This window comes from Ursus americanus, chromosome 31 (assembly GCF_024610735.1).
Source record: "Ursus americanus isolate L20-20 chromosome 31, mUrsAme1.1.p, whole genome shotgun sequence".
Lineage (NCBI taxonomy): Eukaryota > Metazoa > Chordata > Mammalia > Carnivora > Ursidae > Ursus > Ursus americanus.
In genome coordinates, this window is record NC_142157.1 from 11721732 (window position 1) to 11967296 (window position 245565).

Here is a 245565-nt window from a genome sequence, read left to right on the forward strand (position 1 = left end):
CAAGTGGGCCCCCCAGGAAGCATCCCACAATGCTGGGAGAGCTAGATGTTCACCTTGGGCTCTTTTTTATTCCCCCACTGGAGAAACCATAGGCCCTGGGGGGAGGGGAAGGAGAAGGGTGCCTCTCAGTGCATCGCTGTGCTGGCCTGGGGAGGGGTGAAGCAATCAGAGTACAACTGTTCCTCTTATCCTTCTAATGCAATCCCTTTTTGGTCTCTGTGTTCCGGGGTGGGGGTAGTGCTACAGCCTTACCCCCATGTCCTGCGATTTTCAAATGGTGTCTTGCCTATGGATAGCTGCTAGCTGCTCTTGTGAGGAGGACTGCAGTTGGGAATCAGCTGTGTGGCCATCTTGATGACATCACTCCCCTCTATGCCTGGTTTCATCTTTAGACCATACTTTCCTAACAGTTCTTTGGATTTGATCTTTTCCTAGAGCCATTTCTTCATCGTAGCATTGTTTGCTATCTGAAGAGGCAGAGAACTTTCAAACCTAGCAGTTCCTTGTGTTTAACAACTTTTTCTTTAACTTCTGTTTTACGTTGTGCAATAAACTGCAAAAGGAAGCCACAGTGCCCTTTCAACATCCTGCCTGAGAAGATTCTTAGTGTAGCCATCCAGCTGATTCAGTGCCTTACAGTAGCGTGGGTATCGACAGTGCCTCTTAACTTTTTGCCACCATGTTGCAGGGATTCTCTTTTTACCAGTCTCCACTCATAGTCTTCTCACTTACCTGACAGCCTCCATGGCAGCCTCCTCAAGGACCACAAGGTTGTTAATAGTAACTTCAAGGCCTTTTGCCTTTCACTACAAGTCTCAAGATGTTCCAGCTTTTCCCTACTTGCTCAGTCCCAAAGTCACTCCTACATTTTTGGGATTTTGTTCTAGTAGCAGTACCAATGTCTATATTAATTCTCTGTTGTTCTCAAATTATCCCAAAATTCCGTGGCATAAAACAATAATCACATTTATTGTCTTTCACATTTTCTGCGGTGAAGGAATTAGGGAATGTTGGCTTCGATTGGATGTACTCTCTTGCAGTTCTCACGAGATTTAGTCAGACGTCAGCTGGGGATGCATATATCTGAAGGCTTGACTGGAGTGGGAAGAAGATTCATTTTCAAGGTGGCTAACTTGTGGGGCTGACAAGTTGGGTTGCCTATTTTGTGACAGCCTCAGCTCCCCTCCATCTGGGCCTCATCACAGGGGTGCCCATGATGTACCTGCTGGCTTCTCCCAGAACAAGAGATCCATTGTCCTTTTGTCCCAGCCTAGACTATCACACAGGAGCACTGCTAATGCACTCCGCTTGTCATACCAACTCATTCTAACTCAGTGTGCAAGGAGACTAAAGGACATGACTATCAGGAGGTGATGATAATTGAAAGCCATCATTGAGTCCAGCTACTATTTACCATTTGTTGATTTCTACCAGAGTTACGGGTCGTATTTTCCTTCTTTGCATGCCTAGTAATTTTGTATTGGAAGCTGGGCCTTGTATAGTATATATGTTGAGTACTAAATTTCTTTGCTTCCTTTAAATACTATTGGACTTTGATCTGATGGGAAAGTTATTTATATATCATGTTGATCCTTTCAAGACTTGTTTCTAAGCCTTGTTAGGGCAAGTCTAGAGTCATCTTTAGTCTGGGGCGGGTTTTGCCTGTATGAGTATGAGGCAAAACTCTCTGGAGTTTCCACTGAAAGCCCCAATGAGGACTCTGCATTCTGGTTGTTCAAAACTTAACCATCCCCCAGCTCTGGATGAGCTCGGGCAACTTTTTCGCATCTATTTCTCCAATTATGTTTTGCCTCAGCTCATGGAGTTTTATCCATGCATGTGTGGGTAAGTATTTAGTGACAGACTCTGGCCACATCTATGACGGGGGATTTGAGGAAACGGAAGGAAACCCCGTGCACATTTCTGAGGCACTTTATCTGTCAAGCTCCCTCATCCCTGGCACTCAGCCTCACATATTCCAGCCACCTCATGCCCCCTAAACTCTGCTTGGTCTCCTCGACTTAGAGAAAATGTTGTACTTTGCTTAGATTCTCCTTCTTGGGCTGCGGTCTGGAAAATGTCTCCAAGGAGGTCAGAGGGGTTCTATGGTTCACCTCACTTGTTTCCGTTTTTCCACGGATCATAGTCCTTCACTGTTTATTGCCCAGTTTCTGAAGACAGTTGCTCAACACATTTTGTCCCTTTATTTACAATAAAAGGATAGTCTTTCAATTATCTCATCAGAGCTAGAAAGAAGTCCCCTATCTTTATTCCTATTTATGTCGTTCATTTTGCTATCTAAGTTTACAGTTCGGGTTCACTCTAGTTCATTTCCTTCAAGTGAGCTTTGAAGTAAATTAATTACATGGGATTTCAACATATCTGAAAAATCCCTTTTCTCTCTCGATAAATTAATAGCCATATAATGCAAAAAAGATCTTATAATTCATTTGATTGGCTCTTAAACTTTCTAAATAACAACAAAAAGACTTTGCCTTAATGAAGTAAATAGGTTTTCAAGGAAATTGCAAAAGAGGCTGATATATATGCTATGCCAAATGCCCAGAAAGTTCAGAAAAGTTCTTGCATATAACATTTTTGCCTTCAAATTCCAAAGAATACATCGACACTAGAAATAATATTCTTTTATGCTGCAGATTTGCAGGATAAGATGACTCTCACCCTCTATTCCTACCCCCTCCCTCCAACTTTTTCCCTTTTCTTTACGGAAATCCTTGAGGTGATTTAGATATAACTATGTTGGTTAATATTTGTCAAAGTATAGAGTCTAAAGTTAAAGGATTTGTTGGCCATATAAGTATCAAACTGTAGGGACGCCCAGCTGGCTCAGTCGGTAGAGCGTGTGACTCTTCGTCTCAGGGTTGTGAGTTGAAGCCCCATGCTGGGTGTAGAGGTCACTTAACAATAAACAGTTTTTTTTAAAGTATCAGCTGAGAGTAACTTTTAAAAAAAGAGATAATCGAATTATAACACAGCTATACTTATAATGAAGAACATATGAGCATTTAAAATTATCACTTTGATTTGATACTCAGTCCACAAATGATATCTGTTATTGTTTTATATATATGTACATATTTATGTATACATATATACACACATATATGTATGTATATATGTGTATATATGCACACACACTTTGTACATAACATATAATAAAATACTTATTATCCGATGCTGTGCAGAAGAGAGCTGATATTCCTGGCAATTGTAGATTTAAAATGATCTTACTGTTAATTTTTCTAATGTCAATAGAGAATATCAGCATTCATTCTCTCTTTTTGCCTAGATAATTGAAAAGAATATATTCTTTTCTCCAAAAAGAAAAAGGCTTTAAGAATTCTAAAGTTCAAGATTTTCTCCAAGGGCATTCTAACCTACATCACAGCGGAACTCTTACGGACTTCATCATCTTTCCTCTGCATGGACGGTGCCTTGAGACACAATCCTTCTGCCCAGATTTTCTTCAAGAGGCAGGACAGGGATTGCAAATGGAGTGAGAATCCAGGAAGAGCTGTGACCACCACATTTCTTGTTCGGCGTTTCACTCCTGATAAGAAGAATAGACTCAGAGAATATCCTCCTAAGAGAGAGGGTAGATGAGAGTTCGTTGTTAACACTTCTTTCTTTTTGACAACAGTAATAATAAATCTCCTTTCTAGTGTTAAAAGTGTGCAATCCATTCATTCATTTCACAAATATTTTTTTGAGGGTTTGTATTGTGGTAGACACTCTTCTGGGCACAGGCCATGAAGCAATGAACAAAATAAACCGAAGTCTCTGACCCTGCGGAATTTACAGTCTAGTGGCTGAGGAAGAAAACACACAAGATAAATAAATACGTAGTAAGTTAGGAGGTGATAATTGTCAGGGAGAAACCCAACAGCAATTACCATGAAGTCCAGCAGGATAACGGGAGACCTCATCACTAAATACAAATGTGAGCATACACGCACACGCAAGTTAGTGTCTGTGCACGTGCACACGTGTGTTGGTGGGCAGGGCAGGAAATTGCCACAGAGGCTTATGACAAAACCGGGGGGAAATGAAAGTTTATTCTTATAAGTATATTAACACCCATTAACCTGGAAAGTAAATTTAGTAAAGGAAGCGCAATACTCCTACATATTATCAATCATGATTATTGTTTTCTTCTCTTTTCTAAAACGGCTTAGGATCGGCATCAACTTTCTGGGTATCAACAAGGAAATTGGTTTTGAATTATAAAGTATGTACTTTATTTTAACAGATTTTGTTAGATTTAAGGGTTCACTGTAAAGTTTTTAGTTTTTAGTAAGTAGAAAAACAGTTAAAAAAAAAAAAAAACAACCTGTGGGGCGCCTGGGTGGCACAGCGGTTGAGCGTCAGCCTTTGGCTCGGGGCGTGATCCCGGCGTTATGGGATCGAGCCCCACGTCAGCTCCTCCACTATGAGCCTGCTTCTTCCTCTCCCACTCCCCCTGCTTGTGTTCCCTCTCTCGCTGGCTGTCTCTCTCTCTGTCAAATAAATAAATAAAATCTTAAAAAAAAAAAAAACCTGACATTTCAGGGAGACTTCATAATAAAAAGCCCACACCTCATTATTTTGCCATAAAAACTCTCCACTCACTGGATGCCCGAGCCAAGTCCTCCAGATGTTTAGCACATCCTGACGTGTTGAAGGAAACTCTTCTAAATGCAGGAATCATTAAATTTGTTCTATGGAGTACCACCTTTTTGAAAGTAGAAGAGAAAAGGGAATTCCATAATGTGACACAACAAAATCCAACCAATGGGACATTTTTCTCAAGTCCGAGGTGATATCTGTGCCCTAAACATTTGTGGAGAATCAGCTTATCAGGCACTACAAAGCACGTGGAGGTAGACTGACTTTAGGGAGATACGAAATCCAGTTTCTAGCAACAGAGAAATAGAGCAAAAGACATTTACGTGTGCTTTCAGGCCAAGTAAGTGATTATGTTTTGTACAGGCATGTCAGATGTCCAGACCCTGCCTTAAGGGATTCAGAAGGGTACCATTTTTTTTCATCCTCCATTATAATGTTGGTCCTACAAAATAAAACTCACGCACTTAAAGTTTCAGGTTGACTAAGCCCATATGACAGTTAATTCATTCAAATAATAACTATCATCAACAACACGATGAGGAAAATCATCAAGGTCATGATGTTAAAACACCTTGAAAAAAATTAATAAAACGAAACAAATAAGTTTTCTTCCTCCAGAATAAAAACTATATTCCAGGTGTTAAACTGCTATGGAAATCATAAAAGAAATGTTAATAGGAAAAACACACAACTCATCAATAAAAACCTAAAGCCAACTAAATCTTGAGCCAAGAATCAATTGCAAGCCATGATAGAGCTATTGAGGTTTTTTAAAAGTCTTTATTGAAGAAACAGATATTTGGCATGAAGATGGTCAAGCCTAAAACACCCTTAGTAGGTATGCATAGTTTTTGAATAGATGTTACCAATAGAGGTAGCCATCACTAATCCCTCTTACTTTCTTTCCCTTTTCTCTCTCCTCTCTCTCCCTCTGTCCCTCTCTCCCTTTCCCTCCCTCTCTCTCTCCCTTTCCCTCCCTCTCTCTCTCTTCCTTTCTCTCCCTTCCCCTCCCTCCCTCTCCCTCTCCCACCCTCCTCCTCCCTCTCTCTTTCTACCTCTCTCTTCCTCTCTGTCACACACACACACACACACACACACACACACACACACACACACAAGATTGCAAACTAGATTCTCAAATATATTAATCCTTTAAGGTTTTACTTTCCATTTTTCTCTTTTTACTGAGTTATTTTCTCCACAATTATTGTCTCAATAGATATTCTCTGAACTAGGCAGCTAATGAAATCACACAAATATACACCCACGTAAAGAAACAGAGACTTTTTTTTTTTTTTTTTTTTTGGTTTTTGTCTCCTACCCATACTGGTTCTATCTCTAAAGCAGTCTTTTATAATGTTATTCAAATAACAGGCCACCAGATATTGTTGCCTCTAAAAGCGCACCTGTGTCTTTCATCAACTCTAATGGAAATTCTGGGAGCACACTGCTGCTGTTAGGTTCAAGAGTCAAAGAGGGGACAAGGTTTTATGAATTTTTCAGATTGCTGACCAAGAAATATAGTTCATTTCCTACATTATCTATACCATTATAAGTGAAGGTCATAATATTTCTGGAACAGAAATTTGGTAACTTAAAAAAAATAAACAATAGCTTACTTTTACTTCAATACTTTTTCTGGTATTTAAAAGGAAATACATTATCAAGGCCTTTTGCCAACAATTTGTTAGTAATAAAATGAATAAAAGCTAGTGTGTTGCACAGTTCCTTTGCCAGTAAGGAATGAATAAATAGAGTCTATAATTTCAATACCCTTTTCAACAATATTTACAGATTTTCCACACCACTGGTGGCTTATTTCATCCTCACCCAGAAAAATACGTACAAGACAAGCCATTGTCCCCACAGCACTTTCTTATTATCTTGCTGAAACGTGGTGAAATGCGTTACAGTTTCAGGTGATTTCAGGAATGTTGAGAAAAACTCTGTCCATTCCCTGAGAAAAAGCTTCCTTCTTTTTTTCATATGAATTCTGCTCGTGGTTGATTCACTCCTGTATCAGTGTTTTGAGACCAAAAACTTTTCAGCAGACTGTTTCTCTAGGGAGAAACATAAGCTCTACTTATCACAGGCTGTGTTTTCTTCACTTTGTCCCCACTGCCATTGATTAGAAGGAATAGGTGATTTTGAAAGTTTCTAATCAACAATGGCTACTTGCCTCAACCTCGCTAAGGCACCCTCCTTGGACTGAAGGAAGAATCTTCGAATCACTGATGGTTCGCAGCACCAAAGGGCGCACATAGGAAGATCTCAGATCAACTCGGGGTATGTTGTGGTGTAGATTACTTTACCACATTTATACTGGGGTCAGCCGTGCTGGGAAGCAGTTGGGTGTACTTACAAATCAAGTTTGAAGGTACCTAGATTTCCACGTCCCCATTCAGAAATGCAGAGATGATAACCTTGTCTGTGCCTTTTGAAAAGAGCAGAGGTAGTCATCCTCCTGAAGGAGGATCACAGGGGTCTTCCTTCCTCTCAGTCACCTTCTCTCCTGGCCATCTCCAGCCAGGGACTTACACAGACCGAAGCCACTGTATATAGGGACGGTGCCATCACTAAGACAAGAAATTGTCTTATCTACTACCACAGTGACCCCGTTTCATTTCCTAAAGATCAGAGACCAACTCCACTTTGGGCCTGTGCGACAAACCCCAAGGACAAAATGGCAGAACCCAAAGCTATGTTTATTCACCATTATGAAACACAAATCTTGACACACTCCTGCCTGTGCATGCGACATTTATTTTGACAGGTAAGAGTCACCTCAAGTCGGGGTTATTTATTTTTAAACTATAAATGTGACATCTTGTGGGTTTTCAATGTCAATGGATATAGCTTTTTAAATACAAATTCTTATATTGAAGGTAACACTGTGAAAAAATGAATAACAAAGTCTCTAAGGCAGGAGCCTCACCTCCAAGATACAATTTGAGCCTTTAGAGATTAGAAACTCTCAGAAACTTAGAAACCCAAGTTTGAGAAACACTGCATTTAAAATTGAAAGTTGTCCTTTAGAGAACCATGTAGCACAAAGTTGTTCATGAGGACAAAAGACTACGCCCGCACTGAAACCAGGGAGAGGAAAGGGGTAGAGGGTTCTGCCTGTTCTTTCCTTCCTCCTCTCCTCCACTCCTCCTCCCGCATCCTGCTGCTGGCTCTGAGAAGGGGCGCGGTCACAGTCACTGCCATTCCTCTAAAATAGCTGCTGTTCACTCTGTTAAGGCAGGTTTTCTCTTGGATCCCATTGGTGGGGTTTTTGCATCCCTCAATGCAGATCCTCTTCCAGCTGACTCCTTTTAAAATCCCGTTCATGGTTCATGCCACGCAAACTCCAGCTGAGGTCCCCTGCCCTCCAGAGAGGGACCCGTCTGTCCACTCAAGCACAGCTCCTCTGGGCAATATCCATCGATCCATGCAATCACATACCCTTACTTCCCAAATGATATGTCTTTCTGCGGCCCTTCCTCCTTGCCGGGCGCTACCAGATAACTCCTGCCAAAGTCCTGCCTTTAGAATTCTTAAGGCAAGATTCATGCTAGAGTCTCTCCACCAGAAGGAGGAGAGAGGAAAAGCCGCTCCCAGACTCAACACGCACTCCTGTATGTGTGTATCGCTGATGTATGTCAAAGAAAACTTCAAGAAATCTTTATTCTTTTTAGACAGTTGGAAATGACCATCACTGACCTTTATGGATGCAATGAGGATTCTATCACCACTGTTCTCAGCTGAAATTCTGTGAAAACAGGGAAAGCCGCATTCCTTTTTTGCTTTCCAGGTCTGGAAGTTATCGTAAAACAAAAACAAGACCTGAATTCTTCATACATAAAGCATTCACTGATACAGAGGAAACAGCATTGGACAAGCAAGAAAATCACAATTCACACACTGTCTCCGTGTCTTTCCAGCTGCGCCCCGGGTGAGAGTCAGTCAACTTCCGGTTACTCAGCTAGAAAATGAAAAACACACATATACACTTACCTCTAGAATATCTGGAACAGGATATCTAGACTATTTAGAACAATATCTCCCTTATCATTAAGCCAAATGCTACAAATTAAAACATTTAATGAGAAAGACATTACTAAATTATCACCTCCTTAAATGCAGGGACCTCGTCTCATTTGCATTTCCATAGCAAGTGCTCAAATGAGATATTTACCAAATGGGTAAATTTTTGAATCAACTTAAAATGGAAGAAATATGAAGAAGGCAAGGATGTGAGTGACACCCAAATATGTCTGCTTCCTAATCCGCAGAACTGGTGACTATGCTTTGTTACTATGCTTTGTTAGTACCGAAAGAGAGTTAAGGTTGCAGATGGAATTAAGATTGCTGATCAGTTGACCTTAAGACAGGGAACGTATCCTGGGTTATCCAAATGGGGCCAATGTAATCTTCAAGCTCTTAAAAATGGAAGAGACCATGACAGCTGGGAAATTTTTCGGTACTTGCCATTCCACAATTTTTCATTCACCTATAAATGAAATTCATGAAAGTGGTTAATTTTCAGTTTTATTCCTGAAACCCAGCACTACAAGATTCTGTCCCATATTGGAGATGATTTATACATATAGACATGCAACAGTGGAAGGAAACCGAAGCACATGATATTTTGTCAAATTCTTTGCTACACACATACAAATATGTGCATATGTGTATGTGTGTGTGTGTCCAACAAATTGTGCCTGCCTACCCAGCCATATCTGTGAGGAGAACTAGCCTGTGGCCCAGAGCTTTCTCTCTTTCCTCTCTGCCATGCTCAGCGTGTCTCTCACCTGCAGACTAGTTCCCGTGTCACAAGCTGGCTGCAGCCTTCTCAGGACCCCATTCAGACACAACAGCATTGAGCAGAAGGAGAGGGACTGTTTATCCATGTGCCTCTGGTAACAAGAGCAGAGCCTTTTCCTCAAGAACCTGAAGGCATCTCACATCTCCCTGGGCAGTGGAGTGGCATGCCCACATCAGATTCAATAACTGACAAGGAAACTGGACCACACTGACTGGCTTAGGTCAATTAGAATTTATTGCTGGGGCCTGGATAGTGTATCTTTCTCAGGTCACGTGAGTTGGGGCCACACACTGGAATGCAATAAGGGCTCTACATCAGGAGAAAAGGTAGGAACAGCTTTTAGGTTAGCAAACAAGATTTTTTTTTCCTGCTAACATTTCTTGAAACTTCGACATGCTTCCCAACGTGTAGGGAAGAACACCAACTGCAGTTGTCCACAGCCAGTCTCAGATCATCTTGACTATCCTATAATGCTATCCCATCCCAGGAATAGTGTGAGATGTCACCCGAAACTATGTTAAATTAACTTATCCCATTTAGCCTGCTTTTTATGTGGCTAGAGAGGAAATAAAGTCAGAGTAACAACCTATTTCTTCTGAGAAATTGGGCTGTTATAACCACAACCTCCTCTGAAAGAACATACAGAGTAGCCTGTTATGCTCCCTTTCATGGATGCCATCAAGTTTCCGCTGGCTACCTCACGACAACTCTCAAGACAGCCCAAATCTAACAGTAGTCACGTGCTGCTTTCTTTTAGATAGAAAAATACGTTGTAAAGCAATATAAGCACTCTTTCATCTAACAAATGTTTATTGAGCTCCTATTACATTCTCTTGCCTGGGACTATGGTAATAATGATTGGCAACAACAGACGGAATCCACAACCTCGTGGAGCTTGAGTCCAGCAGGGAAGACAGACATTGTTGGCTAACAATAATAATAGAAGCAAATGTGAAATTATCAGTGATAATTGCCAAGAAAGAGAGGCAAGGAGGGTTCACAAAGGCAGACTTGAGGAGGTAAAGCTTGAGCTTATATTGTGGGAAGACAGGAGCCAACTTGGTATGTGGTGGAGGGGTAGAAGAGTGATCCAGAAAGAAGGAGCAGCATGTGAGAAGGTTTTGTGGCAAGAGAGAGCATGGCCAGAGAGGTTGGAGCATAGAGCATAGATGAGTGAGGGAGGTGGTGCAGGAGAAAGCCAGAGACTCAGGGAGGGGCTGGATCATACAGGCCAAGGTGACTTATGTTTAGAAATGGAGTCTTAATCCTAAATGTAAAGGGAAATTTCTGAAGTGTCTTATCTAAGGGTGGTATCATCAGATTCATATTTGAAAGGGTTATTCTGCCAGGGTGAAGGTCAGATTGTATACAAGAAGGCCACTTTCAATACTAATAATGCAATAGACCACATAAAAAATGGTGGTTAGACTATGGTGGAAACTGATAGAAGAATTCAAAAGATGTTCAGGAGGTAAAAATTTCAGAATTCAGTGGTAGATAGGATGAGAGATAAACTATCTCTCAAATGAATGGTGGTACCAGCCAATGTAAAGGGAACATGGAAATAGAACTTGGGGTGGAAGGGATATCCAAAATACATGAAGATCTCATGCGACTCAATAGCTAAACAAAAAACACAGTCCGATTTAAAAATGAGTGGACGCCCCGAACAGACATACATGTCTCCTTTTTCCAAAGAAGGCATACAGATGGCCAACAAGTACTTGAAAAGATGTTCAACATCACTCATCGTCAAGGAAATGCAAATCAAAGCCACAGTGAGATATCACCTCACATCTGTTAGAACCGTTATTAACAAGAAGACAAGAGCTAACAAGTGTTGGTAAGAATATGGAGAGAAGGGAACACTTGTGCACTGTTGGTGGGAATGCAAACTGGTGCAACCACTGTGGGAAACAGGATGCAGTTTCCTCAAAAAATTAAAAATAGAACTACCATATGATCCAGCAATTCCACTTCTGGGTATTTATCCAAAGGAAACAAAAACAGTAACTTGAAAAGATACATGCCTCCCTTTGTTCACTGAAGAATTATTTATAAGAGCTGAGATATGGATACAACCTAAGTGTTCATTAATGGATGAATGGATAAAGAAGATGTGATATATAGATACAGATATAGATACAGATATCCACCATATATATGCATATATATGTATATATATGGTGGAAAATTATTCAGCCATAAAAAGGAATGAAATCTTTCCCTTTGCCACAACATGGATGGACCTTGAGGGCACTGTGCTAAGTGAAATACCCAGACAGAGACAGACAAATACTGCATGATCTCACTTGTATGTGGAATCTCAAAACCGGTGACTTCAGTGAAAGGTGTGGGGAGTACATCTGTTGGGCCAGAGGCTAAACAGGAATGGACGGGGCAGTAAGTGGGAGAGGAGGCAATGGATGCTGGGACTCCAAATCTTCTCTGAAGGAGTCTGAGTGTGGAGGAGAGAGAAATACGGAAGGGTAGCTGGAGCAGCGTATGAGAACCAAATTTGGTTATTTCAATGGGAAAGTCTTTAATATATTTAAAAGCTAAAAGCAGGTTTCACTAAGAAGTAAAGTTATAAGACAGAGAAAGGGTTATTAATACTGTAAAGAACTGGAGAAAAAACAAGGAGATGGAATTTGAAATACAAGTAGGGGGACTGGCCATTGAGGAAAGAGAAATCTAAGCTGGCGATGGTAACAGTAGAGGCCCAGGGCACTGGGAGGAGCAGAGTGAGGAACCTGTCTGTGCCAGGGAGGTTCGAAGTCGTGAAAAGTGATGAGCACATGATCTGGAATAACGGGAGGCCAGAAGGTAAAATGCTGTCATTTCTGACTCTGGAGGTGAGGTGATGGACGATGGCAATATGGTAGTTATGACCCCCGAGAGTGACTACCGATGTGCTGTGCAGAACACCTGCATGAGGGAGCACTGGACCGGAGGGGCTGCCATCACTATTGTACCGATGTTGAGTTGTTGAAACTCCAGATAATGTTAGGATATCATCCTCTCTGTTTTACAGATGCCTGTTCTTTAAGGAATAGTCCTTTTCCTAACGTCTATAGTTGTTTTTGTAAGAGTCTGTCCTATTTTCTAATTGTATGAAATGGAAATTTAACTTCCAATATACGCGCTAACTTTTCAGACATTGCACCTCCTCAGCCCACTGAGAATGCATTATTCTCTATCTCATCACCTTAAGACCCGTAGGAGGATTAACAGGGTAGAAATTATGCCTAAAATCAGGCTTCTTATCTGGTTTTTGGTTCATAACCACTCAATCAGAACCTTTTTCTCCACAGCTTTGCCATCAAAGTAAATGTTAAATACTCTGAGAATGCTGTCCAAAACAGTGGCGAGATTGTCAGTGTGAGACTGTGATAAACTCAAACTCAAGTGATCTAGATTCTATAGCAGGGGGAATATTTTATTATTAGTTTGTTTCCAAGTTTTCCACAAGAAAAGCACGGTCATTGTGTTAATATAATGGGTTGAACCTTTATAAAATAAATTTAGCCTAAAACATGAGTATATAATTAAATTTTGCAGTACGCTGTTGAGCTCTACAAAAGCTTCCAAGACCTGGTACCAAGAACGTTTACCCAGAGAACTCTACTCTTCAGAGATTCTGCTCCAGATTTGGCAAGAACCACCTTCCCAGGCACTCACTACAGAACACTTGTTACCTTTGTGAGATGGAGGTTAATGAAAGTAACTACATCTAGAACTTTCATTATTGGCACAATTATATGACCGCATGTCAGTATAAGGAAGCATCCCCAGTCCCCACTTTGAACAAGAAAATTTTAGTTCCAAGATTGCTGTCGAATGTCCCATTTCAGGATTCTGAGCAAGTCCTACATACAACGGGTCAAGGGAAATCCAATCACAATAGGTGATGGGGTGGGGGAGGTGCAAAGGGAGGGATGGAAGGAGGGAGAGGGAAAGCAGTTGATTTTTGGACAGGAGACTCTGAGACCAGAAATTCTTTTCCAGTCAACCTGCCCACCATTATGCTTACCCGTAGAAATAAATAGCTAAAAAGAACAGGAAATACTAGAGGGTAACAGCAGGTCAAACCTGTTATTTTCTCCATGAGACTTTCCTCCTAGGTTCAAGTTCTCCAAACTTAGATCTAGTCCTTTTCCATAATTATAAGCTGTGCATTTTCACTGCATTTAGTAGATTAGCTCTTACTGCATTGAGAACATTGGCCAGGGGCCATGTTGCAGTCCTGACACTTTCCTAGGAAGATATAATGGACATAAGTTACATTTAAAATCTGTCCATAAACCTTTTCTTTTGAGTATTGCGCCTGTGTGGTCCGTATAATTCTTATGCAGCCGTCAGTCAAGTGGGCACACAACCCAGACCAATCAATGAGGGTCTTTTGTAGGAATACTGGGAGAGAGACTAATGGCTTCTGAGGTTGATGGCTATGAAAATCATGAAAGTCTAGTGCTGCTGGGGCAATCTTCCCTGCAACCTGGACAGATGTGAGGGAGAATAAAGACAAAAGGGGGGTGGGGAGAGGCAACAGTGGAGCATTTATATGCAGCTGTTTGAAGTCATTCAACCCCTGAAATTTTAAGTCTCATGCATTGATAAATTCCCTTTTGCTTAAGCTACTTTGCACTGGGTTTCTATTACTTATAACCAAAAGGGATTGGACTGATGAAGAGGAGGAAAACAGGTGATGAAGGGAGGGTGAGGACAGGAAGATCTTATAACTACCTGGACAACAACCTTACAACAGCATTTATGACAAGAAGATGGCTGGTTCCCCACTGGTTCATTTCATTTGTCTTTGGTAGGCCCAGGACAGTTTGCTAAACCTGAATATGTTAACAGAGTTAGGTCAGAGCTGAGAAGTGGGTGGAATTGCCTTCTACTGTTTGCTTCTGCCTTAGGCATGCTTTTCCTCCTCTGATCTCTTCCTTCTGCTTCCTCAAACACACCCTCAGTACTGCCCTCACTTCAAAATATCATTTCTAGGAGAGTTCAGCTCTCAGCACAGCTGACATTCTTATCCTCCTTCTCCTCCTGCCTATATTCTCTGCCAATTCACACCCTTGGACCAGACAGGGAACTCCTAGCCAAGGCCACTTTACATCTGACTTCTCTTGGAGTAACCCAATTTAAGTTGCCCAATGCTTTTTTCACTTGCAAAATCCCCAGAGACACTCCTTTCCCTCCTGCTGAGATTCCAACCATTTAAATCCCCCCCACCCCACCCCACCCCCAACGAAGGAGGCTTCCATATGCTGTAGCATTTGCCTTTACACAACATTTGTTTATTCTCATTATACACGCACTCAAGTGGACCAAAGCATTTGTATGCTAAGGAAAATATAATTTAAAAATGATATGGCCTTTGTGTATATTTGGGCAACATATCTCCTCTCTCAACCCTTTGAGTAAATTGTAGACGATATCTGATCTTACTTATTATTGTCAGTTAGATATGCTTGGACACCATTAATCCAACCCTACTTACTTGAGAACCAATCACACTTCACTGGAGTAGCCTGCTATACTCTTTATGGCTGAACCACTAAATACCCACATTTCATAGTAATCCCAGTTAATTACATTTCTCTTTCTCTGGCATGAGCTATTAGTCAGTACTCTAATCCAGAAAAAAGAAAACTGAGATCACACACTATTCTGTGCCAAATTATTTTGAAAGTGTAGTAAACAGCTAATATTGTCCCCAACTACCTCTAAAATATGGACAAAATAATTAAGAAGGCTTAACATGAGTCAGATAAGGAAGTACAATTTGATAAGCACCAAAGCAATACTTCAGTAGTGACTTTTACATATGGGCTACAGTATTGGCCTTAATCACCATGTGCTGTACTACTTGAAGATCTATAATTAAACAGGCAGATGAGGGATTCTTTGTCAGAAGAGACAAATGTTTACACGCTCTGCAAAACACAGATTTCTGGTAACCATCCTCCTTAAGTTTCAAATCTTTATTATGCTTTCATTCATTTTACCAACATATATTGAGAGCTAAGTATCAGTCACAGAGATGAACAAGATACATTCCACATATTTAACAAGTTCACAACATAATGAGTCAGACAGGCATCAGAGAATTAATCAATATTATTGGTCATTCTTTGAATTAAGGCATTAAACGTCCAGGAGGCAATATCTAGCACTTAAATTATAACAAACTCAGAATGGTATTCAGGAAAGGTGAGGTTTTTTGGCAGGAAGTAAAGTTTTGGAACATACAGGTATGCAGAAGTCCTGGAGAACTGGGACCTCCACAGTGAGAATAGATAAGAAAAAGATATGTAGGGCACCTGGGTGGCTCAGTCCTTAAGCGTCTGCCTTCGGTTCAGGGTGTGATCCCTGGGATCGAGCCCCGCATCGGGCTCCCTGCTCTGCAGGAAGTCTGCTTCTTCCTCTCCCACTCCCCCTGCTTGTGTTCCCTCTCTCGCTGGCTGTCTCTCTCTCTGTGTCAAATAAATAAATTAAAATCTTAAAAAAGAAAAAAAGAAAAAAAAGATATGTGAGGGACACCAAAGAAAACCCTGCCTACATAATTTTATCAGTACGCACACTAAGAATGCAAGAATGCAAGTGTATGACCCACATATCTTTTAGCGTTGGCATTTTCCAAAGCTTTGAAAATACTCATTCAAAAAATATTTTCGGAAGCATAGAGATCTCCTCTGCACCCAGTACTGTTTTTCCTTAGGCACAGGTCTTCTAGAGTAAGATTCTGTCACCACGCCCATTCTCATAACAGCCCCCTATTTCAACCTGGAGGTTACTCCTTCCTCAGTCTAGTCCACATACACTGGGCGGGTTCTACTGCTGCTCCGACAGTGGACCAGATGTCTCAGGTCCACGACAATCAGCACATCACATTCCCCTATCCTTGGAGCTTGGTAGGTCAGTGGACATATGAGTGATTCCCAGCTCTTTAAGTAAAGGGGTTTGTGTTCCCATTAGACTTGAATCTTGAACTCATCTGAGTAAGAATTGCCGCAATCATCTTGCCACAAAGAGAGAGCCTAGAAGTTCCAGGGGCCATGACGAGAGGGTTGCATATAAACCAGCCCAGTGGAAGGCTGGGTCCAGGAGTCAGATATCAAGCCCTAATGATATTGTTTGAGCCCAGAATCCAACTGTCCTGGAAGCCAGGCTATCTGAGGACCTTTCAGTTAAATGAGAAAATTTCATCTCTGCCTTAAGTCCTTTGGAACAATTCTAACACTTGTAAACTAATAAATAATAACAGACATGCTTCATCAATGCCATCTCACCATTCCCAGGCCCTATCCCAAATTCACTGGGGCTTAGAGTCTCACAAAGATGTCACAACTTCAAGTTGCTTTAAAAGCAACATCACAGGGGCGCCTGGGTGGCACAGCGGTTGAGCGTCTGCCTTCGGCTCAGGGCGTGATCCCGGCGATATGGGATCAAAACCCACATCAGGCTCCTCCGCTATGAGCCTGCTTCTTCCTCTCCCACTCCCCCTGCTTGCGTTCCCTCTCTCGCTGGCTGTCTCTATCTCTGTCGAATAAATAAATAAAATCTTAAAAAAAAAAAAGCAACATCACAAAAAATGTGATCATGAAATGTTTAGCCCAAATCTATTTCGTATTCATTTTGAGAAATCTAAATTCTATTTATAGGATAATCTAGAAAAACTAGCAGGAAGCAATTAGATACAATTTTTGATTCTTGGCCTTGGCCATCCAAACTCATAAATGTGTTAGAACTCTGGTAATGAAGACAAGACATATATATAACCAGATCCCAAAGCATGTAAATAGATTTCTAGTATCTATCGCTTTTCAGTTGCTGGTTTATACTCATTTATATGAGTTCATATGAGAAAATGCTCATAAAATTGCCAGTATGAGGCTTTGAGTTTGAAACTTACTCTGTAATTTAACATTTGTGAGCAAAATTACTGCAGTATCCCACCTTATTCATTAGACACTCCCTCCACATTGAAGCTTTGTTATAAGCAATGCATATTATAAATCTTATTCCACCTACAAATTCTTATTTAATGCAGTAACTCTAGTCCTATAGTCTATGAGCCCGTATTTGAGGGAAAGTTATAACCAAACGTCACCCAACTGCTTATAATCTTGAAAAAAAAAAAAGGTAAAAAAATGAAAAACAACCATGTCCAATTTTTAAAATGTGAAACTGGTGCCATCTTGTGGTTATGAAGAAGTAAAAATAAAAATTTTACCTCACTTTTTTCAATATATTAAAGAATCATTGCCAAAATCAGACCCAGCTTAAACAATCATTTCCTTCAGTGTTCTGAAATTCCCAGATAAAGCCTCTTTATTCCTCCTTTAGAATATTGTTCATGGGGAGAGTTTTCCTTGACAATTAGACTCATTGCTATCTCAGCCAGGAAAATCTAATTTCCTGAAAAAATAGTTTCCATGATTATACTTTGATTTTTGAATCAGAGACAGATCTTAATTCTGAAGGCTAAGGTAATGCACTCATGGAAAAAAGCTTTAAAACATTTTTTAGGCATTAACATGGTAATCAGCAAATGTCTTTGAGAGATGTTTCCAAGCCCTAGAAACAACATGTGACTTGATTTTTAAGAGTCCATGAAAGTACAGGTTGACTTCCAGAAAACAAAGTGCTATGAGAAGTGTTAAAATCCATCTTCCCAGAAATGTCTGGATTGACCAAAGAAATAAGATGAGCATGAGCCAAAATGTCATCCTAAATGCCCCACATCTTATAGACTAGACTGAAGGAAAACGCCATGAGCTAACGAACGTCCATCCTTACTTTGAATACAAAATGGTGCCATGGAAAGCAGAAGCAGGTCGTCTTTTTTTTTTTTTTTTTTTTTTAAGATTTTATTTATTTAGTTAACAGAGAGACAGCCAGCGAGAGAGGGAACACAAGCAGGGGGATTGGGAGAGGAAGAAGCAGGCTCAGCGGAGGAGCCTGATGTGGGGCTCGATCCCATAACACCAGGATCACACCCTGAGCCGAAGGCAGACGCTTAACGACTGCGCCACCCAGGCACCCCAGAAGCAGGCCTTCTTCTGCATTTTAAATGCAATCTGGTACGTCCGTGGGCACATTAGTCCATGAAAACTAAAGGGATCTCCCCATAAACAATAATATTTGGGTGGTATGCATTTATACTAGCATATAGGACCTCCTAGTGTAAGTTGATATAGTAATATAAATAGTTTATGTCTAAATTTAATAATATACCTTGATAAGAAACACATTTGTACTTTGTAGGACTAGAAAGTAAATATGCAGGGGCACCTGGGTGACTCAGTCAGTTAAGCATCTGCCTTCAGCTCAGGTCATGACCTCAGGGTCCTGGAATCTAGCCCCATGTTGGGCTCCCTGCTCAGCCAGGAGCCTACTTTCTCCCTCTCCCTCACCCCCCACTCTCATGTGCTCTCTTTCTCTCTCTCAAATAAATAAATAAAATCTTTAAAAAAAAAAAAGAAAGTAAATATACAAATTTGCACTACTTGCCTGGTGGAATTATTGATAGAAACAATAAGAATAGGAATAGTAGCAGACTTAGAGGATGATTGTGGAGTTGACCACAGCAAGAAGAGAACAAAAAAAGAGTGAAAGAGTCAGGGAGGGGAGAGAGAAAGAGAGCAAGAAGATACTACATAAGCATACGGTAAAATCGTTGTGTGATGATCATATGTGGCTGAGTCAACTATAGAGTAGTAACGATAAAAGCCAATCTTTGTTGAACACTCACCGTATGCCAGGTAGAACGTGCAGCTCTGATTGTTCAATATTTTATTTAATCATCTTTGAAAAAGAAAAAAAGATAGGTGAGGCTTCCTAACACTACTAGAATTAGATGGCTAGATGGGATATTTTCCAGAATTTTTCTCTAACTTCAAAATTCCAGAGATGGCTTTTAATATATATGACATTCTTCATCAGAACCTGGCACGGTGTCCATGCATGAACTGAACAAATATGTCCGACTTTTTTTTAAAGGAGACTAAAACATTTTTAAATGTTCTAAAGTTGGGATAAAATGGCCATATAAGCACAAATTTTTGAAATCTCTCTTTTTTTAAAGATTTATTTTAGAGAGAGAGAGAGCATGCATGCAAGCAGGAGGAGGGGCAGAGGGAGAGGGAAGGAGAGAGAGAATCTGAAGCAGACTTGCCACTGAGCATGGAGCCTGACATGGGGCTCAATCCCACAACCCATGAGATCACAATCCATGAGATTACCACCTGAGCCGAAATCAAGAGTCAGATGCTTAACTAACTGAGCCACCCAGGCGCCCTTCTTGAAACCTTTTTTGAAATCACTCTTGAAAGTGAATGACATGAACTTAAAAAGTAAAAACAGTGAGGAACAGATATTCCATGATGAAACTTCCATGATGAAACAAACAAATGACAACAACAAATAAAACAGGTCCAATCTTATACCATAACCTTGTACCAAATTCAAATATAATGCTAGGAATGGAAAAGTGACTCACTTTCCAGAGAAGAGTATGCAAAGTAGCAGCAAGTGGGGAAATTCTGGAAAACCCCACAGTGCCAGCAGGTCAGGGGCAGAAAGAGCGTACCGGGTTTCCAGCCTCTTTCCCATGCTGGCGGGAAACGGTGTAAGGCCTAACGCTTGGAAGAGCCGCCCAAGTTATCTTGCACTTCAGGCCAAGCAGAAAACACTGAAGGGCCAAAGTCCAATCGCCATTTTTACACTCCTGGCAGGGGAAGTAGCAGTGATTTCAGCTAAGAGAGGAAAATCCAGAACTATTTTTTTCACATTTGAATGTCTCTGTAATCTCTCTGCTTAAAAAATCTACAGCAAAAGAAATTTTCCATCTCCCAGATGGAAGAATAAGTGATAATACAATCATCATTCATTGTACTTTTCCTTTACCTTTGAATGGAAGAGTTATCTTGGGCTACATTTAAAAAAAATTTTATTCTAAATGTAGGTCTCTGATTATTTTTTTTAGATATCTTCTAAAAATTACTCCATGAGGCATTATTAACATAGAACTAATATACATTTACCATAGTGAAGAAAATATTTGTTATAAGAAAATAACTGCCCTTCCATACTCTTTTGTGGATCTTTCTGGGACTTTCTGGGACCTTTCTTACGGCTAAAATAATTAGATTTTGCTCTAGGCTCTGAAATGGGACAGAATGGTATATTAATTGAATGATCTCAGTGGCCATTGTGAATTTAAAGATTCACTTCTGGGGCGCCTGGGTGGCACAGCGGTTAAGCATCTGCCTTTGGCTCAGGGCGTGATCCCGGCATTATGGGATCGAGCCCCACATCAGGCTCTTCTGCTGTGAGCCTGCTTCTTCCTCTCCCACTCCCCCTGCTTGTGTTCCCTCTCTCGCTGGCTGTCTCTATCTCTGTTGAATAAATAAATAAAATCTTTAAAAAAATAAATAAATAAAAAATAAAGATTCACTTCTGTTCTATTTCCTATTCCAAATTTTGTCGAGCTATATTGCCCAACATAGCCTCTCAGAGTTTCTGCAATGAGACTAAAGCAACATTAAAACATTAAAATAAAATCAAATACTCCAAATTAAATTAAAATATTCCAAAATCATATGTCAACTTATCATGATCCTCCAAAATTAAATAAAACCCCCCACCCATTATTAATTTCCCAGTGATTTAATTAAAAGATAAGTCTTAAAAAATTAAAATCCAAAATCTTTTAGTTGAAGTCCCAAAGGGCTAACATATAAAAAAACACTGCCGTCCCTGTGCATTATGAATCCAAGAAATGGAAGTCTTAAATCTCAGTTTAGAGTCTGAAATCATTCTCCCCAACTTCTCATTCTGCTCAATTTCAGTTAGATGAATTTTCCACGTCTGCATTCTTTAAGCAGCTGCAGCCTGGACTGTCTTTCTCTAGAGTGGCTGCAGTTCAGGACCTCAGAAATTGTGTTTGTTCACTGCTACACAGCTCAGCAGCCACACTTTGAAGGATCTAAAGCATAGAAAATTACACAGCAATTGTTTTCCACACCTACACATTTAAAAAAAATAAAGCCATCCCCAAATCTTAGTAAAGTTATCCCAAACATAATTATGTTCCAAATCTCAGTACTTCGTGTTTTCAAAAGCCATAACAGGAACTCAAAAGTTCCTGAAAAATATTTCTTTCAACTTTACTAGTCAACCTATGTTGCTTGTCTGGGGCCCATGATCATGACCCTAAAAATCAATTAAGATTGCACAAGAATGTTCATAACATTATGCGTAACAGCCAAAAAAAAAAAAAAAAAAGTAAACAATCCAGGGTGCCTGGGTGGCTCAGTCAGTTGAGTACCCAACTCTTGCTTTTGGCTAAGGTCCTGGTCTCAGGGTCACTAGATTGAGCTCTGCTAGGCTATGCGCTCAGCAGGGAGTCTGCTTCTGTCCTTGTCCCTCTCCCGCTGCCCCTCCCCACCACTCTCTCTCTCTCAAATAAATAAGTAAATCTCTTTAAAAAATATATTAACAATCCAATGCCATCAACTGATGAATGGCTAAACAAATGTGGTATACATCCATGCAATGAAAAATTATTCAGCTCTAAAAAGGAAATGGGAGTTGCTACATGCTACGATATGGATGAACCTTGAAACATATGATAAAGTGAAAGAAGTCAGTCACAAAGGTGACACACTGTAGGATTCCATTTATAGGAAATATCCAGAATAGGCAAATCTGTAGAGATAAAAAGTAGATTAGTGGTTGCCAGGGCGTGAGAGAGGGGAGAATTGTGATTGACTGCTAATAGGTGTGAGGTTTCTTTTGGTATGATGGAAATATTCTGGAATTTGTTAGTGGTTTTAGTTAATGGTAAACAGTTAGGTAATAGTAATAGTTAAGATACTAAAAATTACTGATATGTACACTTTTAAACCATGAATTTCATTCATTCATTTATTTTTAATCTCATTTTATTTTTTTAATTTCAGTGTAATTAACATAGTGTTATATTAGTTTCGGGTGTATAATATAGTGATTCAACACTTTAAACATTAATCAGTGCTCATCGTAAGTGTACTCTTAATCCCCTTCACCTATTTCACCCCACCCATCCCCCCACTCATCTCCCCTCTGGTAACCATCTGATTGTTCTCTATAGTTAAGAGTCTGGTTTTTGTAAACAAGTTCTTTTATATCTCAATTTTCAAAACCCTTGGGAGAACCTCTCAAAAGAGGTTAAATTTGACACTATGAGATTTACCACTTTTGTGGGACCAGGGTGTGGTAGGGGCTGGGATTCATTCATTTCTTTTCTCAGGGATTGTCATTTGAGATATTCCTGTCTCTTTTTTTTTCCTTAAAATTTGCAATGGAAGCAGTCCTAGGCATCAGATCCTGAGAAGAAGCTCTTCCCTTTCGGCATTTTCACTCAAGTTTAGACTTCCCCGTGACTGCCTTCTTTCTGCACTGGTGTGGGTTCCAACTCCGTGGCATGACCTGTGCTCTCTCCCATGAACTGGTATTTTTGGTCCTGAGCCACAATGGTGGCTGCCACTTACTGTGGCATTTCTTAGGGCTGTGAACCCAGCTTCCCAGGGAATGTTCACCCCCAGAACTGTTTCAGCTGGAGAACCACTTTCAGCAAGTTCCTGAAATAAAGGGGCTTTTGATGAAGTGCGCCTCTAGAGGCCTCGTGGGACAAATCCCTGCGTCTTTCTACACGAGAGACTGTGCATCCTAGGGTTTGAGATGTTACAGGCTCTGTATATCAAAGTGGGGAATGATTCTTAAAGGCTATTTATAAACCATGTATATCCATGGCTTAGTCCCTCCATAGATTCCTCCCTTGGCTCTGAATTCAGTTCAAAACAGCATAAAAAGGGGCACGTGGGTGGCTCAGTCGGTGTCTCAGTCGGTGAAGCATCTGCCTTTGACTCAGGTCATGATCCCAGGGTCCTGGGATGAAGCCCCACCTAGGGCTCCCTGCTCAGCAGGGAGCCTGCTTCTCCCCCTCCCTCTCCCTCTGCCTGCTGCTCCCCCTGCTTGTGCTCTCTTTCTGTCAAATAAATAAATAAAATCTTAAAAAAAAAAAAACAGCATAAAAAGGGAGTAGCCAACCCACACCTGCACATGCAGTTTAAAGCTCGTTTACATGCTAGTTATTAAGCTCAAACACATGATTTAATTGCATTAAATTCTTGGCCTGCAGACCTGGTTGAAAAATCAAATTGTAAAAACAGCAAATAATGACCCCTAGTCAAGATGTTCTTGTCCTTTTGAGTGAATCCTTGCCTCAGGTGCACTTGTTATTGAGGCCCTGATGGCCCACTCTGCAGAGATCCCCGTAAAGCTATTAAATACCAGTGTCATTCAAATTCAAAGCCAGCCCCCTGCTAGGCACCATGACCACCCACCATTAGTTCAAGACCAACTTTTGTAACCCTGGCTACATAGAAACAACCACTTCTCTGTGGTCAAAGTGGCCATAAATTACAGTGACTTACCAATGTCAAGATTTCACGTTGCCTAAGACTTTAAATGTTTGCCAGGGGTCATGAGAAGTTAGCAAGAAAAAAATTATTACAATCTCACTGCACAAAATAGGCCACTGCAAACGTCTAAAGAGACAAATCCTCGTGGCCTGCCTCTACAAAAGCCACAGTCTGAATATCGGTTTGTTCCTGATACACAAACAGAAATGGATAGATTATCTGTGACTTCCTACATAACCCCAAAGCCCTCAAACCTTAACCAAATACAAAGCTCTCTCTATATAATGACCTCAATGACTTTAAAAATATGCATCAAAATCCTACACTCCAAAACAAAATATACAAAAATGGTAACAACAACTGTCTTTAAGTGATTGGATGATGAACGATTTTTATTTTCGAATTTTAATCTCCAAAATTTTTCTATAAAAATAACAATTATTTACACAATCAGAAAACTGCCTAACTGCCTCTGTATCATGGAAGAGCCACACTTCCTGCTCTCACCTCCAGAAGCCAAGGGATGAGTATAATTCTGACGCTTTCTAGAAAGTGCTGCAGCCCTCCCAACATTGGAATGAGTCTGGATCTCACAGTTCTATCACCACTAGCCCAGCAGCCTCTATTTGTCCCATAAAGTTATGGGGTTTAACATGGAATCTCTGAAATTATAAGCAAAATGAAAATAAAGCAAAATGGCCAAATATTTGGTTTTTCTCTTAATTTACCAGATAGCCAGTAAGCTCACAAGAGCCTTGACTGTTGTCCAGAGAATCGTAGAGAGTAGAGAGCATGTCTCAGTTGCACCCTCACTAGCTAAACAAGTCCACAAGACGGGGCTGTGATCATTTTCAATTTAGAACATTAGTTGTATTAGAAATCTGAGCAGGCATTAAACAGTTGTATCCTGTCATGGTGACGTCTATAAAGATACATTTTAAAGTTAAAAGAATATTTTTTAAAAAGTGAGCCATCTTCCTGTCACCTAGTAAGAAAAGCAGTTGAGGCAATAATCTGAAATTCCCTTCCCCGCACTGTATGGGTAAACCAGCCCTCCCTCTTCTGCAAGGGTCTTGACGGAGAGGAGAGTGTTAGGGGCCTGCTTCCAGCCATACTGTCTCTTCTTCTTCATCTCCCAGTCCCTCCTCAACGTTTCCCACCAAGCCACTGAAACTGCTTTTGCCTTCCTGGTTACCACATTCAATGGGTACTTTCTTGCCCTCATCCGTATACGATATTGACCCCACTTTCTTTCTGCCATCACATAGTCCTGGTTTCCTTCTCCCTTTTGGACAATTTCTCCCTGGCTCCTTGGCTGGCTTCCCTCACTGCTGAAACAATGAATGTTGCAGTGTTTCAGGGCTCAGTTCTGGTCCTTTTCCCTATACAAACTGTCTGCAAGTGACTTCATCCAGTTGCATAGCTTTGAAGACCAAATACTTACACTGATTTATATTTCCGGGTCAGACTTTCATCCAAGTTCCAGTCTCATAGACCAAACTGTCTATTCAACACCTCCAACTGGATGTCTATTGAACATTTCAAAATTACTATGTCCCTAATGGAACATTCCCTTTTTTTCTCCCCTTCCCAACTCAATATGTTCCTTTCTCTTTGTCACCATCTCAGCAAATGATACCATTATATACTCAGCTACCCAAGCCAAAACCTAGGAGTCATCCTTGATTCCCCCTTTCCTGGGCCTTCCAGTCCAATCTAGCACTGACTAGTTGATTCAGACCTCAAAAAATATCTTATCTCCACTCTAGTCCAAGCTATCAACATACCTTCCCTGGGAAATTCCAATTGCTTTCTAAATGGCCTTTCATTTTTTTTTTTTTTTTAAAGATTTTATTTATTTGACAGAGATAGAGACAGCCAGCGAGAGAGGGAACACAAGCAGGGGGAGTGGGAGAGGAAGAAGCAGGCTCATAGCGGAGGAGCCTGATGTGGGGCTTGATCCCATAACGCCGGGATCACGCCCTGAGCCGAAGGCAGACACTTAACCGCTGTGCCACCCAGGCGCCCCTCTAAATGGCCTTTCAATTTACATTCTGGCCTCCTTATGTTCCAATAGGCAGAGTTTGAAAACAAAAATTCAGATAATGTCACTCTATTGCTTAAAATCTTTCAATGACAAGCACCTGGGTGGCTCAGTCGGTTAAGCGTCTGCCTTTGGCTCAGGTCATGATTCCAGGGTCCTGGGATGGAGCCCCACATCTGGCTCCCTGCTTGGCAGGGAGCCTGCTTCTCCCTCTCCTCTCCACTTGTGCTCTTTCTATCTCTCTCTCAAATAAATAAATAAATAAAATCTTTAAAAAAAAATCTTTCAATGACATCTATCATACTTAAAATACAAATTTTTAAAGATAGTCTACAAAACACCCTGTATGATCTAGTTTCTAATTTCATCTTCTACTATATATCCATATATTTGATTTTTTTCCTATTTCTTTTTTACCTCAGATCTTTGCACTTTCCCCTTTTACTTGAAAACTATTTCTCAGACTCTGGCTCTTTCTTCCCCTCCTTCAGGTCTTTCCTAATGAAAGTAGCATGTATACATACAGTAATTACTCTCTGTTGCATTACATTGTTTTCTTATTTGTCATAGCAGTTATTACAATCTGTAATCATCCTGTTGTCTGTGTCTAGTTTATTGTATATAAACCTGGCCAGACTATCCACTCACGAGGTCCTTTTTCTTGTTGATCTTCTTCATGCCTCTGTTCCTAATACCTACTATAACAAGCCACAAAGTCAGTCGTCAATATACATTTGCTAAATGAATTAATACATATCTACAAAACAGAATACTAAAAAACCATTACAACTTATTTTTTAGAAGTATCATTTTATAATAAAAAATAAGTTCACAAAATAATAGATAAAGGTTGTTGTTGCAATATAACATCTGAATGGATAATTCGTCTATTATACTTCAATACAGCTAGAAAAATATAAATATATGAAGCAGTCAGTTGAGCATCTGACTCTTGGTTTCACCTCAGGTCATGATCTCAGGGTCAGGAGATCAAGCTCCCCGTTGGGCTCTGCAGTCAGTGTGGAGTCTGCTTGAGTTTCTCTCTCCTTCTCCCTTTTACTCTTCCCCACCTCACTCTCTCTCTCAAATAAATAAATAAATCTTAAAAAAAAAAAAAAAGAAACAGTTGTATAGAAAAGAGTGAAAAGATGTTGAAACACTGGCAGTAGTTCTTTATGAGCGGGGATTTGCAATTGACCTTTGTTTTCTTCTTTATCCTTTCCTCAATTTATTTTTTGTAATTGCAAGTCTAATTTTTCCATATAAGAAAATTGTAAGGGAAGAAAAGGAGAACAAGGAAGAAGGAGACAAAGAAGAGCTGTTAATCATTGTATTTTCATCTCCCGTAACAGTCATCAACTCTTCAAGACAGCAGCATTAAAGTTGAAGATATTTTGACTAAAAGGTTCACTCCCATTGCATCCAACACTCTGTCAAAGGAGTAAACAAAAAGCTGAATTTATTGCTTGCAAAGCAAGGGAGAGAGCTATCCTAGTTAGGAATGGTCTCTCTGAGCAAAGCAGAAAACTAATCTTCAATGGAGTTTTGGATGTGTGAAGTTCTACTCACACTAGAGTGAGCACTTTGAGATTGGTTGACCTTTAGCTATGAAAGTGTAGCTACTGGAACGCATCTGTTTTCATTTACTGACTTCCAGAAGCCTGGGGCTGCCACTGATTGGCTAGGTCTTAGATGATGTGTTTATTGGTGTTAAGTTGTCATTAATCAATTGGACAGGTTTAAAACCTGTTCTGGTGGTTACTTTCTGCCATAGCCAAAGAAAAAGAAAAGAAACCTTTCATCCTTGGTAACCCCTATCTGACAAACCTGCAGGAATTGTCCACATTGCATCACTATTGTTAGTTCCCCTTGAAGTGAGGTTTTGCTTGTAGAGGACTGGTTCTCAGTTTGAGACTCAGTCAGCATGATTTGATCCTGTTTTTGTCCTTCATTTGTCAGAACAATGGCTGTGCAGAAATGTTTTAGATTCTAGACAAGAGACATTGATTATGAGACACTTAAAAATAACTATAAGTATTATTTAAAAAACATTAAAAGGGGGCACCTGGATGGCTCAGTCAGTTAAGCATCCAGCTCTTGATCTCAGTTCAGGTCTTGACCTCAGGGTTGTGAGTTCAAACCCCACATTGGGCTCCATGCTGGGCCTGGAGCCTACCTACAGGGGGGAAAATATATATATATATAAATTTTTTAAAAAATTAAGTATATAAAAAAGTACCTGAAAGGTATTCCAGAACCATGACTCAATACTTTCCAGCACTAGTCAATAAACAAATCCCACAATTACCTGAGTCTCTCTTAGTACCCAGTTGCCTTTTTCTTTCAGCTTAAATGTAGGTTGTTCCATCTTGCCAGCAGTGTTAATCCAGGTACAATAAAGTGTATTAGCAATGGCAAAGAAGGCTAAAAGTTTAAAAGAATGCTAAAATCTATGCTATTATCTATAATATCTTTAGTTAAAGACAATTACGTGGTTGGGTGTGCCTCTAAGCTTGCGCTGTATTGTCTATTACGTCTGTCGGTGTGAAGGACTAGTATCAGGTGACCACTTCAAGTTACCCAACTACCATGGGTAGAATCAGTGTGCTCAGGAGTCTGTTTTTCCTTTTATCACCTATACTTCCATGAAATGTTTTGTCCCTTTAAATTCTTTGTAAGGAGATATATAATCCTCTGAGGAAGTTGGGAGTCATACACTTGGAACCATCTAACTAATAGCTCCATACAGAACAACTAGTTTTGGTCCTGGGTTAGCATTGACAAGTCTGATTCCACATAGGAAAAAAAAAAAAAAAACCTAGAGGCACATTAGGGAGTAGATGTTTTGTGTGAGTGTTGTTGTGACAAAGTCATTGTTACATCCCAAGAATATTTATATCTATTTCTTCCAGAGTGAGAATATTTTTCTTCATTTAGGTGTTGGTCATTTTGTTGTAATGTACTATGCTCAATTTGTTCTTGGCTTGAATATTTTTAACTTTTGGTCATTTCGTTTGAATAATTCATGGTTTCAAATGTTTGATTGATGGTATTACTACCAAGAAAACCACCAAAAATAGTTAAACCAATTTCTATCAATTTGAGACTTGCATTAGAGCAACTCTGTCTTTAATGTTTATCAAAAGATGTGTCTATCATTCCTTAAGATTATCTGTTATTTTTATTGAAAATCATTTTAGTACCAAATTTGGCCATTGTTTTGGTTTTCCAGAACTTGGTATAGGGAGATATATCCAACAATTTTTCAAATTGGCTGTGCTAGCAATAGCTTTGGAAGACCAAAATTATAGGATTATGTTGGAGATTGTCTCTAGTAAAGCCTAGACCTAAGTAAGTTATTAGTTAGTGGCAACAGAAAAATAAGTTAATACAGACATGGATAATCATACACTTATTAAGAAGGAAAACTACCATTTGCATTTATCTGGTACTACCAAGTGGCCAAGCTGGTTTTGATACAACATAGAATCATGGATATTATAATCTAATTTTTCCCAATATAGCTGTCCAGAATTGCAGGCCACTTTTTTGTGTTTATGATGGAATCCTTGAAGATCTCCATGGATTTTTCTTTCTTATGAAATCCTTGCATACAGACTTTTATCAGGGCAGTCCATTTAGCATTATGAACTCTCAAGTATTTCTTCTACATTTTACAGTTTCTCTTTCACTGTGGCTTTCTACCTTGCAGACAGCAATTTCTTTGGATAGAATGAAAGCACCTAGAACTTGTATATTTAGTGATCATTTGTATAGGGGTACAAGAGAATGTTAAGGAAGTTCTTATTTTCCAATTCCACATCTTGATTTATCCCAAATACACATTGCCTATCAGTGTATATATTTACTATAAAACTTTTAATAAGTTGCTATGCCTTAGAAAGAGGCACAATTTTGGCCACCTGAGCCTATTTTACCTCTGGTAAGAGAGTGGATCTCACATGTGTGTCTAGAATAAGTTATGGCAAAACTAGCCTAATATTTCCCTTTCCATTTTGAAGATAAGACCTACAGATAAACAATTCGGACTTGGTATGGGAGTATTCAACAAATGTTCTAGGCTTATGTACTTCATAAAGTATAGAAAAACAATCATGAGGTGATGGAGTTGCTGGGTTGCAAGTGTTAGAAGAGCATGGAAGTATGATGAGAAAGTAATAATATTTCATGATTAGCTAATTAATTGTCAGGAAGAAGTGTTGGTGTGCGTTTAGTTATCAGTAGAAGTTGTATTGCACTGCATGTGCTGTCTTCAGATTTAAAGATTATCCTAGTACAAGCATTGAGTATGCTTTGATTTAACCAGCTGAGCCAGAATTGATCTGAAGCAAGAAGAGTAAGTCTTGACTATTGGAACAAAGAATGAATCCAATTATGCATACATTGAGATCTTTCCTACAATAATGTCTTTCCTATGGCCAATAAATCATGGCTTAGATAATGAAATCTTATTTTACACAACTGGAGTTATTTCTTAGAAATTTTTGCAATTAGTATCACTTTTGTTATAAAAATTTTTGAAATAAAGTACGTATTCAAAAACAGCATAAGAAAAATATTGTAAATATTTGTATAATGTTAGGAATAGGGAAAACCAAGTAATACTCCAAAGGCAAAATTTTAAAGGGAAAGACAAATCTATTTATCCACATAAGAATTCCAAATATTTCTTTTTATAAAAAATAGAAAACCTCACAAATTGAAATACAAAGGAAAAAAAAATTTCAAAATACATGCCACACCATAGTCTTCATGTGATGGAGAGACTATTCTTAGTTCTACTGTGAAGCTTAAATATATCCTTGGGCTTCTGGATTAATACTGGCTTAGTACTCCCTAGAAAATTCAAGGCTAGTAAATCTACACAAACTTACGAAGTAGAAGCATGTTATTACTTATAGCTCTTGTTAAATTTACTAAAATTTAATGCAGTGCTTCGCACAAGGTGAGTGAGGCCTTAACTGGTGTTAAATGTGGTATAGCATAGTAGTAAAATGCTTGAGAATTAGGCAATTGTGAGACATATATATATATATATATATATATATATATATATATATATATATATAAATTTTCAAATTTTTTAAAAAGTAGGCTCTATGCCCAGTGAGGGACTTGAACTTATGACCTCAAGATCAAGAGTTGCGTGCTCTACCAATTGAGCCAGTCAGCATCCCTAGGCAGTGGTATTTTAAAAAGCTCTCCTTATAAGCCATTAGTTTTCTCTAATTTAATTTTTAAATCTATGTATTTATTTTAATTGTGTAATTACTTACCATCATATTTGTCTAAGAATACTAGCCCAACAATAAAAACAATAGGGATGAGGGGTGCCTGGGTGGCACAGTTGTTTGAGCGGCCAACTCTTGGTTTCAGCTTGGGTCATGATTTCAGGGTCTTCCGATAGAGCCCCACCTTGGGCTCCGTGCTCAGCGTGGAGTCTGCTTGAGATTCTCTCTCCCTTTCCCTCTGCCTCTCCCATTCGTGCTCTTTCTAAAATAAATAAAATCTTAAAAAAAAAACCAAAACAATAGGGGTGAGAATCTCTGCTAATTAAACTTACCTTCTTTTGTATGTGAAACCAATTAAGTAAATTCTTCAGATAATCTTTTAGTATTTAGGAAAAATTCTGACTACTAATTTATTTTTAGTGGAATTTTGTACAGATTACTCAGATAAGGAATCAATAATGACTAAATTAATTGGAAAATTACTAAATCTAATAAATCTTATGTTTTGATCAGTAAATACAAATTTTTTTATTTTAATTAAAAATTTTAGATTTAGCTTTCACTAGGGGCGCCTGGGTGGCTCAGTCATTAAGCGTCTGCCTTTGGCTCAGGGCATGATCCCAGAGTCCTGGGATCGAGCCCCACATCAGGCTCCTCCACTGGGAGCCTGCTTCTTCCTCTCCCACTCCCCCTGCCCGTGTTCCCTCTCTCGCTGCCTGTCTCTCTCTCTGTCAAATAAATAAAATCTTAAAAAAAAAAAAAGATTTAGCCTTCACTAACTAAATGAGTTAATATAGGGAATGCTTACTAACATTTCAATTTAAATTTTAAGTTAGTTTAAAATGTCAATTGAATATTCATACAAGTTTCCTGAAATTTTCAGGAAAAAAATATATAAAATGTTGGTTAGGGGCGCCTGGGTGGCACAGCGGTTACGCGTCTGCCTTCCGCTCAGGGCGTGATCCCGGAGTCCTGGGATCAAGCCCCACATCAGGCTCCTCTGCTGTGAGCCTGCTTCTTCCTCTCCCACTCCCCGTGCTTGTGTTCCCTCTCTCGCTGGCTGTCTCTATCTCTGTCAAATACATAAATAAAATCTTTATAAAAAATAAAATAAAATAAATAAAATAAAATAAAATAAAATAAAATAAATGTTGGTTAAATTTAACACAAGTTTGAATGGATCCTGTTTATAATCTTGTATTTCTATTTTCACTCTGATTCATCATGCTGCATGAATTAAAAAAAAAAAATCTACAGACTGTGGTCACTCTCTGCTATTTCAAGTCTTATTTGATTGTTCTTCCAGAAAAAAAATTTTAGGTTTGCAGAGCTACACCTGGATCAAGGAGTTTGATTAGAGGAATTTGAACCTTTAGATCATCAAAGAGCTTGCTCTGAACTGTCACAGCCGGTAATGAGTCAATGCCTAATGATGTAAGCAATATGGACGTTGTAAACTCTTCAGGTTTCGTATTCATGAATTTATTAGCTAAAGAAGTAATGTACTCATCTGTTGATATCTGAGATGGAGAATGAGGATAAGCCATGCAAGAATCTTCCAGAAAATTGAATTCATCTTGGAAAGCTTTTGGGAAATCAATTCTGAGAGATGGAATTTGGGGAAAGTTTTCTTGTAACTCCCTGAAATTAAATTTGATTATAGCTTGTTGAGATTTATTCAGTATTAAACATTTTTTCAAGGCGCTCTTGGATTTCTGATGGTTGAAGAGTAAGTACTCCTTTGGTGGCTAAACACTTTGAAGATGGTGTTTGTTTAGCAGCAATCCAAAATTCAAGGCTCCCCAAGTTAATTGTCCGCTGAGCCCATAGTTCCCATGGTAGTGACAGAACACATCTAGCGAAGATTTAGCAGCAGTATAGTTGGCTTGCATTGCATTCCCAATACAGGCAGAAACAGATGAACAGCACACAAAATAATCAAGTCCCTGCCCTCTGATTCCAAGGTGAACATTTACTTTCCAGATATTTTGGGATTTAACACTTTCTCAAATTGAGACACAATGAAAGCCCTAAGGGGCCCATTACCCAAGACTGCAACATTATGTAATACACTTTAGATTTCATTCTTTGAGAAGATATTTCCTATTGCATTTATTGCCTTTTCCATCTCAGAATGAAAACCGACATTACACCAAAGGCTGATAATCCTGTTTCCTTCATTCTGACTTTCCAGAAATTGCATTTCTTTCAACTGCTCAGAAGTTGGATTTTGTCGCAAAAGAATTGCAACAGAGCAACTTCCTTTCTGTACAATAAACTTCACAGTTTCAAATCCAAAGACAGGGAACCTCCTTGATACAACATGTACCCCGTTTACTTTAAAGAGTTCCCTCATTGCTCTACACATAGGAATTTGTGAAAGTTGACATTCTGGAACATTGACTTCTAACATAGCAAGAGGGGTGGCCACATGCCTGAAATATGAAGACAAGAGGATTTGCCAGTGTATTTTCTTGAAAAAGAGAGCAAGCTAAATTTATTTTTCAAATTCATTACTTTTAACCAATAACAGATCTATTGGGTGCTATCAGGCATGATTTCTATAAAACCTGGCTAAGATTGAGAATGTGGATCTGGATATGATTGTGACCATTATGCAGTAACTGCTGTAAAAAATTCAGACTGGCTTTGGCCATAGGAATATGGCATCTCAGAGGTGAGCAAAGTCAGTGAGCATTTCTCTCAAGAGTTCCTCTAGAGATGGGAGAAAAGTAAGTGCCTGGCAGCATTCTACCTTTTGCCATAGAGCAGCAAAGAGGGAGAGAAGAGTGCCTCACCCCCAGCCTACTTCCTTAGCAGCTAAGGTCAGCACTTCAGCTAGAACTGATCCTGACTATGGGGAGATAACAGCAAGCATGGAGAGACATTTGGCATTTGGTAATATCTGGGTGAGAATTTTCCAAGCTACTATAAAGTATGATGTACATGGTATATTTCTAAATACTGGAAACTTCTTGCTGTGAAAACACATGATGTCAGGAATTGAGGCTTCTGATGATGCCACAACAGGAAAACAGATGGCAATGTGATCACAAATCTTCACTTATTTAACATCCTTGCCTGTGGCTGTTTCTGTAGCACTGAAATTCAGTGCCAATAATTTATGTTTCTCCATTGTGTCATCAGCCCAATATAAAGTATTGCCAAAATAGCAGCTGGAGGTCTTAACAGGAAAATAATCTGAGTGAACACATATTTTATCAGTCTCAGCTTCCACAACTGATCATTGAGCAGTGTGTTTGTGTCTTTCTATCTCAGCTGTCATCTCTACTACACATATGGACCACATCTTCTTTATCCATTCGTCTACTGAAGGGCATCTCAGCTCCTTCCACAGTTTGGCTATTGTGAACATTGCTGTTATGAACATTGGGGTGCATCTGCCCTTTCTTTTCACTACATCTGTAACTTTGGGCAAAATACCTAGTAGTATTTTTTAGTAGCAATTGCTGGGTCGTTGAGTAGCTCTATTTTTAACATCTTGAGGAAACTCCATACTGTTTTCGGGAGTGACTGTACCAGCTTGCATTCCCACCAACAGTGTAGGAGGTTTCCCCTTTCTCCACAACCTCACCAACACTTGTTGTTTCCTGTCTTGTTCATTTTGGCCATTCTAACTGGTGTTAAGGCCGTATCTCATTGTGGTTTTGATTTGTATTTCCCTGACGGCTTGCGATGTTGAACAATTTTCATGTGTCTGCTAGCCATTCTCAGGTCTTCTTTGGAGAAATGTCCGTTCGTGTCTTCTGCCCATGTCTTGACTGGATTGTTTGTTTTTTGGGTATTGAGTTTGAGAAGTTCTTCATAGATCTTGGATACCAGCCTGTTATCCGAAATGTCATTTGCAAATATCTTCTACCATTCTGTGGATTGCCTCTTAGTTTTGTTGAGTGTTTCCTTTGCTGTGCAAAAGCTTTTTATCTTGATGAAGTCCCAAAAGTTCATTTTTGCTTTTTTTCCCTTGCTTTTATAGACGTGTCTTGAAAGAAGTTGCTGCGGCCAATGTCAAAGAGGTTACTGCCTATGTTCTCCTCTAGGATTTTGATGGATTCCTGTCTCACATTGAGGTCTTTCACCCATTATGTCTTTGTGTATGGTGTAAGAGAATGGTCTGGTTTCATTCCTCTGCATGTGGTTGTTGAGTTTTCCCGGCACCATTTATTGAAGAGACTGTCTTTTTTCCATTGGATGTTCTTTCCCGCTTTGTCGAAGATTAGGTGACCATAGAGTTGAGGGTCCATTTCTGGGGTCTCTATTCTGTTCCATTGATCTATATGGCTGTTTTTGTGCCAATATCATAATGTCTTGATGACTATGCTTTGTAATATAGCTTGAAGTCAGGCATTGTGATGCCCCCAGCTTTGGTTTTCTTTTTCAACATTCTCCTGGCAATTTGGGGTCTTTTCTGGTTCATACAAATTTTAGGATTATTTGTTCCAGCTCTGTGAAGTCAATGGTATTTTGATAGGGATTGCTTTGAAAGTGTAAATTCCTCTGGACAGCATAGACATTTTAACAGTGTTTATTCTTCCGACCCATGAGCATGGAATGTTTTTCCATTTCTTTGCGTCTTCCTCAATTTCCTTCATGAGTGTTCTGTAGTTTCTAGAGTATAGATCTTTTGCTCTTTGGTTAGGTTTATTCCTAGGTATATTATGGGTTTTGGAGCTGTTGTAAATGGAATTCTAGTTACAGAACATTAATATTAAGATAAATAATAAGCCATCCAAATCTAGACATCCAACAGCATAGCTACAGTAAACAAACAAACAAAAAAAGATTTTACTAAAAGTAAAATCCTTAAAGTAACCAAAAATTGTGGGGAACAGGAGCAGAGTGGGGAACAGATTATGTTCAAAGGAGAAACAGGTAGACAGCTCATTTCTAAAGAGCAATTATGAAGGACAGTGGAATGACATTTTCTGTATGATCAAAGAAAATAACTACTCAGCTAGGATTCTGTATGCAGTGAAAATATGTATCAAGAGTAAGAGATATCAAGAGTAAGAGCAAATACATTTTATTTATTTTTTAAAGACTTGATTTATTTATTTGAAAAAGAGTGAGAGAGAAGAGAGAGGGAGAGAAAAAGCAAAAGTGGGGGGAAGGGCAGAGAGAGAGGGAGAAGCAGACTCCACGCTGAGCAGTGAGCCTAAAGTGGGGCTCGATCCCAGGATCCTGGGATCATGACCTGAGCCAAAGGCAGACAATCAACTGAGCCACCCAGGTGCCCAATAAAGACATTTTTATTTATTTTTTTAATAATAATTTTTTATGTTATGTTAGTCACCATACAGTACATCCTCAGTTTTTGATGCAGTGTTCCATGATTCATTGTTTGCATATAACACCCAGTAAAGACATTTTTAAACAGAGATTCATTACCTGGCAGTTCTACTCATGAAAATTTTAAAGTATGTACATAAACAAACAGAAGAAAAATAATACCAGTAGAAATTCTGAGATGCAAGGAGAGAAGAAAAATAATTAAATATGTAGTTCAATTTAAATGGACATTGACAAAGTTATAAAAATGTCGAGTATTTTTTAAAGATACAAGATGGAATTAAAACACAAAGCAACAATACACCTAAGTTTGGAGCCATGTAAATGGAGTTAAAAGTATTCAAAATTCCTTGTATTATCATTATCCATGAACAGAGAGGAGAAAATCCTCACCAAAATATTAGCATATCAAGAGTAGCAACGTATGAAACAAACAAATGAAATCACAACTGAATTCAGTTTACTTGAGAAATGCAAGGTTGGTTTAACATGAGCACATAATGTAACTCACCACATTGACAAAATTTTTAAAAATTATCATCTCAATATATGCAAAATAAACATCTATTATCATTCAACATTCATTCATGATAAAATTTAGAAAACTAGTAGTCTAAGGGAACTTTGTTAATGTAATAATAATAGACTCAGCCCTCTGCAGCAAAATTCTTCTTCTTGGCCTCATGAAGCAAGCAGCCATATTGAGGAAGCCTACATGGCCGAGAACAAGGAACAGCGTTGCTATAGACTGAATATCTCTGTCCCCTCACTCCCAAATTCATGTGTTAAATCTTAATGTTCAATGTAATAGTATTTGGAGGTGGGGGCTTGGGAAGTGATTAAGTCATGAAGGTGGAACCCTCATGAATGGGATTAGTGCCCTTATGAAGGAGTCCTGAGAGAGCTCCCTTGGCCCTGTGCCTTCTGAGGAAACAGGAGGAAGACCAGCATCCATGAACCAGGAAGCAGGCCCTCACTGGACACTGAATCTGCCAGTGCCTTGATTTTGGACTTCCCAGCCTCCAGAACTGTGAGAAACGATATAATAAGACAGTTTAGCAAGACGGGTGAATTTAAGCTCAATATGCAAAATAATTTTATTTCTATAAGTTAGCAACAGGAAATGAAGTTGATTTTTACTTATTTATAATAGGATCAAAAGTATCAAATAACTGGGAATAAATCTAAAAAATATCTATAAGACCTTTATAGAAAAATTTATAAACATTGAGAGTTAATCAATTAAAATATTGTTTGGAAAACTCAGTATTCTAAATGTCTTTTCCCTATAAACTATTTATAGATTCAATGCAATTCCAATCAGAATCTTTGCTTTGTAAAGCTTGACAAGTTGACTATAAAAGACCTATGGAGCCCTTTCCCCCTTTCTTCTTTCTATTCCCAAATTTTCAGTTCAAAAGCATAGAAACAGGAACAGGGAGCCTGGTGGCCCACAGTGAGGTGTTGGAGCCTGGAGAGAATGGGGAAGGCATAAATGTGGGAGAGCCACCCTGCACAGCGTTGGAACATCCCTGAAAGGTCGACAACATAGAATGTGGTATCACAGACTGAAGGGAAAGAACAGCCCAGCATGGGTTTTCAGAGCCTGTGGGGGCAGTAAATCTGCAGAAGAGGTGGCCTGGCACAGAGTGTCTGAGAAAGGAGATAGTTACATGTCTCAAAGTACTTCCGCATAAAATACTAATGAATTGTAAAGTAGAAAGTTAACATTCCAGAGGAGAAACCTGGCAGATACTACCTCCAGGGATCAACATTAACATCACCAACAATGGGACAAATCAAAATTGCAGGTCACATGATAGGATGCAATGAGAAGAGTAGAGGGCCACTTCAGTCATACTCTTGCTAAAAATGTATGATCTGAATTTTTTTAAAGATTTTTTTAAATTTGTCAGAAAGAGAAAGGAGAGAGAGAGAAAATACAAGCAGGGGGAGCAGTAGGCAGAGGGAGAAGCAGGCTCCTCACTGAGCTAGGAGCCTGATGCGGGATTTGATCCTCGGACCCTGGGATCATGACCTGAGCCGAAGGCAGCTGCTTAACCAACTGAGCCACCCAGATGTCCCTGATCTGAACTTTATCATAAGGAAACAAGAAAAACCCACACTGAAAGACATTCTACATTACTGGAATTAACTCTTCAAAAGATTAAAAGTCATGAAAATCAAGGAAAGACTTCCTTGGAACCCTTCTAAACTGAAAGAGATAAGACACACAACATCTGAATTAAATACATGGCTCTGAACAGGACCTTGCTAGAAAGGATATTACAGACAAGTAACAAGACTTAAAAAGAATATGAGGATTAAATGATAGAATGTATAGGGTGCTTGGGTGGCTCAGTGGGTTAAGCATCTGCCTTTGGCTCAGGTCATGATCCCAGAGTCCTGGCATCAAGACCTGCATCAGGCTCTCTGTTCAGCAGGGAGCCTGCTTCTCCCTCTCCCTCTGCCTGCCGCTCTGCCTACTTGTGCTCTCGCTGTCTCTCTCTCTTTCTAATAAAGAAATAAAATCTTAAAAAAATGTATAGCTGACACAGTTTGAATGGGTGCACTTATATGCAGATTTTTTTCAATAAATACATGACAGTATTGTAAATGTATTTTCTCTTCCTAATGATTTTAATAACATTTTCTTTTCTCTAGCTTACTTTATTGTAAGATTATAGTATAGAATACATATAACATACAAAACACAGGTTAATCAACTGTTCTGGTACCAGTAAGTTTTCCGGTCGACAGCAGATTATTAGTAGTTAAGTGCTTTGGGAGTCAAAAGTTATTCATGTATTTCTGACTGCAAAGGGTCAGTGCCTCTAACCCCCACATTATTCAAGGGTCAACTGTATTAGAGTTCATTGTCTGATTGTCAGGGTTGTATGGTATTTATGTGGAATGTACTGACTTGTAAGATATAAATGCTATGGGAATCAGGCATAATTTTACAATTTGCTTGCAAATAGTTCTGGGGGAAAATTTTTTTCCCTCTAATTTTTCTTTTCTCTAATTTTAAGACTGTTCTCAAAAAGTAAATAAAAAATAAACAGAAAAGGTAAAAAGCCTTAGGTAAATCTTCTTTCACCATGAGGAAAGAGCTATGAATCAGTATTTAAAATTAAAATTATGCATAGGTTTTATGGCACTATAAAAATTGTAATGCATACAAACATTGACAATAGCCTTAGCAGCAATATATCAAAATGATGTCTGTCTAAATCCCTAGGTCCATATGTAGTAATAAAAATTGGAAAATACAAAAAAGCTATCAGTTAACACCACTGAAGTATTAATGACAACTTGGTTGGTTGGGTGCTGTTTAAAAAGCTGGTATTTGGGAAGCCTGAAGCACATAAAACCCAATAGTGCTGGTTTCCATGTACAAAATCTGCTTAAAAGTTAATTAGGTGCCAAAAAACATAGCTTAAAATATTATGTAAACCTTCATTACACACATCGTTCAAAAATATTTTCCTTTAATAAAGATTTTCGCACAGCATATGTTTAATAGGAAACAATTATGTTATATAAACATCCAGTAAATACATTTTTACTATTTTTCTTTCAGATCCTATAACGGCTCCTCAAATGCTGTAAAAAGTCTTCTGACGTTTTCCATAGAACTTGATTTAGATGTGATTCAGAAGAAAATTCTGAAGAGGAGGTATAATAGGATGAGTCTGATTCAAATTCAGCAGCAGCTGAAAAAAAAAAAAAGAATTCTATTCTTTATCTAAAATACTTCGTGGTTAACTACAAGTTAGTAAAAAACAAAGTTGAAGCTTTATGAGTGTTAAGAATAATGAAAAATATCTACATACAGCTACAATATAAAATACAAGATTCCTTTTAAATATATTTTGCTCATGGTTCCCACTGAGTTAATTGCTATTGTGGACAAATATCAGAGCTTCTGGTTTTCTCATTACAAGAGGAAATGACAAGGTGATGACAGAGCCCACCCCTGAACAATCATATACTATGAACTGAAAAATCTAACAGGCAATTTGCAGCGTTGAATATACCATGACAGGTATAAAATAAGACACTGTAAGAGCACACAGAAGGGACATCCTAGTTTTCTACCAATATTGTCTGCTTTTTGGTGGAGGTGATATGTAAGCTGATACCTGAAGGACGAGGAAAAAGGGTGCCAGGTAGAGGGAAGACGCATATACAAAGAACATACACAAAGAGTGAGGAAGAACACTTGTGGAGTTGCAAGCAGTCTACGCTGAAGAGGCGCTAGAGCAAAGCAGCATAGTAGGGTAAGCAGCAAAAGAGAAGGCTGAATAATCTGGCAAGAACCAAATTGATCTGAGTGTTTTTATTCTACGTAAGGAACTTGGAATTTTACCCAATGGCAAAAGGTCAACCAATGACAAATCAATCACTGGAGATTTAAATGTCACCTGTCAAGTGACAGCTATATGAACTATAATATGAACTATAATTGCTTCACTAAGTATTACTAAGACAAATCTGGTTTTTTTGGTCTTATACCACTAGCAGAAACAAGAATTTGAGAAAGCCCACATATTCAGGGTGACAGTTCCACAGGAATGGAAGAAGTGAAGGAAGAGTATAGCCAGAAATAATAACAGATACATAGACATTTGGGGATTTTTTTTTTTAAAGTCTGAAATATGATGACAAAATGAGGAATAAGTATGTTCTTCAGTTTGGTTATGTCTTACATTTTTTATTAGATATACATAAAAAACTTTGTAGTACCTATTACCCAAACAATGGAAAGGGATGCCATTTACTATTCACAGTTTATTTCAGAAATCGATGACCATCTTAATTCATAAATTTGGCAACATACCTGCTTCTAGTTCTCTAGATATATTTTTTTCGAACTCCTGCTGCACCTGAAATAAGTCAAATATTATTTATAATGTCATGTTAAACAAGAGATATTATTTTAGGAATTATATATACCTTATGAAATGTGGTCTTCAAATAACACTTGCAGAGATTACAACTAAATTAGGGATTGCTTAAATAGAAAGATAATCACATAAATAAAATACTTATTTTAATCTTAGGTAACTGAGAAGAAACATATGGAATGCTATTTAGATGAATCTGATAAAAAGTACCTTTAATACTGGTCTACTGAATATATAAAATTTCTGGAAGAGGAGGAAGATGGCGGAAGAGTAGGAGACCATAGTTTCGTCCACTCCCTGGAATTCAGCTAGATGGCTTTCAAATGACTTTTTTTTTTTAAGATTTTATTTATTTGTTTGACAGAGAGATAGAGACAGCCAGTGAGAGAGGGAACACAAGCAGGGGGAGTGGGAGAGGAAGAAGCAGGCTCATAGCAGAGGAGCCTGATGTGGGGCTCGATCCCATAACGCCGGGACCATGCCCTGAGCCGAAGACAGACGCTTAACCGCTGTGCCACCCAGGAGCCCCTCAAATGACTCTTAACGCCTGTGAACTCAACCTGAGATCTAAGAAAAGAACTGTTGCAATTCTACAGATAGAAAAGAGACTACTTTCTGCAAGGTAGGAGGTGCGGAGATGCGAATGCGAGGGGATATATGGGAAGATAAACCGTAAGGGGAGGGAGCATCCACAAGCCAGCTTTCAGAAAGTGATATAGCAGTCGCGTGCAAATCGGAACTTTTAGAAGTTGGCTCTGGTGAGGGATATCCCTGCTTGAAAGGCACTCAGGTGGAGAAGCAGGGTGGAATCCTAGGTGGGACAGCCTGGGCTCAGGATCCCTGGAATCACAGAAAGAACACGGCTGTCTGAGTGTGGGAGAGTTCCCAGGCATCTGAGCAGGGAAGCCGGAGGCAACCAGTGAGCGGAGGAGGGGGCTTTCAGCTGGGTGTTGCCATAAACCACGAACTGCCAAGGGTTGGGCGACTGCTCTCAGAGTGGTGGCCCAACAAGCGGCAGAACCAGGGCAAGACTTCCCTCCCACCCCCTGGAGGAGTGGTGTGAATGCATGCCACAGGAGGTAACAAAGTTTGGAAACTCCAAAGTGCGTGGCGGGGCTGAGATAAAAATGCTCGGTCACAGGCTGGGGGTACACAGAGTGCAGACAGAAACCAGGGAGACAGAAGTGTTTGACAGCTTCTCCGTGAGGGCACACTGAAGAGTAGAGGGTGCCAGCATCCAGCTCCAGGGCTGGACACTGGGAGGCTGACATTTCCATTCTCATCCTCTAAAGTGGTGCGGAAAGCCTTCAGGGAACAAAAGCCACATAGAGCAATCCGGAGCAGATGACTCAGCCCGGCCCCCCTGGCAAGGGCAGTGCAATACAGCCGGGGAAACGACCCCTGAGAATCAGCGCAACAGGCCCTTCCCTCAGAAAATCAGCAAGAACATCCCAGTAAGACCAAGTTTACCGATCACACGGAACTGCAGAACTCCAGCGCTAGGGGAAAATACTATAAAGAACTCCTGGCTTTTTCTCATGATTCCTTAATCTTTCCATTTTAATTTTCTTTTTCCTTTCCAAACAATTTATTTTAGCAACTCGTTTTTTTTTCTACTTTTTAAATTTTCATTTTTATACTTACATTCTTTCCTTTCATTGTATTTAACTTTATTTTTGCATATATATGTTTTTCTTTCTTTACAATTTTAGGATGTAGTTTCTCCTAACAAACAGACCAAAATACACCCAGAGTCTAGTGTATTACTCTGTCCTCATCACCTGATTATATTCTTTCTCTTTTTTAATATTTATTTAATTAATTTATTTATTTGGTTTCAGGTCTCTTCTGATTTATTAGGAGTATATATATCTCTGGGGTCATTGTTGCTATTTTAGTATTTTGTGCTCTCATTCATCTATTCTTCTATGGACAGAATGACTAGATGGAAAAACTCACCTCAAATAAGAGAACAAGAGGCAGTACTGACTGTCAGGGACCTAATCAGTATGGATATAAGTAAGATGGTGGAACTAGAGTTCAAAATAGTAACTGTAAAGAGCTGGGGTTGAAAAAAGTGCAGAAGACACTAGAGAATCCCTGTCTGGAGAAATAAAAGAACTAAAATCTTAAGTTGAAATCAAAAGTCCAGTAATGAGATGCAATCATAAATGGAGGCTCTACCTCGGGAAAACAGTATGGAGGTTCCTCAAGACGGTAAAAATAGAGCTACCCTCTGACCCAGTAATGGTACTACAAGGTATTCACCGCAAAGATGCAAACACAGTGATCCAAAGGGGTACCTGGACACCAATGTCTATAGCAGAAATGTCCACAACAGACAAACGGTGGAAACAGCCCATATGTCCATCAACAGATGAATGGATAAAGATGTGATATATATAAATACATACACACACACACACACACACACACACACACACACACACACACACACACTGGAATATTACTCAGCCATCAAAAAGGACAAAATGTTACAATTTACATTGATGTGGATGGAAATGGAGGGTATTATCCGGAGAGAAATAAGACAATCAGAGAAAGACAATTATCATATGGTTTCCTACATATATGGTATATGAGAAACAGTGCAGAGGATCATAGGGGAAGGGAGGGAAAACTAAATGGCAAGAAAACAGAGAGGGAGACAAACCATGAGACTCTTAACTACAGGAAACAAACTGAGGTTTGCTGGAGGGGAGGTGAGTGGAGGTTGGGGTAACTGGGTGATGGGGCATGAAGGAGGGTACATGATGTGTAGAGCACTGGGAGTTAAATACAACTGATATTTAACTGAACACTACATATGTAACTACTGATATATCGTGTCAACTAACTGAACAGAAATTTTAAAAAACTTATCACATACATAATGCGTAAGGTGAAATAAAACATTATTTACTTATCTTTTCCAGACTTATTGAGCTATAATTAACTAACAAAAATTATATATTTAAAATTTTAAAAATTGGAGTCTGTAACTGCTAGGGTAAATGAGGCAGAAAGGAGAAGTAGTGATATAGAAGACAAAATGAGGGAGAATAAAGAAGCTGAGAAAAAAGAGAAACTACTGGATCACGAGGGGAAAATTCGAGAGATAAGTGATACCATAAAGCAAAACAATATTAGAATAATTGGGATCTCAGAAGAAGAGGAAAGAGGGGGTGGCAGGAGGTATATTTGAGAAATTATAGCAGAGAACTTCCCTAATCTGGGAAGGAAACAGGTATTCAAATCCAGGAGGCACGGAAAACCCCCTCCAACATCAATAAAAACAGGTCAACACCTCGACATACAGTAGTGAAGCTTGCAAATTTCAGAGACAAAGAGAAAATCCTGAAAGCAGCTCGGGACAAGAGGTCCTTAACCGACAAGGGTGAAAACATAAGGCTGGTGGGCAGGCCTGTCCACACAGAGCTGGCAGGCCAGAAAGGACTGGCATGATATATTCAATGTGCTAAATGGTAAAAATATGCAGCCAAGAACACTTTATCCAGCAAGGCTGTCATTCAAAATAGAAGGAGAGATACAGAGTTTCCAGGACAAACAGAACCTAAAAAATTTGTGAGCACTAAACCAGCCCTGCAAGAAATATTACAGGGGATCCTTTAAGCAAAGAGAGAGCCGCAAAGTAACACAGACCAGAACAGAGACAATATACAGAAACAGTGACATTACAGATAATATAATGGCACTAAATACATATCTTTCAATAGTGACCCTGAATGTAAATGGGCCAAATGCCCCAATCAACAGACACAGGGTATCAGATTGGATAAAAAAGCAAGACCCATCGATATGCTCTCTGCAAGAGACTCATTTCAGACCCAAGGACACCTCCCGATTGAAAGTGAGGAGGTGCAAAACCATTTATCATGCTAATGGACATCAAAAGAAAGCTAACTTATATCAAATTAGATTTTAAACCAAAGACTGTAATAAGAGATGAGGAAGGACACTATCACAATTAAAGGGTCTATCCAACAAGAAGATCTAACAATTGTAAATATTTATGCCCCTAACATGGGAGCAGCCTATTATATAAACCAATTAATAACAAAATTAAAGAAACACATCAATGATGATACAATAATAGTAGGTAGGGGACTTTAACGACCCACCCGCTGCAATGGATAGATCACCTAAGTAAAAGATAACAAAGAACAAGGGCTTTGAATGACACACTGGACCAGATGGACTTCACGGATATATTCAGAGCATTTCATCCTAAAGCCACAGAATACACATTCTTCTCAAGTGCACATGGAACACTGTCCAGAGTAGATCACACACTGGGTCACAAATCAGGTCTCAACCAGAGCAAAAAGACGGAGATTATGCCATGCATATTTTCAGAACACAATGCTTTAAAACTTGAACTCAGTCACAAGAAAAAATTTGGAAGGACACAAATACGTGGAGGTTCAAGAGCATCCTACTAAAGAATGAATGGGTCAACCAGGAAATTAAAGAAGAATTAAAAGAATTCATGGAAACAAAGGAAAATGAAAACACAACTGTTCAAAACCCGTGGGATGCAGCAAAAGCGGTCCTCAGAGGGAAGCATGTAGCAATACAGGTCTTTCTCAAGAAACAAGAAAGGTCCTAAATACACAACCTAACCTTACACCTAAAGGAGCTGGAGAAAGAACAGCAAATAAAGCCTAAACACTGCAGGAGAAGAGACTTAATAACGACCAGAGCAGAAATCAATGAAATAGAAACCAAAAGAACAGTAGAACACAGCAACGAAACTAGGGGCTGGTTCTTTGAAAGAATTAGTAAGATCGATAAACCCCTGGCCAGACTTAGCAAAAAGAAGAGAGAAAGGATCCAAATAAATAAAATCACGAATGAAAGAGGAGAGATCACAACCAACACCAAGGAAATACAAACAATTTTAAGAACATAGTAGAAACAACTATAGGCCAACAAACTAGGCAATCTGGAAGAAATGGATGCATTCCTAGAGACGTATAAACTACCAAAACTGAAACAGGAAGAAACAGAAAACCTGAACAGACCTGTAACCAGCAAGGAAATTGAAGCAGTTATCAAAAAATCTCAACAAAGCTCCAAGGCCGATGGCTTCCCTGGGGAGTTCTACCAAACATTTAAAGAGGAATTAATACCTATTCTTCTGAAGCTGTTTCAAAAAAATAGAAATGGAAGGAAAACTTCCAAACTCTTCCTATGATGCCAGCATTACCTTGATCCCAAAACCAGACAAAAACCCCACCAAAAAGGAGAATTACAGACCAATATCCCTGACGAACACGGATGCAAAAATTCTCACCAAGATACTAGCCGACAGGATCCAACGGTACACTAAACGGATTACTCACCACAACCAAGTGGGATTTATTCCTGGGCTGCAAGGGTGGTTCAACATCCGCAAATCAATCAATGTGATACACTACGTTAATGAAAGAAAGGGCAAGAACCACATGATCCTCTTGATAGACACAGAAAAAGCAACTGACAAAGTTCAGCATCCTTTCTTGATTAAAACTCTTCACGGTGCAGGGATAGAGAGAACAGAACCTCAATATCATAAAAGCCATCTTCAAAAAGCCCACAGGGAATATCATTCTCCATGGGGAAAAACCAAGGACTTTTTTCCCTAAGGTCAGGAGCACGGCAGGGATGTCCACTCAAACCACTGTTGTTCAACATAGTACTAGAAGTCCTAGCCTCAGCAATCAGATAACAAAAAGAAATAAAAGGCATCCGAATCCGCAAAGAAGAAGTCAAACTCTCACTCTTCGCAGACGACGTAATACTCTGGGGAAAACCCAAAAGACTCCACCCCAAAATTGCTAGAACCCATAGATGAATTCAGCAAACTGGCAGGATAGAAAATCAGTGCACAGACATCACTTGCATTTCTATAGACTAATGATGAGACAGAAGAAAGAGAAATTAAGGAGTCAAACCCATTTAGAATTGCACCAAAAAACATAAGATTAGAAATTAGAAATAAACCTAACCGAAGAGGCAAAGGCTCTGTACTCTGAAAACTACAGAACGCTCATGAGAGAAACTGAGGAAAACACGAAGAAGTGAAAAAACATTCCACGCTCAAGGACTGGAAGAACAAATACTGCTAAAATGCTATGCCACCTAGAGCAGTCTATACCTTCTACGCAATCCCTATCAAAATACCATCAACTTTTTTCACAGAGCTGGAACAAATAATCCTAAAATTTGTATGGAACCAGAAAAGAACCCGAATAGCCAAAGGAATGTTGAAAAAGAAAACCAAAGCTGGAGGCATCACAATTCCGGATTTCAAGCTCTATGACAAAGCTGTAATCATCAAGACAGTATGGTACTGGCACAAAAACATTGTTTCTTTGGTCAATGAAACAGAATAGAGACTCCAGAAATGGACCCTCAACTAATCTTCGACAAAGCAGGAAAGAACAGCCAGTGGAAAAAAGTCAGTCTCTTCGACAAATGGTGTTGGGAAATTTGGACAGCCACATGCACAAGAATGAAACGGGACCATTTTCCTACACCATACACAAAAATAGACTCAAACTGGATGGAAGACCTAACTGTGAGACAGGAACCCATCAAAATCCTAGAGGAGAACACAAGCAGCCACCTCTGTGACCTCGGCCACAGCAATTTCTTGCTAGACATGTCTCCAAAGGCAAGGGAAACAAAGACTTCATCAAGATGAAAGGCTTTTTCCACAGCAAAGGAAGCAGTCCCCGACACCAAAAGACGACCAACAGAATGGGAGAAGATAGTTGGCAAACGACATATCAGATAAAGGGCTCGTATCCAAAATCTATAAAGAACTTATCAAATTCAACACCCAAAGAACAAATAATCCAGGCAAGAAATGGGTGGAAGACGTGAACACACATTTCTCCAAAGAAGACATACAAATGGCCAAAAGACACATGAAAAAATGCTCATCACTCGACATCAGGGAAATGAATACAAATCAAAACCACAATGAGATATCATTTCACACCAGTCAGAATGGCTAAAATGAACAAGTCAGGAAACAACAGATGTTGGCGGGGGTGCAGCGTAAGATCCCTCTTACACTGTTGGTGGGAATGCAAGCTGGTACGGCCACTCTGGAAAACAGTATGGAGGTTCCTCAAAAAGTTGAAAATAGAGCTACCCAACGACCCAGGAATTGCACTACTAAGGATTTATCCCAAAGATATAAATGTAACTATCTGAAGGGGCACCTGCACCCCAATGTTTATAGCAACAATTTTATTTGTGAGAGATAAAGAGCGAGAGGGAGGGAGCACAAGTGGGAGGAGGAGCAGAGGGAGTGGAAGCAGCGGACTTCCCACTGAGCAGACAGCCTGAAGTGGGTGGGGCTCTATCCCAGGACCCTGGAATCATGACCTGAGCTGAAGGCAGAACTTAACCAACGGAGCCCCCGGGCACCCCAGTACCATACTTTAGACCCCATTTTGGGCATTCAATGAGAGGATACCTTTTATAAGAAAGGTCTAAGAAAGAATATTCTAGACAGGAATATTTGTAATATACAGTTGATACTTGACCAACATGGGTTTGAACTGTGCAGGTCTACTCTACTTACACGTAGACTTTTTTTGATACTGTATTGTAGTGTATTTTCTCTTCCTCATGTTTTTCCCAGTAACATTTTTTTCTCTAGTTTATTTTAGGGTGAGCATATAGTATATAACACATGTAATGTACAAAACATGTGTTAATGGACTATTTGTGTTATCGGTAAGGCTTACAGTCACCAGTAGGCTATGAGTAGTTTAGTTTTTTGGATTCCACATGTAAGGGAAATCATATGGTATTTACCTTTTGCTGAGTTATCTTACTTAGCATAATACTAGGTCTACCAATGTGACTAATGGCAAGATCCCATTCTTTTTTATAGATGACTAATATTTCATCGTATACATATAACATATCTTCTTTATCTTTTCATCTGTTGATGGACACTGAGGTTACTTCCATTCTTTGGTTATTGTAAATAATGTTTCAAAAAACACAGAGGTGCATACAACTTTTCGAATTAGTGTTTTCATTTTCTTTGGGTAAATACCCAGTAGTGGAATTACTGAATTGCACTGTATTTCTATTTTTAATTTTTTTGAGAAACCATAACACTTTTTGACCATAACATTATATTCAGGCCTTATAAAATGAATAATCTGACAACATTACTAGACAGGCCTTGTAAAATTAGTAACTCAATACCACTTGATGGGAGCTTTTATTGAAGCAATTTTATAATACCATTAATAAATACTATGTAAGATATAAACCACTTTTTTATATGAACTACCAATGTAATGTTATTATCTTTTCCCCCAAAAGCTCTTTTCCTAAATATTTACTTCTGGGACCTTTGTTTATTTCCAGGTGAGAACTGTGTTTAGATGGTAGAAACAGCTTGAGGTCCATTAATAAAGAGAACACATTTGCAATTTTATTTATACTTTTCCATTTATCAAAAACATAGGAGGTTAAGAAAATTATACACAGAAAAACAATGTACAAAGTATCAGCAAATTTTAATTCAAAGAATTATTAACTAGAAGGATTTTCTCATAAGTGTTAGTTTTCCAACTATGGTCCACAGAAATCTAAGGTTCCATTGGGGACACAGCAGGATTGAGGGACAAGGAAGTCTACAGGTGTAGTCTCATCTCTCCTTTAGCTAAACTGCTCTACTTCTGTTTTATATATTACAGTTTAATGCAAAAAAAAAAAAATTTAAGTTCTATTCTTTGAAAAAAAAATTTTTTTCCAATGGTATGAAAGCCACTAACTTAGTCAAAGTTCCTAATTTTACCTAAGAGACAAAGAAGCCTCAGAGAGATTGTAGTTTGCCTGGGGTCAAAAACCCACCTAGTTGCAGGCCAGGAATGTGCTAATTTAGGTCTTACTGAGCCTAAAGTTTTATGCCAATTACTTCCTCATATTCAGGAAAAACACACGTATTTTTAAGTATAACTCAGAGAAAATGAATACATAAACCTTTGTCATATGGCTCAACAATGTTTAGGCATTAGGCACAACATAACAGTCTAACTAAATTATAAATTTTGAAGTCATGAACAAATATAAAAGTTAAGTTATCTTAACTCCTATTACTAACAGTCAATATACTCAATTTATAAGCCCCAATTTTTTTAACCACAGGACAGGGAACTTGAAGGAGAAAATCTTTAGTTGAACCAAAGAACCTGAAACTGAGGAAATTCTTCCTTGAAAGAATTATTCATTTCCTTCAAATAAAACTTGGTTTTAGCAAAATCAACCAACAAATGAGTTACCTACGTTGTGGGTTATTTATAGCAAAATTTAAAACACAAAAGAGATTTCTCCTTACCAGCTAGCATGCCCTGTCCAACCTCTCATCATTAGTTGGTATGTACAAAAGACATGACTAACTTTAATTACAATTTAAGTCCAGTCAGAAATTATAGGTAAATCTTCATTTCCATGTGAGGACTTTTCTCTACCTTCCTCACGACAGGAAGGGAGATGTACCTAACGGGTGAATTTGGGAGAAGGCACTAAGCAGTGCGTACGTGGTTGCAAATCTCTTCTCTGAAAAGATGTGCCTGCCACAGTAACATCAATTCAGGCCTGTTCTCATCTTTTGGGATGGGCATCAAACATTTGTTCCCTCCATTTACAACTGTGTGGGGAAGTGCCTAATTTGGGATAAAGTATTGGGAAGCTCACTGTGGCTACATGCCTAAACCACATCCTCCAATTTGTTAGTATGTATCGGTAATAAAGTTACTAAGCTTATCTCCATCTGCCTGACTCTCGTGTTCTCAATTTAGAAAAAGAAGAGCAATGCCATCTGCCACCTACCCCACCACAGTTCCAAGAAAAATGGCCAGACAACACTTAGAAATGCTTTCTTCCTTGACTTTATAATGAACATTCATTGTTCAAAGCCACATACTTTAAAGAGGGAAAAAATTGAAAAGAACAATTTCTGAAGCAAACATAGAAAGTCAGACAGAATGAGGAGACAGAGGAATATGTGCCAAATGAAAGACCAATACAACGCTTCAGAAAAATAACTAAATGAAAAAGATAAATTATCTACCGATAAAGAGTTCAAAGTAATGGTCATAAAAATGCTCAGCAAACTTGGGAGAAGAATGGATGGATTCAGTGAGAACTTCAAGAAAGAGAAAATATAAAGAAGAACCAATCAGAGCAGAAGAATACAATAATTGAAATGAAAAATACACCAGAGGGAATCTACCATCTAAACACAATGCAGAGTAAAAGCTGCAGAAGAACAGATCAGTGATCTGCAAGATAGGGTAGTAGAAATCATCCAAGCCAAAAAGAAAAAAGAATTTTAGAAATGAGGATAGGTTAAGGGATCCCCTAGAATCATGCCCCCCATCAGGTCCCCTGCTCAGGGAGCCTACTTCTCCCTCTCGCTCTGGCCCTCCCCTCCCACTTGTTTCCTCTCACTTGCTCTGCTCTCTCTCTCAAAAATAAATTAAAAAAAAAAAAAGGTCATAATTTTAAGTAAGAAAATTATAAGAGAAAGAGTTTTATTGGTAAGACATCAAATACATAAAACAAGGAGGGGTGTAAAAATTTAGTGTTTATAAAATGAGTTTCAACTTAAACATCAACTTAAAAGAGACCGCTATATACATAGGATGTTATATATGAACTTCATGGTGATCACAAACCAAAAATCTATAATCGATAAACAAAAAAGAAAAAGAAAGGCATCCAAGCATAACACTAAAGAAAGTCCTCAAATTAGAAGGGAAGAGAGCAAGACAATAAGGAAGCCGAATGAAAGACCAAGATTGAGGCCTCATTTACCATGAGCCTATGCTACTTTTGTCCACATCAATAAGACCATGAATATACCATCAAAACTATAAACCTATGTGCATTGATTGAAATGGATATTTTAATAACAATGATACACAATGGAAACTAGCTGCTATTTAGAGATTCCCTATCATACTCATCTTAGTCATCAATCACCAATTTAAGTCATGGCAAGGTAGATACATGTGAACTTCATTTTAAAAATTCAAATTGTGGGGCACCTCGGTAGCTCAGTCAGTTAAGCGTCTGACTCTCTTGATTTTGGCTCAGGTCATGATCTCAGGGTCATGAGACTAAGCCGTGCATCAGGCTCCTCACTGAGCATGGAGCCTGCTTACCCTCTGCCCCTCATCCCCTGCCTGCACTGCCATTCTCTCTCTTAAAAAAAAAAAATCAAATATTTGCTTGATTTAGCTATTTAGAAAATACGCTACAATTGCTCAGCAAGACATTTTGTAAAAACTGAAACAGAAGTGTTGTAAGTAAAAAAAAAAAAAAAAAGTTGTAAGTAAGAAAGAAATTAAAGATGTACTCTCATGTAAGAAAATGACAAAAATTTTAACTTAAAAAGAAAAATTAATCTTTTTAGGGTTACAAGTTTATTTAATTCATAAGAAGGACTTATCATGGATTCTTTTAAATAATAAACATCCATATGTGATTGTTTGGATTCTAATCATTCACTTATGCATAGCGGTGGAAAAACTGGGTAACAGCAAACTTTAAAACTGTTATAAACCATTGCCAACCAGAATATAAGTCAAAGTATCTAAGTGTACATTTGGTTAATGAGCAATATTTACTTTCTAAAATCGAATTTCAATATACTGTTCAAGAAATGTAAAATGTGTCACTTTTGGGGTAGCTGGGTGGCTCAGTCGGTTAAGTGTCCGACTCTTGATTTCAGCTCAGGTCATGATCTCAGGGTCGTGAGACTGGGCCCTACATAGGGTTCCATGCTCAGCAGGGAGTCTGCTTGAGAGTCTCACGCTCTCTCCCTCTTGTGCACTCTCTCTCTCTAAAATAAATAAAATCTTTAAAAAAATAATAAAATGTCAGTTTAGTTATATTTATTGAATAAAGTTATCTCTTGAAAGTAAGAGCTCCAGGAACTAAAAAAAAAAAAAAAAAAACAAACCACAAAATTTCTGTCTCATTTCTGTAGTAGCACAAATAATTATGACTTTTACTAGTGTGTATAAGTCAAACAACTCAGAATTTCACCAAATTAAAAATAAAAATATCAGAAATCTGAAACCCAAGGGAAAAAAGATAAGACAATATAACTAACCTTCAATAAGTAAGTCTCAATGCCATTATTTGAAGGCCACGAGCTTGAGGTATGAATCATTACATTTTCTCTTGGAGCAACATGTCTATTGAGAGCTAAACTATTATTGATATTTCTGACGTAAGGCAGTTCCAAGATAGGATTCATAGTAACAGTGTGAAACAGGTTCCTTTTCTGCTGTTTTTCCATTAGAAGTTTGGTTCTGATCTCCGCCAGCCTCTCATTAGTCCTGTTAAGATTACAAAACACAATGCTTAGTATTCATTTCTCCCCAAATCACTCCTAAATGACTTGTATTTTTTTTAAGTTTCCATAATAGTAAACAGAACATGCCCTTAAATGGTGTTTTAACACTGAAAATGTGACAGAGAAGACCTACTATATATATTATAGGTTTAAAATTGTTCTAAATAAGTACATATATGTCTTGGGACTCCTAACTAACAAGTAATTCAAAATAAGGAGGGAGAGAAATGGCTATCAGTGATATACACGGCTTAATAGGTAATACCTGCTGCCTTCTGGAATGGCAGTACTTACGAGACTCTTGAGGATGCTATTACACATACTTATATTTAGTAAACACTTTAGAGATATAAAAATAAACCATCCCGGGGGGCTGGGGGGCTTAGTCAGTTAACCATCTGCCTTTAGCTCAGGTCATGACGCCAGAGTCCTGGGATCGAGCCCCCCATCAGGCTCCCTGCTCAGCGGGAAGCCTGCTTCTCCCTCACTCTCTGCCTGCCGCTCCCCCTGTTTGTTCTCACTCACTCGCTCTCTGTCAAATAAATACATAAATCTTTAAAAGAAAATAAAAATACAAACCATCCCTCAAAGACATTTTCAAGCATTTGCTTTCACCACTCTTGTACATTTCACTCATCACCTCACAGAAATTGAGCATTTGGCAACTGAGGAATAATTTAAACCAACAATTGCTAGGGCAGAGTCGTGATCAGAAAGAACTAAAACAGCTCCAGAGGCAATTAGGTTATAACACAGTTACCAAGGTAATGGAGGTGGAATCTGCCCTGTCTTCCACACACCCCCTTGTCATATCCACCATGGTGCTATTTTTAGCCACTTTGGGAATTATACTGCCTTTCACCCCTAGGTGAATATTTCTGTATGTATATACCCTCAAGTAAAGTAGAAAAACTATAAAGAATAGTTTGTTTCAAAGCACCCTCTAGTTAAGAAACGAAAGATCACAATAAAAAAAACTAAATCTACCAAGCTGTGAGGATGTGCAGTATTGGTACTTGACCTTTTGGGTTAAAGATGTAATCTTCCACAAATAAACTCCCTAATATTAATAAACTCATTTCTATTTAGGGTAATTCTGACAATTTTATAATAATATGCTATCTAAATTATAAAGCTTCAAACAATTAGCTTAAAGACTAGGAGATCAGATTAACTGAAAATATTAAGGGAAAAAAAATAAAATCATGTAAAACTAAAAAAGGAGGAGAGATGCAAACTGTCTTGGCCTAACATCTCACAGTTCATTTATAAACATCACTTTCCAAAATTATACTATCCAGTTTTCACTTATTACTCATCTCATGAACCTGGCTCCATAAAAATTATGCTTTAGAGGCAAATTAATAAGCTAAATCTATTTTCTATGATTCTGTTTTAACTTACCTGTTCAGTTCATTTGTCAATGATGTTCGAACTTTTACTTCTTCTAGGTAGAGCTGCTTGTATTTTTCCAATTCTGTTTTATTAGAATCTTCTTGAGAACTTTTCATTTTGGATAGTTCAAATTCCAGATCTTTCATTCTGAGTTCCATTTGACTAATTATTGAAGCATTATTAGTGTCTCTTAACTGTTCTAAGCTTTCTTGAGATGCTACTTGTGCCTAAGCAAATTAAAAACATTGTTTTAAAACAGTTATAACCTAGGTAATTATAGTATATTTCTTTCCTTTAGTTTTGAGTCAATGATTCAGAGAGCAATTTTAAATGTGAAAAAAAGCTGAAGTGTAAAGTATTTATCATCAATGTCAACTGAATTAAATCTGAAAGATAAAGTTCAATCATTCTTATATTAGAATTCATGCAATATCATAATTCAAAGAATAAGAGAATCATTTAAAAATTTTAAAAAGTGAACAATACAACTTAAGAATAATCCAAGTACATGGGGCTCCTGGTTGGGTCAGTCGGTTGAGCGCCCGACTCTTGGTTTCTGCTCAGATTGTGATCTCCGTGTCCTGAGATAAAAGCCCTGTGTCATACTCAGCTTGGAGTCTGCCTGGGATTCTCTCTCTCCCTCTGTCCATCCCCCTGCTCGTGCTTTCTAAATAAACAAACAAACAAACAAGATCTTAAAAGGAAAAAAAAAGAATAATCCAAGTACGGTACAATTTTTTTTTTTAAGGGCATGGAGCTCAATGAGGGGCTTGATTTCATGAGCTTGAGACCAAGACCTGAGCTGCTCAACAGACTGAGACACCCAGGCACCCCAAAGTTAAAATTTTTTGAGCACAATTTTTTCTTTTCCTCTCAACAGTCTTGTTTTATATCAACTGGCCTTAAAAATAAAATGATTCTCTACTATGAATCATTCCAAAAGATTAGTTTAGTGAGAATGATGATGAAAACTGAAATTTTTAGAGGGAAGGAACAAATGCTTCCAGAAATTTACCAAACAAATTGCTATAAAGGAAGTAGAGGAAAACTATACAATGCATATAACCAAAATGTAATTTGCAGTGAAATGAATTAAAGCATATTACAGATCAATAAATTAACCTGTAAAAACAGATTGACTTCTCTTAATTTTTCTGCCATATCCAGCCTCGCCCTTTCGTCCAGTTCCTGTTTATATTGTTCTATTCTACTGTATTCTGCCATATTGACTTCTGCATGACTCTTCAGGTTTACTACTTGTTGTTCCAACTTCTTTTTATTCTTCTCTAGTTTTTCACATTTTTTCTGTAGTTCCTTCATAGATAATAACTCTTGAGAGAGAACCTGGTTTTTTTCATCCAGTTGTAGACATTTTGAAGACGCAGTTTCTAGTTTTGCTGTAAGATCATCAACCTGAATAAATAAAATAATACAGTTTGGAAGTAGAGTGAAAACAGTCTAATGCAAAACTATGACCAAAAATTTTTTTGAAGATTTTATTTTTAAGTCTCTACACCCAACGCTCAAACTCACAACCCCAAGATCAAGAGTCACATGCTCTACTGACTGAGCCAGCCAGGTGCTCAAATTTTAAATTAAACTCATTTTCAACAAAATGTTATCTATACTGTAGTAGAGTCTTGGAATGTGGAACCTTGAATAACTCAGAAAATCAAGAACAAAATTAAAACCACTAGGAGTTACTAAAATAGACCTCTGCTATCATTCTTTTTCCCACACATTTGTACTTGATTTTATACTTTTATTTCTCTATGATTGCTTCAGATCTTTCCTCAATAAAATAACTGTAAGTCACCTCTTAGTAGAAAGTTGCTTAACCCTTCCTTCACCTTTATACTTCATAATTTTTTTAAAGATTTTATTTATTTATTTGAGAGGGAGAGTGAGAGCACAAGAGCAAGGGGAGGGAGAAGCAGCCTCCTCACTAAGCAGGGAGCCTGGCATGGGGCTCAATCCCAGCATGCCAGGATCACGACCCAAGCCAAAGGCAGACACTTAACTGACTGAGCTACCCACGTGCCCTGGTACTCCATAATTTTTAAAGAAGTTTTAGGAATATCATATTGAGTTATGTAGGTCTGAGCCAATAAATGCTTACCAAAATAAGACTTTAAAAATAAGACTAATTAATGAATCTATAAATACTGACTTTAATACCATAAGCCTTTTTCTTTTTCTTTTCTTTTTTTAAGATTTTGTTTATTGATTTGACAGGGAGAGAGACAGCCAGCGAGAGAGTGAACACAAGCAGGGGGAGTGGGAGAGGAAGAAGCAGGCTCCCAGCAGAGCAGGGAGTCCGATGTGGGGCTCGATCCCAGAACGCTGTGATCATGCCCTGAGTGGAAGGCAGACACTTAACGACTGAGCCACCCAGGTCACCCATAAGCCTTTTTCTAAATTACAAATGTTTTATGCTAATCTGATTTGCATTCTGAGGAGGAATGATTCGCAGGGTTAAGAAATCACATCTCTAAGTAAAAAAATTTAGTGAGATGATCCATATATTTTTGGACCAAAAAAAACCCCCAAAAACAAAACCTTAATTCAACAGTGTTACAATCCTTTGTTACTTCCCACAAAATAAGAGAACATACTAAGCAACAAAAACCACCAAAAAACTTGCTGGAGTTTCAGTGATGCTGAGTTGGGAAGACCTTCTTTCTTTTAGATACGACTAGTAAGACAAGATGAGGGAATGTGGTGGTTTTATGAAGTGACACTTCTCCTATGACAATCCCTCCCCTTAATACGTGCTAGTAACTGGTTTCTAGTGAACAGAATATGGCAGACTGCTATGTGATTTTTTTTTTATTATATGTTAGTGACCACAGAGTACATCATTAGTTTTTGATATACTGTTCCACGACTCATTGTTTGAGTATACACCCAGTGCTCCATGCAATACGTGCCCTTCTTAATACCCATCACTGGGCTAGCCCATCTAGTCTAGGTGTGCCAGTGTAATAAGTGTTTCAGCTGCCTCCCCTAACTATAGTCCTAGGCAACACCAGGATCAATAACACCAGACATGAGTGAACAACTCTTCAAACAGTTCCAGCCCCAAACCTTTCAGCTGCCCCACCTGAAGCTAGGGGAACAGAAACAAGCTGTCCTGGCCACACTTTTCCTAACAGTAGATTAGTGAACAAAATAAGTGTTATTTATTTAAGCCACTAAACTTTGGGGAGTTTGTTAAGAAAAGACAAAAAAGACAAAGAGAAAAATGGGTGATGAAAAGAGTGAATAAGATACATAACTTATATAGCAGAATTGGTCTCCATTAAAGTGGGAAGTAATAAATGTTAAGATTAATTTATTAATGACAAACAGTGCTAATGAGAAGCAGCACATAACTAGAAGCAAGATCTAATCAGTTTTTCTCTCCATTTTCCCCCACTTAGGATGACATTACCTGTGCATTTTTTATATATGACCTTTATTATGTTGAATACGCTCCTTCTAAACCTACTTGGTTGAGGGTTTTTATCATGAATGAATGCTGCACTTCGTCAAATGCTTTTTCTACATCTATTGAAATGATCAGATGATTCTTCTCCTTTCTTTTATTAATGTGGTGTATCACACTGATTGATTTGCAGATACTGAACCACCCCCACAACCCAGGAATAAATCTCATTTGATCATGTTAATCATTTTTTTAATGTATTGTTAAATTAAGTTTGCTCAAAAAGTTAAAAACAGAGCTACCCTACAACTCAGCAATTGCACTAATGGGTATTTACCCCAAAGATACAGGTGTGATTAATGACTACAGGAAGTCTTTTTTTTTTTTAATATAGGAAGAGATATTTAATTTCACTCTGTATTAATTAATAAAAATGCAAATTAAAGCTCCATTGTAATATAACTTTTAAAAATCTGACTGACATAAAAAGATTAACAATGTTTTAAAGACTACGGTTTTGCAGTATGGAGGTTCCTCAAGATGTTAAAAATAGCTACCTTACGACCTAGCAATTGCACTATTAGGTATTTACCCCAAATATAACAGATGTAGTGAAAAGAAGGGCCATATGCACCCCAATGTTCATAGCAGCAATGTCCACAACAACCAAACTGTGGAAGGAGCCAAGATGCCCTCCAACAGACGAATGGATAAAGAAGATGTAGTCCATATATACAATGGACTCTTACTCAGCCATCAGAAAGAATGATCACCCAACATTTGCATCAACATGGATGGGACTGGAGGAGATTATGCTGAGTGAAATAAGTCAAGCAGAGAAAGAACATTATCATATGGTTTCACTCATTTGTGGAACATAAGGAATAGCGGGGAGATCGGTAGAAGGAAGGGAAAAATGAAGGGGGGGATAGCAGAGAGGGAGATGAACCATGAGAGACTATGGACTCTGGGAAACAAACTGAGGGTTTTAGAAGGGAGGGGATTGGGGGGATGGGCTAGCCCGGTGAAGGGTATTAAGGAGGGCACATATCACATGCAGCACTGGGTATTACAGGCAAACAATGAATCAGGGAACACTATATCAAAAGCCATGGTGACTAACATAATAATAAAAAATAAAATAAAATAAAAAATTCAGTTTGCTAGTATTTTGTTGAGGATTTTTGCATCTATGTTCATGAGAGATACTAACCTGTAGTTCTCTTTGCAGTGTCTTTATCTAGTTTTGGTATCAGGGTAATACTGGCCTCATAGAATGAATTCAGAAGTTTTCCTTCCTTTTCTGTTTTTTGGAACAGTTTGAAAAGAATAGGTACTAATTCTTCCTTTAAATGCTTGGTAGAATTTGCCTCTGAAGCCATCTGGTCCTGGACTTGTGTTTATTTGGAGTTTTTTTTATTACGATTCAATTTCTTTGCTGGTTATCAGTCTGCAAATTTTCTTTCTTCCTGTTTCACAGTTTTGGTAATTTATATGTTTCTAGGAATTTATCCATTTCTTCTAGATTGTCCAATTTGTTGGCATATAGTTTTTCACAATATTCTCTTATAACTGTTTGCATTTCTGTGGTGTTGGTTATTTCTCCCCTCATTTGTGATTTTATTTATTTGGGTCCTTTCTCTTTTCTTTCTGATAACTCTGGCTAGAGCCTTATCAGTTTTATTAATTTTTTCAAAGAACCAGCTACTGGTTTCATTGATCTCTTCTATTTTTATCTTTTTTAAGTTTCCATATCATTTATTTCAGCTCTAATTTTTTAAAGATTTATTTGTTTATTTGAGAGAGAGAGTGTGTGTGGGGAGAGGGGCAAATGGAGAAGGACTGAGAGAATCCTCAAGTAGACTCCTCGCTGAGCGTGGAGCCTGAAGCAGGGCTCAATCCCAAGACACTGAGATCATGACCTGAGCTGAAATCAAGAGTTAGCCGCTTAACCAACTGAGCCACCCAGGTGCCCCTATTTCTGTTCTAATTTTTATTACTTCCTTCCTTCATTTGTTGTTCTTCTTCTAGCTTCTTTAGGTGTAAGATTAGGTTGTTTGAGATTTTTCTTGCTTCTTGAGGTAGGCCTGTATTGTTATATACTTCCCTCTTAGAACCAATTTTGCTGTATCTCAAAAGTTTGGGCAACTGTGTTTTCATTTTCATTTGTTTCCATGTATTTTAAATTTCATATTTCCTGGTTGGTCCATTTGTTGTTTAGTAGAATGCTACTTAGCCAACATGTATTTGTGGTCTTTCAGATTGTTTCTTGTGGCTGACTTCAAGTTTTATAGTATTGTGGTCAGAAAATAAATACAATCTTTTTGTATTTTTAAGGCCTGTTTCGTGGCCTAATGTGTGATCTATTCTAGAGAATGTTCCAGAATGTGTATTCTGCTGTTTAAGGATGGAATATTTTGAATATACCTCTTTAGTCCATCTAGTCCAATGTGTCATATAAAACCACGGTTTCCTTGTTGACTTTTTGTTAAGTTTGATCTGTCCATTGATGTAAGTGGGGTGTTAAAGTACCCAACTATTGATTATTTCTATTCCTTCCGAAATGTCCAAATTGTACACTGTGTTCATGGATATTTTTGCAATTAGGAATAAAAGCAACTAATTCCATTAAAAAAAATATATATATATATACATGTATGTATATATATATAAAATAAAAATAAAGTAACCTAGTATTATTGTATAATTATCAATTAGTTCTTTTATGTTTGTCATTAATTATCTTATGTATTTGGCTGGTCCCATGTTGGGTGCATAAATATTTACAATTGATAGATCTTCTTGTCAGATTGTCCTCTTTATTATGATGTAGTGCCCTTGTCTCTTGTTACAGTCTTTGTTTTAAACTCTATTTTGTCCAATATAAGTATTGCTATTCTGGCTTTCTTTTGATGTCCATTTGCATGATACATGTTTCTCCATCCCCTCACTTTCAATCTGCAGGTGTCCTTATGTCGAAAATGAGTCTCTTGTAGGCAGCATATAGATGAGCCTTTTTTTTTTTTCTTTTTTATCCATTCTGACATCCTATGTCTTCTGATTGGAGCATTTAGCCTATGTATATCCAAAGTCAGTATGGATAGATATGTATTTGTCATTTTACTACTTGTTTTGTGGTTGTTTCTGGAGATTTTCTCTGATCCTTTTTTGTGTTTTTGATGCTCTGCTGATTTTCTTTAGTGACAGATTTGGGTTTCTTGCTCTTCTTTGCATGATTATTAGTGGTTTTGTTTTTGGCTTTCTTTTTAGAGAGAGCACGACTGGGGTGGGGAGAGGGAAAGAGAGAATGTTAAGCTGACTCCATGCCCAGCACGGAGCCCAACGCGGGGCTCAATCTCACAACCTGGAGATCATGACCTGAGCTGAAATCAAGAGTCAGATGCTTAACCATCTAAGCCACCCAGGCACCCCTATTAGTGGTTTTTTATATGCAATTTGTATATAACCTCTTCTGCATATAGCAGTCTATCTTAAGTTGCTGGTCATTTAAGCTTGAACCCATTCTTTTCTCCTTCCTATGCTTTAGATAAGGTATTACATTTTATATCCTTTTTTTCTGAGTTCCTTAGTTTTTACATAAATGTTCATTTTTGCTACTTGTGTCCTGCCTTGATACTGTCACTTTTGGTCTCTCCTTTCCACTCAAAGAGTCTCCATTAATATTTCTTGCAGGGCTAGTTTAGTGGTCACAAACTCCTTTAGTTTTTTGTCTGGGAAACTCTCTCTCTCCTTCTATTCTGAGTAATAGGCTTGCTGGAGACAGTCTTCTTGGCTACAGATTTTTTTCCAGTCACCATGTTGAATATTATCAATGCCACTCCCTTCTGGCTTGCAAAGTGTCTGTTGAAAAAATTCCTGCTAGCCTTAAGGGGTTTCCCCTGGAAGTTACTGCCTTGTTTTCCTGCTTTTAAGATGTTTTCTTCATCAGTATACTTTGCAAATTTAATTACAATATGCTTCGGTGTTGGCCTGCCTTTGTTGATTTTGATGGTAGTTTTCTGTGCCTCCTGGATCTTGATGTCTGTTGCCTTCTGCAGATTAAGGAAGTTTTCTGCTATTTTTCTTGAAATAAATTTTCTTACCCTTTTTCTCTATCTTCTACTGGGATTCCTATAACATGAATGTTATTACATTTGATGGAGTCACTGAGCCCCCTAGGTCTAGTCTCATTTTGCATAATTCTTTCTCTCCCTTCTTCAGCTTCATTGCTTTCCATTAATTTGTCCTCTACGTCATAATCTGTTCCTCTTCTTCCAGCCTGCTGTCCATTGCATCAGGTGTGTTTCTCATCTCACCGATTGCACTCTGCATCTCTGATTCTTTTTTAACTCTTTTATCTCTGTTGTGAGGGTCTCACTGATGTCTTCCATTCTTTTCTCAAGTCCAGTGAGTATCCTTATGATCACTGCTTTAAATCCTCCATCAGGCATGATATTTATAACTGTCTCACTTAAATCTCTGGCCCCGTGGCCTTATGCTGTTCTTTCATTTGAGATTAATTTCTCTGTTTTCTCATTTTGTCTAAGTCCCTACCAGCTTCTCTGTGTTAGAAAAGCCAGTTATGTCACCTGCTCCTGAAAGTAACAGACTTATGAAAAAGACACCATGTAGTGCCCAGGGTCTGGCACTTAGGGGAGTGTCTCCAGTGTGTGCTACATGGACTCTGCTATTGTGTTCTGGCTGCTCTATCCTTCAGGCCAGTTATCGGTAGAGGATCTCCCTACCTGCTGTTGGCAGTGTTTGGTACCTGGCCTCAATGTAGCAACTTTTAACTAGGTGTGCTCTGGTGTGCTTGTGAAATAAGATCTGTCACCCCCTCCAATGGAACTGAGGCCCTCCCGAATCTGGTCAGAAGACATGGTGTGGGCAGGGGCTTGTGCTGGTCTTCTGGGGGTAAGGCCTGCTGTGCTGGAACTGAGGCAAGAATGACTGAGCAGGACAGTTCCACTGGAGTGCAAGGGGATGTTGCTTGGTCTAAGCCAGTGTCAGAGCTACACTGCTCCCCACAGGTGGCTCTCTGTGCTGAGGGCCAGTGGAGGGAAATGGTGCCAGCTGGTTCCTTTGTTCCTAGAGAGGTATCTCCATGAACACTGCCTCTCAGGGACATGCTCTCAAAAGAGCAAGTAATCTCCCCACTGTATGCCCCAGGCATTGTTCAGATTGCTGTTTCCATGCTGTATGCTCCTGGGTTGTTTGCCTGCCTCCTCTCCAAGAGCAGCACAGTGGCCTACAGGCTCTAGCCCAGCCAAGCTCGAGGACCTTTAGAACTCCAGGCGTTAAGCCCCCCCTAGTTGTAAGAACTTGTGAAATTCAGCCCCTCTCATTTTCCAAGCCAGTGCCTATGGGGAAACATTCTCTTTGTGCATTCCCATGTACTCCTTTCTCCTGCCTTCTCCATGACCACGACTCCCTCCCCTCTGCAGCAGCCAGGATCTGTTTCTCTCCTAAACCACATCTCTGTACTTCCTACCTTCTTCGATGCGGCCTCTTCTCTCTCTTTAGTTGTAGAGTTTGCTCTGTCAGTCTTTAGGTATGAGGTGAACCTAGGCTCCTCGTACTCTGCCACCATCTTCCTTTCTCTTAAGACATTTTTCTAAGATTCCCTTCAATTCCAAATTATTACAACTAGGCAGGAATGCCTCTATAGAATTTCCCCTCAAGTTAGGGAAGAAGAAAGACTGGCAAGCAGAGAGAGAGTATGATTTGAAGTATAACAGCTGAAAAACCAGAAATAGTTTAATAACCAAAACTGGACCTTTTACCTGATCTCCATTAACGGAAATTCTGAAAGAAATAGGCAGCTTTGAGTATTTTTTAATCAATCGAATACTCAATCTTCACTCTTCTTTCATCAGTGAGGAAATAAAGAGAACATTATGGAATCCTTTTTTAATCTTTTCAGTAGCAAACCAATGAACTGTCCTTTGGCACTATTTAAATTAAATATAATTTCTCCTTTCTCTTACTCCAAGCTTATTTTGTGGGGAGGTAAGTAAGACCATCTCCTCTTTATGTTGTACCACAATGCTTCCCCATATCATACAAACTGGCTTTGAAATTTTTTTGGAATTCAAATTGCTAATCCATTTGTCTCTGATAACTCAGTTAAACACTACCTGATATTTTACAGCCGTATTCTTGAAATAATATAATGAAATGTTTATTCCATTAATTATGTATTGAGCCATTACATTATCTTTCTTAAAAATTATTTATTTTTAAAGATTTTATTTACTTACTTGACAGAGAGAGAAACAGCCAGCGAGAGAGGGAACACAAGCAGGGGGAGTGTGAGAGGAAGAAGCAGGCTCCCAGTGGAGGAGCCTGATGCGGGGCTCGATCCCAGGACCCCGGGATCATGCCCTGAGCTGAAGGCAGACGCTTTATGACTGAGCCACCCAGGTGCCCCTATCTTTCTATTTAAAGTCCAAGAAGATGGATACAGACAACTGTGTTTTCTGAGAATGTAGGATCTGTGCCAAGAACAGGATCAGCACCGGTGTTATACACAAGAACCAAGTGAAAAAGTATCTGTGAGTTGCAAGATGATGGATTAGCTAGATTTGAACACAGGAAAGCCGACGGCCCAGAGTTCATCTTTTCCTTCCTAGATGGTGAAATTTATGGATGAGTCTATGCTTTATCACAAGTTAATAAAACATAATGAAGTAAAGAGTAGACAGCATATCCTGCAACCAAGATTTGATGGAAATGGATGTGGGAGGCACTGAGTGAGAGACTTAAGATATGAATGGAGAAAAGAAACAGGACTCTATCTTTTTGAGCCTGACTTCACATCATATCATGGAGTCAGCAAGGCATAAGCTGGTAAAAAGCTTCTTCGAGAAGCAAAAAATTTCTACAGGAGTAATGTTAAGTTCTACTACACTGACTTTTTATTATTACATTAAGTGAGTGGTAATTTGCAAGACGAGCAGGGAAGAATTCTCATAAAATTTGATTGGGGAGTGACGTAAGGATAGAAATATTGATCAGTGTATTAGAACTGACAATCTAAAAATAAACTGTCACATTATGGTGAACTGATTTTCAACAAAGGTGTCAGACAGTTAAATGGAGTAAGAATAGTCTTTTTAACAAATGGTACTGAGACAAATGGATATCCACATGCAAAGTAATAAAATTACACCTCTACCTCATAGCATATATACAAAATTAACTCAAAATATAAGTGCTAAAATTATAAAACTCTTAGGAAAAAAACATAAGTGTATCGTTTGCGACTGGATTTGGCAACAGTTTCTTAGATAGGACACCAAAAGACAAAAGCAGATTAAGTATATTTCATCAAAATTAAAAACTTTGCTTCAAATGTCACCATCAAGAAAGTGCAAAGGCAAGCTACTGAATAAGAGAAAATATTTGAGAATCCTATATCTGATAAGGGATTTGTATTTAGGATATTTAATAACTCTTATAAAAATGAAAAGACAATCCAATAAATAAATGGGCAAAAGGATTGATTCGTTCTTTAAGGAAGATATAAAAATGGATAATAACCACATAAACAGATGAGATGCTCAACATAGTTTTTTTTCTTTTAAGATTTTATTTGTTTATTTGACAGAGAGAGAGAGAGCGCACGCACAAGCAGGAGGAGCTGCAGAGGGAGAGGGAGAAGCAGGCTCCCTGCTGAGCATGGAGACCGACGTAGGGCTCGATCCCAGAACCCTGGGATCACGACTGAAGCCGAAGGCAGACGCTTACCCGACTGAGCCACCCAGGCGCCCCACAAAGTCATTAGTTTTAAGAAAAATACCAATCAGAAGGGGGAATGAACCATGAGAGACTGTGGACTCTGGGAAACAAACTGAGGGCTTCAGAGGGGAGGGGGGTAGGGGGGTAGGATAAGCCGGTGATGGGTATTAAGGAGGGCCCATATTGCATGGTGCACTGGGTGTTATACGCAAATAATGAATCATGGAACACTGCATCAAAAACTGGGGATGTACTGTATGGTGACTAATATAACAAAATAAAAAGTATATAAAAAAAAAAGAAAAATACAAATCAAAACCACAAGATCAATGGAACTCATCCAGTGTATTATGCTAAGCTAAACAAGTCAGTCAGAGAAAAATAAATACCATATGATTTGCCTCACAGGTGGAATTTAAGAAACAAAACAGATGAACACAGCAGAAGGATGAAAAAAAGAAGAGAAAGGGAGGCAAACCATAAAAGACTCAACTACAAAGAAAAAACTAAGTGTTGCTGTAGTGGAGGTAAGTGGGTTGGGGGTGGGCTAGATGAATGACGGGTATTAAGGAGGGCACTTGTTGTGATGAGCACTGGGTGTTGTATGTAAGTGATGAATCACTAAATTCTACTCCCAAAACCAATATGTTAACTAACTAGAATTTAAATAAAGACTTGAAACAAACAAACAAAAAAACCCATAAGATGACACTGCACACCCACCAGGATGGCTATAATAAAAACAACAGATAATGACAAACATTGGCAAAAGTCAGGAAAATGAGAACCCTCAAACACTGCTGATGAAATGTAAAATAGTGCAGCCACGTTGGAAAAGTGTGGCAGTTCCTTAAATGTTAAAAAAAAAAAAAAAAAGGTTAAAGAGAGTAACCATATGACCCAGCAATTCCATTTATAAGTATATACCCAAGAGAAATGAAAATGTTCACATACAAACTTGTACATGTGTGTCTACAACAGCATTATTAACAACAGTCAAAAAGCAAAACAAACCAAAGGCCCACCGACTGATAAAGGAATAAATAAAATGTGGTCTGTCCACATAGTGGGATACTATTCAGCAATAAACAGAAATAAAGTACTGACACATGCTACAAAATAGGTATACCTTGAAAACATGCTAAATGAAAGAAGGCAGTCACGAAGGAACACATATTGTGTGATTCCATTGATATGAAATGTCCAAAATAGGCAAATCTATAGAAACAGAGAGTAGAGTACTGGTTCCCTAGGGCTAAGAAGAGTAGGGAAGGGGAAACTAGCATAGGGTGACAGGTAAAAGGTACAGGGTTTCTTTCTAGGGTGACAAAATGTTCTAAAATTGTGGTACTCTTTGAATATGCATGCTATGTTCATTTTATCTCAATAAAGCTGTTACAGAAAAAAAAAAAAAGGTAGCAAGCATATAAAATTAACAGAAAAATCTGTATTTCACTGCTCAAAGCACTGAGTGACTTATTTCCCAAAATTAAATGAGTTTAGAGTCCCAAAACTCATTAAAAATTACCTTATGTTTTAGCATATTAATTACCTTTAGCATAAAAATTACCTTATGTTTTAGCATATTAATCTGAGTATCCATTTCAGTTTGATTGTTTTTTAAATCTCCATAGAAACTAAGCTCTCGGGGCGCCTGGGTGGCACAGCGGTTAAGCGTCTGCCTTCGGCTCAGGGCGTGATCCCGGCGTTATGGGATCGAGCCCCACATCAGACTCTTCCGCTATGAGCCTGCTTCTTCCTCTCCCACTCCCCCTGCTTGTGTTCCCTCTCTCGCTGGCTGTCTCTATCTCTGTCGAATAAATAAATAAAATCTTTAAAAAAAAAAAAAAAAAAAGAAACTAAGCTCTCCATTTTCATATTCACTTACCTCACTTCTTGTCATTCGTGAAAGTTTCTTAAGTCTGCAGAAGGTATAGAATGAGTAAGTCAGGTTCTTTAAGAGTAAATATTTAATAATTATTTAAATAGATACTATGTTCTAGCCCATAAACAAATCTATAAGTTATGATGTCTCAATTGACCCAATCTCACACTGTTTGAGAACATACTAACTAAATAATAATCTTAGATAAAAAATATGGAGAAAATTTTTATGATACATATGGCAGTCAAAGAGTTAAAACTGTAACTACATTAAGAGTTGTTATTATTAAGATTAAAGTTATTATTAATATCTATTTTCAGTATGTTAATATAATAATCTCTTATTAAACGGTGACTATAAACGAGAGACTAGTATCCAAAGTGAAGAAGAAAAGCCTACTTATCTATGAATGTTTTAAAAAGACACAAAAATAAATTTTGGCACCTACTAGCCACAATCTCCAACAAGAAAATACATACAAAAAACATCAAGGGAGATCATTCAAAAGGGAGAAACAAGAAAGAAAAATCTTTAAAGTCTGAGTTGAGAGGGAGAAGGAAGAGAGAGCTTTAGTAGAAATGAAATCAGCAAAGAGATAATGTGTGATGGTCTATGAGACTCTTTTAGAAAAAAAATCTACATGTCTTGGCTAGGACACTGTTAGCAAAGTGAAAGGGATGCAAAACAATGCAGAGAAAGAGAGTTAAATGAAAGAAAAGTATTGATGAAAACCAGAGAACAAACTTAAGCACTCAGCAAATAAACAGAAAAGAAGCCCTGTGGGAGCTACAGAGACACGGGAAAGACTCTTTTTTTTTTTTTTTTTTATCTTAGTGGTAAAAACACTACCGCTCATTTTACTCAAAATTTTTGAGTCAGACATATATTTATAATAAAAAAATGCAGAAAGACACTATAAGCCAGTTGAATCAGAAAAGATGGCAGAGGAGTAGGATTGCTTAGTTTTATCTGCTCCGGAACTCACTAGATAGCTTATCAAACCAAACAACTGTGAACTCAACCAGAGATCTAAGAAAAGAACGGCTGCAATTCTACAAATAGAAAAGTGACCACCTTTGGGAAGGGTATGTGTTGTGGTGAGCGCTGTGTATTATGTAACACTGATGAATCACAGACCTGTACCCCCAAAACAAGTAATACATTATATGTTAATAATAATAAAAAAAAGAAAAGCAACCACTTTCTGCAAATCTTTGTTAATTTTCGTTTTTACAGCTACATGTTATCCTTTCATTGTATTTAATTTTATTTTTATACATAGAAGTTTTTCTCTCTTTACAATGTTGGGATGTAGTTTTCTAAAACACAGACCACAATACACACGGGGTCCAGTGTATTATTCTGTTCTGTTCACGTCTCTGATTATATTCTTTGTTAATTATTCTTTTCTTAATTTCTTTCCTTTTTGGTTTTGGGTCTCTTCTGATTTGTTTTTAGTGTGTATTTTACAGGAGTCCTTGTTGCCATTTTAGTATTTTGTTCTCTCATTCATCTATTCTTTTCTGGAAAGAATGACAAGATGGAAAAACTCACCTCAAATAAGAGAACAAGAGACAGTAATGACTGCCAAGGATCTAATTATTTTGGCTATAAGATGTCGGAACTAGAGTGCAGAATAAGAAGTATAAAGATACTAGCAGGGCTTGAAAAAAGCATAGAAGACACCAGAGAATCCCTTTTTGGAGAAATAAAAGAACTAAAATATAATCAAGTCGATATCAAAAAGGCTATTACTGAGATGCAATAAAATATGGAGGCTCTCACTGCTAGAATAAAGGAGGCAGAAAGGAGAAGCAGTGATATAGAAGACAAAATGAGGGAGAATAAAGAAGCTGAGAAAAAAGAGAGAGAAACTACTGGATCACGAGGGGAAAATTCGAGAGATAAGTGATACCATAAAGCAAAACAATATTAGAATAATTGGGATCTCAGAAGAAGAGGAAAGAGGGGGTGGCAGGAGGTATATTTGAGAAATTATAGCAGAGAACTTCCTTAATCTGGGAAGGAAACAGGTATTCAAATCCAGGAGGCACGGAAAACCCCCTCCAACATCAACAAAAACAGGTCAACACCTCGACATAACAGTACTGAAGCTTGCAAATTTCAGAGACAAAGAGAAAATCCTGAAAGCAGCTCAGGACAAGAGGTCCTTAACCGACAAGGGTGAAAACATAAAGCTGGTGGGCAGGCCTGTCCACACAGAGCTGGCAGGCCAGAAAGGACTGGCATGATATATTCAATGTGCTAAATGGTAAAAATATGCAGCCAAGAACACTTTATCCAGCAAGGCTGTCATTCAAAATAGAAGAAGAGATACAGAGTTTCCAGGACAAACAGAACCTAAAAAATTTGTGAGCACTAAACCAGCCCTGCAAGAAATATTACAGGGGATCCTTTAAGCAAAGAGAGAGCCGCAAAGTAACACAGACCAGAAAGGAACAGAGACAATATACAGAAACAGTGACATTACAGATAATATAATGGCACTAAATTCATATCTTTCAATAGTGACCCTGAATGTAAATGGGCCAAATGCCCCAATCAACAGACACAGGGTATCAGATTGGATAAAAAAGCAAGACCCATCGATATGCTCTCTGCAAGAGACTCATTTCAGACCCAAGGACACCTCCCGATTGAAAGTGAGGAGGTGCGAAACCATTTATCATGCTAATGGACATCAAAAGAAAGCTAACTTATATCAGACAAATTAGATTTTAAACCAAAGACTGTAATAAGAGATGAGGAAGGACACTATCACAATTAAAGTGTCTATCCAACAAGAAGATCTAACAATTGTAAATATTTATGCCCCTAACATGGGAGCAGCCTATTATATAAACCAATTAATAACAAAATTAAAGAAACACATCAATGATGATACAATAATAGTAGGTAGGGGACTTTAACGACCCACCCGCTGCAATGGATAGATCACCTAAGTAAAAGATAACAAAGAACAAGGGCTTTGAATGACACACTGGACCAGATGGACTTCACGGATATATTCAGAGCATTTCATCCTAAAGCCACAGAATACACATTCTTCTCAAGTGCACATGGAACACTGTCCAGAGTAGATCACACACTGGGTCACAAATCAGGTCTCAACCAGAGCAAAAAGACGGAGATTATGCCATGCATATTTTCAGAACACAATGCTTTAAAACTTGAACTCAGTCACAAGAAAAAATTTGGAAGGACACAAATACGTGGAGGTTCAAGAGCATCCTACTAAAGAATGAATGGGTCAACCAGGAAATTAAAGAAGAATTAAAAGAATTCATGGAAACAAAGGAAAATGAAAACACAACTGTTCAAAACCCGTGGGATGCAGCAAAAGCGGTCCTCAGAGGGAAGCATGTAGCAATACAGGTCTTTCTCAAGAAACAAGAAAGGTCCTAAATACACAACCTAACCTTACACCTAAAGGAGCTGGAGAAAGAACAGCAAATAAAGCCTAAACACTGCAGGAGAAGAGACTTAATAACGACCAGAGCAGAAATCAATGAAATAGAAACCAAAAGAACAGTAGAACACAGCAACGAAACTAGGGGCTGGTTCTTTGAAAGAATTAGTAAGATCGATAAACCCCTGGCCAGACTTAGCAAAAAGAAGAGAGAAAGGATCCAAATAAATAAAATCACGAATGAAAGAGGAGAGATCACAACCAACACCAAGGAAATACAAACAATTTTAAGAACATAGTAGAAACAACTATAGGCCAACAAACTAGGCAATCTGGAAGAAATGGATGCATTCCTAGAGACGTATAAACTACCAAAACTGAAACAGGAAGAAACAGAAAACCTGAACAGACCTGTAACCAGCAAGGAAATTGAAGCAGTTATCAAAAATCTCAACAAAGCTCCAAGGCCGATGGCTTCCCTGGGGAGTTCTACCAAACATTTAAAGAGGAATTAATACCTATTCTTCTGAAGCTGTTTCAAAAAAATAGAAATGGAAGGAAAACTTCCAAACTCTTCCTATGATGCCAGCATTACCTTGATCCCAAAACCAGACAAAAACCCCACCAAAAAGGAGAATTACAGACCAATATCCCTGACGAACACGGATGCAAAAATTCTCACCAAGATACTAGCCGACAGGATCCAACGGTACACTAAACGGATTACTCACCACAACCAAGTGGGATTTATTCCTGGGCTGCAAGGGTGGTTCAACATCCGCAAATCAATCAATGTGATACACTACGTTAATGAAAGAAAGGGCAAGAACCACATGATCCTCTTGATAGACACAGAAAAAGCAACTGACAAAGTTCAGCATCCTTTCTTGATTAAAACTCTTCACGGTGCAGGGATAGAACAGAACCTCAATATCATAAAAGCCATCTTCAAAAAGCCCACAGGGAATATCATTCTCCATGGGGAAAAACCAAGGACTTTTTTCCCTAAGGTCAGGAGCACGGCAGGGATGTCCACTCAAACCACTGTTGTTCAACATAGTACTAGAAGTCCTAGCCTCAGCAATCAGATAACAAAAAGAAATAAAAGGCATCCGAATCCGCAAAGAAGAAGTCAAACTCTCACTCTTCGCAGACGACGTAATACTCTGGGGAAAACCCAAAAGACTCCACCCCAAAATTGCTAGAACCCATAGATGAATTCAGCAAACTGGCAGGATAGAAAATCAGTGCACAGACATCACTTGCATTTCTATAGACTAATGATGAGACAGAAGAAAGAGAAATTAAGGAGTCAAACCCATTTAGAATTGCACCAAAAAACATAAGATTAGAAATTAGAAATAAACCTAACCGAAGAGGCAAAGGCTCTGTACTCTGAAAACTACAGAACGCTCATGAGAGAAACTGAGGAAAACACGAAGAAGTGAAAAAACATTCCACGCTCAAGGACTGGAAGAACAAATACTGCTAAAATGCTATGCCACCTAGAGCAGTCTATACCTTCTACGCAATCCCTATCAAAATACCATCAACTTTTTTCACAGAGCTGGAACAAATAATCCTAAAATTTGTATGGAACCAGAAAAGAACCCGAATAGCCAAAGGAATGTTGAAAAAGAAAACCAAAGCTGGAGGCATCACAATTCCGGATTTCAAGCTCTATGACAAAGCTGTAATCATCAAGACAGTATGGTACTGGCACAAAAACATTCTGTTTCTTTGGTCAATGAAACAGAATAGAGACCCCAGAAATGGACCCTCAACTCTATGGTCAACTAATCTTCGACAAAGCAGGAAAGAACAGCCAGTGGAAAAAAGTCAGTCTCTTCGACAAATGGTGTTGGGAAAATTGGACAGCCACATGCACAAGAATGAAACGGGACCATTTTCCTACACCATACACAAAAATAGACTCAAACTGGATGGAAGACCTAACTGTGAGACAGGAACCCATCAAAATCCTAGGGGAGAACACAAGCAGCCACCTCTGTGACCTCGGCCACAGCAATTTCTTGCTAGACATGTCTCCAAAGGCAAGGGAAACAAAGACTTCATCAAGATGAAAGGCTTTTTCCACAGCAAAGGAAGCAGTCCCCGACACCAAAAGACGACCAACAGAATGGGAGAAGATAGTTGGCAAACGACATATCAGATAAAGGGCTCGTATCCAAAATCTATAAAGAACTTATCAAATTCAACACCCAAAGAACAAATAATCCAGGCAAGAAATGGGTGGAAGACGTGAACACACATTTCTCCAAAGAAGACATACAAATGGCCAAAAGACACATGAAAAAATGCTCATCACTCGGCATCAGGGAAATGAATACAAATCAAAACCACAATGAGGTATCATTTCACACCAGTCAGAATGGCTAAAGTGAACAAGTCTGGAAACGACAGATGTTGGCGCGGGTGCAGTGTAAGATCCCTCTTACACTGTTGGTGGGAATGCAAGCTGGTACGGCCACTCTGGAAAACAGTATGGAGGTTCCTCAAAAAGCTGAAAATAGAGCTACCCAACGACCCAGGAATTGGACTACTAGGGATTTACCCCAAAGATACAAATGTAGTGATCCAATGGGGCATCTGCATCTCAATGTTTATAGCAGCAATGTCCACAATAGCCAAACTATGGAAAAAGCCCAGATGTCCAATGACAAATGAATAAAGGAGATGTGATGTATATATATATACACATATACACAATGGAATATTACTCAGCCATCAAAAAAATGAAATCGTGCCATTTGCAGTGACGTGGATGGTACTATAGGGTATTATGCTAAGCGAAATAATTCAATCAGAGAAAGATTATTATTTGATTTCACTCATATGTAGAATTTAAGAAACAAAACAGAGGAGCATAAGGGAAGGGAGGGAAAAATAAAAGCAGATGAAATCAGAGCAGGAGACAAACCATAAGAAACTCTTAAAAATAGGAAACAAACTGAGGGTTGCTGGAGGGAAGGAGGGTGGGAGGATAGGGTAACTCGATGATGGACATGAAGGAGGGCACCTGATGTAATCAGGACAGGGTGTCTATATAAACTGAAGAATCACTGAACTCTACCTCTGAAACTAATAATACACCATATGTTGATGAATTGAATTTAAATTAAACAATAACACAAAATAAGGAAATAGAAGCCAAACCAAGATAACTTTTGATGTGATTAAAGAATGACACAGATAGGTTATTAGATACTAAAATATTTGTTTGAAGGGAAGAACACTATTAAAAGGAAAGGTTACCAAAGAACAAAGACATCTTGCAGAAACGATTCAAGGTGGACGATGAAAAGTGCAGTTGTTATTGTTAAGGGAACTACTGTTATTATTTAAGGAACTTAATTAAAGTGTAAGTGTAATATTTTGGCAAGAATTTGTATTTAGGTTTTAATAAAGTAAAATTATATTTAAATCAATTAATTAATGGTTAAAATGATCTGAAATATTACAGTCTTACCTGGTAATCTCTTTTTCTAATTCACCATTTTTCTTCATTTCTTGATCTAAACAACATTCCAGAGATTGTTTTAACTCAATAAATTTCTTCATCTGTTCCCTTTCATTGTCAGACTTTGAAAAAAATTTTTAAAGAAAATGATTTTTAAAAATCTAGATACTCATTTTTCTTTCATAAAATATTATTTCTCATGAATTCATGACTAGTACATGTTTAAACAGGTTCATAAACTACAGTTTATTAATTTTATAAATTAATTTTATCACTATATAAACGGTTCATAAAACTACATTATATACATTTAAGTTTAATTTATAATTTTAAATGTATATAATGTAGTTTAAATTTTATAATTTTAAATTTTATCTAATGTAGTTTTACAAACCTGATGCCAATAAAAACAAATTTCAAATGTAAGGACCTTTCTTCAAACAGCTTAAACTGATTTTACACTATTTTTTCCAGAATTTAAATTGCCAAAATTTACTTGTGAAATACAGAGGTTCTTACCCATATTAAGTGTTAATGAAAAAATTTTAAAATTGGCTATATTTACATTTTACTTTCTAACGATGCCCTAGAAACATTTTCATCCATAGCTTAAGATACTCTGCGTTTTGTGAGATCACACCTTTCTAAGATAACCTCTGAAAAATTCCCATGCAGTCCCCATTACAGTTTTGATGATCATCAGACTTTAGGATGAGATACTCTCATTCTCTGCAAGCATTTCAAGCATTCTCTACAAAATTTCAATTTCTTCTTTTCTATTAACTACTTTTCTCTTTAAATAAAGTTTAAGCCTTCTCGATATTATAGAAAAACTTTTGCTTAACTCCTGCAGCATTTTTTATCATCCTGCTTCTCCCCTTTTGCTGGCCTTGAACATTCTCTATTTAATGTGTCCTTTCATCCACAGATTCGACTTTTCATCACTTTTCTTCTTTTCACTAAAATCTGAGCTTCAATCCTGGAATTCCACTAAAAAATTTTGAGGGTCATCAAGGATCTTTTTTTTAAAGTCCTTATCCTACTTTACTTCTCAGCAGCCGTTGAAAACAATGACCACACCCTCCCCTCTGCTCTTCTAATCCCATTTTATTTCTAAATGACAGCAACCGCTAACATTTAGTCCCTGACCCTTGCTATTCCTCTTTACAAATCCTCTCAGAGTTGTTTAAATCTCAAGGCTTCAAAACCAGATTCTCTAATCTACATTTTCAGCCTTGACCCCTTTACTGAGGTCATCTGCACTTTTGATCTTCCTTCTAGTTCCTCACAGACAATATTCAAAACCACATACTCAAAAACCATTACCTGACGTGGATTACATCAGGTAGTTTTTTTAAAAAAATTATTTATTTGAAATAGAGAGAGAGTGCACGAATGGGGGAAGGAGCAGAAGGAGAGGGAGAGTGAGCAGGGAGCGTGATGCAGGGCTCAATCCCAAAACCCTGAGCTCATGGTCTGAGCCGAAAGCAGGAGCTTAACTGACTGAGCCACCCAGGTGCCCCTAGACAGCTTATCTTCTACAGTTTAACTCTTTTAGGTATTACTTCAAGTGTATTGTTATTTTATAATCTCAGGGGGGCACCCTTACCCTTAGGATGCTGACACCATACTTTGTCTTGCTTTTCTTTTATGAAGCAAAGGTTTTCACAAGGGTCAAGATTATCAACTGTTTGCCTTCGTTTTCTTTTGAATAATTTCCTATTCCATAGAGATTTGATCTTATGGAAGTCTTCTGAAGTTCTTTTCAGACACATATTTGACTATATTGTTTGGAAGCTTAAGTCAGCCTAGAGTGATATATCTCTTCTTCCCAATCCAGATTCTTCACCTCAAAACTGTGTCCATCAAATATCTTAACCCAGGTAGTCTCTGGCCTGGGGATTCATGAGATAAATCCTTCTAGAGAAGTTAGGACTATGGACTGAGTTGGTTGAAAGCTAAGTTTTTGTTTCACAGGGTAGACCTTAAAGTGGCTAATAATTTTCTGTCATAACCCTAATTCATTTCCATTGGAATCTACAGAATAGCTATGGATATTCTTAAAAACCTTACAATATTTGATACCTTTCTTAATAGATTTCTGTATGACACTGGAGGGGAACAAACCCTGGCATTCTCATTCACAGAAGACTCTTTATTAACTAATTGTCCTGTTACTTAACGCTCAGTGAAAAGTACAGTAATACAACGTGACTAATTTATATGAAATCTAGGAAAAAAATAATTTTCAAAGTTTCTTGGGCCACGGAAAGGACCAGTCAACAGAATGTGCCAGTTCCCCTGATAGGTATAGCTGTATAATGAAATTTGCAAGTATGCAGCTTTTGTGACTAAAAGAAACTAGTGGTAGGTGCATCTACCTCATTGTTCCAAGTTAGGACTCACAATGCAGTCTTCTCATCTTACATCATTGGTAGCCTCTCCTACAAAGGAGGGTATAAATGGCACGAGAATCTGGTTCTGCTTGGTAAATAGTTATATCGTTTTCACTACATATCAATAAGTTGGAATCGTGGATTGCACATTAATTTTTTCTGAGATTCGATTGTTAAATCTCTGAAAGGCTGATTAATTCAAGTGAATGAAAAGAAATGAGCTCCAGAACTTGCAATGAATGCTAGGAGCACTGTTAGTACGTAAGGCCCTGATTGAGCACTCATTTCTACTTTTTCACTGGCATCTCTTTTCCTTTTCAAAATCCAACAAAGAGAAAAAGATATTCCTTTGAGAAAAACATTTGCATAATGCATAATGACCTAGTCATTCTTGATGAAGACAACAATTTACAAATTTTTAATTACAAATCACAACAAATTATCATTAAAGTAATCCATCCTCAAATCTCACTGAAGGGTTTAGATTACAAGAGAGTCAGAATTCAAGATCAAATTATTACTCAAAGTTTGGGAATTTTTAAACATATTGAAAAATATTAGCAGGGACTCAGACACCTGTATACCAATAATCACGGCAGCATTACTAACAACAGCCAAAAGGTGGAAAAACCCAATTGTCCACTGACAGATAAACAAAATGTGCTATGTATAAAATATTGCTTTTCTTAGACTATCACAATCTTTTTTATTACAATCTTGCTATAAAAATTATTAATTTATGAATTCAGTCAACTTCATCTATAAAGAGGAATTATACTACTAGTAGTCAGGTGCAATAATATAAATGTAATAAACATTTTTATCAGTGAAAATTTTCATATTATCCAAAATATTCTTATACACTACTACTAGAGAAATAAAAATTCCTTTTCGGTAGGACAGAAATTAAGAGACTGACTTACCGAACTTGTACTTAACAGGTTTTCCTGAAGCTCTTCAATTCTGCCCGCTTGCTTTTTGACTCTAGCTTTTAACTCAGCATTTTCACCTTCAAGCCTAAAATGTGTATTTTAAAATTATTCTCACACACAAATTTTAAAAGTACCATATAACTTCTAAACAGACATTTAAAGATCTTACATAAATTCTTAAAAATTTAAAAAGTAGAAGATTTGGCAATTGTGCCATTTTTCTGGTTTTGTAGTTAATGTGCAAAATTTAAAGATAATATGCAAAAATCATACATTTCAATAGAGCACAAAGCTGAAATTTTTATCTAGATTAACAATGATGTATTTATTGTCATCACTGATATATTTCTCATACTACACTGCTTATCCGCTTTATAAATACTCAAGCTATTTTCTGTGCTGCTTTAAATTGTACTTTTGCACGTGATCTTTTGACTTCTCAATACATCTTACAGCCTCTGCATGTCGATCTTGTGCTTCTTGCAACTAAAAAAGAAAAGAAAGAAACACTTTTAACTACTGGCAATCTACTATAAAACCACCATCAGCTATTTTTGTAAATAAAATGTTATTGGACACAACCACACTCTCCTCTACATACTGATTCATGACTACAGCGGAGTTGAGCTGCTGCAACAGAGACCTATGGCCTACAAAGCCTAAAATATTTACAGGGAGTCTGCTTCTCTCTCTCTCTCTGCCCTTCCCCACTGCTCGTTCTCTCTCTCTCTCTCAAATAAATAAAATCTGAAAATAAAATACTTACAAACCCCTTACAGAAAAGTTTACTGACTTCTCAAGTGCTAAAAATGTTTTTAAATTTTATTTTATCAGATAAACCTACAAATTTATATATTGGTCAAAGGGGGAAAGATAGAAAATTACCTTATGGGAAACATTTCTATTTTTGTATTCCAAGCACCACATCAACTATAATTTTGAATATTCACGTATGTGAATGACCATGGCTATTCCAGTGATTATAGAAGTTAACATGCTGCTTTCAGTGACAACCAGGAATTTCACGGAATAGTATGAGAGGCAGTATCTTCGTAGGAACCAGAATGCCTATGGTCCGAATTCCCAACACCACTGGGTATTATTAGCTGTGTGACCTGGAACAAATTACTTAAAATTTCTGTGTCTCAGGTTCTTCTTCTGTAAAATGAAGAAAATAACACTATCTACCGCACTGGGATGTTGGAAAGATTAAATTAGGAAATATGCATGAACTCTTTAGAAGGGCATGCAGCACACACCGATTTCTAAGTGTCTGCAATTAGCATTATTATTGTTGCTGCATGTTACGTTCTAATCATATTTGATATTTTAGGCAGATGACAGGCCAATGAAAGTGGTCTCTTCTCCAAGTTATACTGAAATTATTCTTCATATCACTGAAAGTGGCAGCAAATGGGGAGCACGAGGCCCAGAATATATCCTCAGTACTTCAAAAAACTTGTACCAATTCCACTAGATAACAGTACTTTTTCCCACTTATAATAGTTCTAACTTACTCCCTCTCTAGACTACTCAGTGGACAATGCTCATGGACTACAGTGCCAATAGTACCTCCTAGACTGACTAATAAATAATTTACATGACCATCAGAGGCAAGGGAAAGCCACTGACGTGGAAATAATGGACTCTTGCTAAATCAATGTTCCCAAATCATTTCATGTTTATATTGTTTATCTTAGCAACTGTTTAAGTTACACTGCTTTAGCAAGTACTCTGATGAATAGATTAAAGCTACATGGTATGGCATATCAGAAAAGCTGTCCCCAGGGGCTCCTGGCTAGCTCAGTCGGAACATTCAACTCTTGACCTTGGGGTGATGAGTTCAAGTCCCACAATGGGTGTAGAAATTACATAAACAAACAAACTTTAAAAAAGAAAGGAAAAAAAAGAAAGAAAGAAAAAAGAAAAGCTGTCCCTGGAGCTTTATAGTAAAGTGCTAAAATCTGTAAATCTCAGTTCTGGCTGCAAAATGAAGAAAAGCAAATTTAGACTGTTTTTCCATGGGGGGGGGGAAGTATTTGATAGAACACTTCTCCTCTGTCAAATTAAATGCTTTCAATTTTACATTTAATTGCTTAAAATAGGGGCGCCTGGTGGCTCAGTCATTAAGCGGCTGCCTTCGGCTCAGGGTGTGATCCCAGCGTTCTGGGATCGAGTCCCACATCAGGCTCCTCCACTGAGAGCCTGTTTCTTCCTCTCCCACTACCCCTGCCTGTGTTCCCTCTCTCGCTGGCCGTCTCTCTCTCAAATAAATAAATAAATAAAATCTTTAAAAAATAATAATAATAATTGCTTAAAATACATTTAGAATAAAAGTTTTGTTATGTCAATGTTTTCAAACAGAAATTACTGATATGGTGTAAAGCACTTAATTTAATCCTAAAATCTGTTAAATTAAAATATTCTCAATTTGTACAAGGATAGGTACCATACATACCCATATTTTTCCCCTTAGATAAATGCATACTTAGAAAGACAAAATCATCTCACATGAAAAAAATAAAAACAATGTAAAACAAAGGACTAAATTGTTCTGCACAGACTAAATGACAAGTGGAAGAGAGTAAGGTCAGTGGGAATTAGAATAGTCGGAGAGAGCTCCATGGAGAATGAGAGACTATGAGCCAGGTCTGAATAGTGTAGGATTAGGCAAGAGGAAGGGAAACTAAAAGGACAGAAAGGACAGCATGAGTAAAAGGCTGAGAGATGGTGACATCACCCCAATTAACTCAGAGGATAAAATCGGATGGCAGGGAAATAAAAATAGATGTCCAGATAATAACTAAATGAATGCTCACAGCAGCATTATTAATGGCAAAAAAGTGGAAACAACCCAAAGGTGCATCAAGCAATGAATGAACAGGGTTTTAGCCCACAATGGAGCACGTTTGACAATAAAAAGAAATGGAGCACTGACATATGCTATAACACAGATGAACCCTGAAAACATTAAGTGAAAGAAGCTAGTCAAAAAGGACTGCACACTGTGTGATTCCCTTTATGTGAAATATTCAGAACAGGCAACTCTATAGAGGCTGGAAGTAGCTGGTGGTTGCCTGAGGCTTGGGGCAAGGGCTAAGGATTTCTTTTCTGGGTGATGAAAATGTTCTACTTGATGGCAGTGATATTGCACAACTCTATGAATATATTCAGAAACCATGAACTATACATGTTAAATGGGTGAATTGTATGGTATGTGTATTTTACCTCAATAAGGCTTTAAACAAATCTAAAGGCAGGACCTAGATAATTTTCTTAATTCTCTCTTTGGGGTGTATATACTATACATGATCTGAATATTTCTATGCATTTACAATGTATCTGAAAGGAAACGAAAATGAAGGAAATACCTAAGTTCAACTGGTTTGTGAAATGACTTTTCTGTACAAGTTATCCTGAAATCAGTACAGATTCTCTATCCATTCATAAAAGTGAAGATGAGAAATAAGAATTCTCTGAAACATTCCATTAAACACTATCTTCTGATTTTATATGGCTCACCTCATCATGGTACCAGAGATATCATTAAAAAACAGTGTTTAGGGCACCTGGGTGGCTCAGTTGGTTAAGCATCCAACTCATGATTTCAGCTCAGGTCATGATCTCATGGTTCACAGAATCAAGCTGGCATGGGGCTCTGCGCTGGTCAGGGAGTCTGCCTCATATTCTCTCCCTCTCCCTCTCCTCTCCCCTCACTCAGGCACACGTGTGCATGTGCATGTGCTCTCTCTCTCTCTCTCTCAAATAAATAAATAAATCTTTAAAAAAAAAAGAACGGTTTGGAAGAAAAAAAAAAAGTCCCTCAATTTCTGTGAGGAATGATGCATAAGTCTCAACTTCCCTAAGTGTAAATACTATAAGAAAAAATGCATAACACAAACAGCAGAATGAAAGTCAAAGTTTAAGAAATAAGTGCACTGCGAAGATACTAAAATTATACTAAATCAACTACAATGAAAATACAAAAGAAAGTGGCCTGTGGAAATCAGCATCCTAAAACACTTTATATTATTTAACTAGCTACAGATTAACTGTTGACATGTTACATTTAATACATACCTGACTTCTGATTTGACTTAATTTCTTCTTTAAATCCTGTGCCTCATCTTCTAAATTAATACGACAACGTGATGTAACCTCTAGTGATGCCTCTGACATAGATTGTTTTTTTAGGGTATCAGCCAGTTCTAGTTGAAGCTGTCTCATAGCTACCTAAAAAGACATTTCTGTTACTGATTTTATAAATCATCTTACTCTTAAGTTATGTTAATAATATGTAACTCTAACATACATACTTTGAAAAATATCACCACATGCATCAATTCACCTTCTTTTCCTAACATGTACACACTGCTGTTTACTGAATTTGGTTTAAGACACAAAAAGGTGTTATCCTCCTGCCCAGTCAGTATTATGTTACTTAGATAATTAATTCAGCCCCACTACCCATTCCTTGTTGATGAATTTGGAAAGCTTCCCAACCTACTGAAGTCTCAAAAAGAAATGGGTATGGGTGGGACTAGCAGTGGTAAATTCTGCATTATGAAATGTTTTCCTTCTTTTTTATTAGAGGCTTCAATTAATGTCAAAGTTCCTCACATATTCAATCCTCTGCTCAAATCCTTCTAATAGATTACTACCTCAGGACAAAAGCGAAGTCATTCTAATGGCTTTCAAGGCCCTAGATAACCTGACTTTCACCTCCCTCCCTGACCTCCATTTCTGCTACACAAGAATCCTGCTACCTCTCATTAATCTGAAAATGGAGATCCAATGCCAAATTAATAAATTACAGAGATATAGTTCTCTTTGTATTGGATAAACTTATGCCCAGATAATAGTAATTGTGCTCTGAAATGACCAAATTACGTGTAAAATTGCTTTAAAAAATTATAAACAGGGGCGCCTGGGTGGCACAGCAGTTAAGTGTCTGCCTTCGGCTCAGGGCGTGATCCCAGCGTTACGGGATCGAGCCCCACGTCAGGCTCCTCTACTCTGAGCCTGCTTCTTCCTCTCCCACTCCCCCTGCTTGTGTTCCCTCTCTCGCTGGCTGTCTCTATCTCTGTCAAATAAATAAAAATAAAATCTTTAAAAAAAATTATAAATAGCAGTGGGAAGATTAAATCAAACACAGTTTTGCTAAAGCTCACCACAGTTGTCCCAAATTATGATTTAATGAAAAGTAAGCGCCTTCAAAGAGTTAAAGGTCATAAGAATACATGATATCAGACTAAAAATTCAAATTTATATAAGTAAAAATAAAGTTATGCCAACCTAAAATGTATAAAGAGCTACCAAAGGTAAAGTACTGAGATACAGCATCTCAGTTCATGTGGGATATCAGGAGTTAACTGTCAAGTTAATCCACTTAATTGAATCTCAATTTCAAAATGCTCATTTTAGGTATGAGCATTTCCATTTATCTGTTCATCATGGTATTAAAATGTGGTGACAAAGATTAAAATTATTATTTTGGCAGTATAAAACTAAATTATTAATATCAGCCTACTATCTATTAGCAATTATAACTTAACCTCTCAAACTTTCATAGATGACACAATTTTATTCAGATTAAAGCACTTCTCAAGTCTAATTTTTATTTGCTGGATACAAGTTAAGGCTGACTTATAGTCTATATATTTTTTATATTCAACTAGATTCAAAATTCAGCCATAATCATTCAGGTCATGATCTCGGGGTCATGAGGTGGAGTTCTCCAATGTGGAGCTCTCTTGGGATTTTCTCTCCCTCTCCCTTTGCCCCACCCCCACTCATGTGCAGGTGCAATCTTTCTCTCTCTCAAAAAAAAATAATAATAATAATCCATAATCAAATATTACTTTGAATTTTCTCTCAGGAAGCTTGAAAAATATTTATCTTTCTGGATACTTACTTCTCTTTCTACTTTCTCCTTTTCATACTGATAAATTCTTTCTTTTAAAAGATTACATTCATTCATTAACTCTTTATTTCTTTCTTCAAACATAAGACCTCGTTTTTCACTTTCAGCTTGAAGTTTTTTTACAATATCCTGAAACTGTTCTTGGATATTAATTACTATCTTTTCTTTACCGGCAGCTTTGTTGTAAGCATCATCTAGTTGCTGTTGAAGCAACGTATTTTCACTTTGTAGTTGAGATAATCTCTCTTCTAAGGACTCCTGCTTTCCAATGTATTTATTCACTTTATCTTGTTCATTTTGATACATGTGTTCAATTTCCTTTTTCTGACACTGTGTTTGACTTAGGTCTCCCTGTACACGTTCTAAAACCAAAGTCTTTTCTCTGAGGGCATCTCTTGTGTGATGGAGCTCAATTTCTAAAGTATTGAGTTGACCTTCAGTTTTCGAAAGATTCTGAGAAAGCAGCTCATTGTTATCTTTTAGGTTAGACACATCGAAATTCAATTTGTCCTGCACACGAACCCATTCATCTTTTGCTCTCTGGAAAGCAAGTTCTACATCTCTCTTTGATGTCTGAATTTGATCACGATCCTGTATAGCACTAGCTAGTCTAGCTCGGTATGATTCAACTTTTGCATCCAGTCTTTCCTTGTTTTGCTTCTCGCCCTCCGATTTTGACTTTAGCATTGTATTCTCAGTGGTCAAAGCATTAATCTGTCCACTATACTGGAATATTGTTTTTGTTAATGTTTCCTCATTCAGTTTTATGGTGTTTTGAAGGCTGGCATTTTTCTCTTTTATAATTGCAATGTCTTCACAGTACTTCTTTTCCTTTTCCCGGTTTTGACTGTTTATTGTGTCTATTTCCAGTCTTAGCATGGCAATTTCATCCTGACACCTGTGGTTTTTATGCAACAGACCTTTTTCTTTTTCATGACTATTAAAAACCTAAGTAAAACAAAGGAGACTTTTAGCTGGAACCCAATAAAATGACATTATCATGATGTTCTCTGAAATTATGGAATAACCTATGTTTATACAATGAACAGGTTGCAGTAAGTGGATATCCAACGGGAAAAAAATAAAGTTGGGTCAAACCCCAAACTTTATACAAGCATAAATTCCCAAAGGTTCAAAAATTTAATTGAAGACAATGAATGCATGAGAGGAAGAAGAAACCAAGACAAAATTTTTAAGAATCTCACAATTGGAAAGGTCTTTCTCTGATTTACAACAAACCCAGAAAGCTTGAAATAAAAGATTAATAAATCTGACGACACTAAAAATTGAGTTTACAGTCTGATATCTAACACAGCTACCCCACAGTAAAATCCTTAGCTCTGCATTATTTGGACAGATTAAATTTCCTAAAATTCTTTTTTCCTGACAATATTCCACAGAATTCCAGTTTTCTAACATTTCTATAGTCAGTTATAAGAATTACATCTACTGACAACCGACAAATCCAGGCACTGCACTATAAACACTTCTACATACTTCAATGAACACTTTTAGTTATCACAATTCTAGAATGGAGAGGTTAAAAATAGTAAGTGAGCTGCAGGACTTTCCTCAGGTCTTCTTACTCCACTACTAGTGCTCTTGCACCAAACTGCAGTTCTTCTCTAGTGGAAATCATCAATACAAAAGGAGCCTTATATTTCAAAATACTGGTGGTAAATAAGATAAAATGTATACAGCTCTTAGAAAAATCATCAGATTATTTGCTGCTGCAATAAATTTTATTTCCTCTTCATGATGTTTAAAATGGTAATAAATACAAAATGGGGGGAAATACACTGAGCTGTTTTATTAGGAATAAAATACTCATCAATAAATTATCATTAGCATATGATTGTTTCAAAAGCACCTTGTAATAAAATAGGATACCACTTGGAGAAAATTGCTACTTTTCTCAAAAGTAGGACACTAACATCCAAAAGAAAGTCTCTGAACAGGCTACACTTTTCCTCCTGTTCGTCAGTGGAAGCGTTAAGCTAACCTCTCTATTAATATAGAGGTGATGAAGTAACTGCCCAAAACTAAAAGATATGTTAATAGCAATAGTTTTGAACTTATGGAAAGCTCATCAATTCTTATGGAAAATAATAAAAGCCTCTCCTTTGGATGAGGACATTATGAATGTCACTATTTGACTCTTGCAGACAAATGCATTTAAACTGAGACTATTACTTTAGCCACTGGACCAAAAATGCCACTGCCCCTTATGTCCCCCCCCCCCCAATAAAAATCCTCTACACTTTCCATGATCTACAGTGTTGGTTTTTAAAATATATATATGCATACATGGAGAAAAAATATTAATTTCAGAAAATAAGATATGTATACATACAAATACATACACACATGTACTTCAAAATAACTAAAGAAAATACCCCAGAATGCGTTTTCTTATCCGCCTTTTCTAGCTCCTTTTGTTTGCAAAGGTGATGGTTTAGAATTCCGTCTTGTAATATTCTGGCATTCTGTTCTTGAGAAAGTTGTTTCTTGGTGTCGTTTTGTTCTTCTACAACCTAGAGACCTATTCTCATTAGGATTTTGGATCACACCATTAAAAAAGAAAGTCAAAAGCTTAAGAGAACTTAAAAAAAATGTTCAAAAGAAGTAGCCTTTGTAAAGACAGGATTTTTATCCTGCTCATGAATAACTCCAATTTTAATTTAAATCACAGCTAAATTTGTCATAGAGTAAAAATATAGGTAGATATAGTATGTGAAATAAAATTTCTTTACAAAACATTTAACTAGTTCCATCATAGTCTCAAGGCAATTTAGCCTGTATTTTAATATAAAAAATCCCAAACTGAGGTGCCTGGGTGGCTCAGTTGGTTAAGTGTCCTATTCTTGGTTTTGGCTCAGGTCATGATCTCAGGGTTGTAAGATCCAACCCCAAGTCAGGCTCTGCACTCAGCGCAGAGTCAGCTTGAGATTCTTTTCCCTCCCTCTCCCTCCCTCTCTACTTCTTCCCCTGCTCATGCTCTCTCCCTAAAAATAAATAAGATCTTAAAAAAAAAAAAAAAAGAAGCCAGGGTGCCTGGGTGGCGCAGTTGTTAAGCATCTGCCTTTGGCTCAGGGTGTGATCCCAGCGTTCTGGGTTCGAGCCCCACACCAGGCTCTCCGGCTGGTAGCCTGCTTCTTCCTCTCCCACTCCCCCTGCTTGTGTTCCCTCTCTCGCTGGCTGTCTCCCTCTGTCAAATAAATAAATAAAATCTTTAAAAAAAAAAAAGCCAACATTCACATTTATCTCAATTTACGTTCCATCCCTTAACTCAGAAAATATACATAGAGCATATATGAAACGCCAAGGATTCCAATAAGCTATTAATTTTAGCTACAAATATAATAGTTCCTATTAGGATAAAACTGATTTTTTAATCTATTTTATATCTAAATAATATACATTAAATCAAAGGGATATTATAAATAATATTGATGGAAATATGCAATTTTTATCAAAAATTTACCTGATTCAAATTATTTCTTACAGTCCTCAATTCCTCATCCCGTGTTCTAAGAGTAAGTTCAAGTTGTTGTTTCAGTTCGACTTCTCTATTATACTGCTCTTCTTTTCTTTTTAATTGCTCCCTAGTTTTTTCATATAACATATCCGTATTTCTTCTTTTTTCTTTTTCTTGTTTTAAGGAAAATCTGCAAATAAATGTGCTTATTTTAAAAATTGTTTTGTAAGCAAGAAAAAGTTCATTTTATGGATCTGGTTCCACATATGTTGGTTTATTGTCCAAATGAAATTTCTATGTTCTCAATTTTTTCCTTTCTAGGGCTCATGTTTTTAATTTCTCACTTCAAGCTCTTCCAAAAGATATACAGAGTTGAAAAGAAGCAATGAGAAAGCATTATGCAGTTTAGTAGTAAGTTTTAGTCAGTAATAACTCTGGTAGAGATTGTAGGGAAAGGAATTTTGAAATTATTCAAAAAAGTTAGAATTGAAAATTATCATTTTTCCCACATAGTCATAATTACTCTTCCATTAGAATAATTTAGTTACTAATTAAAAAGAGAAATTGTGGTTTATAAATTCACTAGAAGTAGATTTCTACTTCACAAAACATCACAGGCACCTCTAAAAATAATTTGCAGTGTAAGACAGCATCTGCAGATGTCATTTGCACAACATACACCTGCAGATTACTGTGATCCAGGACGAGGCTAGGGAGTCTAATATCTGTTGCCCTATACTTTTTATGTTTCTTCTCCTGCAATACTCTCAATTGACCTTGTCGATTATTATTCATTTTATTTTTTTTTTAGAGATTTTATTTATTTGACACAGAGAGAGAGAGCACAAGCAGGTGGAGCGGCAGGCAGAGGGACAGGGAAAAGCAGGCTCCCCGCCGAGCAGAGAGATCTGGACATGGGGCTCAATCCCAGGACCCTGGGATCATGACCTGAGCCGAAGGTAGACACTTAACCAACTGAGCCACCCAGGCACCCCTATTATCCACTTTATAAATCATTTGAAAACCCCTTCTAGACCAACACAGGATACATATTAATTAACAATAAAGAGTAATATGTGCTTACAGCACAGACTTTTGAATTAATTTTATCTACATATGAGAGATGTTGAGAAACTTGAGCAGTAATCATTTTCCATTTTACTTTTTAATCGCTGCATATGTTTAAAGCTAAATAAATTTTTAAAAATTTTTCTGTCTTGAGAAAAATGGCCATGTTATACTCTGTTCATGGGCATACAAATTAATATAAACTTCCCTGAGCACAATTTAAAAATAGGATCGAAGACCTTCTTTAAAAATTTTTATACTTTAAGTAACCAATACTATATTGAATAATGTATTCCAAGTAAGTTAACCAGAAATGTAGAAACAGATTTATATAAAAGACATTCCTTACAGCTTTAATTAAAGTATCGAAAAACGAAAACCAACCAAAATTCAATTTGTTAAATAATGAGGTTTCCATATGGTGGACTTCTATATGGTCATTAAAATTATGATTCGGAATATACATTAAATTATTCGTAGAAATATTCACTGTTAAGAACTTGCTGTATTATTTAGAAGAATCTCATACTTCACAATATTAAAGAAGTTTTCTTCCCTATAAAATCCCAGAAGGTAAGTTAGCAACTACAAAACTTCTCCTACATATCTGTAGTATAAAAGTCAATAGCTCAAGGGATGCCTGGCTGGCTCAGTCGGTAGAGCATGCAACTCTTGATCTCACGGCTGTGAGTTCAAGCCCCACACTGGGTGTGGAACCTATTTCAGAAAAAAAAAAAAAAAAAGTAAATAGTTCAAATACTTCCTTAAAACCAAGACGTCATACCTCAAACTGCAGAGTTCTTGTTCCCATTCCACTTTTTGCTGCTCCAACTGTGATTTAATTTCTTTTGTTTCTGATAGCTCCTTTTGTAGTCCGTTAATCCTACTTTCCATTTTTTTATTTTTTTTTATAAGTTGTTCACAGTGAGTTTTTTTAAGTTCTATTAATCTTTCATATGAAAGAACCGCATCCTGGATTTTTAATAAATTAACAGAATCTACATCAGAGAAAAAACAAAAACAAAATATATAGGGGACCTGGATGGCTCAGTTGGTTAAGCATCCGAGTCAGGTTTCGGCTGAGGTCATAATCTCAGAGTCATGGGATTGAGCCCCGCATGGGGTTCTTCACTCAGCACGCAGTCTGCTTGAGATTCTTTCCACGCCCCCTCCCTCCCCCTCTGTTCTTCTCTCACCCCCCACTCATGCTCGCACTCAAATAAATTAAACCTTAAAAAAAGAAATAAAATATCAGTACTTTCTGCATATAAAGGACTGTGTGCTTTCACATTCACTCATTCATATATTAAACAAATATATATTGAATGACTTCAATGTAAAAGATATTATACGGGCACCTGGGTGGCTCAGTCCATTAAGCATTTGCCTTCAGCTCAGGTCATGATCTCAGGTTCCTGGGATCAAGCTCTGCATTGGGCTCCCTACCCAGTGGGGAGTCTGCCTCTCCCTCCCCCTCTGCCTCTGTCCCTCCCCCAGCTTGTGCACTCTCTCTCTCAAATAAAATCTTAAAAAAAAAAAAGAGATTATACTAAGCTATGCAGATTAAACAGACAAGATCCCTGGCTCTTATTTAGCTTCAAGTCTAGTGAAAGGGAAAGACAAATAAAACGACAATTACAAATTCAGATAGTTCCTATAAGGAAACGGAGTTCTAGGATCACATAACATAATGTGATCTACCCTGGGAAGGGAAGATTCCCCGAGGAAGAGAGAACTATTCTGAGAAATGGAGGAGGAGGAGGAAAGCAAGTGAGCAAAGGAGGAAGACAAGCATTCAAGACAGCCTACAGCATGTGCCAAAGTTCTGTTGCAATCTGCTTCTGGCCAAGATGGAGTAACAGGTACTGATTTACCTTCCTACCTGAAACAAGCCAAACAAAAACAGATAAAATACATTTTAAAATTATTTTCAAGACAAAAGACTTCAGTCAATGAAGGACAATGATCCCTGAAAACAAAAGAAGTTAACCTAACACACACCCGAGCTCACTGCCTTGGGAGAATTTCCACTGACCATGACACAGGTGAAAAAACTGAGATAGACTCCACCAGATTCCCTGAGTTGAGATGACGAAACTGAGAATCTGGTGAAACCAAGGCAGATAGAGATCAGAGGTCAAAACACTGGAGAGAAGAAAGCAGAACAAAGAAAGAACTCTAGAGATCTGCAGAGGGCTCCACTGGTGCTCACACAGCACCAGGGATGGTATCGATTCCCATTAGCCATGCTGGGAAAACTCATAACCTGTAGCACAATGAATACAGTAGGTCTTGCCTCAGCGGTGGGGAACAATGAGCTCTAGGCTGAGCACTACTCTGGATTCACCTAACAATTCATAAGAATAGGACTGGAAAGGGTCAAACTGTTTGTAATCAACTTAGCTATATCTCAAAAGAAAGCATAAAAAGGTAAGTAGAGGCATAGAAGCTATTTTTAAAAAACCAAATAGCACTTACAGAGATGTAAATTATGTCAGACATGAAAAATACACTGGATAGGAATAAACACGTATTAGACATCGCAAAATAAAAGACTGAAATTGACCTCAGAAAACTGTGAGAAAACTTCAAGAGGCTAATCTACAATTCCCCAAAGAGGCAGAGGAAAGGAACCAGAAAAAAATATTTGAACAAAAAATGACTGGGGCACCTGGGTGGCTTAGTCGGTGGGCGTCTGCCTTCAGCTCAGGTCATGATCTCAAGGTCCTAGGATCAAGCCCCATGTCGAACTCCCTACTTAGCGGGGAGTCTCCTTCTCCCTCTCTTTCTGCCCCTCCCCCTGCTCGTGCATTCTCTCTCTCTAAATAAATGAATAAAATCTTAAAAAAAAAAAAAGAAAAGAAAAAAAAATGACCAAAACCTTTCTAAACTTAATGAAAATTATACTCCCACAGATCCAGAAGGATCTGGCTAGGAGAGGAGAAATGGAAGTTAACTGTTATAATTTTCTTAAACTACACATGATGTGGTAAAACATTACTTAAAGGTGGATTGTGATGCTTAAATCATATACTTTAAACCCTCATCACTAAAATAGCAAAACTAAAGAGTTATAGTTAGTAAGCAAAATACATACACACACACACACATATAAAACTAAATAATAGAAATTACTTGATTAATCTAAAAGAAAGCAGAAAAAGAAGAGAATGGGAACAAACAGCAGAAAGGACAAATGGAAGTCAAACAACATGCCGACAGATTCAAATCAACTACATCAACAATCACATGAAATGAAAATGGTCTAAAAGCCTCAATTAAAAGGCAGACTCTCAAAATGGATAAAAAAGGAAGACCTAATTATATGCCACCTATAAAAAAAATGCAATTTAAATGTAAAGACACAAATCTGTTAAAAGGCCAGAAATATGACAGACCACACTAACACTTGACAAAAGAAGGCTGAGCCTCAGTGACTATGTTAATACCAGACAAAATAGATATCAAAGCAAAAAACTTAGCAGCAATAAATAAGGTCATTTTATAATGATAAAAGGGTCAACTGAAAGAAGCATAACAAACCTAAATGTTCACGCATCTATTAATAGGTTCAAAATACATAAAGCAAAAATCGATAGAATTGCAGAAAACAGGCAAATTCACAATTATAGTCTGAGATTTCAACAGGCAGAAAATCAGCAAGAGTATAGTAGACTTGAACACCACCATTTTCTCAAGTATCCATAGAACATTTACCAAAAGAGACTATATTTTGCGTCACAAAATAAATTTTAATAAGAGGAGTAAGTCAAAAGGACTGAAGTCATAAAAGTGTGTTCTGTAACCACAGAGAAATCAAATTAGAAATCAAGAATAAAAATATCTCTGGAGGGGCGCCTGGGTGGCTCAGTCGTTAAGCGTCTGCCTTCAGCTCAGGGCGTGATCCCTGCGTTCTGGGATCGAGCCCCACATCAGGCTCCTCTGCTGGAAGCCTGCTTCTTCCTCTCCCACTCCCCCTGCTTGTGTTCCCTCTCCCTGGCTGTCTTTCTGTCAAATAAATAAATAAAGTCTTTAAAAAAAAAATCTCTGGAAATTACTCAAATATTTGCAAACTAATTAACACACATCTAAATAATCCCTGGGTCAGAGTGCCTGGGTGGCTCAATTGATTAAGCATCTGTCTTCAGCTCAGGTCATGATCTCAGGGTCCTGGGATAAAGCCCCACATTGGGTTCCCTGCTCAGAGGGGAGTCTGCTTCCCCTCCCCCCCGACCAAGCTCATGCTCTCTCTCTCCCCCAAATAAATAAAATCCTTAAATAACCTCTGGTTCAACGAAGTAATGAAAAAAGAAATTAGAAAGTATTCTGAACTGAATGAAAAGGGACACATATTAGAATTTCTGGAATCCTGCTATAGTAGCACTCATATGAACATTTATAGCACTGAATGTATATATTAAAAAAGAAGAAAAGTCTCAAATTGATGACCTTTGGGTCCGCCTGACGAAATTAGTAGAATAGTCAAGAAAAAGTCTGATAACCTTTGGTTATGTAGAAAATCTGACAGAATTTTTTAAAAAGCTACTAGAACTAATAAATGAATTCATCAAGTTTGGAGGATATAGAATCATTATATGAAAATCAACTGTATTTCTATATGGTAGCAATAAACAATCAAAAATTAAAATTTGAAATTTATGTTAAAAATTAATTTTAATTATTAATTAAAAATTAAAACTGCATTGAATAAAAAATAATCACAGGTAATATCATAAAAGATAGAAAGACCTAGACACTAAAAACTATAAACTATTACCAAGAAAATGTAAGAAGACTTATATAAATGGAGAGATATACTCTGTTCAGGGTTGAAAAATTCAGTATTGTTAAAATTAATCTGTAGATCCAACATAATCCAAACCTGATTTTCAGAAGACCACCAGAATTTTTTCTCTTAGAAAATGACAAGTGGATTCTACAATGCATTTGGAAAAAATAAATAAATAAAATAAATAAAATTCATGTGGAAACACAAAGGATCTAGAATAGCAAAAGAGCCCTGAGAGAGAACAAAACTGGAGGACTAACACTAACCACCTGATTTCAAAAATTATTATAAACTGGTAGTAATTAAAACAGCATGATATTGGTGTAAAGAAGGCTAAAGAGATCAATGGGACAGGGGCGCCTGGGTGGCACAGCGGTTAAGCGTCTGCCTTCGGCTCAGGGCGTGATCCCGGCATTGTGGGATCGAGCCCCACATCAGGCTCCTCTGCTATGAGCCTGCTTCTTCCTCTCCCACTCCCCCTGCCTGTGTTCCTCTCTCGCTGGCTGTCTCTATCCTGTCGAATAAATAAATAAATAAAATCTTTAAAAAAAAAAAAAAAAGAGATCAATGGGACAGAGTAGAGTCCATAAATAAACCCACACATATATGGTCAACTGATCCTGATGAAGATGCAAATGGGATGAAGTAAAAAAATATATAGCCTTTTCAACAAACAGTGCTGGACCAACTGGATATCCATATGCAAAAAGAATGAACCTGGATCCATACTCTGCATCATAAATTAAAAAGAATACAAAATGGGGGCGCCTGGGTGGCTCAGTCAGTTAAGCGTCTGCCTTGCTCAGGTCGTGATCCCAGGGTCCTGGGATCGAGCCCCATGTCCAGATCTCTGCACAGTGGGGAGCCTCCGTCAGTCTGCTGTTCTCCCTGCTTGTGCTCTCTCTCTCTCTCTGTCAAATAAATAAATAAAATCTTAAAAAAAAAAAAAAAGAAAATGGATCACAGATCTAAACGTGAGACCTAAAACTATGAAACGTTGTTTTTAAACTACAAAACTTCTAAAAGAAAGCATGAGAGAAAACCTCTGACCTTGTGCTAGGCAACGATTTCTTAGATAGGAACACCGAAAGCAAGAATCCATAAAAGAACAAATGGATAAACTGGACTGCATCAAAAAGAAAAACTGCTCTTCAAAAGACACTGTTGAGAGAATGAAAAGTCACAGGCTGGGAGAAAATCTTTGCAAAAAAACCGGTGATAAACTATATCTAGAATATATAAAGAATTCTCAAAACTCAACAAATAAGAAAACCACCTAATTTTTAAAATAACAAAGAATTTGGACAGTTCAAAGAAAATACACGGATGACAAATAAGCACATAAAAATATGCTCAACATTATCTTATTAGGGACATGTATATTAAAACCATAATGATATATATACTACATACCCATCAGAATGGCTAAGATTTAAAACTGACAATATTAAGTGTTCATGAATATACAGGGAGAAATTAGAACTCCCATACACTGCTGGTGGGAATGGAAAATGATGCAACTACTTTAGAAAGCAATTTGGTAGTTTCGTTATAAGGGGATATAACGAAACATGAGACTTATGGGTGATAGATATATTAACTGCCTGAATCACAGTTATGGTTTCCTAGGAGTATACATATGTCAAAACTATCAAATTATACACTTCATATATGTGCAGTTACCTAACTAAAGCTATTGGGGGGGAAAAGCTCTATTACAGGAAAAAACATCTAAAATACTGGCTGAGACACAGATGGAAAGAAGGATATGAAACAATACAAGATGAAGCTGGGGACCGTGGTGTTTCACGCTAGAGCAATGAGAAGTAAAAGCTAAGCTTTAAGCAAGGGGGTAACATGAAAAATATAATTTTTTAAAAATATATGATAATTATGGTTGCAGCGTAGACCAAGATTCTGGGAGGTGGAATGACAGGGAAAACCGTCCTGAGGTTATTTCAGTATCCTAGGAGAAAAATACTGGTAACCTGACCTTGGGTGAAGGCATAGAAGAGAAGCAGAGTCAACAAACACATCGGGTGTGCCATTTTCATGACGAAAAGTATAGTGGAAATTATAGCTCTTTGGCTGAGAGTACTCAACAGTTCTCTGTCTTCATGAAAAACATATTTGTGAGATGAGTAGCTCTATAACAGATCAGTGTTGTGTGGTACAGCACTAGACAAGATGTGCACATATTACTACAGTAATATACATATAAAGGCTTTATATTTATACCACGGTCCTACCTTTACAATCCATGCCAAGTTGTTCAATTAGCAACAAGCAACTCCTAAAATCAAAGCAAGGCAACTTGCAATCCTCTGAAGATGTTCCAGATGACAGAGTTAAGTCATCAAGGTCATCCGTAAAATTAATTTGCTTTTTGACCTACAAATAAATAATAATTTCAAAATGTCCCCCAAATATTTATAAAATATACTAAGTGTAGAGGGATGATAAATACCCATCTTCTTATAAGAGCAAAAACATAGGTACTTTTTTAAAGAACTGATTTTTCTCAAAACAACCTTTACCAATAACTAGTGTTTCTGAATAACTTTTTCACAACAAATAGAAATTCTTCTATTTTGTCACTATACCTTTCCTAAAGTAATTTTTTTTACCATGGAATAATATTTCTGATAAATATTATTTATCAAAATAATATAATAAAGTAAAAATTTAAAAATTAATAAATGAAATAAAATTATATATATATTTTTTACCTCTTTCTTTTCCTTAGATGTTTTCTTTGCAGGTCTAAAAAAAAAACATTCTTTTCAGGCAAATATTAAATACTTAAAATACAAAGAATATCTAAATCATATTTAAACATATTATTAATAATATTAACAAAACATTAAGATCAAATTGACAAAAAGGAAAGGAAAATCATAACGTTACTTACATTATTTGATACAAAGAAATATACCACATTTTTTGTTGTCATTTTCAATAAAAACAAGCTTTTACTGGCTCTAAAACCTATTTGGAGGGGCGCCTGGGTCGCTCAGTCATTAAGCGTCTGACTTCGGCTCAGGGCATGATCCCGGAGTCCTGGGATCGAGCCCCACATCACACTCCTCCCTGAGAGCCTGCTTCTTCCTCTCCCACTCCCCCTGCTTGTGTTCCCTCTCTCACTGGCTGTCTCTCTCTCTGTCAAATAAATAAATAAAATCTTTAAAATAAATAAATAAATAAAACCTATTTGGAGAGTTCAAATTAAATTCTTATATGAAAGAAACCCTTTTTTAATAATCATGATATTAGTGTTTTGAGGATTTACTGTGCAACTAGTATGCATTATTATGAACACTTCACTACGTCTTAAAGGTATTTTAAGCCTCACAACAATCTTATAGATGTAGGTAATTATATTAGGTATTTTACACAGGAAGAAAATGAGGCACAGAAATAAGTAACTTCCCCAAGCCCATACATCTGGTCAGGAGTAGACCCAGAATTCAAATCCAGGATATCTGCCTTCAAAACATGTGTTTTACAACATGTGGTGAGAGTAATATTTAAGTGTTTCTAAGTAATATGACAGCAAATAAATCTATTAACATTCCATTCCTACCTCTAAGTATAAATAGTGATTTCTGAATCTTACACATATTTTTTTAAAATAAAAAGACTTCATACCTAGGCGATATTTAAAATCTACTTTCAAAAAACTAAAGATTTGCTTCTTCTAAAGAAGTTCATCAATGGGCTTTCATTTATTCATTCAACTGTTTATTCACGAACACACACTTCCTGAGCACACAATATGTGTCAATGACACTGTTGGTACAGGAACCACGGCTTTTGTAATTAGGAACTTTATCCAAAAGTAATAATCTATGATAGATTAATAGTTTTTTTTTTGCAATTGTAAATAAATAAAATCTTTCCCCTTTCCCCAGATCTAAACAAATATTAACTTAATATAACCCGATACTTCAAAGTCCCTAACAAAACCATAGCTATTCATGATACTGTCAAAGGCACTGAATATCTAAAATCATCAAGGAATGATTAGTTCTATTCAGAATGGCCTAAGTGTTTGTATATTTACTATCATGTATTTTTTAAATCTATGAATGATAGTATCTGCACATTCGATTATATGAGAATACTCCACTGTGGAACCAGTTCTGAATAAACAACTTCTTGCCCCAAAACTACATGAATAGGAGTACTAGGACTATTACTATAATCTTTAAAAGATAATGTAATACAATCAATAAGCTTTCTAATATTTGGAAATGCCAACAAAATTAAATTAAATAACCACGTCTATCTCTATTGAATCATTTCCAGCAGCATACAAACTCACACTAGGAGGAGTTAAGATGGCGGAGGAGTAGGGGTCCCCTTTTCCAGCTGGTCCCCTGAGTGGAGCTGGATAGGTACCAGACCATCCTGAAAACCCACGGAATCAGCCTGAGACACAGGAAGATACATCTAGATCTCTACAAATGAACATCTCCAGCACTGAGTATTGAGATACGAAGTGCGGAACCATGAATCCGCCCACAGATATCGGAAGATAAATGGAAGAGGGAGGGAGCCTCCACGCTTGGGTGCCGGAAGCGGTAGCCACCTGCAATGGGGAACGGGTGGACTCGTGGACCGTCACCCGGGAGAGAGCAGAGACCATGAGCCTGGGCGTCCAAACTGAAAACCAGAGCTCCAGAGCGCTCACTGGAACCGGACTGAGTCCAGGAGAACGCGCACGATCAGTCTGAAAACTGGTGCTCCGGAGTGCGCATGAGCACACTGAAACGGAGCCCGGGAACGCAGGCAGGGGCGGCTGGCGCTGTTAGAAACAAAAAGGACAGAGACATGCCGGCCCTGGAAGCGAGGGCTGGGACGCCGACGGTGGGGTGCACAACCCAGAACGATGCAGGGTTTTTAGCAGCACCAACAAAAACAGAGTTAAAGAGGCCAGAAGAGCTCAGTGGAGAGCAGACTGCGATCTCTCTGTTCTGAGACAGAGGCTAGGATTCGGCCACTGCTGCTCTCTCTGAAGAGCTACAGAAAACCGCCAGGGAAAGCTGCCAGAGAACAAAAGCCCGGAAATATCAGCTCACATTGTGCCAATCCCCATCCCCCCTCGCAGGGGACAGGGAGACTCTACCCAAACACGGTTGCCTGAATATCAGCGTGGCAGGCCCCTCCCCGAGAAGGCAGGCTGAAAAATCAAGAATCCCACATCCCTAAGGTCCCTATAAAACAGGAGCACACTGCCTGGGTCCTGGTCAATAATTTGGGCTCTGGGCAACCCCGCAACCTCTCCTCATCAGAATGATGAAAAGGAGAAATCCCCCCCAGCAAAGAAAAGATAATGAGTCTGTGGCCTCTGCCACAGAACTGATGGATATGGATATAACCAAATTATCAGAAATGGATTTCAGAGTAACAATGGTCAAGATAATGTGTAGACTTGAAAAAAATATTAACGAAAATATTAACGAGAATATAGAATCTCTAAGGGCGGAAATGAGAGCGAATCTGGCAGAAATTAAAAATGCTATGAATCAAATGCAGTCAAAACTAGATGCTCTGACGGCCAGGGTAAATGAAGCAGAAGGACGAATTAGTGAATTGGAGGATGGGATGGTAGAAGAGAAAGCTAAAACAGAAACTTTGCTCAAAAAAAATCCAATCTCAAGAATGTACGTTATGGGAGATTACTGACTCAATGAAACGTTCCAATGTCAGAATCATCAGCATGCCCAAGGGGGTGGAGAAAGAGAGAAGTCTAGAAGAGGTATCTGAACAAATTTTAGCTGAAAACTTCCCTAATCTAGCAAAGGAAACAATATTTGTGTCCAAGAGGCAGAGAGGACCCCTCCCAAATTCAATCACGACAAACCTACGCCACGTCACGTCATAGTGCATTTTGCAAATATTGGATCCAAGGATACAGTATTGAAAGCGGCCAGGGCAAAGGAATTTCTCACGTACAAAGGCAAAAATATTAGGATTACGTCATACCTGTCTACATAGACCTGGAATGAGAGAAAGGGTTGGGGGGCATTTTTAAAGCTCTTTCAGAGAAAACCATGCAGCCAAGGATCCTTTATCCAGCAAGGCTGTCATTCAGAATTGATGGAGAGATAAGGACCTTCCAGAATCTCCACACACTGACCAATTTTGAAACCACGAAATCAGCCCTACAGGACATATTAAGGGGGGGCTCTATAAAACCAAAAAGGCCCCAAGAGTGATACAGAACAGAAAGTTACAATCTATAAAAACAGACTTTATAGGCAACATGACATCATTAAAATCATCTCTCTCAATAATCACTCCCAATGTGAATGGCCTAAATGCTCCCATAAAATGCCACAGGGTTGCAGATTGGATAAAAAGGCATGACCCATCCATTCGCTGTGTACAAGAGATTCATTCTGAACCTAAAGACACATCCAGACTGAAAGTGAAGGGATGGAAAACCATTTTTCATGCCAATGGACCTAAAAAGAAAGCTGGGGTAGCAATTCTCATATCAGATTGAATTTTAAACTAAAGACAGTAGTTAGAGGTACAAAACGACACTATATTATTCTTAAAGGATGTAGCCAACAAGTGGATATGACAATTATAAATATCTACACCCCCAACAGGGGAGCAGCAAGATACACAAGCCAACTCTTAACCAGAATAAAGAGACATACAGATAAAAATACGTTAATAGTAGGGGACCTCAACACTCCACTATCAGCAATAGACAGATCACCTAAGCAGAAAATCAACAAAGAAACAAGAGCTTTGAATGCCACACTAGGCCAGATGGACCTCAAAGATATATATAGAACACTAAACCCCAGAACAACGGAATACTCATTCTTTTCGATTGCACGTGGAATGTTCTCCAGAATAGATCATATGCTGGGTCACAAAACAGGTCTCAACCGATACCAAAAGTCTGAGATTATTCCCTGCATATTCTCAGACCACAATGCTTTGAAACTGGAACTCAATCACAAGGAAAAATTTGGAAGAAACTCAAACACTTGGAAACTGAGAACCATCCTACTCAAGAATGATTGGATAAACCAGGAAATCAAAAATCAATTTAAACAATTTATGGAGACCAATGAGAATGAAAACACAATGGTCCAAAACCTATGGGACACTGCAAAGGCAGTCCTAAGGGGAAAATACATAGCCATCCAAGCCTCACTCAAAAGAATAGAAAAATCTAAAATGCAGTTTTTATATTCTCACCTCAAGAAGCTGGAACAGGAACAAAAGAACAGGCCTAACCCACGCACGAGAAAGCAGTTGACCAAGATTAAAGCAGAGATCAATGAATTAGAAACCAGGAGCACAGTAGAGCAGATCAACAGAACTAGAAGCTGGTTCTTTCAAAGAATAAATAAGATCGATAAGCCACTGGCCAGACTTATTCAAAAATAGAGAAAGGACCCAAATTAATAAAATTATGAATGAAAAGGGAGAGATCACAACCAACACCAATGAAATAGGAAAGATCATTAGAAACTTTTATCAGGGGCGCCTGGGTGGCACAGCGGTTAAGCGTCTGCCTTCGGCTCAGGGCGTGATCCCGGCGTTATGGGATCGAGCCCCACATCAGGCTCCTCTGCTGTGAGCCTGCTTCTTCCTTTCCCACTCCCCCTGCTTGTGTTCCCTCTCTCGCTGGCTGTCTCTGTATCTGTCGAATAAATAAATAAAATCTTTAAAAAAAAAAAAGAAACTTTTATCAACAGCTTTATGCCAATAAATTAAACAACCTGAAAGAAATGGATGCCTTCCTGGAAACCTATAAACTACCAAGACTGAAACAGGAAGAAACTGATTTTTTAAACAGACCAATTAATTATGAAGAGATTGAAGCAGTGATTAAAAACCTTCCAATAAACAAGACTCCAGGGCCTGATGGATTCCCCAGGGAATTCTACCAAACATTCAAAGAAGAAATAATACCTATTCTCCTGAAGCTGTTTCAAAAAATAGAAACAGAAGGAAAACTACCACACTCATTCTATGAAGCCAGTATTACCTTGATCCCCAAACCAGGCAAAGATCCCATCAAAAAGGAGAATTACAAACTGATATCCCTGATGAATATGGACGCCAAAATTCTCAACAAGATCCTAGCTAATAGGATCCAACAGTACATTAAAAGGATTATCCATCCTGACCAAGTGGGATTCATCCCTGGGATGCAAGGGTGGTTCAACATTCGCAAATCCGTCAGTGTGATAGATCATATCAACAAGAAGAGACTCAAGAACCATATGATCCTCTCAATAGATGCAGAAAAAGCCTTTGACAAAATACAGCATCCTTTCCTGATTAAAACACTTCAGAGTGTTGGGATAGAGGGTACATGCCTCAATTTCATAAAAACCATCTATGAAAAGCCTACAGCAAATATCATTCTCAATGAGGAAAAGCAGGAAGCCTTTCCCTTAAGATCAGGAACACAACAAGGATGCCCACTCTCACCACTATTATTCAACATCGTACTAGAAGTCCTTGCAACACCAATCAGACAACAAAAAGGGATAAAAGGTATCCAAATTGGCAAAGAAGTCAAAATGTCTCTCTTCGCAGATGACATGATACTCTATATGGAAAACCCAAAAGAATCCACCCCCAAACTACTAGAAGTTATAGAGCAATTCAGTAATGTGGCGGGATACAAAATCAATGCTCAGAAATCAGTTGCATTTCTATACACGAACAATGAGACTGAAGAGAAATTAGGGAATCCATTCCATTTACAACAGAACCAAAAATCATATGTTATCTCGGAATTAACTTAACCAGAGATGTAAAGGACCTGTATTCTAGAAACTACAAATCACTCTTGAAAGACATTGAAGAAGACACAAAAAGATGGAAAAATATTCCATGCTTATGGATCGGAAGAATAAACATGGTTAAAATGTCTATGCTACCCAGAGCAATCTACACTTTCAATGCCATCCCGATCAAAATACCAACGACATTTTTCAAAGAACTGAAACAAACAGCCCTTAAATCTGTGTGGAAGCAGAAAAGACCCTGAATCTACAAGGAATTGTTGAAAAGGAAAAACAAAGCTGGGGGCATCATGTTGCCAGACTTCAAGCTATACTACAAAGCTGTGATCACAAAGACAGCATGGTACTGGCACAAAAACAGACTCATAGATCAATGGAACAGAACCCAGAAATGGACCTTCGGCTCTGTGGGCAACTAATCTTTGACAAAGCAGGAAAAAACATCCGGTGGAAAAAAGACAGTCTCTTCAATAAATGGTGCTGAGAAAATTGGACAGGTACACGAAAAGAATGAAACTTGACCACTCTCTCACACCATACACAAAGATAAACTCCAAATGGATGAAAGACCTCAATGTGAGACAGGAATCCATCAAAATCCTAGAGGAGAATATAGCCAGCAACCTCTTTGACACTGGCCACACGCCTTTTTTCATGAGACATCTCCAAAGGCAAGAGAAACAAAAGAAAAAATGAGCTTGTGGGTCTTCATCAAGATAACAAGCTTCTGTACAGCAAAGGAAACAGTCTAAAATTTAAGAGGCAGCCCAAGGAATGGAAGAAGATATCTGCCAATGACACTACAGATAAAAGATTAGTATCCAAGATCTACAAAGAACTTCTCAAATTCAATGCATGAGAAACAAATAAACAAATCAAAGAACAGGCAGAAGATATGAACAGACACTTTTCCAATGAAGACATACAAATGGCTAACAGACACATGAAAAAATGTTCAAAATCATTAGCCATCAGGGAAATTCAAATCAAAACCACATTAAGACACCACCTTACGCCAGTCGGAATGGCAAAAATTGACAAGGCAGGAAACAACCAATGTTGGAGAGGATGTGGAGAAAGGGGATCCCTCTTACACTGTTGGTGGGAATGCAAGTTGGTACAGCCACTTTGGAAAACAGTGTGGAGGCCCCTTAAAAAGTTAAAAATTGAGCCCCTCTATGATCCAGCAATTGCACTACTGGGTATTTACCCCAAAGATACAGACGTAGTGAAGAGAAGGGCCATATGCACCCCAAAGTTCGTAGCAGCATTGTCCACAATAGTTAAATCGTGGAAGGAGCCGAGATGCCCTTCAACAGATGACTGGATTAAGAAGTTGTGGTCCATATATACAATGGAATATTACTCAGCCATCAAAAAGAACAATTTCTCAACATTTGCTGCAACATGGACAGGACTGGAGGAGATAATGCTAAGCGAAATAAGTCAAGCAGAGAAAGACAATTATCATATGGTTTCACTCATTTATGGAACATAAGTAGTAGGAAGATTGGTACGAGAAGAAAGGGAAGAAGAAAGGGGGGGTAAACAGAAGGGGGAATGAACCATGAGAGACTATGGACTCTGGGAAACAAACTGAGGGCTTCAGGGGGTGAGGGAATGGGATAGGCTGGTGATGGGTATTAAGGAGGGCACATATTGCATGGAGCACTGGGTGTTATACGCAAGTAATGAATCATGGAACTTAATATCAAAAACTAGGGAAGTACTGTATATGACGAACATAATAAAAAATATTATTATTAAAAAAAGTACTTTAAAAGCTCCCATCTTAAAATAGAAAAAGAAAGAAAATCCCCTTCAATTCCACATTCTTTTTCAGGTATCTTCCATTTCTCTGTTACCTTTCCCCGTAAAAATTCTCTAAGGAGTGTTTATACTTATTCATTACAGTCCAGCTTCCATGGTGACTACTAACTGCTCCTTGTCAAAGTCACTTGTCCTCATCTTATCCTATCAAGCAGTGTGTCTGATATACTTGAGTGTTTCTTGCCTTAGCCTGTACCGACACTACAGTGTTTTATTTCCTTAAAAAGTAATCACTGCTAGAATTCCTTCAGAGGGAAATAATTTATAGATTTTACCTTCCTTCATCTTGATGCATTTCACTTAAAGGGCTGTCATCATTCACTTGTAGTGGACAATAAGTTGGGGAGTCAACCTTCTCAAAGCGTGGTGTAATCAGAGATTCTTTTGATGTCCATTTTTCATTTTTATCTTTTATCCTTGCTTCCTTTAAACTCAAACGAGGATCACTACTTTAAAAAATCCAGTTAAAATAGCCATTAAAAAGCCAATTTTTTTAAAAGATTTTATTTATTTATTTGAGAGAGAGAGAGAAAGAGAGAGCGTGAGCACAAGCAGGGGGCGCAGCAGGCAGAGGGAGAAGCAGACTCCCCACCGAGCATGGAGCCCCACGTGGGGCTCAATCCCAGGACCCCGAGATCATGACCTGAGCCAAAGGCAGACACTTAACCTTAGACTGAGCCGCCTAGGCGCCCCAAGCTAATGTTTCCTAATAATTTTACCATAAAGTATAAAAATATCAATTTTTGTAAAATCCTGTTGCCCGTCTCAATTCATTAATTAATTCACTGAACAGTTATGAAGTCCAACCATTTGTAAGGAAATATACATCCCTTGCTTCAAAGACAGATAAATATACAATTATAACACAATGTCATTTGTGGGGACAAAATTGCCATGCACCTCTTTGTAGGAGCTGTGGAATCAAGCACCATATACCAAGGGGCCTAGGAAAAGTCTTGCCTACCATGCATCAGATAACAGGCACACTCACTACAGTCTCAGCTATGGACCTAGCAATAGCCCATAAATTGGCTCCAGCCCCTTCCTCTCAGCCACATCCAGGAGCCCCTGGAAAACACTGTCTTAGATAATCACCCATGAATGACAAAGCTTTTTTGGAAAACCAGATTTCCTGCAGAAAAGTTTCAGCACACCACCGGAGCAAAAAAAAAAAAAAAAAAAAAATTCAGATTTGGACACACTGGAAAGGTAGTCATTAAAGACTACTTCAAATGCAAAGACAGCAATGCAAAACTTCAAAGAATATAAAAAGTCAAGGAAATGTGACACCACCAAAGGATCACAATAATCTTCCAGTAATCGATCTCAAACACATGGAGATCTGTAATGTATCAAAAAAAGAATTCAAAATGGCAGTTTTAAGGAAACTCAATGAGCTACAAGAAAAAACAAAAAGCCAACTCAGGGGTGCCTGGGTGGCTCAGTCAGTTAAACGTCTGACTCGATTTCATCTCAGGTCATGATCTCAGGAGCATGAGATCCAGCCCTGCATTGGGCTTATGATCAGTGCAGAGTCTGCTTATCCCTCTGCCTTTGAGAATCCCCCTGCCCCGCTCACACACATGCTCTCTCTAAAATAAATAAATAAATAAAATCTTAAGGAAAAAAAGCCAGTTCAATAAAATGAGAAAAACTCTATATCAACAAAATGAGAAGTTTTAATAAAGAGTTGGAAGGGCACCTGGATGCCTTGGTCAGTTAAGTGTCTGACTCTTGGTTTCGGCTCAGGTCATGATCTCAGGGTCGTGGGATCCAGGTCCAGGTCTGCTAGAGATTCTCACTCCCTCTCTCTGTCCCTCCCCTGACTTGCTCTTTCTCCTTCTCTAATAAATAAAAAAAATTTTTTTAAAAAGACCTGGAAATAGTAAAAAAGAACTAAACAAAAATTCTGGAGCTGAATAATATAGGGAATGAAATGAAAAAAAAGCAACAGAAATCAATGACAGGAAAATAGATCCCCCAAAAATCTGTGAATTTACAATTTTCAAATTTTAAAACTGTCAAATGATCCAATCAGTGGAGAACAAAGAAAAAAGCATGAAAAAGAGTGAGAAAAGCCTATGTGATTATGTAATACCACTAAAAGAAACAATGTGTAAATTATTGCAGTTCCAGAAGGAGGAGAGAGGGATTAAAAAAACAAAGCTTCAAGAAGTCATGGGTGAGAACTCTCAAACCTGGGGAAACATTTGGACATCTAAGTTTATGAAGCTCACACGTCACCAAACAAACTCAACTTAAAGAGATATTCTCCCAAACACATTATAATAAAACTGTCAAAAATCAAAACCAAAGAGAGAATTTTAAAAGCAGCAAGAGAAAAGAGGCTTGTCACCTACAAGTGAACCCTCATAAGGCTATTAGCAATTTCTCAGCAGAAACCTTACAGGCTGGGAGACAGAGGGATTACATATTCAAAATGCTGAGAGAAAAGAACTGCCAACCAAGAATACCATACTGAGCAAAATTATCCTTCAGAAATCAAATCAGTAAGTTTGATACACATTAATATAATGAAAAAAATTACATGATTATCTCAATATGTGCAGACCAAGCATTTGACAAAATTCAACATCTTTTCATGATAAACACTCTCAATACAGTGGGTACCAAAGTATCACAGCAGCAATGTCCACAAGAGCCAAACTGTGGAAGGAGCCGAGATGCCCTTCAACAGATGAATGGATAAAGACGATATGGTATATATATATAATGGGGTATTACTCAGCCATCAGAAAGGATGAAATCTTACCATTTGCATCGACGTGAATGGAACTGGAGGGGATTATGCTGAGTGAAATAAGTCAGTCAGGGAGAGGCAATTATCATATGGTTTCACTCATCTGTGGAATATAAGAAACAGTGCAGAGGATCATAGGGGAAGCGAGGGAAAACTGGAAAGAAATTAGAAGGGGAGACAAACCATGAGGGACTCTTAACTATGGGAAACAAACTGAGGGTTGCCGGAGGGGAGATGGGTGGGAAGATGGTGTAACTGGGTGACAGGCACTAGGGAGGGCACTTGTGATGAGCACTGGGTGTTGCATGCAAGTGATGAATCACTAAAGTCTACCCCTGAAACCAATAATACAATATATGTTAACTAACTTGAATTTAAATAACATCTAAAAAACAAAAAAGAAACAAGTAACATCATGAAAAGGCAACCTACAGAATGAATGAAAATATTTGCAAGCCATGAATCTGAAAAATGGTTAATATCTAAAATATATAAGGAATTCATATAATCTGACAGCAAAAAACAAATAATTCAATTAAAAACTGGGCCAAGCACCTTAATAGGCATCTTTCCTCAGAAGATATTCAAATGGCCAACGGTACCAAAAAAGGGGCTCAACATCACTATTCATCAGGGAAACGCAAATCAAAACCACAATGATATACCTATCACCTCACACCTGTTAAAGTGGCTTTCATCAAAAAGACAAGAGATACCACTGGCAACGATGGAAAAGGGAATCCTTGTACACCATTATGGGACTGTAAACTGGTACAGCCGCTCGGCAAAACAGTGTGGAGGTTCCTCAAAAAACTAAAAATGGAACTATCATATGATCCAGTAATCCCATTTCTGGGAACGTATCTGACGAAAATGAAATCATTTCTCAAAGAGGTATCTGCACGCCTATGTTTACTGCAGCATTATTTATAGTAGCCAAGACATGGAAACAACCTAAGTGTCCATCAATGGATCCAGGGATTTAAAAAATGTGGTATGTATTTACAAGGGAATATTTTTAGCCACAAAAAAAAGGGAAACCCTGCTATTTGCGACAACATAAATGAACCCTGAGGGAATTATGCAAAGTGAAATAAGTCACACAGAAAGACAAATAGTGTATGATCTGACTTACAGTGGGATCTTCAAAAAAACAAATTTACAGACTGGTGGTAGGCCAAAGGGTACAAACTTCCTCTTATAGGACTACTAAGTTCTGAGGGTCTAAAGTACAGAATGCTGATTACAATTAACAATACTCTGATATATTTGGAACTTGCTAAGAGAGTTGCTAAAAAGGAAATGATAATTATGTGAGGTGATAAGAGTTATTAACACTATTATCATTTTACAATATAAACGTGTATTAAATTAATACAGGTATACCTTACACTTACACAGTTATCTGTCAATTTTACCTCAATGAATCTGGAGAAAATTCAAAAATACTCATATGCCATTATATATCACTCAAAAATTGCAATAACCTGATTAATTTTGTTTGAAAATAAAATGATTTGGGGGTGCCTGGGTGGCTCAGTCAGTTAAGCCTCTGCCTTCAGCTCAGGTCATAATCTCCAGGTCCTGGGATCTAGCCCTGCATCAGACTCCCCACTGAGTTTCTCCCCCTCCCTTTGCCCCTCCCTCCTGCTCCTGCTCTCTCCTTCTCTCTCACAAATAAATAAAAAAAAATTTTAAGTTTCCTTAAAGAAAATGATTTGGTAACTTTTGTACACTTTTACCCTACTATTTAATCCTAACATAAAAAGCTAGATTTACCAACAGAAAATTATAATTACCTTTTCATAGACTAAATGCATGCAAGAGAATATTATTAGTAAATAGCTACATAAATTTACAAAAAGACTGAAATTTGCCACAGGAGATTTTTAATTTAGGAATTGAACAGGAGCCCCTAAGAGCACTGAAAACAAAAACAAAGCGAGCAATTATTGTTTTAAAACTGTTACACAGATAACTCTTCTGATTAAAATTTAACATCAAAAAAGAAGGATCTTCCTGAAACCAATTATTAAATAATTCTTCTTGACCCAAATTTCAAAAATAAATCTATAATTACAGAATATGAAATCACTTTCATTTTGAACACAGTTGATAGAAACAACTTTTAAATAGAAAAACATCTAGTTAAAGTCACCTCAAACTTAGGGTGGGGGGGGACACAACTATGAAGCCATGGTAACAAGAAGCCACCACAACCCATTTTAAATGTGTGTAATTGATCAATGCCCGCTGGCCTCACCCACCAACCAAGCAATGTCAGCTCCTCCCTTCTAAAAGAAAGCCTAAAGAGGGGACAAAATCCCTCCGATACACATGCCTTGAGTGCCAACCAATCAACAACGGTCTCACCCAAATTACCATGGTGTTTCAGCTGATGACAAGCCAGTTAATTCTCTGGAAGTCCCCCAAACCTTAAACTCTACTCTTCCCCAAACCCTGTATAAGAATAGCGGACTGCTCTGTCAGAAAAGACTGTAAGCGATCAGCAGAGCTCTCTTACTAGTAGGCAATAAATTCCAACTTCATCTTTTTATTTCAGATATTGAGGGCTCATAATCCTCTGGCGAGAATTTTTAAAGCCCTATAATAATTTACCACCATATTTTTTTCCTTAATAAAATATAAATGAAGTTTGCTATTCCTTTGATCCATTTTATCATGATTAAAACTAACATAAATACCAGTAAAAAAAATAAGTAGCAAGTAACCACAGTATTGGGCCCCCCAAAAATTAAAAAAATGCATATAACTGACAGGTTAAATTGTCAGAATGGCCCCATGTCAAACTTCCTTTTCGTTTAAGTGAGAATTAGTATCATGTTAAAAAAAATACATGGAGGTGAAACGCCATTCACTCAATAAACATTTATTGAATAGAACTATATATGCTAGAACGTTTTCTAAGCACGATAGATTAAATAAAATGACACCTAAGAAATTATGTCTAGATTTATTAAAGTGAAAATCAACGGTAACCTTTCAAAAATCAGTTCTGGAGTAGTGGGAGTGAAAACTACTAGAGACAATTCAAGAGCAAATGGGAGGGAAATCAGGATCAGTGAGCGTACACGGCTCTTTTAAGGATATCATAGCTAAGCGGAATGATCATAGATAATTTTTCTTTTTAGTTTAGTTCAATCCTTACACAATGATGATGTAGTATTTTTGTAATAGTTTGATGTTTTTAAAATTACATACATGTAGCATTAAATGTTTTTTTAAAAAATGACAGACCAAGGAGGCGACTGGGTGGCTCAGTCGGGTAAGTCTCTGACTCAATTTTGGATCAGGTCATGATCTCAGGTTGTGGGATCGCATGGGGCTGGGCTCTCAGTGCCAAGTCTGCTTGTCACTCTCCCCCTGCTCTCTAATATAAATAAATAAAATCTTAAAAAAAAAAAAAAAAAGCCAGGTCAAGGCATTAAATAATTCACAAAATTATACAACCAAAAGACTCCTTAAAAATTTTCTAGATATATATTATATAACCCGATTGTCATTTTTTCTCATCCTTAGAAAGACCACAGAAAAAATATAAAGTTTCAACAGCAGTGTTTCATGCTTGATAAAGATCATCTAACGATAGGATATCTTCTACTATTCAAAATAGTCATATTAAAATTCTAAAGAGCAGTAAAAGGGGTTCGGAATGCAGAAGATATTCCTATTTTGTAAACCAAATTTTCATAAATTATAAAATGTGAAGTCACTGTTGAAAATCTGTGTGGTGCATGTAGAAATATATTCTCTTTAAAAGGGAAGGATAACAGCATGCATGCAAGTACCTTAAAAAGAAGATTCACTGCATTAGCAACATCTTGGCTTACGGCACAGGGCTCATCAAATCAAATGTTTATATAGAATATGGGACAAATTGCCATATGAAATCTCTTGGTAATATTCAGATCAATTTGAGGGCCTAACATTTGAGCACTCCTGCATTAGGAACCAAAACCAAAACCTAGTAACTTAATTTTGTTGGTAATTATGTTAGAGCACCAGTGTAGCAGGTAACTTCCTTTTGCAACTCAGCAGATATTAAAAGTATTCTAAAATTTGCATAAGACATGACATCAAACCAAACATTTTAAATATACTTTCTTACACAATCAGTACACTGCAGACCTAAATTCATTTTTTCAAATGGTCGCATACTACCTTGTTTTATAGGGGTGAAAATTTACTTCCTTATTGATGGATATTTAGACTAGCTCCAACTTTTTGATATGAAAATGCTATAATAAATATCCTTAACATATCTGTCATATTCTATACATATAATAATGTATAATAAATGTCCTTAGAATGTATGTGTGTATGTGTATGTGTGTGTGTGTGTGTGTGTGTGTGTGTGTGTGTTTACACAAGTCATGTTTTCCTATAGGATCTAGTCCTGGCAATGAAGCCGTTGGGATAAAGGGAGAGCATATTTGAAATTTTTGAAACCACTGCTAAATCACCCTTCAGGAAGGATTTACCAATTTCATCTAACAGCAGTGTATAAGAATGCCTTTTTCCTCACATCTGCTAACTTTGGTTGTTATTTTTTTAATAAAATATTTATCACTATGACTGCAAAAAATGGTATCTCATTATTTGCATTTTTCTGATTAGCACCCATGATGGAATCGCCTTACTAAAAATATAAAAAGTTGTTAATCATGAATGTTAGCTCCAACTAGAATTTGTTTCCTAGGAAAATAGTAATTACCTACTATTTACGTATTGCTATAGGCTTACCCATCAGAATCTTCATCTTCCATAATAGGACATAGGTGGTTATCAGTTTTTCCACTCGCTCTTTGTTGAATTAGTCCAGGAGCAGCAGCGGCATATATGCTTTCTGATACTGCCAATTTATCACTTTCGTGCCTCTTCCTTTCTTCAACCATCTTTAAAGGAAGTTTGATACTAAGGATAACTGTTACTACTTTACCCATTAAAAAGAACTTTTTTCATTAATGATAAATTTTTTAAAGATTTTATTTATTTATTTATTTATTTATTTATTTGTCAGAGAGAGAGAGCAAGAGCAAGGGGGAGGTGCAAGCAGAGGGAGAAGCAGGCTCCCTGCTGAGCAAGGAGCCCGCTGCAGGACCCAGTCCCAGGACCCTGGGATCATGACCTGAACCAAAGGCAGATGCTTAACCAACTGAGCCACCCAGGCATCCCAGAACTTTTTTTCATTAATTCTACCATTTGACTCCTAGTTTGTCGTAATTTTAATCGATAAAAATATTTTGTGTTTAACTTTATCATTACAAGTAATTGCAATTTTTATAAATTCTGCTTCATTTCTATTTGAATAAAAACAGTGTAATTGGGACATGTGGGTGGTCCAGTTGGTTAAGCATCTGCCTTTGGCTCAGGGCACAATCCCAGAGTCCTGGGATCGAGTCCAGAGTCCAGCATCCTGCTCCTTGCTCAGCCTGCTTCTCCCTCTGCCAGCACCTCCCCCTGCTTGTGCACTCTTGCTCGCTCGCTCTCTGACAAATAAAACCTTTAAATAAATAAATAAAATTTAAAAATTAAAACAGCAGAATTTTCCAAAATTTCAAAAAGGGCTTTCTTCATTTTGTATTCATATCCACGCTTTGCTAGCTAACATTCCCCACCCCACCTGACCAGCAGATACAAAGAAATAAAAAGACAAAGACACAAGATTTGTCATCTTCTGTCTTTACCACCTGGATTTTGCATAAACAGCCAGATTTAAAGGATGTGACATTGTAGTGCTCCAGGCACAAATAGGAAGCTTTCCTCTTTCTGCACTGAGCTGTTCTTTCCCTAACTGCCTTTTACAATTCTTTTTTCATTTGGATCCTAGGGTTATCAAAAATTGACAGTGTTCATTAAAATACATGAATCAGAAGTCACCACAACACAAAAAGAACAGAGCAAAACTGATGTTAGTGTAGAATTTTGGGAAATGAGTCATGCTCCCCAAATTCCACATTCAATAACCACAACATTTTATAGCTAGAGGGTATAAAAGTAACTATCAACTTCAATCCCATTTTCTGCTGATAATGGGAGTAAAACCAAAAAAGGTTCAATGATTCGGCCAAAGTTCCTAAAGTGGCATTGCCTAGCATTTTATGGCACCAAAAGAGATGATACTATTCCTTAATGCTGAATCAGGTAAGTTATCAAATTCATTAAATTAATCAGATACATTAAAAGTGTGACATTGACACGATAAGTTAATACCTTAACTGGGGATGAGGTGCTTAGCTACTTTTTCTTTTAAAGGAGGCGATCTCGAGATTTTTGACTATTCGTAAAATTTAATTCACCTCAAAAGTCAGTTTTCTCCCTTCAAGTGAAATACTGAAGATTTGCTGAAGGTTTATGCTACTACTTACATTATTAAAATCATACATGTCAAATGTACCATACTTTATTAAACACAATATAAAGGTTTGACTCATCAGAAACATGTGAGAATGGTGATTTAAAAAAAAAATGTGGAGGGGGTGCCTGGGAGACTCAGTCAGTTGGGTCTCTGACTCTTGATTTTGGCTTAGGTCATGATCTCGGAGTCGTGGGATGGAGCCCCACATTAGGCTCTGTGATCAGTGGGGAGTCTGCTTTTCTCCCTCTCTCTCTCTCCCTTTGCCCCTCCCCCTGCTCATGCGCTCTCTCTAAATAAATCAATCTTTAAAAAAAATTCTGTTTAAAAATAATGTGAAGGGAAAAAAGTGATAATATAAGTATTTGTTTTTAAAAATATCTCAAAGTGGTCATGTTGGAATTCTAAGTTCCAAGAGTACTCTGAGTAAAGCAGAGAACATTGCACATACTGAAACGATAAAGAGAAGCAATAAATAGATTGGTTTAGCTCAAATATTTGTTTATATCCTTTCTCTTAGTCCTTGCTTCTTTCCCATTTTATTATTTATGGAAATGCAACTTATATTTAAGCCAATAGATAAAAATAAAAATCCCAGAGATGGGGCTCCAGGGTGGCTCAGCAGTTAAGAGTCTGCCTTCGGCTCAGGTCATGATCCCAGGGGCCTGGGATCGAGGCCCACATCAGGCTCCCTGCTCAGCAGAGTCTGGCTTCTCCGTTTCTCTCTCCCTCTGCCTCTCCCTCTGCTCATGCTCGTGCATACACGCGCTCTTTCTCTCTCTCTCAAATAAATAAATAAATAAATCTTAAAAAAAAAAAACCTAGAGATTACTGTATGTTTTTTAAAGATTTATTTATTTTAGAGAGAGAGAGCATGAGCAGGAGGGGCAGAGGGAGAAGGAGAGATAAACTAAAGCAGACTCCACACTGAGCCCAGAGCCCAACGTGGGGCTTGATCTCACAACCCTGAGATCACAACCCACGCCAAAACCAAGACTCAGATGCTCAACTGTGCCACCCAGGCACCCCAAGATAATTGCACTTTTTAAGCAATTTTCTTTATGGTTAGTCTGGTTCATGAGGTCACACGGTAGATAGCTAAATTAGTTTCCCAGTTCATATGCCACTTGGGAAACTGACAGAGAAACTTAAGGAAAAGAAATCATAAGAATGCTTCCTGCACTCCTATCATTTAGATAGCAGAAATAATCTATTTCCAAACACAATTACATATTTAGACAACCCATCTTATACGTGAACTTTTTTCATAAGTGGAAAATCAAAATGGCTCAGATAATGATAAAGAGAAAAAACAAAAGAGCAGCAGCAAAGTGAACCTCTAGCTCTTTTTAAGTTGAACTTTCTCGTTTTCCAACGACAGGAATCTACCTGTAACAGGTCTATCTCATTCTTAAACATTAGTATATCTTACTGTAATTCTTCACTTAGATGTACTTCTGATGTTCTGTAACTACATGATGGAGAAGAACTCACATGTTCTAATTCAGGTTCCATGCTTCTATAGTTATTAGTACTGTCGTTATCTGCATTTAGTGGCTTCTGAAAGGAGTCTTTTTTTTTCTTGTGTTTGTAATAGCAGAAATATTGTGCCTTTTCATTTGAAGCATTTCTCTTATTTCACGGGAGCATGCAAGCCAAAAATCGAAAAGGCTTCTTAGATCACTGGACGGAGGTATACATCCAATGTCTAATCTACAATTAGTGCTATTTTGGTTCATACTTGCTGACATTCGCATATCAAATTCTTGGTCCTCTTTTACTTCAAACGTAACGAGTGGGTTCCTTACATTTTTATTTTCTGTATCACTATTAAAACTCTCATTTTTGTTAAAAACATGCTCAATGTCTGGTTTACCATTTTCACAGTCTGATTTATTTCCACTGGATGAAATATTAGAAGATGACTGGCAAGCATATCCCAAGGACGCAGAGTTTGGACGAGAAAGAATGACATTTTTGAGACTAGGCTCTTTTTGTTCGGGAAATGCCTGAAATACTACAGGGACAGGCACTGCAAATGCATCTTTTTTCTCACAATCAAGTCTATCATTTGTTAAATGAGAAGGTATTTACTTTAAGTTTGCTCCTTCTTTAAAGTTACCATGTCGTGATTCTTCTTTAGGATAAGTAGTAATTTTGTCTTTTTCACAAATAGCACCAAATTTCCGCTTTAACTCACTGGTGATGAGTTTTAAATTATTTTTCCACTCTAATTTGCCTTTCTTGTTCCACATTTTCTCATACTGTTGCACAGAAGGATGTTCTGAATATACAGATATATCATCCTTTCTATCATGTTTCTTATTCATTTCTGGTTCCCGAACCATTTTTTGCAGGTGCAAAAGTGGAATGTTACTTTGATGGATCTGATTTTCAGATGTCTTTTCTGCCAGGATACATGTTTGTAAAATAACTTTATCCTTACGTAATCAAGTATGGACAAAGAAAAATTAGAAAATAATTAAAATTTAACTGTTTAATTTCTTAAGCTATGTTAAGCTGCTCCCAAATCACTGGATTGTAACTAAGAAGTGAGAAATAACTCACCCTAGCCTAAGACAGAAGAAAAACATAAATCCATAAGCTTCATTTTGTCAGTTTTTTAGAACTAAACAATTCATTACATGTTACGGCTACCAAAAAATGAATTAGATGATTTTTAATGCTACAAACTTAAAACACTTTATCTCACCATACCTTAAATAGTGAGCCCCTACAGTGCATGTGAGGATATTTTTTGAAGATTAATAAATAGAGAATAGGCAAACATCAAATTATTAGAAGCCAAAATCAATCAACAGCAATCAGAAAGAAAACCAAATTCCTAAATTTTAATTCAAATTCTATACTATGATAGTGTTATACGTCACTATACATTATCTGCTTGTATCCAGCTCTAATATATTGTAATGCCCACTGAGTGGATACAAAAAATTTAATGAGACTCACTGATTTCCTATGCTGAAATGAAATAACTGAAAAAGTTATTATTACTCAACTACAAAGGTCCCATCCTGGAAGGAGTGACTCTACAATAGGCAACTGTGTTGATTTTATGACCCCGCTCTGTGAAGTCAACAACACAGAGATCACAAGGCAAAATAAGTCTTTAATCTGGGCATTAGTAACTGGCAATACAGAACTGCACATTTTGAACCAGTGAGAATAATTACTCCTACACGAATCTAAGTCAGTAGTCATTATTGTCATACTGCTCATAATTTAACTACTTAAACAGATGATTCAATATTTGATGTTACCTTCTTTATCATGTAAAAATTACAAAAACGCAAGCAAACAATATTTGCGATTTTTTTTTGTCTCAATTCCAAGGATAAAGTTTAGCTGTAAGTTACTATAAAATCTACCAATATTTTAAGTTTTGTAACTTGTAAAATTTTATAAAAACTAAATACTAAGTTATAATCTGTTGACTTCAATATGGCCGTTCAAACGATAATTTCGTTTGAACTAGGTTACATTATTAAAGCAGGGAAAACAATATCGGAATATTGGAAATCTAAATTTTTACATACCTGCAGGTGGTTATTTTCACTTTTACCAAGTCTTTCTTGCTCTTCTTCTGATGTCATTTCTAAGTTTCGTTCTGAGGACAAATCTATATATTTAGTTAAAATGGACTACTTTTAGCATGGTTAGATAAAAGTTATAACCTTCATAAAAATAGAAAATAACATTTTATCAATTAAGATTTTAAATTAAACTTAATCTTTAGCTGAATATTTACTTGAAGAAATACTTTTAATTATCGAAAACTTCAACAAACCATTTGGGAAATACTAAATGTCACCAGGTTAAAGGCATACAAACATCTCAAAGATTCATTCACAAATTCATCCACCTAACATCCATGAACAAAACAACCAGAAACAAAATTTGAAAAGGCAGCAGAAACATAAAATCACAACAGACTATTCCTCACCTTATACCAGTACCTCTTAAACACCTTAAGCTTCAACTACATTATTCATGGTTTCCAAAATTACTTGTACTTTTGATGCCATTATCAGTGTACAACCTTCCCATGGGTGTATGTGCCTGAAATGTTTTCCTCTACTACTTGGCAAATTTCTTCACACCTTAGGACACAGACTGCTATGTAAAGTCATCCTTGATTATGGCCTTCCTTCCCCACATAAACAGGTGTCTCTTTCTTTGGGGCTACCTTACTACTTTACAGATTTTTCCAGTGCATCTTCACCACCTGAACTGCTAATCACTTCTTTATATACCTATCTCATTTCCTCCTACACTGTATGGAACAATCACTCACTCTCTCTCTCTTTTCAGAGAGGGAGGGGGCAGGAGCAGAGGGGGAGAGAGAATCTTGACCAGGCTCCATAACCAGCACTGAGCCCCAGACAGGGTTTGCTCTCACAACTCTGAGGTCATAATCTGAGCTGAAATCAAGAGTTGGACACTCAACCTACTGAGCCACCCAGGCACCCCTGTATGGGACAATCTCTTAAATCATCTCTACATAAACAGTCTTTATTTTACTCAGTAATTATTTACTGAATTCCCGCTGAATGCTAGGCACCCAGGTTTAAAGAAGCCTGTAGATAAAAGGTGTCAGGAATGGTTTTTCTAGAGATAATGCCTGAACTGAGACTGCAACAGTTGAGGTCAGCCAGATTCAAAGGGGGTAGAGGGCAGAAAATGGGGAGAGTATGCAAGGCTGTAGTTAAGACAAGGGAGAGAAGCACACAACAAGGTAAATATTTGTCTAAACTACAGGGATCAAAGAGGAAGACATCACCAGCAGTTCAGAATGCCAGAGAAAAGGGCAGAGAGTAGAAAGGGTTAGAGCATTTGGCAGAATTCAAGACTATGAAAGCCTTATGTGTAATTTTAAGATACCCGGACACAAATGTATTTTCAACAGTTCATAGTCATATTTGCATTTGAGACAGATCACTCTAAATGCTGTGGAGAGCAATGAATTTGAGGGGCATTATAATAAAAGACGGGAGATGAATTATAGGACAGTAATACAAAATAAAGATGAAGCAAGCACACCTGAACTGACAGAATGGCTCCAGAAATATTCAGGATATAAAATTATCAGGGCCCAGGACAGAATAAATCTGCACTAAATGAATAAACACAAAATCTTGGATCCCTAGAGAACTAACCTTGCTCATTACCTTATAAAAGGCATCAAGTGAGAAGAGAAATAATCTACATGAACTGTTTTAAGTTGCTTGTATTTATTTTATAATTTTTCTCTTTCGTATCTTCCTGTGTTAAGGAGCCTGTAGGCGTTTTGTTTTAAAAGTCCTGCTTCTTGGATCCACCAAGCTCATGAAGAAGTAACAGCAAACAAGTCAATTGTATAGGTAAATAACTTTGAATTTATTGCCTGTACTCACTACTCTAGGAGCTAACTGAAAATCTTTTGAAAATACAGTGTTAATTCTACAAGTAAAGAAAGAACATAAAACTACAGGGGTGAAAAAAATACTGTACTATTTATTAGTACAGACCTGATCATATGAGAGAAAAGGCACTGAATTAACTGGTACATTAAGTAGAGCACACATTAGATGTGGTTAATCAATAGAGTATCTTAGAATTAAAATTGATTTTCCACATATTATTTTTAAGTGATATAGTACTATTTAAAACCAATATTCCATTTATTCATTAAAAATAATAAAGGAGGGTTCCTGGGTGGCTCAGTTGGCTAAACAGCTGCCTTCGGCTCAGGTCATGATCTGGGATTCCTGGGATCGAGTCCTCCATCAGGCTCCCTGCTCAGCTGGGAGTCTCCATCTCCCTCTGCCCCTCTTCCCACTCATTCTCTCAATCTGTCTCTCTCAAGTATATAAAATCTTTAGATAATAATCGTAATAATAAAGGGACACCTGGGTGGCTCAGTGAGTTAGGCGTCCACCCGACTCTTGATTTCAGCTCAGGTCATGATCTCAGGGTCGTGAGATCAAGCCCCCCATCAGGCCCAGTGCTGAGCGTGAAGCCTGCTTGGGATTCTCTCTCTCCCTCTCCCTCTGCCTTTCCCTCACTCCTCACTTTCTCTCTCTCTCTCTCTAAAAAAATAAAAATGAGAAAACAAGGGGATGGACTATGCATACATAGCTGAGAAGATGATAACTATATAGTAAATCCTAAACGATTCCCATTACTGCTGGGAAAGCCAACTCTAAAATAAAGTCATAGAGAATACAGGAAATAGTCTAATATTTCGTTTGGGAAGGTGTTTTTATTAGTTACAGTGAATACAGTTTAACCAATACTTGTGAATTTAGAGCTATAAAAATAAAGCTAAGAAATTATGTTTTGAGTAAGCAATCTTTAGATCTCTACCTAGTATTCCCAACTGGCTCCAAAGTTCTAAATATAATTTTGCTACCCGCTCTCAAGCGAATGCAAAAAACTAGCCTAAAGGAAATTACTTTCTCCGAATTCTTATTCATATGTTGTTTTGCTTAGAGCAAGAATGCAAATGTCTTGCTAAAAGATATTCTGTTTGGTTGTAGGTTGCAGAAAAGGAGTAAACACAAAGTAACTTTTGCCACAAAATTATTTTTGAAAAATCAGAACTATGGTGAAGTCATGGAGAGGTTGAATTCTCTATGATTCTTTATTACCTTCTTTGCGCTCTCTGGTTTCTGGTGGCTGTGATTCACACAGGTCGTGGAGTTTATAATTCTCTAACAGAAACACAGCTCAAATATTATTAATCTTTTCTTTATCTATTAATGTCGTCTGTCCAAATTCTGTGGGTACCGACTGAATTTTGGTCATCGATTGTGATACAGATGGGCACTTATCATCAACCTTCAAATCCCTGTATCTTTGACAAGTCTCATTATTCTGGGTCAAACCAGTGGACTCCCAATTGGACAAATCGGAAAACAAAGTTTCATTTATTAGAATGTAAATAATAATACAAACTTGACTAATCCGTATAAACTCTTCTGTCAAAGAAGCAGTCCCATGTCCTGTTCTCCCAGACATACTACTGCTCATTCATAACTTACTGTATTTTACATGTCCTATACTTGCCATTCACACAGATGAATTTAACGGTCTCTCATTTTTTTCATCTCTAGTATTACATATTTTAACTCACTCACCAAGCTCTATTACATATTCTGTATTCCATAAGGACTTTTGTTCACTAATAATTAAGATTTTCCAAGGTATGAATTTTTTTAGTAACAACATTTATGTCTAACCATTTATTTTATGTTTAAATACGCACCGTGTGTTCTGAAGACATGGGTTTTAAAAAACTTTTAATGAATGGTACTACTTTAATTACAATGAGATCGTCTTTCCTCAATGCACCAATATCTTCAGAAATGTTTAAGCCTTGGATAAACATCATAAACTTACGTGAGAAAAGCAAGCCTCGGCTGATCTAATCATTTTCATGTAAAAACAGAATAAGTCTCAGTCCACACTAGATCCAAAAACTACAGTGCCATGAAACAGAAAATGTATAACAAAACTATTTTCCTTTTTTTTAAACAAGCTTGTCTGATTTAAACCTCGTAAGGCTAGTGAAAGAAAAAAGCAAGAAATGCAGAAATGAAACCTTAATGCCCATTTCATCACAGGGTCCCTTTATCATTTTGCATCCATGAACCCTTATCTGGTTTAAAACAGTCCTCCCATGTCGTCTCAGAATCCCCTGAGTTCCAAGGTCCATCCATTCATAGGGTCCAAGAGGTCAAAACTATTTTCACAATAATGCTAAATGTTATTTGATATTTTCACTCTCATTCTCTTATTACGTGTACAGTGAAGTTTTCTAAAGATATGATACGTGATAGTATCACAACTCACATGATTAGTGGGTCATAGCTCGAATGCCTAACAATGTATGATTGTGTATGCTTGTATTTTAAATGTTTGTTTTAATTTTTAATATTGTAAATATCAACAGATGCAACCCACTTAAACAGAAGTTCTTTGGAATTCCTAATAATTTTTAGATGGTATAAAAGGACCCTAAGGCCAGTACGTTTCAGAATTACTGTTTTAAAAGATTGTATCTGCCAAATATTAAGATATAACTACTTCCCGCATTTTTAATAATCAAGGACACCATAGACACACACATAGACACACACACACACACACACACACACACACACCAGTCTGCTAATGAGAACATCTGTTAGGCTTAAGATGATCAACAAAACACTAAGATGAAATAAAATACAATTGACATGTTAGCAAGTGAAGCTTTACACTAGATAAAGGTCAGAATTCATATAAACATTGTGAACAATGGAAAAATCTTAAAAGTCTACTAATTAATTTTTAGGAATCCCTAGGAAGTAAAGGGATTCCGAACTGGGAACTTTATTTATTTATTTAGTTATTTGTTTGTTTGTTTGTTTTTAAAGATTTTATTCATTTGACAGAGAGAGAGAGACAGCCAGCAAGAGAGGGAACACAGGCAGGGGGAGTGGGAGAGGAAGAAGCAGGCTCCGAGCAGAGGAGCCTGACGTGGGGCTCGATCCCAGAACGCTGGGACCACGCCCTGAGCTGAAGGCAGACGCTTAACGACTGAGCCACCCAGGCGCCCCAGAACTGGGAACTTTAGGATTTCAAAACATAAAAGTAGAAACTTGAGCTAAAGCTTCATTTTTAAAATCTCTTTTTCTTCTCCTTGTAAATATCTTTTGTTCAAACATGGATATCAACAATGATATCTACCTTATTTATGTCAAATTCTTTGGTTAAGTTTCCCACACATCCAAAAAAAAAATCAGAATAAGAAGAGAGTGAGCATTGAAATATTTTAGTGTACTTCCTTCCACCATTAAATTTGTATTGTAAAATTTACCTGATGTGGATGCTTGTTTTTTCTTAATTTCTACTGTTTTATTAGGAACAGAATCCTTCACTTCAACGATAAGCTGAATGGGTATTGAAACAATATGATTAAGACATAATGTACATTTCATTCAATTTGTAGTTAAAAATTCAAAATAAAAACATAAAAGGTTTACCTTCGAGTAAGGATATTTTTCAAGAGAATCTAAAAAGCAAAAAGAACATATAGTTAACTATATATAAATGTGAAAGTCAACTAAACATTCATGCAGTTACTACTAAGCTGAATTGTCATGCTTCCTTCCAACATTAAATTTGTATTGTAAAATTTACCTGATTTGAATGTCTGTTTTTCCAGCTCTACTGTTGTGTTAGGAACAAACTCTTTCATTTCAGCAGTAGGCTGAATGGGTATTGAAACAATATGATTAAGACATAATGTACATTTTATACAATCTGTACTTAAAAATTGAAAAAAATATAAAAGTTTTACCTTCGAGTAAGGATATTTCTCAGGAGAATCTAAAAGGAAAAGGGACATATAGTTAATTATATCTAAATGTGGAAGTCAACTAAACATTCATGCAGTTAGTACTAAGCTGAATCCTCATGCTTGGTGCTGAAAATGATTACATTAGGTTTTGGTGTTCTGTTTCTGGAGACAGGAAGGTGGGTTAGGACAGCAACAAGACAGAAATACGAACCCAGTATAAATACTGAAAAGAAAATACGAAGATATGTTCAATAGAACATGCAGGTAGGATTTCAAAAGTAAGATTATGTTTCAAATGACTATAACTACAACAGAAAAGTGCACATATACCAATGTGAACATGCTGATTGATGGGGAGAAAAGCAATTTTTGATCAGAGGAACAAATCATAAGTCTGGGAGGATAAACGTGAAAGCCAATGGTAGAATGCAACAGCACACCCTTAATGCAGTACAGCAGCATCAGTTATTCCATTATACTACAAGTATTTACCATGTTCTTCAGTCTGTCCTGTAATTTAGGCAGTACACAGTTGTGATGATAGTTCAACTGAATGCATAATTTAGTTTTCATGAGAAAAAGTGTTTTGAATTGATCGGCTTGGATATACACTTGTAGGATAATAGTTAATAAAAGTATTATTTTTTGTCCATACCCATGTGGGCTACTGGTATGCCTACATTTCTTGTATCCTCTACTTTAGCCATCTTAAGGTTTCTTGATCCACTCATGCAAGAAGGTATATAAAACACATCTAAGAAATAATGTACAATAAGCTTTCAATATGGAGATATGACTACCAAAATGGAAAAAAATAATTTAACTGCCACAGAATTTTTAGATATTGAAAATCTTTTTTATTGCAAAATCAGTGTCATACTTATAGTAACAATTTTAGCATTTAGGGAAGGAACCCTATAATTTCTTTTGTTTCCAAAATTAATTTGATTTGGTAGATCATGTCAGTCTTTAAAAGGTTTTTTGAAACAGCTATCATATCAAAAAATTACCTATCTTAAAAAAAAAAACCAACAGTCAAAGCTTCCATATTCAAATTAATCTCATTTGAATAATGAATACCAATGCAACATATATCTTTGATGCCTGAATAGATCTGAGGAGGATGAATGCGAGGCTATGTTTTACTCCAAGTCTAGCACTCCATCTGCTTTCAGCATTCTTTGTGGAGAAGCTGTGATATAATCTGTTTTTGCAAATACACTCAAGCCATCTAAAGCGAATTCTCTTGAGTTTCATCAACTCCAAAACTTCCTAGCTAACATGCTCTTTCTTCCCTCTTTCCCCTCACTATCCCCCTTCTTCAAAAGTACTTTCTGGGGGCACCTGAGTGGCACAATCTATTGGGCCTCAGCTCTTGATTTCAGCTCAGGTCATGATGTCGGGGTCCTGGGACTGATCTGGGCATTAGGCTCCAGGCTCAGCAGGGAGTCTGCTTGAGGATTCTCTCTCCCTCTTTCTTTGCCCCTCCCCCTGATCGCTCACTCTCTCTCTCTCATTCTCTCTCCCTAAAACAAATAAATAGATCTTTAAAATAAGTAATTTCTGGATCTATAGTCTTGATTGTCCTGCTTTTACATCCCTTTTATTATGGATTATCTCCACCACTTCTTTCCTCGTTGTTTAGCAGGTAGAATCTTACCTTTATAACCTCTATTTCTGCATCTCCTTGCTCCCCTCTAGCTAAAAACATGCTCAGAAATAAAAACAAAATAATACTTTTCCTTGATCCTATTAGGTCTTGAACTAGCCAATGGCCCTTCCAGATTTCTCTAGAGGGAAGTCTATACCCTTGCTACAGAGCACATGACCCAAGGACCACTGACATTGGCATCACCTGAGAGGTCAGAATGAAGAATCCCAGACCTGCTCCTCACAACGTGCATTTTTAAGAAGGTCTTAGATGATTCACTAAAATGTGAGAAATTCTGGTCCATACAGAGTCTGCTGCCACATTCCTTTACCTCCACTTAACCTTCTAGAAGCAAGCCTCAAGTTCATCACTATCAATTCTCTAAAATTGAAAGTGTATTAAAAGTCATAAACTTTCTAATGGACAAAAGTCCAATATCAGGGCTAAAGCTTCCTTGATTGCCCCCTACCTGACCTTGCTCTCTTCTTCCTTCCCATTCTCTTATTTTGCACTAAATGATAATAGCTTATGAAGTACCACCATTTTATATGACATTAAGATACATATATTTATAGCTGACTAGGACACAGCTCTGCATAATCAGCTGCATCAATCCTTAATGTCTTCCCAACAGTGAGGAAAGCAGTAAGAGTCGGAAAATTTTGGTATACTACTCTGACAAGTTTTGATACTGAAAGCTCACTTGATAGTACTCCTGCATTTCAAATAGTCTGCTCTTCCTTCTAAAATAATTATTTTATTTTACCACCTTCCACTCTAAAGAGCTGCTTACTGTCCTTCATCTACTCCCTGTACTCTCCACCTTTCTCATCATTCCCTCTTTGGCTCTTTTCCTCTTCTTTGCTGACGCTCCTTAGGTCTTAGAGTATCTTGAAATGGAACCAGTAATTTAGCCCCTTTAGTGGCACTCTCAATTTAATCTGTTGCTGACACCTGATAAGATATACACCTTCTTTCCTTTTCACATCTTTCTCCTTTCTATGCATTTAATAGGTGATTCTCTTTGGATATTAGAATATATGAATATTCCCAATTTAAATCAACAGTCTATCAAATGACTTTTCCATAAAATACAATTCTTACCTTCTACTTCTTCATTTAATATACTTGACCCTTTCTGATCTGTAGTTCCAGATGAATGATTAACATATTTCTTTGGAAGACTCTCAGAATTAGTCTGTTAAGATTAACATCAAAAATGAGTTGCATAAAGATTTACTAATCCTTTTCTAAGAAAATATCTGAATTTCCTACTTTAATAGCAATCAGACTTACAAATAAGCATGTACTGAAAACCAAAACATTTAAGAACTTCATATATGCTTTCTAGATTAAGTGTACCTTTTAATCTTCATTTGGCCCTTGACTCTGTAAACTGAATGTGGAAGGCAAGAGTAAATACTTTCGTAGACAGAAGACTGACTTATATGTACATTTTAACAGGAACTAACAAAACACCTAACTCTCCTTTGCATTCCCCACCAAAATAAAAGGATATTAAAAATAAGTATTTCAACAAATTCTTTAATAAGTATATTTGCTACAAATTTAAACTGTTCCTAATGGCAGAAACTTTTCCACTGTTGAAATAAGATACTTGACATAAGAGACCCTGGAGTATATCATATTGAGTATAAACAGAACACTGTGGTAGCTGCTGCTTCATTTAGATAAACAAAGACTTGGAATTTTTACTGATAGGAAAAATGGTTGAATGAAATGGCAAAGTAGAAATAAAAACTTTTCTTGAAATTATGTTTAAATAATAGCAGAAAATTTCAGATATAGGTATGAAACTATTCAAAAAGTATAGTAAGCTTTCACAAGGGAAGAATAAGAACATTTATTAATTACCTAAAATATACCAAGCACGTATTGAAGTGTGCACATTTTCTTTTCTACACTCAACAATAATAACAATGATTATGACAATGGGGTGGATCTTCCTGCTTCCTGGTCATTCCAAGACATCAGAGTGAAACAATGAACAGATGTGATCCATGGTTCTGTCTAGAATGTCCTTCTCCAAGACCTTTGCACGACTGGTCCTTCTCATCCTTCACTTGGCAGCTCTTGCCACATTCAGAGAGATCTTTTCTGACTAAAAAAATTCCACTCCCATTCTCATCCCCATCCTAACTACAAACTCCCCCAATATTCTCTAAACTAACATTTCCACTTTCTTTATATGAAGCACTTATAGTGACTTACAATGGATTGTTGTTTCCTTATTTTTCTGCTCCTACCACCACAGCCTAACCCCTCAGCTTGTATAGACTGGTACACAGCTGGTATTCAATAACAGCAATTTATTTAAGGTCAAAACATTTAAAATCATCTCACTGAGGGGGTGCTATGTGCCTCAGTCAGTTAAGCAGCCAACTCTTGATTTCAGCTCAGTTCATGATCTCAGGGTCGTGAGATCAAGCCCCGTGTTGGGCTCCATGCTGAGCATGAAGCCTACCTGGGATTCTCTCTCTCCCTCTTCTTCTGTCCCTCCCCACCCCTCTCATGTGCACTCTCTCTCTCTCTAAAAAATAATAATAATCTCACTGAGAAGGTCTCAAGTACCAAATCACTATACTATTGATCCTTGCACAATGCAAGGGTTAAGGGCATTGATGGCCAGCAGTCAAAAATCCAAATATAACTTTTGATTCCCCAAAAACTTAACTACTAATCTATTGAACCTCCTACTTTCAAAGCAATTAGACTTAAAAATAGGAAAACTGTATATTAAAAACCAAAACATTTAAATAGAAGACCTTGTCTATGTTCTCTAGATCTATGTGTATAGATCTCGTATATGTTCTCTTAATCCTCATTTGGCCATTGACTGTGTAAACTGAGCATGGAAGGTCAGAGTACATTATAACCTAATGCTGACCTTACCAATAACGTAAAGGCAATTAATACATTTTGTATATTACGTGTCTTATATACTGTGTTCTTACAATATAAACTAAAGAAAAGCTTATTAAGAAAATCATAAGGAAGAGAAAATACATTAACAGTACCGTACTGTATCGAAAAAAAATCTGTGTGTAAGTGGACACAGAATTCAAACCCATCTTGTTCAAGGGTCAACTGTATGCCTATACAGTGTCACTAAAATTTAACATACCCCAAATTAGAAATCCACCTTCCCATTCTAACTTTCCCATTCTTTTCTTGACACTACTATCATTTATTTTATTGTCCTTCAGAAATCTTCACATTTAAAAAAGTGACCTCAATATTTAGTAAATCACTAAAAACTGCTGTGATCATTTTTGTCTTATATTTCTATAGCACCCTTTACAGTTTACAAAGTGTTTTCACATTTGTTACCACATTTGTTCATTACACATACCGGAGAGGTAGGTATGAGTACCATTTCTATGAATGAGGTCACTGACATTCAAACAGGTTAAAGAAGTTTCTCTGGGATCCCACAACTACCAAGTGACAGAACCAGGATGCTAGCATATCTCTTGACTTCAAATATGGTGCTCACACCATTGTGTAGCACCTGCCTGTGCTAAGAGATCAGGCCCTTTTTATCTCCTTCTATAGTCTATCACCTTAGAACAGGCCCTCATTACTTTATACTTATGTTGTTACAAGTATGGCTGTGACAAAGAGACTCAATGCATACTATTTTAAGTATCTGAAATGGTTTTCACCTATTAAAAATTCAGTAAAGCAGGAGCACCTGCGTGGCTCAGTCGGTTCTGGGATCTAGCTCCATGTGCTCAGCGGGAAGCCTGCTTCTCCGACTCCCTCTGACCCCCTCCCTACCCTCTGCTCATGCTCTCTTTCTCTCTCTCTCTCTCTCAAATAAAATCTTTTTAAAAATTAATAAATACAACACCACTAAACCAAACTGTTATTATAATTCCAATGCTCCTTGTAAATCTACTTGACAATACAAATATAATACTTTCAGGGCCCCTGGATGGTTCAGTCGGTTGAGTGTCCAGCTCTTCAAATCAGTCGGGCTCTGCGCTCAAGAGTGGAGTCTGCTTCAGATTCTCTCTCCCTCTCCCTCCCGCTCACTCACTCACTCTCTCAAATAAATAAATAAAATCTTTTAAAAAATGTATATATATATATATAAACAAAATACTTTCATGTCCCAGGCATTATCATTTCAAGTTTCAAGTTGTGAAAACTATAATCCAAACTCTTTCTAGATCTCATTAGGAGCTTTGCACATCCATATACACCACAGAATCATACATTTGGCCCTAGGTTGGGCCTGGAGCAATTCTTTAGTTTTTTAGATATCTTAATTTCAAAACACAAACTAATTCCTTTTCAGTTCTAAGCCTCAGTTTTCTGCAATAATACTACACAGCTTTCATTAAGTTAAGCTTGCAAATTAGCAGAACTGTATTATGCTATATCATTATATTTACACATAATGATTTTGTCAATTACAGGTAAAAGGATAAGGAAATACTTTTTATGGGCAAACACACAGACAAGAGAGTAAAGCCTAAGCATTCCTTTCATGTTTTAACATCACTCAATGCTTATATTGTAAAACAAGAAGAAGAAAACAGTACCTCAGAATCCCAAGGTGATTCTCTATCTTCCTCTTCTTCTAATCCTAATACCATAACTACAAAATATAGTCACAGACACTTTAATGAGAATACTATTATGAATTTGAAACACATATAGAAGCCTATCCATATTTATGAATATTTCAATAAAATAAAAGTGATAGCAGTAAAGATTTTCAGAGTGTTGAAGTATTTTCAAGAAGTTGGTAGTAGTTGGGATACTTATAAAGAAAGACAGCAAAAGAGAAATATCTTAATGAAATGGAAAACATATCTAGATCTACAGACTTTCAGATTTTTTTATAGTAACACTTAAGCATAGAAAAAAATTCACAGATGTTCACTGACTTACCATCTCCATTATTTTTGTATGCTCTATCAGAAGTCAAGTTGTCATTAACTGTTTGCCCTTGTGGAGCACTTTCAGTATCAATCCCATTGTCCTTTTTTGCAATTGCTGATAGCACCTCTCCTTCCTATAAAAACAACACAAAACGAAAACCCAACTTCAGAAAACATCACATTAATTCAATTGCTCCCTTACTCACTTACTCAAGAAAGACAAATACATACCGTCTCTGTCAAGTCATAGGCACTATCCTGGGACAAGTTGGAAGTAGAAATAAAAGACAGGGACTACCCTATATGCTAGTAGGGGTAGAGATGGACGAAAACAGATAAGAACAGAAGAGTATCATTTACTGGGGCGCCTGGGTGGCACAGTGGTTAAGCGTCTGCCTTCGGCTCAGGGCGTGATCCCGGCGTTATGGGATCGAGCCCCACATCGGGCTCCTCCACTGTGAGCCTGCTTCTTCCTCTCCCACTCCCCCTGCTTGTGTTCCCTCTCTCGCTGGCTGTCTCTATCTCTGTCAAATAAATAGATAAAATCTTTAAAAAAAAAAAAAAAGAGTATCATTTACTAGTTCTACAGGTGAAGTGAATAAAGCACAGCAAAGGCACAAAAGAGAAAACAGTTGTATATGGGAAGCTCAGGAAGTGCTGCAAAGATAGGGCTGTATTTTGAAAGACAGACAAAGTGCACAAGGAGGGTGTAAAGGGCCTTCTAGAAAAGGTAGAATGAGCAAAAGGATGAAGTATGAAATAACACAGGAAGTAACGATAGCTAGAGAATGTGGCAAAACTGGAACACACTTCTTGGGAATGGGATACAGACATGTAATTGGAAAATCAGGACTGAACCAAAAAAGGCAAGTGTCATGCTAGAATAGGAACTTTCTCCGTCATGTAATGGGTATCCACCAAATAAGCAGAGAAATTACATCGTAACAAACATATTTAAAAAGGTCACTCTGACAGCAATGTAAAGATGAACATAAAGGAACCAAAACCAGAAGAGTATTTCAAAATTATAGGTGAGGGGATGCACTATGGTAATAAGATATGAAAAATGGTAAGCAGGGACAAAATACTGAATGTGGTCAATGACTGTGCTGAATTTTTTTTGCTTTTTAACTTATTTCTTTATTTGTCAGGGAAAGAGAGAGAGCAACCACAAGCAGGAGGAGTGACAGACAGAGAGAGAAGCAAGCTCCCCGCTGAGCAAGAAGCCCAACGCAGGACTCGATCCCAGGATCCTGGGATCATGACGTGAGTTGAAGGCAGACACTTACTTAACCCACTGAGCCAGCCAGGTGTCACTTTTTCTAATTTAAATTCAATTAATTAACATATAATGTATTACTGGTTTCAGAGGTAGAAATTTTTTTTTAAACATTTATTTATTTATTTTTACAGAGAGACAGAGTGTGCGCGTGCAGGGGGAGGGGCAGAGGGAGAGGAAGAGAGAGAGTCCTCAAGCAGACTCCCTACTGAGGATGGAGCCTGATGCAGGGCTTGATATACCAGGACCCTGAGATCACGACCTGAGCCAACATCAAGAGTCGGATGCTTACCAGAGTGAGCCACCCAGGGGCCCCTGGATGTAGCAATTTCGGGGAAGTTTGGAGTCCAGGATTTTTCCTGCCTCAGTATTTCAGTGGTGCCATATACGAGCATGGGGAAAACAAATGACAGAGCAGACTACAAAAAGTCAGGGAAGTGGAAAGCGTCAGAAACCATGTTTTCAATCCAGGACATACCAAATTTGAAACACCCAGGAGACTTAAGAAGAAAGTTATAGACAAATACATTTGAAGTAGGAAAAAAATGACATTACTTAGAAAAATATAAGTAATATAATTATAAATATTTAAATATAAATATAAAAATATAATAGATATAATTAAATAATGTAAACCTACACAGAACTCTGAAATTTTCAGAACAAAAATAAAAGCAGGGGGAAAAAGCCATGGATTCAATATTTCAATTATATACTTCACATTAGTTTCAAGGATAGAAAATACACTTTTATTAACATAGGCAAGTTAATGGGCACCTGGGTGGCTCAGCTGGATAAGCATCTGACTTAGGATTTTGGCTCAGGTCATCATCTCAGATTTGTGAGACTGAGCCCCACATCAGGCTCCATGCTCGGTGGGGAGTCTGCTTCTCTCCCTCTCTCTTCCTCTCCCTCCTACCCTCTCCCCCCACCACACTCTCTCTCTCTCTCACTCTGAAATAAATAAAACTTTAGGAAAAAAACACATACAGGCAAGTATTCGTCTCTGTAATGAACAGCATTTTTAAGATTAATAAAAAGACTTAATCGCAAAACACTGATTTAAGATTTTGTAAGAATACTCCGTTTAAAAATTTAATCTTAAAAGATTTAAATTGTAGAAGAGAAATACTTATGGGATCATAGAATTCCGAGGCATTTTTAAGTACTACTATGATTTACAAAAAAAAGATAAAACCCCATTTTAAAATTCATATGGTTTTCTTATATGAACTGTAAATAGCAAACTAATAGCTCTAATTTCCTATCTACGAATATAAGATGGTAATTAAGGACTGGAGAAAGAACCTAGTAATAAAAAATTAATAATCATGATCATCCAAGCTGAATGTTTTAAAGACTCCAGATACATGTATGATTATCAAGCAGGGCCCAATATTCACATGAGGAAAGAAAAAAGGGACCAAAAAAACCAAATCACCAGTATTTCTGAGTTTCAGATTTGAAAGAATTCACACGTTAAATTTAACAACTACGTGGGCACCTGGCTGGCTCAGTTGGAAGGGTGTGTGACCCTTGATCTCAGGGTTGTGAGTTCAAGCCCCGCGTTGGGTATAGAGATTACTCAAAATTTTTAAAATCTAAAAAAAAACAAAAATTAACAACTATGAATACTAAAGTTTCCTGAGAATAATATAAAATGTATCCACTATTGGAGATATTTGAAAAAGTAAAAATCATCTTCCAGAAATAATTCTGTACACTCTGCTGGCAACCTTTCCTTCCTTATGACTCTACGATGACAAATAGTTCATATTAGAAAAAAACTTATAAATTATGAGTTCATTCATTCGATGTCTGTGTATATATCTATTATACGCAGATATAATTAAAAATAAGTAAATCAGAGTCCAGAAACAATTTTCTTCCTTAAGAGTGCTGCAGCATAAGATTTTTTTCCTTTACTGGATAAAGATTAAGAACCTCACTCACATAATCAGAAATTTCAGTTTTAATTAATGAAAAGACTACATAAAATGTTTACTTATTTCCTCTCTTTATTCTCAAAAAGATCTAAAACCTGCCAAGATTATACCACACAGTAAGTTAAATTAGAAACCACAAGAAAGGGCACCTGGGTGGCTCAGTTGGTTAAGCATCTGCCTACAGCTCAGGTCATGATCCCAGGGTCCTGGGATCGAGTCCTGAATCAGGCTCCCTGCTCAGTGGGGAGTCTGCTTCTCCCTCTGCCCCTCCCCCTGCTTGTGTGTCCTCCAGCTCTCAATATCTCTCTCTCACTCTCTCGCACAAAAATAAATAAAATCTTCAAAAAAAAAAAAAAAGAAACCAACCAACCACAAGGATGACAACGACCAAAAATTCAAAATTCATAATAAATCTGATTAAGGTCTAAAACAGATTTCACTTTGCATTATCTATAAACACAGCTTTTGCTAAATTAAATATATCACACTTTATTAAAGTTAAAAGGATAAAATTTTCTTCCAGTTCTTCATAAAAATCAGCTGTAAGTCATTCAGAAGAGTCTAAGCATTTGTATTACCTGACTTTGTTTTTTAAGTTTGCACTTAAAATAATCTCTACCATATTTTATAATCCAGACTATCTGCTCTCCCTTAGCCCCACTACTGCAGTTATGTTTTTGTAATAATCTCTCTCAACTCTTCAATCTTTACATTCATCTTGCCCTTCTTAAATGAATTCTTCCCCCCACCCCCTCCCTCATCTTCACATCCATCTAGCTGTTCTTTCCAGTTGCTTTCTAATTCTTTACTTCCATACTGGCATACCTAAGAATTGTTCACTCCCACCAACCTTTATAAATCTCAATCCGGTACTTATCTCCCTGTTGTTATTACACTATGTTCTCTTATGATCTTGAGGACTTCCATTTCTTCCTAAGATCTTTTCATTATAAGGATCAAGAGGATGTATGTGAAAAAAAAGCATAGGGGGAAAAAGTTTAAAACAAAACAACTTACCTTTGTAACACCAAGGCCTTCTAATGGCCCGAGAGGTTTTTTAAGAGTGCTAGGTGACGGAATAGCAGGACAAAAAAGGTCATACACTTTTGTATCTTCATCTTTATGATCAGAATTATCGTCCGTAAGTGAAAGGTTATCGCCTACTGTCATAAGGCCACATTTTGTTTCCACTTAGTAAAAAACAAAATAAAGAGTACATGAAAATATCTGTAATTTTGAATTACTGAGTAACACAAGAATGGACAAAAATCACTGAATAACACAAGTCTTCAAATAGCTTACAGTTCTTGAATTTCTCACAAGCAGCCATTAGCTTTCTTAAGCTTGGTTTGGGGACATTCTAGAAAAAAAATTAATACTTTTAAGGATTACAAGTATCACATTTGGTAAAATAATCATAATATTCACTATTATCAAATGAGCACCGTTACACAAAGAACACAGGTTTTGGAATCATTCAAATGTAGATTCAAGTTTCAGTTCTGCCATTTACTAGCCTACATTTTCTCATGGGGTGAGGATTATGAGAGATTTAATAGGTAGTCCCAAAATGTTACTTTCCTTACCCCTGATTATCATACAAATTCTTCCTGAACCATTTAAAACTAAAGCCACCCTACAACCCAGCAACTGCACTACTAGGTATTTCTCCAAAGGATACAAACACAGTGATCTGAAGGGGCACCTGCACCCCAATGTTAATAGCAGCAAGTCCACAATAGCCAAACTATGGAAAGAGCCTAGATGTCCACTGGCAGATGAATGGATAAAGAAGATGTGGCATATACACACAATGGAATATTACTCAGCCATCAAAAAGAATGAACTCCTGCCATTTGCAATGACATGAATGGAACTAGAGGGTATTCTGCTAAGTGAAATAAGTCAGTCAGAGAAAGACAAATACCACGATTTCACTCATATGTGGAAGAAAAAAACAGATGAACATAGGGGAAGGGAAGGAAAAAAAAAGATGAAAACAGAGAGGGAGGCAGATCCTAAGAGACTCTTAAGTACAGGAAAGAAACAGGGTTGCTGGAGGGGAGGCAGGGTGGGGGGGGCAGGGAGTGGAATAACTGGGTGATGGGCATTAAGGAGAGTACTTGAATTAATGAGCACTGGGTGTTGTGTGCAACTAATGAATCACTGAATTCTACCTCTAAAACTAATAATATAGGATATGTAAATTAAATTGAAATTTTAAAAAATTTTTACTTTCTTTACCAAAGTAACCTAAAATAAAACTTTATTCCTAGGTAATTGAAAGTATTATTGAAAAAAACCCAAACATTAAGAAATTTAGATTATTTATACTTTAACATGTGTTTGCATGATTTATATTTGCACGAATATCTCTTGTAGGAGAAAATATTAAAATTTAGTTTTTAGTAGTATCTTATTTAGGTAAGTTGGAATTACAATTTAAGTTGGTTTTGTTTGTCAAAATGCTAAAGACAAATGATTGTTTAAATTCAGCTCCTTCCAGAAAAGAGAAAAAAACTAATAATAAACCTTGTAGGGCAATGATTCAGAAAGCCATAACCAAATATATTGACAATGGAGACAGAAAGAGAAGGACTGAAAGAACAGACTCTAAAGAAATATTTCTGCAAGGAAAAATTAGGGTAGGGATAAATAATTAAAAAAAAAAAAAGAGTTGGGGGGAGAAGAAGCAAAAAGGAAAAAAATAAGACATGACCGATCAATCAAGCACAAGCTTAAGATAAGGAAAAAAAGGAAAAATGTAAGTAAAAAAAGGTATATGGAAAAAATATGTATTTTCCAGGATATGTGAGTATGATTATGGATATACTATAAACAGAAGTCTCTTAAATTTTTTCAATTACATATTATAAATATATATTACATATAAATTATAAATATATATGAGAGAGGCTTTTGTTCATAGTCTATACCTAATAATACTGACTTTTCTCACTCTACAATTATTTCTTTATAATTACTGTAGTAAAGAATTTAATTTTTTCACTATAAATTGTTCAATTTGTGGTCATCTATGACAATCTGAAAGCTATAAATTATTACCAGAGAGAGAAAAAAATAGAAAAAGAAATGTTTCTAATACATCAACTTTGCACATGGAGAAAGAACTGGTAATGAGAATTCTAAGGAGAAATGTATTCCTTGAAAGGATATATCTAATGGGACATAGGTGGGGTTAAAGAAAATAGTTGGGCATTTTCATCTACAACTCTAAGCTCACAATTAGAGGATACTAAAAAATACACTGTAACCTTCCTTCTTATTTATTTCTTTGTTCCTCAACATAATTCGTTTGCACTTATAAAGCCTAAACATGAAAATGGAATATAAATTTGAGCCATATTTTTTAAATTTATGTATTTAATTATGACATATTATACACATTACATTACTTATAACATTCCATTATACAGAATTCCATCAGTCTGCTCATTTATTCACATTCAAAAAATATTAAATTCCTTCTTCCAAGCAAGACTTTATTCTAGGTGTTTCAAGAGATGCAGAATTCTGTTTCCTAACATCCAGTAGCATATAATGACGTAGGGGCTTTCAAATGAATATTTAAATAAACATAAAATGAGTGAAATTTTTAGAATCTGATACAAAGGCTATAAGTAGATATTTTAAAAAACTATAATATAAAAGATTTCTGAAATTGGACATTTTACCATATGGGTATGAAGAGCCTCTGCTCCTAGAACTGATTATTATTTTAGGCAAATCATGTACTCTTCACTTAGATAAAGAGTTTTAACTATACTCTGCATGGAATTATTTTGAAAACACAGCGGAATGCCTTTGCAATATACATTTTGAGAAACAATTTAAATTTCTGAATTTCCACAACTTCTAATATTATTTTAGTCTAAATGTAGAACAAAGGATAGAAACAGAGAAAAAAAAATCTTCTTTCGTACAACTACATGCCACCAAAATAAAAAATGTCCAAGAAAAAATATCTGCAATAAATAATTGGATCCACTAAAGATTTCACTTAGGCATTAGTATTATAAAATTCATGTTTTTTAGAGAAAGAAAAGAAAAGAAAAGAAAAAGAAGAAAGAAAGAAAGAGAAAAAAGAAAGTAAGTCATGTTAAGATCTAAAACTCACAGTAAGAATCCTTATCCTTGGGAAACGGGCGAGCTGGGGGCTCTGAAGTGACCATCACCTGGGGCTGTGGTGGGGGCACCCGAATGTTTCCGTCTTCACGTCCCCCTCCTCACGTCAACCCCGCAGCCGCCAGCCCCGGCTCACCCCCACCCCAGCCCACCCTGCCAGCCCGTCCTGCTGCGGAGCTGGTGGGGGCCGCGTCTACATGACGGCGGTGACGAGGCGGGGGCAGGGGTCCCGGCCTCCCGCAGAGCAGCACCGCGCCGAGTTGGGAGACCCCAGACGCCCGTGAGTGCAGAGACGCTAAGCCCACCGAGGAGACCGAGCCGCGACAGGGGGCGGCGCAAAGACCCCGGCCGGCGCCCGCTTACCTGCGGCGGCTCCGCTCCTGACCGGCGCCGCCGCCCCCGAGCAGCCAAGGGGAAGCGGCTGTTAGGACCGGCCGGGCAGGCTGGGCTCGCCAGAGGCTTAGGGGGCGGGCCGGCTGAGGACGCGCGCGAGGCCCGGGTGCCCACCGCCGCCGCTGCCTCGGGAGCTACCTGGGCCACAGCCCCGCCAGGCGGCTCTCCTGAACGGGACGCGGCAGTCGTGGCGGCCTAGAGGCGGGCCGGCTGCGCGCAGGCCCCTCCCCGGCCACGTGACGCCGCGGTTGGCCAACGCCTCCCGCCGCGGGACGCCCCAGCTGCCTCCCTTCCGGGCCGCGCTAGCCCAACACGCGGGACCGCTGCTCCTCCCCTGCGTAGCAGGGCCCGGAGCCCTGAGCTCTCTCGCTTTGTGCAAAGCTAGCGATACTCTTCTAAAGTTTCTGCTGGTCCCCATGGCAACCCCGCGGCGCGTCACGTGGAACTTAAAACCCGACTGCAAAAAAGAATAAATACTGAAGTGAAAAAAAAAAAATCCTTATCCTTAACCAAATGTCATATTTCCTCCATTATGGGAAAGCTTTTCCCAATATAATTTTCCTGTCATTATATATTTTCCAGCCCATTTTCTTCGACCTCCACCTCAGTATTTGCCAGTTAAAAAAAAAAAAATTGTCAACTTGTCATATTTCTGTAAAATGGTTTGTTCTGACCAACTTTCCATTACAAACATAAAATGATGACAGGCAGGCCACTGCTAAATTTTAACAGTAAATAAAAGACAAAACTAAATTCAGAGCAGGAAAATTAATTTCACAAGAGAGTACTTTACCTTGATATTAAAGTCGTCATCATCTGATGTAGGCCATGAATCATCCGCACCACGGTAAACAGAAAGCCTTTAGAGCAAAAATATACAACAAAAACAAGTTCATTAAAAAGAAAAATTGAAAGGTCAGCTATTTATTTATTGAAAGAAGTTTCTTGATATAATTAAAATTTGGCCTCTGTTTTTGTTACTAAGTTTTATTTTAATTCCAGTACTATTAACATATGGTGCTATATTAGTTTTATGTATACAATATAATGATTCGGCAATTCCATACATCACCCAGGGTTCATCATGACAAGGGGATTCCTTAATCCCTATCTCCTATTTCAGCCATTCGCCCACCCATCTCCCCTCTGGCAACCATCAATTTGTTATCTATCGTTAAGAGTCTGTTTCTGGGTTTGTCTGTCTCTCCTTTTTCTTTGCTCATTTTTATTGTTTCTTAAATTCTACATGAGTGAAATCATAGGTTTATGTCTTTCTCTGACTTCGCTTAGCATAATACTCTCTACTTCCATCCATTGCATTGTAAATGGCAAGATTTAATTCTTTTCTATGGCTGAATAACATTCCATTGTGTATATATACCACTTCCTCTTTATCCATTCATCTGTCAATGGACACTTGGGCTGACTGTTGTAAATAATGCTGTAGTAAATATAGGGGTGCATGTATCCCTTTGAATTGGTGTTTTTGTATTTTTTGGATAAATACCCAGTACTGCAATCACTGGATTGTAGGGTAGTTCTATTTTTAGCTTTTTGAGGAAATGCCATACTTTTTCCCACAGTGGCTGTACCAGTTTGCATTCCCACCAACAGTCCAAGAGGGTTCCTTTTTCTCCGCCTCTTGGCCAACACTTGTTTCTTGTGTTTTTGATTTTGGCCATTCTGATGGGTGTGCGGTGGTATCTCATTGCAGTTTTGATTTGCATTTCCCTGAGGATGAGTGATGTTAAGCATCTTCTTATGTGCCTGTTGGCCATCTGCATGTTTTCTTTGGAAAAATGTCTGCTCATGTCTTCTGATCATTTTTAAACAGAGTTGTGTTTTGGGTGTTGAATTCTATCAGTACTTTATATTTGTATACTAACCCTTTACCAGATATGTCATCTGCAGGGGCGCCTGGGTGGCACAGCGGTTAAGCGTCTGCCTTCCGCTCAGGGCGTGATCCCAGCGTTATGGGATCGAGCCCCACGTCAGGCTCCTCCACTATGAGCCTGCTTCTTCCTCTCCCACTCCCCCTGCTTGTGTTCCCTCTCTCGCTGGCTGTCTCTATCTCTGTCGAATAAATAAATAAAATCTTTAAAAAAAAAAAAAAAGATATGTCATCTGCAAATATCTTCTCCCATTCTGTAGGTTGCCTTTTCGTTTTGTGTATTGATTCCGTCACTGTGCAAAACCTTCTGATTTTGATGTCCCAACAGTTTATTTTTGCCTTTATTGCTCTTGCCTCAGGAGATATAATTAGCAAAAAAATGTTGCTACAGCCAGTATCAGAGAGATTATTGCCTGTGCGCTCTTCAAGTATTTTATGATTTCAGGTGTCACATTTAGGTCTTAAATCCATTTCTGAGTTTATTTTTCTGTATGGTTAAAGAAAGTGGTCCAGTTTCATTCTTTTGCATGCAGCTGTTCAGTTTTCCCAACACCATTTGTTGAAGAGTCTGCTTTTTCCCCATTAGATATTCTTTCCTGCTTCATCAAGGATTAATTGATCATATTCTTATGGGTTTTGTTCTGGGTTTTCTGTTTTATTCCACTGATCTATATATCTGTTTTTATGCCAGTACCATACTGTTTGGATTATGATAGCTTTGTACTATAACTTGAAATCTGCAATTGTGATACCTCCAATTTGTTTTTCTTTTTCAATATTGCTTTGGCTATTCGAGGTCTTCAGTGGTTCCATACCAATTTTAGGATTCTTTGTTCTAGTTCTGTGAAAAATGTCGTTGGTATTTTAATAGGCATTGTATTAAATCTGCAGATTGCGTTGGGTACTATAGACATTTTAACAATATGTGTTCTTCCCATCCATGAGGATAGACTGTCTTTCCACTTCTTTGTGTCATCTTCAAATTCTGTCATCAATGTTTTATAGTTGCTAGAGTACAGGTCTTTCAAAATTTGGCCTCTGTTTTTTTTTTTTTTATTTATTTGACAGAGATAGAGACAGCCAGCGAGAGAGGGAACACAAGCAGGGGGAGTGGGAGAGGAAGAAGCAGGCTCACAGCAGAAGAGCCTGATGTGGGGCTCGATCCCAGATCGCCGGGATCACGCCCTGAGCCGAAGGCAGATGCTCAACCGCTGTGCCACCCAGGCGCCCCTGGCCTCTGTTTTTAAACGGTTTTCATTCTCTGTTTTGCCTCCACTTCTCCAAAGATGTGAAATACCTAGTAAAGACCCAGTCTTAGTTCCCATAAGTAAGAGTGACAGGCAAGGAATTCTCTGAAATGTTTGAAAGTTAATCGTACAAAAGTTAACCACAGTGAATTATCACCTTACACCTATCAGAATGGCTAGAATCAAAAACACAAAAAACAAGTATTGGCGAGGATGTAGAGAAAAAGGAACCCTTGTGCATGGTGTTGGGGATAGAAACTGGTGCAGCCACTGTGAAAAACAGTATGGACATTCCTTGAAAAATTAAAAATAGAAATACCATATGATCCAGTAATTCCACTATTGGTTATTTAATACTTCCCCAAAGAAATGAAAACACTAATTTGAAAAGATATATGCACCCCCATGTTTATTGCAGCATTCTTTACAACAGCCAAGATATGGAAACAACCCAGGTGTCCATCAACAGATGTACCACACACACACACACACACACACACACACACACACACACACAGAGGAATGTTACCTAGCCATAAAAAAGGAGGAGATCTTGCCATCTGCAACAATGTAGATGTACCTAGAGGATATCATGCTAAGTGAAATATGTCAGACAGAGATAGACAAATACGGGGCGCCTGGGTGGCTCAGTCATAAAGTGTCTGCCTTCAGCTCAGGGCATGATCCCGGAGCCCTGGAATCGAGCCCCACATCAGGCTCCTCCGCTCGGAGCCTGCTTCTTCCTCTCCCACTCCCCCTGCCTGTGTTCCCTCTCTCGCTGGCTGTCTCTCTGTCAAATAAATAAATAAAATCTTAAAACAAAAACAAAAACAAAAAGAGATAGACAAATTTCACTTATATGTGGAATCTAGAAAGCAGAACAAATGAACAAACAAAAAACAGAAACAGACCCAGAAATACAGAGAATTCTGTATGGCCAGAAGGGAAGGGGGTGGCAGACAGACAACATGGGCGAAGGGGAATGGGAGGCTCAGGATTCCAGTTATAGTAAGTCACAGGGATACAAGTACAGCATAGGGTATACAGTCAATGGTACTGTAATAGCATTATGCAGTAACAGATAGTAGCTACACTTGTGCTAAGCATGGTGTAACATACAGAGTTGTTGAATCACTATGTTGTACGCCTGAAACTAACACAACACTGTGTATCCACTATACTTCAATTTAAAAAAAATAAATATACAACGTTATGTTATTAGTGTGAATACTATTCCGAGAGAGATTAAAAGATTAAAAATTATAAGGTCCAACTTCTTTCCTACACAGGTCCTGCCTTATATAAACTAGCAAGACCTTAAAAACCTTCATAGGCACTCAGATACCCAAGAAGAGAGACTGCTATAAAAAAATAAAGTCCTGGTAGCCGTGCCTCTATTTCCCTAGACACTGCCTAATAGTTTCTTTCTGTGAGCTCCCACTCCTAGATCACTCTTCTGCAGGGCTCAGTGTACTCTCCAATCATTAAATCTCTAGACTATGAAAGCACAAGCTCTCAAAACAAGGATAAGCTCAAATGACCAAGAGTAGGAGCCATTTGCTGCTCCTGTAGAACAAGCTACACAGAGTTTCAGTCATCCATGGAGTCATCTCAATGTAGACACGTTACCAACTACCCAAATGAAGCTCCGTTACTGATCTGACACCCAGTCCCACCCCACCAAACCCTACATGTCCATGAGAAGGGCATCAAAGAATTAGGAAAAGAGGTGGAGTGAGGAGACCACTACCTTGGGCCATACATCTAGATAGTTCAGAATCTCCATTCCCCCTATTACTCGAGAGGATCTAAGCCACTCTCTGTAAGTTGGAATGGAAGTAGATGGTATCACATTCCTATATTCTGTAAAAAGACTCTTCCCAGTGGCTCAAATGATTTTAATATCTCTCAACAGAAAACCTGAAGTATGCTAGTTCGCTCAATTAAACGAACAAACAAAAAAGCTGCTCAGGATTCTCTTGAACCCTCTATTTTAATATGCCTTTCTACACAACTCCCAATATCCTGTGTCCTTCATTCCTTTCTGTGTGTGTGTGTGTGTGTGTGTGTGTGTATCCTTCCTTCCTGTAATGCATCTCTATCTAACTTACCATGAAACCCAATATTCTGACATCTTTTCTAAAACTCTTATTTCTATCCAACCCAACATTGTTGTTATTGAAACTCGGCCTCCCCTGCTAACTCCTTCCTTACCCACCTTCACTGTATTTACTAGACCCACTCCCCATCTTTCTATTATTAAAACATTCACCCACTAGATGAGAAAAAAGGAAGAAACCTGAATTTAAATCTTACTCTTGTCACTTGTCATAGCCAAATAAGTCACTTTAATCTCTTTTGAGTTTCAAATTCTCCATTTAAACAATCACTTGGTGAGGATTTAAAAACATAGGTTGCAGTACCCGAGGGCATTTTGATTAATTCATCTCTAAGATTCCTTAAAATCCTGAAATTCTATGTGCTTTTCACAATGTCTGTAGAAAAACAGAGAATACGTAACTGGCAGAAATAGAAAAAAAAATTTTTTTTTTATTAATAATGATTTTTTATTATATTATGTTAGTCACCATACAGTACATCCCCAGTTTTCGATGAGAAATAGAAAAAATTAATGGAATAAAAGAAGCACCAAGAAAAGCAGAGAAGAAAGTAAAAAAAAAAAAAAATCAAGAAAAGATTATAGAAAAGTCATGGAGAAAAGGAAAAAAGTCTACGAAAAAATAAAAAAGAAAAGAAAAATCTTCAAAGAACTAGTGAAGGGTACTAGCCTAAAGGGAAAACTAGACTGGGAAGTCAGTAAATAGAGAACCGTTTAGAAAGATCCTCTAAATAGATGATAAATTTCATTAACGTAACATGGTCTACACCTAGATTACATATCCTTCGCTTCTGGAAAAATCATTCATCTCAAGGAGAGCAGACATCACTACAGCTAAGAACTTGCGTGATTAGGTCTTGCTTAGGTAAAAGCTATGTACTGTGGCTATAGGTTACTGAGATCCACCCTAAAATCTTTGATATGTAAAAATAAGAGACTAGTTACCACTGCACTAATTGCCTCTAGTTATCACTAGTTGTCAAATATACTAGGACAAACGCTTGGACTAACCTGGTTTCTTAAGAAAACTCTAAATCCAAGTTAACACATAACTACATTTGACTTTCTGAGTTGATCTGACTAGGATCGGTATCTTAATCCCAGTGCTGCTGAGGAACAGAAGAATGGGTGTGGGAGTCACACAGGCTGACAGTCACATCAGGGCTCTGCTACTCATTAACTATGGAATCATGGGTCAATTAATCAACCTCCCTGAACCACAGCTGACTAATTAAAAAAAAATAGGCTATAATAGCACAGCTACTTTGTGAAGCTATTGTAATGACTACGTAAGTAATAAATGTCCAGCACGTAATATAGTCTCTAGCCCAGAGTAGAACTCTCCACAAAGGCTTTTCTCTGCATTCCCTCAGTCAACACATAATTTTAAAAAATCCATAAAAATCCTACCTGCTTGACGTGTCTTCAGAACTCTTATCCACCACTAAAGAAAAAAGCAAAATACATTTTAAATCAACAATAGAAAAATACAGATTAAAAGTATAAGACTGATGATTTGTTAAAAAGTATTCCTTTGGGACCCACACTGGAGAGAATATTAACCATACTATTGGCAGGCAGTTAATGCATTAAGAAATCTTACTTTCTCCTCTACATTTACCAAATGCAAGAATGGTATTTACCAAAATTTGGATACCTACAAGTGAATGTTTATAATGACCATAATTGTAAGCAAACCCTATGAGACTGACAGAAAATGCTATCATCAGCAGAATCATTATCATAGACTGACAAAGTCAAACTTAAACAGCATGATTCTTCTGGACTTCCACGACCAGGAACAGTTAAAAGAGACTGTATTTATTTTGCTGTAACACAGCAGAACTTCTCCACACTTCAGCAGAGACTGTTAAGTGTACGATGAAACACCTCATCACAAAGTTTGGTCTGTAGCCACGGTACTTTGCAGCATGGCAAAACACAGCAAACAGACCCTCTCGCCTTATCTCCAATTGCAAGGTAAGTATGAAAGATGTTAGTGATTTTAGTGCATCTGGTTTAATAAAGTATAACCTCTTGAGACTACCTACTTTCATTGCTAGAGAGTCTATCTGGACTCACCTCTTAGACGAGGATGGTACCAATGGTTAGTGTTAGGTAGTAGTACATAATGTCATTGTTCTCAGCCCTCCCCATTATGTGACAAATGTCTACAGAAATCACACTTTCTCAGTCCGTAAGGCACATGTCATCAGATCCTACACTGATGAACAAAACAAAACAAAGGACAAAGGCTATCTTGAATCACTACATTCAATTACCTTGGAATTTTAATGTTTTAAACATCCAGGAAGATACCTACTGTATGATTGCAACTCTTTCACATTCTGGAAAAAGTAAAACTTTTTAAGTTAGGAATTAAGGGTTGCGGCAAAAGGAGGGATGAATAGGCACAGCCCAGAGGACTTTTAAGGCAGTGGAACTGTTCTATGTGATACCACATGGGTGCATTGGGTGTACAACACCGGACTGAGCCCTAATGTAAATTATGGACTTTGGGGGACAAGGATGACTTAATGTTAATGTAACAATGTATCACTGTGGTACAGGATGTTGACAACAGGGCAGGCTAGACACATATGGGAACATGGGGTAAATGGAAACTCTCTGTACTTTCTGCTATGTTTTGCTATGAACTTGAAAATGCTCTAAAAAAGAAGGCCTATTTATTGTGGGGGGGAAAAAAGTATTCATTGAGCCTGCTATTACCATGTATTAAAGCAAGATACAGCCACCTTGAAAATCAAGATAAAGACCAAAGTAACAGAATATGGGTATTACCCACCAAACTGAACTATATGAAAATACATAAAGAAAAGAATTTGAATTGCATACTTAGGCAAGAAAATAACTGACAAATAAAACTGAATATCTTATAATTATAAACAGGGATTCACCACAATAGGAAACAAAACTGCATTACCTATACACTTAAAAGTTTCTATTCTCACTTTAAATCAGAAATCATTGTTTAATCTGAGAATCATAATGAAAGTTTAATCAGATAAAAAAGATTATAATTACCTAATATTGCCCTAGTAACTTACGTACAAATACCTGTTAAATATTCACCAAAAGTCAAAAACTAACCATCACTTCAATTTAATATGGATGATGCTACTGAGATCAGTACCATGTTATATCACCATATTACTTGCTATTAAAAGAAAATCTGAATAAATTAGGTCAGGGCTATAATTCCTGTGCAGAAAAGATTCCACACAGCAGGCCAAAGACTGCCACTGTTAGATCCCACCTAAACGGCTGGCCCTTGGTTGGTATCTGGGAGCTTGGATGTGGGGAGGGTTCCCACCATTCCATAACTGCTAAGAGTGGCTGTGCCTAAGTCTTGGTACCAACCAGGTGATTTATCCCGTATACTTGATTTCCTTCTGTGAACCTGGAATTTTGGTATATGCTAGGGAAAAGATGCCTACCTGACTGTCATTTAAAGAAAACTTCATTTAGTCTCTCTAAGATTCCTCTATTGGCAGACAACGTTTCACATGTGTCATCATAATGTGATGCTGGAGGAATGAAGCACATCCATACGCATAGAAACCTGCACTTGGCTTCCTCTAGACTTCACTCCATGCCCCTTTGCTCTGTGCTGATTTTGTTTTGTATCCTTTCACCATAATAAACCTCAGGCATGAGTACAACTATGCTGAGACCTGTGAGGTCTTCTAGTGAAAAACCACATCTGGGTGTCGTTTTGGGAGCCTCTAATACAACTGCATTATGTGGAATCTTTATGATTTGGTTGATGTTTTGTACATGATTACAGTCAGAAGGTCATGTCACAGAACACCTTTCCTTCAATCTGTTTTTCTTAGTATTTGCCTTGGAGATTTCCGTATTTCTATATCCATATGAATAAAGGCATAAAAGGAATAGAGGAAATAGTGATGTCAAAAAATAATGTGAAACAAGCAACAATCCTATTTTAATCAGGAAAAAAAGAGAATCCTGATGATTATCAATATGTTCTACAGTATAAAAGTTCTTATAAAAAAATGAAAATATCACATAAATTTTCTCCAACTAAATAGGGCTTAATTCATTTTTATGGTAGCTATGAATCAATAAGGTAACTGGGATAATTATAGAAAAATATATAACTATTGATTACACACTACTGATTATAGTTTTTTTTGTTTCCAGTCTTTTTCTTAATTTCTTACAGAAAAACATAATTCACCTATTAAAGGCAGTTGTTAACAACTAGTCAAAAAGTCAAAAATTCTCCATCCAAAATATAGGATGAGTTATCCACTCCGCCCTGAAAATAGTGAATTTGATCATTAAAGATCAATAGGACTCATTTTGGGGAAAACAAAGTGAGTTACCTTGTATACATAGATGATTAAAAACTTGGTTATCTAGGGGCGCCTGGGTGGCACAGCGGTTAAGCGTCTGCCTTCGGCTCAGGGCGTGATCCTGGCGTTATAGGATCGAGTCCCACATCGGGCTCCTCCGCTATGAGCCTGCTTCTTCCTCTCCCACCCCCCCTGCTTGTGTTCCCTCTCTCGCTGGCTGTCTCTATCTCTGTCGAATAAATAAAATCATTAAAAAAAAACTTGGTAATCTAATTGGCCACAAATTCTCGTTAAGCCACAGTTTACCAATTTCGGAAAAAATACAAAAGCATGTCACATTAAAACTGTATCAGATAAAAATTTCTATGTGACAATCCAGAAAATGTTTTCAATCTTGGCAGACCATCATCACTAGCTCTGTCACTGCGGTACATGTACAAAGAAGTTTAGCATAAGAAACTAAGAAAATATGAGATACACTTTAGATTAGGTAGCCCATTACCTTAGAAGGAAATACACATATATGGCAAACACACATATCGTGGAAATGTGTTCTAATAGTGATAGATTCCAACGCAATTTTCCCTAGCGCTTTCTTTAGAGATGAAATTCAGAAAGGAGCCATAAAAATGGAGATATTAGAAGAAGGCAAATGAAAAGAGGATCAAGAGAGACATCATTAACAAAAATACTCAGGTATTGACTTTTTTTACCGACACAGAATTTTGAAACTAGTGAGAACTAATATATTTAGCATATCACCTTGTATTTTCTCCTTGGTATTATACCAGTTTTCTGCAATAAAATATCTAAAAGAGGTCAGTTTCTCCAAACTGCTGGCCTGTAAACCATTTCTGATCAAAATTTAAAACTGTCAAAATACAGATGCATCATGATTCCATATCAGAGATTGGGCCTGACAGTGGCTTCCTTCCTGTTGCTCCCAGATTTTTGTTTTAGTATTCATCCCAAGAGCATATCAAGGACTTGAGGAAAAACTCAAGTATCTCCACAAGAAACAGGTAAGAAAGACAACACTTTTTGTCACCCTTGACTCTTTGGTTTTGACATTTATAGGAAAATGTTGGCAAGTCTACTCACCAGTCTAGACCATTTTCCCTTGACCCTGTCTGGGTAGATATTGCAGTTACAAAAAAGTTAGGTAGGACCTTACTTGATGTGTTATTTTTCCATATTTGGACACAGAAAGTACCAATCACATAAACAATAGAACTTACAACTCAAAAATTGTTGTTTTGAAAAGGTTACCACCAAAGAGCTTTTAAAAGTTAAATCCAACTTTCTTTTCAGTAATTTTATTTGATACAATTAATACTCCTCCTTGAAATTTTTTTTAAATTTTTTCAACATCACTTCCTCTAATTCCACTCCTACGTTTGCCCAGCCACTCCTCAGTCTTCTCTACCAACTCCTACTCCTCCATCCACCCCTGATAATATTGGTATTCCCAGGGTTTGTTCACTGGCCTTCTCCTCATTCTGTATGTTCTCCATCATGGACAAGCTCAATCTTGGCCCAAGCTATGACTTTGCCTAATAATTCTAATCAGATTATTTCAAATCCGCACCTCCAACCTTGAAGTTCTATCTCCAGCTAGAAACTCCCAGTATTCCATTATCCAATTCCTGAAAATATGCTCCATGGATATTCCATCAAATTGAACATATAGACAAAAACCTGGTCTTCCCTATTCCCACTGCTCTCCTCCTTCATCCAATAAAGTCCTACTCATTCTTCATGTCCAATTTAAATGCTAGTGTACAATGTGGAAACGTATGAATCTTCTTAGATTTCCTCTCTCCCCTAACTTTCCACATTCAATAATCATGAAAATGTATTAACTATACCTCTTTCCTGTCTCTACTTTATATTTTCCTTGCCAGAGGGGAAAAAAAGCCACCAACTATTATTGTTATTTCTTAAATGAATAAAAAATTTTTAAGCAAAACGAATGAGAAAGGGGGCACCTGGGTGGCTCAATCAGTTAAGTGTCTGCCTTTACCCCAGGTCATGGTCTCAGGGTCCTCGGATTGAGCCCTGCATCGGGCTCCCTGCTCAGTGGGGAGTCTGCTTCTCCCTCTCCCTCTGCCTGTCTGCATCACTTGTGCTCTCTTCTCTCTCTCAAATAATTAAATAAATAAAATCTTTAAAAAAATTTTTTTAAGAAAAAAATGAGAAAGACATAAAGCCTAAAAAAAGAACTACATTTTAAATTGAATAAATTGAGCCTCCTGACTTTTTCAGTATAGAGGGGTGAAAATTTCATAATGGACTGATACTAGGCTAAGGAAATATAAACTTCCTTTGGCTTCTAATCCTTTTACGTGGTTCCCTTCAATCTATTCTCCATATGAGGGGCCAGCAAACTACCACCACAGGCCAAGTCTGACCAGCCATCTGGTGCTGTAAATAAAGTTTTACTGGAGCACAGTCACATCTATTCACCTACACATTGCTATGGCTGCTTTCACACTGCAATGGTAAATGTAGTTGAGAAACCACACAGCCTAAAATATTCACTGTCCGGCCCTTTATAGAAAACGCCTGGTGATCCCTATTTTATGCCATAACCAGAGGGCCCTAATTCAAATCTAATCTTATTAGCCTTCTGCTTCAAATTCTCCAATGAATCCCTGCATCAAATACCACTGGCTCCCTCCCCAATAGCCATTCCATATTCTTCATTCTTGCTGGAGAACCACAACTTTATCTGGATATTTATTGTCCCCATACACAAAGAAGGTGGCCTCACCCCTGCTTCAAAAGGTGAAATGATTATTCTAAGCTAATCACAATACCTGATTTACCAGTGACTGGTAAAGCATTAGGATAAAAGCATGTGATATAACCTAGCCTATAAAATGTTAGAGGAAATTTCCTGCAAGCCTCTGAGTTTTCTTCCTGTTTAAAAGAAACATATAAAGGAAAACAGTCCTTCCAGTCACTGGATATTCTCATGTGAGAATATGCCTGGAGCTGTTGCTAATTAGCCAATCAGGAAAGGAGACATAAAATACTGCCAACCTCAAAGCTGAAAAAGATACAACTGGGATCCTGATGACATCACTGCATCATCAAAACAACTCTGGTTCCTATTTTTTTTTAGTCACTGTTTTGTTTCAGGTTTTTTAGATTTATTTTATTTATTTATTTGAGAGAGAGAGAGAGAGAGAGAGAGAGAAAGCGTGCAAGAGAGAATGCATGAATGGGGGAAAGGGCAGAGGAAGAGAATCTTCAAGCAGACTCCATGCTGAGCACAGAGCCCAACGTGATGTGGGGCTTTATCTCATGACCCATGAGACTGTGACCTGAGCTAAAACCAAAAGTCAACATTTAGCTGACTAAGCCACCCAGGTGCCCCATTTTAGTCACTATTACAAGTCACCTACTATTTGCAGCTAAGAGCATTCTACCTAATTTCCCAAGGTCTGCAGGGTAAGATCTACTCCTTTCCATAGTACCAAAAAACTTTCATAAGCTTGCCTTAGCTAAGTATTCACCTCATTCCAACCATTCCCATAGCACACTTTTAATACTAGCAAAACTGAACTGCTCATAAATCTTCCAAAGTTCACTCGTACATCTTAGCCTTTGCACTGCTATTCCCTCGGCAAAACATGTAATCTTGACGGATGTTCCTCCTGCCAAACATCGTCTTTCTGCCTCTTTACCTGGCAAACTTACTACTCAGTCTGCATACTTACCTTAAATTCTACCCACTCTCCTAAAACTCTAATTCCTCATGTGGACTTACAGTATCTGGAACATATTAAATAGCACTAAAAAAAATAACAATGATAATTATAAGCACTAGGGGACTCTGGCACATAGTAAGCGCTGAATAAAGTAAATAATAAAAATTACAACGGTAATAACAAACTCCTGGAGGGCGGGGAGTGTGTTTTTTGAATGTTTGTATTCTACAACATCGGAATAACACTTAGGAGCTAAAAGACACTTGATAGCTATTTGTTAAGTGAACAAATGAAAATGAGTAAATTGCAAAACCAAACCAACCTACAGAATTTCTTTAACTAAAGGCTACTAAGTTAAAGATTTCTTCATACGTTTCAGATTGTACAATGCACTAGGTGACACACCCAGGGAGCAATGGTAGCATTTTAGTTATTGCGAACCATTTTTGTGCTTTTATTATAATCCGTTGAGCCTCAGTTGCCCCATTTGAATATTTATTATGCTAATGTTTTGACTAATGGCAAGAGTGTCTTGTTCTAACATAATTACGGTATCGTGACAATTATGCAACAAACAGCAGAAAACATTGTTCTAATGAAGTCACCATCCCATTCTGTTTCACTTATGAGAAATGAAGTTGTTAATGGTGAGATATTGTTGACACAACAATACGTAAAACAACCTATGCTTCTCGACAAGGCATTTCTTTTCTGACTTCTGTACCATAGACAGTTACCTTAAAAACACACACACCCACACAAAAACAGTCTCATTGGTATTGCTACACACTAGCTAAGTTTTGCAGTTCTTATTGTTTGCCATTTGTCTACAGTACCAGGATGGTACTGTGGAGTTCCCAGTTTGAAGGATAGCTCCTTTTTTAATGAGACAAATCACTAGGTCATAATATTTACTAGATGCAATCCACTTGTAAAAATTAAAAGATCCATTTTCATAACAATTTCAATCTGTTATAATATGCTTATAGAGGAAACATAAAACATACTAACTTAAAAATCTCTTTTTCTTATTTACACAAGATATCATATGGGATTTTAGGGGTCATAACTAAAATAATGAATTTCTTTTCAGACAATACTGCCTCATATTTTAAATTACCTACAATTGACTTCTTTTTTTTGTTCACATTGAGGTACTTTATTTTATGTTTTTTTATTATGTCCAGTTAGCCAGCATATAGCACATCGTAAGTTTTTGATGCAGTGTTCAGCGATTCATTAGTTGTGTATAACACCCAGTGCTCATCACTACACAAGCCCTCCTTAATACTCATCACCCACCCTCCTTCCTTCTGTACCCCTCAGTTTGTTTTCTGGAGTCCAGTCTCTCTCATGGTTTGTCTCCCTCTCTGATTTCTTTCCATCGTTCATGACAGTAAAACCTACAATTGATTTCTTAAATAATTCTGAATACTAGACTATTTTTTTAAAGATTTTATTTATTTATTTGACAGAGGTAGAGACAGCCAGCGAGAAAGGGAACACAAGCAGGGGGAGTGGGAGAGGAAGAAGCAGGCTCCCAGCAGAAGAGCCTGACGTGGGGCTCGATCCCAGAACACGGGGATCACGCCCTGAGCCAAAGGCAGACGCTTAACGACTGAGCCACCCAGGCGCCCCTGAATACTAGACTATTAAGAAAGAAAAAAAAATAGGGGCGGTTGGGTGGCTCAGTTGGTTAAGCAACTGCCTTCAGCTCAGGTCATGATCCGTGGACCCTGGGATCAAGTCCCACATCAGGCTCCCTCCTCCGCGGGTTTCCTGCTTCTCCCCCTCCCTCTGCCTGCCACTCCCCCTGCTTGTGCTCTCTCTCTGTCAAATAAATAAAATCATTTAATAAATAAATAAATAAAATACATATGCAATTTACACATTGGGTTTTTTTGTTTTTTTGTTGTTTTTTTTTGTTTGTTTGTTTGCTCTTTCATTATCAAACCTTCCTTGCTCTGATTTCATCTATGTTAGGACCACCAAAAGTAATTCACTCTGAAAAGTCTTACCTGGGTTGCTATTTTGCGAACAATTTTTAGGTCTTATTGCTTCTCTATGTTCGGCAATTAGCTGGCGACTGCTACGTATAAAAAAGGGTGATAAACAATGTTACTATTTTACTACTGATATGAAAAACATTTACCAAATATATCAAATTCATATGAGTATTTCAAATAATATCAGAGCTAATATCAAAACTTAAATTACCCCATATACTTCAAATTTGTAAGTTCTATAAACTTTTTATCAAGTATGTAATTAAAGGAGAAAAAAGTAAGGTGAACCAGTCATGAGTTGACAGCATTATGGCTTAGTAAATTTGAGTTAGCTTGCCATAATGGAATGTCTTGAATTCAGAAGTCCTAACCCTATAACCAATAGTTATTTGTTCTCGGACAAGCCACTTCTCTTTGGCTCAAAGTCTTCCTGTATAAAACAGGCATCTCACTGCCTTATTTACAAGGTTGTTAAGAGGATTTAATGAAATATTATACCCAAAGCATGGCCTCTTGGGAAACGTGAGGCCCGCTACTCTGGGAAGGGCAATATGAGACCTTTCATCACCTAGTAAGAAAAGGCACTCCACAGGATTTAAAGCAGGCTTGGGATATAGGTCTAGTAACAAAGGAGAAAGGAAAGTCCAGTCTCTTCCTGCAGCATTCTTTGAACCTCTTTCACAGCTTAGAATGGTCCCAACTATCATCTGCTAGCAGAAAAGACAAGCAAAATCCTCAAAGGGTAATTCATCATGAAGGTCTGGGCTAACATATGGGCTTCATGTTAAGGTTTTGGGTTGTGAAGGGAAGGGTGTGTGTGGCTAAAGCCAGGAGGCCCAGCTGCCAGAACAGGTTGCTAGTGCTTTGGAACAGCAGCTGAGCATATAAGCATACATAGTAAACTAAAAAAAGTCGGAACTTTGAAGTCTAACTGTGGATCACCATGAACACTGAGGAATGTGGATCATGCCCTTGCTGGGAGCAAAGGTCAATCCTGACCCACCTACAGAATCAGTTTCAATAGCAATGCTGCATCCAAAGACTCAGAGGAAACAAGGGAACGATAATAATGTCCTTTTTTCCCTCCAAATGACCTGTGAAAGAGGATGGTCTCTTTGGTCTTAGGGAACTCCTTAGGTTCTCGGAAAATTCAAGGGGGAAGTATAGGAGATAGCCCTCAAGGGAAAGTATAGGGTTTTCTACTACACTGAACATCTCAAGACCCACGTAACTAGTTCGAAAAAACAAAGATGTTGGGGTGTCTGGGTGGCTCAGTCAGTTAAGCGTCTGCCTTCAGCTCAGGTCACAGATCAAGCCCCACGTCAGGCTCCCTGCTCAGCAGGGAATCTGCTTCTCCCTCTGTCCCTCACCCGCCCATACGCTCTCTCAAATAAATAAATAAAATCTACAAAAAGAAAGAAAAGAAGAAAAAGAAAAGAGAAAAAACAGAGATGTAATATTATTTGTACCCCATGCATAACGGTTGTACTTGCAATGAAACAGGAACATTTAGGATCCCTAAGGATAAAGGTCTCAATAGTCCTGAGATAAAGAATTGTGTACCCATTGATACTTCTAACTAGTCTAGCCTTTTTCTTGGTTTCTGGCAAATGACGTGGGCCAACTCTGTGCCATCCCAAAAGTGCCTGAATCAAACTATGAACTCTCATGTTACGTAAGAACTAACAGTTAAATTATTTGAAACTTCAGTTTAGTAATACCATTTTAATGTAAACACTTACACATTAAAACCACTAACAGTAGCATATTCTTCTGCAGTCCATCCACATTCATCTTCAAAAAAGATATTAATACCTTCCTGAAGAAGAAGCTTGACTATATCTGTAGATTCATAAGTTACAGCAAGCATGAGGGCTGTTCTAAAATGACAGAGAGATAACTTCACCCTTAGGAACTTAAGAGTTATTTAAACAGCTAATTTGATATACTTTATCAGGTTAATATCTTGCCTGCCAGTACAGAATTAACTATTAACATTTTCAAGTGTTCACCTTTGTAAATTACCTCCATGGCTAAAATGAAAGGACAAAAAAGAGCCTCTTGTCCCACTGGGGTATGACAGGAGTTGCTATTTTAAAGTCCTTTGATGAATAAAAAACTATGCTGAGGTCACTTATCTGAATAGGTGAAGATTTTAAAAAAGAATTCCCCATTTCTTTCTTAATCTGATACAGTGAACTTCCAAGTCATCTAGAGGCCAGGTCTGTATAAAACCTATTTGTGTGGGCACCTGGGTGGCTCAGGCATTGAAGTGTCTGCCTTCAGCTCAGTCATGATCTCGGGGTCTTGGGACAGAGCCCCACGTCTGGCTCCCTGCTCTAGCCCCTCCCCCTGCTCATGCTCTCTCTCTCTCTCTCAAATAAATAAAATCTTTAAAAGTAAAAAAATAAAAAAGCTATATGCAGGTTTAAAATAACAGTGTTCATAGTAACGGTAATAAAATAGTCATAGTTGCAGTTAATGATGCTAGGATAAGCATGTGGTAGGCACTAAATTAAATGCTATCTATACAAAATATTATTTACACACAACCACCCTTGAAGGATATATTATTATCCTCCTTTTCTTATCAGGAAATATATCTGGTGATGATAAGTAATGTTTCCAAAGTCACACACCCAGCAAGTAGGAAAGCTAGGAATTAAACCTACTCCTGTGTCAGTCTAAAGCCCATCTCTTTTCTCTTTATCACCTGCCTATGATTTGTCCTCATTAAAGGAAAAGTCTATTCAATTAAAGTTATCTTTCGTCCTTCTACCCTTACCAATGAAAACAAAAAAAAAATATACTGAACGTGAAAAAAAGGATGATGAGCCCATAGTATCTGGTAATAGTAGTTAATAATTACTCAGGGTTCATCTAATATCAATGTTCTTAAAAAAAAAAAGCAATTTAAAACAAAGAGTCATCCAAAAGACAAAACTCCTATTTATGCTAATATGCATCTTTTAAGGAAAATATATATGAAGTAGAAGTTTCAAAAAATAGTATAAAAGGGTTAAGTACTTCAAAATTGTATCATAAGTAAAATAAAAGTTAGGAGTCCACACTTTATAAAGCTAATAAAATATGAAACCCTTTAAGCTAATATAAAATCATATATAAAAAAAAGACCGCAAATGACATCAGTTAATAATATGAAGGAATATAAATTCTGCCATATACTGTTCTTCATGTTGCCCCATCAGAATAATTGCTTTCTGCCTAACCAATGACATGTTGACATTTTTCACTATATAATTATAAATTAATCCTCTTCTTATTAAGTTAATCTTTCTGACTTGAGTAATTGTTACCAATCTAGAACAATATACGGTTTAAAAAAAAATAACCCAAAACTACTGTACCTCTTCCATCTATCAATTGCATGTATGTTTGCTCCTCTTTCCATTAAAAACTCTACTATTTGCTGTTTGTTTTCAGCTACAGCGAGTAAAAATGGTGTGAGGTCATCCTGTAAAAGTGCAAAAACAATTTATAATTTACAAAAGTACATATTTCCATACTGAATTTTAAAACTTATAAAGGATCCTCTAGACTTAAACATATAACATAGAAAGTACTCTCACCCCTCTGTGCTTTCACCAGCTCCTCCTCCTCTTTAAAATACCCCTTCTCAGGTGGCCTGGGTGGCCCAGTTGGTTAAGCATCTGCCTTGGGCTCAGGTCGGCTCAGGTCATGATCCCAAGGTCCTGGGATCCAGCCCCAAGTCAGGCTCCCTGCTCAGAGGGAAGTCAGCTTCTCCCTCTCTCTCTGCCCCACCCCTCTGCTCCTGCTCTCTCTCCCACTCTCTCTCTCTCAAATAAATAAATAAAATCTTCTTTAAAAAATAAATTAAATTAAATTAAATTAAATTAAATTAAATTAAATTAAATAGTCCTCCTCCACCCCTTCAACAGCTTCACTGCAGTCATCCTCCAAAACTCACTTCAAACATTGACTGGTTCCAAGAATCTTGGCTTCTATCACAGTACTTCTCATGGTATACTCTAGTTATTTTATTGCACCCCATCTAAACAGAGAGCTTCTTGAGGAAAGGTATTATTTTTTATCTCTGTATCTCCAAACTCTAAAACATAGCAGTAAATGTTTTAAGTATTGTTATTGAGTTAACAACCTAAATGATTATCTCTGGAGTAGTGTTTCTTGAATTATATTCCAAAGAACATATTCTTTCCTGGAAGGTAAGTACTGTGCCCCAATAGAAAGATTCAATGATCATCCATGTTTGAGAAATATTACAAAACTGCACTACATACCTACCGCAAAAGAAATCCATTTAAATTTGCTTATCCCCATTTGACAATACTTTTTTGTGGCAAACATTAACATTTGAGAAATTAGAGTTTCAGGGATATAGTTTTGGGAGCTTTTCAATGAAGATGTAGGTTTTCTCCAGGTTATACAAACGTGCTTGATTCTCTTCTATCAATGGTATCAGGATCCCAGATGTCAACATAAAGCTCCAAATGGGTCACTAAGGAGATGGACTCTGAATTAAAAGAGAGCTTTTGGGGCACCTGGGTGGCTCAGTCAGTGAAGCATCTGCCTTTGGCTCAGGTCATGATCCAAGGGTCCTGGGATCCAGACCCGCATCAGGCTCCCCTGCTTCTCCCTCTCCCTCTCCCTCTGCCCTTCCTCCCTACTCATGTTTGTTCTCTCTCCTTCATGCTCTCTCTCAAAGAAATAAAATCTTTATAAAAAATACATCATCAAAGTGAAATCTTAGACAGTTATTTCAAAATATTTTCATTCAGGGCATGTTCAAGCTTCCAAATATGAAAAATTGACCTACCTAGGTCAACCAACAGTGTTTCTGTAAGAGCAGTGGTAGAAGGTAATGCATGTCAAAGAAACAGCAGGTGGACTGGTAAGCGTGGTTATCAACTACTCCCCATGTACAGCTACCATTCCACTGAGGAGTTACGCAAGGCTGAGCAGGAACTACTCACTGAAATGGGAGAGCCCAGTGTGCTACATGGTGGGCAGAGTAGCTGTGAGCACAAGGACATGCCCCTGTAGGATGTCATGACCTGATCCCCTTGCTCTCATCTTCAGAGCCTTCACCTGCTGCTTTCTCCTCCTACACGCACTCACCGAAGTTACCCCGCTGGGTCACAGTCTCCCACCCATCCCCAGCAGCACCCATTTCCTAAGCCCCTGCACAGTACCCAGCCTCCACCATCACCTCCCTTCCCTCTAGCCCTTTAATCCTTTGTGAGCTCTGAGCCCACCGTCCACTCCCAAGCACTAATGGGAAGATTTTCTTTCTGGGGTGGAAGGGTGTCTGGGAGACAGAACTTTGCCCTTTCCGTGGGCATTACCTTTCTCTAGCCCTCCCTGCCCTGGCTTTGGAGTTGTTTCCATGATGACAGAACTTGATGTATAGAATTCAGTATATATATTATATATATGAATAAATATGTAAATAAAATGTTTTGTGGCTAAAAACATTTATATATACATATATATATAATTTCAAATACTTTATAAATAACGTTGATCTGTACCTTGTTTCTTCCTTCAATATCTGCATTATGTAGAAGCAGCTTCTCTACTATTGAGACGTTCTGACCAACGGCAGCATAGTGGAGAGCAGTATTGCCATTACCGTCAGTAAGATTTGGATCAGCACCACGTTCTAAAAGGATGGTTACACAGCTCTCTTCTTGGCACTGCACGGCCTGTCAGTATTATACCAATAAAAAGAGTGTAAATTCTGAGAACTTAAAGTAAACATGCCACAAATTTCACCAATTAGTTATGTTTAAATGCAATAAATTTTCATTCTGAGTATTTAAATCAAATCCATCTCAGGCAGACACAGCAGCTATACCATATACCTTCATTAGTGGGGTCCTAGCTTCTTGATCATAGAGGTTAAGTTGGCATTTCCTCTCTACTAGAAGACTCACCACGTCTGGATGGCCATTGGCACAGGCCAAATGGAGAGCAGTCCTATGAAAGTGAAAGAACTTTTTAGGAAATTACAGTGCACTATTTCAAAGCACGCAATTAATTCATGTAATTGTAAACGTGAAATAGCATCTTATTCCTATGACTCCAAAACAAAGACTTAGTTTTCTTTTGAAGAAAGGACAATATATATTAGTGATTATTCACCACACTAACAAAAGAGCAGCCTCTCTGATTAGGTAGAACATGACCTCAGGATTCAGCTCAACTTGGGTTTGAATCCTACTTTAATTCTGTCACTTCATAGTTATCGCTTAGCCTTATCCTCAATTTCCTCATCAACAAACTGGGGATAAGGACAGTTATCTCAGGTTCCCTGCCCAGCTCAGTTTGAAGATCATGTGACTCTTGATCTTGAGGGTCGTGACTTTGAGCCCCATGTTGGGTATAGAGATTACTAAAAAATAATAATAATAACCAAATAAAATAATAAAATACTAAAAAATAATAATAAATAAATAAAATAAAGAGTAGTTATCTCATCTATGCAAAGTGTTTAGAACAGTTCCTACCACAAATAGCGTCTCAAAAATTGTTACATAATATTATGATAACTATTACCGTTACTACTACTATACAAAGACAACACTCCAATTAGGTACAGTGATACAATTATGTCTACTTTGCAGATACGTCTTAAGGATTCCCAAGAATACTATATTTCAGTGATTCCAAGACGCTCATTTTGTCACCTTTTAATATCTCTGACATTAGAATGCAATTTATAATTCAAAATGTCTTACAAGTATAATTGGCAGAATTTTTTAAAATTTCTTATTGGTACATAAAATAGTGGGGCATCATACAATCTATGGTGCCTTACATTAAATGAAATAATGATATATACAAGAGGTCTATTGCAGTTCTAGTCATATGGTTGGCATTTAAATGAATTTTAGTTCTTGAAAGCATTACGGGAAAAGAGGACTAAAATAATGATTTTTTAAAATTAATTCTTACTCTGATTTTTAATAAACTTTAAGCCAAAGGAAACTCAGGATTCAAATATACAGGGACAACTCATTTTATTAAATATTTAGATTTATAGATCGTATGAAAATCAAGTATTACCAATTATCAATATTAGTATTTAATACTATTATAAATATCAAAAGGGCAGTTACAGGTTAGTTTTTACAATTTCCTATCTTCAGAAACGTTTTCGTTTGAAAGGAAGGAGGCACAGTTTCAACTGAGATTAAGTTGTAATACTTCAATTTAAAATTTCTCATGTTAGGGGCACCTGGGTGGCTCAGTTCGCTGAGTGTCCGACTTGGTTTTGGCTCAGGTCCTGATCTATTATGGAATAGATCTTTTTTATAACATTATCATATAAAAAGATGTCCATTAAAAATAAAATACACACTTAATTTCTTTTCTGTTACTACTGAACTTTGGTTAAATCACGCCAAAACTGTCTGTAAAGTAGACCATACGGGGAATTATGAGTGGGTCCAAAGGCAGCCGAAGATTCTGTTTTGTTGCTCAGACAGCCTGGGCGCTAGACCCCATGCTGCCGGGCCTCAGGAGCAAAGACGCCAAGCGCCCTCGGTGACAGGAGGGCTCGGCTCCACAGGCTGGGCCCCGGAAAGTGCGCGCTTCTCGCGGTCCGCCCCACCTCCTCCCCGCAGTCTCAGGCCGCCGGCCTCCAAATCCCTATTACCTGTGCATTTTATCTCGATCGTTTATGCCGTTTTTCCTGAGCACCAGAATATGATGCATTTTGGCTACGTCGCCCAGGCAGGCAGCTCTGTGGATCTTTTTGAGATCTTTGTCTCGGATGTTGTACCCCTGCTGGGAGTTGCGGGCCACAGTTCTCTTATCACGCCGGAGGCCGAAGCCATCCCTCAGCGAGCTGGTAATGGGCACGGACGACTTACCCCTGAAGCTAAAATACTTCTTCATTGCAAAGCCCAGAAGCTTTACAAACACTTCACCTTCCGCTGGGCTTTTCGCTGCCTCTAGAGCCCAACACTAGTGCTAGAGATAAGGTAAACTGACCTCACCACTACATCACAGTAGCAAAGCTCCGGGGTTTGGAATCTTTGAGCGCAGAATAACTGTAACCAGGCAATGACGCTAAACACAAATGCGCTTGCGCACTTCAGAGGTGGGCGTCGCTGCGCGAGCGCACAGAGGACTGGCGACCAACGGTGCCCAAAGCGCATGTGCGAGGCCCAAGCCTCTCAAATCTCAGCGATTGCCTGGGAGCCGGGCTGGGTTCCCTTCAAACGCTGGTGGGAGTTGGCTGAGCGTTTCTGCACATTTCCGGAAGTTAGACTCGCCGGTGTGGAAAAGCAGTCTGTAAACTACTGGGGCTAGAGTGCATGAATCTTCAGGATGCTGAATGCCTCGTCCTCCAGAAAACTTCCTAAAACAAACTCTCCCTTAGTTTACTCCTCTTCCATACCCCTCTGGGCGCCAGCCAGTCTCCATGGAGTTGAGTAGATGCAGCAATAGGCGTTTCCAGGGGCTCCTGGGTGGCTCAGTTGGTTGGGCATCTGCCTTCCCCGGGCATGAACCCGGGGTCCTGGAATCAAGGCCGCGTCGGGCTCGCGGTGCAGCGGGGTCATGCTTCTCCCTTTCCCTCTGCCTGATGCTCCTCCTGCTTGGACTCTCTCTGTCTCTCTCTGTCAAAAAAAAAAAAAAAAGTTAAAAAAAAGAAGGAAAGAAAGAAATCTGTTTTCATGGTCAGAGACTTCAGCAATATGTATCATCAAGTGCAAACTTATGAGGGGAAAACTATGCACATTCTCCAGGTGAAATGAAAACGCATTTCTGCATGCCTCTTAATCCTCCTATTTGGCCCAGGCTTACATTTACATTTTCTTTAATTTTATTTTTTGCTGCTATTTCCCAATTACATCTTTAATCAGTCCAAGATTTATTTTGGAGAATGGTGCAACGTGTAAGTTGTTTTGTTTTGTTTTGTTTTGTTTTGTTTTGAGAGAGAATGGGGGGAGATAATAGGGGAGAGGGGCAGCGGGAGTGGGAGAGGGAGAGAGGAGGAGAGTCTTAAGCAGGCGCCACCTCAAGCGTGGAGGTAGGGGGCTGGGGGGGAGGTTGGGGGGGCTGGGGAGGGCGGGAATTGATCTCAGGACCCTGACATCATAACCTGAGCTGAAATGAAGAGTCAGATACCTAACCCAGGTGCTCCAACTTTTAAGAACTTTCTAAAAAATAGTTATTTGCTTGTCATAACTAATCCATCTTTTCTCACCGAATTTAAAATTCCACTTCACCGTCATTAAATTCTCAGGTATGGTTTTCTCTGTTTCTGGGTTTTGTGTTCTGTTCAATTGACTGGTAGTCTTCTTCTTGTGTCTGTACTCTACTATTTTAACTTCCTTATAAAATATGTTTTAATATCCATTACAGATCTAGAGTTCCCGTTCCTAATCTTCTCTTTGAGTATTCTCTTGGCAGTATTTACCTCTACATTATTTGAGATGAATTTTTAATCACTATGCCAAATTAAAAAGAATTCACATTGAGAATTTGTCTGTATTTAGGTTAAGAGAATTAATTTTAGCAGAATCAATCTTGAATTGTTGTACCTAGATACATGCTATGTCTTTCAATTTAAGTCTCATTAGATTCTGGTAGTCTTTTTCTGTATATAAATCCTGCATACTTCTTCTTTTTGCATTGTTCTTGATATATTTATATATGGGCTTTTTCATTTTTCTAGTGTGATGGTATGTTTTTCCATTATAATTTGTAAATGGTTATTGTTTTGATACCGGTGTATTTATTTGGCAACAGAGTGAAGAACTTTTTAAACTACAGTTTTGTTAACAGAAGTTGTCAGTTTCTGGCAGGTGCTTAGGGAAGGCACAAATTGGTTGGTAAAGATTTCACAAGAAAGATTTAATATTGAAGAATGGTATAATGCAGTGAAAAAAAAAACAAGTAAAATGCAAACAAGATGGGCTGTGTGGCATATATATACATATAGGCTGTATACTGAGTGTCTACAGAAATGCCTTTTAATGTGGTACTTGATCCAGTAATTACAACTGAACTGTACCTGATATTGTGGGTGCAGCAGACAGACAGGAACAGGAGCAGACCCATGACAACAGCTAATATAAAACCAGCTAACCCAAAACTCAACAGATTCCTATTACATTGGTTAATGATTTTAAGAATTAACCAAAGTAAGAGCCCTTGGGTGGCTCAGTTGGTAGAGCATGCGACTCTTGATCTTGGGGTTGAGTTTAAGCCTCACATTGGTCATGGAGCTTACTTTAAAAAAAAATTAACCAAAATAAAAACTAACAGAAACCACTGTTGCACAAGATATGCCAGCAAAATTTCAAAGTTTGGTGTCTATTTTTATGGCAAGGAAAATACACGGATATAAATTTAGGCACTTATTCTTCAGAGGCAATTTAATGTCATTTTCTGTCTGTGGGTTGAATGATTGACAAGAAGTTGTTTGGAATTAGCAACTCAGAAACCAAGGGTCTTCATCTTCAGCCGAAATTGCTGCTGGAATGACATACAGAGCTCTGGAGAGCACGAGGGTCCCTGCTGAGGAGGTAACTAGTTCCAGAATGGGTGTCTTCACTAGTGAAAGAGCAATGAACAACAACAAAGAAACAGAAACAACAACAAACCATTTCTCAGGCCTATCCGGCTTAGCTAGACAAAACGGTTTTGGTGTATGTCAGTGGTTCCCACTATGATCAACAAGTATTTGTCTCCTACAGGTGCCAGCTAGAAAATTATCTTTTGTCTTTTATTTGTCTCCTCAGAATTCCCCAGGGTGACTTATGAGACCAGTAAAGGCTCTCTGTAGTGACATTTGAACAGAAGACTCTGACATTTCCTAATGTAACCTGGAATGAGGGTCAAAGACATCACCAGGCTATAAGGAGATAGGAACCACACACCAGGACTCTAGGTAAGTTGTAGAATTTGGGGGACTCTAGTGTTTTTCTATAGATCAGAGATACTCAAAGAGTATATGGTAGGCCAATTCTGAGCTTCTGTGTTCCTTGGTCAGATGCTATGTGGATCCCCAAAGAGTTTCTCACAATCAACTGAAACCTAAGATTTCTAACTCCCAGACTTCTGTGAAAACTAACATCAGATCTAGAACAGACATTCTCTAGAAAGTTCTTGATTAGAACTCCTTTCCCCATCTAAAGCTCAAAGATGACCTGGTTCAGTTTTGCTGCATACTCATTTGATAGTTATACTAATGGAATTAATAATGTGTTAGAGTAATATCTGTTTTATGATGAAAAACAACTGAGATATGAATGCCTTAACAAATCCCTTAGCTCAGGTTTTCCAATTCCAGTTCAGGGTTGTCACAAACGTTTTCTCCTCTTAAGAGTTACCAAGACATTCATCAAACACTTTTCCATAACTGGTTCATTCATTCTTTTGGACATGTCTTCCCTTGCACTCCACTGTATCTACTGAGGAAAACTAAAACTACATTGTAATTAAACCATGATTAGAATATGAGGCTTCAAGTGTGTGGAGGATGATCTGCCAGTGTCTACTGGAGATCTCTGACCCCAAAGAACCATATAGAGGGGACCATAAAGTTCAAACAGAAACATGTACTGAAAACCTTTATTCTGGAATTGTGAGAGTCAATGAGGAAACAACAGACATGACATTCTGGTGTGCACGGAGTGAGGTGAGTTTTATATTTCATGCCACATTTAGGGTGAGCACAAAAGGGCCTATGGAATCATGTGAAGGTAAGGGTAGTGAGTCAGGGAGTAATGCACAGGAAGAAGCAGTATCAAAGCTAAAACCTAAAGAATGAATAGGAGTTTGCCAGTGAGGGGGGGAAGCACATTCCAGAAAGAAGGGATATATTGTATCAGTGAAGGTCCAATCAGGAGAGAAACCACTTAGTAATTTGAACAGGGAAAGTTTAATTTGAAAAATTATTGGGATGCCTGGGGGACTCAGTTGGTTAAGTGACTGCCTTTGGCTCAGGTCATGATCCCAGAGTCCTGGGATCGAGTCTCTTGTTGGGCTCCCTGCTCAGTGGGGAGCCTGCATCTCCCTCTGCCTGCCTCTCTGCCTCTCTCTCTCTCTGACAAATAAATAAATAAAGTCTTTTCAAAAGATTCTTAACTATAACAGTATATCAACTATAAAGGTGAAAAGAGAAATCCAAATGCCCTAGGGTGTAAGATTACCCAAGAAAGATTACCCAAATGGGTGACTCCCAAGGCTGGGATTCAGAACTCATTGAAGGAGGTGTGGTCGCAGTCCACTGAGCTGTCCAGGCCAAAGCTGGTCCATGCTAGTCATCATGCAAGCAGGAAATGTCCTTCAGGAGTGCAGGGAAGCCTGTCTGACAAATGGATGTATAGAGAGTGTCAGGGCACAACGAGCCCCCCTACCAGCACAGCAGTGCTAGGCCTCCAGTGTATCATATCCACGTGCAGCAAGATGCAACACACATCTTAAGGATAGAGCAGAGTTAAGGCTGAGCACTGGGTGCACAGAGAGAATCGCGTGTCAAGAGCATTTGTTAGGGGCATGGTATCCATTTTCGAAGGGTCACTGGCTGGGGGCGGGACTGCGTGCTCTGGCTGTACGCAGCTAGGGCAGAGTACTTCTGATGTTGGTGCGGAAGGAACAAGAAGAGCAGCAGCACACCAGAACATGGGCCAGGGCCAGGGCTCAATCTCCAGATAAACAGCAACAATCTGCTATGGCACAAATGAGTTGAGCTTGGCAATTGGATACACAGAGGAAGTCAGACACACAGGACTCCAACTTCTCTGCCATTCACTGTGCTGCAATCACACCTTCTTCAACAACTTTGAACCTCCTGCCCAAGTTAGCCCTTTTGGGGTGCTCTCTTTCAGCCCTAGGGTACCCTTCAGAATTCTCTTTCCATCATTTAATTACTTTCTTGTCATAGTTTAGTAATTCTTTATATTAAACTTCCACTGTTTAAAATACTATGTCACTTCTTGGGGCGCCTGGGTGGCTCAGTCGTTAAGCGTCTGCCTTCGGCTCGGGTCATGATCCCAGCGTTCTGGGATCCAGCCGCACATTGGGCTCCCTGCTCAGCAGGAAGCCTGCTTCTCCCTCTCCCACTCCCCCTGCTTGTGTTCCCTCTCTTGCTGCCTCTCTGTCAAATAAATAAATAAAATCTTTAAAAAAAAATACTATATTATTCCTGTCTTCTAATTGGATCCAGACTAATATAGAGGCCATGGAGTTGCACTGTTCAGATTTGTCTTCAAGAGGACCTAACATGGGAATGCATAGGTGGCTCAGTTGGTTAAGTGTCTGCCTTCTGCTCCGGTCATGATCCCAGGGTCCTGGGATCGAGTCCCACGTCAGGGTCCTTGCTCAGTGGGGAGCCTGCTTCTCCCTCTGCCTGCCACTCCCCCTGCTTGTGTGTTCTCACTCTTTCTGACAAATAAATAAAATCTTTTTTTTTAAGGACCTAACATGAGAACACAGTTGAGCTATAGCCCAGAATGCAGCCAGCTGCTACATTTTCATATCCACCATAGTGCTCACACTGAGGCCTTGTGCCTACCAGGCTGTGTCCAGCCAATGACTGAGCACAGAAGGAATACTAAAACCAAGTCATTTCTTCATCTCTGTCTACTATAGGACTCCTCTACAGGCAAGCTTCTGGTGGAGAATCAATATCAGAACCCCAAGGGCCTGCACTATGATTCTCCTACTGGAGCTTGCACTAAGATCCACAGTACCACTTTTCCCCACCACTGACACCATGAATAGCACAGGGTCTACTGGATCCTATGACCAAAGCAGCAGGGCTTCTTAAAGCACAGCTTGCACCTGCTGCACCACTCATCTGCTCTGGGCCAGCTTAAGTCTTGTTTTCTTTAGTGTCCCCAAGGTATCTGGATGAAAGGAGTACTCAGTGTAGGACAGAAATTGAAGATGACACAAAGAAGTGGAAAGACATTCTATGCTCATGGATGGGAAGAACACATATTGTTAAAATGTCTATACTACCCAAAGCAATCTGCAGATTTAATGCAATGCCTATTAAAATACCAACAGCATTTTTCACAGGACTAGAAAAAACAATCCTAAAATTTGTATGGAACCACTGAAGACCTCGAATAGCCAAAGCAATATAAGAATGGCCAAATCTAGAACAATGACAACATCAAATGCTAGCAAGGACGCAGAGCAATAGGAACTCTCATCCGTTGTTAGTGGGAATGCAAAATGATATACACACTTTGAAAGAGAGTTTGGCATTCTCTTACAAAACTAAACATACTCTTAGCATAGGATCCAGCAATCACGTTCCTTGGTATTTACCCCAAGGAACTGAAAACTTACGACTACAGAAAAACCTGTACATGCTTGTTTAGATGAGTGGATAAATAAAGTGTGGTATATTCAGACAGTGGAATATTACTCAGCGCTAAAAAGAAATGACCTAAACCACACTAGGGTATAATATGTGGTCTAATGGAGTATAACATGGAGGAGGAAAAGTTATTCCCTTCTTTCCCTACTTGAGTATTTGAAAGGGCTGAATTAGAAAAGAGAAATGAACAAGCAGAGTAATAGGGGTGGGGTGAGAACACCCCTTATAGAAAGAACATCTAAGGAGCAGTTCTTGGCAAGTCATGGGATACTGGGTATATAGCATGCAGGCTATCCCCATAGACAAGAACAATCTGGGGCAAAAGAGGGAGTGATTTACCCATGAACTAGTCCATGGACCTCCCTTGTATTAAACATAGAAATTATTTTTTAAGATTTTATTTATTTATTTGGCACAGAGAGAAGGCAGAGAGAGAGGGAACACAAGCAGGGGGAGTGGGAGAGGGAAAAGCAGGCTTCCCAGTGGAGCAGGGAGCTTGATGCAGGGCTTGATCCCAGGACTCTGGGATCATGCCCTGAGCTGAAGGCAGATGCTTAAGGACTGAGCCACCCAGGTGCCCCTTAAACATGGAAATTATAAAGACACTGAGTCCTAGCGGCAGAGGGTTTTGTTTGTTTGGGGGAAATCTGTTTCCTGTTTGGTTTGTATTTGTACCCCCAGGTAAATCCAGCCTGAGAAACAACTGAATAGCACACACTAAGTTGTTACTAATGCAGATACAGGTGCCCCTTTATAAAGGCAGCTTTCATGAATGTATATGCTCTGCTTACGTTGTTGAAAGTGTGAGATGCTTCTTAAGAATTTGCTTCAAGAAAGGAGTTGCATTAGGTTGCGTATTTGAAAAACCCACATGAGAAGTCAGGTTTCCTACACCGAAGACTTTTGAAACGTGTGGAGGGTACACATAGCACTTTAGTCATGAAGATTAATAAGAATCTGAAAAGTCACTATCAAGGGGCAGCTATAGGAACTCCTCTCTACTTGCTACACTGGATGCTCCTCAGTTAAGGAGTTGTTTAATTAAGCCAATTAGAGGGTAACAAAAAAAGGGGGAGGGGGAGAAGCAGCTATAGTTTTGTTTTGTTTTGTTTTGTTTTGTTTTGTTTTGTTTTGTTTTGTTTTGTTTTAAGTAGGCCCCACACCAAGTGTGGAATGCAACACAGGGCTCAAACTCATGACCCTGAGATCAAGACCTGAGCCTAGATCAAGAGTCAGACATTGAACTGACTGAGCCACCCAGGAGTTCCAGCAACTATAATTATTTGGATTGTATGCGGTTTCCTTATTCTTTTCTCTAACTCTTCCACTTTTTCTGTATTTTTGGTAAGTAATTACATCCTTGCTCTGAATCCTTTTCCTAAATATAAGCTCTAGGATGATGATGACCGTGGAGATTTTTTAGGGATCTAGGTCATACCACTCTGCAGGATCTTACCAAAATTGGCAATATCCAACAGAAAACTAAAATGAAAACTGTACTTTTTAGAATCTGTGCTTAATTAGTATAAGTTCTTCCCTATCATATGACAAGGGTTAATATAAAAACAACATCATCAGACCACACTGCTTAGTGTAGGGAACCATGTTTCTAAGGTAGATAAAATGGTTAAGTCTAGTTAGCATCCTTGGTCAGATGATTTATGTACTTTTGTATACGAGATAACAGAGAAGTAATCATGCCTACGGTGAGAGAGGGTGGTTCTCTTTCTACTTTTTTCATGTTTACATTGGTTTCTTTTAAAACTGATGGATGGTAATGCATAGTTTATGACATTTTCACAAAGCTCCAGGTTACTATTATTCAAATATACCAGCTTTATCTGAAATTAAGAGCTTCTGAAAAGTGAGATGTTTTGTTTCTTTGAAAAGAGTTTTAAAATTAAGTACCCAAAATTGGATTAGGCAGATAAAGAACAATAAGAACCATAAACACAAGAAATCTGCTCCTTAATGAAAGAACACGTGCACACTACTACATCTTTTAAACAGTGCTTTCAAAGAATATCTGGTAATAATAACCCTGTAGCTTTAATTCTGTGCATGATCAAGATGTGCCTAAGCACTAATTAGGCTTTTTCTTTTTTTATAAGCTTTTTATTCTGAAATAATTATAGATGTATAGAAAGTTACAAAAAACTATACAGAGAGGTCCTGTGTACTCTTCACCCAGTTTCCTCCAAAGGTAACATCTTGCATAACTATAGTATAAGATCGATCCAAACCAGGAACTTCGCATTGGTACCATTTCATTCGCTACATTCAGCTTATCAGTTTTACGTGCACTGATTTGTATACACGTATGTCCACACATAGTTCAGGCCTTTTTGTCACTGCACAATATTCCACAGTACTAGTTTATTTAACCACTTGCCTGCTGAAGGACATCAGAGTTACTTCCAGATGGAAGACTATAATGAAACTGCTACCTATGTTCATGTACCAATTTTCTCTGGAATAAATATCCATGAGTGCAATAACTGGGTCACATGGCAAATGCATGTCTATATTCGTCCTTTAAAGAAGCGTTTATTGAGCATGCATGTGCAAAGCACTGTTCTAGGTGATGAGAACAGAGGAAACAAAATCCCTGCCATTATGGAATTTATACTTCAGTGACTATGTCCTGGCCAAAAACAGGGTGCAGATTAAAAATGAAAAAATTATATAACTATAGAATTTTACAAATGAAATGGGATTACAAATGAATTACCCAAATATCACATGTAAGGGAAGAAAACTGGGCTAGATTCTAAGACCCAACAAGTACAGAAAGGGCTAGACAAAGCAAACAAGATCAAACTAAAAAAAAATTTTTTTTTAAAGATTTTATTCATTTATTTTTGAGACAGAGAGAGAGACAGAGCGGGCACAAGCAGGGGAGAGCAGCAGAGGTAGAGGGAGAAGCAGACTCCCCGCTGAGCAGGGAGCTTGACGCAGGGCTCCATCCCAGGACTCCGACATCATAATCTGAGCAGACGCATAACCGACTGAGCCACCCAGGCATCCCAAGGTCAAACTAAAAATTAATAATAATTATAAATTCTAATTAAATAATTTGATCAGATAGGGAGCAAATGGTATTACAAGGGTTAAAAACATAAACATGCATTACACAAACTGTTATATTATTCTTATCTCAGTGTTGCATTAGAAAAATTTTTGCTTATTTGTTTTTTGTATGGAAGACTACCACTTACGATCTGCTTTCCATATTGTGATAACAGCATGGGCCCCAGATGTAGAAGAGTAAGTTATCTATATCACAGTGATATTTTTGTTAGTATTTATTGTAAGAGAAGAATTTCATTCAGCTCATATCCATATTGCTGTTACAATAAATGAACTTCTACCCCAAGGCTAAGACAGAACAAACTAGTTATCATTAGCTGAAGACAGTACTTGAAAGGTTGTTATTTTGTTTTTAACATGGGACATTTCAAAACCTTTCCTAAGGAAAACATGAATTTCTCAATTACACTTTCTGATGCACAAGTGCCCTATTTTCTGGAACTACAAAAAAGAAATTTGTAATTTTCACTGTGGAACAACCAGTTATTAACACAACTGACTTTAAGCGCTCCTTGCAGATCAAAACTCAATCTGTGCTACTTTGCTTTAAGTTTTAAATAACAAAATATTAGGGTATTGAAAAAATAAAACACTTTGAAAAAAGCAAATTGATTCCATCAAATTTAGTGTTCTACTATACTGCCATGGTTCACCACTTAGGAGAATGGCTGAGTAGAATTTGAAAAAGAAAAGAGGAACTAGGATGGTCAGATAATAAGGCATATTATAAAACCATAATAAAAGTGTGATTTATTATTTATTTATTTATTTATTTATTTATTTATTTGACAGAAAGAGACAGCCAGTGAGAGAGGGAACACAAGCAGGGGGAGTGGGAAATGAAGAAGCAGTCTCCCAGCGGAGGAGCCTGACATGGGACTCAATCCCAGGAACCTGGGATCATGCCCTGAGCTGAAGGCAGACGCTTAACGACTGAGCCACCCAGGCGCCCCAAAAGTGTGATTTTAAAAAAGTGTTACATTGGCATTAGATAAAATGGAAGAGAATGGAAAATCTAAAAGCAAATTCAGCTATATAAAAGAATTTAGAATAAAAGTGGTATATTTATCCATGATAAACAGTAGAGAATTCAATGTGCTGCAATAATTGGTTAAAATTTTAGGGGGAGGTTTTTGATTTCTACCATGTATCATGGGGATTAAAGAGTTAAATACTTAAAATACCAACTATGAAAACTAGAAGAAAATATGGGTATCACATCTATCAGAAGGTCATGCAGGGAAATGCAGTAAGACTGCAGAGTGATACTAACAGCTCCCCCAAATCAGTGGTGATAAATTTAAGCAAGACCAGTTAAGTATGGTTATACATATATTTTTGTTCAGTCACATTCAGTTTTGCAGCAAACCCAGATATACACGGAGTAAAAAGAGTTGGTTTTAACCAAGATTGGATAGAAATGTCAGAGAAAGAAACAAAAAAAGAGTGTGGCATGCTGATTCTAACATGCACCCATTCCTCCCAAATGACCCCTGCCGCCTGGAACTCAAGCCCCATATCACACTCTCCTTGAGTGTGAGCAGCATCTGTGACTTGCTCCTAACCAACAAAATAAAGCAATGGTCACAAAATGACACTTCTGTGACTACATTCACATTGTTCTGTCTTGTTGAGAGACTTTCTCGCTAGACTACTTGGATAAAGCAAGCCCCCGTGTTGGAAGGCTCATAAGGTGAGGAATTGAGGGACAGCCCCTGGCCAGGAAAAAACTGAGGCCTTTGGGGAGTCAGTTAAGTGCCTGACTCTTGATTTCAGCTCAGATCATGATCTCAGGGTTGTGAGACGGAGCCCTGAGTCAGGCTCTGCACTGGGTATGGAGCCTGCTTGGGATTCTCTCTCTCCTTCTCCCTATGCCCCTCCCCCCAACTCTCTCCCTCTCTTAAAAAAACAAAACAAAACAAAAAAATCCACCTTTGTTAAAAAAAAAAATCAGGGCACCTGGGTGGCTCAGTCTGCCTTGGGGGGATCCTGCTTCTCCCCCACCCCTCCTCCTTGCTAGTTCTCTCTCTTCATCTCTCTCAAATAAATAAAATAAAACCTAAAAAAAAACCCCAAACTTAAAAAAAAAAACCAAACATAAAAAAATAACTTAAAAAAAAAAAGCACTGATCATGAATTCAAAACTTGGGGAGTTTTAAAGAGGAAGAAGGTAGAAAGGTCTAGAAGTGACAATGAGGAATAAGTATGATACCAACCCCAGTTCTAGGCCCAGGGGTAAGAGGGCTGTAGTAGTGAAAACAGCCACCACTGTAAGCTACAAGGAAGCAGTGTCCTCATGAAAGAACTAGTCTCAGAACCAAAAGTGTCAGAAACATTCAAAAGAAACTAACAATACAGGAAATTTTGCTTACGACTGAGGATGGTGAGCTGTGGAAGGCACTGTGGGTGTTTCTTCACTTAGGAAGGGTGTAAATCAATGTACTATTTCTTCACTGAGAAAGTTATTATGGAAAAAACAGTCAACTGAACTAAAGAGCATACTTAGTGACATAATTGGTTTCTATTCTGGTAAAAGCTCCTTATCTTACTCTAGACAGGGACTATGCTTTGAGCAGCAGTAGTTTAGGAAATGAGGGACGGTCTAGGAGTCTTAAAGTGACTGACACCAACATGAATAAAGGGTCAAATAGACCAGTTCAAATAAGCCAACTGAATAGATAGAAAGAGGGTTTTGAGGAAAGGACGGACGTAGGTCTTGCCCAGGAACATGGTAGAGTTCTGGGAACTCTCTCCTTTCCTCCTCCCAACGTAGTACGGAGACAGGAAAAAGGGAGGACTATATAGCATCCTTGACTCTCTAAATGTGAGTAGCCCTCTCCAGTTATCGCTAAAACCAAACCTGATCCCCAGGGGTAGCAGTGCCATATGCTTTCGAGAACCACTACTTTAGACCCCAAGGGTGTGGGATTCATCTTTCTTCTGCATTTAAGGATATACGGATGAGTGCAAAAATTTAAATCAATAGAAAAGATCACCTTTAGCATGGAAATATTATAGAACTATAAATAACAAAGGAAAAGGATAATATTACTAATTTTATTAATGATAAATGGATAACACAGGGCTACAGGTTACAACTTTTTAAAAATTTGATATTGTGGGGGCACCTCAGTGACACAGTTGGTTAAGCATCTGATGTCGGCTCAGATCATGATCCCAGGGTCCTGGGATCAAGCCCCACGTGGTTGGGCTACCTACTCAGTGGGGAGTCTGCGTCTCCCTCTCTCTCTCCTTCTGCCCTCCCCCCCACCGCTCGTGCTCTCTCTCAAATAAATAAAATCTTTAAAAATTTTTTTGATATTTTCCAAAATTTAAAAACTAATCATAAGTCATTCTGGACCAGCTATCTATTGCTGTTTAACACATTACCATAAAACTTAGTGGCTTAAAATAACAACAAACATGTATTATGTCACACAGTTTTGAGGGATCAGGAATTTTTGAGTTTTGAGGGATCAGGAATTTGGGGCAGTCTGGCATGGACTATTCTAGCTTACGGTCCTTCATAGGCTTGTTATCAGATGTTGGCTAGGGTTTCAGTCATTTGAAGGACTAACTGGGGCTGGGGAATCCACATTTCCCAGGTTGATACTGGGTGTTGGCTAGAGTCGGTTCCTCTTCACATGAGTCTCTCTACAAAGCCGCTTAAATATCCTCACACCACGTGATCATCACTCACAACACACGGTCCAAGAAACCAAGGAAGAAATCATAATGGCCTTTTTGTCCTAGCCTCAGAAGTCAACACACTGTCCGTTCCGCAGCATTTTATAGGTTAGATAGGTGGTCCTGATTTGGAGCGGGAGGGGACAAGCACCACTGGGGAACATCTTGGAAGCTGTTTATTAAATATTTTTCTAAGCAGATTTGTCTCTCAAATCCAGCAGCAACATCAAATTTTCTGCCTCCTTGCTGAAATCACAGCTTAGCTCCGCTCAGATGGCTCGCAAAAAAAGGGGGGGAGGCCAATTTTTAAAAATTTCATGTAAGTCGCAGCACTTCTTTCTTGGTTGGTAAAAGTAGCCCTAGCCCCCCAACAAAAACAGTAAAAAAAAATTACACAAGTATATTACCTGTTGACCAGATTTTCAGCATTCTTACTCTTCAAACTAAAAAGAAGCTAGGCATTTAACTGAAATTCTTATTTACCTAGCAATAAGAAAACAGAAGTTGGCCTTTTCCTAGAGTATAAATTTAAGTATAAACTTTCTATTTTTTCCATTTAAAAAGTACTTTACACATTGGTACAAAAGATCAAAAGTATAGTGTTTCAATTGATGACAGACAGTATTAGCAAACTCATATCGTGCTCTTACTATGTGGCAAACACTGTACTAAACTTTACATGCATTATCTCAACTTGTCCATTCTAGAAATAAGATAAAAGAAAAAAAGAGATACCCACCTGAGGTCACAGTGCTATTAAACAGCAATGCCAGAACTTAACAAGCCTGATGCCTGGCACCTACATATGTGTACTTAATGCCAACCCTTTATTAGCCCAGATTAGAGAACACCAGATAGATCTCGTAGATAGGTTCATTTGAAAATGTTGTCAAAAGAGGCTCAATGATCAAAAATAACATTCATAAACAGTGAATGTACAAAATGCATATTTTGACTTAGGTTCTGTCTCTCTCCACCCTCTTCCCTTGCCAGGTGCTAGAATTGGAAGTGGGAGACCATGGTGTCCTGGGCTGGGCCCTGGAGGCCATTGGTGGGTAGTCTGACTCACACAGGGCTGCCGTGGAGCTCCTCACACTGTTTTGTTGGGCTTCTCTAAGGTCCTGTAGTTGGCGCTGGTCACTCTAAGTATCTAAAACAATTCCATACCACATCTTCAGTCTAGGGCCTAGCAGTGGTCTTTCAGTCCTTTCCTGTACTAATGTGAGTTGGAGATGAAGAACTGGCTTCTCTTGACCTTTTTATTGCTTGGGAAAACAAAGAAAAATCACTTGTTTGGGGTATATTTCATCTATACTGGCTCACCTTTGTTCACCTCTTTTCTGTTATGGACCCCAAGGATCACTGTGCAAACTGGCTTATTTTGGGAAGTAGTTAACGTGATATCTGTAGGGTGTAGGGGCCTATCTTTATGAATATCCATATCATCAGAAACAGAGATACTCATCACGTTTATTGTGGGTTTTATCTTGCCAGTGTTTACCATTCTTCTCATAAATACTAGTGGAAGTCACACATTTTAGTTATATTGAGGCAAACTTTTCACTTTTAAAATGTTTCTGGTGTGTTGAATATTTAGCCGTCAGGGTATCTTAAGCCAGAACAGTGAGTCTGATGTTGGAAACAGGTAAGTGGCATGTGACCAATGACGAAAGCCTCAGGAGCATTTTAGGAAGGCGTGGAATGGTTTGTGAGGAAGATAATTTCTCAATGAGCTTGGGTCCTTCTAGGAACTAGGAGGCCACTAAGTATTTTTTGAAGGGCATAGTAAAAAAGGATCTGAACCGACATCCTGAACTGGATTGCAGGATTATTCTGGCTGTTTTTATAAGTGATCCAGATCGTTGCAACAGGGACTTGATCATGTTGTCAGTATTCATTTAAATAATTCTGGGCTGATTTTCCTATCATTGTTTGCGCTGAGTACACAAAATCCTCTCACAGAATAGTTTATTAAAAACATTAAAATAAATTGATATTCATTTTTGTTTTAAAGGTTTTCTTTTGCTTTGTTTCCATTATAAGAATTTTTTAAAATCACTATTTAGAGTAGGACAGTGGCCTTGAAAGTTTTTGATTGTATTCTATTAGTAAAAATGTTCTGAGTATCCACCCATAGTGTATGTGTATTTTTAATCTAGAAAGTATGAGTTTTTTCTTGTATTTATGTATTCTATATATTATAAATTAGAAAACTTAGGTTAGATAAAGATAAAATAATATTTTAATGTAGCTTATGTATTATAAGTATTATATCTTTAATAAGAACAATAACCGATTCACAATTATGCTTCATCATTTTTTAAAATCTTAGTTTAATACTTAGTAATGCAATGATTCAGAGGTCTCTAAGTTCAGTTTATTTTTATACTTTGTTTTAATGTCTGTCGTGGTTGAAAATATGCCTCACAAGGATAGGTCATTCCAAATTGAAGAAGTAATTTGTTGACCGTGTTTGCTAAATGACAGTATTCATTTTTCAGTTCCATGTACCAGTTTTGTACAGGTTTTTGCAAAATGAGCTGGCAGTCTTTCATCTAACCTGATGTCAGCTGGTTCTTACAAACTATTTGGAAAGCTGGGAATTTTAGTATTTTCAGTGAATAGGTTAAAAAGTCCACTTACACTTTTGTGAGGAGTATTTTCAAACAGATTAGGAAATTTTATTCCAAACTTTAAACTATATGGTAAATGAGTATTTATAGTTTTTGGCAATGAAAACCACATAATACCGAAAATCAAAGACGCATTTTCAAAATGCTCACTTCAGAAGGCTTTCTCACGGATGATTAAACTGTCGCTTTTACTTTGAAGGAACAGCTTATATGTATTTTTGAAAATACCTGCTTCATAGGCCATATCGACAACCACTTGTCATCGTAGAGCAGGTCAGCAAATTTGGAGCATTTTCTTTCTCTTTCTTTCTTTCTTTTTTTTTTTTAAAGACTCTTTTATTTATTTGTCAGAGAGAGACAGAGAGAGCGAGAGAACACTAGCAGGGAAGCAGCAGGCAGACAGAGAAGCAGGCTCCCCGCCCAGCAAGGAGCCAGACGAGGCCCTCGATCCCAGCATCCTGGGATCACGACCGAAGCCGAAAGCAGATGCTTAAACGACTGAGCCACCCAGGCATCCCATCTTTTTTTTTTTTTTTAAGGGTCATGCATAACTAGTCTTTGAGTTTAGAAACGAATAGTTCCCTTTGAGATAATCAGAAAATCTTTGTGTGGTGAATAGGTTTTCCAGGTCACACACCATCTCATTTTGAAGAATTGTTAAGTATTTTACAATTTAAAATAATATACTTTGTAAATCCATTTAGATGGTCAGATGTAAATGGTAGTACACCAGGGGCGCCTGGGTGGCACAGCGGTTGAGCGTCTGCCTTCGGCTCAGGGCGTGATCCCGGCGATCTGGGATCGAGCCCCACATCAGGCTCTTCTGCTATGGGCCTGCTTCTTCCTCTCCCACTCCCCCTGCTTGTGTTCCCTCTCTCGCTGGCTGTCTCTATCTCTGTCAAATAAATAAATAAAATCTTTAAAAAAAAATGGTAGTACACTGAAATTTGAAAGTAGGTGAAGGGACCAGTTAACCACCGTCGATATTGGTGCCTGGGAACTCCTAGTTTTCCCTCAGGATACCTCAAGTGACTTACCGGTATTGTGGTCATTTGACATGTGGACTGAGTAAGAGCATTAATGTCTATCCAAGTCTTAAATTAGTAAAGCTTGATTTCTTATTTTTTTTAATAAAAAGGTTAAATATAAGTAGAAGTTCTATCTTCTTTTCACATGCCAATTCACCTCTTGTGTCCTCTGCTTTGGAGACTACTTCTTGAGGTTGTCAGATTTACTATTCTACCTAGAATCACCTGAATGGTCGTGTTGTCAGCTCAGCCAATGGTTTCACATAGTTCTAAGGTAGTATTCTGATCTCTCTTTTTTCCTACTGTTAGATGGGAATCCACTTGTAACTTTTTACTACTCCATTAGATCTAAGTTAATAATCTCTAAAGATATAATTTTAGAAAGTTAAAAATGTAAGAAAAGGTGTCATTTAGTGTGCAAGAAAAGAAATTTAGTGCAAAAATGTAAGGAAAGCAGAAGGAGTTAATCATTATCTTTTGGAAGCTGTCTTATATGCAGAATATAGCTTACTCATTTGTCTGCAATAGGATTTAGAGTACTTTTCCCGAGATCTCTTACTGAATTCAGTTTGACAGTGAAATTGCATAGAAACAGCTGAATGTTAGTTCTCATCTTGTGGCTATAATCTCACCAATCTCTTCTTTTCTCTTTAATTTTTTCTTTTCTCTAGAAAGGTTCTGCTTTACAAATGTTATTGTTGGGGAGGATGTGGAGAAAGGGGAACCCTCTTACACTGTTGGTGGGAAGTAAGTTGGTATAGCCACTTTGGAAAACAGTATGGAGGTTCCTCAAAAAGTTAAAAATAGAGCTACCCTATGACCTAGCAATTGCACTACTGGGTATTTACCCCAAAGATACAGACATAGTGAAGAGAAAGGCCATATGCACCCCAATGTTCATAGCAGCAATGTCCACAACAGCCAAACTGTGGAAGGAGCCAAGATGCCCTTCAACAGATGACTGGATTAAGAAGATATGGTTCATATATACAATGGAATATTACTCAGCCATCAGAAAGGATGAATACCCACCATTTGCATTGACATGGGTGGAACTGGAGGGGATTATACTAAGTGAAATAAGGCAGAGAAAGACAAATATATGGTTTCACTTATATGTGGAACATAAGGAAAAGCATGGAGGACATTAGGAGAAGGAAGAGAAAAATGAAGGGGAGGGGGATCAGAGGGGCAGATGAACCATGAGAGACTATGGACTCCGGGAAACAAATTGAGGGTTTTAAAGGGGAGGGTGATAGGGGGATGGGCTAGCCTGGTGATGGGTATTAAGGAGGGCACGTGTTGCAATGAGACCTGGGTGTTGTACACAAACGATAAGTCATGGAGCACTACATCGGGAACTAATGAAGTACTGTATGGTGACTAACATAATAAAAAAATATATTGTTCTCCTGTCTCTAGAACTCTGCTATTTTCTACGATGGTCACTAGCCACATGATGGCTATTGAAATGCAAAGCAGTTAAAATTAAACAAAATGAAGAATTCAGGTCCTTCCTAGCCTGATTTCAAATGTCTAGTAGCCACATGTAACTAAGCTACCATATTGAACAGTGCAGTGGATAGCTGTGCTCTAGAATACGGTCCAGCTTATAGAGTAGTCGAAACACACAGATTATTGAAACCTTTCAACTCTTTGAATTTCCTCTGATAGTAACACTGCCTTCAAATCCACTAAGGGACGTTTAAGGACAAACTTGAAATGAATTTTGGCTTATGCAGGCATTCTTATGATCTACTGTATTATCTCAGTTGAAAATAAATATTGAGAAACTTGCAAACCATTTTTAATGCCATTATTTTACACTGAAAACTGTAAAAATCGTTCAGTAAATGGAGAAAAGTAAATATACGCAATCTTTTAGACATTTAAATTTCTTCTGTATTTGTAGTAAAACTTCTCTTTCCCTTCATTACTAATACAAAGTTGGTTAAGGTGAAGTCATACCCTCCTACTAGAATATAGGGCAATGATCAGGTGTTCACTGGCACTTAGCAGTACCTGACACATTTGTTGCAGTAATGGCCTCGCTATAACATACAGCCACTGCTTTTGATTTCTACCACTGGAATCGCCCAAAATTAGAGTTAAAATTTTTTTCTTCCTACTAGTCATTCATTCAGATATTTGAAGATTGCTGTCAGTCTGCTTCTAAGTCTTCTTTCTAGGCTAAATATTCCCTGGTTTAGTCAAGTATCCTTGCCTTACTAGACTTAACAAAAAAAGGCCATACCACTACTATATGGATCCCCATTTGTTTCTGAAGTTCATAGAGCCCTAACTTGTTTTGATTTTGTTACATAGTCCTTTCTTAAATTATTAGAAACTGATTATATTTGCCAGAGTTTTTCAGTATGCTTCTGAGAGTTATTTGGACTAGATATTCTGGAATTGTTCCCAAAGTAGGGTTACTATTCCCAAATAACAGTACCAGGGTACCTAAAAAGTCAGTTAAGGGAAAGCTGGTTTTCTCAGTTACAGAAAGATGTTTTCAGCAACTGAGCCCAGAGTTCGACAGTGGCTATCGCCATCTTGTGGTTGGGGGAAAGAGAGAGGCAGGGACAGGGACAAGGACAAGGACAGAGACAAGAGGGAGAAGGAGAGGAAGGGAATCACCGATAGGAAAATCTAAAATCACTATTGGAATACTGTATGTTTTTCCTTATGCCTAGTTGAAAGCTGGTTTGTATGTTAGGTCCTGGTCAAGTCTTGGATTGCTGTTTCAAACATTGCCTAATGCTATCCAGTTCTGACTCTGAATAGGTATCCTAGGCTTCTCTGTTTGAGGCCTGCTTTAAAAGTTTGCTGAACAATTATTCTTATTGATACTTATTATTGTAATTAACAAGACAGTTTTTTTTTTAGCATGGGACACGTTTTCTAATACATTACCTCAAATTCATTGTTTTCATTCATTCAATGTGTATTTATTAGCACCTGCTTTATACCAGGCACTGTTTCAGTGTCTTGAGATACACAATGGTGTACAAGACAGAGGAAATCTATAATTTAAAATAAATCATTTCATTCTAGAGGGAAGCAGAGAACTTAGAAATATATCAATTGACTTTAACTTTTTAAAATACTAACTTTGCTAAGGGTCTAAAATACTGTCCATTAATTTTTGAGACACAGGAATGAATCATCCCTATCATAAAAGACAAGTCTTTACACATCTTCCAGAAGTGCAAGACTTTACGTATTGAATTAGCAAATAGTAAAAAAAAATTATAATGCTCAGTGTTGCTGAGGTTTTTGCAAAATGGACATTCTCATGCATTATTGTGCAAATTTTTCTCAAACTTTCTGGAAATATGGTAAAAATGGGTCACCATTAAGAATGTCATTCTTCTTTGTCCTATCTGTCCTTTTTCTTTCACCTTACAGGACCTATCAGCAGCACCCGCTGTGGTTGATCCCTCTCTTTCAGAGTCTTTACTTGGCTCCCAAGCTACCGCCCTCTCCTGGTTTTCCTCTTACTTGACATCTCCGTCTCTTGGCTGGCTCCTCCTCTTTTCTTTTCCCCCTTTATAAGGGAGTACCAAGGCTCAGTCTTTGACCTCTCCTTTGCTATCGCATTTTCTTTTTCTTTTCTTCTCTTTCTTTCTTTCTTTCTTTCTTTCTTTCTTTCTTAAGATTTTATTTATTTGAGAGAGAAATTTTATTTATTTATTTGAGCAGGAGCAAGGGTGAGGGAGAAGCAGGCTCCCCCCTGAGCAGGGATCTGGGATCATGACCTGCGCGGAAGGCAGACGCTTAACCGACTGAGCCACCCAGGCACTCCTCTGCATTTTCTTCTAATGTGATCTCATACAGTCGCATGGCTTTAAGTATAACAAATATGCCAAGTATTGAATTGGTATTGAATGCCATGTTTATACCCCAGGCTGGACAGCTCCCCTGAACTCTATACTCATATATTCAATTGCTTTGCAACCTTAACATGTAGCATGAACAAGAAATTCATTTTTATTTTAAGCCGCTGAGATTTTGGGGTTGTTACTGAAACATAAACACGGCTAAACTGACTGCTATAGAACACTGGCCAAACACCCATCATCTTTCGGCTAGCTACTTGTATTCACTTGCTAAATAGCCTTCCTGCTTCCAATCTTTCCCCCCTAACTACCATTCCCATCAGCCAGCTTGATTCATGGAAAAGCTACTCCTCTATTCAAATCCTGCAAAGGCCTCACTTTTCTAAGTGTAAAAGTCAAAGTCCTTATAAGAGCCTACTAACCCTCCTCTGGCCCCTCACATCTCTGATCTTTCTTGACCCGTTTCTGTCCTGCGTTCCTGTCTGATCACAACGCACACCCCACTTTTTCAAACATCCCAGGTCAAGGCCTTTGCACTGGCTCTTCCCCCAAATGCCCACATGGCTCTCTCTCTGCTCCTTACACTGCTCAGATTGACTTGTCATAGGGCATAACCTGCCCACCACCTTCCCTAGGACCCCCAACCCCTAATGCTGACCTACTTGTTTCCCCCACAGCATTATATCAGTTTCGCGTAGAACTCATTTATCATGGGCCTTTTCTGCTTCCCTAACCGAAATACAAACAGGGGTTTTTGTTTTGTACACTGGTGTAGTTTCAGTGGGTGTGTGTGGGGGGGAGTAAAAGTCCAGCTAGAGTGGTTGTCAGGAAACAAGGGTGGTAGTCCCCAAAGTCCTCATGCCCCGGAGTGCCTGTTTCCGAATGAGCTGGACCGATTTGTTCAGCCGCCAGCACATCACCATACCTCAGTTAAGCAGCTTGAGACCTGGGGAAGGTTGGGGTAGCCTGAGGATGGGCTGTGTGGGGAAACCCCGGGCCACCATGGTCCTCAGCGGGGACCCTGTGAGGAGGAAGTGGTGGGTGACCAGGGAGGAAGGAGGGCGGGCAGGTGCCCAGGTCCTATAGGTGCTCGGCTCCCAGCCCCTACTCCGCAGCGCCTCCCACCCCGCGTCTCCTGCCCGTTGTCCTGCAGATGGGGGCACGCAGCAAGTCCCGCAGAAACCCCAACCAGCAGGGCCCTCCCGCCCGCCCCTCCGCGAGGGGGTGGCGAGCGGGGTCGAAAGTCGTACAGTGCGGGTCGCAGGGTCCGGGGTGGGGATGCGAGGCCGGGAGCCGCCGGGCTGATCGCAGGGCCAGGAGCCAGGTGCGGGGTCTGGGGCCGGGCGTGGGGTCCGGCGCGGGTCCGAGCCTGGAGCCGGCAGCAGGGAGCAAGGAACGAAATCCGCCTCCAGCACAAAGCTTCCCAGAAACTGATAAAGCGCGGGCTGGCCGCGCCCCTCCCCCGCGCTCCCTCTGCTCCTCAATGCGCCGGCGCACTCTCTCTCCTCCCATTGGCCACGGCGTGGCGGCGCGCGCTCTGGGATTGGCGGGTCGGCGGCGGGCGGGGGTGTGTCTGCGCCGCGCCCCACCTCCGGCTCCGCTCGCGGAGGTGCACACCGCGGCGGCTGCGGCGGAAGAGGCGTAGTCATCGTCGTCAGCGGCGGCGGTGGTAGAAGAGGCGGCGTCGGCGGCGGCAGCAGAAGAGGTGGCGGCAGCGCTTGGCAGGTGCGGCTGGTGCGAGGCGGTGGCGCCTGGCACGTGCGGCGGGCGCGAGGCGGCGGCAGAGGCGGTGACAGCGGGGCGTGGCAGGTCGGGCGGGCGCGAGGCGGCAGCGGCGTCGGCGGCGGCAGCTGCGCGTGGCAGGTCTGGCGGGCGCAAGGCGTCGGCGGCCCGAGGCGGCGGCGGGTGGCAGCTACGGCGGGCGCGAGGCGGCGGCGGCGGCGGCGGCGGGTGGCAGGTCCGGTGGGCGTGAGGCGGCGGCGGCCCGACCCCGGCCCAGCCTCGTCCCTCCTGGCCCGCCGCCCCGGCCCGCCGCCCCGGCCCGTTCCTGGCCCGGCGCCTCCCGAGGGAGCGGCGCAGCCGGCCGAGCGCAGGCCCGGTCATGACCGACTGCAAATTGGGCATCGTGCGGCTGGGCCGGGTGGTCGGGAAGGTGAGCGGCGCGGGAGTGGAGGCGCGGGGCTGCGGGCCGGGGCGCTGGGCCAGGGCCGCAGCCTCGGGGTCGGGGGGATGCGGGGCTGGGCGGGCGGGCTGGCTGGAGGCGGGTCCCCGCGGGCCAGGAGGGGGCTGGCAGCCGCGGGCAGCGCAGCGCCCTTCGGAGGCGGCTCGCTCGCTCGTTGGCAGGATAGTCTGCGTGCGTCTCAGTGTCTGGCGGGCCGTAGTGGAACTTCGCGCAGGGTTCACGCTGCCCGCGGTGGCCGTGTCTGGACGAGCCTCAGTGGGCCTCCCAGAGCAGGGCCTCCCTCTGCTTCTGTCCCTTACCTGGCTCCGCCCTCCGCGTGTTCCAGGCTGGGGTTCCTGGCACCTGTGGGCACTGAGGCTTGGCTGTTTCCAGGAGCTGGCCGGCCGTGCAGCTGCACCAGCCACGGACCTTACCCTGGATGGGAACCCTGTTCCCATCACCAGCGGCGGAAGCTTCTGGTGGGAGAGAGGAGCAGAGGCAGTCAGAAGAAGGTAAAACCGACTTAGATCTTAGAAAAAGGCTTTCCAAGCAAGAATGAGACTAGTCCGTTTGGGGGACTGTTTCCTGCCTTTCATGCAAGAGGAATGTGTCTTTTTACCTAGGGAAGGGTGGGCTCCCCCGTCAGCCCTGAGACCCCTTCTAACTCAGTGACTGGTTATAGTAATGTCATCCCTTAAAACTCTTTATTTGGAACATTTCAGACAGAAAGCTGAACAAACAAACAATTCAGTGTGTACCGCCACCCATCTTAATAAATAAACGTTAATTGAGAACTTCTGGATGTTCTGCCTCAATCTGGCACCCCTTCCTCTGTTCTGAGGAAGCCACCCTCTGAGATTAGGTTTATTGGCACATAGAGGTTAGCGAGCTCAGGGGCACTTACGTTTTAGGCTCATGTGGATGGGAAGTGAAGCCTGGTACCTGCATCTCTGGTACAGTCTTGAGTGGGAAATAACCACCTGCTTTTTGGGGTAGGCGCCTCATGCCCCTCACCTGCTGGCCTCATTTAGCCTGAAGGGGCAGTTTCTGTCTGTTACTAATACTTTACTGTGACCCTGAACCTAACGTTTTGAAACATGGTTAATTTCCAGACCAAGTACACGCTGATAGATGAGCAAGATATCCCGCTGGTGGAGGGCTACTCCTATGAGGTAAGGGTGACTGTTCCTCTGCGGGCCTGCTTTCAGTCAAGTGCCTGGGGAGGGTCATGAGGGATGGGTTTTATCCCGTGAGGGCAACCTGGCTTTCACTGTCCAGTGGAGCCTCACCACTACCACTGTGATGTTGATCCTCCCCCACTTTCACCTGGTGGCTGACTCTTCCTGAAAACAGGTCAAATTGTGTCATGTTTGTGATCGAATGTTCAATTGGACAAGCCCTGGCTCCCTGGGAGACTGTCCAGTGACACCTCACCTTTCCTCTGGCCTGGCCTCAGCGCCCCTCCGTGCCCTCCATTCTCTCATCTTCCTGAGCTCCCTTGCCTTCCGCTGTTCTCTGCTTGATGAGTTTCTGTTCACCTGCCAGTCCTCACCTACCGGCTCCTCCCCTTCGGAAATCCTCCAGGAGTCTGTGGACCCACTACACTTTCATCTCGGCCCTTTGTGCTTTTACAGTACAGATGACTCCGGAACAACACAAGTTTGAACTGCACAGGTTAACTTAGATATGGTTTTGGTTCTTTTGTTTTTGGTTTTTTTTTTTTGATAAACAGTGCAGTACTGTAATGGTATTTTTTTCCTTATGACTTTCTTGAAAATGTTTTCTTTTCTCCAGCCTTACCTTATTGTAAGGATATAGCATATGATACGTCTAATGTACAAAGTACGTGTTAATCGGCTGTCTCTGTAATTGGTAAGGTTTCTAGTCAAGAACAAGCTATCAGTAAAGTATCCCAAAGTGAGAAGTCATATATGGATTTTCAGCTGTGTGGGGGTTCAGTGATAAAGCAGAGCCTAGAACAGTTTATACAAAAACATACAGCTAATAAATAGTACAGCTGAGATTTAAATCTCAATCTGTTAGCAGAATTCAATTTTGTTTTCTTTTTCAAGATATCCTCACACTAGACCATCCATATAGACTTCTGCTAATAAATTTGCCTCCTTAAATGTGTATTTCACAGCCTACCACCAGTGTTCTGCTGGAGCCTGTAAGAGGAGACTTGGCTCATAACATGTATAATTTATGGTTTTCCTAATTAACCTAATTAACCAATATCTTGCATTGGTTCCTCAGAATGGATGAGTAAAAGACCATGATGCATCTCCATGTGAACAAGTAATAATAAGTCAAAACCCATTTCCTACTGATATCATCTTAGTAGCATCATCTGCACATTCAAAAGCTTGTATATATCATTTTTATGTAATGCTTAAAGTTCAGAGTCATGAGTCCTTGGGTGGCTCAGTTGGTTAAGCATCTGCCTTTGGCTCAGGTCATGATTCCAGGGTCCTGAGATAGAGCCCTGCATTGGGCTCCTTGCTCAGTGGCGAGCCTGCTTCTACCTCTCTCTCTGCTGCTTGAGCTCTCTCTCTCTCTCTCGTTCTATCTCAAATAAATAAATAAAATCCTTTAAAATAAAGGTGAGAGTCACATATTGGTATGCTAGAGGATTTTTACTCTATAGCCAATGTGCACATTTTTTTGGTTGTTAAAAGAATTCAAAAAATGGTATGATAAATATTTTAGCTACAGTTTCAAAAGATATCAAAATTATGACTGTTCCAAAATAATTTCTGGGTCTGGTGTTTCTGGATTTATGATCAGCTAGAACGTGTTCTATAAATGAATCCTTATAATAGTAGCCTACCATAGAAACCTGCCTCTCACAGGGCAGACACAGCGTTTTGACTGTCTGGAATGACCCATGAGTAAGGCTAAGCCACAGAGTAATCATGAAATATATCAGTGTTATCTGTTGTATATTAACCTTTCTTGTTAATAGAAACCAATTCTTTATCATCATGCTGTGAAACATCAATGTCTCCCAATCTCCACACAACTTTCCGTAAATGAGGCATGCCTGGGAACCATGTCTTCTCACTATTGGAGTGGGAGTCCTTACATTTAAATGTTTTCTTCATCTGCTTATCATTTGAAAATGAGAAACATTAAGGTGAGCTGTTGATATCATGTGCCTATCAACTAAATTCAGGAAAATTATTCCTAAATAGTATTTCTTGAATATTTAAGTAAATGAAAAAAGATATCTTGTGTGCCAATCAATTCATACGCCAACTTTTATACATTCTCTTATAGCTAAATGCATCTAAAAAGCATGCCACTTGAAGGGAAAAGCTATTGAATATAGAATTTTGGTCAAGTATAATGTGGAAACATTCAACATTAGAGTAAAGAAGAGAATTGGAAATTAGTCTATGAAGCGCTAATTGTCACTCAACAACATTCCAATGTTTTAATGCAGCTATTCACATAATTCAAACAACACATTTGCATTGCCTTTATAAAGTCCATGGCATGAATAAGCTCTGTGAAAGGACAGTAGCAGCAGCCAGAGTGTACAGTGAGATCAAATGTTTCATTCTTTAAAATTACAAAGCCTTCAGACAGTTGGCATAAGGTCTTGCATAGAGAAAATGCTAAGTAAATATTTGCTAGATTTGAATCAAATAAAGATTGATTATACCAATGACTGCATTGTTTTCAGAAAAGTTATGTAGAACTTGACCACTTGATTCTCCAGGTTGGTGGCTCCTGTGATGTCTCCAACTATTACTATTGCTAATACTCTCATGTCCTAGGGCATTGTACTTCTTTCTTTTTTTTTTTTTTAAGATTTTATTTATTTATTTGACAGAGAGAGACAGCCAGCGAGGGAGGGAGCACAAGCAGGGGGAGTGGGAGAGGAAGAAGCCAGCTCCCAGCGGAGAAGCCTGATGTGGGGCTGGATCCCACAACGCCCAGGACCACGCCCCGAGCCGAAGGCAGCTGCCTAACGATGGCGTCACCCAGGCGCCCCTAGGGCTTTGTACTTCTGACCCTTAGAGTGAAGTTGTGTCAAAAATCTGCACATAATTAAATGCCTGGTCAATGGCAACCAATAAGCATTGTCCAATACCACATGAATAAATATATGACTTAAAACTTCTCTAGTACTCCATTAGGACAGATTTAAACAGTTCAAATTGAAGTAGAAACTTCAAATTTCTTTTCGATTATATGTAATGTCATAAAAACTCCCTTAGATGTAAGAAATGGGAAATAGTCTCTTATTACTGTTTACCTTTTAGGAAAATGATCAACAAATAGAAAAGGAAATGTACTCACTAGTTGATATCAAAACCAGTACTGTGTGGTTACATGTATGGAGCAGGCTTGTAAACCGGTTACCAAGTCTAATTCAAGAACATGTGACAATGAACCTGGTGATTCCTAGATACTCCCAGAAGGGAGATTGTGGACTTCCGACACTCAAGCAAATAGGAGTTGGAGACATTGGGATTATGAAGTTAAAATCATTAATTGATTGTGTTAGATTATTGTTCCATATCTGCATGGTCACTCCTTCAATTCCTTCAGACCTCTTTGTTTAAATGGCCCTTAGTGAGACATCTTTATTGACCACACTTTAACTCCCCAGTCTGTTAACTTTATTCTCTTTCTTCTTACTCTGTTTTAATTTTCTTTTTTTTTCTATTTTTTTAAATTTTGTTTATTTATTCGACAGAGATAGACACAGCCAGCGAGAGAGGGAACACAAGCAGGGGGAGTGGGAGAGGAAGAAGCAGGCTCATAGCGGAGGAGCCTGATGTGGGGCTCGATCCCACAACGCCGGGATCACGCCCTGAGCCGAAGGCAGACGCTTAACCGCTGTGCCACCCAGGTGCCCCTGTTTTAATTTTCTTATTAGCACTTATACCACCTAACATAGTGTATATTTACATTGATCTGTTAATTTCATGAGCATGGAATTTTGTTCATCCACTTCCATATCTCTAGTACTTAGAACAGAAGCACATAATAGGTGTTCTATCAATCAATCAATCCATATTAACATATATATATATAATTGAATATATGGATGGATTACTATCTATATACTGCATGCTCTGAGCTAAGCATTAGGTATAGCAAAGAACTGGCTGTCTTCATGGAGTTTACCATTTCGTGGGATGATCAGTGAAGCTAAAATGCTCAGTTTTCTCAATAACCTGTCTCTTTATACTCTTTATTCCTCCCTACAAAACCTAGCATTCTTGCCAAGGAAATAGTGCCCTTCACAGGTTCACAGACGCTCAGGCTGTCTTTATGACTTTTCCTTTTGAACTTCAAAGCTGTCTTTGATGTTCATAATAGTGTCTGAAGAAAGCTAGCACATGGTGAGCTTTGCCCTCACTTCTGTTTGGCTGACCTTATTCTGTGCTCTCTCAGGCCAAAGGACACATAAAGGACAATGACTGTATCTAAGAGATGAAATATTTTCCTGACCCTTTCCTCTCACAGAACACTCCATCCTGACTCACCTAAATTTCTTGCGTCTGGGGTTAAACTATTCCCATGACATGGTCTGGAAAATTTCTGAGCAGTTTCTCAGAAGGCAGAGGTACTTCTCTTCCCTAACACCACTATTCTTTCCCTAGAAAATACATAGTACAACTTATTCCACCTGGAAACACGAAAACATAAGGCTTACCAGAATAGAATCAGATAGAAGTTTGGTGCTATTGGGGCAGCATGGCACAACTGAGAAGAAAAGCAACTGAAAGGCTAGAGGACATAAATTTGAATCTAGGTTCCACCACTTGGCCAGCTCTGTAACCTTGGGCATTTAACCTCTCCCAAGCTTCAGTTTCCTCTGTTGAATAAATGCTGAGGGTAATAGCAATACTTATCTTCTATGAAAGCTTTGAGGGTTAAATAAGAGAACATATGTAAAACATACTAAGCACTTGTTAGGTATCTCATTCAAAATTTTGCTATCATTAACATTAGAATAACAGCCCAGACTTCATAATATGCGACATTTAGAATAAAGTCTAATGTAAATACTAGATTCCAGACTAACTCAAGCAGCATTCTTATTTAGATTTAAATTGCAGGGTTTAAAATGAGAGATCTGTTTTGCGTCTTCCACTGTCAGTACATGTCTGTAGGTACTCCTTTAGAATACACATTTTATATTTGTATGTGAACATACATATCAATGAATTGATCAGTTGATCAATTGAGAGAGGTTTATATTCTGACTCCCCCAATCAAGTAAAACAATTCTCATGAACTTTCTGCTTCTGCCATCTCCATATGTCTCCACACCCCAGTGCCCACAGTATGCCCTTCCTGCTTCCTAGAACTATAAACACAAGACCACAAATTCCTCCACATTTATACATATTAAATAAAATTAAAAGAGAACCACTGATCAAAATCTCCTAAATTTTAAAGTTTACCATTTTCTGACTTGAAGTGACCAGTGTTCCAGAGAGAAAGTTTATACTTGGCCCTTAAGTATATGTTTAATTAGAAGCCTGCCCCTGGGGCTGCAGCTCTAGGGGCACGTGGGTGCCTCAGTCAGTTGAGTGTCTGCCTTCGGCTCAGATCATGATCTCAGGGTCATGGGATCATGTACCCCATCAGGCTCCACGTTCAGCACAGAGTCTGCTTGTCCTCCCTCTGCTCCTCCCCACCTCCCACCCCCCTCTCTCTCTTTCAAGTAAATAAAATCTTTTAAAAAGAAAAAAAGCAAAAGGAAAAAAAAAAGATAGTGCCTACTGGTTTGTTTTAGCAAGGCAGGGAGAGAGAGAGAGCAGGAAGATGGCACCTACCAGCCTCCATTCCTGAAGAGTGTCTCAGCAGGCCCCTGCCCCTCAGACCAATGCCTCAAAATTAGGAAATGAGACTATTTCACACAAAGTTTGGGCTCTTTTAAAAGGCTGCCTCAGTGCTGGGCCCTGGAACAGGTGACTCTGTGTGGGTGAGCCCTTTAGGAGCCATTCCAGAGTTCACCACAGCCCCATGGGTCTCGTGAGCACAAGCCTCATTGGTCTTCAAAGCCAGATGTTTTGGAGGCTTGTCTTTCAGGTGCCAGTCTTAAAGGTTGGAGTGCCTCATGTCGGGTATGAACCTTTCACTCCTCAGGTGGAAACTCCTGGTTTTGAGTTTGCTCCCAAATGTGGATTGCCGCATGAGCACTGGGGCTTATGGCAAGACTGTGTCTCCGCCTTTCCTTCTTGCTTTGATGTGGTTTCCCTTTTATATGCCGAGTGTGAAGGGGTCACTCCTCTAGATTTTAAGGTGTTTTCTTTTCCCTCCAGAGGAAATTGTCCCATATATAGCTGTAAATTTGGTGTGTGCATGCAAGGAAGTGAGTTTAGGATCATCCCACGTCACCATTTTGAACTGGAGCCCTTATTTATTTTTTTACATAAATTATTTTGGGTTAAAAATAAATTATTGGAAAGTAAGAGTCACAGTAGTGGCAAGCTTTTGCAAAATCCAACTGTTCAAGTGGACCAAAATAGCATTCCATCGTGAAGTGTGCACTTTTTACTCTTGACTGTCTGGCCATCAGATATCGAGTCTCTTAAGGAAGACAGAACAAAGTACTAGAGTCCTTGTGGGATGAAATAAGTCAGATAGATGTTGAGGTGGACATGAAGTAATAATCAGGAGTTTCACTGCTAAGCAAAATCAATTTAGATTATGAGAGCTTGAACTTGGCAGTCAGAAGGTATAACTGCTGAGAACTTTCCATGATCGTGAACCCATCATTTGACCTCTCTGCCCACGCTTCCCATTCTAGGAACTAGAACATGAGAATTAGGAATCTGGGAACTAGAAAAATTAGTCAGCACTTCTGAAGCTACCAGAATATAAAATAGTTCTTGGTAAATATTACTTTAGTTATTTATATTAGAGGAAAGAAAATGAAAAGATTCTTATCACCACTCTGGTGGTTCTATTATGTATCGAAAGTTCATTTAAATCCTCCACCTACCCCAGTTATTCTAGGATTTATCATTGGGAACATGACCGTGTTTTCGTTATTAAATCACTGAATTTAGGAGTGAGAAGACTTGGATTTAAGTTCTTGTATGCCAGGACTATCGGAAAGGCATTTAATTCTTCTAAGTTTTCTCATCTTAAAAACGAAGGTAACAATACCTCCCCTGGAGAGCTATTGAGAGTTTTAAATGAGGTAATTTGTGGGGGAACATTTTATAGCATTTAGTGGAGCAGAAAGAGCCCAGACTTGGGAACCAGAGAGACATTGTTTCAAATTCTCACCCACCTCTTCTCATCCAGAAGACCATGGGACCATAAATTACACAGTATGGATCTGTTTTTTCAGCTGTGAAAGGGGGATAAACTACCTTAAAAGTAAGGTAAAAAGAATAATGTCTAAAACTTCCCATGATATATCTGGCCCCAGAAAATTCAGTCTTCGAAACAATAAAATAATCACCTGTAGAAATTATAATGGTGCAAAGAAACTCAACTTTTTTTTTTACTTTTAAAAATTAAATATTTAATAACAAAAGAATATTGCACGTGTGTGTAAAATATTAAGAATAACAATAAAATTGACATATGTGTACTGGCCATAGATTTAAGAGATATAAATTACTTTGCAAATATCTTTGAGGTCTCCTGTGGGCCACTACTTAATCCCATTTTATCTCCTTCCACTTAAAGTAACAATAATCCTAAATTTGGAGTTCCTCTTTTTACTATATATGCAACTATTCTCAGACATATTTTAGTTAAAATATTTTTGTATAGGGGCACCTGGGTGGCTCAATCGTTAAGTGTCTGCGTTCGGCTCAGGGCGTGATCCCAGCGTTCTGGGATCGAGCCCCACATCACGCTCCTCTGCTGGGAGCCTGCTTCTTCCTCTCCCACTCCCCTGCTTGTGTTCTCTCTCTCGCTGGCTGTCTCTGTCAAATAAATAAAATCTTTAAAAAAAATAAAAAATAAAAATAAAATATTTTTGTATTAATAAATTTTTAATATGTGATTATTTCTGACTTCTTGACTCAACATTATGTTTGTAAGATTCATCCATATTGTTTAGCTACAGATGAGTCATTTTCACTGCTATGTTACTTCATCATATAAATATACCACAATTTATTCATCCATTCTTCCATTAATGGATATTTGGGTTTTTCCCATTGTTTTGATAATACAAACAGTGCTGCTATGTATATTCTTGTGATTTTTCTTTTGGATATGCATATAGGAATGGAACTGCTGGTTTATAGTTTACATATCTTCACCTTTACTAAAAATTGTCAAATTGCTTTTAAAAGAGGTTATACCAATTTAGACTCTCAAAAATGGTATATAAGGAGCCTAATACAAAGCCTAATATCCAGGCACCTGGGTGGCTCAGTCGGTTGAGCATCTGACTATTGGTTTTGGTTCAGGTCATGATTTCAGGGTTGTGAGAGCAAGCCCAGTGTCAGTCTCCACGCTCAGTGAAGAGTCTGCTTGAGATTCTCTCCCCCTCTCTCTCCCTTTGCTCCTCTCCTTGCTCGTGTGCTCTCTCTCTCTCTCAAATAAATAAAATCTTAAAAACAAGAGACAAAAAGCCTAATACTCAGTGGGAGCTCCAAATATATTTATTGTGTTGAAGTGGGGAGTAATATGTTTAAGTGTTAATAATCTAAGTTACTTACCCTAATATGGATTACTTTATCAGATTTTGTACTGAGATTTGATAGGGATGGGGAAAAAATAACAAGGGTATTTGGTGCCTTGCAGAATGGGAGATGAGGGTTACTGAGTTGGTATAGAAGCACAAAAAGCCAAAGAATAGAGACAAGTCTCTTATTTGATAGTTTTCGTAAGGCCAGCTTTATTTCCTACCCTTCTTCTTGACACATCTAACCTAACTCAGCTTTTGGCCCAAATATTCAAACAACTTAAAAAATTTTATCTACAATTTTCTACAAATATTTTTGTGCATCTCTTCCAATTAGAGGGACAGAAAAGAGAATAGCTAATTATCTTCCTCTTAATAAACACACTTCATCATGTGCTTGGGAACCATGTGTGAAGAAACTCTCTTTTCTAAGCTAAGCAAGAGCAGTTGCTTTCCCCATCTGATGTATTTTTCAATAACTGAACATGTTTATCATTTTCCTTTGGGATTGCTTCCAAACCTCGCTCTTCTTTGCAGTGTGAGGCTCCAGACTGTCTCCATTATTCTAATGTGAGCCTTGCTCAACTCCAAATATAGGACTTACAAGGATAACCCAATTTTGTTTTTATATTCATTTCATTACGATGTGAGCAGAACGTAAGGTTTGTGATTTATCTTTAGATAATTTTATTAAGCATCTGTAGGTGTGGTTTTGCCATACTGGGCAATAAATAATAAGTGGGTAAAAGCCCTCCTTTCTAAGAAACAAAAATAAATCAGACAATATGATTTAAAAGACCCATAAAAATGAGAAATTTTAAACGGTATATGCAATAGAAGGTTACAGAGTAGCAAACCTCAAAATTAAGAACTTATTAAGTGTAATATATGAAAAATAAAATAAAATTTCTCTTTTACCTTTAACAAACAACTTCCCCCACTTCATATAGGGATAGTTAATATTAATAGGAATGAGTAAGATTTAGAATACTGTTTCAAGACATTGGAAAATTAGGAAATTAGAGGAGTATTTATTAAATGCATTTATCATAATCTTTTCTGTTTCTTTCCTAACTTATTTCACAAAGAAAACATTTCAAAAAATGTGTAAGGCTTAAAGTGAAATAATTATAATTGTAAATTATAGTAACAATTTCTTAAATAACAAAAACATTAACATATTTTTTCTAGCTTTATTGAGATATAATTGACATTTAACATTGTGTAAATAAACATACTTTAAGTTGAGATTTCTCCCCTTTGGAGGTATTAACAGCACAGGAAGTAAAACAAAAAAATGTTTTATCTATTGTTTAAATAAATATTTTGTTTATATTGTCATAAGGAAGACAGAAGTCTTTTATCCAAGGTTTCCAACATTTGGATCTCACTTAAATAAGACTTAAAATCCAAGAAAGAGAAGTCATGTTATAACTAATGGCTATGTTGGATGAATTCATTTCAGTGTTTGAAGATCAAGGCGCAGAGAGATTTCTTGTCCACAGCAAGGGTAGTATACACACACACGGAAAATGAGGTTTATGCCCTTCACCAAATTGAAGCGTAAAGATTCTAGACAGTTAATTTTGGATAAATGAAACCTATTCGTGGAAATAACGACCAAGATAATGACTGTAATAAGGGCTAAGAAAATAATTCCTCTTTCTTTTTCTTTCTTTTCAAAACTGGCAGCAAAGTCGCCTGTGGACCTCCACTACTGGAGGAGGCACATTTAATCCTGACGTTCATTTGTAAAGCATTTAACTTAAAAGGCAAAGAAAAATGATTCCTAGATAATTGTTCTTAGAGCAGATTTATTGTGAATAGAACATTTGTGTTTGTGGGGGGGGGAGTGTTGTTTTCCTGGGCACATACAGAAGACAGATTGTTGACAGTAAATGTTTAGTCAAGGGTGAGAATACTTTTGTTTTTGTTACAGATCCTTTCTACAAGCCAGATGACGTTTTTTCCTCTTAATCAGTGCCACAGAAGCTTTTGTGCATTATAGGAGTGCTGCTAAATATGATGGAACAGCCGCATCTTTTAATTTAGTCCCAGTAGGAGAATAAGCTATTCTTCTTTTACTAGGCGACAGATGGGGACTTTTTATGTCACCTAAAGCTCAGCTGTGCAAAGCCTTTGAGAGATGGTGCTATCATGTTGGACTTTCTTGAATTATTTACCAGAGGCAAATGGCTGTCTCTGTTTTCTACAAACCATTGCTTTTAAATTGGAAGGCTCTTTGGAAATGAGCCTATACAGGAGATATGTACACTTTTAGGATATTGTTCGACTAGTCTTATACTTAATAGGTGTGATAGGACAAAAGCAATTAGCATACGAGGAAGGTTCTGGTTTGGCCTGCTCAGTTCTCTATCTTTCCCTGAATATACAGGAGATTTCCCCAAATTCCAGGCAATTCTTTAGGCTTTATGTGCAAAATTGATGGAATGAGGATGGGATAGAAAGGTCAAAAGCAAAGCAGGTGGATTTTTTACAGAGAAGAAGAGCACAGAAGAGAACTAGTGTCTAGAGGTCTGTATCAAGGCATATCTTTTGCTAGGGGGCTCTGTGAAGAACTTACGAACTTTGTCAAGAAAGAAATCTGCATGATAGAAAGATATAGAAGCATAAGCAATTCTTCTGGGGAAGGAAAGTGAGCGGTTGGTTTCCAGGGCCTTAGGACATAATAAAACAGAAAAAGAGAGGATTTTAATAAGTTTTGTTGTTTATGTAATATATCCTCTTTTAAGATGTTGAAATATGTATGAAATTGTTGGACGTCCTGTTGGGATTACATATCTCTGAATTTAAAATCCCTCTGGGACTGAGCCAAGTGACCATGGCTTCCTTAGGATTATATCTGTATGATAGTTATAAGCTTTTGTAATGGGCATCTTCTTTGGGTGCTTACTATCTCAGACACACTTTGGGACATTGGAAAACCTCCAATGATGAGACGTTTCTGTGGGGATAGGAATATCTTTGAAATGATAGACTTATTTATCTACAAGTCCACTTTAGACACCCATGAAGTATTCTCTGTGTCACTCTAAGCAGTGTATCTGCTGACAATGCTATATCATAAAATAAGATTTGTGATACATTAGAGATATAAGATGGTGAGTGATGATGATGGAGCATAATGTCTTAAGAGCCTGTAGGTGAACTGGAAAAATTAACATCAAGTTTCAAGAGATGTATTTGCCAATAAGAGTCTAAAGAAAACTTGGCAGTGTGTGTAGAAGCAAGCAAATATACAAGTGCGTTATCAAGTTGCTTAAGTCTTCATTTTGTTCAAAATATTCCAATTGGGTAGAACTGTAATTGATCCCTTGCTGCATGTTCTTTTGAATCTCTGAAGTTTCTCTGGGACTTTAACTTTACAGCAATAATAAAAGATTTTCAAAGGAAAATCTAAGCATCCCTCAAGAATGACTTCCATTTCTTGTTTTTGTTTGTTTTTAATTTTTTTGTTTTTTTATAATACTTTCTTATGTTATGTTAGTCCCCATACAGTATATCCTTAGTTTTTGATGTAATGTTCCATGATTCATTATTTGTATATAACACCCAGTACACAATGCAGTATATGCCCTCCTTAATACCCATCACTGGCCTGTCCCAATCGCCCACCCCCACCCCCTGAAGCCCTAAGTTTCTTTCCCAGAGTCCACAGTCTCTCATGGTTCATTCCCCCTTCTGTTTACCCCCCCTTCATTCTTCCCTTCCTTCTCCTACCGATCTTCCTATTTCTTATGTTCCATAAATGCGTGAAACCATGTGATGTCTTTCTCTGCTTGACTTATTTCACTTAACATAATCTCCTCCAGTCCCATCCATGTTGCTGCAAATGTGTAATCGTTCTTTCTGATGGCTAATATTCCATTGTATATATGGACCACATCTTCTTTTTTTTTTTTAATGATTTTTTTATTATGTTAGTCACCATATAGTACATCCCCGGTTTCCGATATAAAGTTCGATGACTCATTAGTTGTGTATAACACCCAGTGCTCCATGCAATACGTGCCCTCTATACTACCCATCACCGGTCTATCCCATTCCCCCACCCCCCTCCCCTCTGAGGCCCTCAGTTTGTTTCTCATAGTCCATAGTCTCTCATGTTTCATTCCCCTTTCTGATTACCCCCCCTTTCTTTATCCCTTTCTTCCCCTACCAATCATCCTATTTCTTATGTTCCATAGATGAGAGAAATCATATAATAGTTGTCTTTCTCTGCTTGACTTATTTCACTTGGCATTATCTCTTCCAGTGCCGTCCATGTTGCAGCAAATGTTGAGAATTCGTTCTTTCTGATAGCTGAGTAATATTCCATTGTATATATGGACCACAACTTCTTAATCCAGTCATCTCGGCTCCTTCCACGATTTAGCTATTGTGGACAATGCTGCTATGAACATTGGGGTGCATATGTCCCTTCTCTTCACTACATCTGTATCTTTGGGGTAAATACCCAGTAGTACAATTACTGGATCATAGGGTAGCTCAATTTTTAACTTTTTAAGGGACCTCCACACTGTTTCCCAAAGTGGCTGTACCAACTTGCATTCCCACCAACAATGTAAGAGGGATCCCCTTTCTCCACATCCTCTCCAACATTTGTTGTTTCCTGCCTTGTCAATTTTTGCCATTCCAACTGGTGTAAGGTGGTGTCTCAAGGTGGTTTTGATTTGATTTCCCTGATGGCTAATGATTTGGAACATTTTCTCATGTGTCTGTTAGCCGTTTATATGTCATCATTGGAAAAGTGTCTGTTCATATCTTCTGCCCATTTTTTGATTTGATTATTTGTTTCCCGTGTATTGAGTTTGAGAAGTTCTTTGTAGATCTTGGATACTAGTCTTTTATCTGTAGTGTCATTGTCAGATATCTTCTCCCATTCCGTGGGCTGCCTCTTTGTGTTTTTGACTGTTTCCTTGGCTGTGCAGAAGCTTTTTATCTTGATGAAGTCCCACAAGTTCATTTTTTCTTTTGTTTCTCTTGCCTTTGGAGATGTATGACTTCCATTTCTAAACGTACATCTCTGATTCTATATGATATCAATTTTCTTTAAAATCTTTTCTTCTGCCCACTTGCTCTAGGAGTCACAGAGTAATACTGATGAGTCTACCTCTACCCCAAAGAAAAACAATGGGTTGTAATAAGTCCGTTGGTTTAAGTTTTGTCAAGGCTGTGCAAGCATGTTGGGGAGACTGAGCTACACAGATCATACAGCCCTGACTGCAAACTAAGGTCATGAGAACCCTGGGAAGGTTTCTCTGAAGAGAAATCTTCAGAGCACAGTCTTTTGAATTTCCCTAGGTCACATTTGCTCACCTCCTTGCTATTTTGCTCATTTTATATCTTCTACTCACACCTGTTTTTGTGTATAAATAGAGTGTGTTGCCAATCACAGTAAGATGCCTTCCATGGAGAATCATAATTTCAATTTCAGATGAGGTCTACATTATCCTCTTACTGTAACAAAGAATTTGGAAAAAGAGAATCGCTTTCTCCTATGTTCTAAGAGCACATTTACACCAGTACTTTATACTTTAGTGCTTGAGGTAATCCTTAGAGGTAGGTATACATACTGGCTTGGATAAGTAATTCAAGTTGCTCTAATAAACTCTCAGCTCTAACTGGTTTGACACAATAAAGGCTTACTCTGGTAAGTAAGAGTAAGTGAATAGTCCTACCTAGCAAGAGGTCTTTCACAAGGTCATTCAGACACTTGGATCCTTCTAGTCTATGGCTCTGCAGTCCCCTGGGGTATTAGAGTCCTCTGCTGAATCCTCTGTATTCACCCAGCAGTCAGGAAAGAGAGAGCACAGAGTATAACTTAGAAGATATATATGGACCAGATCTGAAGGTGGCATCCATCACTCCTCCCTTTTTCTAATAGCCAGCATCATCTGGCGACACCAGACCATGAGAGAAGGTGAGAACTATAGTCTAGCTCTTTAGCCAGAAGTTAACGGATTTTTTGAAACGGGAGGCAGTCTCTGGCATAGTGTTACTATTCTCACTTTTCTGATGGGGAAATAGACAGAAAGGGGTTCAGTAATATACCAAACACCTAGCTAAGAAGTGGTGAGCTAGAATCTGGACCCAGGAATCTGACTCCAGAACAGCGTTTTAAACTATGGTACATACAAGGCTGCCTCCTAGATAATTAATGCAAAGTACTTCCCATTACTTCAAATGAGTAAAATGAGGCAGAGGAAGATAACATGCCTCTTCCTAGTTCATAAATTATAGCAGACACAGGCATAATGTTTGCTTACTCCATGGAATCACAGTCCCATTTAGGATGAGTGCATGACCCTCTGATTTCAATGGCTTTCTTTCTGAATGTCTTCGGGGAAGGGGGGCCATGTGTTCCAATCTCGGTGAATATTTTGGAGATGAGCCAATTCATACTCTGTAACTTGAGACCCTTGTTTCCAACAGCATGCCACAAAGGAGGCCAGTGATTAAATTAGGAATCATGGGGTCAAACAAACAGGCAGTATGGCATGGGGTTAAGAGGCAGAATCTGGAATCAGAGCTCCCAAATCAATAAAATCCAGCCCTGGCTCTGTGATGTACTAGCTGTGTGACTTAAGTTACTTAATCTCTCTGTGCTATAGTTCACTCATTTGTAAAATGGTGAGAATGATCATATCTCCCTCATAGGTTATTATGAGGACTAAATCAATACATGTTGTAAAGTGCTCAGTATCTGACATAAGCAATCAAAAGAGATTAGTTATTGTTGTTGTTGTTATTTACTTGTACCTGATCAAGCTAAAGATATGACACACAGTTTTGCAGACACATAAAGAAAACTGCCGTCTCAGTAAATGTCAACTTCATCTGTTCAGTAACTCGTGTTATTGGACCCCATCCTCCCCCATCTCCAGACTTTAATCCACTGGTAAGTTCTATGAGCTCTACCTCGAAAGTATTTATTTTACTTATTCTGTCTCTCTGTCTTACCTGTCCCACCCTTGTTCGCTAGACTCACCAAGAATTAAAGAGAGGACTTAATAAATAAAATCAAGAGTAAAAGAGAAATTGCAACTGATAAGAAATAAATACAGAGGATCATTAGAAACTATAATCAATTATATGCCAACAAATTGGACAATCTGGGAGAAATGGATAAATTCCTAGAAACACAAGACCTTCCAGGATTGAATCGTGAAGAAATAGAAAATCTGAATAGGCCAATTTCTACTAAGCAGATTGAATCAGTAATGAAAAGTCTCTCAAAAACAAAAGCTCAGAACCATATGGTTTCAATAATTAATCTGTCAAACATTCAAAGATTGAAAACCTACACTTCTCAAATACTTCTAAAAAACTGAAGAGGAAGAAATGCTTCCAAACTCATTTTACAAGGCCAATGTTACTCTACTTTAAAAACAGAGAAGGAGACCACACACACACACACACACACACACACTAAGTAAATAAATAAAACAACAAAGATACACACCAATATAATTTATTAGCATTGATGTAAAAATCCTCAGCCAAATAGTAGCAAAGAGAATTCAACAATATATTATAAGAATTATATGCCATGATCGACTAGGATTCATTCCAGGGATGCAAAGATATTTCAACATCTGCAAATCAACACAATATGCCACATTTATAAAATGAAGGATGAAAATTAAAAGATCATCTTAATAGATGTAGAAAAAAATTTGACATAATTCAACATCCATTTATGATAAAAACTTTCAACGAAGTGGGTATAGAGGGAATGCATCTCAATATAATAAAGGCTGTATATGACAAACTCACAGCTGACATCAGGGTCAATGGTGAAAAACTGAAAGCTTTTTCTGTAAGATCAGGAATAAGCCAAGGTTGCCCAGTCTTGCCACTTCTACCCAACATAGTAGTGTACATCCTAGTCATATCAATAAAGCATGAAAAAGAAATAAAAGGCTTCCAAGTTGGAAAGGAAGAAGTAAAACTGTCACTATTTGCAAATGACATGATGCTGTATATAGAAAACCCTAAAGTTACTGCCAAAAAACTGTTTAATAAATTCAGTAAAGTTGCACAGCATAAAGTAAATATGTGAAATTTGTGGTGTTTCTATATGCTAATAATGAACTGTCAAATAAATTAAGAAAGCAGCCCCATTTACTGTTGCATCAAAAAGAAAATACATAGGCATACATTTAAATAAGGAAGTGAAAGACCTGTACACTGAAAACTATAAGATACTGAAGAAAGAAATTGAAGAAGATACAAATGAATGGAAAGATATTCCATGTTCATGAATGAGAAGAATTAATATTATTAAAATGTCCATACTACCCGAAGCAATCTGAAGATTCAGTGGCAATTCCTATCAAAATTGCAACAGCATTTTTTGCAAAACTAGAACAAATCATTCTGAAATTTGTGTAGAACCACAGAAGTTCCCAGATAGCTAAAGCATACTTGAAAAAGGAGAAAAAAGCTGGGAGTATCATGCTCCCTAGTATCAAGCTATATTACAAAGGTTCAGTAGCTAAAACAGTATGGTATTGGCATAAAAACTAACATACGGATCAATAGAATTGAATTGAGAGCCCAGAAAATACATATGTATATAAACCTACGTATGAATGGACAGTTTTCAATGAAGGATCCTAAGAACATACAATGGAGAAAAGACAATGTCTTCAATAAATGCTTCTGGGAAAACTGGACAGCCACATGCAAAATAATGAAAGTAGACCATTGTCTTACACCATGCACAAAATTAATACAAAATAGATTAAAGAAGTTAAGACCTAAAACCATAAAATTATTAGAACAAGACATAGGTGGTAAACCCTTTGACAATGATCTTCGTGATGTTTTTGTGGATCTGACCCAAAGGAATGGAAACAAAGCAAAAATAAACTGCATGGGACTGCATCATACTAAAAATCTTATGCACAGTGAAGGAAACCATCATCAAAATGAAAAGGCAACCTACTGAATGGGAGAAGATATTTGCAAATGATATATCTAATAGATCAATATCCAAAATATATGAAGAATTCATATAACTCAATTAAAAAACTCAAAAAATGTGCAGAGGATCTAAATAGACATTTTTCCAAAGAAGATGTACAAACAACCAAGAGGCACATGAAAAGATGTTCAACGTCGTTAATTTTTAGGGGAATGCAAATCAAAACCACAATGAGGTAACATCTTAACACCTGTTAGAATGGCTATTATCAAAAAGACAAGAAATAACAAATGTTGGAGAGGATGTGGAGAAACAGAAACCCTTGTATACTCTTGTTGGGAATGTAAATTGGTGCAACTATTCTGGAAACCAGTATGGAAATTCTTCAAAAAATTAAAAACATATCTACCATATAATCCAAGCTATTCCACTTTGGGATTTTTATCCAAAGAATATGAAAACAGTAATCTGAAAATATATGTGCACTGCTATCTTTATTGCAGCATTATTTATAATAACCAGGATATGGAAACAACCTAAGTGTCCATCAGTAGATCAATGAATAAAGAGGGTTCACACACACACACACACACACGCGTGCGCGCGCACGCACTGGAATGCTACTCAACCATAAAGAAGAATGAAATTGGCATTTTTGACAACATGGGTGGACCTTGAGTTTCTAATGCTAAGTGAAGTCAGAGAAAGGCAAATATCATGACTTCACACACATGTGGAATTTAAGAAACGAAATAAATGAGTAATCAAATGAGCAAATAAACACCACTAAGTATGTGTTTCCAGCCAGTCCTTGCCACCATGCAGTGGCTCCCACACCTGGTCCCCACAGCCAACCAGGTGCACATCACCAATGCCAGCCACCATTGTTGCCTTCTGGTCCCCAATTACTGGAACTGGAGGTGTTGCTGAGGACACCAGTAGCCTTTGGTATCAGTGGGGACCTCCACAGCTCTCATTGGGATCCTGCTTTTGTCAGTGCTGTGGACCACATTGGTTTGAACCAATAAGTCATCACACACTCACCTGTGGACCCAGAGGTATCACATGCCCCTGCACTTGGTGTTCTACACCATGAAACCAAGGGTCACAGCATACTCCAGCATGCCCCCACCCACAGGTGAAAATATTTCTTTACCATAGTTAATCCATGAGATCTGAAAGAGGTGACTGCTTCTTCATATGCAAAGATAGCCTGACAAAGCTAGAGGAATCACAAAGAATTGGAAACATGACACCATCAAATGAATAGAATAAACTAGTGACTGACCACAACAAAATGGAGATATACAAATTGCCTGACAAATAGTTCAAAATAATTGTGCTAATGATGTTCAGAGGGCTATAGGAGAACACAGATAAACAATTTAACAAAATCAGGAAAATGATACAAGAACAAAATGAGAAGTTCAACAAAGATAGAAAACAAAGAACCAAGCAGAAAATTTTAAATGAAGACTACAATGACTGAAGAATTCAGTAGACAGCTGCAGTAACAAACTGGATTAAGCAGAAGAAAGAATCTGAACTCAGTGAGAGATCATTTGAAGTTGTTATGTCTGAGGATCAAAAAAAACAAAAGAGTGAAAAGTAATGAAGAAATCGGCTGGGACTTATAGGACACTGACAAGAGAAACAATCTATGCTATGTTAGAGATCCGGAAGAAGAAGAGAGGGAGAAAGCAAAGAGTAGAAAGCTTATTTAAAGAAGTAATGGTTGAGAACTTGCAAATTTGAGGAGAGATTTGGACATCCAAGTTCATGAAGCTCATAGGTCCCCAAATAAATTAAATTTAAAGAGATCATCTCCAAAACGTTATAACAAAACTGTCAAAAATAAAGAGAACATCTTAAATGTAATAACAAAATTTTGTGACTTACAAGAGAACCCCCTCCATAATGCTATCAGTGGGTTTCTCAGCAGAAACCTTACAGGTCTGGAGTGACTGGAATAATACATTCAAAGTGCTAAAAGGAAAAATATGCCAACTAAGAATATCTGGAAAAGCTGTGCTTCAGAAATGAAGGTGAAATAAAAACCTTCCCAGCAAATAAAAATTCAAAATACTCCAATATTGTAACACGGTAGTGTGTTAATGACTTAACTCTAGCATAAAGATTATTAAAAATATCAATATCTACAATAATTTGTGAATGTATATACAATATAAAAAAGATGTAAATTTTGTGACATGAACACATAAGATGTGGTTGGAGGAATAAAAGAGTTTTTGTACATGATCTAAGTTAAGTTGTTAAAAACTTAAAATACACTGTTGTATCTATAAGATGTTTTATGTAAGTCTCAGGGTAACCACAAAGCAAATACCTATAGTAGATACACATAAGATAAAGAGAAAGGAAGCAAAGCCTACCACTACAGAAAATCATCAAATCACAAAGGCAGCCAGAAAAGAAGAAAGGAATTACAGATCAGCCAGAAAACAATTAAGATGGTATAAGAAATCCTTACATATCAGTATTTACTCAAAATGTAAATGAATTGAATTCTCCAGTCAAAAGGTATAGAATGGCTGAATGGGTAAAAACAAAACCCAACTATATGTTGCCTACAAAGAGAGTCACTTCAGATTTAAAGATAAATATAGGCTCAAAGTGAAAGGATAGGTAAAGATAGTCCATGGAAATGGAAACCAAAAGAACAGAGATGCATATATTAGACAAAATATTTCTTAAAACAAAAATTATAATAGAAAATATAATGGTAGAGGGATAAATTCATCAAGTAGATATAATAATTATAAATACACATGCACACAATATCAGAGCACTTAAATATATTAAGCAAATACTAACAAATCTGAAGGGAGAAATGGATAACAATACAACAATAATAGGAGACGTCAGTACTCCACTTTTAACAATGGATAGATCGTACAGACAGAATTAATAAAGAAATATTGTACTTGAACCATACTATAGATCAAAGGAAACTAACAGCTGTATGTAGGACAATTCTTCCAACAGCAGCAAAATATACATTCCTCTTAAGCACACATGGAACATTCTCCAGAAGAGATCATATGTTAGGTCACAAAACAAGTCTCAGCAAATTTTTAAAGACTGAAATTATGCTAAGTGTCTTTTCTAACCAAATGATAAAAAACTAAAAATCAATGACTGGGAGACAACTGGAAAATTAACAAATATGAGGAAATTAAACAGCACACTACTGGAAAACCAATAGGTCGAAGAAGAAATCAAAAAAGAAATCCAAAAATATCTCGAAACAAATGAAAACAGAAGCACAACAGATAAAAACTTATGGGATGTAGTAAAAGTGGTTCTAAGAGGGAAGGTTATAGTGATAAATGCCTATATGAAGAAAAAAGAAAGATATCAAATAATCTAACTTTGTACCTTGAGAAAATATAAAAAGAAAAAATAAGACCAAAGTTAGACAAAGATCAGAACAAAAATAAATGAACTAAAGAATAGAAAAAAACTTTAAAAAGAACATTTAAACTAAGAGCTATTTTGTAAAAAAAGATAACAAAACGGATAAACCTTTAGCTAGACTCACCAAGAAATAGGACTCAAAAAAAAAATTAGAAATTGAAGAAGAGACATTACAGCTGATAGCACAGGAATACAAGGGACATACTAGATTGCTATGAACAATTATATGCCAACAAATTGGACAACCTGGAGGAAATGGGTAAATTCCTACAAACATACAACCTACCAAGTCTACATCATGAAGGAATAGAAAATCTGAATAGATCAATAAATAAAGAGATTGCATCAATAATCAAGAATTTTACAACAACAACAAAAACCCAGGACCAGAGGGCTTCACCAGTGAATTCTACCAAACATTTAAATAAGAATTAACACCAATTATTCTCAAACTTCTCCAAATATTGAAGAATAGGGAACACTCTCAAATTCATATTAAGAGGTTTGCCTTACCCTGATAACAAAACCAGATAAGGATACTACAAGAAAAGAAAACTACAGACAAAATCCCAGATGAATATAGATGCAAACATTCTTAACAAAATATTACCAAACTGAATGCAACAGCATATTAAAAGAAATATGCTATGATCAAGTGGGCTTTATGCATGGATGGTTACTATACGCAAATCAGTAAATATGATATACCACATTAATAGAATGAAAAGTAACAATCATATGATCATCTCAATAGATGCAGAAAAGCATTTAACAAAAGTCAACATCCTTTCATAATAAAAATTCAACAAGTGTCTATAGAAGAAACATACTGCAACATAAGAAAGGTCACATACAACAAGCCCATAGCTAATATCATACTCAATGGTGAAAACCTTAGAGAAAGGTTTTCCTCTAAGAGCAGGAACAAGACAATGGTGCCTACTTTTGCGACTCTATTCAACATCGTACTAGATGTCCTAAGAGAAATTAGGCAAGAAAAAGAAATAAAAGATATCCAAGTCATAAAGGAGGAAGTAAAGTTGTCTCTGACATAATCTTGCATATAGAAAATTTTAAAGACTCCACCAAAAAATTGTGAGAACTAATAAATTCAGTAAAGTTTTAGAATACAAACTCAACATGCAAAATCAGATGCATTTCTATATATTTATGATAAACTATCTGTAAAAGATAAATTTAGAAAATAATCTATGTACAGTAGCATCAAAAACAATAAAATACTTAGCAGTAAATCAAGTGAAAGATCTATACACTGAAAACTATGACATGAGTGAAAGAAATTGAAGAAGCCACAAATAAGCGGAAAGATAATCTGTGTTTATGGATCAGAAGAATTAACATTATTAAAAAGTTCCAAAGCCATTTATGGATTCAATGCAAAATTCCAGTGGCATTTTTCACAGAAATAGAAAAAACAATCCTAAAATTCATATGGAAGCACAAAAGGCCCCACACTACCACAGCAATTGTGAAAAAAGAACAAAGCCAGAGGGAGGCATCACACTTCCTGATTTTAAACTACATTACATAGCTATAGTAATCAAAACAGTATTGCACTGGCATAAAAATAGACACATAGACCAATGGAACACAGCTGATACCCAGAAATAAACCTGCACATGTATGGTCAGCTAGTATTTGATAAATGATCCAAGAAGACTCAATGGAAAAAAAGATAGTCTCTTAAGTGAACGGTGCTGGGAAAATTGGATATTCACATGAAAAGAATGAAACTAGATACCTATCTTACAAAAATTAACTGGATATGGATTAAAGACTTAAATGTAAAACCTGAAACTATAAAACTCCAAGAAAATATAGGGAAAAATCTTCTTGATATTGGTTTTGGCAATGATTTTTTGGAAATGATACCTAAAGCACAAGCAACAAAAAACAATGACAAGTGGGACTACATTAAATGAAAAAGCTTCTGTGTAGCAAAAGAAATGATCAACAAAACGAAAGGGCAACCAATGGAAGGGGAGAAAGTATTTGTAAACCATATATCTAATACGGGGTTAATATCCAAAATATATAATGGAGTCATACAGTTTATTAGCAAAACAACAAAAAACAAACCTAAAACAAATAATGAGAACAAAAATGTGTAAAGGATTTGAGTAGACATTTTTCCTGAGAAGATGTACAGATGGCCAACAGGTACCTGAAAAGGTGCTGAACATCACTAATTATCAGGGAAATGAAAATCAAAACAATAAGATATCCCTTCATACCTGTTAAAAGGGCTTTTATCAAAAAGGCAAATGAGGGGGTCCTGGGTGGCTCAGTTGGTTAACTATCTGCCTTTGGCTTAGGTCAGGATCAGCCCTGGGGGTTGGGCTCCCTGCTCAGGGGGAGGCTGCTTCTCTCTCTCCTTCTGTGCCCCTCCTCTCTGCTCATACTCTCTCTCTCTCAAAGTCTTAAAAAAAAAGGCAAATGACAAGTGTTGGCTAGGACATGGAGAAAATGGAACACTTGTGCACTGTTGGTGAGAATATAAATTAGAATACCTATTATGAAAACAGTATGGAGGCTTCTTAAAATATTAAAAAGAGAACTACCATTCTACTTCAGGATATATAACCAAAGTAAATGAAATCAGGAAATTCAAGAGATATCTTCATCCCCATGTTCATTGCAGCATTGTTCACAACGGTCAAGATATAGTCACAACCTAAATGTCTGTTAATTAATGGATGAATAATGGAAATGTTGTATGTATATATACATGCATATATGTACGCACATACACAATGGAATATTATGCAGCCTTAAGAAAGAAGAAAATCTTTCCATTTGCAGTAGATGAATCTTGACGGCATTATGCTAAGTGATGTAAGTCAGAGAAAGACAAATAATGTATGTGTCTACTTATATGTGAAATTTTAAAAAGCAAAACTCATGAAACAGAGAGTAGATTGATCATTGCCAGAAAATGAGTGTTAGGGAAAATGAGGAAGATAATCAGTATTGGGTATAAACTTTTCAGTTCTAAGAGGACTAAGTTCTGAGGATCTAATGTAAAACTTGGTGACTACAGCTAACAGTACTGTATAGTATATTGAAAATTGCTAATTGAATACATCTTAAATATCCTTATCATAATAACAACATTGTAAATCTGTGAGGTGTTACAGTTGTATTAATTAATCTTATAGTGGGAAACATTTCTCAATATATAATTGTATCCAATCATCACATTGTATATCTTAAATTTACACGATGTTATATGTCAGTATGTCTCAATAAAGGCAAAAGAAATGAATATCTAAAATCAATAATCTAACTTTCTACCATAGGAAATTAGAAAAAGAAAGCAAGCTAAACCCAAAGGAGACAGAATGAAGTAAATAATAAATATTAGAGGGAAATAAATGAAAGAAAGACTATCAAACATAGAGAAAAATAGAGAAAACAGCAAAACCAAAAGTTTCTCTTTAAATGATCAAAACTGACAAACCCTTAGCTCCATTGATCAATAATGAAAGAGAGATTTGATACTAATATCAGTAATAAGAAAGTGGTCATTACTACCAAACTTACAGAAATAACAAAAGTTATAAGGGAATATTATGAACAATTGTATGCCAACAAATTAGCTAACAAATGAAGAACTGAAAAAGACACAAAATACCAAAACAGACATTGATAGAAATAGAAAATCTGAACAGACTAAAAACAAGTAAAAACATTGAATTAGTAATCAAAATAACTTTCCACAAAGAAAAACCCAGACTTAGGTAGTTTCTTGGGTGAGTTCTACTAAGTGTTTAAAAAGTTAGTACCAATTCTTCAAACTGTTCTGAAAAATAGAAGGGCATGTTAGGAATGCTTCCTAACACATTCTATGAGTCATTTTATCCCGATACCAAATCAGACAAAGACAACCCAAGAAAAGAAAATACAGACCAATATCCCTGAGGGGTATGATTGCAGTAATCCTCAAAAAAGACTAAAAAATTCATTACAGAATCTTAGTAAAAGTAGTATACCCCAATACTAAGTGGAATTTATCTCATGAATGCAAGCTTTGTTCAACATACGAAAAACATGCAATGTTTTTGGAGAGAGAGGGAAACAGAGCGTGAGCAGGAGGAGGGCCAAGGGGAGAGCGAAAGAATCTCAAGCAGACTCACCACAGAGCACGGAGCCTGACAGGGGTGTCTATCCCATGACCCTGAGATCATGACCTGGGCAGAAGTCAAGAGTCAGCTACCCTGAGCCTGAGCCACCCCCATGCTCCTGAGTCATTTCATTGCCTTTTCACCTCCGCCATTACTGGTGGTCAACCGGCAGTCATTTGTATTTTTCCCCCATAATCATGTCTTTCTGGCTGCTTTTCAGACTAGATGTGGTTTTGGGTGTGTTTTTCCTGCTTGGGATTTTCTGTGATTTTTGGTTCTGTAAGTGGAGTTTTCATCACTTTTTGGAAAATTTCAGCCAGTATTTCTTCAAGTACTTTTTTCTGTTCCATCCTCCACTCTCTTTCTGGCAATCCAATTACATATTTTGGATGCTCTCTCAAAGGTCACTGAGGCTCTGTTCATTTTTTACCTTTTTTTTTCTCTGTTCTTCAGATTGGATCATTTCTATTGATTTAGTTTCAAGCACACTGACTTTTTCTTCCGCCATGCACGACTGATCTGCTGTTGAGCCAATGTTGTGAATTTTTTTACTTCAGATGTTGCGAGTTGTAGTCCTAGTATTTCCATTTGATTCTTTTCACAGTTTCTATTTCTTTGCTGAGATTCCCCATCTCTTCATTAACGTCAAGTTCTTGGCTATATTTATAGTGAGTTTCTGTTATGTTTTTATTATGGATCATATTTTTCTGCTTTTGTGCATGTCTTTTAATTTTATGAATTGTGTAATGGGAATTTTAGATTATAGATTGTAGTACATTAATATTCTTCCTTCCTTCCTTAAGATTTTATTTATTTGCCAGAGAGAGAAGGTGAATACAAGCAGAGGGGGCAGCAGATAGAAGCAGGCTCCCCGCTGACCAGGAAGCCCAATGCGGGGCTCGATCCCAGGACCCTGGGATCATGAGCTGAGCAGAAGGCAGACACGTAATGGCTGAGCCACCCAGGCGCCCCTACAGGATATCTTTCTTTAAAGGTGTTTTGTGTTGTAGTGGAAGTCCCCCAACTTTGTTCTTTTTAACAAGTTTTCTTGGATATTCTGGCTCTTTGCATTTCTATATAAATTTTAGGATCATCTTGCCAATTTCCTGAAAAAAGTCCTGCTGGGATTATGAGTGAGACTTTATTAAATCTATTGGTCAGTTTGGGAGAACTGACATCTTTTCAACATTGAGTATGTTCATGAGTATATTCACAAACTTTATTTCTACATTTAGCTGTATTTTCTTTGTGCATAATAACGTTTGGTAACATTTTGTCTATATGATTTATAAGTATTTTGCTGCATTTATTCCTTTGTATTTACATTTTTCAGATACTATAAATGGTATCATTTAAAAAATTATTTTAAATGAATTATTCAAATATAAAAATGTAATTGATTTTGTATGTTGACTTTTAAGGAGTGACCTTACTAAGTTTACTTATTAATGCAAATGGATTGCCTGTGTATAGTTTCTGTTTCATGTACTAATAATGAAAATAATGGCACTTTTATTCCTATACTTTCAATTCTTATATGTTTTGTTTCTTTTTCCTGCCATGTGGAACTAAGATATCTTGTACCATCTTGACTAAAAGTGGTAATAATGGGCATCCTTGTCTTATTTCTTGTCTCAGAGGGAAAGCTTTCAGTATTTTACCTTCTGTATGATGATATCTGTAGATATTTTATATATATCCTCAATTAGTTTAATTTTTTACTTCTATTAATAGTTAAGTAAGAATTTTATCATAAATGTTAAATTTTTTATTATCTACTTTTCCACATCTATTGGGATGATCATGTAATAACTATTTTTATTCTTCTTTTTATAGCAGTAACATATTTTTTATTATTTATTTATGGTAATGGATTTTTGACTGATAATCTTGCATTCCTAAAATGAACTCAACTTTCTTTCTTTCTCCTTTTTCTTTTTTTAAATTATTGCTAGGTTAGGTTTTCTAATACTTTCTTGAAAAATCTTTCCATCCATGTTTATGAAACAGATTTATGTTTGATTTACCTTTCTTATAATGTTGTCAGGTTTTACTATCAAAAGTATGCAAGTCTCATAAAATTAACCAAGAATTGTTCTCACTCTTTCTTTTTTTAAAAAAATTATATTTATTTATTTGAGAGAAAGAGTGAGAGAGAGAGAGCATGAGCTGGGGGAAGGGCAGAGGGAGAGAGAGAATCCCAAGCAGACTCTGTGCCGAGCACAGAGCCCGATGCGGGGCTCCATCTCATGACCCTGAGATCATGACCTGAGCCAAAATCAAGAGCTGGGTGTTTAACCAGTTGAGCCATGAAGGCACCCCTGTTCTCACTTTTTCTATTCACTGGAGGAATCTGTGTAAGTTTGGTTAATTGTAAATACTTAGAAGGATTTGTAAGTAAAGTCATCTTCATCAACAGTTTTGTTTTTTTAGGGGTCAAAAGATTTTATACTATGGATTTTATTTCTCTAATACATGTAAGAATATATTTTTTTCTGTTTCTTGTGTCATTTTGGTTCATAGTATTTTTTTTAGGAATTTGCTTATTATGGAAAATTTTGACTATCATATATACAAATGGTGTAGTTTAATGAATCCCATGTACCTATCACTCCCCCCACCCCCACCAACCAGCAGGGCAGAGCCGTGCTCCCCTTCCACGCACCTACTGCCACTCCACCCCCTGAATATATTGGAGCAAATCCCAGACACTGGATCATCCCAGACAGAGGCACTGTGGCATCTCTACGTGATACGTATACTTTTTAGGTAACTGCATTATCATCACCATACCTACAAGATGGTGACAATTCCTTGATTATCCAATGTTCAGTGCTCAAGTTTCTAATTGTCTCAAAATATCTTAATTTTTACATTTTGACTGTAATCCGTTGCTGTATCTTTTAGGATAAAGTTTAGATTCATGTCCCTTTCCATGTTTCCATGTTTTCATGTTACTTTTTGCTTAAAAAAATTGCACTTGCCAAAAACTTTTCAAATTTTTTAGTCTTTTCAAAGATTCGAACTTGTGTCTTATTAACTATCTATTGTACTTTGTTATCATTAAGTTTTGCTCCCTTCTTCATATTTTTCTACCTTCCATATTATTTGGTCTTAATTTGCTTGTTCTTTTTCTATCTTATGACCAAAGCCCCAAATTAATTTATTTTCAGCCCTTCTTCTTTGTAATATTTCTATTTAAGGCCCTTTACGTAGAGTTTTATCTGTATTGTACATTTTGGAATGCTGTATTTTTATTATTCTTCATTCCAATTATTTTCTAAATTCCAGTATTAATTCTAAATTGTCATTGATGACTGAAAATATTCAGTTAAAGTATTAGCAATGTGCAAAAAGTCCCTGAAAGAAGTATTCTAGCTCAAGTGTTATTTTCCTCCCACTTCTGAGCTGCTAGATGTGCATAACCAAAGCTGAAATCAAATTTTAAGATGCTCCAATGGTACATTAAAAAACCTCTCTAACAAGAAACACATTTAAGAGGCTTTATTTAAGCTTGGAGGCATGCTTCACCATGTGTTCTCACAATGAATTTGATAGACTTTGAACTTGCTTTCAGAACTGAAGAGGTAATAGCTACAGTTGTTTGCAGTTACTATCAAGGCAAATACACGGTGCAAAACCAAAACTCTTACAAGTGAAGAAGGCATGCTTTTCATAGACATTACTGTAACCACAACAAAGCATGCCAGATATTTTGCATTTTAATTCTTTCAAAGGGTAACAAAGAAATTGTTTTCCTATGGGTTACCTTATATATATGGAACAGTTGTGAGCTCTAAAGTATGCAAGTCTATTTTTGTTTGTTTATTTTGGTTTTTTATTATGGCACTGCAACAACCTCCAAAAAATCTTGTTAGATTTTGTTGACTGCCTGTACTATAAAAGTTTTTTGAGGGGGAAAGTTTTAGTTCTTAAGTAAAAGGCCAAAGATAATTAAAGGTACTGTAATTATATCTGTATCTATACATTTACAAATTAATTAGAAGTTTATTAGTATCCCAGGCCAAATAGTATATTTTATTTTTTAAAAATATTAAATGTATAATGAAAATATATTTAAAACAAAATATAATACTTATAATGAAAAAAGCCAGGAAGAAAAGACTGTTACTGCATGAGTCCATTTATATCATGTTCTAGAAAAGCAAAACTTTAGGACAGAAAACAGATCAATGCTTCCAAAGAGCTACGGGAGAAGGGGCGCTGAGTACAAAGGCACACTAGGGAACTTTCTGGTCTGATGGAAATGTTCTGTATTTTGATTGTAGTTGTCATGACATGACTTTGTGCACTTGTCAACATTCATTGAACTATAATTAAAAGGGATGAATTTTAACATAAGTAAATTATAATTCAAAATCTGACATAAATAAATACATTAGAAAAAGTAGATTTACCTACATATTTTGACCAGAGTATGTTGTTAGAGTTGACTACATAATGCTGAAAATACACTATGGCATCAAACAAAGATTGAATCTATAGTTACTGGAGGTTTTATAACTTCCCCCGATTTTTTATCTTCGTTGTAGAAAATTCCGTGAGAAAAACGTTTTATTTTTTATTATTTTTTTTAAATGATTTTTTATTATATTATGTTAGTCACCATACAGTACATCCCCGGTTTCCGATGTAAGGCTCGATGATTCATTAGTTGTGTATAACACCCAGTGCACCATGCAATACGTGCCCTCCTTACTACCCATCACCGGTCTATCCCATTCCCCCACCCCCCTCCCCTCTGAAGTCCTCAGTTTGTTTCTCATAGTCCATAGTCTCTCATGTTTCATTCCCCCTTCTGATTACCCCCCCTTTCTTTATCCCTTTCTTCCCCTACCGATCATCCTAGTTCTTATGTTCCATAGATGAGAGAAATCATATGATAGTTGTCTTTCTCTGCTTGACTTAGAGAAAAACGTTTTAAAACCAGTCTGGATAGAAACTATTTAAGCTGAGATTAGTTCCTACAATGTAGATGATCAAGTGTTTTACAGGGTATTTACTTTCACCATTAACCTGATTATTAATCATTTACTGCATCCCTCTATAATTCATCTATTGCTCTTATTATTACAACTACCTAATAAGGTAAAGTTCATTAAAGGCCTATTAAATGCCAACCATTCTCTCACCTCTCTTTCTCTCTGTCTCTTTTTCACAAAGAATTCATTTGATTTAGTTCCCTTGATGTAGACACTTCTTTACAGTTTGTTGAGGTTAACAGACGATCCACATTATAATTTTCTCGGTATGTGTATATGGCAATAGTACACATTTAATAAATAAAATCGGAGAGATTTGAACCTTGACTTTTTCAATTGGAAAAAATGCATCTTTTCATGTTTATTTCTATTTTGTCCTATTATGTGAATCATTTGATGGAAGGGGCAATGCAGTATGTGTTATTTGCGATCTCCACTGTCCTGCCCTCGATGTAAGGCACGCAGCACATGCTCATACGTTGTTGCACAAGGACAAAACTGAGCCATGAATAGTCATCACAAAGAGTTGTATGCTATTTTAATACTTAGTCTTACCTCAAAATCTTTTCGGAGATACATTTAATATTAAAAGTTACGGAGAAGGGCTTCTCCCTACATCAATAACAAAACTGATTCATAATTTATCCTTGACAGTCATGGTCATTTTATTTTTCAAAAAGCATTTCCACTTAGGACACAAGGCTTGGAGGCATAACTTCGTTACATTCCAATGAATTTAAGACATCACTTGACTGTGGTTGTGATGGCTTTTGTAGATTAGTGTTGGACAAACTTTCCGACATCCTTTTCACGTGCCTGCCTATCCTGCAGAGGCTCCCAGCTTCCTGGCGGCTGGGTCCCAGAATGCATTTAGGATCAGCCAACGAGCTGCACTTCCGGAAGGGCAAACGCTACTTCCGTTGCCTCTGCTGACAAGGGTAGTTGTGGAGGTGTTGGACTTTGCTGTGTCAGCTTTAGTACAGCGCCCCCTCTCTCTAGGCTCTAGCTTCATGGGCTCGAGGCATGGGTTTTGCTGGTTTGGATAGAAATAAGTGTGAAGTGCTTCTGGGGTCAGCAGCATAGCGCTGGGTTTCTGATGGTGGCATTAACAGCACAGTTCAGGAGCCTGCAACATCCTGACTAGAGAAGAGGCAGTAGCTTCCTTGGTGGTCAGTTCTGTGGAGTGATTTTGTGAATTGTTTTAAAAGCTAAAACTTGAGGGCTGTTTCTTCAGCCGTTTCGAAGATTTAAGTCGTTTAATACTCCCTAATAAATCCTTTCCTGCCCAAATAAACTTGAGTAGATTTTATTTTCTGCAAATGAACCCTGACCAACAGAGAAATGAAATGGATTGTAGTCATCTATGGACAAAAATTAAATGGATGATAGCACTACACTGTCGATCAATACAATGACCAAAATGACTCCTGAGCCACGCTAAAAGGAATGAATTTACATTGTAGGTTTAGATGGAAATTTTTTGTCTATCTGTAATCTAATGAACTCCAAAGAGAAGGCTCCATATTGCATACACACTGAAATATTCAGTATGGATCAGGACCTGTGGACTTACGATATTTTCCTTTTGATAACATTATTTAAAACTGATGTTAGGCACGATTAATTAGAAGTGGGAGGGAGGGAAATTAGTGAATCGTGGAAAATACATTTTTGAATGGAAACTTTTCTAAAATACGCTAATTTTGTCAAAATCTACTGATTTTATTTAGTTATGAAAAGTCTTAAGCAAGACTTAAGTGAGAAGTCAACGCCCTCCCAAAAAGAGGGGGGCCCCCAAGTATTTGAGGGTACTGGATTAAAAGGGGAGACCTGGGGCGCCTGGGTAGTGCAGTCGTTAAGCGTCTGCCTTCGGCTCAGGCGTGGTCTCGGCGTTCTGGGATTGAGCCACACGTCGGGCTCTTCCGCTGGGAGCCTGCTTCTTCCTCTCCCACTCCCCCTGCTTGTGTTCCCTCTCTCACTGGCTGTCTCTATGTCAAATAAATAAATAAATAAATCTTAAAAAGAAAAAACTCCCAACTAGTTACTCCACAGAAGCTTCATCTACTACTTCCAGTCATTAGGAAGCTCAATTAATCCATGCTTTAATGAGACAGGCCAGATTCCAAGTATAAAGAATCAGATAGACCACAGATTCAGAATTCCTAAAATGTGCTTTTGGAAAATGCTCCTGCAGAAATGGTGGAATGGTAGACCTAACAGCCAGGCAGGTTATAACAGAAATTAGTGTTGGGGGAACATCATGTGCATAAAGTGAAGACTGAGATGGTTTTGCTTTGACCAATGTTTCTCTTCTTAACAGCCTAGAAAAGAAATAGTTTAACTTGACCACAAACTCTATTTCCTTCTTTTAGAAATGGTTAACATAAAGTCTGGAGGAATTATCTTTTAAAAAAGAAACCATTTTCTTGTTTGCTGCTGGCTTCCTCTCCTTTGCAGAAAGCTGGCTGTGACATGTTGGGCATCTTGTATTCTCTAGATTTGAATATTATTGTCCTGAACAAAAAAATAAAATGGCAATGCATGGTGAAATAGAATACAGACCGTAAATATGCTGAAATTGTTATAGAATATAAAGTTGAGATGTTTAGAATCTTCCCTTTGCCTTAATCTTAAAAAATAGCAGATCTTGAACATACTCATGGATGAAGGACAATAATAGGGAGGAAATTATTCTGTGATACATCACCCTTTGCCAAGGTGAAAGGATTATTCATTTATTTCTCTTTTCTAAATCAACTCTGTAACGTGCGTTCTTGTTTAGGTTACAGTTTTAATGATCATTTATGATGTAGAGAGCTCTTTGATTGTTAGGCAGCATAGCTATTTCATTAGCTGGTCATAGATATTGTTACTTCTGGTCTTAAATATGAAGATCAAAATTGTTCTGAGGCAACCAGTCCAATGACCCATTTTGAAATGTTCATGCCCTTCATTTCCTTCTTGATGGGACTTGAATAGTACCTAACTATCTTTTCCATTAAGTGTCTGAAATATTCCCTGGATTTAAAATGTACCAGGTAATACACATAAAAATGTAACAAAAAGGGGAACGTTTCCTATCTCTGTGTGTGCGACTGCTTGAGTCTTCTCTAGGGAACTTAGCAGGAGACCTCACAGTCTGAGATATTTATGTTCTATGCCTCCTTTATGGAAGTGGAACTGGAGACCTTTGCACAGGCATCTAGTTTTCTTTAAACTCTGGAATACCTCTGACCTCGCATGGCGGAGAGTCTAGATTGCAGGTCTTTTTACTCCTCCCTTACAACCGAACTGTGACACTGTAAGGTTAGGCAGGGGAGAGAGAGAACATGGTGGCTGACAAACTTTGAAGGAAGGATGTTGGGGGAAACTACTATTCATGAAATTTCAACTGAAGAATTTTGGAAACATAGCACTGAGGGCTGAGAGGAGAAATATATTAATAAATAAATGGCAAGAATATATAACAAAATATAGATAAAAAACATTTGACACAGAAAATTTAACCATTAGACTTTCAAGACTTCTTTAGCAAGGTTTCATATTAAAAAGTATTAAATATTAGTTCCTCTTTCTGGGCTGTTAAATACTGACTCATTGCTCACAAAATGTGGCCCCAAGAGGAGAAATTGTTATGGACGGTTCTTGTCAGGGTCCCAAAGAAGGCTCCTTGGAAGGCTAGAAGGACACCTCATGTTTGGGTTATCCAGTTTGAGCCATTCAGAACCCGAGGCGATGTTGTGAACATAGCTTAGTTCATGGAAGGACTCTTATCACCAGTACTATGTTAGAAGTGCCTCCTAGGTATAAGCACTTTTACCAATTATGAATTTAATATCCTGTGTTTTCAATTTTGGTGTTTTCTTCCCAGGTCCTAAGCAATTGGATACTCTTGAGGACAGTGCTGATGTTAGATAACAAATCCTACTTCTGCCCTCCTCTTTCTTCCCCTCTATTCTCTATCCTAGATTCTTCGGTGTCTCTTAGCAAGGTGGCAGACACAGCAAAATCATCTGGCCTTTACAGAGTTCTCTAACTCTAACTCATGGAAATTTCTGTTTTGTGGCTTCTGTGGCATCACCCACCTACACTGTCCATTAGTCACACAGTAGAACTCCCACACAATCCTTGCAAAGTACTGAGCAAGAAACTGTGACTCCAAGTACAACTGCATGGTTTTCATCAACTGTAGCACAAAGATGTGATTAGCAGTCAAAGACCACTGAGAATGAACTTTGCTTTGCTGTTTGTACCAATAATTAGCACTCCGTTAAATTAGCAGTTTCGGAAATAAGACCTGAAATCTTTTTTGTTGTATGGAGCAGTTTTAAGATTCTCATGATAGCCAATTCCTTTTTTTGTGAATAAAAATGTCTCTTTTCTATTCCTACTTCTTAATATGTGTTATTTTTCCTTTCAGACAAGTTGGGGGGGGCAATAAGACAAAGACAATATTTGAGAGGAGGGACAGAGGAAGAGGGAGAAAGAGAATCCTAAGCAGGTTCTACGCCCCCAGCACAGAGCCCGACATGGGGCTCAATCTCACAACCCTGAGATCATGACCTGAGCTGAAATCATGAGTCAGACGCCTTACCAACTGAGCCACCCAGGCACCCCAAGACAAAGACAATCTTAATGCTGGCTTCCTAGGATTCTAGTCTTAGCTCTGTCACTTACCATCCAAGTAACTTTAGGCAAGTCACTGAATCTGTCTGAACTAAAGTGTTTCCAACTGTAAAAGGGAGGTAATATCAGCCTTACCTATTTCATAGGCTCAAACAAGATAATGTGAAAACCATGAAATGCTGTATGAGTGTATAGCATTATAAATCACCAAGGAAAAGTCATGAATATCAATGACAAATGAAAGATGACTTAGTTTCTGAACAATTTTCCATAAGTAGACATGCTAGACTCAGAGCTATCATATGAAAGTTATTCACTGACAGATAAAAGAAAATTTTCTTCCCAATAAAGGCTTCAGAAATATTCTGAGGGCACATTGATGGTCAATCCTAAATATACCACCAGATGGGGGTGGAGGCTCTGAGAGGACAGAATTAAGGCATCTTCAGCCACCTGGAACTTTTCAAAACAGAGCGGGTTAAAAAAAAAAAATCAAACCTACCAAAGAATCTCCTACAGAGCGGAATCAATGAACAAATTTGTGACCATGGAAGTTAAGCAAAATAATAACTGAAGAAGACCAACAAAAGCTAAAAACCTTTGCCAAAACTATGTTGTCCGACATCCAATGAGAGGATTCAAAACATTTTTTTTCCCAACCAAACCCAACAACAAAAAACTTCCCTGTTTTTATATACAATAACATGACCCCTTTCCAACTCATACCCAGTATAACTCCTTCCTGGCTACAGAACTGAAAGGTAGAAGTGCTGACTGCCAATGCCTGGGGTGGATTTCAGATCCCCTCTTTTGCATTTGGATTGTACTCTGCTCATGGCTATACCAACTGAAGGAAATGGGTCCCAGTGAAGGTAAACCTTTGAGAGCAGGAATTAGGTCAGTGGGGACAAAGGGTGAACTCTCCAGTTCTTTGCAGTTGAAAGACCTTAGATTTAGTTTTGGTTCTATGGTTGATTACAAGGTAAATTTTGGTAACTTGTCTCTACAGACTTCAGTTTCTTTGACTACAAAATGAAGTGGTTGAAAAAAAATCTCTTTACATTCCCAATGTCCTATAGGGAATGTCTGACAAGAAAGCTTCTCAGAAGGACAGGAAGGCTGTAGCCACTATATTTTTAGAAAGTTGGAAGCTCAAGGGTAACATTGCTTAAAAAATAGAGAGAGTACACTTGTAAAAGAGTAGGTGACATTCAGAAAAATAGAATATGAGGAATAGGGAAAATCTAGGGAGAGACAAACTGAAAGAAATTGGGACAACTGAGCAATCTAAGAAAAAATGAAAGACTGATACACAGATGTGGGTAGTAAGGGGCACTATGAAAGGCTAGCAGGCTGTGTGGAGTGGTAAAATTAAGTCATTTCTGGGGCGCCTGGGTGGCACAGCGGTTCAGCGTCTGCCTTCAGCTCAGGGCGTGATCCCGGCGTTATGGGATCGAGCCCCACATCAGGCTCCTCCGCTATGAGCCTGCTTCTTCCTCTCCCACTCCCCCTGCTTGTGCTCCCTCTCTCGCTGGCTGTCTCTATCTCTGTCAAATAAATAAATAAAATCTTTAAAAAAAATTAAGTCATTTCTGCCAGTGAAGTCTAGCATATTAACAAGTTAAGGATCGGGTGGCTGTAGCTTTATTCTTAAACCAAGGAATAAACCTAAAGCCTACTCAGAAAAAGAGCAAGAGAACATGTAAATAGATCAGTTATGGACTAGGGCAACAAAGGATGTAAACTAGAGAAGGACACTGAACAAAAAGGAATCCTTGACCAAAAAAAATCACCTTGTCATCAGCTCTTTGGGGAACAGTTTAAACACAACCACCAACAAAACAGAAAGCCATTGAGATCTTCCTCAGTTACTTAGATGTTAATATCATGAAAAAGATGAACCAATGTAGGAAGTGACTGGTTAAATGATACAGGGTCATTTATCAACTGAGTAGCAGAGGTCTGAGTTCCTAATCCTCCCTTCCATTGCCATTTAAGAGATACACAATTACAGAGCATCTGTAATCCCTTTAACCAGAATAATTTCTGCTATACTATTAATAATGTGTTGCTCATAGGAACTAAAAGGTATTGGTATAGTTGGAGAATGTTTTTTGGGCATTTGAAGTGACTCTGGATTCTAATTGCTCTTACTTAACAAGGATAGCATGAGGATATAGGACGAAGAGTAAAGATGTGGTATTTCCTTCTTTACCATTCTTAGAAAATTTTGATCATACAACAAGGGAAGAGAAAAACTGATGGATCCAAAAACAACATAAATATTTAACAAAAAATTAATGACTACAGAACATACGAGAACAATCCATGTTCTGATGGCTCTGAAAGATATATGTGCGAATTATTTTAGTCTTCTTATTTTTCAGCAGAGAAGGCAAATTTGCAATACTGTTGCTTACCTTTAAAAGTTGAGTTGACTGCTTATTTGCTTTTGTAACTCAGACGTCATATTTTTCTTGGTCCCTGCAAAGTCCCCAAAAAGAAAAGAGGTTGGGAATCCAATAGTCCAAGCACTGAGTTTTCATATTAAAACAAATCTTGGGATAGACTATGAACAAAATAATTTTCTTTCATTTGAAGGGACATCTAAGGTTTAAGGACATTTATTTAATTGTAACTTCAACCAAGGGGTTTAAAAACCACCTGATAAGTAATATTTGAATATTAAGTCCAAGTGTTTAGTGAATCTTTTTTTTTTTAAGATTTTATTTATTTATGTGACAGAGAGACAGCCAGCGATGGAGGGAACACAAGCAGGGGGAGTGGGAGAGGAAGAAGCAGGCTCCCAGCAGAGGAGCCCGATATGGTCAGGGAATCATTTAAAAAGAAACCTATATTTCAAGACATAATTAATCAAAACCTCGAGGGAAGAAATATCAATCTGAAATACATATTTTTAAAAATTGAGGTTGCAGGGCAATTTTACCAGCCTGTCAAATTCCTTAAATTCTCTATTTTCTACACTTAGAGCTGCCACGATGATGTATAGCTGGTGAAGAGAGGCACAGGAATCAGGCTGCATCGTGAGCGACGCCTGAGACGGTGCATAGACAGAAGCAGATGCTGCTTAGCTGAAAATACATTAATAGTAGGGGACCTCAACACTCCACTATCAGAAATAGAACACCCTGGCAAAAACTAAACAAAGAATCATACTCGATGAGTTGGACCTCATAGATATATATATAGAACACTACACCCCAGAACCAAAGAATACTCATTCTATTCTAATGCCCATGGAACATTCTCAAGATTAGACCATGTTGAATGCCATACTCGATGAGTTGGACCTCATAGATATATATAGAACACTACACCCCAGAACCAAAGAATACTCATTCTATTCTAATGCCCATGGAACATTCTCAAGAATAGACCATGTTAAATGCCATACTCGATGAGTTGGACCTCATAGATGTATATAGAACACTACACCCCAGAACCAAAGAATACTCATTCTATTCTAATGCCCATGGAACATTCTCAAGAATAGACCATGTTGAATGCCATACTCGATGAGTTGGACCTCATAGATATATATAGAACACTACACCCCAGAACCAAAGAATACTCATTCTATTCTAATGCCCATGGAACATTCTCAAGAATAGACCATGTTCTGGGACACAAAACAGGTCTCAGCCGATACCAAAAGATTGAAATTATCTCCTGCATATTCTCAGACCACAACGCTCTGAAATTGGAACTCAACCACAAGGAAAAATTTGGAAGAAACTCAAACACTTGGAGATTAAGAACCATCCTGCTCAGGAATGACTCAATAAACCAGGAAATCAAAAATCAATTTAAACAATTTACGGAGACCAACGAGAATGAAAATACAACAGTCCAAAACCTATGGGATACTGCAAAGGTGGTCCTAAGGGGGAAATACATAGCCATCCAAGCCTCACTCAAAAGAATAGAAAAATCTAAAATACAGTTTTTATATTCTCACCTCAAGAAGCTGGAACAGCAACAGAGGGACAGGCCTAATCCACTCACGAGGAAGCAGTTGACCAAGATGAGAGCAGAAATCAATGAATTAGAAACCAGAAGTACAGTAGAGCAAATCAACAGGACTAGAAGCTGGTTCTTTGAGAGAATCAATAAAATTGACAGACCACTGGCAAGACTTATCCAAGAGAAAGGACTCAAATTAGTAAAATTATGAATGAAAAAGGAGAGGTCACGACCAACACCAATGAAATTGGAAGGATTATTAGAAACTATTATCAACAGCTATATGCCAAAAAACTAAGCAATCTGGAAGCGATGGAGGCCTTCCTGGAAACCTATAAACTACCAAGACTGAAACAGGAAGAAATTGATTTCTTAAACAGGCCAATTAATTATGAAGACATTGAGGCAGTGATAAACAACCTTCCAAATAACAAAACTCCAGGCCCGGACAGTTTTCCTGGGGAATTCTACCAAACATTCAAAGAAGAAATAATACCTATTCTCCTAAAGCTATTTCAAAAAATAGAAACAGAAGGAAAGCTACCAAACTCATTCTATGAGGCCAATATTACCTTGATCCCCAAACCAGGCAAAGACCCCATCAAAAAGGAGAATTACAGACCGATTTCCCTAATGAATATGGATGCCAAAATCCTCAACAAGATCCTTGCTAATAGAATCCAACAGTTCATTAAAAGGATTATCCATCATGACCAAGTGGGATTCATACCTGGGATGCAAGCGTGGTTCAACATTCGCAAATCGATCAGCGTGATACATCATATCAACAAGAAAAGACTCACGGGGCGCCTGGGTGGCACAGCGGTTAAGCGTCTGCCTTCGGCTCAGGGCGTGATCCCGGCGTTATGGGATCGAGCCCCACATCAGGCTCCTCCGCTATGAGCCTGCTTCTTCCTCTCCCACTCCCCCTGCTTGTGTTCCCTCTCTCGCTGGCTGTCTCTATCTCTGTCAAATAAATAAATAAAATCTTTAAAAAAAAAGAATCAGGAACCATATGATCCTCTCAATTGATGCAGAAAAAGCATTTGACAAAATACAGCATCCTTTCCTGATTAAAACCCTTCAGAGTGTAGGAATAGAGGGTACATTTCTCAATCTCATAAAAGCCATCTATGAAAAGCCTACAGCAAATATCATTCTCAATGGGGAAAAGCTGGAAGCTTTTCCCTTAAGATCAGGAACACAACAAGGATGCCCACTCTCGCCACTATTATTCAACATAGTACTAGGAGTTCTTGCAACAGCAATCAGACAACAAAAAGGGACAAAAGGTATCCAAATCGGCAGAGAAGTCAAAATGTCTCTCTTCGCAGATGACATAACACTCTATATGGAAAACCCAAAAGAATCCACTCCCAAACTATTAGAAGTTATAGAGCAATTCAGTAATGTGGCGGGATACAAAATCAATGCTCAGAAATCAGTTGCATTTCTATACATGAATAACGAGACTGAAGAAAGAGAAATTAGGGAATCCATCCCATTTACAATAGCACCAAAAACCATACGTTACCTTGGAATTCACTTAACCAGAGATGTAAAGGACCTATATTCTAGAAACTACAAATCACTCTTGAAAGACATTGAGGAAGACATAAAGATGGAAAAATATTCCATGCTCATGGATCAGAAGAATTAACATAGTTAAAATGTCCATGCTACCCAGAGCAATCTACACTTTCAATGCTATCCTGATCAAAATACCGAGGACATTTTTCAAAGAACTGGAACAAATAGTCCTTAAATTTGTATGGAAACAGAAAAGGCCCTGAATCTCCAAGGAACTGTTGAAAAGGAAAAACAAAGCTGGGGGCATCACAATGCCGGATTTCGAGCTGTACTACAAAGCTGTGATCACAAAGACAGCATGGTACTGGCACAAAAACAGACACATAGACCAATGGAACAGAATAGAGAACCCAGAAATGGACCCTCAGCTCTTTGGGCAACTAATATTTGATAAAGCAGGAAAAAACATCCAGTGGGAAAAAGACAGTCTCTTCAATAAATGGTGCTGGGAAAATTAGATGCTACATGCAAAAGAATGAAACTTGACCACTCTCTCACACCATACACAAAAATAAACTCCAAATGGATGAAAGACCTCGATGTGAGACAGGAATCCATCAAAATTCTAGAGAAGAACATAGGCAGCAACCTCTACGACATTGGCTAAAGCAACCTTTTTCATGACACATCCCCAAAGGCAAGAGAAACAAAAGATAAAATGAACTTATGGGACTTCATCAAGATTAAAAGTTTCTGCACAGCCAAGGAAACAGTCAAAAAAACTAAGAGGCAGCCCACGGAATGGGAGAATATATTTGCAAATGACACTACAGATAAAGGACTGGTATCCAAGATCTACAAAGAACTTCTCAAACTCAATACACGAGAAACAAATAAACAAATCAAAAAATGGGCAGAAGATATGAACAGACACTTTTCCAATGAAGACATACAAATGGCTAACAGACACATGAAAAAATGTTCAAAATCATTAGCCATCAGGGAAATTCAAATCAAAACCACACTGAGATACCACCTTACACCAGTTAGAATGGCAAAAACAGACAAGGCAAGAAACAACAATTGTTGGAGAGGATGTGGAGAAAGGGGATCCCTCCTACATTGTTGGTGGGAATGCAAGTTGGTACAGCCACTCGGGAAATCAGTGTGGAGGTCCCTTAAAAAGTTAAAAATTGAGCTACGCTATGATCCAGCCATTGCACTACTGGGTGTTTACCCCAAAGATACAGACGTAGTGAAGAGAAGGGCCATATGCACCCCAATGTTCATAGCAGCAATGTCCACAATAGCTAAATCGTGGAAGGAGCCAAGATGCCCTTCAACAGATGACTGGATTAAGAAGTTGTGGTCCATATATACAATGGAAAATTACTCAGCTATCAGAAAGAATGAATTCTCAACATTTGCTACAACATGGACGGCACTGGAGGAGATAATGCTAAGTGAAATAAGTCAAGCAGAGAAAGACAACTATCATATGATTTCTCTCATCTATGGAACATAAGAACTAGGATGATCGGTAGGGCAAGAAAGGGATAAAGAAAGGGGGGTAATCAGAAGGGGGAATGAAACAGGAGAGACTATGGACTATGAGAAACAAACTGAGGGCCACAGAGGGGAGGGGGGTGGGGGAATGGGATAGGACAGTGATGGGTAGTAAGGAGGGCACGTATTGCATGGTGCACTGGGTGTTATACACAACTAATGAATCATCGAGCCTTACATCGGAAACTGGGGATGTACTGTATGGTGACTAACATAATATAATAAAAAATCATTATAAATTTAAAAAAATCATTAAAAAAAGATGCTGCTTAGCTGGCTAGTTTAGCCACCTTCACCCTGGTGATGAATGAGGTGACAGATATGGTGGCCTCCCTCACTTCTATATGCTTAGGCAGGGATTGAAAGTGACTTCTTTAAATATAATTTCTACACAGAAAACTAAAGTATCAAATTGAAATAGTGCTTAGTCAAATAATATGAAATACAAATTACTTCTAGCCCAGAAATGAGATGGATTTTTTTCCCTGTAAAATAAAAGAAGGCAAAATAACATTCTAGGTACAGACAATAATAAGCTCCACGGGAAAAAAAAAACAACTACGGGAAAAGTGACTCAGTCATACCTAACCCTTTCTTTTTCTCTGAAAGTGCAAAAGAATTATCAAGTTAAATTGCCAGTATTTGATTACAAAGAAATAATATCCAGAGACTGGTTGTGAAAATGTGACCTGAAAGAAAGATGAACAAAAATGCAGGGTGTGTCTGGTTAACACAGTGATTCTCGTAGTCACTAATAGGTTTCTGAATCCAATAAGTCAGCATGCTATTTGGCTCATCAGTGTAAATTTTCTGAATAGTAAGTTATGGACCTGGAGTATAAATAGGCTTCGGAAATATTTTCCATACTAGAGACAGTGGCTCAGATACAATAAGAATCTAGCTCATCACTTCTCATCTTCTGGTACAATTTGTTGGCACAAAACAAACCTTGAAACTATTTTATGTACGTCCTTCCAAACTAAGTAGCCTGAGGATGGAGGCTTTGAATTGCACCCTGGAAGCTTGTTCTTCAGGAAACAAAGTACTGTATTTTATTTTCTAAAAAGATTTATTTATTTAGGGGCACCTGGGTGGCTCAGTCGTTAAATGTCTGCCTTCGGCTCAGGGCGTGATCCTGGCATTCTGGGATCGAGCCCCGCATCAGGCTCCTCCACTGGGAGCCTGCTTCTTCCTCTCCCACTCCCCCTGCTTGTGTTCCCTCTCTCGCTGGCTGTCTCTCTCTCTCAAATAAATAAATAAATAAAATCTTTAAAAAAAAAGATTTTATTTATTTATTTATTTATTTGAGAGAGAGAGAGGGCAGGGAGGGTAGAGAGAGAAAGAGAGAATCTCAAGCAGATTCCCTGCTGAGTGCAGAGCCCCACGCAGGGCTCCACCTGGGATCATGACCTGCACCAAAACCAAGTCAGATGCTTATCTGACTGAGCCACCCAGGTGCCCACAAAGTACTGTATTTTAGAGCTAAAAACATTTATAAGAAAATTCCCACCTATAATTTCTTGAAATTTAGTGACAGAATTGTCAGTAACAGTGGCGTTTCTTTTAATTTCGATGGGTGATGGCAATTTCTTAATGGTTATTTGAGCCTGAAGCATTCAGCCCTGGGAACTTTAATCTTAGAATACTCTGACTTCCTGAAATAGTATTTCTTACTTGTGTGAAGAAATGGTTCATTAATGACATATATTTCCATAAATGAGATTATAATTGTTCTTAAGTAAAGGTAAATTACTTTAAAATACTTCTGTTTTGTGACGAATTGTTTTTTTTTTAAAGATTTTATTTATTTATTCGACAGAGATAGAGACAGCCAGCGAGAGAGGGAACACAAGCAGGGGAAGTGGGAGAGGAAGAAGCAGGCTCATAGCGGAGGAGCCTGATGTGGGGCTCGATCCCATAATGCCAGGATCACGCCCTGAGCTGAAGGCAGACGCTTAACCGCTGTGCCACCCAGGCGCCCCATTGAATTGTTTTGAAACAAGAGATCTAGTCATGAAGTTACCTAATCATTCAGTCATTAGGGCTAATATCTTGGAATTCTTTGTATGGTCATTAAAAAACCTTTATTTTGTCTATAAGAACAGACATGTACATGGTTTTAATTGTCTATTTTATAGAAAAAAGTCCTGTAGGAATATGGTGATATTACAATTTAAATTTTCTGAAAACAAGCAATGGAAGAGAAAAATCATTACCCTTGAATACATGATACGATTTTCCTTTATAAAAAAGTTTCTGATATTTGGTGCTATTATTTTGATAACAAAAAATGGACGGAAACTCTTGATAGTCAGTGTTCCTTCAACTAATTATTTTCTACTCAGTCTGATTGTAAGAGGTTCAAGTAATTGGCCTTTTCTAAAGGATTCTAAAGGATAGTCAGATTTTTCCCCTATATATCAATTCATACAATTTTTAATTATATTATTGATTGGTATTGTTGTGTATATATACACATACATATGTGTATATATAAGTAAAGTAAAAATCACAGAGATGTGACATTCAACATCCCGAATTTGTAATCTGATAAATGTAAATAATGCAATGCAAGTATAAACATCAATAAAGAGAACAAAGTACTTATATGGAGGATACTTAAAGATAATTTAAGTATTGCTCCCAGCACAGATAAGCCAGACCTATTGGACTGTAATGAGTACTTGCCCACAGTCCAACTAAAGTAAAATTCCATAAATGTGGTCTTAACATATATAGAGCTTACAGTAGTAAGATTTTAAATGTTTAATTCTTGCATGTTATCTATGTTCTAGTTCCCTTTGTTTACTAACAGACTGGCTTTTATTGTGTGGCTCTGCAGTTGTCAGAAACAAAGGAACATTAGTATTATTATTGTTATTATTATTACTATTATAACATTTGTATGGAAGATAGTAGCAGCTGTAGAGTCTACAATTAAAACGAATCCCACTACAGGGTGCAATATGGACCACAGATGATAGGCAAAGTGTATCAGACAGCACACAAATCAAATACATTAAACAGCATACACACACTGTCAGCTTAAAACAATGTTGGTAGGATACTATCTTCACACTACTTCCTGACATTTAACTTGAGTTATAGAAGACTGACAAAGTTGTCCACAATCTGTAAACTAATCTCAGCAAGAAGCAAGCAAATTCTCTCTAGATCTAGGAGAAACAGTGGCAACACAATGCAAACACATCTGCTTTGTCGAAGGTTAGCATTCCTAAGAGCACCCCCTCTATGCTGCACTCAGGTCGTGCCTCTGTGCACTAATAGCTCCAAGTGTATACCACATTCCATCAGATGTCTTTCTTGTTAATGTTTTCAGATTTTTATTGTGAAAAAATTGAAATATAAAGAAAACATGAAAGCATAATACAACCAAATCCATGTATCTATCACCCAGATTCAATAGTTAATATTTTGCCATATTTGCATTATCTATTTATTTATGCTTATATCACCAATCCATTAAAAAGTAAGATTTCTAAGACAACCAATATAACCACAACACAAACAACACAATTAGCAATCTAAGGAAAGAACAATGACTTGTCAAAATCTAATATTCATTCTACATTTAAATGTACTAAATTGTATTAAAAATGACTTTTCTAGCTGTGACTTTTGTGTTTTTTAACCAATAGTTTAAGTGAAACTAAATGGTAGTGATATGGTGTGGGCCATCTGGTTTAGACACAACTTAACAATGGCTTAAACAAAATTATTACTCTTTCATTTAGTCTGGATATGTGCTGATACAGGGCATTTAGTTGGCTTTTCCATCCTGACACCCAACACACAGCTTCATCTCTGATTTGAAAGAAGGCAGCTACAACCTGTTGTTATGGCACAGAGGAGACAGGGAAGCTTACAACTCCGAGGGCATAATCGAGATGTTGCATACATAATTTCTGTTCACATTCCATTATGCAGACTGTAGACTCATGGTCCTATCTACCTGCAGTAGAGGCTGAGTCAAACAGGCTTTATTCTTGGCAGTCATGTGCCTAGATTTCCCTGGACTTGTATCTGAAGGACCAATGGTCTAGGGGCAGTAATTAACCATCTTGGCCAGAGATATTCCTGGAAATAACTGAGCTATCATAAACTATATTAAAATTAATTCCCTTCTTCCTCTCTCACTCCCCCTGCTTGTGTTCCCTCTGTCGCTGACTGTCTCTCTGTCACATAAATAAATAAAATCTTTTTTTAAAAAAATGAAAAAAAAAGGGGCACCTGGGTAGCACAGTCATTAAGCGTCTGCCTTCGGCTCAGGGCGTGATCCCGGCGTTCTGGGATCGAGTCCCACATCAGGCTCCTTCGCTATGAGCCTGCTTCTTCCTCTCTCACTCCCCCTGCTTGTGTTCCCTCTCTTGCTGACTGTCTCTCTGTCACATAAATAAATAAAATCTTTTAAAAAAATGAAAAAAAATTAATTCCCTATATATTCCAATATAATGATAGGCTTAGACTTATTTCAAGTAAGACTATTTTTCTCCTATACTAAATAAGCGTTGTATTATTAATACTCATTTTGAGTCCATCAATCTATTTTTCAAGATTTTCTTTCTCCTTCCTTGTCAAGGTATAAGCTGTCTGTGCTTATTATTGTAACTAACTGTGTTTACTATGCTTTCTAATTTTCTTTTTTTGTTGTCATCAAGTTTCTAAAAAGAAGAATTTTATCTAAGTATAACATACTTTCGTTTAAGTATAACACATGCAGAAAAGTTTACAAGTCATAATTGCACAACATGATGAAAATAGTGAGAAAATAGTGATACATATAAACACTATTCAGATTAAGAAGTGGAATATTATTAGTATGCTAGAAGCAGTTTTGTGCAACTTCCATGTACTACTCCCCTTCTCCTCCCAGAGATAACTATTCTGATCTTTTTTTTTAAAGATTATTTATTTATTTGTTTGACAGAGAGAGACAGCCAGCGAGAGAGGGAACACAAACAGGGGGAGTGGGAGAGGAAGCAGCAGGCTTCCCAGCGGAGCAGGGAGCCCGATGTGGGGCTCAATCCCAGGACCCTAGGATCATGCCCTGGGCCAAAGGCAGACGCTTAACGACTGAGCCACCCAGGCACCCCACTATTCTGATCTTTAACACAATGGTTTAATTTCATGTTTTTGAATTTTATATAAATGGAATCATACAACATATATTCCTTTTTGTCTGTCATCTTTTGCTCAATATTGTGTTTATGAGATTCACTGATGTTAATTCATGTGGTAGGTAGTTCATCCATTTTCATTGCTTATGGGATTGTATTAATGTATCATAATTTATTTATCCATTATATTGTTATTGAATATGCTTTTGGCTCTTACAAATGCAGTTGTTATGATCATTATGTATTTGTTTTTTTGGTATACATATGTATATATTTGTTAGGCATATGTAATTCCTGGGAATGGAATTGCAAAATTATACGGTAATGGGATATATGTATATATATTTTTTAAAGGTTTTATTTAAATTCCAGTGAGTTAACATGCACTGTCATATTCATTTCAGATGTACAATAGTGATCGAACAATTCCATACAACACCCAGTGCTCAATACAACAAATGCACATCTATATTTCCATCACTTATTTAACTCATCCCCTAATCCATCTCCACTCTGGTCACCATCAGTTTCTTCTCTATAGTTAAGAGTCTATTTCATGATTTGCCTGTCTGCTTTTTCTTCTCCTTTGCTTGTTTCTTGTATTCCACATATGAGTGAAATCACATGATATTTGTCCTTCTCTGACTTCTTTCAGTTAGCATAATACTCTAGCTCCATCCATGTCATTGCAAATAGCAAGATTTCATTCCTTTTTAAGGATGAGTAATATTCCATTCTATATATATATATATATATATATATATATATATATATATATATATATATATATATACCACATCTTCTTTATTCATTCATCAGTCAATGAAGACTTGGGCCAGACTGTTTGAAGCAGAAATGCTCACTGCCACCGCCTGTTGAATTGCTTCTCCAACAAATCCATGGCACAGACAGTGCCAGAGCCTGGGACTATACTCATCACGGCACTCAGTAAAGGGAGGATGGTCCCACAGAGCAGTGCAGCAGCTTCCCTGAAAGGTCACCCATCTACAGTGATCTAAACTACTTTGGGGTTCTATACCTGGGATACTAGCACTTTGTGCAACCACACCACACACTTTGCTGATCCTGCCTATGCCACTGTCCAGAGGGCTTCTTCATCTCCAACATCTACTCTGCCATGTGACATTTTGAAGCTATGCACTAAACGACTGCATCATCAAACACCCTTCCTCCATCTACTGCCACTGATCTCGGCCTGGGCAAACACAGTCATCACAACAGCATCTGGTCCTCACTAATACACAGGAATTCAATTAAATCATGAAGATAGAATAGGACTTCCCTACTTCTCAGAAACCCACCATACTTGCCAATTCCTTTATTCCATTACAAGTATTCATCAGGTGACACCACCAAGAGTTGTCTGTGCCTTTCGAGTGACTACAGGGAGTCACGTTGGGTTCCCTACCCACTATGAAAAGAGTTCTTCACATTTTCTTTTAGTAGGTCTTACCTTTCTCTCTAAGGTCGGTGCCATCATCGTGTTTTACTTACATTCACATCCCACATCCCAGGGCTAAATGTCTGAATTGATACCCATTGGCCTTACTTGTTTCTAATTGCAATTAAAAGGTCAGTGAAGACACTCTCACAACACAGACAAAGAAGAACGTTTGAGATGCTCATGTAGGTGGAAATAAAACTGGGGATAAATAGAAATGGAGATCTGAAGATAACCAGGAAAATAAACAAGTATAAGTGATTTTTCTAAATCTGGGGAGTCAGTTGGGCAACCCAGGAAAGGTGTCCTCTCTCCACATGCAGAATTCATGCCAATTCTTCATCCTCTGTATTTTCCATCTCTTAACTGGGGCTACAATATGACTCATAGTGGAATATATTTCTCTAACTTATGGGGTATCTATTACACACCAACCACCGTTATAAGTGTATGTTTACTTTATAGAAACATGAAAACAACACTCACATGTATGAAGTGGGATGCAAACCTTTATTAGGGGCTGTGGTGGAGTGCATTAGGGTCCCTGGGAAAGGTCCAGATAGCCTTTCAAACTGAAATAGGTTTCAGTAAGGTCGGTGTGAATCTTCTCTAAAGGACACATAAGGGGAAAGTAATGGGAGACGGGAGAAAGGGTTGCTCACAAGGGTGGAATGGGAATGTCGTATCAGAAGGTACATTAACTTCTGACTCTGCAGCTTGTTACATAGGGAATTCACTAGTAAGATTCTCTTGTGTCACTTAAAGTCCCCTGAAAAACTCCTGCCTACACAAAATGTATGCTAAATAGCATTGTCATGGAGTACTTCAGTTAGTCGATCAATAAGACCCATATACAATCTATAATATATCCATTATATTATTCCACTAGTCCCTAACAGGAGAAAATGATACAACAGATAAACTAAGGGAAAAACAATCACATATTATCTAAACATTAAGGCCACTGAGAAAATGGATTACTAGATATTTTTTCACTCTGTTGCCAAATAGTTGATAGACACCAGTTACCTACAAACTTATATAAAATGAGATAGGTTAACATTGGTAGTTGGATAACACTTCATTACATATCCATGTTAACATGATAAAAACCATTATGTTTTATTAATTAAAACATATTAAGTTCACAATAGACTAAATTATGCATTTCAATCCCCTCTATAATGCTTGCTCGAAATACAGAATATTAAGTGTTAGAAAGCATTCAAGCACGGATATAATGATGTGGGAGTAGTGGTTTCAATAATTTTCAGGTGTGAGATCATTCTCAACAAATGTGGATGTATGCTGTGTCAGGAAAGAGTCAGCTATCTTCTTTATGATATCCATGAGGCTTTCTTCCTTTCAACCACATCCACTAATATCCTCTACTTCTAACTATTGCTATCATGAGGCTACATCAGTATTTTACTGGATTGCTACCTCTTTTTCCTCTAATACCAGTTGGTAAAATATTTTATTTATAATATTCAGGAAGTTCTTCCGTTTTAATAAATGGAGAAGAAGGATGTTCTGAATACCTTTTTCAGGACAACTGTCATTAATGTTATAACCAAAAACAGTATCTCCATTTAGATTTTCTTCATATATTGTATATTATATTGTCCTTCATCTTCCATGGGTAATTAGATATCCACGAGCCCCACCTAATGAAGGAGAGATCTCATATCTTTGATGAAGCAACAATCAGTCACATAATTTCACACACACTAAAAAATAAATGTATTTTCTGAAGTGTCTTTAAGAGTAGAGACACATTAATATTTGCTAGACACAAATATCAGATAGGGTCAATGTAAAAAAAAGCACATATTGAAATTAATTAGAACTATGCAAAAATCTATCCACTTAATCTTTTGAAGCATAATAAGATAGTCATTTTCTAACAGTTTAACTTTGTTATTATTCCTTATCACGAGCATTCTGATGTAATGTCTGAATAGATTGACTGACGTAGTTTTTCACTTGATTTCTGTGACATTTATTGACATCTGATGTTCAGTTACACTCATTCCTAAATATTTACATTTTTCAAGTTACTTTCCTTTATGCATTCACGGGTGTTTGCTAAAATGTATATTTAAAATGAAGGTCTTTCCTCATTTATTAAGTTTGTAGGATTTGAATCAAATGTGCATTCTGGATATTAAGGATTGAATTCCAGTTAAAGGCACTGCAAATTTCTCTGTATTTTAGTTTTTATCCTGTATGAGAATTATGATGTTGAGTAAGTTGGGAGTTCCAGATAGAGGCTTTAGACATTCTTTTACCTTTGTAATGTTTCTCCTCAGTATGAACTCTGAGATACTGAGTCAGGGTTGAGCAATCCTAAAAGTTTTACCATATTCTTTACGTTTCTAAGTTTTTTCTCCCATATGAATTCTCTGATGTCCAATGAAGCTTGACTTCTGATTTTAAAGGGCTTGCCAAATTCATTATGTTTGCAAAATCTTCTCCAGTATACATTCTCTGATCATAAGTTAAGACTTTAGCATTGCTTAAAGGCCTTGACACAATCTTTATTTTGGTTAGGGTTCCTTCAAGTATGAATTCTGTGATGTTGAGTAAGGTTTGAGTGCTGGTTAAAGGCCTTGCCACATTCTTCACTCTGGTAAGGTTTCTCTCCAGGATGAATTTTGTCATGTTGAATAAGGTATGTGTGGTGGATAAACACCTTGCTACATTCTTCACATTTGTAAGGTTTCTCTCCAGTATGCATAGGCTGATGTTGAGATAGTGTTGAGTGCCAGTCAAAGGCTTTACCACATTCCTCACAAATGTAAGTTTTCTGTAGCGACTGTGTTATGTATGTTTAGTCCTGATGATTGACTCAACATGTCCCCAGGTTTATTATCTGTATGAATTTTTTTCCATGTGAATTCTCTGATAATCACCAACATGGGAGGACTGATTAACAGATTTCCCACATTCATTATATTTATAAGGACTCTCTCCCATAGGCATACTCTTATGTATAATCACGTTGGAGCTTTGATAAAAGGACTTCCACACATGTATCACGTTCATAATGATTCTCTGGAAAATGAGTCCTCAGACATTTATTAACATTTGAACCCTTGTTAAATTTGTTCTCAGATTCACTGCATTGAGCAATTCTATTTTCACTGAAAATACTCTGGTCATCTTGTAGGGTCGACCCCTTGGTGAAGGACCTCTCAAATGGATCCAACTTAGCACTTTGTTCTTCATTTTTAAATCTCTGATTTTCAGAAATATTTGACTCAAAGGTCAATCCAATCCTACTTTCAAAATGGTTCAAATAATTATTTTCAGTGTGGAGAAGGCAACTTTCCAGATTTTCCAAATTTTCATTCTCCAAATATGTATGTTTCACCATTTGATTTGAGCCCTTGCTTACAGAAAGACACTGCCTTTCAGAAGTAGCAGACTTAAGAAGGGATGTTTTCCAAAGTGTTTTATATCTTTCACCATTTTGGGGAGTGAGAGTCATACTATGGACAGTTCTCTCAGTTTGGAAAAGTCCTTCATGATATCTCTGATGCTCTTCACTTTCCCCATCATTTTTCCAGTCTATCATTAAGTGTAAATTCTCAAGGGCACTATGATTATATCTACCCACTGCCACATTTTGGAAAGAAGCTTCTATGCACAGCTTTGACAGGAAACTCTGGGTGCCATGTGAAGATGCAGCTGGGTGGATGGCCACTCTCTTCTTTCTCTTCATATCCCAGAGCTCCTTCTCTTGCTCCAAAAAGATGACCAGGTTTGGCTCCCACACAATGAGATCTGAGAATTGGCCATTTCTTCTTCTTTTACCTCATTCTCTGGATTTCTTTTTCAGAGCAGATTCATGGAGAAATCACAGCTGCATCAGGAGAAAATGTCCTGAGAGCCACCAATAGAGCCTCTTCACACGTAAACCGGTTGCCTGCAGGCAGGACCGTGAAATGCAGAAAAGGCCCAACTTCCTAGTCCTTTGTGTCAGGAGCCAGGCAGAAACTTTTTTTTTTTTTGCCTTATTGCACTCAAACTTCTGGTGTAATGTTGAATAGAAGTTGTCATAAAGAAAATTCTTGTCTTTATCTGGATCTCAAGGAGGAAACTTCCGTAACTTCACCATTAAGTATGACAATTTGCTTTAGAAGTTTTGTATATGACACTTGTCAGATTAAGAAAATTCTTCTCAGTCCTAATTTTCTAAGGTTCTCTCTTCATAGGTAGGTATTGAATTTTATCAAATGCTTTTTCTCTATTTTTGAGATGGTTGTATAGTTCTCTTTATTCCATTAAAATGATAAGTTTACTTGATTAATTTTCAAAGCTCAAACCAACCTTGCATTCCTGAAATAAACCCACTTTGTGATGCATTATCCCCAAATAATCCATTATCAAAGAAGATATCACATTGGAAATTTGAGTATATTTTGGACTGAATGAAAATGAAACTATGATATAGATCAGATCATAAACATGACATTCTTATACTATTCTTTTAGTGTCTATTCTAGATCACAAAACATGCATCCTTGATTTACTAAAGACTAATATAAACTGTAACTTTTACAACCTACTGGACAAAACACATAATTTAGAGCACTTTAACTCCATTTACGTCCCTCCCAACTTATGTGTTATTGCTGTTGTTATGGGTTAAATTGTGTCCCCCTGGGGCGCCTGGGTAACACAGTCATTAAGCATCTGCCTTCGGCTCAGGGTGTGATCCCGGTTCCGGGATCGAGTCCCACATTGGGCTCCTCCTCTGGGAGCCTGCTTCTTCCTCTCCTATTCCCCTGCTGTGTTCCCTCTCTCGCTGGCTGTCTCTCTGTCACATAAATAAATAAAATCTTAAAAAAAATTGTGTCCCCCAAAAAGACATGTTGAATTGCTAACCCCCAGAACCTGCACATGTGACCCTATTTCGAAATAGGGTCCTTGCAAATGTAATGAAGTAAGATGAAGTCATACTAGATTAGTGTCCTTAAAATGATTAGCACCCTTATAAGAAGAGGGAAATACAGACACAGATACATAGGAGAGAAGGCCATTAAAAAATGGAGGCAGATTTTGACTGATGTATCTAGAAGCCAAGGAACGCCAAGGTTTGCCAGCTACGAGGGAAGTAAGGATAATCCCCTAGAGCTTTCAGACAGTATAGCTTTTACCAACACCTTGATTTCAGACTTCTGGTTTCTAGAATTGTGAGAGAATACATTTGTGTTGTTTTAAGCCACCAAGTTTGTGGTACTTTGTTACAGTAGCCCTGGGAAAGTAACACAATTGTCATGTATTTAAATTCTATATAAAATTTAATCTCTACAAGAAAATATTGGTATTGTTTGTATAGTGAATATTCATTTATGTTTATCTATGTTTGACTCTTTCCACTTTTCTTCATTTCTTTTTATTTTTTTTTTTAATTTTATTTATTTATTCGACAGAGATAGAGACAGCCAGTGAGAGAGGGAACACAAGCAGGGGGAGTGGGAGAGGAAGAAGCAGGCTCATAGCGGAGGAGCCTGATGTGGGGCTCGATCCCATAACGCCGGGATTATGCCCTGAGCCGAAGGCAGACGCTTAACCGCTGTGCCACCCAGGCGCCCCTCATTTCTTTTTAAATCTCTGTATATCCCTTCTAGGATTGCTTTCTTTTTTTTTCTTGGAGTACTTCTACCAGTATTTCCTTATTTTGGGTTTGCTGTTGGTGAATTCTCTTAGTTTTGTTTGCCTGAAAATGCTCTTATTTTACCTTCACTTTCTGAAGTATATTTTTGCTGGGCATAGAATTCTCGGTTAGTAGTTCTTTTAGCATCTAGCACATCGAAGATACCATTCCATTATCTTCTGACTTCTGTTATTTGGTTTTGTGAAGTTTTACTATAATATACACTGGTGTTGTTCCCTTTGGCTTTGTGTTGCTTGGTATTTACTTTTCTTAATCCTGTGACTTGATGTCTTTCATCAATTTTTGACAATTTTTGTCATTATTTCTTTACATATTACTTCTACCCAAATCTTTCTCTTCTTTTCCTTATGGGACACAGATGATAACTTTATTAGACCTACTTGTTCCTAATCTCTTTTTATAACCTGTTTTGTTTTTCCCTTCCTTCCCTATTCTTTCCTTCCTAGGTTTTGGAATATTTTCTACTCCACAACATTTTCAGCATTGCTTCTAAAAATTTCTTTAAAATAGGTATCTAACTCTATGAGATGCTTGCTTAAAAAACTTCAGTATCTCCTTTTCCACCTGTCCTTCAGCAAACATGTATTAAACAACTATTATGGGTTATGAACTGAGTTTAGTGCAGGAGACAAAAGGATGAGCAGTATAAAAGCTATTTCTATCTTTTTAGAGCTTATAGTCCAGGGACAAAGAAAATTTATAATAGAGTGCAGTAAGTGCTTTGTATGATGGGGGAAGTATAGGATGTTAAGAGAATACATATCAGGAGCATAAAACTCATTTGGTGGAGGCCAGAAGATGGACTCTTTGGAGGTAGTGACATGTAAGTGGAAATATTAAGAATGAATAAGATTTATCCATGTGAAGATATGGGTGACGGACCTTGTGAAGGCCTAGAGGTAGTTATGGTATGCTGGAGGAACTAAAAGAACTTCAAGATGGTTGAGGCACAGAACACAAGATGAATGTTTGATGAGATAGGTCGGGCCAGGCTACAAGATACATAAACAATTTCATGGGTTTGAGCTTCGTCATGAGGACAATGGGAGGAAAAAATGAAAATATATTTAAGCATGGAAAGTGAAGAGGTTTTTAAAGATAAACAATATTTTGTGATTAATTATAGGTGGGAGTTGAGAAAGGGAAAGGAATAGAGAAAGATTTTCAGGTCCTAGGGTTTCTGAATGGCATCTGCTGAGATATAGGGCAAAGGTGGAATGACAAACTTTGAGGGAGAGATGATGAGATAAATTTTGTAAATATTAGGAATGAGACACTCACGGGGCATCTAAGAAATTATAAGCAGTTGGCCTCATGAATCAGGAATTCAGAATAGAGGGTTAGGCTACAGATACAGATTTTAGAATCTTTACTACTCCATTTCATTTTCCATATAGCTTTCAAAGTTCTCTTTCAAAAATAGATCTACCTATAAGAGACACCTGCTTATAAACCATCAGAGTCTCCTCCTAGTTACCTGATACAGTCTAAACTCTTTCACATAATGGTTTGCAAAGGCCTTTAAAATTTAGTACCCACCAAACTTTCCAGACTAACGTCTCAACATATATTTCAGTTGGATACAATTTCTCACTGTTCTCTAGACACACAGGGTTTATTTTTATCTCCATATGCTTTTAAAATATGCTGTTTCTTTTATTCAAAATGCCTTGTCCACTTTCTTTTCAACCTGAATAACTTCTATTCATCCTTCAATATCATAGTTCAAATACATATCCTCTGAGTTGCCTTTTCAATTGCTTTCATGTCACTTTATAAATGTTTCTAAAATAATGTTTTTCAAAAAGCAGATCTTATCCCATTTATTGGTTATGAAATAAATTTAGAGGGTCATGACAGGTACTTGAAATAGAACAGAGTAGGAAATACAGACGGCTCAAAAAATTAAGTATTGCCTTTTGAAACTTTTGTTTCAGTTACATATGTACATGTATATGTATATTGAATAATTATATATACCATATTTCTTATTGTGGTTTATGGTCAAAAATATTTGAAACTCATTACCCTACTGCTTTTGTTGCTTTACTAGTTATCTTTCTCCCTAGAAAGAGGGTGCCTTATTTGTTTTTGTGTCTCTGGTGCTTAGCACTGTGATTCATTATAGGCACTCAGTCATTTTTGAATAAATTGTCCATGGTGGAAGATGCTTTGCATAGTTGCCAATGTTCTCTCCCCCTTTCTTTTGTTCAGTGTTCCTTCAATTCTTCTCTTAAGGTAAAGAAATAGTTTAAGTTTGTTGATAACATATCTTTAATACATATTCATACTAAAAGGAATGATGTGTTCTAGGTTTCAAGATATATTAACAATTACGGATAAATTTTTTGAGCTTCAACAGCTCAGAGTGGAAAAATTTCAGAATTTTGAGTTAGATTTGAGCGGAACAACAATACAATACAAAACACCACCACCAACAACAACACCTAAGTTCATGGATATTGCTTCAGGGAGAGGGGGAGGAGATAAGGACCACAGAAGGAACTACAGGGGGATTCTGCTTTATAAGTATTCTTTATGTCTTTTAAAATAGAAAGTTGCTGATGCAAATATGACAACATATTAACATTTTCAGCTGGGGGAGTAGGCAGAGGAGTGTCTTTTGCAACTTTCTGTATCTAATAGCATTAAAAATTTTCAAAGAGGGAAAATTTTCTAGCTCTATTACTAACTTTCTTTATCTGTCAAATGGGAATAATAATAGAACTTATAAAGAGATGAAAATGTTTTAGTATCTATCATCAGATTTCTCTTAAGATAGGGGAGGATATATTGATAGCCTTTTGATAGAAGTTGCGGGTATCTCTGAAGTTATGGGAGTAAGTGTGCTTCTAACAGATAAAATGAGAGCAATTGTGGCAAGAGATTTAGCTGTTCATGGAATGAAGGGCCAGTGGATGCCCTCTCCCCCTTGGTAGGATAGCTGAAAGGATCTTCAGGAGAATCTATTCACAATTTTTGGCTTTTTTTGTGGGGGGCTTTGATGAAACTCTCTTTCATAACTCCATAATTATCAGGAGTACTTTCTTTGTGTGAGTGGTTTTTGTGTGTGTTTTAGTTTGTTGTGAACATTCAGTGTGGAAGAATGAATTTCATATCTTATTTAATCCTTTCATAATGTGTAGGCACTAAGTTAAGGGGAGCCTTTGTGCATTTTGTGATTTCTATCAGATTGGAAAAAATTCCCATACATTTTAAAAGTTCAGAACACTCCCCCAAGTTTCTGCTAATTCCAATGGGAATAAATTCTCAGCAGATCAAATGATAAGTGGTAACTCTCAGCAAACATCCTGCTGTTGCTTTAGAAGCACTCTCATCAAGGGTAAAAATAAGCCAAAGATGGTCATGCTCACTGGAACTATTCCATAATATACCAGAAAACCTAGGCAATTTAACAACATAAGAAAATGGTAAAGGACTTCTGATGAAGATGGCAGAGTGGGAGGATCCTAACCTCATCTTGTCCCACAGATACAACTAGATAACACCCACATCAGTGCAAATAACAAGAAAACAACCTAAAGACTGGCAGAACAGACTCTCCACAGCTAAATGTAGAGAAGAGGCCACATCAAAGAGGGTAGGAAGGGTGGAGACATGGCTGGGAGCCAAACAGACCCACAGGACTTTCCCAAGGAGGGAGGGATGCCACCAGTGTAGAGGTGGGGAGAGGACCAGACCCCATATCAGGCACCTCAGGCACAGGGAACATACATGGAGAAGATGAATCCCTATAACATTTGGCTTTGAAAACCACAGGGGCCTAATAATCAGTGGGGCTTAATACCTGGAACTTTAAAAATCAGTGGCTCAGCCCTGGGATAGCTGGGAGGGTGGAGTCCCTGCCCTTATAGAGACAGCACAACAAACAGTCCTGCGAAGTTACAGCATAGAGGCAGCAGTTTGAAAACTGCCTGGAATATACAAGAAGGGGATTTATTGGCTCATCTCAGAGCATGTGCTGGAGAGGCAGGGATCTTTGGGAGACTACTGCAAGAACAAAAGAGCTGGTGGGTGCCATTTCCTTCCCCTGTATCCCGGCCTAGATATGTGGACGCCTGTGGGAATGAGTGCAATGCCAACAATCTCCACCTACCTTGCTAAAAGCACACCCCACTCCTGCACTCTTCTGTGGACAGCCCATGCACCAGCCTCTGCAACAGTTCTCCAAAGTGGCTAATGGGTCCCCTGCCATAGCAGAGGCAACCTTGCTAACACTGCATGCCAGGCCCCTGTGAACTTCTTCTGATCTACCCCCATCAACCTGGTGGGCCTTGGCAATTTTCCTGGGTGGTTACAAGGGCTCTCCCACAGCAGACCAGCATGACCCTTGCTGGCACCTCAGCCCACCCCCATGTTTTTCTGTGGACCTTCCTCCTCCAAAATGCCCTTGGATGGAGCCCATCCAAAGTGGTACAAAACAGCCCCATCAGGGACCAGGACCATTGCAGAGTGACTCTTACTGGAGAGGGAAAGATAATGAGAGAAACCAGTCCAACTAAAGCCACACAGTGGGCTGGGGCCAAGTATCAGGTCTGACTACAGGCCCTGACCACCAACAAAAGCTTCTCAGGGGCAACACAAAAGAAAGCTTTGCAGTTTAGTGCTACTGAAGTGCTGGAAAACAACTGGTCTGATTCAACTCAAGCTCAAGGTGACCCCAGACTGGCCCACTAAGAACACAGAGACCAAACACTGCCCACAACAGGCACAGAGTCATTGCAGATGACTAGAATGAAGGTAAATGTGACTCAGCTACAATAATAGGGCATACACAACAAACATGGAAGGCACCCCTGAAGTGCCAGGTTCTGGTGAACAAGAAAGATTGCACTGCAGGGCACTATAAGACCTCTTCTTTATAAGGTCATTACTTTCAAGGGCAGGAGATATAGCTAACTTTCTTAACATTTTGAAAGAGACATGGAGAGTTAGACAAAATGAGGAGACAGAGGAATATGTCCCAAATGAAAAAACAAGACAAAATCACAGCAAGAGGGCTAAATGAAATGGAAATAAGTAATATGCCTGCTAGAGAATTAAAGTAATGGTCATAAAGTTACTCACTGCACTGGAGAAAAGACTAGAAAACATCAGTGAGACCCTTAACAAAGAGACATAAAACATAAAAAAGGAACCAATCAGAGATGAAAAACTCAAAAACCAAAATAAAAATACACTAGGTGGAATAAAGGGTAGACTAGAGGAGGCAGAATAGATCAGTGACCTGAAGGACAGAGTAATGGAAAGCAATCAAGCTGAGCAGGAGAAAAAAAAATAATAATAATAAATGAAAGTAGATGTAGAAAACTTAGTGACACCATGTAGCATAACATTTGTATTATAGGGATCCAAGAAGAAGAGAGAGAAATGAGGGCAGAAATTTTATTTGGAGAAATAATAACTTAAAACTTCTCAAATCTGGGGAGGAAACAAATCCAGAACCAGGAGGTTGGCAATAAGTACACATACCTATCACTAATTACTTCGAATGTAAATGGACTAAAGCCTCCAGTCAAAAGACTATATAGGGTGACGGAATGAATAAGAAAGCAAGAGCCAACTATATGCTGCCTACAAGAGACTCATTTCAAACTTAAAGACACATGCAGATTAAAAGCGAAGGGACTGAAAAGCATTTATCATGCAAATGGATATGAAAAGAAAGCTGGGGCAGCAATACATATCAGACAAAATAACCTTTAAAACAAAGATCATAACGAAAGACAAAGAAAGACACTATGTAATCATAAAGGGAACAATTTGACAAGAAGATATAACAATTGTAAATATTTACGCACCCAATATGACAGCAGTCAAATACACAAAGCAGCTAATAACAAACATAAAGGAAGTAATAGTAATACAATAATAGTAGGGGACTTTAACACCTTACTTATCTGATAAAGGGTTAGTATTCAAAATCTGCAAGAACTTATAAAACTCAACACCTAAAAAATAATAATCCAGTTTAAAAAAAGTGAGAAGACATGAATAGACATTTTTCCAAAGAAGACATACAGATAGGTAGCAGACACATGAAAAGATGCTCAGCATCACTCGGCATCAAGGAAATACAAATCAAAACTACAATGAGACATCACCTCACACCCGTCAGAATGACTAAAATTAACAACATAGGAAACAACAGGTATTAGCAAGGATGCAGAGAAAGGGGAAGTCTCTTATACTGTTGGTGGGAATGCAAACTGGTGCAGTCACTCTGGAAAACAGTATGGAGGTTCCTCACAAAACTAAAAATGAACTACCCTACATTCTACAATTGCACTACTAAGTATTTAACAAAGGATACAAAAATACTGATTCAAAGGGAAACATGCACCCTGATGTTTATAGCAGCATTATCAACAACAGCCAAATTATGGAAAGAGCCCAAATGTCCAGTGACTGATGAATGGATAAAGAAGTTGTGGTATATATATGCAATGGAATATTAATTAGCCATAAAAAGAATAAAATTTTACCATTTTGCAAAGATGTGGATGGAGCTAAAGAGTATAGTGCTAAGTGAAATAAGTTATTTCACTCATATGTGGAATTTAAGAAACAAAACAGATGAACATAAGGGAAAAAAAGAGAGGCAAACAGGAAAATGGACTCTTACCTATAGAGAACAAACTGATGGTTACTGGAGGGGAGGTGGCAGGGGAATGAGTTAAATGGGTGATGGGTATTAAGGAAGGCACTTGCTGTGATGAGCACTGGGTGCTGTAAATAAGTGATCAATCTCTAAATTCTACATGAAACTAATATAACACTGTATGTTAAAAAAAAAAGAACTATATAATTGAACACCAAAGAAACAAATAATCCAATTGAAAAACGGACAGAGGACCTGAATAGACAGTTTTCCAAAGAAGACATACAGATGGCCATTAGACACATGAAAAGATGCTCAACATCATTAATTATCAGGGAAATGCAAATCAAAACCAAAATGAAATATCACCTCACACCTGTCAGAATGGCTAAAATAAAAAAGACAAAAAATAACAAGTGCTGGTGAGGATGTGGAGAAAAAGCAACACTTGTGCACTGTTTGGTGGAAATG

At 38.0% G+C, this 245565-nt stretch overlaps 2 protein-coding genes, 1 long non-coding RNA gene and 1 pseudogene across 20 annotated transcripts; 1 reads left to right on the forward strand and 3 right to left on the reverse strand.

Moving 5' to 3' along the window:
- Positions 1 to 36461: 36461 nt before the first annotated feature.
- ANKRD26 (ankyrin repeat domain 26) lies at positions 36462 to 160598 on the reverse strand. Of its 18 annotated transcripts, none has more exons than XM_087857588.1 (37): positions 160189 to 160598; positions 158465 to 158507; positions 158060 to 158233; positions 155897 to 156003; positions 154271 to 154408; positions 152541 to 152611; positions 143877 to 143910; positions 138003 to 138069; positions 133973 to 134030; positions 133688 to 133860; positions 129456 to 129579; positions 129104 to 129159; positions 125637 to 125730; positions 123537 to 123635; positions 122882 to 122910; positions 122722 to 122791; positions 122565 to 122593; positions 122399 to 122471; positions 117093 to 117175; positions 111924 to 112075; positions 104674 to 104847; positions 96509 to 96542; positions 96029 to 96170; positions 89775 to 89988; positions 87929 to 88112; positions 86841 to 86978; positions 84436 to 85392; positions 82602 to 82754; positions 78937 to 79007; positions 78513 to 78606; positions 75203 to 75315; positions 68286 to 68319; positions 56353 to 56643; positions 55240 to 55457; positions 53590 to 53818; positions 41363 to 41408; positions 36462 to 40235 (listed from the first exon to the last, which is right to left on the reverse strand). In XM_087857588.1, exons 1-37 carry the CDS (start codon positions 160428 to 160430, stop codon positions 40099 to 40101), a joined length of 5145 nt encoding a protein of 1714 aa, XP_087713714.1. In that variant the 5' UTR covers positions 160431 to 160598; the 3' UTR covers positions 36462 to 40098. The 18 variants fall into 18 exon arrangements, with proteins under 18 accessions (XP_087713714.1, XP_087713713.1, XP_087713712.1 ...); XM_087857587.1 differs by having other exon boundaries at positions 104674 to 104844; positions 117093 to 117163; positions 158393 to 158507; XM_087857586.1 differs by having other exon boundaries at positions 117093 to 117163; positions 158393 to 158507.
- Positions 115086 to 117086, reverse strand: LOC148107367 (putative coiled-coil domain-containing protein 144B). Its single transcript, XM_087857603.1, is given in 1 exon segment — positions 115086 to 117086. A coding segment is annotated over 1 exon segment (798 nt). The 5' UTR covers positions 115884 to 117086.
- A 22532-nt stretch (positions 160599 to 183130) lies between the features above and the next one.
- Positions 183131 to 187401, forward strand: LOC148107368 (uncharacterized). The gene is made up of 3 exons (XR_015722404.1): positions 183131 to 183307; positions 184429 to 184488; positions 187155 to 187401. It is a non-coding gene; the product is annotated as an uncharacterized LOC148107368 (long non-coding RNA).
- Positions 187402 to 235346: 47945 nt separating this feature from the next.
- On the reverse strand, positions 235347 to 237128 carry LOC148107369 (uncharacterized; annotated as a pseudogene).
- Between the last annotated feature and the right edge of the window lie 8437 nt (positions 237129 to 245565).

What these genes read in the sequence shown, in the direction of transcription:
- ANKRD26 (XM_087857584.1), bottom strand. Translation starts at nt 160,430, where the DNA reads ATGAAGAAGTATTTTAGCTTCAGGGGTAAGTCGTCCGTGCCCATTACC. An exon ending in AATCACCTTGGGATTCTGAG is followed by an intron (nt 125,731 to 129,103) that starts GTACTGTTTTCT and finishes TAATCTTAACAG; the next exon opens with ACTAATTCTGAGAGTCTTCC. An exon ending in ATAAGAAAACGCATTCTGGG is followed by an intron (nt 85,393 to 86,840) that starts GTATTTTCTTTA and finishes TGTTTTACTTAG; the next exon opens with GTTTTTAATAGTCATGAAAA.